The sequence below is a fragment of the Ixodes scapularis genome, unplaced genomic scaffold (assembly GCF_016920785.2).
Source record: "Ixodes scapularis isolate PalLabHiFi unplaced genomic scaffold, ASM1692078v2 PGA_scaffold0__279_contigs__length_252992795, whole genome shotgun sequence".
In the NCBI taxonomy this organism is placed as follows: domain Eukaryota; kingdom Metazoa; phylum Arthropoda; class Arachnida; order Ixodida; family Ixodidae; genus Ixodes; species Ixodes scapularis.
In genome coordinates this window covers 39155091-39443448 of record NW_024609835.1, presented here as the reverse complement: position 1 = coordinate 39443448, position 288358 = coordinate 39155091, and the positions used below count along the sequence as shown (strand labels likewise).

The 288358-nt window shown below is 46.0% G+C and overlaps 1 protein-coding gene and 1 non-coding gene across 4 annotated transcripts; both read right to left on the bottom strand.

The window, feature by feature from the left end:
* Nucleotides 1-141040: 141040 nt before the first annotated feature.
* LOC8042160 (protein Aster-B) lies at nt 141041-262826 on the bottom strand. Of its 3 annotated transcripts, XM_040502836.2 has the most exons (19): nt 262557-262826; nt 231900-232037; nt 201605-201685; nt 195750-196008; nt 186555-186734; nt 183360-183444; nt 182007-182110; nt 178698-178874; nt 176692-176898; nt 171860-172010; nt 167819-167965; nt 166914-167032; nt 158606-158798; nt 157760-157813; nt 157522-157668; nt 156863-156941; nt 151707-151805; nt 150185-150305; nt 141041-143304 (listed from the first exon to the last, which is right to left on the bottom strand). In XM_040502836.2, the coding sequence occupies exons 1-19, from the start codon at nt 262601-262603 to the stop codon at nt 143179-143181; spliced, it is 2514 nt and encodes an 837-aa protein (XP_040358770.1). In that variant the 5' UTR covers nt 262604-262826; the 3' UTR covers nt 141041-143178. The 3 variants fall into 3 exon arrangements, with proteins under 3 accessions (XP_040358770.1, XP_040358771.1, XP_040358772.1); XM_040502837.1 differs by lacking the exon at nt 231900-232037 and having other exon boundaries at nt 178692-178874; XM_040502838.2 differs by lacking the exon at nt 231900-232037.
* Nucleotides 262827-286038: 23212 nt separating this feature from the next.
* Trnae-cuc lies at nt 286039-286110 on the bottom strand. The gene has a single exon. It is a non-coding gene; the product is annotated as a tRNA-Glu (tRNA).
* Nucleotides 286111-288358: the final 2248 nt, after the last annotated feature.

The window sequence follows — 288358 nt, the reverse complement described above, 5'->3', positions numbered from 1 at the left end:
CACTAAATGAGGCGTCATGTTTCATGATTGGACACGTATATGTAGGATAACCGATACACAAAGTGGAAAAAGTATACTTTTTGTTTGCCGAGATGAGAAAATGATATGTATTTTTTAAAAGTACTCGCTGGAAGGAACAACGTAAGAAAACGTTTTGGCTGGTGCTGTGGAGATACCTAAAGTCCCAATACATAAAACCTGACAGTGTGTAGCAAATGTTCAACTGTTATACTAAATATAAGTTAAAGTAAGTCGGAAGTTTACTAGGTTACCGTGGTACTAGGGCTTGCTCATTGCCGGCTGAAAACGTTTTACAATAGGATCATTGTCTAGTCACTTATATTTATGTTTCAAATATGTGTAAGTTCGGCCTGTGTTTGTGTATTTTTCGCATTTTGCGTCGTTTTTTCAGTTCAGCAAAAAAAATCCTCTATCTTAAAAAAAAAATATATTTTACGACGCACAATTTAGATATTCATCTAAAAAACTGCAAGCAAAAAGCGAACTGCCTATTTCTGAAAAGAAATAAATACTGATCCCGGAGCCATACTGCAAATCGGGGTTCGGCTCCAGTGATGTGTTCCATTTGACCGTAATTTAAGGGAATGTAAAAAGGTATGAAACATAACTTTTACCTTTCGAGTTCAGGGCAGGGCAGTCAATCAAACATCGTTAACCTACATTCATACTTTTTTAATACCCCTTGCCTCCTAGAAATAACTAAAATATTATATTGTAGTTTGATTATTTATCATCTTTTAATAGTTCTAAACTAAGCGGTTTTCACGAAATAAGGTAAAAACTGCGAACTAACTTTTCGTAACTGAGCAACGCTTCTTTGTTCTATAATCGTTGTTTTTCAAGATTTTCTAGGGATGTACTGTGTTTTGCATATGCGTACGCAGCTGCAAGAAACATCCTGCAGCTGGAAATAATGAAACACAGTAAACAATATTGCCTCCGTTTTTGTCTTTATTCTTTCCACATGCAGTGCGAGGCCACGTGGTGTTTCCAGAAAAACACCACATGATCGCATAGCGCTTTTGATCAGAAAAATATTCACCCGTTGTGCACCAAAGTGGATCGTATGAAGTTTTATTTTTTACTTTGTGTCTCTTCTTTGATAGTGCGCACTCTTAACGTGTGTGCCTTGGAGCCCGGAAGCTGATTGCAGGTTCAGTTCAGAAAGAAAGGTAAATACATGAATTGCACTCTATTCACGCAGAAGACAAAAGGAAAATGTCTGGGAACGTTAAACGCTTTTACAGTTTGCAGTCATCTCAAACACCTTAAGAATTATTCAACAAGAGTTTACTATGTATATTAGATACTTATCGATAGTTTTACATTAGAAGCATATGCCATTCTCTTTTAAGTTTTATAACTTTCCCACGTCTTGCGTTGTTAAATACGCCCCAGAGTGATCAGACACGCCATTTTTTGTTTTAAGTTCTTTTGGAAAGCGACGGTCATTATTGCCTTTCCATCCAGCTCCATGGGTCAAGTGGACGTCTTTCTAAATTAAGAAGGGCATCAAAGTAAATTATCTATTCGAAAATTACATATCATGAAGCTGGATCGCTTCGTTCGATGCTTGCCAACCCGAAGTTTCTGTATTTAACATTTCTATATAAACAACCAAAGCATATATCCACATTACGCAGAATTAAGTTTTTTGCAATCCAAAATATTAATGCAGGAACTTATATAAATTTCAAGCAATTCAACTTTTTTCTTGCTCTCACTGGAATAAAGTTCTCCGAAAAGATAAAACAGATTGGTAGAATATATTTTATGTTCTTATCTGATATTTAATTGTTTGGGTGATGCCTTTGTTGTTCAGAGCAAGAATGCCGATTCCCAAAATCTCTGCAACAGGAAAACAAAATTATCTCTACCGTTTATAGTGTGTAGGGTCGGCCGCCCATGATATATGCGACAGTACTTCATACTGTTTGAGCGATACAACCAGCTTAGCTGGAGTGTTAACCTAAGTCAGTTAACGTGCATTGCACATTTGTGGTTATGTCACGGGATACCGGTTACGAATTCGTTCATAGTTTAACAGCAAGAACATGTTAAACACAGGAATGGTCCCTTAGTTCCGCAGTGCGAGTCCGTATTTCAAGCTCCCCGAGCTGTACTGCGCTAACAAACTTGGTCCCCATTCTACTTGCTTTATCGCCAGAGGAGGAGATCAGCACAAATCGGTGGCATAACGGCCAAGAAACCTTCAGCCGATTAACGCCTAACTCAGTTCACCGGTTACTACCAGGATAAACTCAAGAAGTGTTTACATCCCATGAATTGGATTCAGTGACAAATACATTCTATTCAGAAATTTTGCTTGAACTGTATAGTCAGAAAAGTGGAATCGGTCATAGGTATTAAATATATTTTCAAGTCTCCCAGCCAAAACGCCAGAGAAACACCTAACCTGGCACTAGTGCAGAAATTTCAGTGGCACAACCAGCACTGGAGCCACGTTCTGGCACCTGGTTGGATATTTAGGACCCAACGTTTCCAAGCGAAAGTTAAACAACCAGAAATGAAACCTAATTCTTGCGTTTGAACGGGAACAGAGGTCAAAAGTTGCCCGGTGATAACTTAACAACATGGCAGTGAGACGCCTAACTCCGGCACTTGTTTGTCAATTTAGAGTAAGAATGTCCAGCCATTGGACGGAGAACATTAAGTTTGGTTGTACCTTGGCATTTTTAGGCTTTTAGGCTCCTAAATTCCAGACAAAACCAAATGTGGAGTCCATGAACTATGCCACCTGGTCTTTTATAGCAATCAACATCACAGATGGTCAGTAACTCAAATCAAAGTATTTTACCTACATATTTTAAATACTTTGAGTATTTTGTATTCCGTATATAACAGGGTGAGTAATTGTCAATTATTTTACTAAAAGTTAAAACTGGGTATTCCAAATACAATTGTAATCAAATACAATTTTCTGCCTCCTTCGCGATATTGTGGTCATGACAACATCCTGTCACGGTTTAAATACACTAATTATCAAGAAAAAAAAAGATGAAAGGGAAATAAAAGTTAAACGACAAATTTAGGTTCGGAGGAGAAATATTGGCTTTTTTGTTAACACAATTCTATCTTTTTTAAACATCGCGTTAATTAAATTGTGGAAAAAGGCTTCTTTGTATAAGTTCAACCTTTAAAATTAAGTTAGCATCGAATAAAAAATATTTCTGATGTTGTACAGCTGCAACGGAAAAATATCAGCACAAGCGACCGATGACCACAGAAGCAGAATCGTAACACGCGGCGCTATCGTTCCCCAACACACCGACAGTGAGACTGCGTCTCGCTCTATGTTGCAAAGCGGGGGCGGCCGGCGTAAAGCAGCCCGTATAGCCCGCATTTCGAAAGCAATCTTATCCCTCACTTTCGGCCGAGCCATATGCCAACGTGTTTACGCACGTAGCCCGTTTATTTATTTTTTTATTTTTTTTTTTTTTTTGCGCGTGCGTTGTGAGCGGGGTTACTTCCTGTACCGTTGCTTTCCCATAAGCTGACAATAAACCCCTTTCGAAAGACTAAATTCTGTTGGCCGGTGTGGAATCCCTGCACAATGGCGAACTAAAACAGCAACGTCACGGCACACTTTAGGCGTTCGGTTGGATTAGAAGGCAAAAACACATCCACATAGAAAGGTGGCGAGCGCAGCCACGTTGCACTTTCGTCGCCATTTGATTGGCTGGTCGGCTCCTAACCGCTCACAACACCCGCGTAAAAACATATACCAAAATAATAAACGGGCTCATGTAACCACGTAGGCGCATCGCTCGGCTGAAAAATTAAGGATAATATAGTTTTCGAAATGCAGGCTTTAGGATAGGCTTCTTTCGGCCGACCACCCCCGCTTTGATACATGGAACGTGCGTGGCACTCTCGGTATCTGAGCGCTCGGGTGCAATAGCGCCGCGTGTCCCGATTTCGCCGCTCCGATCCTCCGTCACTTGTGCTCATCTTTTTTCGTTGAAGCTGCACCTGCCTATTCTATGCCAAACAATAATTGATATTGAACTGATATTTTTTTTTTCTAAGCGCCTCATTTTCACTAGACAGGATTAGATTCCAGTCAATGATGTTAAATTATGGAAGGCAAATGCATTTGTGATAGTATTTGAAGATGATCATATTTACTCCTCGTTTTATCTGCATCTTGTATATAAAGAAAAACTGATAATTGCAATTCAATGAATGATTCAATATATTTCGTCAAAATATATTAGATTTGTATGTGAGGCATTTCGTGAAATTTTTTTCAGTCCTGATTGTCGTTATATTTCGTCAAATGTCTCATGATACATATTGAAATTTTTTTTGTGTATTCTTATTAACACATCTAATGCCACATCTCTAAATATGTACTGAAAATGCATACACAGCTAAACTTTACCTAAATTTCATCACACTAAAAAGCATCGCATATTCAAGGCAGCATAATAAATTGTTTGTTTTAATTTCTGTATCGCTATATTGATCATCAATATTTGAAGATTTCCCGTACGATATCTTCGAGACCTTTCTAACAATTTTCTTTGTATCTTTCAGACCTGGTTCACGATAACAACAATCATGCTGATGATGTTACTTTTTTCTTCTCTTCTCGCCACTTGCTACTCCAGTAACCCGACAGAACAATTCTTTAAAGTATGTTGCAGTTGTCTTATACCAGATATTCTCCGGGCTTGCACAGACAGACGTGCTAGATTAAGGGGTTATGAAAGTAAATGTAACAGAAAGAGAATTGCTTTTGGCAGCACCCAAGCGCGGTAGGTGGGAGGTAGGTTGTATTATTACTTCTCACCAGATATTCTCGCAGACACGTTCAAGGGCTGCATCAGCACAATTATGAACTGTATACAGCTGAATCATCACCTTTCGCTGGATAGTAATGGCGGAATCAAAAGCAAGATGCGAAATTTTCCATCCAAAAAATTGCCTGAATCTAGAGTTGGCACTGAACTCAAAGATAGTGCTAGCTGTTGTTTCAAGGCGACCTGCAGGAGAGGCGGCGTCTACGCCTAAATGTCACACACACAAAAACAAGCTGGAATTATCTTTGAGACGCTCCATGGATAAAACAGTTTCCCAAAGATCTTTAAATTTTATAATGATGCAAGAAAGGTTCATCCCTGTGCATAGTCCGTCGCCATTAGATCTACGCTTTCGCGAACTATCAGCAATCTTGAAGTGTGGCTGGTTAATGTGCTACGACAGACCCCTTGAGGATTTCCTTAGTCAGACTTGGTAGAAACAACTACAAATATTACAGATATTAAACAGAAAGTGACCTTTAAAGGAGCTGTGCAACGATTTTAACGTTGGAAGAATTTGAATCTTCTACTTTCGACATGGTTTATCTTGCCATAAAGGACAGAAACACACCCCCTTCCTTCAAAGTGTTGCAATTCCGCCGCGCAATCGCGAGGGAAAATTTTGAATATTTCCCGACCTGCAGCCGCGAGCGGTGGCCATGGGAACCACGCGAAATGGCGTCAAAGGAGACTTGTAAAAATAGGAAGTTGTGCAAATACCAGCTCAATCAAAGGTAATTTTTCTCGAAATCTTGTCGGTCCAACATAAATATAAATGCGTCAAAGACCTGGTATCGTCAACAAAACTTTTATTATACTGAGTTTTAATGGCGCCATCTATCCGAGGTCTTATCCTTATCCGAGGTCTATCCGAGGGCTCTTATCTTGTCTTCTGGGATCCGGCACGACTTGTCATGCATTATAGAAGCTTGACGTAAACCCACAGCAAAATACAATATGCAGAGTCACCGTTTTCGCGGCTCTTAATATTTTTAATATAACGCAGTAATTTTAGTAAAAATGATTAATCGCCTGGATTTGTAAGGATATGTATAAATGATTTTTCAGTTACTTTGGAGATTTATTTAATGTAGGGTTGTAAATTGGGCCAGTTGTTAACAGTTAAAGGGAAGCTACGGAGTTTTTTGGAAAAAATGAGTTAGAAGTGAATTCTAGTGTATTTTTACCCCGTGAACCCGAATACCCAAACCGTTTGCTGCGTAAGTATTGTTAAACGCGAGAAAAACGTGAAAGACAGTCGCTGTACGTGACGTCATCGACAGATCTTTTGGCTGCCCAAGGCTAGGGAGGCGGGGCTTCAGTCATATTTTGAAATTGCTGGTATGGCTCTCCGGCGCGTCGCATTGAAATATAATTTTGATAGCTGTTATTCTAAAGGTCAAATGAACGCAATTCAAGCGTTTTTTCTCAAATGTAAAAGTGCCCCATCTTCCCTTTAATCTTGATGGAATAGAACCTCAGTAAACACGGACGACGAAAAAGAAACGAACACTCTCCTTTCGTGCTCGTTTCATTTTCGTCGTCCGTGTTTACTGGGGCTTCATTTTATCCGATTTACTTCAAATTTAAACTTTTTGAATATTATAAATAAAGTCAGGAGACAACTGGGGAAGTTAAATCTTCAAATTTTATAGCGAGAAAAGCACCTGTATTTAGGGTGTTTCCTACGAGGAATTAAGAAGTTCCCACACTAGCAGCACTGAACAGAACCAAAGAATTGTACCGCAGCGCAACGCCAGGAGATATTTCCAGCAGACTTGCAAGCCAGTCAGCTAAAATTAATTTGGCGAAGTCAAAGTGATTCCAAGTTTTGCCGCTACCAAGCTTAGAATTTATTTTACAGTGTTCACACTGCTGGACATAAATGAAACGCTTGAACGAAATGCGTGCATTAAATTTTTGCGTAAACATTTAACATGAACACGTCAGAAACCCAGAGATTGCTACGAAAAGCATTTGTTGGCCATGTTCCAGGAAAAACACAAATCTGTAAGTGATATGGTTGTTTTCAGCCAGGTCAAGAATTGCTTGAAGACAATCAACATGCAGTACGTCATTCAAGAACCGTTACTCCTAAAAGGTTAAAAAAATGAGCGTGTTACTTTATAGAGGCCGTCAGAGAAACATTTCGAACATCTGATCAAGTTGGCGTAGTCTGTTTCGAATGAATATTTATCATGGGACGAATTTGCGCCAGTTGTGTGAGACACATTCTGTCGATCGCGTGAAAAAAAATATCTTCCAAGATTTTAAGGACAGTTTTTGGTTCGGCACAACATAGATGCACTCCTTCCATATACTCCTTATTTGGTCATCCATGACCCTTGAATGTTTCTTAAGATGAAGCCTGAAAAGACGGCTCACTCGAGCAGATTCGGAAAGAAAACTAAGGTTCTCCTGAAAAAAAACGGAATTACAAGAGGCTTTTCGACCATGGCAGACCCGCTGGGACCGTTGTAATGCTGTCATTACTCAATAAACTGGACTTTTTCGTTCCTCTAAAGCATCGTCTATAATGTGAGTCATCCATAATAACGAAACAAACCTGCATGTTTTTACCCGATTCGTTCCCAATTTTTTTGTTTATTTAACGTGGATTTAATAGTAACGCGATTCGTATTAACGAGACTCGTCTGTACCTCTAAAAACGAATTTATTGAGGGACAAAATAGTAAAGAAAACTTGGTAACCTCGTATGTCGCTCTAAAACGAGTTCGAAAACATTTTGGTGCGACCTCGTCTTTCCCAGCGCGGCAAACGTATAATAGAGATAATCATTTAGAAGAAGTTAGGAAATTGAAAAAAAGTAATATAATTTGGTTTTTTGTATTCAGAATTATCCTACGCGACTTTTTTTGTTAATTTACGAAATTTTCTCAATGTTGTTAATTTAAAAGAGGCACACACAAACACGCACACACGCACACACACACACACACACACACACACACACCACAGGACTGGGAGAAATTCCCGCACTTTGGAAGATCATACTATGCCAAGTGCGGGAGTTACTCCCAATCCTCGTGTGTGTGTGTGTGTGTGTGTGTGTGTGTGTGTGTGTGTGTGTGTGTGTGTGTGTGTGTGTGTGTGTGTGTGTGTGTGTTTGTGTGTGCGTACATGTGCTTGTGCGTACGCTTGCGTGCGTGTGCGTGTACATGTGTGTTTGCGTGTGTGTGTTTGTGTGTGTGTGTGCGTGTGCGTGCGTGTGTGTGTGGGTGTCCTTTATGATTCGAGGTTGTGTGCGGTTCTCGGTATAGGTAGAAAGTTAGGGTACACTGTATAGTGGGCGAGGAGGCACTTTGAATTGTGAAAGAGGTCTGAGATATGCATATTAGGCGATGGTTGTTCTATTCAATAAACTTCAAGCTGTGTTAGAGATCTATCGTAACCCTGAGACGTAGAAAAAATTTAAAAAAAAAACGGAGAGAACAACCAAGTCTCTACTTCGTTGCCATGCCGTTTTTTATATTTCCTTCGTCTCAGGGTTACTATGGATGTCACTCACAAGCTCGCCTTGAGTTTTTACCTTACTTCACCGTAATAGAGTCTTCGTTGTTCTGTCCGTTTTCTTTCCTACGTCTCCGGGTTACTATGGGTGTCATTCACCAGCTCGCCTGCGGTTTTTACCTTCTTTCCTGTGGCATTACTTTTTTTTTGTGCAACCCGAATATTCCATAATCTCAGTACAAATCTATATGATGATAGCATCACCAAACTGAATAAAGAAGAATTTCTAATAGTTCTTGGAATCTCATTTTGAATTTACACATTAAACGTGGACAATAATCATAGTTGATGTATTTTTTTTATTATTATACCAAAATCTGTTCAAGAGAGTGCTACGTAGCTCTGTGAAACAGCTCAAGGATTGCGCTCAACCCCTAACCTGTTGGTTTGGTCCGACCTTTTTTTTAAGGACACGGAAACAAGACCAATCCTTCTCTACGAGTGCTACCAGAGCGGAAACAGTATTGATGCACCAGGAACCAGTAACTTTACTGTTCTCTATGACGGTACGAGCAAAATAACAAAAATACGTGAAGGTGCCACGTGGTCAGCAACAAAGGGAACTACTGAATCTTACGTTGTGCATGTTTGACCGAATTTTTAATTAAAAATGGTGCGACCACTGGAAGCATGCCTAGTAAACGTGATAAATTTAATATTATTGCCAAGTATTCTGTGGTGGATAATTCGTTTCTGAAAATCCTTAAGCGTTTATTAAACAAGCTTCAAAATAATTTCAGAGACATTGACTATGCCTTTTTTTATGCCGTCCGGACTGTATATAATGTTTCGTGAAACTTAAGCAGGATGGCACATCATTTGAAAATAGCCGTCATCATTGCCTATTTGTAAATGTCAATACGTGAACGAGTAATAACAATTGTTCATATCGCTGTACACACGATAGTTCACAAATCCTGGTGTTTTTCTAACAATATTTTTTTCGGAGATAAATGTTCAAAAGTGTGCCAGCAAGAGTGAAATATATTATATATCTTAGTTTTAATGTAAGGGAAGCAGCCAAAATTGTAGTTCTGCATGATTCTATAGATATTGCCGCGCGCGCAGCTGGCCAAGTAGGCAGCGTGCGCGTGGCCTGAACATTCTGTTCCTGCGCTCGCACGAGGCGGTCGCAGAATGAGTAGCTCCGATGGAGTGGCGATAGCGGCCCTTGCAGGCCGTGGTTCTTTTGTTGATAGCACGGCTGCTGCCGATGACTACAAAGTGGTGTTACCCCCGATCCCAACCGGGATGGCGGTCATAAACTCTGTTCTGCTGCACGGCGATTTGAAGGGGCGTGCCTACCGCATCGAGGACTTCAAGACCGAGCTGAAAAGGTGTGGCGTTTTAAACGAGATTCTGTCATTTGGAGCATTCCAAATGAACCATGTGTGGATGGCAACGCTGAAAACACCGGAGGCGAAGCAACGCCTCGTCGAGGCCAAACAACTCGATGTCAAGAACTTACGCTGCATCGTCATCGACCCGAGCTGCTCCGAGGTACGCCTTCGTGTCCATTGGGTGCCCTTCCAAGTACCAGACGACACGGTGCGAAAAATGTTGGAACCCTTCGGCAAGGTCGTCAAGGTGAGCCGAGAGAAGTGGCGAGTCGAAGGATTCGAAGGAATCGAGTCGACCACACGCATCGTCCGCATGACGCTTAGGAGCGGTGTCACACCAGACGGGATGCCCCACCAGCTTCGCTTCCAGGGCTTCAATGCACTTATTGTAATCCCAGGACGCGCGCCGGTCTGCTTGCGCTGTAAAATGATCGGGCACATCAGGCGCGACTGCCGCACCCCGAAGTGCTCAAAGTGTTTCCGTTTCGGGCATGACAAAGACGAATGCGTGAAGACCTACGCAGGCGCGACGGCGGCACCGGCAGCACGAGAGGTCTCACCACACATCATGGATGCGGATGAGGCGGAGACTGCAGTACGTGGATTGGAGCTCAAGGCAACCGCCGGGCCCGATGGCAGGACAACGGTCCTCGGCGCCAAGTGTGTGAACGAGTCGGCGCCCGTGATCACAGTTCCGGACGGCGCGCAACCTTCTCGAGCGGTGGTGACTCCCGAGAGCTTCAAAGCCCCAACCGTCGTCCACTCCCCGTCAAGCGAGGAGGTGTCGTCCAAGGATCCCATCGACATGGATGAAACTGGCGAGTCCATCAAGCGCGGCCTCGACGACCCCGAACCCTCCCTGTTGGGCACGGTTCCTAAGCCTACCCAGGGCAAGGAAAGGAACAAAAAGGGGCGGTTCCTGCCCCTGCACCCCACCCCTTCCGACGTTCGGACCCGGCACGACTCCAAGTAAGGCGGTTATCGCCTGGTCTCGAGAACTTATGCGCAATCGCTAAGGCAAGTGCCCCATTTTAACACAGCATGATTTGTACGTTCCCACCAGCATTGAAGGTAGCACCGCTAAATGTTTGATGTTTCGGAGCACGGAAAAAACAATACCAAGTACAGCGTTTGCTGAGTAACGAGAAACCCGATTTCTTAGCGGTGCAAGAAACTAAGATGTCTGAAGAGGAACAGGTAGCTAGCGCACTAAGACCTTTTCTTCTAACGTACGAAGTTTGTGTTACCCACGCTGTCGGGGTTTCGGCAGGCTGTTTTTTGTTCATTAGAAAGTCATTGCCTTTGTCGGAATTAGCCGTGACCACCGATATGGAAGGACGTTTTATTTTGTGTGATTTCTTATTTTCAGCAGTTCACTGGCGGCTTATTTGCATATATGCCCCCAGTACGGTGAAAGACCGGGTTTCCTTTTTTTATGGCTTACGCCGTTTTCTGGATTGTGATAGGACAATCGTACTGCTTGACGATTTCAACTGTGTTGTTAGAGCAATAGATAGGACGCCATGCAGACCATGCAGCGATAGGAGTGAGACAGAGCTAGGCGAATTGATTGATGATTTCGATCTGATAGACGCCGGAACCGTGAAGAATGATACGAGCGAGATTCGGTTTACGCATTTTCAGGCGTCATCGCACGCGCGCCTAGATAGGATTTCCGTTTCAGCCTCTGTGGCAACTACACTAAAGAGCTATCGTGTCGCTCCAATTTTCTTTTCTGACCATTGTTTCATTTCGACGTCGATTGGCGAAAAAGCGCCAATGAAAGCGAACTTTGACTGGAGGCTGTGCAAGCTGAACTTGAAGGTCCTCGCTGACGGAATATTTGTGAGCGCGGTGGAGGAAGGTTTTAGATCGCATTTTGAAAGCACGAGTGGGGATATTTTTGACGAGTGGGTAGACTTTCAAGCAGAAGGTTAAGATGCTGGCGATAGAAAGGTCGTCTGTTTTAGCATACCAGGCACGCCGTGCCGAAAGAAACTTAAATGCTGACTTACAAGCGCTGACAAGAACAGAGTGTCAGTCGCCCGGGGCGGCTACTAAAGATTTAGAAAGTGTTAAGGAGAGGCTGGAAGAGCTAAATGAGGAGCGCTATCGCGGAGCCGTTGTACGCGCTCGATCCGAGAAGTATCTGATGGGTGAGCAGCCGACGAAACGGGCGTTAGCAGACGAGAAGAGATACGCTCTCCGGAACGAAATAGGTGAGATCGAGTATCAGGGTGTGACCAGCACAAACCCAAAATTTATCCACAGAGCATTTGTGGCGCATTACAGGCGGATCTTCGAAAGCCAAGATCTCGGAAGGAGGGATCCCGTGTGTGGGGAACTGTTAGAATCCTTACCGCAACTAACGGAAGAAGAGCAGGAAAGTATTGCTCAGCCAATCACCATTCAGGAGATTGAGAAGGCCATAGATGAGATGCCAAACTCAAAGGCTCCCGGACCTGATGGGTTATGTGCTGAATTTTACAAGAAGTTTAAGAGCGTAGTCTCTAGCGTCTTGTTCCGAGTTGTTTCAGCAGCGTACGAACGGAACGAACTGCCTCCGTCATTTGGGCGTATTTTCACTGTTTTACTTCCTAAAAGCGATGACGTCGGAAAATTATGTCAAGTCACTGGGTACCGCCCAATAACACTGTGCAACGCAGATTACAAAGTTTTCGCGAAAATCCTAGCTCGCCGACTCCAGAGTGTTGCTTGTCAGCTTATCGGAGATCACCAAACCTGCGGCATACAGGGTAGATCGATTTTGACAAACGTTCATGTTGCTCGTAGCGTTCTGGAGGCTTGTGACAATGGCACGCGACAAGTTGCTATGCTCCAGATCGACCTAGACAAGGCCTTTGATCGTGTAAAGCACGATGTTCTTTTTGATGTTTTACACCGCATAAATGCGGGCGAAGTTATTTTGGAAGGGGCAAAAATGGCATATAGAGGCTGCACCACGAGGCTTATTGTCAATAAGGAACTGACAGAGCCGATCCACGTGAGAACGTCCGTGCGACAGGGATGTCCTATGTCACCTTTACTGTTTAATGTGTGCTTAGAGTTGTTTTGTTTAAGTGTTATTAATAGTAAGCAATGTCAGGGATTCCAGCTGGAAAATGCTGAGATCAAAGTCATGAGCTATGCGGACGACATTGCAGTATTTTGCTGCGACAAGCGAAGTGTTAGCGCCGCTGTTTTATTGGCAAAATCTTACTGCGAGGCGACGGGTGCAGCAATAAACTAGAGTAAATGCCGCGGGTTTTGGCACGGTGCGTGGGCCACACCGCCTTCAGTTTTTGAGGGGGTGTGTTGGGATTGCGTGCCCTGCACATACCTCGGAGTGCCCCTACAATGTTAGAGTGAACAAAAACTATTGGTCGGAAGTCGCCACCGACTTGGGCAGGCGCGCCTCCCCCTGGAGGCAGCGTGATCTGTCCATCTTTGCCAAAGCGACTGTTTGTAATGTATTTCTAATCTCAAAGCTTTGGTATGTTTTGCAAATCATACATTGTGCGCGCATCAATATGCAGAAATTTCACCGCATTTTTGCCGTATTCATTTGGGGAACGAGCTGGCAGCGTATGAGACGGGACAACCTCTTCCATAGGGTACGTAACGGGGGTCTCGGAATATCTCACTTGTTCGTTAAGCAACTCGTTTCTCGGTTTATTTTCCTACGAGATCAAGGGCACCCATTCATACGCACGCTCATCCAGACCAATTTGTCCCCTCGCCTGCCGTCATTCATTGTCTCGTCGCATGTTGGGGAGCCAAATAGGCTTGTTGGATACCAGAAAGAGGTTGTTGACACAGTTTATTTTTTATCTGCCCGTTTTTCTTTAGACTACCTGTCTGTTGTGAGCAAGAAAACGCTAGCACGCGACTTGGTGATGAGCCTGTTCCCGACACCACTTTATAGAGCTGTCATTTGTCCCGGTGGCCACGATGTGTTAAAGCGGGTCAAGGGAATGTGTGTCCCTCCTTCCGTTAAATCTTTCTTTTTTAAACTGCACACCAACACTCTACCCGTTAAGGCATGGCTCAGGGAAAAAGGAATCTATGTGCCATGGTCGGTTGACTGTCTTGTATGGAAACAACCAGAAACCATTGAACACGTTTTTATTTTTTGCTGGGATGCAGTTTTTTTTGGGACGTCCTCCAACACACTCTGAAGAAGCAGTTGTGCATTAGCCCATCCGGCATTCGCTTCTGGAACGTAACTAATGACTATGGTGTTCCTTTTGATTTGATTATGTTGCTTGGGTTATGTAGCATATGGAGGTCGCGCATGGCGGTCCGCCACGCCGACCCCAATGCTAAAGAAGTAAGATATTACTTTTTCAGCCTCATTAGGCGAGTAGAAAGTGTTTTTTCAAACCGTGAGCCGAAATCCGACTGGCTAGGCATTTGTGAGCCTCTTCTTAAGATGAGAGGTTTTTAATGTGCTCTACAAAAAGTGTTGTAGACCATTTTTAACGTTTTGACTGTTTATGTTTTGCCACTGCAATAAAGAAAAAAAAAGCGTGCGCGTGGCCTAACGGTTATCGCACTTGCTTTCCACGCTGAAAGCCAGGGTTCGATTCCTGGCCGCGGAGGCACTTTTTTTTCTTTTTTTTTTTTGACTCTGTAAAGTAATGTTCTGGTAAATTTGAGAACCATGTTGATTGTTCGAGGTCGGAATGCTCTACGCGCCGAACCTTCCACGCCGATTATTCCAGAAGCCCACACGTGTACATAAGGGGCTCAGCGTGGCGATCTACATTCAGTCTCGCCCCAGCGCTCGATCCTGCGGTTTCGCCGACTTCGACGCCCGCGACGCTCTGTTATTATTCTTTGTACCCTTTTATTTTTTTGGCACAAGTTCGAAACATTAAACGTTTATTTCTTTCTGTTTATTTATTATTTTTTGGTCACCGCCCGGGACATTTTGGTGGAGGTGCGGGGTAACGCATGCCCGTGCAGCGTTCCCCTCCGAGGGCCCCCAGTGCAAGTCCGACGCCAAGCCCACGAAGAACCAACGAAGGCACTACCGAGATCCGGTTCAGTCGTCGCACCCAAGGCCTACACCCGGGATTCGGACTTCTGGCGCCCAGGACCAAGCAGCCAACGAAGCCGACGATGGCCAACCAATCGCCGACCCCCGCCGCTCCTGCCGTCGTCTACCTGCCCGCCGCTCCCCGCACGCCGACTCCCTTCCACGGCGAGATCCATGAGAATGTCGAAGAGTGGATCAAGCACTACGAGCGTGTGGCGCGGCACAACGGATGGACTGCGGAGCAGTGCCTCCAGAACCTCTACTTTTCGCTGGAGGGTACTGCGAGGCATTGGTTCGAGAATCACGAGGCTTCGCTTACGTCGTGGGACACCTGTGTGGCCGAGTTGCAGCGGACGTTCGCCACCCTACACCGACGGGAGAAGGCAGAAGATCTCCTCCGAATTCGAACGCAGGGCCCCGACGAAAGCGTCACAAGCTTCGTAGAAGATGTCCTCCGCCTGGGCACCCGTGCCGACCCACGAGCCACAGATGACAAGAAGCTGCGGGTCCTCATGCGCGGGGTGAGAGACGACATCTTTGGAGGCCTCATGCGCAACCCGCCGGGCACCGTCGAAGCCTTCGTCACCGAGGCGACAAACATCGAGCGCGCCCTCCAAGCGCGCGCTTCCCACTACCAGCGACATCCAAGTGTCGCTGCAACCGCGCTGCTTAGCGGCGAGAACGCTCCTGGTACGGACATCCGCGAAATTATCCGGGAGGTCGTCCGGGAGGAACTCCGCCAGTTGCTGCCAGCCGCAAGTCGTCCAGCGACACTCTCTATTGCCGAGGCTGTGCGCGAGGAAGTACAACGGGCGCTCCAACCAGAGGTTCCTGTCACCACGGTGGCACCGGAGGAACCGACGTTGAGCTACGCTGCCATAGCCCGACGACCGCCGCAAGCTCCCCGCCAAGCCGCGGCGCCACCCCGAAGAGACGCCCCAACGCCGCAGTATCCCCGACGGCAGGAAGATCAGGCGCACGTTCACCCAGACCGACCTGCGCCGAGGAAGACAGACGTCTGGAGGACGACCGACCGACGCCCGCTGTGTTACCACTGCGGGGAAGCTGACCATGTGTACCACCGATGCCCATGTCGACGACTCGGGCTGCGTGGATTCCACCCAAACGACCCACGCCCCCGGTATGGTGAACGCCCTCGGGAGATCGACGAGTATCTGCAACGACCTCAGTCCCCCGAGCCTGCGTCCCGCCGAGAGTTCCGATCGCCTTCACCACGACGTCCAGCTTCGCCGATGCACCGACCCCGACGTGAAAGCCTGTTGCCACTCGCTCTACGCCGGGGAAACTAAGCGCGGCAACCCCTGGAGGTGGAGTTGCCGAAGACGACCGACGCCAAGATCCTCCACGAACGTCGGAGGGCCCCCACTCGAACGCTACCGGAGACCGAAACGACGCTACTGAAACGGTGTCCAACAACCTAAACGTCATCATCGACGGCCACGACACATCGGCACTCGTGGACCCCGGAGCAGACTACTCAGTCTTGAGTGGGAGGCTCTCCCGCCGCCTTCGAAAAGTCACGACGCCATGGGATGGACCTCAAATACGAACCGCCGGAGGGCACCTCATCACACCATTCGGGAGGTGCACTGCTCGCGTTGAGATCCACGGTGAGACGTGCCCTGTGAAGTTCATCGTTCTGCAAGACTGTTCGAGGGACGTTATCCTCGGAATGGACTTTCTCTGCGAGTATGGCGCCGTCATCGACCTCGCTGCAAACCAGTTGACGCTTCGAAAGCCCGTCGTGCCGCCGGTGGAGATCAACACGACGTCAACCCCGATAAGAGTTATCGCCGACCATGTGAATCTACCGCCGCGGTCGAGTGTTTTCGTCACCGTTATAACCGACGCAGCCATGCACGGTGAAGCTCTTCTGGAAGGCAGCGTCCAACTGGTCCTCGAAAAAGGAATTGGTGTCGCAAGAGGCGTGACGGATCTCCAAGAAAGACGTACAACTGTTCTTGTGACGAACTTTCGAGAGGAGCCGCAGCACCTAACGAAAGGTACCACCGTGGGCCACATCGAGGAGCTTCAGGCGCCAGCCGTAGTCACCGCAATCTCCGAGGAAACCTCGTCGCCACAGCAGAAGAACACGACGCCGCCGCCGCTCGACATCGACCCCGAGCTCCCAGCTCCGAAGCGCCGGCAACTGGTTGACCTCCTCGCCGAATACAGTGACTGTTTTGCCACGACATCGAAAGTTCGCCAAACACCAATGACGAAACATTGCATTATTACTGACGACGACGCACTCCCTGTCCACCAGTCGCCGTATCGAGTCTCCTTAAAGGAAAGGAAAGTGATTCAAGATCAAGTCCAGGAGATGCTCGACGACGACATCATTCAACCCTCAAGAAGTCCATGGGCGTCCCCAGTCGTCCTTGTAAAGAAGAAGGATGGGACCCTGCAGTTCTGCGTGGACTATCGTCGACTGAACGCTGTGACGAAGAAGGACGTCTATCCGCTCCTCCGCATGGACGATACGTTAGACAGACTGCGCCACTCTCGATATTTTTCGTCCATGGACCTGAAGAGTGGTTACTGGCACATTGAAGTTGACGAACGTGACCGGGAGAAAACTGCCTTCGTCACTCCCGACGGACTGTACGAATTCAAAGTGATGCCGTTCGGACTTTGTACAGCACCAGCCACCTTCAAGCGCGTCATGGACACCGTGCTGGCAGGTCTGAAATGGCACAGCTGCCTCGTCTACCTGGACGATGTCGTGGTATTCTAACGAGATTTCGACGAACACCTCAGACGACTTCGAGCCGTGCTTCAAGCCATCAAGACCGCCGGCCTGTCACTCAAGCCAACAAAGTGTCGATTCGCCTATGGGGAACTAAAGTTCCTCGGCCACGTCGTGAACAACAAAGGTGTTCTACCTGACCCCGAGAAGACCCGCGCCGTAGCTGCATTTGCTTCGCCGTCTGACAAAAAGGCAGTAAGAAAATTTCTCGGACTCTGTGCCTATTACAGGCGCTTTGTTCGAGACTTCGCCAAACTATCCGCACCGCTGACACACCTCACAAAGGACGCCGTAAAGTTCGAGTGGACAGAAGAGCACCAAAGGTCATTCGACAAGCTCAAACGAAGACTCCAGACGCCCCCGATTCTTGGCCATTTCGACCAGTTTGCTGAACCCGAGATCCATACCGACGCCAGTAACACCGGACTGGGTGCGGTACTAGTCCAAGTGCAGGACGGTGCAGAGCGAGTTATCGCATACGCAAGTCGGACGCCGTCTAACGCGGAGACGAACTATTCAACAACTGAAAAGGAGTGCCTTTCTGTCGTCTGGGCAATAACAAAGTTTCGTCCATATTTGTATGGAAGTCCTTTTCGCGTGGTCACAGATCACCACTCGCTCTGCTGGCTAGCGAATCTGAAGGACCCCTCGGGACGCCTCGCTCGGTGGAGCCTACGACTGCAGGAGTTCGACATGACCGTGGTGTACAAGTCCGGCCGGAAGCACAATGATGCCGACTGCCTGTCCAGGGCCCCAGCCGAGGCCGGTCCTTCCTGCACCAAAGAGGACGACGATGAGTGTTTCCTTGGCGCTCTGGATGTCAGCGACATGGCAGCACTCCAGCGAGACGACCCTGAGCTGCCAGCACTCATCGAGCACCTAGAGGGACAAGGAAGCGCCGTTCCGCGCGGTTTTGTACGAACATTGCCAACCTTCTCCATCCGACAAGCTGTGCTCTACAAGGAGAACTTCAGCGACAACAGCACGGCGTGGCTGTTGGTGGTCCCTTCCAGTCTTCAAGAAGACATTTTTCATGCCTGCCACAATGACCCGACGGCGGGACACCTTGGTTACAGCAGAACTCTTGCCAGGATACGCGAAAAGTACTACTGGCCCAAGCTTGCGAAGACAGTGCACCACTACACCCGATCTTGCCACGAGTGTCAACGACGGAAGAAGCCACCGACGAGACCGGCAGGGCCTCTTCAGCCTATTACGCCGCCATATGCCCCATCCCAACAAATCGGTATGAATTTACTCGGACCTTTCCCACCGTCGACGCAAGGAAACCGATGGATCATCGTCGCAACCGATTATCTCACGCGGTACACCGAGACAAAAGCCCTTCCATCAGGAACGGCTGTTTAAGTCGCGAAGTTTTTCATCGAGTCCATCGTCCTCCGGCACGGCGCTCCCGAAGTACTGGTCTCAGACCGTGTATCATCATTCATGGCCCAGCTGACGCAGGAAGTCCTTCGTCTCAGCCACACCAGCCATCGTCGCACCACGGCGTACCACCCGCAGACCAACGGGCTAACGGAGAGACTCAACAAGACCATCGCCGACATGATCTCCATGTACGTCGACGTGGAGCACAAGACATGGGACGAGGTGTTGCCGCGCGTCACATTTTCCTATAACACGGCCGTACAAGAGACCACCGGAGTGACACCCTTTCAACTGGCGCATGGGCGCAAGGTAACGACAATGGTGGACGCTATGTTACCCCACGAACCGGCAGTCGACGCAAGCGACGACGCCCAGGTGGTTGCCCAAAGGGCAGAAGAAGTCCGTCAGCTCGCCACACTCCGGATTAAGGCTCAACAACGTGTCGACACTGGCCGCTACAACCTTCGTCATCGGGACGTCCACTTCCAGCCCGGAGAGAGGGTGTGGGTGTGGACACCGATCCGCCGCCGTGGTCTCGGCGAGAAACTCCTGAAGCGCTACTTTGGGCCCTACAAAGTGCTTCGTCGACTCGGGGATCTGAACTACGAGGTGATGCCCGACGGAACACGGACTTCCTCACGCCGCCCTCCACGACCGGAAGTCGCCCACGTCGTGCGACTGAAGCCGTACTACGCTCGATACGACTGTGGACCTTATGTGTTTTAAATGACTCTTTAGTTTACCGTCCTTTTTATTTTCTTTGTTTTGTTTTTGGGTTGCATCGGGACGATGCACTTTTTTGTAGCGGGGGTAATGCCGCGCGCGCAGCTGGTCAAGTAGACAGCGTGCGCGTGGCCTAACGGTTATCGCGCTTGCTTTCCACGCTGAAAGCCAGGGTTCGATTCCTGGCCGCGGAGGCACATTTTTTTTTCTGACTCTGTAAAGTAATGTTCTGGTAAATTTGAGAACCATGTTGCTTGTTCGAGGTCAGAATGTTCTACGCGCCGAACCTTCCACGCCGATTATTCCAGAAGCCCACACGTGTACATAAGGGGCTCCGCGTGGCGATCTGCATTCAGACTCGCCCCAGCGCTCGATCCTGCGGTTTCGCCGACTTGGACGCCCGCGACGCTCTGTTATTATTCTTTGTACCCCTTTTATTGTTGGCACAAGTTCGCCACATTAAACGTTTATTTCTTTCTGTTTATTTATTGTTTTTTGGTCACCACCCGTGACAATATAATACTCAATAGTATGCTGATGGAAAATTAATTTAGTGAACAAGATTATTTGTCCGTAGTTGCTTAACTGTCTTTGTTTTTATATATTTCCAGTGGTTCTTTTTTTGTTCTCTACAATGAGGAGAGAAGTTTCGGAGCGATGTTTTCCTTCGGTAAGTAAATTGAACATAAACAATTGCTAACAGTCACAACGTACTTGGAAGGGCGAGGCCAGGAATCATCAGTTGCGGTATTCGATGAGGTATATGTGTTTTAGCTGACAGGGATGTAATCTGTAAAGGCAATGAAACGCCAAGGACAGCTGTAACGTTATATTTTTTGTACTAAATTTTGAACGCAATGCTTTTGTTGGAGCCTTACTTTATCCCAAAACTCAAAGTAGAGGCATGCTTTGTTTACAGAAGTCTGACAAACACCAAGTGGTAATTTTTCGCCTATGGGGAACGCTTCTTCTGCTTCAATTGGACTTGTCCAAGTGATAATTCAGATATGAGAGAAAAAACTGAACCTAGGTTTATCCAGTTTAGGTGCAAAAGTGCAGGATGCATCAGAGATAAAATTATATCAAGTGTTTCTGCATAGAATTTTTTAAAAATTCCTGAAACTAGGGTGTTAAGTTTTTCGGAACAAACTGTCAGCCACGGCGTACGCAAGGGATCGAAGAAACATACTAATTAAAAACATTATTACGAACAGTTTACTAATTACTTTTAATTTGTGAAAATAAATATATAGGTTCAATTGGAAACTTGCTGCTCGTCATTCAAAAATCACTAAACCAGTCAATCTTAGGATGACGTGTAGCACGAGGGAAGAGCGGGGGTGCGCTAAATTTACCACTCGTTTAGCAGACGGAAGGCCGCCGATTCAAAAGTGCGGATGATATTCTGATCATTCGCGTTATCGCGTCTCCGGCGGACTTTTTTTTTTTTTTTTTGTGAAATCACAAATATAATTGTGGACCAATGCTGCGTTATTGTAATTAGAATGCGGCGGAAGGGCAAAGATATAAAATTGGCTTCAACTTCAACTTGGTTATTTGGCCACAATAAAGGCCACATGACCCGCTTTGCTGTTTAGTGGTTTTGCGTTGGTACGGCTTAATTTATATAGGAGCAACTTGCTTTTTGCTTAGTCCATATTTCTTCAGTTAAACTCAGCCTTTCAAATGTCTACAAAACAAATGTAGCACCTATTAACCTCTATGTTCATATACACCGCGATACGTTGGAGAACATGTTGATGTGCATTGATGACGAGGAAACAGCTTGAAAACTAAATGATTGCACAGAAACAGGACTAGACACACGCAAATTCTACTAACTACAAGTTTTTAGTATTTGATCTATCTCGCTTTTCGGTCTAGTCTTCTTCCTCACCAACTTTCAAGACAAACACGTACAAACACACACGCATACAAACGCGCGCGCGCGCGCACACACACTTTGTTGTGAAGCGTGGACTGTCACTACGAGTTACTTGTTCGAAGCACAACGTAGATGTTGCTTTTCTTTGTTATGAAGCGTGATCGAAGGACTGCTGACACATCCTTTTGAATTTATAATTTGTTCAGCGATGATAGAACGCGTAGGGAAACATGACGAACACCATTACGGTACGCTTTTGACCCTGTCTTATGGGCCTCATTAGCCCATAGCGTCGGCTGCGCCTGCAATTAAGCTGAAAAGAAGTATAGTGCCTCTAGTGTATCTAGTGCATAAAATTGAAAGAATAAAACACAGAGGACAAGCACAGGACAACCACTTTCTTTCATTTAGCAACGGCGTTTAGTTTGGGCAAAGACATTGCACCCTGAGCGAGACCCCGACAAGATAGGTTGATGAGGAGGAAGGCTAATAGGGAGATGGAGAGGGTGCTATGGGGGACGGAAAGGAAACCCCGGAGGCTGGAAAGGTGTTAAAGAAGAAGAAGTACTGGGAGATTTCATTTCATTTCATTTATTGTCCTCAAAGGCATCCGGCGATGCATTACATGAGGGGGGATAGCGAAAAATGGGGAAAATTTACATGAATAAAGAATGATCTTGGACTAGTTTTCACATAGAAAACACAGCAAACGCTATACACACAGAATGTAAACCAACAGCTGAACATAAGCGAATTCCGTACTCTAAAGTAAAACAAAAATAACAATAGGATAGAAGTTGATTATTATGAATACAAAAGGACATCAGGGAGCAACAAATAAACAAAACAGTTCTTCACACCTCTGCTTAAATCGATTCGGGTCAGATAAAATTACAACGTCGTTAGGAAGACTATTCCAGTCTTTTTTAGATAATGCGAGTAGAGAAAACATGAACAAGTTGGTGCGTGACTTAATGTTTTCCACTTTGCACGAGTCATCAAACCCAGCAGACGTGAACTGTGCAGGTGAACATAAGAATTTGCTAAATAGTGTTTCGTCGTAATATATTTGATGAAAAAAACATAAACGAGCGATTTTTCGCCGCGTTTCTAACGGGTATAAACCCAAATTTCTTTTTAGACCAGTGGCACTTGTTAGGGGCGAATACTCATGACTGATAAAGCGCGCAGCTTTATTCTGTAGACCTTCTAATTGTAGCGTTAAGTAGTTTTTGTGAGGATTCCATATTACACTAGCATATTCTAGCTTCGGAAGGATAATAGTTTTGTAAGGAAGACGTTTTGTCGATTGTGGGGCGGAATGAATGTGGCGTTTCAAGAAACCCAGTTTCCTTGATGCATTGGCGACTGTGCTCTCTATATGTGTTTTCCAAGACAAATTGTTAGTGAAATGGACACCTAAGTACTTATATAGTGGTACATTTTCAATATCCTGGTTCAAAATTGCATATTGGAAATGCGATATGTTTTTCTTATTTGTGACTGTTAATACGTGACATTTACTGGAGTTTATTTTCATTTGCCAGGTAGTACACCACTCGCTAATTTTGTTTAGGTCGTTTTGAAGAATTACATGATCAACTGGGGCGGCAATTTTTCGATAGACAGCACAATCGTCAGCAAAAAGTCTGATCGTCGACTCGATATTCGCAGGGAGATCATTGATATAAACTAAGAAAAGCAAAGGTCCTAGAACACTTCCTTGAGGTACTCTAGAAACCACAGGCACCTGTGGAGAGACACTATTGTTTACCATTACTGACTGAGTTATGTCAATGAGAAAAGCCGATATCCAGTCAAGAATGTGGGGGTCGATTTGGAGATGACAAAGTTTGGAAATTAAACGATTGTGAAGTACTGTGTCAAACGCTTTCGCAAAGTCAATGAATGTAATATCGGTTTGTGTTCCAGCGTGAGTATTTAAATACTAGTCATGTACGAATTCAATGAGCTGAGTGTTACATGAGTAGTTTTTCCTGAAACCGTGCTGATTAGGAAAGAAAAAGTCGATTTGATCCAAGTGTGTCATGACGTGCGTATAAATAACATGTTCCATTAGTTTGCACGGGACACTTGTGAGGGAAATAGGACGATAATTCGAGGGGTTTGATGAGTCACCTGATTTGAAAATGGGTTAAACGATTGCAGAACGCCAATCGGGGGGAACATGTCCCGAAACTAGGCTCTGTTGAAATAATTGTGAAAAAATTGGAGATGCGAGACATTTTATCAACTTCAGAAACTTTCCTGATATGGAACCTTCATCCGGAGCACTGTTAGTGGGTAGTTTATCTATTATCTTTATAATGCCTTCACTACAAAATTTAAGGGGGGGGGGGGGGGGGGGGGCATAGCAATAACATTGCGCTCGGAGATGGGGGCAAGAGGGAAGTTCTCTTGTGTAAATACGCTAGAGAAAAATAAGTTAAGTAGGTATGCTGCTTCATCATCGTTCATGTGGCAATTGTCATCTGTTAAAAACACGGGGTCAGTACGGCCATGACTCGGATTAATTGCCTTCCAGAACTTGCGAGGGTCGGTTTGAAGTAAGTGCGATAACTTGGGGCCGAAGAAGTCTCTTTTTGCTTTTTTTTACTTCGCCTTTGGTATGGGTTGGAAACGACCGATAAGAAGACCAGTCAGAATCATTACCAATCTTTCTAACTTTTGCAAACAATCGTTTCTTTTTGTTTAGTAAACGTTTTAGGGTGGTCGTTAACCAGGGTGAGAGGGTATTTGATCAGATTTCGATTTTAGGAACGTAGGTTGAAAGCAGACGTTGCAGAGTGGTCTGATTCTGTGTCCAGTTCTCTTGTGCCGAACGATGCATGCAGGTCATTATGTATTGCTCAAAAAACAATGCTAGTTCAGCGTTTAAAGCGTCCACATTAGCGCGAGCGTAATTGTGAATATGCTTCCGGCAGCTAACAGAGCGTTCTAAGGTGAAAGATGTCTCAACATGTACAATGGCATGGTTACTAATAAGGTCGATAACGTTAGTGGAATTCACATATTCAGCACTGGACACCAAAAATAAATCTAGTATTGCGAGGTCCCGTGTTGGAACTCGAACCATCTGTGAAAGTTGAAACGTTTGTAACAGACAAAGAAACTCGTTTGAGTGACAAGAACCCACAGAATTCGGAAGTGGCTGGAGCGTTTCCCAATTTATTTCTGGGTAGTTAAAGTCTCCAGCAAGAATGAGAATGTCATTGGAGTAAGCACTTCGTATTCTACTGAGGCAGGAGTACAAGTTATCGTTGAAATCACAAGGCTTAGTGTTTGGTGGACGGTAACAGGAACCAATGAAGGCGTGGCGAAAGTCTAGCTTTACCCGAATCCAAATTATTTCCAGGGGGGAATCGCATTTAACATAGGAACAATGTATACTATTTTTAATGGCAATGAGCACGCATCCGCCTCTCGTGGAAACACGATCTTTCCGGAAGATTTTGTAGCTATTATGCAAGTTTAATTCGGAATTTTCAACATTGGATGTCAACCAAGTTTTGGTACCGAGAATAACGTCAGGCTCGCACGACGAAGTGAGGCACTCGAGTTTGTCTTGCTTGGAAATTAAGCTGCGGAAGTTTGCTAAAAAAAAAGATAACGTTGGTACATTTCTAACGTAAAGGGCCGCTCGAAATTGTTCGTTTTGAGCAAGTCACTCTGGGGGGCGCGCACTCTCGCGCTCCGGTGATAGGGATGATAGGAGAAGGAAGGGGGGAACCACGAGGCACAGGCAGAACTACCGTGATGTTGTGTATTTACGGGGAGTTGCGATATTTTGCAAGTTCAGGCTTGAGGAATTCTCATTCCCGTCTTGATAAGGTTACTGGGGCCGATGAAAGGTTGTTGTCTGCGTTCTGGATGAGAAAAGATCCGATAATTTCACGTCCATGGCAATTGCGGTGTCCCCCTCTTGTCTTGGTTCCTGCGAAGTCAGGCGCGCATCCAATGCATTCGTCCGCGTGAACCGCGATCGGTCTTCTGATCGCGGTTCACGCGGACGAATGCCTTGGTCGCGCCTGACCCCATAGCACCCTCTCCATCTCCCTGTTAGCCTTCCCCCTTATCAACCTATCTTGTCGGGGTCTCGCTCAGAGTGCAATGTCTTTGCCTCAAATAAATGTCGTTGCTAAATGAAAGAAAGCGGTTGTCCTGTGCTCGTCCTCTGTGTTTTATTCTTTCAATTTTAGGTATTCATGTTCAACCCGCTCGCCTTCATTAGTCCAATGTATCTAGTATTTGCAGAATTTTTTATCGCAAGAATGCTGACGCTGTTACTGGACTACTCTAACACGTCTTCTTTTTTTGCTGACAAGTGTCCTGATGATGTACGCTACACCGCCCCTCTGGTATCCATTGTTCTATCAAGATTATATCGACCCGTTTGACCGATGTAACACGTGCCGCACCATAGGTGAATGCGGTACACTACTCCTGTTTTCCACTGGGGCAAATTTTGCTATATGAGCAACGTTGCATGCCTTCCTTTGCTTGGTTCTCTTATTTACTCAGCGGCACATGAAGTGGGTTTTCTTTAGGGCAGAACATGCCATCTGCACGTTCTGTCGTCCGCGATCTGTTTTATTAAATATGAGTGATCTCGTCTTTGTATGGAATCACGGCGATTTTCTTTCGAGTCTTTTCCGTCTCTGTTTTTGCTACTTTCTGACGTGCGTTTGAGTCTCTTACAAATATTTTCGTACATCCCTACTAGGAGATTATCAGGGTTTTCGTAGTCGAGATATTTGCCTCGTAAAACATAGCTCAGTCTAATTTTCTGTTTTTTTTTTTTTTGTTGTTGTTGAAAGCTGTTCCCCCACCATCAATGACCCATGTACGAAGTACTTCAGCTGAAACAGGTCACCAGCTTACGGGGTTAATTAAAAGGGCTATCACGCCATAAGAATTCCAAGGTTCAAAGAAACTAGAAATCAGTTATTATTTCCGCTAATTCGTGTATCCACCATTCACGTGTGAACCTTCTTAGCGTAACGAGGTTCCGGCAGTGTAATCTGTTCATGTCCTAATTGTAAACACAAAGTTCAAAGTTCATGAAGTTCAAAATACTCCATTATAAGACATCAAAACTGAAAAAAAATTTATAACTGCGAAATTATCTTTTTTTTTTTGGGGGGGGGGGGGGGAGGGGGGGGGGACACCGGACTTTTAGAATGTAAACTTCTCAGTATAAATAAAATTTAGAAATTAACAGAGTACAGATAATGATTAATGATTCATATTAACTCAGGTAAGACATGTTTCAAATAACGCGCAGTGATTTTTGCTTTGTTTTGAATATAATAAATTGATGACTTACAGATGGTGATATGTACTTCACTGTTCTTGAACCGTTCGAAGGCGAGACACTCTACCTTAAAATCGGTAAGTAGAGGCCGTACTTTATTGCTCTTTATAAAATGAAACATCATATGCAATAAGCGTCAGAGTTGAAATGGTAATATTTCCAATCTTCTGTACTGCTCGGACATCTAAAGATTTTTTTTATAAAAAAACGAACATAACTACTATTTTCCTTTACTCAATATTAACCTAGCGAAATTCGTAATTAAGAAGTATAAATAATTATAAAGTTGTACTTCTTCTTGTCCTGTAGGACGTTTTTTGAACTAATCAGTTATGGGACATGTAACCCTGACCGAACAGATGAATTTAAACTTGTGGTTCCTTATTTTCCGCGGACGTAGAGCGAGTACCTAAATGCCATAGCTTACTGATGTACTGAAAATAATTAAACAATGTAGTATATTATAACACACCTTTACGTCATGCAACTTAATCTGAAGTCGGCGCGTAGACAAATTATGAGATATTTATAATTTCAAGCGAAAAAAATTTTCGCGATTCTCTTTGTTCGAGGAACTTTACAAGAATATTAGTAAAGCCTTTGTGATTTATCCGCCTTTAACACGTTCTCACATCGTTCCTAACAACTTACAATGTGCAGCTTTTTATTGTTATGTACCTCTATATCTTCCCGTAAAGGTACACTGATACCCCAAAACGTTTTTCTTAAACTTTCTGCCGGGCGATTTATTATGGTGTCAGAAGACGACGCAATCAAAATTTTGCAACAAAGTCAAGTATATTTTTAATAAAGTAAAAAAAAAAAAAGCGCAGCTCCTCAAAACCTAAATTGAACCTGGACTGGGGTGGAACAAGAAATATAAAGGAGGCGACAGTTAGCGAAAGTTGCGTAGCTGTGCAACTTTGTTTCTTTTGTTTCTTTTGTTTCTTTTTCTTTTTTTCTTCAATCAACGTATTTCCAGTTTCTTAGAAGGCACAGAAAAAATTAGTATCGTATTTTCGTCTATTTTTGTTATTGAGTGTGTGCCTTCAATGACCCACAACTTTTATTATCTTTGGTTGGTTCTGTCTAGATCATAGAAAATTCAAGTAACCACGGAGAAGAGAGTAAGCGCGACCCAACCGTCCAGTTCTCGATCGGCGGTTTTTGGGTGGTTAGAAAACGAATTTCGAACCGCGAATTGTGTTCTGTGTAGTTGGGTTCTCATATGTCATGAACAAAAAAAAAAAAAACCGTGGCGAGCGTAAATACCCTGCCAGTGTCCCTTTAAGAAGTACTGATCTAAAGATAATAAGCCGAAAGCTTCCTTTATAGAGTCACTCACTTGATGTTCCTTTATTTTTTTTTCTAATTCATACAAGCTTGACGATATGTTATGTGCTTTTCTTTGTATTTAGACAAAACGCTTGACAGTGCTCGACTGTTTCATTTTAGATATCATGAGCCCGTACCATATTATCCAGTACAAGATATTCGATGAAGATTTTGAGTGTGAGAATGCCAAGGAACTTTTAAAAAAGGTGTGTCCGGACCCGTGCGACATGACGCTGAGTCGAGAACTCTCCAATGATTGAAACACAAATGAGTTCAAAGGCTCTGTGTTACTTCTAGCCCTTGTTGGTTATTTTGAATTGTCATGTTATGAAAGCTGAAATACTACTCGTAATCGAGGAAAACAATAAATATACATAGAATATAAAAAAATGAAAAATACTTCTTTGCGTGTTTTAATATTGTACGCTTTTTGAATCATACAACTACGTTATTTTATTTGCCTTCTTCCTTATGTAATCCTCCGACTCCCCATGTCAAGTAACATGCTTCTACAATACCACCTGTTGTGTTTTCGCATTTTAGAAAACCAGCCAGTGAGAGCCACTTACGCACTAACGTTACAGTTACAGTTACCTAGGGGGGGAAAAGTAGCACTGTTACAGTGACAGAATTACCGGCTTCAAAAAGTAAAATGTTACAGTTACTGCAAAAAGAGTATAATGCCGTTACTTTCTCGTTACAGTACAAAAATTGGACTTAAGAAATCACAAACGAAAACAATATTATTTTATTTGTTACACTACAGTAAGAAGAAAGGTAAACTGAGAAATTAGAAAAATTTAAACCCGAAGGATGTCTCTTTTTTTTTGCGTGATTTGCCATCTCAGCATTTGATGTGCATAATATTGCAATAATTGATAAGCCAATGTTTTTGATGAGCGACATCGAAGATCACGCTTCAAAGGCCGCTTTTTATACGACCAAAGTGCTGGTAAGAGCGAAGCACTCGTATCCAGACCGTGCATGACAAGCAGTCTTGGGCAGTAACTATAGTTACTAGCGTTACTGGTAACTAGAATTACTTTTTGGTAACGAGTTACTCTTTACTGCTGGTAACTTGTAACTGTAAGACTGTTTCTTTTGTATTGGGTAACTGTAACTGTAACTCCACGCATTAAACAAACAAAAAATTGTCTGGTTTAGCACACGACTGAGAATCGAGTCAGCACGAAACCGGGAGATTAAGGAAGCAGCACCCGTGGTGGTAGGGGCGGCGAACAATGTCCGTTTTACTGACTTTGTCTCACTCTTCTCATGTGGGGACCACCTGCGGGTGTCGGTGCTCGTGCAATATGTCTCTGAGTGTCCCGTCTGGGCTGTGTCTGCACCCCCTCTCCCTTCGCCTTTGTAGGATATATCCGTGCTGTCATTTTTACACCCAGCGGGTCACCGTCTCCTCTATTAGTTTTCAAGGAAGCCGTCCCCACATTGTGCAGAAAGCCGGCACTTGTTTCACTTATTTGTTCTCTTCAGAGCCGCTCGAGTAAACACGAAGGCAGGTTCAAATGAAATTGCCTTTTTCGTTGATAGCCTCAAGAAACACCCCAATGGTTGGACACTTTGTTGTGGAACCACAGATGGTTTTTTGGACACAGACGCCGCAGTGGTCGTCGTACATTCTCGTTGAGCACCAGAAGGCCTCACTTTGTCTCCTTTCCTGTATATTCTTTCGAAACTGTTTGACCCGCTACGTTCAGGCCTGCTTCCGAGTATATCCCGCGAGGTAATTATGCGATCATCCGTGTCCTCAGTCATTTCGGAGTCAAAAATAAACAAAAACATTAACTGATGTGGGTCGATGACAATTTTGAAAAACAGTTGATTCTAAGTTATAGTCATATGCAAATAGTGGATTTTGAGTTTGAAGCCAATAGTTTTGGCCAAATATTTTCAATTGGAATAATTAAAAGTTTTCCCATGCCTTTCACTGCATTATATGCTTAGACGAAAACCCCGCTAAAATCGTGAAGTTTGTTCTACTTGTTCATTTATAAGGTAAGTTTAACTATCAAATATTTATGAACTGTGACCTCAGAAGGTCTGATGTCATGGGATGGCAAGTAAACGACGGATCTGATATAAAATGAATCCTATACCCTATTGGAAAAACGTACAAGAAACAAACCTGCTGCTTGTACAGTCCTGGTATGACACCATCCTAATTTATTGTTATTATACATGCAGCTAGTTTGGTTTTGCGTTCTCCATAACTGGAGATACCGGCACCGCTATGGCTCCGGGTCTGTCTATACTGGCAGCCGGTTTGCTCGCCGATATGACTCGGTATGGCTGGTATGATTTTGCGTCCGATGACGTAGGCGACCGCCATCTTTCCAACGAAACGCCTATACCACAAGACCACCGGTATAACTAAACCATACATGCAGAAAGACGACCGCCATCTTCCAACAAAAACGTCCATTGTTTACCACCGGTATCGTTACATACATCATACATGTCGAAAAATAACATAAGCCGCGTTTACATGAATGCGACTTAGGGCCGGTTGCACCAACGTCGCTTATCTTAACCCAAAGCGGCGCTTTCCTAAGCCGGCTTAGCGCCCTAAACCGAGCTTAGGTAAGCACGGGTTTAAATTCCGGTTGCACCAAGGTTAAGCCGGCTTTACAGACGCGCCCCTAGCTAAACGCTGGATTTGCGTAGGGAATTTAGGGACAAACAGAGCAAACTAGGGAACGCTCAGAGCGACGAATACGATTGGCGGAGAGGAATCACGTGATGTAAACAAAAAGAAAAACTGCCGTAGTAGTCGTCGGCGGCGTCTGCTTTTGGCTGTATTTCTTCGGTGAGTAACAAATTAAAGGTCTCCAAATTCAATCATTTTTTCGTTTAACTTGCAATAACAGAAGTCAAAGCTTCAAATAACCCTGTTGGAAAATCTCGATGATGGAAAGATGACGGAAAAGGCTCATACAAGCGTAACCGTAATATGGGACATCCTATACAAGCGAAAAAGGCGGCTCCAGTATAGTGGAATAAGGCGGAACGATACAGGAGGGCGGAACCATACAAGCGTGTCGTATTATGGGACATCCTATACCAGCGTAGTGGATATAGGCGGAACCATGTAGGCGGACGGAACCATACATGCATAACGTAATATGGGACATCCTATACCAGCAAAAAGGCGATACCAGCATGGTGGAGCCATATGGCTCCAGCGTGTTGGTTTCGCCTTTTCACTGTTGTACAGGGCGATTTAGTTTCAAGCTTTACATATATGTTTAGAAAGGTCGTGAAAGCTATATTAATGCGGTCTGTGCAGGCGAGTTATACGGCCAGGCGTACGTAGTATAGGGACCTAGTCGTAACGATCAGTCAGATAATTAAATAAAATTTGTTAATCAACTTTTTAATTAGTGAAAATGAAAATATGGTTTCAATTAGAAACTTGCTGAGTCATTGAAAACCACAAAATCAAGTTTTTTTTAGAAGGATATAATTCAGGGGTAGCGTTTTATGCATTCTGTAAAAAGCTTTATTTGGACGAGTTTCTAGGTTTCAGTTTCTTATCAGAGCTCATCTCTGCGCCCACGGTCCTGTTCCCCAGGGGCATAGACACGCAACACACATGCGCCTTGCTTCCCTTCATCCTACGAGGGAGGCGAGGGGGCGGCTTCGCACTGCGGTCACCGGGCAGCTGGACCGCAGGTGCAAAGATGCGCTCTGGTAAGAAACCGAAGTCTGGAAATGCGTCCAAATTGACCATTTTTTTATAACGCCATATAATGCTACTCGTCTATCTTTACAAAGAAAATTGATTTAGTGTGTTTTGATGATGCTTAGCAGGTTTCTAATTGGAACCATGAGTCTATTTTCACTGATTAAAAATTTCACGAACTTACTATACTTAGAGAGAGGCTGAAGCAGTTTTGTATTTGAGAAAACACTTTTAAATCTTCTTCATTCGACCTCGAGAATCTCAAATATCAAAATTATTTGCTAATTTAATTAATCAAGGCTGCATAGTCATTTTTAAAGCGCTGTGAAAGCACCTCCCTAGAGAGCGACGTCACAACAGCAGCTTTCAAAATCTTTGTTCACGCATCTTCAGCGCCTATCAAAGCTATGCACGCACGTGCTATTTTTTAAAAGGGCAGAAAAATGTGTCACGACTGGTGCCAGTGCCGGAGAATATACCTAGAAAACTTGCGATTGGACGCGCGGCCCTTAAGCGACACACGCTTGGCGGCCGAAAGGTCTTACGATGTCACTGTTGGTGGGATGTTTTTTGTGTTTTCTCACGTTTAGTTATATCTTTGAGGAAAACGAACGGGATATTCAGATTCGCGGGATAAAACTACGCTAGAATGAACCTCCATCTAGTTTTCTGAAAGAAGTCTGGCATATCTCTGTAATAAGCCGACGGATCATTACAAATTAGCTTTTTATACTATGCCACCCTGGCCATATAACTCACGTGCACAGACCGCGTAAATGTAGCTTTTACGGCTTTTTTTTTTTAAAATTTGTAGAACATAGAAAAAAAACTCTGTAGAATGTCCCCCAATACGATACGATTGTATGGTTCCTTCCCCGCTTGCATTGTTCAAGAAAGACTTGTGGACATCCAGCGTTTCATTGGAATGCTGGATGTCAGCGAGTCTCTACATCAGTGAGTGGTTTCAAACAAGCATGGTGTTTGCACACCAGTAAGCTCTTATCCGAGGCTCACCAGGACCACTAAGAGCAGAGGCGAAATGTCGTGACCTGGTAAATTTGGTTGCAGGTATTTATTTTTACAAGAACTGCATGCAGCAAAGCTTAACTTTGCTTAAAAGAAGATTATTAAAAATTCAATACTGAACAATGGTGTCCCTTGAGCTGTCAGACCAAACTCCCACTCTTGCCACTCAGGAGTTCCAACTTGTGCGTAGAGGATCAGCACAACCCAGATTTGTGCTGTGAGCGCACCTGCAATATAAAAGTTGAATAAACATGAGATGAAATATGAGACGTTTACAATTCTCTGTAACGTGAAATTAGAGCACAGATCTTGAAGAGGAGGATGGGAAGGTATGCCCTCCTCCCCCTCCCCTCCTCTGCTCCCTCCCATTTAGCAGGAAACTTCCCTGAATTTAGCGGGAAAATTTCCCCACTAAATTTAGCTGGTTAAGTTTCCCACTAAATTTAGCGCAGAAATTGATGTCACATGACCTCAACACAAATGCAATTTTTCCGCTAAAAGTAGCGGGGAAAATGACGTCGCATGACCGTGTCACGTCATCCATAAAAAAATTCAGTTTCTCAGCTAGACTTAGCGGAAATATTAACGTCACATGACCACAACGTTAATTCAATTTCCTGCCAAGTTTAGTTGGGTGGTTACGCCGACAGCGACGCCGCGAAACGCGGAAACGGGTGCTAAGAGCTGCGCTAAAAACTAAATGCATCAGGTGAAATAAAGTGAACATTAGAGATACTGTAAGAAAAAGAAGAGAATCTAAGATACCGTTCTCAGATCCTTCCTTTTGTCCGTTCTCAAATGTTTTGATTTCAAGAAATGTTTATCTCTTTATTCATACCCAGGGAACCCCTCCCAGTTTCAGCATGAATGCAATAAATCAATGCAGACTAGACCTTGTAAACTATAATCCACATGAAAATTAATGTTTGCCACATAGTCATGTATGAGTCAGTGGCTCAGATCTCTAAATACATTTGTATTGAGGAACATTCTTGAATAAAACTTCTGGGCTTCGAATTCAACAGTTTGTACTTCCATAAGGAACACTGTATGGCACTGATTTTTTTTTTTTTTTGTGACACATCAGAAACAGCACAGCACTGTCATCCTCGCATACCTAACAAGAATTTGTATTTTTTTTTTTAGCATGGCATGTGCTATTCTAATGCCCATACAGCATCCTTTAACAAAATTTCCTTTGTAGAGCTTTTTATTGGTTCTTATTTAGCTCGCACAACAGATTCGGTACCTTGAATTCTCACTCGGCATCAACAGTTTTATATATTAATGTAATAGCGAAAGACAAGATGTATGGACTTGAGTACGGCTCAGCAAGCACAGATGTTGAGAAAAGTACTGAAGAAAACTCAAATGTGAAAATAAAAATAAGCTGGAATGTGGAATTATGGACATGGACATGAATACAGTTAGCAGATTCAATATGAAGAATATGTGTTAGATGCACGCTCAAAGAAACCTGTTGCATCTATATTCATTCAAATTACTTTGCAGAACCCAGCGCTGCAGTCTCAGGTGGGAGTTCGCTGAATGAGTCTACTGAAAATGAGTGTAGACGGAAAAAGCAGTTTGATCTGCGATAATGAACATTACATAAGTGACATGTCATTATTACTGTTACAGTGCCGAATGTTCCAAACTGTCAGTCGCATCATTCTGTGAGTTCCCTCCGTACATTACAGGGTTTGGCTCTCTCGAATGCTTTGCGAGAAAAATGATGAACTGGAAATATCTAGAGTAGTTCTAGAAAAACTATTTCCAGAATCTTATCTTAGCATCGCAAAGAATATAAAAAGTTTCTAAAGACAAGGTTAGTGCAGGAGTTGAATAAACTAAATACTTTGTTTTTCGAAACCATCTTGCCGTAGTAAACGTATGAAGTTCCCCTAGGTAGAGCTAGTCATTACGGATGATTGTGCCCATTGCGTACCATAAAAATTTAATTTGCGACCTACAATATTTACAAACTCAATTAACTCTGAATAAGTGGACCACTTGGCATTAAAGATTGGCCTCACCATGACTGTCTGCCAACATCTACATAATAATTTCCATGAACCTATGTATTTCAAGAAAATATTTGGTGCGAGCTGCTTAAAACACAATAGCACTTTTTAGCAAGTGCTGATTGTTGGGCAAGTTGGTACGGTACGTTAGAAAACATGATTGTGCTTTGAAGACGGGGACATAGGAAGGACAGACACCACAGAGTGCTAACTTTCAACTGATTTAATTCAAGAACCTCGGCGTAGAAACACACTGCGTCACCGCACCACATCTCAACCAATCCATGGCCCTGCCACGGACCGCAAGTACGCCAACTCCTTATCCGCCAAGTCAATTGACGCCACACTGACACAACACGTGCCGGAACTATTTATAGCATCAGCCTCCATAATCTCTCTAACAGTCATATCTTTGTGCCTAGCAAGAACAGTAGACTGAGCAAATAATGGTTTGCACTCGCAGTCATGATCTGTCGTGTCACTGTCATGACTGCGGGTGCAAACCATTATTTGCTTCGTCTATTGTTCTTGAGAGGCACAAAGATAGGACTGTTAGCGAGATTATGGAGGCTGACACTATAAATAGTTCCGGCACAAGTTGTGTCAGTGTGGCGTCAATTGACTTGGCGGATAAGGAGTTGGTGTACTTGCGGTCCGTGGCAGGGCCACGGATTGGTTGAGATGTGGTGCGGTGACACAGTCCGTTTCTACGCTGAGGTTCTTGAATTAAATCACTTGAAAGTTAGCGCTCTGTTGTGTCTGTCCTTCCTATGTCCCCGTCTTCCAAGCGCAATCATATTTTCTACCGCACTTTTTAACACTTATAGAAAGCCTGTAGTGGGCCACAACTTAAGCAGTTTTCACTTCATTATAAAGAGCAATTACACATATGTGAACCATGAATATAGGCCTGCACTGAATTTTTTTCTTAAGCTGAACGTGCTATGCTCTGTTTACTATATAAATCTTTGCAGAGCTGACAATGTGCAAGTTCCTGTTTTTTTATACTTCACATGTCCCGACTGGTGAGTGTGGTAGGGACATAAGATTGATGACACCAACGAAACACAATGATTATTTTAAGAATTTGTTTGGGTATAGCACGAGCAAGGCGATCTGCGGGAAGTTATTTCTGTGACACCGTCGAACCTACATCCGCGGGCTTTAAGTTCACATGTTAATCATGTCTGCAGACCCCTTTTTGTAATTGGAATTTCATCCAACCCAAGATTTGAATATGTTTTTTTGCATTTTAGGCTTAGTAGTGCTTTTGCTGTTCTATTAATAGGTAAGAAAAATGCTTATTTCAAGTGGCATACCTAACACCTGGTGGCACGAGGACTCCCGTGTCGTGACGCAGACCGAAAGTCACAGCCAGGGAGATACTGCGATGCTCTTGTTGCTGGGATTACCTCCCCCATGGTCCTGCCCAGACCACAGAAAAAGATTGAGTCCAAGCTTGTGGCCACTAGGATCTCCAGATCTTGAGGCACCCAAGTAGCTGAAAATAAAAACAAATCACAATCAAGTACTTGGCAGAGCTACATTAGAATGGCTAGCATATTCTTTCGTGATCAGCACATAGATCCTCTTATTTTAGTCATAGTCACCCCCCAGGACAAAGCTACGTAGGCGTTAAAATGATGGGTACCGAATTTAGGTGAATGATCAAATGCATTCATTTAACCCCCTTTCGCCCCAACCTGAGACTTCTGTCAAATATTCACATTCAACTGTAAAGACTACAAATAAAACTACTACTGCAATGCAAAGCCGTATAGCGGGAGAGTTTAGCCAGCGGGTGTGGCAACGAAGGCGCCGGAGAGGAGGAAAGGGAGGAGAACGCCGAAGGAGGGAGAGAGAAGGCAGCAGAGAAAGAAAGAGGAGACGACCACCATTTTGACGCAAAGCTGTCTGCACGAAGCACTGTTGAGGCTACGTGTCGTCTGCTACGGGCTTATTTTTTTTTTTTTGCCTAAATAAAAGTGCGTTCAAACATGGAGGAACTTCTTTCTTTAGGTTTTTAAGCCACCGAGGAATAACACTATCATTTTATTGCCAGAGCCTGCCAAATAAAAGGAAAGAACCGAAATTTGAATATCGATCCCATGCCGGGCGAATGAATGAAAATGGCGGCCCTCCCCGTTCAGCTGGGAGCAGCCTAGAGTTCACGCGCATGCGCTCACGTCTCTTGCTCTGTGCCGCGGGCTGATCAGCTCACTCGGAAGGGAGACGTTACGGCAGCGAAATCATAGACTGCCAGACTCTCCCCATATATGGCTCTGCTGCAATGGAAAGATTTTCCTACCCTCGTGCTCAGCGAGTGTCGACTGTGGATACAACTCCGGTTCATACACTCGCTGAACATGAGGGTAGAGTGTACCAGCAGAGGGCAGGTGTCTGTATACAAAGAGTTTAGTTGGCACACCAAGAGGCTAACGAATAAGAATGGGTACCACTCTGAGCAAAATGCCAAAAAAGCGTGGATCTCGGCTTGACACTAAAAGCGGCACACAGTATCTATTTTACTGACAAAGGGGTACTAAATCATTATTTTCAGCTTCCTAACGAAACTAAATATTCTTCCCGGCTTGCTTTTTAGGAAAATCTCCAAATTTACAAGAACTACTAAGACAAGACAACGTCTAAAAAAAAAAAAAGCAATGGCAAAACCAGCAATCGAATTCGCCTGCTCTCCAGTAGCACGACATCTATGGCAGGCAGACCTGCAGAATGAGGAAGCAGTTTAAGAAACAGAGTATGTCCTATGTATAATTTTTTTTTATGCTGCAAAGCAAGCGCTGGAAGGAGGTTTCACGACATTAACGAAATTTCTTGCAATCAGTTGAGAACAAATTAGAGCAGTGAACTTGTCCTTGCTTCTGGCATAACGTTTTAGTGTTGCCCATGGAAACTCACATAAATTTGAAAATAAAAACAAAAAAGACTAACCTTCATAAAAAAATCTGTAACTTTGGCAAAGAAAAGTTACCTTGGAAAAAATATGTACAATACAGTTGTACAGCGTGCATTTGTGTGCTTAACCAATTTTGAGGCAAATCGGCGACAATGAAAAGAAGACGTTTGAGTACAATTAAGGGAAAGACAGAAAGGATGCATACCTACAACAAAAACATTTAGAACGACCACGGGCAGGAAACTCTGGTGAGGCTCTCGGAGTGACTCCCTCATATGGGCCTGCGCAGACCACAGAACAAGATCGGTCAGAGCTTGCAGCCATAAGGTGCTTCATACCATGAAGTTACAGAAGCGGGTGCAATTGGAAGCAAAGTGCATTTCATTTCTCTGAAAAACGAAGAGTTTAATAGGTAGCTTGCATTCATAAGGTGATACAGTCATGAATGCACAGACTTTTCAATGCAGCGCTATATCACCAACTTGTTAACCATGCCGGGCAACACTAAAAACTGAGAGCATTATTTTAAACTATCTCAGCTTAAAGTTAACCACGACAGAAGCTTCAAGCCATCCTTGCAAATTCAGTGCACAAAGCAAGCCATGTGACCTTCTAGTTGGACGCCATGGTACGTCGAGCTTATAATCATGCGTCATGCTGTTTTTGCTGCAAAGGCTTGTAGTTTTAAAAGTGGTCCAGCTTAAAGAGACTAAAAGTATAGACGTTTATGAGTGGGGCCCTCACCTAGTCTGCAGCTACATTGCGAAATAGGACGTTCCAACCGGGATGTTTGCTGCCTGTAACCACACGACCAGCTTGTGCCCAGCGATTGTTCGAGCTGAATACATGTCCTCGACAGTGCCATTATTTGACAAGCATTTCTATGACTGTTAAACATGACTGACTTACAGAGAGACTCCACCTCAACGACTAATGACTTGGGATACCTAACTGAATACTGATATATCAACTAAATGCAAAACAATTACCTGGCAAGCATTAAATTTTTCAAGAGGCTGGGTCGACTCCGCATTAAGTTGAAGGAGTCGATGCGTAATAGGACAATACAAACAAAAATATGCCTTAGAATTCCTTTTGCACCCCCAAAATGATGTGTTTTTGAAGGTAAGGTACACAATGTTCTTGATTTAGAAAGTGCCTCAGCTGTACAAATGCATATGCAATAAGGGCACTTGCCAAGCCTATTCTACTCAGCTCTGTGCAGGTTAAGCTAAGTTAGAGTATAGAAGTACATGCTCACTGACACCATCAGAAAGGCAGGGAGAAGTCTCCGTTGTCCGACCTCCAGCCCGTCTGCTACCTTCGATGACGTTTCAGCGCCTGATGAGCCTGGAGCGAGCACATCTGTCTAAAGCGGGGTGAAAAGCACAAGCATGTGCTGGAGGACGCCCAGCCATTCTCTTTTTGTCATCGGCTATACTACATATTTTTAGTAAGACATATTTTTAAGTGAGGAAAAGTACTGCAAATATGCAGTCCACCTTAAAGATAACAACAGTTGCCATTCACCATTTTCCAAATAAGTGCTCCCACGTACCGGAACATCTACACATGTGGTGCGTGAGTAGGTTCAGGACTGAGAGGCTAGAAAACGAAGCGCTCGCAAGGCTTGTCTGGCCCTTCCAACCATGCGGGTACATTCGTTGCAAGTTCCCGATTTGTAGACAAAATGATTTAGAATGAGCAAATCTTGTCTACGCCCGAGGTAGAACATTGAATTGCGATTCCCCCATATTGTGCGAACCATCCTTCAAACTGCAGTACCACCTGCAAATAAACTATGTTGTGCTGCGGCACGCGTCCATGCTGCCTGCTTCAGAGGAAAACCACTGCTCGTGTTGAAGACGACATCCCACAGTGGACAGGCAACAACTTTTAACGAACAAAAACAAAATTGATATCATTCAATAGACACAGATAGGCTCACAAAGTGTCGGCACCATGATTGTTGTTGTTGGTTTTACTCTTGCATACAAACAAAGGTGACTTCCTCTCTCCTCCGATGGACAGTAAAACCCCCTCATCTTGGTAGCCCCTATTTCTTCTCGAATCGGTCACAGAGGACATAATCGCAGCCACTGAATTCCGCAAAATTAAAGGCCGCGAAAATTAAAGGTTCGCCAACATTAAGGGGTTTACTGTTCTTCTGAGTGTCACATGATGTCAACATTTCAAGGAGGCTGAAGGTATTGGTTTAAGAAAAAATTTACCTATGAAAAAAATGCCCTTCTCCAGGTTAGGCACGCGAGGTTCTTTTGCACTACGTATAGGGTGGCAAGTTTATTTCGGCAGAGCTTTTGGTAAAACGGAGTCACAAAAGTAGCTATACTTGGCGTCAACTATTTTGTGCTGCATTATAAAGCCAGAGTAGATTCCACAGTGCGTGCTTCAGCAGAGCACTGTTTGTTGCGAGAGCATATGTGGTTTAGTGTTGCATCCCATTTGCATAATCTAGAGAAACTAGCGCTGACAGAGTTGGAGCACTCCAAATATTAACAGCTGACTGTAGAAGCATTGAGAGATGCACACATGCGAACTGTGCATTTCTTAAAGGTGGGTTCGAGCAAAGGTAAAAACAATATCTATACTTACGGCGGCCATACTTGCCTTTCCCAAGCACGACCACTTTTCCCTCGGTAGCACCATCCAGTAAGAAGCACCAGCAACACGCCCATGAGACGCCGCCGCCTCCTCCTGGATTGAATGACGACCCGCCTGAGGTCTTGGAAGGAGATCCGGAACACTGCTTTAGGCCAGATGTTGTATCTGGTGGGGCAGAGACTAAAAGCAAAAATTAACAAATTTATCTGAAGCGCTACATTCCTATAGGACATCAGTATTTTTTTAGGCCGTGATTCGCTTTAATTAAACACAAATGGTTGGTTTATATGATGAACCATCAGCCCCTATTTTTCTTAAGTGTAACGCAGTGTCTAACGTTACGTCCGACGGAACCCGCAATAAAAATTAAAGTTACGCCCAACGTAACTGTCAAGCATTCGAGTTACGTCCGACGTAACCCAAAATAAAAATTAAAGTTACCGTATTTACTCGAAAATAGGTCGAACTCTATTTGTTGGACCCACCGAGAATAAAAAAAACAATTCAAATATAGGTCGACTTTTTTTTATTTTTAAGAACGGGAAATTTTGGGTAAAAGAAAGAAACCTTTATTTACATCACTTCACAGCTTGGTAGACATCCTCGCAAATCCGCCACAATACTTCACTGACACCGTTGTAAAATGACGACAAGGAACGAAAGAAGGTGCGAAGCAACGAAAGACAAACTACAAAGACGCAAACAAAGCCGCCGTGTCGCCATGAGCAACACGCGAGCCGAGCCGCCTCAAGCAACTAACAAAAGTAACATCTTTTTTTTTTTTCTTTTTTTGTGTGCGTTTGCGAGGATGGAGGACAAAGTGCATGGCGCATCGCGTTCCTCTCCTTCCCCATTGCCCAGCAAGGGGAACGCTAGAGGTGCGATGGCGAAATCCAATGCCCCAAGAGGTGCGCGCGATAGCGGCACCAGCCACCGCTGTTGTTTTCGGTTGTTTAACAAAAGCTTTTGGAAACAAGAAGCGGCGCGGCTCTACGGCAACGCCGGCTCGGTGACTCGATAGCTTCATGCCTCCGGTACGGTCGCAAAATTTGATCGCGAATGTAGGTCGAAATTCTTTAGTCACGATTTCCGAAAAAAAAAAAAAAAAAGAAGGTCGACATATATTTGAATAAACACGGTAGTCAGCTGCGCGACGAGACACACATTATGAAAGCGATTGGTGCGAGCGATCAAGGCGATGAGCGACGTTTTCTAGAAGCCCAGGAACCGAGCGCCGCAAGCAGCGAGAGTGAGAAATCTTCGTCGCTCGGCGCCGGCACTCGTAGCTTCTCGCCGTCGCTCGTCTCGTTGATCGCTATATTGCTTACATGCTGTTCAGAAAGGTGCTCTAAGTGGTTACCATTGCATTGGGACCAGCCTCGCATCCAACCGTAACCAGTCTTGACTTTTTTTAAGCCGCCCAGGTAGAAGTTAACATCGTACATACATCGTTTTCAAGCATGGCTCCTCGTTCATTGCTCGATTTACTTTTTCGTAAATGACAAACCGCAATGAAGCACAATTATTCTAGTTCAAAATTGTCACGAACACTTGGCACGCATGCTTACACTGTAGCCCACCTAACGTAATTTAAAAGTAGAACGAAAACGGGGCGAGATTCGCTTACCGCTTCACGGAAACAGAGTCCTTCGGATCCTAGGCCTAACGGCCGAAATCGGAAGTCGCCTGCGGTCCGGCGATCGGACGAGTTGAGCCGGCCGCGCTGTGCTGACCCCGGCTGACCACGCCTGGTTGAACCATGAGAGGCGTCGTCGAGTTGAGAGCCAGAGACGCAGTAGAAACGGACCGTAAAACATCTGTCCCGTAAAACGCAGGAGCCAGCGCCAAAACCGCTACGTCTGGCTGCGTCGCCATCTCCGCGACGACCGGAAGCGTGTAAACCGGGACTGGCCGGGAAGTTAGAAAAGGCGCGGCAGCGGAAGCCACTGGGCGGAAGCTTTACGTTTCGGTTTCGCTTTTCTCCGACATCGGCCACGGTCGCGGGCTGGTATGTTTGCGGCTGGTTGCGACGACGCGAGGGGCCACGAAAAGACGCCGAGTTGGCCGAGTACGAGTCACGGCCCACGATACGAGCAACGGGCCATTTGCCCCTGTCGACCGGCGATGCGGTATCCGCGGCTTAAGGCCCATTCACACTGAGCAAAAAACGCGCGTTGCGGTCGACGTCGACGCCGGCGTCGTAAAATACGAAGCAGTCACACAGGGCCACCCGACGGCGGCGTCGTCTCGGGGAATCTCACGTTTGTCGAGAGAACACGGAATTTTTTTATTCGTCTGCTTCGCACGATTGTTGTTGCCTTGCCTTCGCGATTGGATATGCGGTGGGAGACAACCGTCTTCACTGAATGGACAACGGTGATGATTATATATACGTTTACACTCCGGTTGTATGCAGCATTGGCGAAAGGCAAGGACTCGAACGGGCAGCTTCAGGTGCTCTTTTGCCGCGTTTTTGTGCAAACAAAGCACGGTGCTACGCCGGCGCGTCCCAGAGCCTTCGCGTCCGTACATTTAACACTGCACGCAGCCTGTGCGAGAGTGTTTTCGATGGAGGACTGTTGTATTCCGTAGTGATGGGTGTACACAAAACTACACAACACATTGGGAGTGATCGCTCCCGCACAGTCGGAGGTCGGAACACACCGCGAACTTCGATGGCAGCTTTCGCGGCAGCTTCGCGCAAACGATGAAGAGTAGCTTCACGGCGTCGTACACGCACATAAAACACTGCTCACAGTCAGATGTTCCAATAGGCTTGCCTCTTTCCACGCTGAAATGCTTCCAGCCACGTTTGGCGAGTGCACGAATCCCCCGAGCTCTGTGCCTTTTCGCCTTCATTGTGAGTCGAAAATAAAAAAAAAACAGCGAAAACATGTCCTAACCGGAAAAGGGCGTACGTCACGTCCGGACGCTCGCTCATTGGCTCAAGCGCGCGCGTCGAGGGAGGGTTCCGAGGCGTCGTCTCCCTGCGTCGTCCTCCTCGGCGCGCGACTTTTTTCAATACAAAAATAAGCAAAAAATTTCCCCCACGACGCGCGTCTTTCCGCTGTGTGAATGCGCCTTTAGTGTCACGATCGGTTTGTTGCCGTGCACGTTGACTCAAAGCTCGAAGTTATGCAGTTCCGTCAGTTCCGTTCCGGCACCAGCCGCACCACGTTTTCCGGTGCATCGCACGTGGAGGCCTTTCGACGCATTCAGTGAACGTAAAGATCGCGCCCGCTGTCTTCGGTGCTGTTTAAGAAGTTGGGAGACGGAAGAAGCATCAAAACCAAGGCGTTTAGGACTCCCGTCCGGGCCGCCGGTCCACTCTGAACGAGAGGCGACGTGTGTGTGCACGCTTTGAGGAAGCCTCCACGTTTCGCCGCGCCAGACCTCGCCGATCGCGACCAGACCCCGAGTCCGAGAGGCTCTTGCGCAGCCAGGAACGGCAGCGAGGTAGGAGCTGCTCGTTCTGCGCAACCATGCAGTGCTCTACAGTGCTCGGAGCCCTCGTTGTCATGCGTGCTTGCTCCGAAGCCTTTGTGACCCCTTCGGACGCGCAAGTCGTACTTCGCAAAGGTTTGGACGGGGCCGCCCTCACCGAGCAGCTCCGCTAAATTCCGCTTACTTATGATCGCAATAAAAGCTTGCGTTTGTTCTCGGGAAAAAAATTGCGGGACCGCTCTCCGCGCCGCCGACGAGGTTGGCCGCCACCATGTTCTCAGCTGTTCACTCGCTCCCGCAGCGAGCGCCTTCCGATAATCCTCCCCGTTCCAAAATGCGATGCGATCTTCGTTTACATGGGCTGAATGAATGCGCACTCGCCATCTCGATCCACCCCTGTCTAGCGACTTTAATGCGATGCGCTTTGCGCATTATGCCGTTTACATGACCGCATATTGAATGCGGCAACTGGATTCAATGCGACTAAGTCGCATTCATGTAAACGCGGCTTATGGTATTTTTCGACATGTATGATGTATGTAACGATACCGGTGGTAAACGATGGACGTTTTTGTTGGAAGATGGCGGTCGTCTTTCTGCATGTATGGTTTAGTTATACCGGTGGTCTTGTGGTATAGGCGTTTCGTTGGAAAGATGGTGGTCGCCTACGTCATCGGACGCAAAATCATACCAGCCATACCGAGTCATATCGGCGAGCAAACCGGCTGCCAGTATAGACAGACCCGGAGCCAAAGCGGTGCCGGTATCTCCAGTTATGGAGAACGCAAAACCAAACTAGCTGCATGTATAAGATCAATAAATTATGGTGGTGTCATACCAGGACTGTACAAGCAGCAGGTTTGTTTCTTGTACGTTTTTCCAATAGGGACACGAATGCTCTTTACATCTGTGATTGTGCGTTTAATATCGGTTGATAACAGGATATTTTGACAGTGGTAGTAGTTTTCGTGCTCACATTTTGAGGCGAAGGAGCCATCGGGGGCCCCAAAACTCACCGAACGCGAGAAGGACACTCTACTCACTACATCGCTGAAGACAAAACATCATGGATATAAGTAGGCAGGTAAGATGACTACTAAAACCAAGTCAAGCCTGAGACCGATGAAGTTCAAAACAGTGACGAACTCGCCACGGCAGCTGCGAAAATTCCCGGAAATCGTCGAATAGAAGTCGTCGAGAGGTCAGGTCACGAGACCTTGCATCGACGGTACTCGTTGCTATCAGCAAGGTGACAGAACTGCACTGTACCGTCGTTGAACATCCGCTGCAGCCTCAAACGGACTTCAGTTTTACACTGTCGAGTTCAGAAAAAAAACAAAAAAAACTCCCACTAGTACATCACATCGCGCCGATAAGAACGGTCGTCTCTTCGCATCGCCTGCCCCAGCCTGCCCCGATACAGCAATGACCGAATCTAACATAGTAGTCGTTACGATTTGTCGTCGCCACGAATGAAAGATATAAAGCAAAATATTCCTAAAAAATTGCGATCACCAAAAAAGTTACGGAGGACACAACAAGGCGCAACTTTCAACTGAATTTTATTGAAAACGTGTTCCGGTATATAGTCTCAACCATCGTCACAATAACAACAAACGACAAAAGTAAACGGGAAACACCATCACAGAGCACAACTCGGAAACAACAGTATCTCGTTCTCGGGAAACGAATGAAAGATATAAAGCAAAGTATATAAAAAAAATGCGATCACCAAAAAAGTTACAGTTGTGGACCGATACAGTTTTCTGAAGCCAAGATTCTACTCGCGAGATAAGGAAAATTCACTGAAGATTGTCTCAAAACTCAGAAAACGAAAGAAATTGAATTTTCGCTGTTTTATTACTTAAAAGCGCCGCAATCTAATGCAAACGGCAGAGGTGTCGACAATCAGCTGATCGCCGAGATCATGTACTGCCACTATTCAACGCGCTGATCAGATTGAAGGATACGCGCTGCAAGTGTAAATAAACAAGGTGGTAAATAACAATACGTTACAGCTATGCGAAAATTAGAAGGGTACATACGAATAAGCTCGTTGACAGAAGAACCAACGGGAATACAGACGTGAGCCCCACAGCTCCGTACGTTTCTCGGTTAGGGCTAACACGCCCTGAAAGTGGGGAGCCAACTTGAAAACAGGGGTCGATAAACACTTCACGCGACAATATTTTGCATCCTTGTCACAATCGAAAGTCATTTTGTCGAGACTTTCACGCTGATGTAGCCTAAAACACTTTGCACAACCAATTTCGTCCACCGCGTCGACCGTGACAAACAAGCCGCCATGTTTTTAATCCAGGATTAAGAAACAACCAGAAGCAAAGCGCCCAATGTTGAGCCAGTTGAGCGCTTAAGTTAAGCGTAGTTTAGTGCTAGGTTTAGCGATAAGCGAGTTTGGTGCAACCGAACGAAACCGAAACTAAGCTTAAGTTCCCGGCTAAGCTCCGCTTTGCGCTAAGCGACGTTGGTGCAACCGGCCCTTAGTCGCATTGAATCCAGTTGCCGCATTCAATATGCGGTCATGTAAACGGCATAATGCGCAAAGCGCATCGCATTAAAGTCGCTAGACAGAGGTGGATCGAGATGGCGAGTGCGCATTCATTCAGCCCAGGTAAACGAAGATCGCATCGCATTTTGGAACGGGGAGGATTATCGGAAGGCGCTCGCTGCGGGAGCGAGTGAACAGCTGAGAACATGGTGGCGGCCAACCTCGTCGGCGGCGCGGAGAGCGGTCCCGCAATTTTTTTCCCGAGAACAAACGCAAGCTTTTATTGCGATCATAAGTAAGCGGAATTTAGCGGAGCTGCTCGGTGAGGGCGGCCCCGTCCAAACCTTTGCGAAGTACGACTTGCGCGTCCGAAGGGGTCACAAAGGCTTCGGTGCAAGCACGCATGACACCGAGAGCTCCGATCACTGTAGAGCACTGCATGGTTGCGCAGAACGAGCAGCTCCTACCTCGCTGCCGTTCCTGGCTGCGCAAGAGCCTCTCGGACTCGGGGTCTGGTCGCGATCGGCGTGGTCTGGCGCGGCGAAACGTGGAGGCTTCCTCAAAGCGTGCACACACACGTCGCCTCTCGTTCAGAGTGGACCGGCGGCCCGGACTGGAGTCCTAAACGCCTTGGTTTTGATGCTTCTTCCGTCTCCCAACTTCTTCCACAGCACCGAAGACAGCGGGCGCGATCTTTACGTTCACTGAATGCGTCGAAAGGCCTCCACGTGCGATGCACCGGAAAACGTGGTGCGGCTGGTGCCGGAACGGAACTGACGGAACTGCATAACTTCGAGCTTTGAGTCAACGTGCACGGCAACAAACCGATCGTGACACTAAGCCGCGGATACCGCATCGCCGGTCGACAGGGGCAAACGGCCCGTTGCTCGTATCGTGGGCCGTGACTCGTACTCGGCCAACTCGGCGTCTTTTCGTGGCCCCTCGCGTCGTCGCAACCAGCCGCAAACATACCAGCCCGCGACCGTGGCCGATGTCGGAGAAAAGCGAAACCGAAACGTAAAGCTTCCGCCCAGTGGCTTCCGCTGCCGCGCCTTTTCTAACTTCCCGGCCAGTCCCGGTTTACACACTTCCGGTCGTCGCGGAGATGGCGACGCAGCCAGACGTAGCGGTTTTGGCGCTGGCTCCTTCTGCGTTTTACGGGACATGTTTTACGGTCCGTTTCTACTGCGTCTCTGGCTCTCAACTCGACGACGCCTCTCATGGTTCAACCAGGCGTGGTCAGCCGGGGTCAGCACAGCGCGGCCGGCTCAACTCGTCCGATCGCCGGACCGCAGGCGACTTCCGATTTCGGCCGTTAGGCCTAGGATCCGAAGGACTCTGTTTCCGTGAAGCGGTAAGCGAATCTCGTCCCGTTTTCGTTCTACTTTTAAATTAAGTTAGGTGCGCTACAGTGTAAGCATGCGTGCCAAGTGTTCGTGACAATTTTGAACTAGAATAATTGTGCTTCATTGCGGTTTGTCATTTACGAAAAAGTAAATCGAGCAATGAACGAGGAGCCATGCTTGAAAACGATGTACAGGGTGTCACAAATGAAAATTTACACGGTCTTTTTTTACCGCAAAAATAAACTAGGCATCGCCGAACGCTCATTCTCCGCCCAAAGGTAGAGCTAGAGGTCACAACCAGATGCCAAAGTTTCAGCCCGATCCGATAACTTAATCAAAAGTTATGAGTGATTTTCTAAAAATTTCAATGGGAAAATGGCGCCCATTTTTGCCCGTTTTCGGTTTCTGGTGCCATAGAGCCCCATGTGTTTGAAAACTCCGTCGGCCGCCATTTTCCCATTGAAATTTTCAGAAAATAACTTATAACTTTTGATTAAGTTAGCGGATCGGGCTGAAACTTTGGCATCTGATTGTGACCTCTAGCTCTACCTTTGGGCGGAGAATGAGCGTTCGGCGATGCCTAGTTTATTTTTGCGGTAAAAAAGACCGTGTAAATTTTCTTTTGTGACACCCTGTATGTACGATGTTAACTTCTACCTGGGCGGCTTAAAAAAAAGTCAAGACTGGTTACGGTTGAATGCGAGGCTGGTCCCAATGCAATGGTAACCACTTAAAGCACCTTTCTGAACAGCATGTAAGCAATATAGCGATCAACGAGACGAGCGACGACGAGAAGCTACGACTGCCGGCGCCGAGCGACGAAGATTTCTCACTCTCGCTGCTTGCGCCGCTCGGTTCCTGGGCTTCTAGAAAACGTCGCTCATCACCTTGATCGCTCGCACCAATCGCTTTCATAATGTGTGTCTCGTCGCGCAGCTGACTACCGTGTTTATTCAAATATATGTCGACCTTTTTTTTTTCTTTTCTTTTTTTTTTTTTTTTTTTTTTCGGAAATCGTGACTAAAGAATTTCGACCTACATTCGCGACCAAATTTTGCGACCGTACCGGAGGCATGAAGCTATCGAGTCACCGAGCCGGCGTTGCCGTAGAGCTGCGCCGCTTCTTGTTTCCAAAAGCTTTTGTTAAACAACCGAAAACAACAGCGGTGGCCGATGCCGCAATCGCGCGCACCTCTTGGGGCATTGGATTTCGCCATCGCACCTCTAGCGTTCCCCTTGCTGGGCAATGGGGAAGGAGAGGAACGCGATGCGCCATGCACTTTGTCCTCCATCCTCGCAAACGCGCACAAAAAAAGAAAAAAAAAAAAAAAGATGTTACTTTTGTTAGTTGCTTGAGGCGGCTCGGCTCGCGTGTTGCTCATGGCGACACGGCGGCTTTGTTTGCGTCTTTGTAGTTAGTCTTTCGTCGTTTCGCACCTTCTTTCGTTTCTTGTCGTCATTTTACAGCGGTGTCAGTGAAGTATTGTGGCGGATTAGCGAGGATGTCTACCAAGCTGTGAAGTGATGTAAATAAAGGTTTCTTTCTTTTGCCCAAAATTTCCCCTGTTCTTAAAAATAAAAAAAAAAGTCGACCTATATTTGAATTTTTTTTTTTTATTATTCTCGGTGGGTCCAACAAATAGAGTTCGACCTATTTTCGAGTAAATACGGTAACTTTAATTTTTATTTTGGGTTACGTCGGACGTAACTCGAATGCTTGACAGTTACGTTGGGCGTAACTTTAATTTTTATTTCGGGTTCCGTCGGACGTAACGTTAGACACTGCGTTACACTTAAGAAAAATAGGGGCTGATGGTTCATCATATAAACCAACCATTTGTGTTTAATTAAAGTGAATCACTGGCCTAAAAAAAATACTGCTGTCCTATAGGAATGTAGCGCTTCAGATAAATTTGTTAATTTTTGCTTTTAGTCTCTGCCCCACCAGATACAACATCTGGCCTAAAGCAGTGTTCCGGATCTCCTTCCAAGACCTCAGGCGGGTCGTCATTCAATCCAGGAGGCGGCGGCGTCTCATGGGCGTGTTGCTGGTGCTTCTTACTGGATGGTGCTACCGAGGGAAAAGTGGTCGTGCTTGGGAAAGGCAAGTATGGCCGCCGTAAGTATAGATATTGTTTTTACCTTTGCTCGAACCCACCTTTAAGAAATGCACAGTTTGCATGTGTGCATCTCTCAATGCTTCTACAGTTGGCTGTTAATATTTGGAGTGTTCCAACTCTGTCAGCGCTAGTTTCTCTAGATTATGCAAATGGGATGCAACACTAAACCACATATGCTCTCGCAACAAACAGTGCTCTGCTGAAGCACGCACTGTGGAATCTACTCTGGCTTTATAATGCAGCACAAAATAGTTGACGCCAAGTATAGCTACTTTTGTGACTCCGTTTTACCAAAAGCTCTGCCGAAATAAACTTGCCACCTTATATATATAGGTGCAAAAGAACCTCGCGTGCCTAACCTGGAGAAGGGCATTTTTTTCATAGGTCAATTTTTTCTTAAACCAATACCTTCAGCCTCCTTGAAATGTTAACATCATGTGACACTGAAAAGAACAGTAAACCCCTTAATGTTGGCGAACCTTTAATTTTCGCGGCCTTTAATTTTGCGGAATTCAGTGACTGCGATTATGTCCTCTGTGACCGATTCGAGAAGAAATAGGGGCCACCAAGATAAGGGGGTTTTACTGTCCATCGGAGGAGAGAGGAAGTCACCTTTGTTTGTATGCAAGAGTAAAACCAACAACAACAATCATGGTGCCGACACTTTGTGAGCCTATCTGTGTCTATTGAATGATATCAATTTTGTTTTTGTTCGTTAAAAATTGTTGCCTGTCCACTGTGGGATGTCGTCTTCAACACGAGCAGTGGTTTTCCTCTGAAGCAGGCAGCATGGACGCGTGCCGCAGCACAACATAGTTTATTTGCAGGTGGTACCGCAGTTTGAAGGATGGTTCGCACAATATGGGGGAATCGCAATTCAATGTTCTACCTCGGGCGTAGACAAGATTTGCTTATTCTAAATCATTTTGTCTACAAATCGGGAACTTGCAACGAATGTACCCGCATGGTTGGAAGGGCCAGACAAGCCTTGCGAGCGCTTCGTTTTCTAGCCTCTCAGTCCTGAACCTACTCACGCACCACATGTGTAGATGTTCCGGTACGTGGGAGCACTTATTTGGAAAATGGTGAATGGCAACTGTTGTTATCTTTAAGGTGGACTGCATATTTGCAGTACTTTTCCTCACTTAAAAATATGTCTTACTAAAAATATGTAGTATAGCCGATGACAAAAAGAGAATGGCTGGGCGTCCTCCAGCACATGCTTGTGCTTTTCACCCCGCTTTAGACAGATGTGCTCGCTCCAGGCTCATCAGGCGCTGAAACGTCATCGAAGGTAGCAGACGGGCTGGAGGTCGAACAACGGAGACTTCTCCCTGCCTTTCTGATGGTGTCAGTGAGCATGTACTTCTATACTCTAACTTAGCTTAACCTGCACAGAGCTGAGTAGAATAGGCTTGGCAAATGCCCTTATTGCATATGCATTTGTACAGCTGAGGCACTTTCTAAATCAAGAACATTGTGTACCTTACCTTCAAAAACACATCATTTTGAGGGTGCAAAAGGAATTCTAAGGCATATTTTTGTTTGTATTGTCCTATTACGCATCGACTCCTTCAACTTAATGCGGAGTCGACCCAGCCTCTTGAAAAATTTAATGCTTGCCAGGTAATTGTTTTGCATTTAGTTGATATATCAGTATTCAGTTAGGTATCCCAAGTCATTAGTCGTTGAGGTGGAGTCTCTCTGTAAGTCAGTCATGTTTAACAGTCATAGAAATGCTTGTCAAATAATGGCACTGTCGAGGACATGTATTCAGCTCGAACAATCGCTGGGCACAAGCTGGTCGTGTGGTTACAGGCAGCAAACATCCCGGTTGGAACGTCCTATTTCGCAATGTAGCTGCAGACTAAATGAGGGCCCCACTCATAAACGTCTATACTTTTAGTCTCTTTAAGCTGGACCACTTTTGAAACTACAAGCCTTTGCAGCAAAAACAGCATGACGCATGATTATAAGCTCGACGTACCATGGCGTCCAACTAGAAGGTCACATGGCTTGCTTTGTGCACTGAATTTGCAAGGATGGCTTGAGGCTTCTGTCGTGGTTAACTTTAAGCTGAGATAGTTTAAAATAATGCTCTCAGTTTTTAGTGTTGCCCGGCATGGTTAACAAGTTGGTGATATAGCGCTGCATTGAAAAGTCTGTGCACTCATGACTGTATCACGTTATGAATGCAAGCTACCTATTAAACTCTTCGTTTTTCAGAGAAATGAAATGCACTTTGCTTCCAATTGCACCCGCTTCTGTAACTTCATGGTATGAAGCACCTTATGGCTGCAAGCTCTGACCGATCTTGTTCTGTGGTCTGCGCAGGCCCATATGAGGGAGTCACTCCGAGAGCCTCACCAGAATTTCCTGCCCGTGGTCGTTCTAAATGTTTTTGTTGTAGGTATGCATCCTTTCTGTCTTTCCCTTAATTGTACTCAAACGTCTTCTTTTCATTGTCGCCGATTTGCCTCAAAATTGGTTAAGCACACAAATGCACGCTGTACAACTATATTGTACATATTTTTTCCAAGGTAACTTTTCTTTGCCAAAGTTAGATTTTTTTATGAAGGTTAGTCTTTTTTTTTTTATTTTCAAATTTATGTGAGTTTCCATGGGCAACACTAAAACGTTATGCCAGAAGCAAAGACAAGTTCACTGCTCTAATTTGTTCTCAACTGATTGCAAGAAATTTCGTTAATGTCGTGAAACCTCCTTCCAGCGCTTGCTTTGCAGCATAAAAAAAAATTATACATAGGACATACTCTTAAATGAATGAGCAAGCAGTTTCTTAAACTGCTTGCTCATTCTGCAGGTCTGCCTGCCATAGATGTCGTGCTACTGGAGAGCAGGCGAATTCGAATGCTGGTTTTGCCATAGCTTTTTTTTTTTTTAGACGTTGTCTTAGTAGTTCTTGTAAATTTGGAGATTTTCCTAAAAAGCAAGCCGGGAAGAATATTTAGTTTAGTTAGGAAGCTGAAAATAATGATTTAGTACCCCTTTGTCACTAAAATAGATACTGTGTGCCGCTGTTAGTGTCAAGCCGAGATCCACGCTTTTTTGGCATTTTGCTCAGAGTGGTACCCATTCTTATTCGTTAGCCTCTTGGTGTGCCAACTAAACTCTTTGTATACAGACACCTGCCCTCTGCTGGTACACTCTACCCTCATGTTCAGCGAGTGTATGAACCGGAGTTGTATCCACAGTCGACACTCGCTGAGCACGAGGGTAGGAAAATCTTTCCATTGCAGCAGAGCCATATATGGGGAGAGTCTGGCAGTCTATGATTTCGCTGCCGTAACGTCTCCCTTCTGAGTGAGCTGATCAGCCCGCGGCACAGAGCAAGAGGCGTGAGCGCATGCGCGTGAACTCTAGGCTGCTCCCAGCTGAGCGGGGAGGGCCGCCATTTTCATTCATTCGCCCGGCATGGGATCGATATTCAAATTTCGGTTCTTTCCTTTTATTTGGCAGGCTCTGGCAATAAAATGATATAGTGTTATTCCTCGGTGGCTTAAAAACCTAAAGAAAGAAGTTCCTCCATGTTTGAACGCACTTTTATTTAGGCAAAAAAAAAAAATAAGCCCGTAGCAGACGACACGTAGCCTCAACAGTGCTCCGTGCAGACAGCTTTGCGTCAAAATGGTGGTCGTCTCCTCTTTGTTTCTCTGCTGCCTTCTCTCTCCCTCCTTCGGCGTTCTCCTCCCTTTCCTCCTCTCCGGCGCCTTCGTTGCCACACCCGCTGGCTAAACTCTCCCACTATACGGCTTTGCATTGCAGTAGTAGTTTTACTTGTAGTCTTTACAGTTGAATGTGAATATTTGACAGAAGTCTCAGGTTGGGGCGAAAGGGGGTTAAATGAATGCATTTGATCATTCACCTAAATTCGGTACCCATCATTTTAACGCCTACGTAGCTTTGTCCTGGGGGGTGACTATGACTAAAATAAGAGGATCTATGTGCTGATCACGAAAGAATATGCTAGCCATTCTAATGTAGCTCTGCCAAGTACTTGATTGTGATTTGTTTTTATTTTCAGCTACTTGGGTGCCTCAAGATCTGGAGATCCTAGTGGCCACAAGCTTGGACTCAATCTTTTTCTGTGGTCTGGGCAGGACCATGGGGGAGGTAATCCCAGCAACAAGAGCATCGCAGTATCTCCCTGGCTGTGACTTTCGGTCTGCGTCACGACAGGGGAGTCCTCGTGCCACCAGGTGTTAGGTATGCCACTTGAAATAAGCATTTTTCTTACCTATTAATAGAACAGCAAAAGCACTACTAAGCCTAAAATGAAAAAAAAACATATTCAAATCTTGGGTTGGATGAAATTCCAATTACAAAAAGGAGTCTGCAGACATGATTAACACGTGAACTTAAAGCCCGCGGATGTAGGTTCGACGGTGTCACAGAAATAACTTCCCGCAGATCGCCTTGCTCGTGCTATACCCAAACAAATTCTTAAAATAATCATTGTGTTTCGTTGGTGTCATCAATCTTATGTCCCTACCACACTCACCAGTCGGGACATGTGAAATATAAAAAAAACAGGAACTTGCACATTGTCAGCTCTGCAAAGATTTATATAGTAAACAGAGCATAGCACGTTCAGCTTAAGAAAAAAATTCAGTGCAGGCCTATATTCATGGTTCACATATGTGTAATTGCTCTTTATAATGAAGTGAAAACTGCTTAAGTTGTGGCCCACTACAGGCTTTCTATTAGTGTTAAAAAGTGCGGTAGAAAATATGATTGCGCTTGGAAGACGGGGACATAGGAAGGACAGACACAACAGAGCGCTAACTTTCAACTGATTTAATTCAAGAACCTCAGCGTAGAAACGGACTGTGTCACCGCACCACATCTCAACCAATCCGTGGCCCTGCCATGGACCGCAAGTACGCCAAATCCTTATCCGCCAAGTCAATTGACGCCACACTGACACAACTTGTGCCGGAACTATTTATAGTGTCAGCCTCCATAATCTCGCTAACAGTCCTATCTTTGTGCCTCTCAAGAACAATAGACGAAACAAATAATGGTTTGCACCCGCAGTCAGACAGTGACACGACAGATCATGACTGCGAGTGCAAACCATTATTTGCTCAGTCTACTGTTCTTGCTAGGCACAAAGATATGACTCTTAGAGAGATTATGGAGGCTGATGCTATAAATAGTTCCGGCACGTGTTGTGTCAGTGTGGCGTCAATTGACTTGGCGGATAAGGACTTGGCGTACTTGCGGTCCGTGGCAGGGCCACGGATTGGTTGAGATGTGGTGCGGTGACGCAGTGTGTTTCTACGCCGAGGTTCTTGAATTAAATCAGTTGAAAGTTAGCACTCTGTGGTGTCTGTCCTTCCTATGTCCCCGTCTTCAAAGCACAATCATGTTTTCTAACGTACCGTACCAACTTGCCCAACAATCAGCACTTGCTAAAAAGTGCTATTGTGTTTTAAGCAGCTCGCACCAAATATTTTCTTGAAATACATAGGTTCATGGAAATTATTATGTAGATGTTGGCAGACAGTCATGGTGAGGCCAATCTTTAATGCCAAGTGGTCCACTTATTCAGAGTTAATTGAGTTTGTAAATATTGTAGGTCGCAAAATAAATTTTTATGGTACGCAATGGGCACAATCATCCGTAATGACTAGCTCTACCTAGGGGAACTTCATATGTTTACTACGGCAAGATGGTTTCGAAAAACAAAGTATTTAGTTTATTCAACTCCTGCACTAACCTTGTCTTTAGAAACTTTTTATATTCTTTGCGATGCTGAGATAAGATTCTGGAAATAGTTTTTCTAGAACTACTCTAGATATTTCCAGTTCATCGTTTTTCTCGCAAAGCATTCGAGAGAGCCAAACCCTGTAATGTACGGAGGGAACTCACAGAATGATGCGACTGACAGTTTGGAACATTCGGCACTGTAACAGTAATAATGACATGTCACTTATGTAATGTTCATTATCGCAGATCAAACTGCTTTTTCCGTCTACACTCATTTTCAGTAGACTCATTCAGCGAACTCCCACCTGAGACTGCAGCGCTGGGTTCTGCAAAGTAATTTGAATGAATATAGATGCAACAGGTTTCTTTGAGCGTGCGTCTAACACATATTCTTCATATTGAATCTGCTAACTGTATTCATGTCCATGTCCATAATTCCACATTCCAGCTTATTTTTATTTCGACATTTGAGTTTTCTTCAGTACTTTTCTCAACATCTGTGCTTGCTGAGCCGTACTCAAGTCCATACATCTTGTCTTTCGCTATTACATTAATATATAAAACTGTTGATGCCGAGTGAGAATTCAAGGTACCGAATCTGTCGTGCGAGCTAAATAAGAACCAATAAAAAGCTCTACAAAGGAAATTTTGTTAAAGGATGCTGTATGGGCATTAGAATAGCACATGCCATGCTAAAAAAAAATACAAATTCTTGTTAGGTATGCGAGGATGACAGTGCTGTGCTGTTTCTGATGTGTCACAAAAAAAAAATAGTGCCATACAGTGTTCCTTATGGAAGTACAAACTGTTGAATTCGAAGCCCAGAAGTTTTATTCAAGAATGTTCCTCAATACAAATGTATTTAGAGATCTGAGCCACTCACTCATACATGACTATGTGGCAAACATTAATTTTCATGTGGATTATAGTTTACAAGGTCTAGTCTGCATTGATTTATTGCATTCATGCTGAAACTGGGAGGGTTTCTCTGGGTATGAATAAAGAGATAAACATTTCTTGAAATCAAAACATTTGAGAACGGACAAAAGGAAGGATCTGAGAACGGTATCTTAGATTCTCTTCTTTTTCTTACAGTATCTCTAATGTTCACTTTATTTCACCTGATGCATTTAGTTTTTAGCGCAGCTCTTAGCACCCGTTTCCGCGTTTCGCGGCGTCGCTGTCGGCGTAACCACCCAACTAAACTTGGCAGGAAATTGAATTAATGTTGTGGTCATGTGACGTTAATATTTCCGCTAAGTCTAGCTGAGAAACTGAATTTTTTTATGGCTGACGTGACACGGTCATGCGACGTCATTTTCCCTGCTACTTTTAGCGGAAAAACTGCATTTATGTTGAGGTCATGTGACATCAATTTCTGCGCTAAATTTAGTGGGAAACTTAACCAGCTAAATTTAGTGGGGAAATTTTCCCGCTAAATTCAGGGAAGTTTCCTGCTAAATGGGAGGGAGCAGAAGAGGAGGAGGGGAGGGGGAGGAGGGGCACACCTTCCCATCCTCCTCTTCAAGATCTGTGCTCTAATTTCACGTTACATAGAATTGTAAACGTCTCATTTTTCATCTCATGTTTATTCAACTTTTATATTGCAGGTGCGCTCGCAGCACAAATCTGGGTTGTGCTGATCCTCTACGCACAAGTTAGGAACTCCTGAGTGGCAAGAGTGGGAGTTTGGTCTGACAGCTCAAGGGACACCATTGTTCAGTATTGAATTTTTAATAATCTTCTTTTAAGCAAAGTTAAGCTTTGCTGCATGCAGTTCTTGTAAAAATAAATACCTGCAACCAAATTTACCAGGTCACGACATTTCGCCTCTGCTCTTAGTGGTCCTGGTGAGCCTCGGATAAGAGCTTACTGGTGTGCAAACATCATGCTTGTTTGAAACCACTCACTGATGTAGAGACTCGCTGACATCCAGCATTCCAATGAGAAAGACTTGTGGACATCCAGCGTTAACGCTGGATGTCCACAAGTCTTTCTTGAACAATGCAAGCGGGGAAGGAACCATACAATCGTATCGTATTGGGGGACATTCTACAGAGTTTTTTTTCTATGTTTTACAGATTTTTTTTAAAAAAGCCGTAAAAGCTACATTTACGCGGTCTGTGCACGTGAGTTATATGGCCAGGGCGGCATAGTATAAAAGGCTAATTTTTAATGATCCGTCGGCTTATTACAGAGATGTGCCAGACTTCTTTCAGAAAACTAGATGGAGGTTCATTCTAGCGTAGTTTTATCCCGCGAATCTGAATATCCCGTTCGTTTTCCTCAAAGATATAACTAAACGTGAGAAAACACAAAAAACATCCCACCAACAGTGACATCGTAAGAAGACCTTTCGGCCGCCAAGCGTGTGTCGCTTAAGGGCCGCGCGTCCAATCGCAAGTTTTCTAGGTATATTCTTCGGCACTGGCACCAGTCGTGACACATTTTTCTGCCCTTTTAAAAAATAGCATGTGCGTGCATAGCTTTGATAGGCGGTGAAGATGCGTGAACAAAGATTTTGAAAGCTGCTGTTGTGACGTCGCTCTCTAGGGAGGTGCTTTCACAGCGCTTTAAAAATGACTATGCAGCCTTGATTAATTAAGGCAAGACACTGGTTCTAAAATCGACTTTTTTGTTTATTAATGGATTATAATGAAAATCAGTGTGTATATGTGTTTTGGCTTCCTCTTTTCAAATATTCAATTAGTTCTGCAATATCTCAGTTACTTTTAGAGTTACGAAGAAAATAATGAAACCTAATTAGGTCATTTCTTACGACTCATTAAGGAACTTTCTAATACAAATTTTTTTGCATAAGTGATATGGATTTGTAGCTAAAGACCTGTCATGCAAGATGATGCTATTTATATTTTTGTAAAAATAGATCATTGTATAAAACTAGTCTAATTAGGTCAAGTACACTATTTACAAAGCCTAACGAGGTCACATTATCACTAATAATAAAATTTCGGGCCCATACTGTCATACAAAAATAGCATCACCCTGCAGTTCACTTCTTTCTGAATTCAACGGTATAAAGTTTATAGAAATCCTTGAAGAATAATCTCATGAAAACAACCGTAAGGCTAGGCATGTAGACGAAAAATGCGAAGCTGAGAAAATTGCAGTTGAAGTTTTGACACTCATTGCATAAAATGAGTAAGGGATCCCATGCAATAATGTTCAGCAATATGAAGCATAGTTCTATCTGAACAAATTGAGATGAAAAATTCTGCAATCCGTTCACAAGAACCTTTAAAAAATAATATAAAACTGAGAAATAATGTCTGCAATGTAAAATAAAGTTATAAAAGTATGAGTAGACTCTATAAGGGACAACGGGAGGAGGCACCAAGGGTTGCACGCTCCGAAAGCAGATTTTGTTTGGCCCTGAAAAGGGCCTTTGTTCGTGTAGCACTTGAAAGGGGAGCCCCTCACAGCTGTCCAGGACTGTAGTCCCCAGCTGTTCCAGTTTGGTGTTGCCTGGAGAACCTCTGCTTTGCATTGCTGCTGCTCTGGTGGGCAGCGTTGGCCTTACGCAAACGCAGATTGTCCTTCTCCATGCTTGGAGAGCTTTCATGTCCACTACAATGAACTGTGTCCCAGCGTCGCGCGTCTGGCCTCCTGTGGTGACACCGAGAAGGTCGAATTTGCGCTGGGTCGCCGACTTTTCCGATAGCGCACGCTTGCATTCGTCCGATCGTGCGACTCGTTGCGCCTGCTCGGCCGTGGAGTAGTATGCGGTGTCGGCACGAACCGCGCTCGCAAAGCTCGACAAACTGCCGCTACTGCATGGAGTCGCGATGTCTCCGGCTGATGTTTCCGGAAGATCCAAGGCATCCGGCGGTGCCGATCGCGGTGGCGCACTTGCAGCAGACAGCTTCGGCTTTTTGTTTCACGGTCGCTTCCTCTTCCTTCCGAACGCTTGCCGCGTGCTCGATTTCAACCGAGCGTCGTCCGGCATCTCGAGAACTCGAAGCGAAACAAAACAAAACACGCGCGACTTCGTAGGAAAACAAACCAACAATGTTCAACGCAAGCGCGCAAACGGGAACTAAAACGTGCGCTCGACCACGGAGGAAACAAAGCAGACAGGCCTAAGGAGACGGGCGGAGACGGGCCCAGGAGCAGACGACGCACCTCTCGCCAGCGCGGGAACGGAAAGGAGGAAAGGAGAAAAAGAGCGGAGGGGCACGTTTAGGCCAATAGCAGGGGCGCTAGGCGCCGCGCGTGCTCTGACGTACGGGCACCTTGCTAGCCGGCCAATGAGCGATCGCAATTGGGGCCTTCGAAACCCGCGGAATGCGGACGTTCCCCGATGTTGTCGCGATAACGAATGGCATGGGGACGTGGGGAAAATAAGCGGCTTTCCAACAAGACCAAGATGGCCGCGATCCGACGAGCGATCGCGAAACGCGCGGGGCGCGAAGTTCCTCTTGTTTTCATTGAACTCGCTGTGCCAGGGCTCTGCGGGGACATCGTAAATATAATTTTTTTCATGCTTAGACATTGAATTCGACATTGAAACTTTGCAGGCAGGTACCCTAGACTACAATTAATCCAAATAGGTGAATTTTGAAAAACGCGAAATTTCGCGTTTTTTGAACATTTTAAGACCCGCGTCTCCCCTTAAATTAGCAAATAATTTTGATATTTGAGATTCTGGAGGTCGAATGAAGAAGATTTAAAAGTGTTTTCTCAAATACAAAACTGCTTCAGCCTCTCTCTAAGTATAGTATGTTCGTGAAATTTTAATCAGTGAAAATAGACCCATGGTTCCAATTAGAAACCTGCTAAGCATCATCAAAACACACTAAATCAATTTTCTTTGTAAAGATATAAGACGAGTAGCATTTTATGGCGTTATAAAAAAATGGTCAATTTGGACGCATTTCCAGACTTCGGTTTCTTACCAGAGCGCATCTTTGCACCTGCGGTCCAGCTGCCCGGTGACCGCAGTGCGAAGCCGCCCCCTCGCCTCCCTTGTAGGATGAAGGGAAGCAAGGTGCATGTGTGTTGCGTGTCTATGCCCCTGGGGAACAGGACCGTGGGCCAGTGTTGCCAGATGGAGAAAAAAAAATGTCAGCAGATTGATCCCCAAAAAATCGGTAGATTTGCACAAAAATCAGTAGATTCCACAAAATATGTGTTTTTCCATGTTTTGCTATTTCCATTAATACACACTCCGAAGAAATTGTATAGAGTAACAAATAACATGGTAATAAAGGCAAATAAAACTGGAAAAAAAAACAACCAGTTCTCGAGTAATTTTATATAAAGGACAAATTAAAATGGTACCATAAATGATTTTTTTTTTTTAGTCGTTATTGACTATTTCGAAGGATGATTCGAAACGAAACCAAAACAAGACGCTCCGGCAAGTGCGCGCGTACAAGTCCAATGGAAGTCCTCTGCAAGCTGCTATCTTTCCTTACTGGGCTGTGGAAGGTTTTTGAAGCAACGCTGTTGGCACGGAGCACTGTTGAGGCTACGCGTCGTCTGCTACGGGCTTATTTCTTTTTCGCCTGACCCAAAGTTTGCGTTCAAACGTGGAGAAACTTCATTCGTTAGCTTTTCAAGCCACCTAGGAATAATAATATATCATTTTCTTGCCACAGCCTGCCAAATAAAAGTAAATAACTGAAATTTGGATGTCGATCCCATGCATTTTGCAGGGCGAATGAATAAAAATGGCGGCTCTCTCCGTTCAACTCGGAGCTAGTACACTGTATCGGAGCAGCCGAGAGTTCAGGCGTGTGTGTGTAAGCTTTGTAAATAAGATACGGGGGGGGGGAAGAGGGCCAATAGTGGATGCGGAGTTCATGCGCATGCGCTCACGCCTCGCTTTGCGCCGCGGGCTGATTGGCTCACTCGGGAGAGGGACATTTCGGCGAGATCATAGACTGGCCAAACTCTCTCCATATATGGCTGTGGCCCGTATGTCACCGTCGAACATGCTCTGGGTGAATAGATAGATGAATCTTCTGGGCCATGTAGCCAGTGCTTCGTTTTTAATTCTGGGGCAATATGAGTTTCCTTTGATGGGCGACACTGAGAACTGAAGGGGCCAAATAATAAACTTTTAACATGTTAACTAAAAAAAGTCAGTAGATTTTCATGTTTTTCAGTGAATCAGAAGACCCGGAACGAAATCAGTAGATCTACTGATAAATCAGTAGACCTGGCAACACTGCCGTGGGCGCAGAGAAGGCTCTGATAAGAAACTGAAACCTAGAAACTCGTCCAAATAAAGCTTTTTACAGAATGCATAAAACGCTACCCCTGAATTATATCCTTCTAAAAAAAACTTGGTTTTGTGGTTTTCAATGACTCAGCAAGTTTCTAATTGAAACCATATTTTCATTTTCACTAATTAAAAAGTTGATTAACAAATTGTATTTAATTATCTGACTGATCATTACGACTAGGTCCCTATACTACGTACGCCTGGCCGTATAACTCGCCTGCACAAACCGCATTAATATAGCTTTCACGACCTTTCTAAACATATATGTAAAGCTTAAAACTAAATCGCCCTGTACAACAGTGAAAAGGCGAAACCAACACGCTGGAGCCATATGGCTCCACCATGCTGGTATCGCCTTTTCGCTGGTATAGGATGTCCCATATTACGTTATGCATGTATGGTTCCGTCCGCCTACATGGTTCCGCCTATATCCACTACGCTGGTATAGGATGTCCCATAATACGACACGCTTGTATGGTTCCGCCCACCTGTATCATTCCGCCTTATTCCACTATACTGGAGCCGCCTTTTTCGCTTGTATAGGATGTCCCATATTACGGTTACGCTTGTATGAGCCTTTTCCGTCGTCTTTCCATCATCGAGATTTTCCAACAGGGATAGAGACAGCCAATCATACCCAATTGAGTGAATTTACTAATCTTGCCGTATAAAATATTCTTTCTTTAATCTCGAGTTAAAAAAGTGAAAGCCGTTTACAAATCCCTGTAACGCCGAATTGGAGCGCAGCTCTTGAGGAGGAGGAGTGAAGGGTACTGAGGGGAGGGTAGACCCCTCCCCCTTCTCCTCCTCCTCCCCTCATTCTTTAATATGCTCCGGGGGGGGGTGTCACGTGACTTCGGGGAGGGGGTCACGTGACCTCGGGGAGGCGTGACCTGGGGGTGACCTCAAGGCCACGTGACCCCAAAGTTGACCCCCACGTGACCTTGGGGGTCACGTGACCTGGAGGGGTCACGTGACCTCGGGGGGTCACGTGACCTCAGAGGGGTCACGTGACCTGGGGGTCACGTGGGGTCACGTGACCTTGAGATGACCTTGGAAGGGGTCACGTGACCTTGGTGGTCACGTGACCTCGGGGGTCACGTGACCTTGGGGAGGCGACCACGTGACCTCGGGGGTCACGTGACCTCAGAGGGGTCACGTGACTTGGGGGTCACGTGACCTTCAGTGGGGTCATCTTGGGGTCACGTGACCTTGAGATGACCTTGGGAGGGGTCACGTGACCTCGAGGGGTCACGTGACCTTGAGATGACCTTGGGAGGGGTCACGTGACCTTGGGATGACCTTGGTTACGCCGACGCCGCTCAAGTCGGGAACGGGCCCCTAAGAGCTGCGCTCTAAAAATTAAAGCCGTTTACAACTCCCTGGAATGCCGAATTAGAGCGCAGCTATTGAGGAGGAGGAGGGAAGTAGTGAGGGGAAGGTATACCCCTCCTTCCTCCTCACCCCCTTATCCTCCTCCTCCCCTCATTTTTAAATCTCCTCCGGGGGGGGGGGGGGTTACGTGACCTTGGGGGGGGGGGAGGGGTCGTGTGACCTCAGGGGGGGGGGTCACGGGACCTCGGGGGGGGGGGGGGGTCAAGTGACCTCGGAGGAGGGGGGTCACATGCAACCCTTGTGGTTAGTCTGTGCTAAGGTGTGAGGAAATCTAACATGTTGGAGCTTGTATCCATTTAGCCGAAAAACCAATTACTTTTATATAATTGGAGCCGTTTGGCTAACAGCTAGGAGGGAGAGAGAGACAAATTTTATTTACAATGGTGCTTCGTCCGCATTATCCGCATCTCATCAGCGGTCAAAAAGATGCTGGTAGTGAGGGCGGCAGCATGGTCCGTGCGACGTTGAGAATGTGTGACACTAATTGGGGCCATAGTGTCAGTTGTGCTTCTTGGGGTGGGGCGGTCCAGCTCTTCCAACTGACAGATATGGAAGGCATAAGGAGGAAGGGGGTGAGGTAGTATGGAAATGATTGTGCACGGGTACAGATCGGTTAGGGTAGGCATGCACTAGTTATTAGGCACATATTCCAAAGTGCCGCAAAGCAATATTTAGCCGACATTTAAGCCATTGCACGGTGCAGGCACATAGCCAGGATTTTGTTTCGGGGGGCGCCCGCCCATGACAAAATGCTGTATGAGGGAGAGCGGGAGAGAGGAGGTCCCAGCAAAATGGAAGATTTCGGGGGGAGCCCGGGCGCCATGGGTCTCTCTCCTGGCTACGTGCCATGGTGTATACATGAGTAAATTGTAGTGTTGCAGGGGGGAGGGGGAATTATTGTGTTGCGAGACTTGAAAAAATCACTCCTTTCTATTATTCCGTATACACCGTGAAAACATTTCCTTGCCATTTGCATACTGTTTGGTATAACATCTAATACATTTGGTTAGAATATTTCTTAGTATAGTAGATCCCCAGCTAAAATCCCCATTAGATCCAATTGGAATTTTAACTGGTTTTAACCGGAATCGATTGGTTTAGTGGGTTCCAATCAGCACATTGGCCGATGGGTCTCACCAATTGGAATTTAATAATTCGGAGGCTCGTTTTAGAGAAGCTCGTTTTAGCGAACGCCGTTTTACTTACCCCGGTTTATCGAATCCCTTGAGAACCCAGTTTAGAGAAAATGGCGATGAGCTTCCCTTTAGCGAATTCGGCTGCCATTTGGCAGGGATAAATTGGTTGTCTGAAAACCATTGGAATCTAATGGGAATTCTCAAATGGGATGTCATATGCAAATTAACCTTCAGCACCAGCATCTTCTTTGCCAAGCATATTTCGTCCCTTCATCAGGGAAAGCAACCTCTTACTGGTGCGATAGTTTCGTTTAACTGTGTCTTTCATCTATCCTGGGTTCGGGGCAGCCGAAGCGAAAACAACCGCATCTCCACGTGGTGAATGATGTTGATTGGGGCGAAGCTCCGGTGGTGCTTGTCTGCGTAGACGCTGAGCCGCAGCATGCCGAGCCTTTCGTTCGTTTTCATCCATGTCACGCTGCGGTCAAATGCTCAAATGCTTATATAACCACCACACATTCTCTTTCTGACATGGATGAAAACGAACGAAAGGCTCCGCATGCTGCGGCTCACCGTCTACACAGACAAGCACCACCAGAGCTTCGCCCCATCAACATCATTTACCATGTGGAGATGCGGTTGTTTTTTTCCCTACACGAGCCTCCGACGCCGGACATCGGAGGGACATACGGACATGGCTGGCCCCTAAGGAGCTTCACCCCTAAAAAAAAAGCGCTGTCCCACAAGCCCACTGGCGGGACAGGGACCTTGGCCAGAAAAGCGTTATCTGGCCCCGCCTAAATTAATGGAGACATCTGGTCACTTTATTGAAGGCTAAACATAAAACAGCGCAAAACAACGAGGACTAGCTAGCTCCACAGGACTAGTGCAGCGCTCGTCCTGTGGTGTTTGTTCCTTTCCTTGGTCCTCTTTGTTTTGCGCTGTTGTACCTACATGACGTTTAACCAATCATAAACCTGAAATTTTTTGATCTACTGTAGTTGCCCGCTCCTGTACCATCTGCTCAGCCTGTGAGTTGCCGGTGATGAGGTGCGCTGGTGACTCAGATGATATATTCATGCAATAAATCATGGTAATTCTTAAAGCAGCTCCGTTGCCCAAACAAACCTTCATTAACACTTCAATTGTGTCTAACAAAGACCATAAATCCTTGATTACTACGCTCGACGACATGCTGCGATCCACTCACACCTCCAGCCATTTGGTGTATAACAACCTGAAATGCTTTTCCTCACTGAACCAGCAAAGCCTGTGAATTTCACTCCAGGATGTTGGCCATTCTCACTGTGTCAGTGCTTTTAGCTTGGATTTCTGGTTGTTTGGCATTGAGTATGGGATCCAGACATAATGGTCCCGGACATTATGATCCCAAACAATATGGTCCCAGACAATATGGTTCCGGACAAAATGGTCCCGAGTGCCAGGCCGGACAAAATGGTCCCATGTCGTTTTCGCTGCATTTTTCTTTTTTTTTTTTTGCTTTTCACAGGTTTGTAGATTGCATGTATTTATTTTTGGTGAACATTTGTGACATGAGCCATTGGTTATTCTAGAGTTACTTTTTAATTGCTTGGTCTTCACAGGTTTGTGTTATTAAATGTGATTCGCAAAATACTTATATTGCGAGCCGTTCGTCAATCGAGAGTTTATATTTTTCACGGATAATTTTCGCCATTTGTTCTACTTTTCGTGTGTTCAACTTGAGTTTCAACCAGTCTACCGAGAAATGCAACAGCAACTTCAAACAATCTGCACACAGTACGTACAATTGAGCCGTATCATGAATGACCCTCTGAAAGGCGTGGGCCAAGTGCCGTTTCAGGATCGTAGACCTTTTGGACTGCTTGGGAGAAGAGCGTGTTGGTTTAAGTCATGGATGAAGAAAGAATAAAACAATTAAAACAGGGACAACACAACCACATATTTCAACTAGCAACAGACGAGATTGGGCTTTTATGGCACAAGGGCTGCTGAGGTCAAACGGCATCAAAGAAGGGTAGACCTTTTGTGGGAACGTAATAAAACATGTCATGTGTTCAAAAGCATGTTTATTATTTTCCATTCTTATTTTCTAACATTGCATCAAAACATGCGGTATCTGCACGGTAGATTGCCTTTATTCCCCCTATGGCGAATCGACATGTGACGAATGAACCGTTAAAAGTAATCGCTGCAGATATCAGTGACATTTTAGACAGTGCGTCAAATGTGTCGGAAATTTTACTTGGGACCATTTTGTCCAGGTTTGCGCTTGGGACCATATTGTTCGGGATCATATTGTCCGGGATGATATTGTCCAGGACCATTTTGTCTGGGACCATATTGTCCGGGACCATATTGTCCTACACCCCAGGTAACACGAAAACATTAGAATAATGTTATTTTTATGTTCGTCCCAAACATTCGAGGAATGTTCTTAATGTCCGCCTGTATAAAGCTATTTGAACGTTTGGCAGAACATTCTTATAACGTTTTGATAAACGTTATTTGAACACTTGGAAAACAATTTTGCGACGTAAATACAATGTCCAGAAAATATTAGCATAACATTACTGTAAACATTGTAATAACATTTGTACAACATAAATAAATCCTTTAAGCAGCGTTATTACAACAGAAACATAATGTTTACAAAACATTAAAATAATGTTCTGGTAAACGTTATAGTAGCATTCGTAAAACATGTTATTACCACACTATAGTCGGTGACAGGTCAAGAACCAAGTAGAAGCTCGTCCCACCTCTTTCCACTTGGGCAGAGCAAACGCTGGAGAGGAGGTCGCCTCCTCTCCAGCGTTTGCTCTACTAAAGAGGAAAGAGGTGGGAGGAGCCTCCACTTGGTTCTTGACCTGTCACCGACTACAGCAAAATGTATGCAAAATGTTCGGAGGAGTGTTCTGAAACATGAAGACAAATATATACTGTAAGTCTGGTTCAGACAGTTGTGTTTGACTGCATTGCCAGGGCTGTTGCCGAGAGACGGTGAATTGCCATGGCAACACCTGTCACGTATGGTAACTCAGTCATCTTACCAAGGTGCAAGCCCTGCAACACAGTCAAATTAGTGTTTGAAGTAGCCTTAGTTCAGATGTGCCCTACACACAGTATATATATGCCTTTATGGTTCAGAAGTGTTCCTCCAAACTTTGCAGACATTTCACCTGTGCAGTAACATTCTCTTCGGTTTCACAAGCATTAACACTCCTTGAAACAATATATGGTGGGCCAAAACAATTCTACACAGCAATGACACCCTAGCTATTATTGAGTATTGTTTACTCAGAAGATGGGGACTTTGCAATGAGCTTAAAAATGTGAGGCACAATCATTATTAAACCTTTTTAAAACAGCAGATTAACACATTTCAATATTTCACACCAGTGAAGACTAAATAAAACAGACATGTATTGTTTGTCTTCGTGACTCTTAACAGTCCCTCCAAACATTTTTTTATAAATGCAATTGCATTTTTTTTTCGTGAACACTAACCAAGCTAGGTGCGCTTTTTGCTAACACAATCGTAAAAAAAAAAAAAAAAAAAGTTACAGCAGCGTGCAACCTCGAACTATGTGTGCGCGTCCTGCCGGTGGCGTGGGGAACTATCCCCTCTAAGTACTGGCAGATTGCGAGATTAGCGACTATCAACACCCAGTTATATGACTTGCACTGCTGCCGTACTGAGTCATTTGCCTAAAGTGGCACACTGTACACTGACATTGAAATGTTTTGTCAGCTGAACAGACAATGCGCTTTTCAAGAACTTTATTTGCAACGATGCATACTTTTGGTTCAATATGGTTGTCGTGATGTGAATCAAAGCTTATTGTGCTTCACTGGAACTGTAGCGAAAACAAAAAGGAAAGACATTCTATTGCGTTCCGCAATTCCAAGTACACACGATCAGCTTATTCGATACAGATAACCAGCCTTATCGAGATGCAGTGTAGAGAGTGCCACTCTAGGCATATGGTCGTTAGTATGGTAGCAGGGCGGCAGAGCAGGTCATCTAAACGGATGCTGACAGCAGCTAATTTCACAGCTAGCTGCAGCAGCCATCGATACTAGTTCTTTTCGCTGCCGTCATGAAGTGCGCGAGTATCTCGAGGCCGCACGCTCCTGTGGCTTCGTTGAATCTTTCCACGTCTGTACATATATGTCAGAAAAGGATTCTACCCCAAGTGGCCTTTTAATTTATGATTATTGTAATATCTTTGCACTCTTCACCCAAAGTTTCAGGTGAGATCTAAGCAGAGAATGATAAACAAGCAAACAAAAGTTGATCTATGTTTATCATTCTCCCAAACTTGTCAAATCTGTTTGGCCATATACTGGTTGTCCCAGTAACTGAACAGAGTGTGTTTATGAGAGGCATAATAATTTAAAATATTGAACACTAAACCATCACAAAGCTTCTTTGTGACAACAGATGTAAGCATAAATATAGAAAGACACTTGTTCGGAACATAAACAGCTGTGTGTGCCTCACACTTTCCCGGGGAGGAATAATCAGAAATTCATTAGCCATAATGCCACTCTTAGCCATAATGCCACTCGACACACCACTAATTGAAGAAAAAAGTGTTCCCTTGGTAGAAAGTGTGGGATACAACCATCACCAGATTTAGCACAGCATAAACAAGCATCCATACAGGTGATTGATTGTAGAAGAACTTGTAGTTGGGCTAGTTGGTGAACGCTGGAAATCATAGTGTAAGGTGGAAAAAAGCAATGGACACAAGAGAGAAGACAGACATACAGGTGCCACTCACAACTGTATTTGAAAAGTGCAGAAAGAAAGGAATACATACATTGTCATCTTCATCACGTCCACGCAAGCGCTTAGCCATGTGTTAGATGAGGCGTATATCACATGGCTAAGCGCATGCGTGGACGTGATGAAGATGACGATAGATGTATTCCTGTCTTTCTGAACTTTTCAAATATATATATAGTTGTGAGTGGCACCTGTATGTCTGTTTTCTCTCTTATGTCCGTTGTTTTTTTGCGCCGAACACCATGATTCCCAGGAGATTAATTGCAGTCTACCCCTGCTGTGAAAAGAAAACAGTTTGGTACATGTTTATGAGTACATTTATTGACTCTCCAAATTTGGAACATGGAAGTGTACATGAGCAGCGACAATATTGCTAGACTATGCGTTAAAATTATTTTCCCTCTAAAAAAAATTAAAGTGGACAATTATGAAAAAAATTTACACTTTTGAAGAAGCTTGAAGGCCTGTAAATTGGGTTCATGAAGCTCACATAATTAAAGAAAGGAGAGAGAAAACTCCAACAGTGTTTCTCTACCGCAAAAATAAACTAGACATCACAACGACCTCAAACTCTGGTAGAATGTAGCCCTGGCGATTGGAGTAGGGTGCAAAAGTTTGAAAACACGACATTACATAGATCAAAAGATAATACTTTCTACTCAGATCGGAGAGCAACGGCGCCTGCAGATGACTCTAGGAACACGTGTAGTCCTCCTCTTGTGTTTTTTTCTTGGCTTTTGGGCCGGGCAAATTGTGTATTTATACAGGTTGTCAGTGCCAATAAAGCTCAGTTGTAAGTCAGCGCTGTGTGTGTCTACCGCCTTCTACTCTGTCCTTGTCCTTGCGCTGTTTGTTTTCCGCTGATAATAAAAAAAAAATTTCTTTATGAGCTGACGTTCATCTTAAGCCTAATTTGCGGTACATAAAAAGTAGCACCGAGAATGCTAGCACTAATTTTGGTGGAAAAATCTTGCCATCATGAAAGAAAGCATGATTATCTTTCCTGCTCACAAACTTTCTCATTAAAATGAATGCCACAAGAACTAAAATGTCATCTTACGGTTTTACAGTGGACTCGCTTCATACCAAAATTGTTTCTTTTTATTATAATTTTATTAAATGATCTCAAACGTTCACATCCTACTCCAACCGCAAGGGCGTTTCAGAGGAGTTTGAGCTCTCCGCATTCTCATACCGAGCAGCTATAAATGTTCAAGTTGCAAAAGTAAAAATAGAGCTATAAAAAGCTTAAAAACCCGTCGGGAACACATTATTAGGAAAAGGCTTTAAAAGAAATGTCCACAACCGATGACTAAATGAAAGCAAGGCAAAAAAAAACATTATTGCCATACTGAGCAGGTGGCAAATACTCATGAATAAATTGTTTTTAAAGGATAAAATAAAAGTAAACACAGAATGTCGTCTTTCTAGAGCCGAGATTCGCACCAGCACTTCCTGCTTTGGACACGATGCTCAGGACTTCTTTGCCTGCAAACAAAACAACACAATACTAAATGCAAAACACCTAAGCTTGTTAACAAGGTGCTATAAAGGAAGCATAGCATGCTTTCCTGAACTTAATTCGCTTAGTTCAATATTCAGCCCTTTGTCAAAGATTTGCAGGGATGACTGAGAGATAATGTGGGCAGTTGTCGACTAATAGCAAACATTTTTGTTGAAAAAGTAGTGTGAGTTGCACCTGTTTTCAAACAAGGTTTTCTAAAAGTTCTCCTGCCCTCCTTGCCATTGTGCATACCTGTTGGGACTGACATTTTCAGCTTTTGCAACAGGCAAAACAAACAGTCGTGTCTCCATGTGGAATCAGACCTCTCACTAGCATTTGCCCAAATTTCACGAAGAATTTCCAAAATCGCAAAGAAACTGCTAGGCACACCGTCGCACTGATGACCTAGCCAGTGTTGCCAGGTCTACTGATTTATCAGTAGATCTACTGATTTCGTTCCGGGTCTCCTGATTCACTGAAAAAAAAAGAAAATCTACTGACTTTTTTTTTGTAAACATATTAAAATTTATTATGGCCCCATCAGTTCCTAGGGTCGCCCGGCGATCAAAGGAAACTCATATCCTCCCAGAATTAAAAACGATGCACTGGCTAGGTGGCTCAGAAGCCCGTCCTATATTCGAGTGACTTAGCCGTATATTCATCTATTTATTCACCCGAAGCAGGTACGACGATTCAACGTTGCGTTGGACTGTTCGACGGTGACATCCGGGCCAGAGCCATATATGGTGAGAGTTAGGCCAGTCTATGATCTCGCCGCTGTAATGCTCCCCTCACAAGTGAGCCAATCAGCCTGCGGCGCAGAGCGAGAGGCGTGAGCGCATGCACGTGAACTCTTGGCTGTTCCCAGCCATATGCTCCCAGCTGAGCGGAGAGGGCCGCCATTTTCATTCGCTCGGCGGAATGCATTTGACTGACATCCAAGTCTTGGTTCTTTACTTTTATTTGGCAGGCTCTGGCAAGAAAATGATATAAATAATGTTAATCCTCGGTGGCTTAAGAAGTTAACGAACTAAGTTCCTCCACATTTGAACCCAAACTTTCAGTCAGGAGAAAAAGAAATAAGCCCGTAGCAGACGACGCGTAGCCTCAACAGTGCTCCGCGGCGACAGAGTTGCGTCAGAAACCTTCCACAGCCCAGTAAGGAAAGATGGCAGCTTGCAGAGGACTTCCATTGGACATGTACGCCCGCACTTGCCGGAACGTCTTGTTTTGTTTTCGTTTCGAAAATAGCGACAGGTGGTAGTCGCACTGTCGCCCTCATCTGTTGATCCCAAAAGTAGCTCAGTCTCGATTTCGAAGAATAATCCTTGAAATCGCCACACAAATCAATTACTCTATACTATTTCTTCTAAGTGTGGTTTAATGGAAATAGGAAAACATGGCAAAACACAGATTTCGTAGACTCTACTGATTTTTGAGCAAATCTACTGACTTTTTGGGGATGAATCTGCTGACTTTTTTTTTCTCCATCCGGCAACACTGGACCCTTGGCGGTTCAAACGAGTGTCGCTAGAGGCCGACAGCGTCTAATTTCTCCCCTGGTGGCGGTTCCGCCCTCGATCTTTACATGAAGGGTTCACGCATCCGCCGCAACGCACCGAAAGGCTGCGAAGGCGCTGAGGTCGCGCCGACATCTGCCGCCGTTTCCGGTTTCCGGCGAGAGCGCGCGGCGCGTCTGGCGTCTGCTGGTCTGCTCGTCTGCTCCTCGTCCCTACCAACGGCCCAACGGTTTTCGTGTGGCGCGCGCACTGTTTTGGTTGCCTGTTAAAACTAGGGTCGAACAATGCTTCGAAAAATGGAATTGAGCTTTCAAAAGGTTTGTGTAGATACTGTTTAGATACTGTGTAGATACCGGTTTAGCTTCTTAAGTTTTGTTCTTTCGTTTCCCAGCGGTAAGTTCCGATCGGTAAGTTTCGTCTCTCCGCCAGCGCTTATTAATGAAGGATGACTCCTCGTATGGATATGCGTGGTTAAGTTTCTGGGCATGACCAGTGGATCTCGAAGCACATCAGGATTCATTCAAGACTCGGATGAAACAATTTGCAGAAAGGGATTTGCGTGGTTCATTTTGGGGCCGGTCATCTTCACGAGCTAAAAGGAAGCCGTCTCAGGACGACTACCCGTGTCACGATTCTTTTTGATGTCATGTTAGCCGCTGAAGTTCAATTATCGTATTTGTTAAGATGCATAATCTTTTCTTTTTTCATCTCCGACTGAAATTGATTTTCGGACCGTGCGTTCAGTTTGACGGTTGTTTGTTTTTCACCTATTTTCGTTTGAAACTTGTTCGTTAAAGGGGCGGTGCAACGATTTTATGATTAAAAGAATTTGCATCTGGTCATTTTTACGTTGTTTATCGTGTCCCGGAGGATAAAGAAAACACCTCCTTCATTAAAAATGTCGCGATTTCGCTGCATAATCGCAAAGCAAAAGTCGAGCTCTTTCCCCGACCTGCAGCCCCAAGCGGCAGCCGAAGGAACTACGGCGGAAAGATAACGTGACCTCGCTCGGCTCTAAGTCGCAGCATAGCGCCCGCTAATGTACGCAGAGAGAGGGAGGGGAGGCGTCCTCCGAGATAGCACACGGGAAGCTACACGGCACTCCGAATGACGTCACTGGGAGTGCGACCAGGTGTGACCCTGAAGACTGGGAGTGAGTTGAGGGGTGCCCGGAATGCCAATCTTTATCTTTTTTTTACGCAACAACTAGGAGACGCAGGCGAAATCGGTTTTCTGTTCTTTACTTCAGAAGTGTCAGGGGGCAGCTTCCAGATATCTTAGACCGAAGTCTGAAAATCGTTGCACCGCCCCTTTAATTCATACTCGTGTAATTCACCTTTTTGTGTGTGTGTGTGTGGGGGGGGGGGGGGGGGGGCGCGTAAGAAAGGTTTTCAGAACGCACTCTTTTGAAGAATTGTCGAAAAAGCAAGCGATCTCTGTTCTCGTTCGCCGAATCTTTAGAGCCAGAGTTCGTTCTGAAGGACTTTAGCATGCCCTAAAACAGTGTACATATTTTTTGTTGGCAATAAAGACAACAATATGGTTTTTGCAACATGTTTGATGTGCTTACTTTGATACTCACAACTCGCCAAACGGCGCCGAATGAAACGAGAAAAAAAAAAAAAAAAAAAGTCGAACATCACCCGTATGGGCGAGCGCGCGTCCGGGGACAGCTAGCGCCATCCATCGAGCGTTTTAGGCGGAAAATAATCTTTACGTGAGATATTGGGGCTACGTCACAAGTCACGTGTCTGGTACGCTTCGCTTGGGAAGGCTACTCCTGCGCACTCCTGCTATAGCTCGCTTGACGACCGGATTTCAGTACCACCCGACTCTGACTGTGTCCACGCAAAGATCACTGAAACCGTTCGGTAGCACTGCTTAAAACCTCTTTCGCTTCGTTGTCGCTGTCCTCTGCTCCGTCGACCATCAAGTCCCTATCCGCCGCCACAAAAACTGAGTTCGGAAAAATGTCTGCAAGATGGTTGCGGACGCTCTCGGCAATAATTCTTTTTTGCCGGTTGCACAGACGATGTAACGGTTTTCTATGTCATTTCATTTTGTCCCCTCTTGTTACTTTTGAAACAAAGAGAAAGACAGGATACCTGTTTACGTCAGATTGTTCTCAAGAAAATAAGCATGTGCACAGTGGTTATCAAAAAGGTGGTTATACTTACGGTTCTCGAGTCACGCCGTCCAGAAGCTGTTCGATTGTCCGCTTTATCAGTCAGCAGTCACTGTTGAAGACGCGGCTGGACGTAGCTTAATTGGAAATCAAAGTAACTCAAAGTTCACCTAGTTCAAGCTATTCAAACTGTCCCGGAAGTTCGCTCGAAGAAATCGAACCGGCGAAACCATCGGTGGCAGGGGCCACAGTTGCAGCATAGAGATCATACATACTAGTTGCAGTGGCGGGAACGCGGATGGATGAATTTTGACTGTTCCGGCTGTTTCCTTTATAATGGGCGGTAGCTTGCGCCACCTAGCCTCGAATTAATTAATTTAAAAAAATTTTCTTTTTTCTTCTTTCCGTTTTCTCCCGTACTTAATCCTCTTCTCCCTTCACCTCCTTGCAACTATCTCAGGGCAGGTAAAGTACTTTTCAGAAAGACCTTTAAAAAATCGGGCGAAAAAAAAGGAACCGGCGAACATATATTTTTTACATTATTTTATTGTTTTACAAATAAAGCTATTCGAATGTTTTATTTTCAACAATACTTTATTGTTCTACAAATAAAGTTACATTAGCGTTTTATTATTAACACTGAAATAATGTTAGTAATAAATGTTCCAAAATCGTTATTTTAAAGTTTTATTTTTAACATTATTTGACAATTACATATGTGATGTTACATTAACGTTTCAATATTAACACAGAAATAACATTAGTAATAAATGTTCCAAAATCATTATTTGAACGTTCTATTTTTAGCGTTATTTCACAGTTACATGTGTGATGTTACATTAACGTTTCAATATTAACAAAGAAATAACGTCAGTAATAAATGTTCCAAAATCATTATTTGAACGTTCTATTTTTAACGTTATTTCACAGTTACATATGTGATGTTACATTAATGTTTCAATATTAACACAGAAATAACGTTAGTAATAAATGTTCCGAAATCATTATTTGAACGTTCTATTTTTAACATTATTTCACAGTTACATATGTGATGTTCCATTAACGTTTCAATATTAACACAGAAATAACGTTAGTAATAAATGTTCCAAAACCATTATTTGAACGTTCTATTTTTAACGTTATTTCTCAGTTACATATGTGATGTTATATTAACGTTAATAACACAACATATAACATTATATGTTTTACTGGAACGTTATATTAATGTTTCAAATACAACTAAAACATAATATGTTTAACTTGAACGTTACATTAATGTTTAGGTATACCACATAACGTTATTTAAACATACGCAACAATAAAATAACGTTACTACAATGTTTGGTGCTACCTGGGACCCATATATGCTATTTTCACCAATTCCTGGCCATCAGATATATAGCTTCTGGCACAGGCTTTCATGCACTGATTCTGCGGCCGGTATACGGAGTGCACCAGAGTCAGCGACCCAGACCGTGGATCCGTTGGTATCACAACACATGATCCCTGCATTAAACAACATCATGTCACCAACACCCTGATTTCACGAGCTATTGTGCACATGCTTGGTGACGCAGTAACTGCTCACAGGGGACAGACGGCTGTGCACAAGACAGGTGGTGTCGTTTCGTGTACTGCACGCACAGGCCCACAGCGGGGTTATCGCGCGTGCAGGGGACTGCAGTTCTCAGAATGAATAGCGGCAGCAGCATGCAGCGTAACAAAACTCTTGAATAGGTCAAAAATATCCTCTCTGGGGCCTCCGACATTTCTACCCTGAACTGCTTTGGACACGTGCGAAAGGGTGAAATTCTATGTGGTCTTTTCTGCCAGCTTCTGGAACATAATAAGAGTCTCCTGCAGGTCAAGAATAGCAGGAGAAGTCTCTGTCCCTCTCTCTCGACATTGGCGGAGCGAACACTGGAGGGCAGCAAACCACCTATCATGACAAGTAGAGGTGGTTTCCTCTTCTCCACTCTCATGCTGTTCTTGACCTGCAACAGACTATAGCGCCCTTGTCAACGCTTGCAACATGAGCAAAACTGTGGGAGGGTTGGGCTCATCCTTGCCCGCAGGAAAGGCAGTCTGCTGAAAATGTCTGCGTTCAGATTCTTCAACGCACAGCTACAGGCAACACTGAATTTGATCAGTAACTTGCTGGCACCTGTCAGCACCATGGATCGTCTTGATCAACTCGAGGCAAGGATGTCGAAAACCTCGTCCTCGGAGTTTTCGTGCAGCGTGGACTCTGACGTACACTGCTAAGAGTCCGCAAAGAAACAAAGGTCCAAGGCACCTAGGAAGAGGGTTCCTGCTCAAGCTGAGTCAGCCGCAGACACTGCAGTCGCTGACCAACGTGACTGTCAGCTCGGTTTCTCGGCTGTGCACGGACATCATCGCCCGGTTTCACCAGATAGATTTCAGGTTCCAGACGTAAAGTTGCACCAGGTGAGGCCATCCCATTGATTGTATCCAAGCTACCATTTAAGCTAGGACTCCATGTGGATTAGGTACCACCTCAAGACGGCCAAGCTAACAATGTAGGAGCAAATGAAGAAAAGTTTCCGTCGTCGTTACAACCTGGACAACGAAGCTGAAACGAAACAAAAGATGTTCAGCACAAGTCAGCACTCGGGAGAGTCCTGCACCGACTCCACCTTCCGTTTACTGGAGCTCATCCACGAGTGCAGCTACCCAGAGACGAAGGCGGAGAAATGCAAGGTTATCCTGGCCACTCTTCCACAAAGCACGAAAGCATGCTTCGACAGGCGCTTCGCTTCGTTGAATGAGTTGCTGGACTCTTTCCTTTGCTTTGACCAGGTTGTCTTCAGCCAACCAAAGACACCGGTTTCGGCTCTCGCTGCAGAGCGAGTGCAAGCTGTGCAAGGACAAAGAAAGTGCGCTCCCTCCTGCTATCGAAGCTGGGCCGGCCACCGCCTCATCGGAACACTGACGACAGCAATCATCACCAGCACCCTTCTGCAACAGAGAAGCAAAAGAAGCAGCATGCGTCGCTTCAGCATGTGTCAAAAACTTCGCGGGACTTTCAATGTTCTTCGTCGCAATACCCTGAAGTTCGTCCGCTCCGTCTCATTTGTAAGAGAAGCGGCCACTTTGGTCACGTGATGCCGGCAAGAGCTGACCCAAAAATTTCTGGAATGGCAACGGCACTTTGAGTTTGTTGCATTGGTGACGGAGAAAAGTGAAAACTTGATGCCCCTACCGCCTGGAAGGTGTCATCAGTAGTTTGTCACATCACCTCTGGTGCTGCAGTGGGCATCAAGACAATTAGGCTTAGCAATGCGGAATCTGAGCCCATTTTCCGTTGATCAAGCCTATTTTTGCCAGGGGACTTCTGTCTCAGAACCTTGGAAAGTTGTCAACCCTCAGCACCAACGTTGGTGTTACATTCGACAGCGGTATGCAGCTCGGAAGTTGACCTGCAGACAAATCAAGCTTGCTCAAGAAAAGCAAGAAAGCGACTTTGACAGTGGCACATGTATGTTCTTTTTGAGAAGGACTAGCTCGTGTTGTAGGAGAGCCCACTCATCAGAGTCAAGGCAACACTACGATTTACTGTCCCTCGCCGAATTGTGAGCCGGCTCTCTCCCGTGAACTACTAGCTTGAACTCGTGGACAGTACTGGCCGCGATGTAGTGCATGTGGAGAAACTAAAGCCGGTCATCAAATTTGTGCAGCCTCTACCTGGGGACTGAACTTTGTAAACTTTATATGTCTTTTCTCATTTATGACGTCGTATGTATATCATTATTTCATGTTCATATTGCTCAACGCAGTATTTGTTTAATGTTTGTTTAGTGTTTGTTGCATGGCAGCGTGATATCAAATCGACACTTAAAAACCTTGGCACGTGACGAGCTGCAGAAGAGACATCGCTCTGAAGCGGCTCATGCGAGCGCTCATGATCGAAATAAAAGAAGTAGTTTTGGCATGGTAGCTGATGACGATGTCTTTCCTGAGCACGGTGCCCATTTATCTTGATGACCGATCCAGATCATCACAACAACATTACCCAGGAAAATTTCCATGATAGGTTTTCCTGCTAGGACTGTCTCCTTGCAGAGCTGGAAAATTGCCGCGGCAGCCGAAATTTTCGAGAGCATCCTTTTCACTCTGTGTCGTCCTTTGATGATGTTTATGGGGAGCATATCTGCTGTCTCCATTGTCACACACAGCTAGTGGAATGCCTTGTGGCTGGGGCCTCTGCCATGGTCTGCGTGGAGGTGGGTTGGGGCACAGCAAGTTTTTTTATCTTCCCCTCTGGGTTATGATTATTCAGGGATGGGCAGTATTTCAAATAGAAGTATTTGAAATACGCATTTCAAATACTTTGTGTATTTTTCATTTGTATTTAATTACAAATTGGGTAATGTATTTGACGTGTGTATTTAAATACTAAAACATGGGTATTTCAAATACAATTGTAATTAAATACAATTTTTTGTGGGCGAAAATACATCCCTCGAATTTATTGTCACTGTCTAGAGCAGGAAGAAAACTACGTTCTGCACCGAATACACTGTCACTCAATCAAGCACAAGCGTTTAGTGACTTTGCGATTACGGTGCTGGTCCAGGGCAAGAATAGTGACGAAATCGGCGTTCACAGGCAGACTGGCTAAATAAGTGCCTGTGACAACTTGTGATGCTTTCCAGCCTGATTTCCATCCATATTTTTGCCTGGAACTATCTAAATGCGCGGGTCGTCCAGATTTTCGTAACTAGTATGAGTTGCAACAATAAAAAATTCTCTAGCTAGTGCTGCACGTCTTGGTCGTCTCGGTTCTTTGTTGGTCTATACCAAAATGTAATAGACAAAAAAAAAGCTGCTTGAAGCTCTGTACTTTTTTCACCTATTACGTCCAAGCTGATTACATTTTTTTTGTGATTATATTTCTATTACGTTACTAGAGCCTCGCACACTAGCTCTCGAGTGTGCGATGCAAAAGTAAAATGAGATACCCAGAAACCCGTTGCAGGTGCCCTGAAGTCGCTGACGCAAATTTTGAGGAATGTATTTGGAAAAGTATTTGGAGGAGACTAAATACATTTGGTTGTATTTGTATCTTGTACTTATATGCTTTTTTCGGAAATGTAATTAGATTTGTAATTAAATACATTTTTGACGAAGTATTTTGTATTTGTATTTCGATACATATTTGCATGTATTTTGCCCATCCCTGTGATTATTCATTGTTTCCATACGTGTATATGCGTTATCTTGTACTTACGACTACAGTTTGTTTATGTTTACACCTACTCAGCGGCGGGCTAGCAGGCGCACATGCATAAGGGTACTAACCTTACCGTCTAGCCTCGCACGCCGCTGAGTGGGCAAACTTTCTTGTGCAAGTAAAAATTATTATTATTATTATTATTATTATTATTAGTGAGGTCCAGTGATGAAAAAATAGTGCCTCCAAGCACGCTCGCCACAAAATCTGCTACAGCCCGCATCAGATTTATCGCCAGTTTTTCAACTGCGTTGTGTTGGCTCGATTATGCCTTAGCTTTGGAGCATCCGGAGTTCTGCCTCCACTGCGGTACACATTGCAAACGGAACAGGGCTAGCCTTCAAAAAGCGCAGTGCTGCACCTTTTTTCAGATCCAGGTTCACCAAGGGTTCTTTGTGCCTGCTCATCCCTGGGTCAAGAGCTTCCTCATGTGTCAGCAACGCGTCATCTAAGGTCTTGCCCTGGTCAAGGTGGTAAGCTACTGTGTCTACCTCAAACTCTATTGGTCTCCCTTCGACTTTGGGTAAGACCAGATAATTCTTGACCAGTACATTATTCAGTGAAGAAAGGGAGAAAACACAGGCGAGCTGGTGAATGACAAACATAGTAAACCCGAGACTTAGGAAAATAAAAAAAAACTGAAATGAACATTGAAGTCTCGGACACAGGTTGAAGTTTATTCAACAAACACCGCCTTATATACACGTCCATACCTCCTTCACAATCCACCCTTTGGCGAATACGAATACACGCGACTGGGATCGAGAATAAATGGCTAAAAAACAATGCGCGCACCAGGCCTCTCTAACCTGTTCAACACGCAAAACGTGTGCCACATCCTGTTTGCCCATTGAGCCGCTGTGACCTAGATACGGTTTCCCCAGACTTGCCTTTGTTTTGATCGTGGGTTATCTTCTGTCCCGAAGTCGACATGAAGAAACCATTTTCCCTCTCTGCTCGGCCAGAAAGAAAAGAAAGAAGGTACTAGAACCATTTACCCTCAAACCGATGTTTCTACAAAAGATCCTACTACTAGGCGTAACATAACTTCCAACCATATCCAGCACACGTAACAAGAAGCAAAAAGAACATGAAACCCAGACACAAAAGAACAGGCCAAAACAAAGGACCTCAAACCGCAAAGGCTGCGCAAGCAGAAGATGGTATTGCCTCGACTGCCTTCACAGCGCTTGCAGTGAATGAGCACTCGTGCAACCGCCATGGTGTGATCCAAAGCAATTAGCTCACACTTGTAGAATCTGGCTAATTGTCCATGCTACGGGGAGATGAAGTATAGAAAACTGCAGCTCTAGGCACACAAAAAAGAAAGAACCTGCTACATTGGAAGAATATAGGAACAGGGATGGGGCAACGAGTTTGAATTATGTGGGGGATGGAGAATATAGCACCCCTACCCACCTGTTCCGACGCAACTTCACACATAACTTGAGCACATTATATCACATTCCCACCCGATCTGATCGGCATTCCTAATCAGCTTTATTTTCATATGTTCAGTGACCATGCAAGCCAGTTTTAAATACTCTACTGTTATAATATTACTTTTACGTACTTCTCACTGCAACATTTTCATGGCTGTTCCCCAGATGACGAGAGCCGCACACAAGTAACGAGCCTCATTTTGGGCATCTAGGACGTAGTACGTAGTTGTTGTGCGTCTCGTACGCACTGCAAAATCTGCGTAAAACGATCCAAACTTCTTTCAGCAAGCGCTGTGACCCAAGGGGTATCGGAGGTCGAGCGCACCGCGGTTCGTACGGCGAAAGGTCCCGCTGCCAGGGATCCCCACCCCCACCCATTTCGATCTGTTGTGAGGCACATACCCCAGGCTAGCAGTCGTACTGTAGTGGCTAAATTTTCTCATATACAGCCTGAAACGGTGTCGCCAGAACCTAGACAGGCCAATCGCACGCTATTTAAAATAGTGAGCGTCTTATTTTCTTCCGCTGTGCCCAAAATGACGACAGTGAATGCGATTGAAAGACCAGCGGACAGGCGGGCTACCACTCTTGCCTTCGAATCGTTCGGGAGTCGGGCACCTGCATTTGCATTATGATCGAAGAAACAGAAAGAAGCGATGTCAAATCACATTCACACAGAATCACTCCAAGCTTCCTTGCTTGTGCCCTTCAGCTCTGTGCGCCGTCAGCCATATCAACGCTAATCAAAATTTACAACGCCTGCCGCGCGCGTTCCGCTGCTCGTACAAACAACAACAAACAATCAGGGTATTTTGCTGCAGAAAGTTGCTTCCGCCAGTTTTAGCGAAATGCGGAGCTCAATCCCCGCTCAACCGACGTTATTCAAGGTATTGAATTTGGCGTAAGGATAGTGTGTTTGGGGTATGCGAAAAAGACTACGGTATTGATTTTGGCGTACGCCATAACCACTACCGTAGTCGAAGCGGAGGGGTAGTGAGATCGGCGTCCTACACCGGCGTGTAACTCGTGCGGGTGAAAACTTCGCGGCAATCTTTCAGCTCCTCCCGGACTATTGGCGACGTGCGCGATCGAAAGCGTCGCTGTGGACGACCTTCCACGATTGGCCGAATTCTGACTATGCCGTCAGCAAGGGATTTCTCATCGACGGAAATAAGAGGAATGTAAAGACTTCAATTTTGACGGTGTTGGCAAAGTTGGTTTCAGAGCGCTATCATTTCAAGCTTCCACCATGCTAACTACAAACACCATCAAACTTGTTGTTCGCAAGGTCATGACATCACGAGAGGGAACCGTAGAAGGGTGCCACCGTAACATCCCGCCGCTAATATCATGATACTAATACCCTTGTTACACGGGCACACTTAACTGCAGTTACACGCTAAGCCACAGTTAGCGCACAATATTTGCGGACAACATTCTGAGGCTATGCAGTCAAAGCTATGGGAGAACGTGCGCTCGAGCATCTTGAGCACCCATCAAAGCAGTGCACTCGCGCCCTTCACATCTTCTGAAATAGTTGTCCGAGAGTATAGTGTGGTATCTGTGGTGCCGCGCAACAGCAGTTAAGCTGAGTTAACCGCGGTTAAGTGTGCCCGTGTAACAGGGGTATAAGAATACTTGTGTCTGACGAGTTTAGCGACCCTGACTCCCCGCTACCATATATATAGCTTTTTTGAATGGCCTAAAGATTCCGAATGAGATTCTGCTCGCTATTTTCAGTTGCGAGGTCCCTCGTGCTGCAAAATAATTGTAGACGGAAACTTCGGTGCTCGATGTCGAAACTGATCATCTCGAGCAGAGTCGGACTATGTAAATCAGACATAACCAATCGGCGTTTTTTGCCAGTTACAATGTTCAGCACCATTAGTTACTGTTTACACTGATAACGAATTCAACTGGTCGTTTTGGAGCGCGCCGGGATCGACGTTTCTGGAGCGAGCCTATTCCACTGGGGCGATCGGGATCGAGACGGACGTGTTCCACAGGTCGTTTCGGATTAGCTCCCGCTCCAATCTCGATCTGGATCCGAGAAAGGTCGCTCCGACGATTTCGGTGGATTCGACCGGAAGCCAGCCGGGCCATCCTCGGCGCACACACGTGACTTCCTTTCTCGCGGGGCATCTCGCCTGATCTCGCCTCAGAATTCGTAATGGCCGCAATGGCCGCTTGCTTACCCCTTGGCTCTTTGGCTCGACAGCCGGTTCGTTTTCCAGGAAGGAGAAGAGAAGTTTTTTCCGCGCTACGGGCGTTCCGGCAACCTTTGCTAGAAGCTGCTGAGCCATTCCTGCCGTTCGTGCGTCGAACACGTGTTAGCGCCGCGATTGCGACAACGTCTTCTAAACGACCGCGGCGGCCGTGGAAAGGGGATTCCCGGGCAGTTGAATGACGGGAAGGCATCCGCCGATCCCGGATCCGTAGGAGGCGCGACCCCGTTCGGATCGTGTGCTCCATTCCGGATCTGGTCAACTGATCCCGGCGCGCTCCAAAACGCCCAGTGGAATTCGCCATGAGTTAATTCAACCTGAACATCCTTTGAGTTTATAAGTCTTTAGAGGCTCCTGACTATTTTGTTTCGAAATTATCGTGAAGACAGCGTGCATATGCCTTCATGTGGTCTACGGTTCGTTGTCATTTCAAAAGAGAATACGGTCTACGGTGTTTTGCCGTTTGAACGTGAACGTGTAAACGGCCACAGGAACGTGAAGAAACACTAAACTTTGGGTGATCCGGACGGCTTGGCGGTACTCCCGTGTACATGTTGTTAAAAATAAAAATAAATATTATGACGGCAAGCTTGCGTAAGCTAATAATAATAATAATAATAATAATCCTTATTTCCAGGCATGCATGTGTCTGAGGGGCTGTGGCAAAAGAATACAAAAGTAACTTTGGCACATACACTTAAAATTGCTTAGGTGTGAAAATGCGAAAGCATTGTAGTCCCTTTAGTGAAAAGATTTCGATTTATTTTTTCGGCATGCGTTATTTCTGCTGATTCGACGTGTGACTCCCGGGAGACAGCGCGCTCATTGTATACACTCATGACGTGGCGCCACCTTCTCCCCATCGGCTGCGCCGTCACGTGCCCAATGACGCATGCGCTTGGCCACACCTTTAGTCAGCCAGATGGTTGCGTGACGTTCCCGTCTAATGAACAATGCGTATTCTCTTTGAAACTGTGAGGTGCGCCTCACAGTCAGTCTTCAATGTGCGCGTGGGCGTGTGTGCGTGTCTGAGAGGGAAGAAGAGCGAAGCAAGGAGGGGCTCTTCGGGAGCGGTGAGGACTGCGGGTGCACGCCACTGAAACTGCTGGGCATCTACTCTCCGATGGGGGAAGTGGGCAAAACTGCTAGGCGTCTACCCTCCGATGGGGAAAATGGACAACCCTGAAGAAGGGAACAAAAAGGGAAGAAAGCCCAGCGACCATCTATAGGAGAGGAAGGGGCCGAGTGGGCTAACGCGTCTCAGCTTGGAGCGTGGAGCGAAAGCTTGCGCTGGGAACCTTCTGGGTTCGATCCCCATCGCCCCCGCCCGTTTCGATCTGGATGAGTTTCGTACCGGCACGCGTTCGTGTAATCACTACCGCGTGATGCACGTTAAAAACCCCAGGTTGGCGGTTGTACTGCACTGGCTAAATTTCTCATATACAGCTAAGAGACCGATTACCCGTTGTGGCGTATCTCCACCAAGGCTGTATAAACATAAAAAGCAAACCAATTTTTTTTTTTTTTTGCCCTGGTCGTTTTTGGGGAAGGCTCTAGGCCACGGAGCCTCGTTCTTTTTGGAGCTTTCCCCTTTCCACGAATCTGCCTAATACGGCAGCGTGGGCCCCCTCCAGGTGAATCTGTCTAATGCGACAGCGCCGACCTTTTTCCGTTGTTTTTTTTTTTATTAGTTTGGCCGACGGGCACAACGTGGTGGCACAACGTGGTGGAACAACGTGGTGGAACAACGTGGTGGAACAACGTGGTGGAACAACGTGGTGGAACAACGTGGTGGAACAACGTGGTGGAACGACGTGGTGGCACAACAGCCAAATAAACCCGCTTCTTCAGTATCTTTGTGTTGTGGAGTGAATCCTCTCCTCGGAGTCCACGGCAGCCTCCGGATGGACCCGGCCGTAGCAGTCCTCAACATCGAGCTAAGGAGTGGGATCGACCTCGTGGCGCAGTAAGGCAAGTCGAATCCCACATTTGGCGCCCCAACGGGCGGCCTGTCCGGCGACTGAAAATAAAGCAGCACTTTCGCAATGACAGCGAACCACGCCGATTTCCGGCCAAGGATCAAACAGGTGCACAAAGGGAGAGGCGACGTCAACGTCACTGCGCACGTGACCCGGAAGACGACGTACGAGTTGAGAGGCGGCCAAAACCTGGATCTTTTTAATTTTTTTTAAATAAAAACTATCCAGGCAAAATCTGTTCTCTCTAGTTCACTATGGAAGTGTCCAGGTATCAACTTCCGCTAAATACTACTTAGAAACACTCTTTAACGTTAATAACTGTATAAACTTGCCTTGTTATTTTAAATTTCTGATGAATGGCAGTCACAAAAAAAAAAAAGTCGATAAATATGAACATTGCTCATCCCCTCAACTCGGAGCCAGAACAAGCGACCACGTTGCCTGGTGCCTATCCTATGCCGCCCACTTTAATCATACTATCATAGCCACGCGCTGGGATTGGCTAAGTAGAAAACGCATGCTGAGCTTTAGGCATAATGAGAGTTCGGCTATTCTCATGACCGCAGTGGCTGGACTCGAGCAATGCCCGAGTGTCCGCCAAAGCGTTGATTTTTACGAGCCAATTATTCGAGTAATCACGGAGTTTTCGTGTCCAAGCCATGAGCCGCGCTTGTTTGTCGTCAGGCCGGTAGTTTCGATCCAACACTATTAAGATTAGCTCAGTTGGAAAACTGCAAGCATTACGACCCCCCTCACTCGCCTCGGTTCACCTCCCGCACGGCTCTGACCTCCCGTCGTTTGAAGCGCCACTGTTAGAAGGCGGCTATTGCAGGGACTACAGTTGGATAGGGCGTGCGTAATGCCGTGTGGTCAGGAGGACCTATGAAGCAATGCGGAGAACAAGTCGTCTGCTTCTTGCACAGGAGTTGCGGGGACGTCAGAACGACGTCACCTTTTGCTCTTCGCGTTTTTCGAGAGCGCGGATCGTGGAAGACGAGGCAACCAGCCTTTCGTTTCGTTCTTCCTTGGCGGCAACTTCCACAGCCTCCTCAAAGGTAGCCGGGTCACTTGACAAGACGAACCGTCGGACCGGGTCCCGTGACCCATTTACAAATCGAAACAGAAGCTGTCTGAGCAGCATGGACTGCGCAGCGGCATCTACCTGCTCCGCGTCAGCGCCCTCGTGCCTGCACAGTGTCTTGACTCCTAAACCCCGAATTTGCCCAACTTCTCGCTGCCCGGCTCATTGTAGTACCTTATGAGTACAAGCTCTTTAAAAGCAGCATACGTTTTTACAGCCTTCATCTGCTTATCATGCCACGCAAACGAGTATGCCTTCCCGACCATCTTGCATTTCGCCATTCCAATCCTCTGCTCATCGTTCCAACCCCCCATCTGGGACACCTGGCCCAGCACCTCTAGAAACTAGCTCGGAGTGGGTCCCGCTTCATCTCCGGTGAATGACGGAACCATGGCGCCTAGCGCGAGAACCCCTGCTCCCACCGAATTCGCCATTATCTGAGAAAGGGTATTCACGGCCGGGACACTCGCGTCATCCTCCGCCATGGGTACACTCACGTATGCGGGGACACCCATACAAATCCCAGCGACAGGTCCCACCGGTGCCGCCAATTGTGACGACCCTAAAATCTTTGTCTCGGTCACTAAATCGTAACGGGCTCTGTCGCTGGAGCGAGGCACCCAAAACGGTCGATAACAAAAATTGCAACTTTATACAGGTAGGGAAATAATTACGGCACACAGTGGCTCACACTCTCGCAAAAAAAAAAAAAAAGAAAAAAAAAAGAAAAAAAGAAAAATTAGGAATGTTCCGGCAGAGTTCTACGCCACTACGCGATAAGGAGATCCAAGGGCGAACACTCACGACTTGGATGACTGCCTGGGTGGAGTCTCGGAGGGAACTTGGACGTCTCGAAGGGAACTCGGACGTCTCGAAGGTTGTGCCGAAGTTGCGCCGAATCCAGGAACGTCGAAACTCTCGTTGGTGTCGCCCCGCAACCTCACCGATTCCCTAGTTCCGCTTCCCTCCGTCCTGGCCTCGCCTCCCACCTTTCGTGTCCGCCGCCCAAGAGAGATGGTCGCTAAAAAAAAAAAAAAAAAAATTGGTTTGCTTTGTATGTTTATAGAGCCTTGGTGGAGATACGCCACAACGTGTAATCGGTCTCTTAGCTGTAGATGAGAAATTTAGCCAGTGCAGTACAACCGCCAACCTGGGGTTTTTAACGTGCATCACACCGTAGTGATTACACGAACGCGTGCCGGTACGAAACTCATCCAGATCGAAACGGGCGGGGGCGGTGGGGATCGAACCCAGAAGGTTCCCAGCGCAAGCTTTCGCACCACGCTCTGAGCGGTTCCCAGACATTTCATCGAACGCCGTTTCGGCGAACGCCGTTTCATCGAAAAAATGGACGTTTCATCGAACGCCGTTTCATCGAACGCCATTTTATCGAATCGCTGACGGCCGTTTCATCGAATGTCTTTTATATAAAAAGTCTGAAAGATGCTCTTTTATGCACGGATCGAGTGCATTTTAGTGTCATTCACCCATTTCATCGTCAGGTTTTTTTAATGTACAAACTTGTAGCTGTTACAATTTATTTTGATGCAAGTAACCCATGAGGATATTTGTACCGATTTTTACGTTTGTTTCGCATATTGTGCTTATCTATTCACCCTTTCTGTATTACCCGATGGGCCTTGAGGGTATTGTAACAATTAAATAAAAAGTCGCACTGCCGCTAAGAGCGCACTCCAACTCGCGGAGGCCAGAAGGCGACTTAGGTTTTGCGCAGGCGCAACAACTTTAGCCCTGTGAGCTAAGGCCCTTACTGTGAGCCTCCTAGCCTGTCATGTCTTTCTATTGATACTTTTTTACTGCCCGAAGCTTGCATTAGCTAAAGCTGAAGTGCTATTTATGAAACTACAACGAAACATTGTTTTTTTTTTTTTTTTTTACTTCTAAGACTCAATGAAGTCAAAAGTAAGTACGTCACTTCAAATTTTATTTGAAAACTTTCGGGGGTTTATGTGTTCGTACGACAGCCATTCACCGTTTAAGATGATGAGCAAATGCTCTCAAAAAGTCCCCCCCAGCCATGCTCCGTCGGTTCTCATAAAAAAGGCGGACCTTCTCATGCTATGGCCTTCTTCTGGCGAGGAGGCTCTTGGGAACTCAACATCGCCTCCAGCTTGCCTTCTGTCAGTTGATGTTCTGCGGCGATGCAAGTCAAACACTCCCAAAACCCGGGATGGGCACCTCCGACCAGCTTCAGGAAGCGGGAATGCCACCCTGGCGTTCGATAAGACGGCGTTCGATAAAACGGCGTTCGATGAAACGGCTTCGATGAAACGGTGTTCGATGAAACGGCGTTCGATGAAACGGCGTTCGATGAAACGGCTTCGATGAAACGGCGTTCGGTGAAACGGCGTTCGACGGAATGTCCGGTCCCAGCTCTGAGCTGAGACGGGTTAGCCCACTCGGCCACTTCCTCCCCTAGAGATGGTCGCTGGGCTTTCTTTCCTTTTTGTTCTCTTCTTCAGGGTTGTCCATTTTCCCCATCGGAGGGTAGACGCCTAGCAGTTTTGCCCACTTCCCCCATCAGAGAGTAGATGCCCAGCAGTTTCAGTGGTGTGCATCCGCATTCCTCACTGCTCCCGAAGAGTCCCTCCTTGCTTCGCTGTTCTTCCCTCTCAGACACGCACACACGCCCACGCGCACATTGAAGACTGACTGTGAGGCGCACCTCACAGTTTCAAAGAGAATACGCATTTTTCATTAGACGGGAACGTCACGCAACCATCTGGCTGACTAAAGATGTGGCCAAGTGCATGTGTCATTGGGCTCGTGACGGCGCAGCCGATGGGGAAAAGGTGGCGCCACGTCATAAGTGTATACAATGAGCGCGCTGTCTCCCGCGCGTCACACTTCGAATCAGCAGAAATAACGCATGTCGAAAAAATAAATCAAAAGCTTTTCACTAAAGGGACTACAATGCTTTCGCATTTTCACACCTAAGCAATTTTAAGTGTATGTGCCAAAGTTACTTTTGTATTCTTTTGCCACAGCCCCTCAGACACATGCATGTCTGGAAATAATGATTATTATTATTACTATTATTAACTTACGCACACTTGCCGTCATAGCCGACTTTGAATCCATAAACCGCGAGCTATGTACATTCATGGGCTCTTATATGCAGAATTTTTCAGAACGATCGGTTGAAGGCAATTGGTGTCTGTTCAAAGATAAAATTACTTCATTGATCACCAACTACATTCCCTGTCGTGTTGTCAAATCAAACTCGAAATCACCTTGGTATAATACGACTTTAAAAAGGCTGTCTAATAAGAAAAAGCGCTTGTTTCGAGCAGCTAAATCATCAATGTCTCCCGATCGCTGGGCCGCGTACCATTCGGCAGCTGAAGTATACAAATTGGCCGTCGATGAAACTAAATATAACTTCTTCAGCATAAAATTACCCTCAATGCTCACTAACAATCCAAAACAGTTTTGGAACTTAGTCAACCCTGCCGACAAACATTTAATACAACTTAAAAATTCAGGCGGAGAGGTGATTTCTGGTGAAGATTGCGCTATGACTTTCAACGAAAGTTTCATCAGTGTCTTTAGTGATTTCTTAGGTGCCAACCATTCCGTACTACCATCTTCTGATTTTTTGCCCATGTTACCAATTGTGTTTGATCCACCCGGTATTGTTAAACTTATTGAAAACCTCAAGCTGTCGTCGGCATCAGGTGTCGACGAGATAAACGCGAAATTTCTAAAAAATACCAAAATGTACTCCTCAATCATCTTGTCATCTTTGTTTCAACAATCACTTGATCATGGCGTCTTACCCGAGGACTGGAAGGTAGGGAAGGTTGTTCCAATTCACAAAGCTGGTGACCGTTTCTCCCCTTTCAATTACAGGCCAATATCTCTTACTAGCGTACCCTGCAAAATCATGGAGCACATAATTTCTTCACAGCTCTCGCGTTTCCTGGAGTGCAACTCCTTCTTTAGCCCTTTTCAACATGGATTCCGCAAATCTTTCTCGTGCGATACTCAGCTTTTAGTTTTCACCCACAACCTCCACTCGGCTCTGGACCGTGGATCTCAGACTGACTGCATCTTTCTGGACTTTGCAAAGGCTTTCGATAAGGTAACACATAAACTACTACTATACAAGCTTAGCCTACTCAGTATTGATCCATATATCTTATCTTGGTTAGAGTGTTTCCTCACTAACAGATCGCAATTTGTAACTGTCAATAACAAAAACTCGTCATCGTCCCTCGTTAAGTCCGGTGTACCACAGGGTTCTGTCCTAAGCCCCCTCTTATTCTTAGTATATATAAATGACCTACCTACTAGCATTTCCTCCTCCATAAGCGTATTTGCGGATGATTGCGTTGTTTACCGTGAAATTACTAATGACTCTGACGTACACATAATTCAATCTGATTTAATGCAATTTCTTCCTGGTGTGATGCTTGGCACATGAAACTAAACACTATGAAGTGTAAGACAATGAGGATTTCTCGCAAAGCAGCACTCTGTCCTAACTACTTCCTATCAAATAACATCCTTGAAAACGCATCAACTTACAAATATCTAGGTGTTCATATCTCTCCTGACCTATTATGGAAAACTCACACCGAATATATCGTTAATAACAGTAACCGCATGCTTGGATATTTAAGACGTAACTTTTCTCTAGCTCCATCATCATTAAAATTACTACTTTATAAAACACTGGTGCGACCAAAACTTGAATATGCATGCTTGGTCTGGGATCCCGGTACAGAAAGCCTCATATCAGCGCTTGAAGCCATCCAAAATCGGTCAGCACGTTTTATATTATCAAACTACCATCGTACATCAAGCGTCACATCCATGAAAGCTAGTCTCTCACTGCCCCCTCTTTCCACTCGTCGCACTATCTCCCGTCTCTGTTTATTCCATAAAATTTACTATGCCAATTCACTCTTGAAAGAACAACTAATCAGTGCTCCCATCTACGTATCCTCTCGCCTCGATCACTGCTGCAAAGTTGGTATACCCACTTCCATTTCAAATTCTTTTTTCAAATCTTTCATCCCAAAAACATCTCGTGATTGGAACGGCCTTCCCTCACCCATTGCGTCCATTGGCGATTTTGTCCTCTTTAAAGAAGCTTTAACAAGTTACTATTCATGATCTGTGCCGGACTAACCATTTTCAGCGTTTTTTGTACTTTCGTTGCCCACCCCCTCTGTAATGCTTCGGCCCTGAGGGTATAATAAATAAATAAATAAATAAATAATATTTATTTTTCTTTTTAACAACATGTACACGGGAGTACCGCCCAGCCGTCCGGATCATCCAAAGTTTAGTGTTTCTTCACGTTCCTGTGGCCGTTTACACGTTCACGTTCAAACGGCAAAACACCGTAGACCGTATTCTCTTTTGAAATGACAACGAACCGTAGACCACATGAAGGTATATGCACGCCGTCTTCACGATAATTTCGAAACAAAATAGTCGGAAGCCTCTAAAGACTTATAAACTCAAAGGATGTTCAGGTTGAATTAACTCATGGCGAATTCCACTGGGCGTTTTGGAGCGCGCCGGGATCAGTTGACCAGATCCGGAATGGAGCACACGATCCGAACGGGGTCGCGCCACCAACGGATCCGGGATCGGCGGATGCCTTCCCGTCATTCAACTGCCCGGGAATCCCCTTTCCACGGCCGCCGCGGTCGTTTAGAAGACGTTGTCGCAATCGCGGCGCTAACACGTGTTCGACGCACGAACGGCAGGAATGGCTCAGCAGCTTCTAGCAAAGATTGCCGGAACGCCCGTAGCGCGGAAAAACCTTCTCTTCTCCCTCCTGGAAACGAACCAGCTGTCGAGCCAAGGAGCCAAGGGGTAAGCAAGCGGCCATTACGAATTCTGAGGCGAGATCAGGCGAGATGCCCCGCGAGAAAGGAAGTCACGTGTGTGCGCCGAGGGTGGACTGGCTGGCTTCCGGTCGAATCCACCGAAATCGTCGGAGCGACCTTTCTCGGATCCAGATCGAGATTGGAGCGGGAGCTAATCCGAAACGACCAGTGGAACACGTCCGTCTCGATCCCGATCGCCCCAGTGAAATAGGCTCGCTCCAGAAACGTCGATCCTGGCGCGCTCCAAAACGACCAGTGGAATTCGCCATCAGTGTAAACAGTAAATAATGGTGCTGAACATTGTAACTGGCAAAAAAGTCGACGTGTTATGTCTGATTTACATAATCCGACTCTGCTTGAAATGATCAGTTTCGACATCGAGCACCGAAGTTTCCGTCTACAATTATTTTGCAGCACGAGGGACCTCGCAACTGAAAATAGCGAGCAGAATCTCATTCGGAATATTTAGGCCATTCAAAAAAGCTATGCAATGGTAGCGGGGACTCGCAGACATGTACAAATTACTCAAAAAAGGTAGTTAAGTTAAGTTACTGAGTATCGACGCCAAAAGTAATTGGAGTAGAGTAGGAATTACGCATTTGTAATAGTAATTCAGTAAACTACTAACTACTGAAAAAAGTAGCGAGTTACTTTGCAGTTACTTTCGAAGTTACTTCTTGTGTTTTTGTGGTAGCAAAATGAACAGTCGTTTTGATCAATGAAAAACCCTGCGAGCTTAACATAAATGCAGTCTATTTATGGCTTGCGTTTTCGCCAAAATAGTTTATTCACTCACAGAAACTATTGACTTTCAAAGTTCTTGATAGGAGAGTTTTCCCCTTTTCCTTCTAAGGACGTCCCCAGCCAAGCTAAATAGACGTTCCACCGACGGGGTAGATGGAACGGCAGCGTTGAATTTGAGAAACAGGCTGTACAGTGTCGGGTAAGCGAGTGTCGGCATCTTAGGTGTCCATGACTAAACACGTGAGGTTTGCCTCGGGTAGAGGGTCTTTTATAACAAACTTTCCTCTTTTTTTTTTTTTTTCTTCTTTCTTCGTCAAGTTGAGATTGTTATGACTGGCCCCTCTTTACTCCGACGTCGTTCTGAGAGTACGCTGAGCAAGTGCACCAGACCGTCAAGGGTTCAAGTCTCGCGCCACGACGATGATATCATTCGGACGACTGCGCGTCCCGTTGTAGTGCTAGTGCTACGCTACTGAAAAAAAAAAAAAAAAAGAAGAATTGTTTTGGTTTAACAGAAGATGAAAAGTAGTATACTTCGCCGCCGACGCCGGGTCTAACAAAATGATCTCCCAAGGGTAACTCGCAATCCTTGCCGGCGACTACAATATTCTGATGCGCCTGACACGCCTGACAAGTAAATCGTTTTTAACAAAGAGGAGGTCTTCCAGGCATAGATGGTCGGAAGGACGCGAAGGATTACCTGAACAAGCATCGAAGCGGGAACGTGCTCTCATGAACGGATTATCCGTGCCAGGGTTTGTGCGCGGGGGAGTCCGGCTTTGCAAAGGCGTATGGGCCGACGACAAGGCGACCGTAGGAACACGCGCCCAGCTGCGAGGTCATTCCAGTGGCGCCTCCCGCGGAACCTACCTCAGAACTTACTAAAGACAGACAACACGAAAACAACAACTCTCGGAGTGTCCCCGTTTTTCAGGGTTGCAGCTGGAAACGCGGCGCCTGCGTGAATTACCGGATTAAGTCAATACCCAACCAAGGCTTGTTAAGCATCTCTTCCTGCGTTCGTGCGTGCCGGTGTTATATTTTGGCTGCTCGTCGCCACCTTGGCCCGAGGACGCCTTCTCGAACAAGGGGGCCCCTTGTTCGGGAATGCCACTTTATCTGCCGGCGTCTTATTCATTTCTGCGCTCAAACTTTCGTGATGGACACAATTAGCACTATATAATATCGAAAGTAGTTAGTAATTTGAGTAGAAGTTACCTGAAAAAAGTAGTTAAATTAAACTACTAATTACCCAAATCAAGTTGTAATTGAAAGTTACCAAGTTACTCGAAAAAGTAGTTAAACTACAGTAGTTTGAGTAGAGTAGTTGAACTACGTCCAAGTATGGCGGGGAGTCAGGGTCGCTAAACTCGTCAGACACAAATATTCTTTGTATCATGATATTAGCGGCGGGATGTTACGGTGGCACCCTCCTACGGTTCCCTCTCGTGACGTCATGACCTTGCGAACAACAAGTTTGATGGTGTTTGTAGTTAGCATGGTGGAAGCTTGAAATGATAGCGCCCTGAAACCAACTTTGCCAACACCGTCAAAATTGAAGTCTTTACATTCCTCTTATTTCCGTCGATGAGAAATCCCTTGCGGACGGCATAGTCAGAATTCGGCCAATTGTGGAAGGCCGACCACAGCGACGCTTTCGATCGCGCACGTCGCCAATATTCCGGGAGGAGCTGAAAGATTGCCGCGAAGTTTTCTTTTCTCCCAAACCCGCATATCCGTTTATCGTCGTGACGTTTCTCTTTCAAGGGGCGAAAAATCCCTACCACTTTCTAGGCGCCGAACTGGAGCAGCACGAGACAGCGCGCGGAGACAAACGTGGTTCATAAATGTGACGTCACGAGAAAGATTACCACTCTCGACCAAAATGGTTCATAGTCTCTCAAAAGCATGGCAGAGGCTCGGGATCAGCTGCGCAGATTTTCCATTTTCCCGGGGGTGGGGGAGAGGCTGAGAAGTTCCCCGGGGGGGGGGGGGGGGGGGGGGGGGGTTGTGCGTTACTTTTTCGCCAGAACTGGAGATTAAAGCTAACGAAAGCACGCTGGGATTCCATTTCTCATGTATTTTGTCAATAAAGACAACGTGGACGTTATTTTGTTTACATGCCACTACTGGAAGCTCGTTACATGGCACGTAAATACCGTCTCTGTAAGGATCATGGCCCGGGTCTGGGAAGGGGGGGGGGGGCTCTGCCCCCTCCCCCCCCCCCCCGTATTTTATTAGGGGGGGGGCACGAGCCCCGATGCCCCCCCCCCCCCCCCCCCCCCCGAAGTCTACGCCGCTCGGGATAATTGCAATCTAAAATCAACACCACCGAAGTTCAAAGCCTGATATTGTTCTTTTCTCTGCCGATAAAGCAGAATTTCCTGAAAAACTCTCGGCCGTTCCTTTAATTTCTCTTGAAAATTATCAAAATGTAGACCGATAGGTCAGAAGCACGGTGTAAGATAATACTCTTCACGTGAGAATAGAGTGCCTTCATGTGCGCTTCGCACATGAAGGCTCTCGAAGGTGAGGACAGCGCGCTCCTCGCGCAGTGCAGATGGAGTTCGCTTTTCACTCTCTCTCTTTCTCTCTCTCACTATGGTTTCAAGCGGCGCCGGCAGATGACTTGTCGGCCCGTGGGCACGGCAATGACGGCTCGTGTCGCCTCGTACCCTACACGCGCAGAGCTCCAGCGAGGTTGTCGCTCGTGCAGAAAGACCACGGTGTACCGGGGTGTCAAGGCGACAAGATAATGTGTTTCACTCTCGCACAGTTTCGCCGTTTGGCCGTCGTCGACAGTGTCAGCCGCGGGTACGGTGGCCGCGGAATAATGCACTTTTCGGATGCCCGTCGAACGAACGCTATCTGATTCCTCGCGCCGCGCGTTCTGCCCCGCCGTGTCCTCACCTCAGAGTGTATCTTAACACCGTGGTCAGAACTCGCCGAGCTACGTTGTCCGATTTCGGGTGGATCTCACCTCCGGGCAGTTCCATCCATCAGCGGGATAAAATCATTTTATTATTTTGTTTTTTCTAATTAAATACTATTGACCGCGTAGGCTAGCAAAAGCGTCGGTGTGGTCGGCTTTCCAAAATTAGCCAGACTGGAATTAATTCTGCTTTCATAAACAGAGATAATAGTAATTTCAGGTTGTCACTATTGACGGTGATGTTTTAAGAACACGATGACTCCAAGCTTCCATCATATACAATCAAACTTGTCACCGTCGTTTCGAACACGCACCATGGAATGTGTCGTTCACAACTGATAATCCTGACCCTGACGTCAAGGGTGTAAAAACTCTCAAAGGACGCCACCGAACACGCCTGCACACTACGCTTCGTCTCACGTTATCATGGACTATTGTTAGCCGCGCATGCTAAAAGCGCGAGCGAGTTGCTTTGGATAAAGCCTCGGCGGCTGCACGAGCGCTCATGCAGCAAGTGCTCTAGTCAAGGCAGTCAGGGTTAGCCGCTCGCGCTTGCTCAGCCTTCGCAATTAATCCATGCTAAGGTTAATTTTTTTTATTTTTTTTTACGAGTTTTAGCACGAGTCTCTTTCTTGAAAGTCTGTCATGGCCGCTCGTGAATTCATGGAACGCGAACCATTTTAATTCCAGAACCTCTAGAACTAAATGTTTAAAAAAATTGAACGTTGTGCTGTTCGTCGTTGGCGCAGTTGGAACTCACACGAGGGAGAAATCCCGGAGATTTCTCCACGGCACGTGCATCCCGCGACGAAAACGTCACGCTTTGCGATGTGCAAAAGCCTCGCGTTTTCGTCTCGTGATGCGCGCGCGCCGGGGAGCAATCCCCGGGATTTCTCCTTCACACGAAGGAGAAATCCGCCCCTTTCCTCCGCGGAGCGCGCATCACGTGAGACACACGTCGTCCCTTTTTGATGCCTCGCGGCGCCGTTCTCCTCCGTGGCGGAGGCGGGGAGGCTTCGTATACACTCCGTGCGACGCGACTGGCGCGCCGCCGCGCGGCCGGTACCGAAGGTAGGCAGTGAGAACCCCGGAGAAAACGAAACCGAAACCACGCCGCGTACGTTGGTACGCATTGAAGTCGGAGTGGTGCGGTTGTGCTGGGTTCACAGCATGAAGTGCTGCCTGTGCTGCGTCATTAAGTGCTTCAATAGCTATGACAAAGTTATGACAAAGACAAAGTTTCACAATTTTTCACTTCGTTGATGTTTTGTGGGACAGCGACAACGATGGAGCCGTGCCGTACGGTGCGAGAAATTTGGTCTCCCGATCATGCCTGCCACTGTGTCGGCACGGCTGACATATTCTACACTGCCGCTTTGCGCTCTGCGTTTGTTTTCGTACCAATAACGCCTACATGTATCAGCGCCGATGGGACGAACTGAAACGCCATCCCACACTCGCGGGTATGCAGTGCCAATTTCGTTGGAGGAATGCCCTCCAAAGAAGTTTCGTCCCCATAGTACCTGTTGATGATATTTCCAGACGAGTATCGCACGCAATCCGTACTTCACGAAGAAAGATTCGAACGGTAAAAAAGTGACAAATGTAAATCTAAAGAAAACGAACAATGAAACTCGGAATCACTGGAGAATCGACGTTTGAGTATGGAAGTTTATGTGGTGTGCTTTCTTTCTTGATCAGGCTCCTTTTGGATGTGGAAACGCTGACACCCCGAGTTCTGCAACAACATTTGTTTTTTTCTCGGCTTTAGAGCCACCTATCGCAAAGTGGTTCGAACTGTAAGTACCGTCCCACTTGTCCCTTCCTACCTGTAAAGTGTGCACCTCCCACGATGAGTGGTATTATCTGGCAGCCTTTGACGGTCAAAGCCAGTTCCCATTTAGTTACGCCGCCCAAACTAAATTTCCACCTGGTTTCGCTATGCCAACTCTTTTTGTTATAATAGGTGTTGTGCTAAGTGACGGTCACGTCAAAGTACCTGTGCGCGGAAAATCAGCACCTCGCACAACAGGTTATTACACAACAGCTGACCGCAAAAGCCCTTGGCGGTCAAACCGTGCGTTGGCCGACAACTTTGTTTTCTCGGCTTTGGAACCACCTTTCGTAAAGTTGTTTCAATTGGAAGTACAGTCCACTAGTCCCTTCGTACCTCTAAAGTCTCCAACTCCCCCGACCAGTGGTACTCTTTGACAGCCTTTTCATGGTAAAAACCGGTTCTTATTGAGTTGCGCCGCCCAAACCAAATTTTCACTTGGTTTCCCTATGCCACTTTTTTTTTTTTTTGTATAATAAGTGCTGTGTCATGTTGCTGTCAAGTCCAAGCACCTGTGTGCCCAAATCTGCACTTTGCACAGCCCGTCATAACACAACATTTTGGGTCCAATATTGAATATCCCGTACAGCTTTATTTCTTTATTTGTTAGAAGCATAACTTTCACATCTGCTGTCTTAAAGAAACTTGGCACTCTCCGTGCACAAACTTAGTGAACATCTCACTCGCCTCCAAATATCATCGTTCCAGCAGTTCCAGCAGCAGCGAAATGAATTTCCCACTCAGAGCAATTATGGTGGCGGCCATCTTGTTTTTCGGAAAATTGCTCCAACTCCTTTTTCGGCCGCAACTAGAGAAATTACCCCTAATAACGACTCAAACTCAATATATAAGAAGTGGAGAACAGCTAAATGCCCTTCTGCCCCAGCACTCATGCAACGTCACCCTCAACTTATCGGCTCAAAAAGCAAAAGTTTCGTCCGTGCGCGCTTCTGCCGCCACAGCTTGGCATGCGAAAAGGCGCCGCAGGCTGCTGAACGCGCCTCACAGTCGAACGCCAGCTCCTCCGCTATTGGCCCTGCGCGCGTTTTTCAAAGCGCCCCCTATCCGCGACTCCAGCAAAACGGACGCCGCCTAGAGAGAAAACCGGGAACCAGTCGGTCCAGGTCGCTCCGCGCCCCGCCGCGTCTCTGATGGCTTTCGCGGACACGTGCTGTCGGCGCGGGGGCGAGCAATGTAATTTGACAAAGGTCCAAAAATTTCTTAAGTTTGCCTGAGTATTCATTAGTGTGGTGAAGCCTCAGTAGATTGTTTCTTTGCATCACGTGTTTGAAAGCCCGTTTACTCCACAACACACGGTCGCGTGCTTTCAATTTTTTGTATGGGGAGGAATCACGGAAAAACGTTTTGATTACTCGTCTGTATCAAATCACATTCAAAGTGACGACTACTTGGTAACTGATAAGTGGTTTCTTTATAAGGATGTAGAACAGTGGACTGAGATCGACAGACGAGCTGTTTCACTGGAGGGAACACCAATGTTGCAGTCAAGAGAATGGGAAGGTACGATAGCTGCTTTTCTTGAGTTTGGTTGTGCCCAGTGGCGTACCAACTTGTTTTTGAGTGGGGGGGCAAACCAGACCCTCTCCCCCCTCCCCCCCCCCCCCCCCCAAATCGAAAATTCGGCGCAACTTTTGTCCAACTTTTCTAAAGATTTGGCAATGATTCGGCAAAATTACAACGTTACCAGACTTAACATTGATATTTTGTTTTTTCTCACGAAAAAAATTTTGCTTCTTCTTCTTAAAATAAATACAACTTGTAGTGCCTATTGAAAGAGTTACGACTAAATAAGGTGATATTCTAGAAGATAATTGTATCGATGTCGCTTTTGTGTGTTTACTTGTAATTTTGGTGTATGCTTCCAGAAAGTGGCGTGACAACGAGGTTGGGTAGTAGCCGGCACAGTCACGAATCACACTACGAGAGCTTTGATTTTGAGGCTTCATCAGCGCACGCCTGCAAGTGTGTTTACATTGTTAAAATAAAGGCAATCACTGCGTTCTTACTTTCTCTGGTATAGTCGCCGTTTCGTGCGCGAAAACGGATGCAACGGTTGCTGAGCCTTCACCAGAAGAGATAACAATATTGTAAATATGCATGTTTTTCGATTTGAGTCACTTGATGTCAGCTTTGCATGAAAGTGCGCGTTCCATATTCGCAACGTGCCGTTTTTAACCTTTAAAATTCCGGTTTCTGGTGTTCGGACACACACGGACGTTTAGGAAGATGGGGAGAGTTAGGAATGGTCGGATGTGCAACGTCGACCATGATTGTTCTGTGTTTAACGAATATTTTTCATCAGTGTTTACTAACCAGTGCTTGGACTCCGTCCCCACTCTCCCTGAAGAGCTTTACGAGCGCATGCATCCTATTAACGTTAACTCCGCCGGTATTATAACATTGATTGATAAACTAAAACTTGCTTCGTCCGCTGGAACCGATAACATCAACTCTAAAATTTAAAAGAAACACCAGTGTTATTTTGAGTGAGTATTTAAATCTTATCTTTATTCAGTCCTTATCTCAAAGGTGCCTTCCATCTGACCAAAATGTGGGTAGGGTAATTCCCAGTCTTTAAACAGGGCAGCCGCTCTTCCGCATCTAATTATCGCCCTAATTCATTGATTTCAATTTCTTGCAAACTACTTGAGCATATCCTCTACTCCAATATCATGAGGCACCTATCATCCCATTTCTTTTCTTTAAACAGCAGCACGGTTTTCAAAAAGGTACACTCTCCGGCAATATGAAAGACCCACTGGGAGCGCGTGGCCGAGGCGGTGGCTGGCGGGGGCGCTGCGAGCCCTCCGGGCAATTCCATTCTGCTTCGAGGGGAGGACGCTCACTCGGGCTCAGATAAAGCGAAACGCGCTTATCAGTTTGTGCCGAGTGCCGAATGAGCGTCCTCCCCTCGAAGCAGAATGGAACTGCCCGGAGCGCTCGCAGCGCCCCTACCAGCCACCGCCTCGGCCACGCGCTCCCAGTGGGTCTTTCATATCGCCGGAGACTGTACTTTCCTGCGAAACACAACTCTGCGACTTCATCCATGACTTGCACACTAACCTTGAACCTTGAACCTTGAAATGAAAAAACTGACGCTGTTTTTTTGTTTTTTTTTTCCAAAGCGTTCGGCCGTGTTTTTTATCAACGCCTTCTTTCTAAGCTATCATCTTTTTGCCTCGACCAAATAACCGTTTGCATAGATTCGTGACTTTCTTTTTTCCCGTGTACAGGTCACGTCCATGATGATCATGAATCTTCCTTAATAAATGTATCTCCTGGTGTTCCCCTGGGGTTCGTACTTGGGCCCTTACTCTTTTTAATATTTATTAATGACATCCCCATTGGGATTTCTTCAAAAAACCGCTTTTTCGCCGACGACTGCGTCATCCATAACAAAGTAACTTGTGTGCAAAATAATAACCAGCTTCAGGAAGATCTAGAGAAAATTAACAATTGGTGCAAAGAGTGGATTATGTCACTAAACAAGTATAAACGCAAACTAATCCACTTCACTAAGAAAAAAAAAACACTCATTTAATTACTTCTTGTACTCCGATCTGATTGAGACCGCTACTGTGTATAAATACCTTGGTGTAAGACTAACATCTGACCTTCCCTAAAATAACCACATTGAAGTCATTACTGCTGATTCATCTGGAACTCTTGGACTAAGCAGACGTAACTTAAAAAGGGCTCCACCCTTTGTTCGTAAGCTAACCTTGGACACGTACGTCAGACCAAAAATAGAATATGCTTCAACCATCTGGAATACCCATCGACTGTACCTCATCAATACCCTGTAGAGGCAGTTCAGAACAGAGCTGCTCGCTTCATTTCATCCACTTATGACTTTTTTTTTCAGTGTCTCAGCGCTAAAAACTGAACTAACCATGTCCTCTTCGCAGCTTCGCAGAAAAGTCTCTCAGCTGTGCTTTATTCACAAAATCTACTACCACATTCCCGACCTCAAAACCACTTTGTTATTACCCCCCGACCGAACATCTTCTCGCCTCAACAACGTCTGCACCATCAAGCACATTTCTGACTCTACTAACGCTTTCAATTGATCATTCCTTTCTCAAGCCATCAGCCACTGGAACAGTCCCCCATCCTCCATTGTCACCATCTTGGACCCTGCTGATTTCACCTCTGCAGTAAAACTACACCTTTCTTGGCCCATGTGATGGTGTGCGGGGCTAGGCAGATAGGTGAAAACCCTTACGCAGAGCGCCTGCCGGGCCAGACTTGTACGTAGTTAAACTACTTTACTCAAGTTACTGTAGTTTAACTACTTTTCTGGGTAGTTTAGTAACTTTTAATTACATTTATATTCTAGTAATTCGTAGTTTACTTTAACTACTTTTCCGAGTGACTTCCACTCAAATTACAAATTACTTTCTAATTTTTGTGGTTGTTTTGCCTATCAACACAGAAAAGATGTCGGAAGGTCAGCTGATATTTTCAGAGGGGGAAGCATGCGGAGTAGAAAAGGGGGGGATAGGAAGGAAGAAAGTGATTTAGATAGTCCAAAAAAAACCCAAATTTTCACGAGCCCCCCACTGCAACAACACTGCTACGAGGCGCGGGGAGCGAACAGACACGACGCAAGAGAGGTCGAGTAACTGTGGGATTAGCTCCGAATAGTGGCGTTTCTTTGTATTCCGAAGCTCAAGGAGACTTGACGCATTTGAAGAAAGGGCTTGTCCCCGCTTCTCTCCAATGTAGGAATTCTTGCCCACTACAGGAGGTGCACACACTGCTCCTTTTACGGTGCAGGCGATAGAACCCCTAACAACGACGCTCACGCCGGATGGGCTGCTCGTGTATCACTCGAAGCGCGTTAACCCATCCCCGCGCCTGCGTTCACGCCGCTTCGCGGTGACGGTGTGCGGCTGCTAATTACAAATCTATTAACCCACCTAGCCCCCCCAGCCCCCGTACACGCCGCTTTGCGGCGTCCGGTCGGCAACCCAAGCCCCGCTGCCCCCCATGCACTTCCGTAAATAGAGTCGATACGATTTAGTTTAGCGATGTTTCGTCAACAACATTCGTTTTTTTAGTGTTAATGGTAAAAAAGAAATGTAAATATCGCCAAATGCCTCGACAAAACAAAATGTTCGAGAAAAAAAAATAAAAAGAAGTAAGCCGGCCCACACCATAAATAGAACCCGGGTCTAACACGTATGAGGCAGACATCTCACCACTAAGTTACGCTACCTCTTCGGAAACTCGCATTGCATCCGCTGCCTATGTTGACGGCGGCAGCGCCTATCTCCAAGCAAGCAAGCAAAACTTTATTTTGTGTAAGGGCCTACGTCCTGGTCTGGACGGCCCGTCCGGCCCATGTCTCGCGGATGGATTCCGTTAGGTTACCGTGTAGCCTTGTTCGTGGGGCAAGGCTCCACAAACCAGCCAATCCGGCGTGCGTGAGCACCGTTGCTAGGGTTTGTATCGCCTGCGCGTTAAAAATATGCCCGCGCGGGTCGGGGGGCAGTGCCCTTGGTATTCCTTGGGCGCCGCCGGCCTGTGTCTGCTCTGCCCAGTGGCGGCCGTTTCAGGGGGGGCAAAACGCATGCCTTGCCCCCCCACTCTGAGAACTGGGGGGGCAAGTGCCCACCTTGCCCCCCCGGTTGGTACGCCCATGGTTGTGCCCGATTAGCTTCAAGTTTGAGCCACTAACGCCGGCCGGCGCGTTGGCTATTCATCTTGGCTGCTTTTCGCCAACAAGACCACGCTGAAGGAGTTGGGGTGATTTCGCAATTACTTGATTCAGAAAACCTGCTCGCTGCATATGATTAATGAGGGAAATTATCTGCTTTCAAAAGGTGGGGGACGCGTCTCGCAAAGATAGAACCTGTCACGGCATTAAGATCTATCGCGCTTCCAATATTTATATTATAAACCCCTGCCGAAGCCAGCAGCAAAATGCGTCTACATTGCTCAGGTTGAGCGGCCACAAAAAAATAGTAATTTTCTCCGTTCAGGATTCGAAGTCAAGTTCATTGCAGAGAGGTCTGAGTGAATCTCCGATGAAGACTCTCCTCAGTTTGTCCGCATTCGTCTCCGTTCTACCGGCTAGAACCATTTGGCTAAGTTTAAGTAGTATCTCTCTGTCTGTCAAATATACTTTTATTCAGCAGCTCACCTAATAGTTAGTTAACTAAGTTCATATTTCAACCCGAAGAATATACTAATATCGTTTTAATGGGACCCCCCCCCCCCCCCCCTCCCATAGTACGTAATATGATACATAATCCGCATATTCGTCAAATTGACTTCTCGATTGCTACTAAAACCTGAATTTAAATACGAGTATCAGCTGCTTAGTAAAGCGCCAGCGGATTGACATGCTCCTTGGCTCAAGAAGCGCTTGCTTAATCTTCGTAATTTTCCTGCAGTGTGTGTTCTTACCGAGCACGCCACTGGAGCTGTTTCTTGAAACGCGGACACGCACAAAAGCTCAATTTCGCCAACATATAAATCGCATGTTCGAGGCGTGCGAGTTAGCTGAAAATTACTTTCGGTGGAACAATTTTGTAGCCATCGCCGCTTTTCTTAGATGATCAAAACTAATTAGAGTCTATTATCGTTTCTCCGGAGCCGATGGTTTCCGTTTTGAACGAAGTCTCCGAAACGAAAGTTTGACACGAAAATAACAAAAAACACCGGCAAAACAAAACTATGCTCGGCAAATTTATGTGCACCGGCTACACTTAACCGTCTCAGTTCAAATACCCATAAAATCGGGCATTAAACGAAAGAAAATCTGTTAAATTGAATGCGCCACCCATTCAGGCGGCCCGGCCGAGTCGACGCGACCTGGACCCAGCCGCCATGTTTGTTTGGTGGTGGCGCCCCTTATAGGTCGCTGGAGTCGCGAATAGTTCCCGCACGGAGTGTATACTGTTAGCACGAAAGCTCCGCAGGTAGGCTGCGGAGCCGAGGACGGAGTTTCCCGGGTTGTTGACGTCATGACATCCGTCCGCGGAGTTCTCCTTCGTGTGGATACCGTGTGGATAAACACACAAAGGAGAACTCCGCGGACGGAGCTCGTGACGTCAACAAGCCGGGAAACTCCGTCCTCGGCTCCGCCGCCCACCTGCAGAGCTTTGGTGCAAACAGTACGAAGCCTCCGCGCCTCCGCCACGGAGTAGAACGGCACCGCGAGGCGTCAGAAAGGGATGACGTACGTCTCACGCGATGCGCGCTCCGCGGAGGAAAGGGGCGGATTTCTCCTTCGCGCGGATACCCCATTAGGGGTATCCACACGAAGGAGAAATCCGCCCCTTTCCTCCGCGGATCGCGCATTACGTGAGACATACGTCATCCCTTTTTGACGCCTCGCGGCGCGTTCTCCTCCGTGGCGGAGGCGCGGAGGCTTTGTGCTGACAGCACGTAGCCTCCGCGCCTCCGCCACGGAGGAGAACGGCGGCGCGAGGCCAGTGAGGCGTCAAAAAGGGATGACGCATGTCTCACGTGATGCGCGCTCCGCGGAAGAAAGAAGCGGATTTCTCCTTCGTGTGGATCCCCCTTAAGGGGTATCCACACGAAGGAGAAATCCGCCACTTTCCTCCGCGGATCGCGCATCACGTGAGATATACGTCATCCCTTTTTGACGCCTCGCGGCGCGTTCTCCTCCGTGGCGGAGGTGCGGAGGCTTTGTTGGCGACAGCACGAAAGCTCGGCAAGTGCACGCGGCGGAGCCGGGGACGGAGTTTCCCGTGTCGTTGACGTCACGACATCCGTCCGCGGAGTTCTCCTTCGTGTGGATACCCCTTTAATGGGGTATCCACACGAAGAAGAAATCCGCCCCTTTTCTCCGCGGAGCGCGCATCACGTGAGACACACGTCATCCCTTTTTGACGCCTCGCGGCGCGTTCTCCTCCGTGGCGGAGGCGCGGAGGCTTTGTGCTGACAGCACGTAGCCTCCGCGCCTCCGCCACGGAGGAGAACGGCGGCGCGAGGCCAGTGAGGCGTCAAAAAGGGATGACGTATGTCTCACGTGATGCGCGCTCCGCGGAGGAAAGGGGCGGATTTCTCCTTCGTGTGGATACCCCATTAGCAGGGGCGTTAAAACGGGGGGATGGGGGCCGTGATGAATCATTACCAGGCTGTTTTGAGTTGACATTTGAGGTCGGAAACCAGTCTGCATGGGATGGAGGGCGCCCGTAGTCTCGAAGATCCATTGCAGGCGGCCGGTGACCGTGCGCTCCAATGCCTTGCTTAAATTGGAAGTGAGGGATATCGGTCGGAGGTTTGCTATTGCGTGTGGAGTCTTGCCGGGCTTCGGAAAGGGAATCAGTGTAGACCGTTTCCACTCCGCCGGCATTGCGCCTTCCATCCAGACCGCATTGAATGTGTCGAGGAGTTCGTTCATCGCTTCCATCGGAAGGTTCCGGAGCGCCGTTATGGTGACTTGGTCTGGACCAGGTGCAGAGTTCGCCTTCGCCAAGCTAAGGGCGTCAATGAGCTCCGCCATAGTGAATGGTGCGGCCCCCTGTTGTTCGTTTATGATGGGCAGTAGTGTGTAGACCTCGGCCGATGGTGGAGTTGGTTGTTGAGGAAAGAACCGTGTTCCCCGGCTAATTCCGTAAGTTGTTCCTGGGTTATGTTAAGACGCAGAGCTAGGTTGCTCCCGGTGTTGCGGTTTTTAGTCTTGCCGGCGAGCCCCTTGTACGCATGCCATACCTTCATGTAGCCCGTCCTGTCGTTGAAAGAGTCGCACAACCCTCTCCAGGTGGTGCGGCAGAGCTCGATCGTGTATCTTTTGGCCTCGGCTGTGGCCTGATTCAGGCAGATCTTGTTCGTGAGGGATTTCCTGGCCCTGTACCGAACGAGCGCCTTGAGGCGTTTTTCCCCCAGTTTGACCAGGCGGAGGTCAAGGGGTGGCGTGTCCTCTTTCACATGGTACTCGGTGCGGGGCTCTTTGAGCGTGAGCTGAATGTGCTCCGCAAGGGGGACGCCGTTGTGACGACCTATTGCGGTACCATAGTTGTCCCACTTGGTGAAGGTTGCTCGCCTTCTTGGGGAAGAGCGAATGGAGAGCTGGATAAAAATGGGAAGGTGATCGCTGCCCGTGGGGTCCGACTGTACTTGCCATTGGATTTTCAATTTCGGTGATGTCCAGGCTAGGTCGGGTGACGTGTCGTTGCGTCCGGGTATCTGGGCCAACCGGGTGGGTACTTCAGGGCTGTTGCAAAGCTTGAGCTTGGCTGAAACGCAGGCTTTTTTTTTATGTTCTTCGGGCGTTCTCGTCGGGATATCCCCACGCGGTGTGACGAGCGTTGAAGTCGCCAGCCAGGGTGGTGTGCCGGCCCATTGCTACGAGTCCCTTGATCCAAGCAGCCTCGTTGGAGTTCACGGACGGCCTTATGTATGTGTTGTGTATGTCGATCACAGTATCTCCGAGTTTGACTCGCGTAGAGACGGTCTCACGGTCGTCTGAACACGCTGTTTCGGAATTTAATTGTGTTTGTGTATGTTTTTTCTTGACTAATGTGGCTACGACACCGTATATATACGGTGTTGACAAAATCAAAATTCGAGGATATAACCCATATATACAACCGAGCATTAAAAGACAAACAAATAACTATAGTTATTTGTTTGTCTTTTAATGCTCGGTTGTATATATGGGTTATATCCTCGAATTTTGATTTTGTCAACATTAGCTTCCTGAAGAAGGATAACGTCTGGTGCGCGGTCTTTTAGTGCTTGCAGACGAATTTTAAGTTCCGCATAGCTTTGGCTGCAACCCTCCGCAGTTCCACTAAAGTATCCTCGGGGATGGGTTAGAACGCCGTGCGGTGTGTTTACGTGTGGGGGGTAATTTCTGTTGGTTTTCGTTTGTGGTGAGTTGATTAGTGCTTGGGCATTATGCGTGTTAATGAGCATATGTATGGCCGCCGTGAGCGTGGTCATCTGTTTTTTCAGTCGCGCGAACCCTGCCTGCTGGGCGTGCAGAGTTTAACATCATGCCGGCCTGTTGTGATTGATGCGCTGGGGGCGTCTTAGGTTGAATCGATCCCGTGGTCTTAACTGCATATGAGGTCCCGCCGCCTAAATGTGCCGGTGGCGCAGGAGCTGTTGGCAGTCGTAGAGGCTGTTCCTGTCGTTGATCATTTCCTGCTGTTGGTTTTTGGTTGTTGCGCCGCGGTGGGATCGCTCGCTGCGGGCAGTCTTTGCTGGTGGCTACGTGGGTACCGCCGCAGTTCCTGCACTTTGGGGTTTGCGCACATCCTTCCATGCCGTCGTCCTCGGAGCCGCACGTTCCGCATCGAGCAGCGTCCCTAGGGCACACATCCATCTTGTGTCCGATCGCGTGGCAGCGAAAACACACCAGTGGACGTGGGCGGCACTCGCGTACGTTAAGGACCTTGCTCAAGTAGCTGACTTTCTTGGGGAGAACTCTGCGTTCAAATGTCACGAGGATGGTGTTCCCCTTGGGTCCCATCGGTCTTGCTGCAACAACTTTGGGACTCTTGCACACAATGTCTGCCTGTAGAGACTCGGCGGTCACCTCGTTTCCCTCGCCCGGGTGGAGTACTCCCCGGCATTCGTTCCCTGCCATAGCTTTATAGGGCAGCAGTTGGTGTACTTCTGTGCCCTTTCGTATTTCCTTCACCTTGGAAGTTTCTCCAATGTTAGGGGGTCTAGGGCACACATCCATCTTGTGTCCGATCGCGTGGCAGCGAAAACACACCAGTGGACGTGGGCGGTACTCGCGTACATTAAGGACCTTGCTCAAGTAGCTGACTTTCTTGGGGAGAACTCTGCGTTCAAATGTCACGAGGATGGTGTTCCCCTTGGGTCCCATCGATCTTGCTGCAACAACTTTGGGACTCTTGCACACAATGTCTGCCTGTAGAGACTCGGCGGTCACCTCGTTTCCCTCGCCCGGGTGGAGTACTCCCCGGCATTCGTTCCCTGCCATAGCTTTATAGGGCAGCAGTTGGTGTACTTCTGTGCCCTTTCGTATTTCCTTCACCTTGGAAGTTTCTCCAATGTTAGGGGGTCTAGGGCACACATCCATCTTGTGTCCGATCGCGTGGCAGCGAAAACACACCAGTGGACGTGGGTGGTACTCGCGTACATTAAGGACCTTGCTCAAGTAGCTGACTTTCTTGGGGAGAACTCTGCGTTCAAATGTCACGAGGATGGTGTTCCCCTTGGGTCCCATCGGTCTTGCTGCAACAACTTTGGGACTCTTGCACACAATGTCTGCCTGTAGAGACTCGGCGGTCACCTCGTTTCCCTCGCCCGGGTGGAGTACTCCCCGGCATTCGTTCCCTGCCATAGCTTTATAGGGCAGCAGTTGGTGTACTTCTGTGCCCTTTCGTATTTCCTTCACCTTGGAAGTTTCTCCAATGTTAGGGGGTCTAGGGCACACATCCATCTTGTGTCCGATCGCGTGGCAGCGAAAACACACCAGTGGACGTGGGCGGTACTCGCGTACATTAAGGACCTTGCTCAAGTAGCTGACTTTCTTGGGGAGAACTCTGCGTTCAAATGTCACGAGGATGGTGTTCCCCTTGGGTCCCATCGGTCTTGCTGCAACAACTTTGGGACTCTTGCACACAATGTCTGCCTGTAGAGACCCGGCGGTCACCTCGTTTCCCTCGCCCGGGTGGAGTACTCCCCGGCATTCGTTCCCTGCCATAGCTTTATAGGGCAGCAGTTGGTGTACTTCTGTGCCCTTTCGTATTTCCTTCACCTTGAGAAGTTTCTCCAATGTTAGGGGGTCGCGTGTTGTTATGGCTATTGCATTTGCCTTTTCTTTACGATAAACGGTGTACTGCTCATTGCTCTGAATGCCGGTTTGCTTGACAGCGTCAAAGATTTAGTGCCCTGTGAAGGCATTCACTGCCTTTCTTCCAATGGATCGCAGTACCACCGTCTGTGTTGGTTGTGGAATTGGTTTTGACGCTTCCGCATCTTCCGGAGTCAGTAGGTTTCTTTTCCTCTTTCGTGGTGCTGCGCCCCGGAGCGACCACTCGGTCGTCATCTCCCTCCATATTGTGCGACGCAACTTGCGGTGACGTTCCATGTTGCAAGGGCACTTCGGTGTTGTGTTCTTGGTTAAGGCCGCCATGGCACTGCGATACGGTGACTGTTGTAAACTGGTTGCCATCTGGTGTCAGCGAACGTCGCTATGGAATGGTCGCTATCCGGAATATGCCGGTGCTCTTCTGACAAGGTCGTGTCACCTTGCGTATTTTCGCTTCTAGGCGAGCGAGATCTTGCACTACTGCGTGTTGATGGACGCCGGTGCCGTGGATCTTTTTGCCACACTTGTTGAGGTGGGCAGTGCTCAGCTTGCGAAGGCGGTGTGAACTGCGCCATAAAATGATTCAGTGCCTCGAGGAATGAGGGGTTCTGCTGAATCAGTGTCGCTAATACATTAAATGTATGTTCGAGACTTGGTGGCGGTGGTCTCTGTGGTTGTTCTTGAGATGGTGGAAGGCTTGCTTGCAGTGGGTGAAAGGTTCCGTATAGAGGTCTGTCATCAGGGAAATGGTCGGCTCCGGGTGGTGGCTGTTGCTGGGTGAGGCTGGACATTTCTGTGCCGGAAGCCTCCGGCGGCGATGGTAATAGGTCACCACCCGAGCTGGTCTGGCCCAAAGGCAAGGGCCAAGGTCGTAGGAAACCCGGGCCGCAGGTTAATGAAATGCATGCGCTATGCTAATCTCGCAGGAGCCGTAAAAAATGTGTCCTATCAGTTCCGAACTCTTCTTTTTTCCCCCAAAAGGTTCGTCTTTTTGTGTCCACTTCTCTTTTTTTTTTTTATACCTGTTATCTCCTTGACACTGAAGTCTGCATTGCTGTCGTGGGTCGTTTCCCGTTCTGCGTTGCGCCTCAGTGTGGCAAGAGGACAGTCGTGGTTGGTGTAAAGCGCAAAGTGGAAGCTTGGAGTCGTTGCATCATTAAACCAACACCATGAAAGTTGATCGCCTGACATTGTTCTAATTTGAATAAATGAAATGAAAATTAATTCAAAGAAAGATGACCTAGCGCACATGTGCAACGCTTTTGATAGAGCACTTCATGGAAAGGGAGTTTATTAGACCCTTTTCCTGAGCCTCAGATTTAAACCACGATGACTGGCTGTTTGTTGCCTTACCATGAGGACCAGTAACTGCAGTTTGCACATAACACTCTCCATAAGTTGGCTACAAGTAGAGTAACGTAAAACTGAAAATCTCAAATCCCTGCACTATGGCGAACAAAACAGAACCAGCGCGGTTGGAAAGCTGGAACCTTAAAAAGATGTCTGTTAAAAATCTTGGATTGAAGAAAAAGAAATTCCCCTTCGTCGTCACCATCGTATGGAGTTCAATATTTGGGGATACGGTCCATTCGTCACATGCGCACTCGCCACAGGACGATTGGTCACAGGACGATTCGTCGCACAGGAACATTCGTCACAGGATGACTCGTCACGCGGGCAACCGGTCTCAAGAGTTTTTTCGTCCACAAGCAATGTAATGTTCTATTTGGTTTCGGCGGATAAAGTGGGTCACCTTTTACCTTAGCATGTCTTTCGATTCTCAAGGGTGAAGAATTTGCAACAAACGTTTTAGCTTCTGGTTACGTCTCGAACGTACAATGTATTGTTCTATTTGGTTTGGGCAAATAAAGTGGGTCACCTCTTATCTTAGCATGTCTTTCGCTTCTCAAGGGGGAAGAATTTGCAACAAACGTTTTAGATTCTGGTTCGGTCCCGAACGGTGAATGCGGAGGCTATATAAGAGCGACTATTTTTCAGCTCATACTTCATTCGAAAAGATGGAGGTGATCGCCACAAAGAGAGGTAGAGCTCTGCTGCTTCACGAGGGGTTCTCGTACACATGCAGCAGAAAGAATGATGAGACTTCTTATTGGATTTGTCGCAAAAGAGGAGAATGCAAGGCAAAATTAACAACTCATTTGGCTGGCAGTCGAATTATTGCCCGTTCAAGCGAGCATACGCACGCGGGGCTCCCAACGGAGATTATCCTGCTGAATACTCGTGATATGATGAAAGGAAAAGCGGGTGAGTGCCTGAAACTTTTCTGCGTCGAATAACGTAAGGTTTGTTTTTCTAACCATTGGTTTATTTCACAGTGGGAAGTCGTAAAACTCCTCGTCAGATTCTTTAGCACGCTGCGTCCACCGTGAGCGAGGACACCGCGTCTCAAATTCACCCCCCCCCCCCCCCCCCATCATCCCTTCGGCGAACCATCAGGAAGCAGAGACAGCACATGACGTTCACTTACAGCATCCCGTCTGCAAGAAAAAACATCCGCATCCCCGAGGAGTTTAAGGTACTGTCCAAGACTAAATGATAGTGGTATTTTTCTTAATTCTCATATCTGATTGTAGGTCACGAGCAAAGGCGAGTCCTTTCTTCTGCACGACAGCGGGGACGGCGACCAGGCGAGGCTCCTCATCTTCGCAGCAGGGAGGAACATGGGCTATTTGGCTCCGTCAAACGTCTGGTTGGTGGATGGTACGTTTAAAGTGACACCCCAGCTGTTCTATCAATTAATTGTACACGGTGCACGCAATAGTTCATGGAGTGGTGGTGCCAATAACCTACGGGTTGCTGTCAAGCAAGAGTGAAGACACCCTACACAAGGTACCGTATTTACTCGCAGAATGAACGCACTTTTTTTTCCGAAAAATCGATGCAAAGTTAGGGGGGGCGTTCATTACGCGAAGTAAAATTTTTGTGTCCATATTTACTCGCATAATGAACGGACCTTTTATCTTGAAAAATCGAAGCAACTTCTTATCTCTTTGCGCACGGCGCCCGACCCCGTAACCAAACTAAGCTGTGCAAAAAAAGAAAAAAAACTCCTCTTTGTTTTCTTTCTTCTAGTCCCTCCGTTTTTTTTTTGTTGTTGTTGCCGCCTTTCCCAAGCTCATTTGTTTGCTTAGGCGAGGGCTCTCCGCTAATCTTTCTTATCTCCTTGCGAGCGGCGCACGACCCCCCGTAACCAAACTGCGCTGTGCAAAAAAATAAAAAAAAAGCTCGTCGTTTTTTTTTTTCATTTCCTTGGGTTTTTTTTTTTTTTTTCCGCCTTTCGCAAGCTGCTTCGTTTGCTTAGAGGGCTTCTCCGCTCCTCTTTCTTACCTCCTTGCGCGCGGCGCGCGACCCCCTTAACCAAACTGCGCTGTGCAAAAAAAAAAAAGCTTTTTTTTGTTTTTTCTTAGTTCCGCGGGTTTTTTTTTTTTTTTTTTTTTCTTTTTGCCACCTTTTGCTAGCTGTTTTGTTCGCTTAGAGCGCTTCTCCGAACTGCGCTGTGCAAAAAAAAAATAGCTTTTTTTTTTGTTTTTCTTAGTTCCGCGGGTTTTTTTTTTTTTTTCTTTTTGCCGCCTTTTGCAAGCTGTTTTGTTCGCTTAGAGCGCTTCTCCGTTTCTCTTTCCTACCTCCTTGCGCGCGGCGGCGCGCGAACCCAAAGTCCAGACTGCGCTGTGCAAAAAAAAAAAAAGCTTTTCCATGGTTGTTTTCGTTTTTTTTTGCTTCGGTTGGATCTTTGCCAATTCTTTTTAACACGTTTTGCAAGGCGCTTTGTTCGCTCACGCTGCCCATGCATTCGCGACCTCGCTGCACCAGGACAGAGAAGTGCGTTCATTTCGCGCGCGTGGGGGAGGGGGTCAAAATTTTGACGTCCGAGTTGGGGGTGCGTTTATTACGCGAGTGAAAGAAAAAGTCGAAATTTTGAGAGCCGACTTGGGGGGTGCGTTCATTACGCGAGTGCGTTCATTGTGCGAGTAAATACGGTAATCCCTCTTATGTTGAATCGATAGTTTTAATGCTTGTAGTTAGAAACGTTACCTGACATAATTTTTTAAACTAATCCCTTTTTATTCCCTACTTTTGCTAGGTTTTTTGCAGCTCTACTCAATATCTTGGGTCCCCTGAGCGTTCAGGTCATCTACTCGGACTTCGAGATCGCGGCTATAACCGTCATCAAACACCTTTTACCTAACGCGAGGATCCAAGGATATTTTTTTCATCTAAGTCAGTCCGTTTACAGGAAGGTCTGTGCATCCGGTCTCCAAAGTAGATACAACACGGACGAGGACTTCGCGGTGCAGGTTAGTATTCTATAAATTTATGGAGGAATAATCAATCATTCACTGTTGTCTAATCTATACCGCATTGCACTTCCACCACTTCAATGTTTTACAGATAAGAATGTTCCGAGCACTTGCCTTTCTTCCCGGTGGCGAGATACCTGAAGCCTTCCAGGATCTGCTGGAGGTCATCCCCGCGGAGGCTATCCGTGTGGCTAACTATTGCGAGGACACGTATGTACAGGCCCCGTCGAAATGGCCTGTGTTCCTCGCTCTTTTCACCTGAAGTGTGGTCTGTGAGGGAGTCAACAATAGCCGACATGCTTCGAACCAACAACAGCCTCGAGGCGTGGCACGGGGGACTGCTGGTAAGCTTTTCTTTTTAAATCTCGAGCGAGGCTGTGTTTAGAAGGATATTGAGTAATAACGCACGTTCGACTGGGCTTTCTTTTTTCAGAGGAACGTGGGGTGCACAACACCAAACTTGTGTTTTTTTCTGGACTGCATCAAGAAGGAGCAGTCTTTCAGTGAGATGAAGATCGCACACTCTGAAGGCGGCACGACGCTAAGAAGGACGTCCAAGAGGCACGCCGATTGCAACAGGCGGATCCAGTTCATCGTTGGGCAATACGACAGCACCTGACGCCTCAACACACTCAGGGCATTGGCCAAGAGCATTACTTTCTAAAATCGTGCAATGATCAGAGCAATAAAGTTGCAATTCCAAGTTTAACTTTTTTTTTCTTCAAGTTTTATATTTAGCAAAGTGGTGCGAATATTTCATGGTATTTATGCATATACCGTATTATGATTGAGCTATGCAAATCGGCCCAACCTTATGCATAACGTACATGTGCACACAAATTCATTTTCATAAAGGACCAGGCTTATTGTTTTAGCTGCACGGTCAACAGGGAATCTGGGCAGTTCCTGAAATTTATATTTTACTATTGTCCAATGCCCGCTCGATGTGACCAGTGGCCCGCGTGACAAGTCATCCTGTGACGAATGTTCCTATGTGACGAATCGTCCTGTGACCAATCTTCCTGTGACGAGTGCGCATGTGACGAATCGTCCTCATCCCCAATATTTGTACCTTTCGTGGTGTCGGAACATGGCGGGCAGCATTGAATAGCTTATTTATAGGCACTAGATGTTTTCGAGAACTTCCTCGTGACCCTGGGGGTTGCAGCAAGTACCTGCAACCCCCAGCAAGTACACGGACCCGTCCTACCTCACGCATGAGCGTTCCTTACATAAAAGGTACAAGCGAGGCGTTGACACGTGTACTGGCCAAAGAAAGGATCCAGGTGGCCCACAAGCCGATGTCTACGCTTGGAAGACTCATGCCCCGTTCAAAGAATCGCCCGCCTAAGGAAAAAGCACAAGGCGTTATTCATAAAATTCCTTGTGCGGACTGCCCGGTCGCATACATTGGGGAAACAAAGAATTTTCAGGAGAGAATCCGCCAGCATAAGAACGACGTTCGAAAGTTCGACCATGAACGAAGCGCCGTAGCTGAGCAGTATGACGTCATTGACCACAGGATTGACTTTGCCAGCACCAGCATCCTGGCCGTTGAAAGCAATCCCAGAACATAGACTTTTTATTGAATCCTGGCACATACAAACGACGCCAGAAAGCATAAAAAGATCCCTCGGCACTCTGCCGACCGTCTACGTGAACGGACTTCGCCACCTCACCGATGTAAAACAATATACACTGCCATAGAAGAAGAAGAAAAACAGAATACTGCTCCTGAACGGCCATAGCCGCAGTCAACCCCTGAGGAAGAGACCAAGCTAGTCTCGAAACGTAGGGTTCTGCCTTTAAACGAGGATTTGGTTGGTGTATATTTTATTTATTATTATTACTGAAGGAGTCCAATTTGTTAATTAATTCGCCTTTTTTTTTTAGTTTGCGCAGCTGACATTAGATGGTATTGGCTGCAACTGCGCGCTGCCAATACCATAGAGTCCAAAACAACCTGGTGCAGTGCGGAAAAGACGAACAAATATACAGAGTTCCAGGTCCCGCCACGAGGCGCCGCTGAAACTCGGCCCTCCGGGAGGTGCGTGCTGGAGTGTTTCCAGATGGAATGGCCGTAAGTATGCGGAGGGCAAGTTCGTCTGCTTCTTGCGCAGGGGGTAGCGGTGACGTCAGAACACCGAGCCCTGATTGGCTGATGCGACCCCTTATCTGAGAGTCGTCTGCTCCTTTGCAACGTCGTCTGCTCGCAACGTCGTCTGCGTCTGTCTTACCTTTCCTAGGGTGACCACCCGTCCCGCGACTCGCGGGACTGTCCCGCATTGAGGGCTCGTGTCCCACGTCCTGCCCGAGAAAGTCCCAAATCTACAAAATATCGCGCCATTTCACATTGTCGTAAAATTCACCCCGCAACTCACGGTGCTGCCGAAAAATGGGGCACGGGGAAGTGTGGAGGTCGCTAGTAATTGTGTGAATCAAAATGGTACGCCATGTTCTATGATCTATATCCAAGCATTGCGGGAAGCGACCGTCGTTCTTGGAAAGAGGACCGACGCGCATGCGCCGTTAAAGTGTGCTGTGGATTTCTTTTTTTTGGTGAAGGCAGTCACACATGCAACGGTCGAAAAAGATCATAATGTTAAAAATTTGTGTAGGACTATGTTGATAGAAGTAAGCGTGGACAGGAAACAATAACCAGAAAAATATTTACTGTTTCTTGTTTCCATTTGATGCATTGAGTTCTGGTACAGTCGATTCTTATGTTTTCAACTTCGGCACATGTAATACCATCTTTGGCATTCAAAATAATCTATCGCTGGTAGTGAAAGGTATTTCAGCTTAATTGCTGCAATACAATTAGCAAGTGTATAAACAGCACGGGATAATAAATGTGTTAACAGAGCCTTGGTTCGTTCTGTGCGTCTTTATACGCGGGTCAGAGGGAGGAGGGGGGGGGGGGGGGGGGGCCTAGCTCTGACTCGCGTGTCCCGCATTTCACTAGCAGGAAGGTGGTCACCCAAACCTTTCCTGCGACTTTCGAAAGTGCACAGGCCAGAGGCCAGGTTCACAAAACTATCTTACGCCAAAAATATGCGTAAGACAAAACTTGAGAACAAATTCGTATTCACGAAACGAAATTATCGTAAGTTTTGCGCATGTTACGACGAAATGTTTCTACGTGCGCTTCTCACGCGTCCCGACTTCAAGCAGCAAGAAAAAAGCAAAAGTACTTGAAAGAGACCACGACGAACAAGAACGCTGGATCCACAAACACCCGGGAAAAGCTCCAACGGCCACGATTCCACCGACAACGACCAAGCGAGCACGGCAGATAGGCCTAGCAGGCACTCCGACTCGGCGACCGTCTGCCCACGACCGGCTGGCGTGCTGACTGGATCCGTATGCCCGCGCGACCTCAATTTTAGATTAAGAGGTCAATCTCTTCCTCTTGTCATCTCCTTGTTTTCCGAGGCAACGGTGACTCTCGCCGGTCAAAAAGCGGTGAATCTCCGACAGCCATCGCTTTGACTAGAAGACGTAAAGCAGACGACGTTAACTGCGCCAACCCGCCGACGCCGTTAAAGAGTGAGGGGTCTCGCCGCACACGAAAGGAGGGGAAAAGTATTTGGGAGGGAACTTGCGGACACTAACACGCTCACTCTCGGTTCTTAGCAAACAAACCTCGGCGCCTCGGGACAGCTCGCCAGTGAGTCCTTTGACTTCCCTCCTTGATGCGCGTATGCTAGTTGTTAGACAAAAACAACGTACCGCTCGGGTTATTTCGTCTGCCCTCTCTGAAAGGCGAAGTCGAGCTCGCTCACAAAGACCTGCAATACCGAAAGTCGCAGGAAAGGTAAGACAGACGCAGTCGACGTTGCGAGCAGACGACGTTGCAAAGGAGCAGACGACGCTCAGATAGGGGGTCGCGATCAGCGAATCAGGGCTCGGCGTTCTGACTTCACCGCTACTTCCTTTCTCATGCGCAGAAGACGAAAATGAGTGACCCAAACAGCGCCTGAAGCGAGTCGACGAGCCGAGGGGTCGAAGATCTGCGACACTGTGATCTGCGCGGTCTGTTTTAGTGTGTCCCATAGAGTTATTACAATAAACGCTAGAGGCTCAGCTGGCGCTAGTGTCTATGGGACTTCCGGTTGCAAATTGAAGCAGACAGTATGCAGTCTACTTTTCCAGTCTTCCTGTGTATTCCTATGGGAAAACGCGCGTGAATTTTGTCTCGTCGCCGGAATATAACATGAATAACTTTTGTTATTTCGGTTGTACCAGGTAGTATGTGCCTTTATTAATATTGTGAAAGTGTAATTGCTTTAGTTACAGCATTTTTCTTTTACCACTGAACGATGCTAAACTTCGCTATATTTCAGGCCCAAACCTCTGTTCCATGGCAGGTATGCAGAAACGAGCGACGATTCTAAGCAAAATAACGATCGAAAGTAATGTAGAGTGTGTTCAAAGTTTGCCAGCATTCCGTTGGTGCTTATATATTGCTAATATATCTGTCCTCTCACTATATGAAAATGACCCCGTTGTGCATCTTCACGAGTGGTTAAAAAAACGTTTGAAACGTAAAGAATAAAGGACGTGGGCTACGAAAGGTGTGTTTTCTTATTATCTCCTATGTTGGGCAGTTTTTATCGCGCACCTGTCCTCTGGCTTCCCCCTATTTGCAAAGATTTGGAGCGTGCGGGTGATGATTTGAACACAGAACAAGAACCTTCGCACATATTCATGAGCAGAAAGAATAAAGCCGTACTTATTTATTGGAAATCGGACTATATTACGTGACTTTCAATTTCTTTTGATCGTCTGCAAGCACAAGGAGTTACTTACCCAGTGTTACTGCATAGTTCTTGCTGTCTCTCTTGGTTTTCCACATGTCCTTCGTTCGTTTGGCACGTATATCCCCCATGCTAGAAAGCGTCGACGCCGTGTTCGCGCTAACAGTGTCCGACAGTGCACATAAATACATGTACGAAGCGGTTTTAACACCGTTTTTAATGCCGCGCATTTCAAATAAAAATGCTGTAACTGACCAATTATTTCATCTGCGTAACTGAGAAATGTTTCAATGTGCCCAGCACGTACAAATTATTCGTGATATTTGCTCTTGTAATCGAGCGCAGAGAGAAAGTGCACTCGCTTTTTCCCATAGAAATGCATTACCGGAAGTCAATTTCTGACTGCATGCTGTCTGCTTCAAAATGCAACAGCACACTAGCGCCAGCTGAGCCTCTAGCGCTTATTGTAATAACTCTATGGTGTGTCCTACCCGTGACGTCACAAACGCTGATGATAATAACTAGAGAAGCACCCCCTGGAGTTCGTGCACGCCGCCATAAACGCCATTTTGATTTCTGGGAATTTCGGGGGTTAGGCTTCACCAGCATTTCTGATGTTGCTGCAGACATGGCATTAAATTGTCACGCCTCACGCGAATAGGGCTTTTCTGCCTACGCGGAGTGCGAGCAAACGTGGGCTTGCCTGTAAACTTTGTTAATTGGTAGAACGAATGAAGGAGCAAGCGAAATAAGCCTTTTATTGATAAACCACAAGGGTGCTGTATATTTTGTGCACGCATATTCTTGAATCTTTTAGCATAAAACAATCTTATGTGCCATAAAGACAGGATTTTGTAGATCTTTTTCAGGAGGACAGTTGCAGGAATGCACCGCATTTTATTCATATGGCGTCCTGACAGACAGCCCAATGTCTCGAGGCTACTTGAGAAAACATTTAAATTTATGCGCTGTAATATAGGGTGTCGATATGCAGCCTATAACTATGGTTCGGAGTTTTCAGTTTAAACCGATAAAAACCGATAAAAGAACGCCGAATCAATTGTCGGAAATTCGGTTTTAACCGAAAAAGGTCAGTTTTAGTTTCGGCATTTTCGGTTCAAACCGATAAAAGCATGACGAGTCCATTTTCTAAAAGGGCCGCGTCGAGTTGGGCGGGGGGGAGGGTGGGAGGAAGAGAGAGAGCGTTGGGCAACGCTTATGGCCTGAATGTCCAACGAGACTGAATGTCCAACGAGCCTGAATGTCCAATCGGTCGCGTGACAGGCGAGACGGAATGTACAACGAAAGATCCAATCGAGACGGAATGTCCATCGAGTCTGAATGTCCAACGAGACGAAAGGTCCAATCGAGACGGAATGTCCAACGTGCCTGAATGTCCAACGAGACGAAAGATCCAACCGAGACGGAATGTCCAACGAGCCTGAATGTCCAACGAGTCTGAATATCCAACGGATATAGAATGAACCTTGCAAAGAATTTAGAAGATATTTCTTTGTTTAATTGTAGGATTACTGATAGTTACGGCGGTGGAAAATGCGTTTGATGAAATGGGGAACCGGACATTTCGGTGTGGAGATATCGGTACGCGATCATTTCGGTATGTGGTCGCTTCGGCACCGGGCTTTTCAGTACCGGGATTTTTGATGCACGGCTATTTTGGTATGCCGCTGAGCTTGTCCCACTGACGTTGCCTCTGTGAAGTCCCCAATATGAAATTAAAATTATGCTCGTATATTTTGTAGACTTCATAAAATCCCCAAAACAATTCATTTATTGTTCGTTTTATATATCTAATATAAAGATGATATCTATAATTTAAAAAAAAAGACGTTTAAAAGGTCACACATGCTACAAGATCAAAGACCGAACTCGTTGACCATTGACAACCTGTCACGCGTTTGATTTTAGAAGGTCGTACCTCTGGAGCGGAAACAAATGTGGGACCCACGAGCGTCCTCAGCCACCGTTTTTCCGTATTGTACGAGTCGCTGTATTTTTCTTATTCGTGTTCCTAGTCCCGCAAAGATGATGCCCCTCGCATGGGAGAAAAGCGCCTGATTGAATTTTTAGTATTATAATTATTATTAGGTGAAGTCGGTGTAGTATGTGTAATTACTCTAAATTGTAGTTTTTGTTTTCTTCTTTTTTACAGAACGAACGTGAAAGTTTTGGACATTTCTGATTGGACTTCTCGATCCCCAGAAACAAAAATTCGATCCTCATATCAGAATCAGTGATAGAATACAACGTTCCTTCTATTAAGCCTTTGTGCAGCTAATCTCCTCAATTGGTGAGCTTTTGTCCGGTGATTGTGCATTGACGCTTATCGCGACGATTAGTTTCGCATGCTTCGGCAATCAAAGCGATTGCTGTCGCAGTGAACCATGTATTAAGCAACAAGTAGGTAATACTCATAGTTATTACAATACTTTTTTATGGCTGGCTTCCGTCGTTTCCGCCTTTCCTGGTCACGTGGCATGCAGCAATCGCACCGATACGCGCCCAGGTAGCATACCAAGGCTGCGATCGGATTTCAACTGGTTCTAACTCTGTCACAGAGCCGCTGTGACAGTGCGACCGTTATTTTTTTTCATATGCGTACATTACAAGTGCACATATGACCACGGCATCAGGAGGTCAGCCCCTCGCTCGGTCTTCCCAAGTTCCATAATGCTATAGTTGCGAGTGAACACACTCGCGAAGAACCCGACTTTTATCATTTTGAGTAACCCGGGTACGATTCACTATCGGGCCCTTGCCAATTCTGAGGCTGCATTTGTCATCCTCTCTTTTTTGAAAGGAAGGTCTCACTGTTGACCCCCACTGTCACCGACAATCTACACACCCAACCCTAGTCAACTCTTTTCGACAGTTCGACAAACGGGGACTTTCGCCCCATTCTTCATTCTGTGAATTGGGACCAATCGTCGTTCTTTCAGTTGTCCGGAGACCAATGGAATTTCGACGAAGTGACCGCGGATTCGTGGTGCAATACGCTTACCCTACAAGAATAGAAAGCCACTTGGAACGATCTATTGTTATATTCACACATGATGCAGGCTATTAGTACATCCGGGTGTGAACATTCTGCTGCACGCCGAGATGGATGCGTTCGCCTCCTTTATCAGCAGTCAAGCTCCCACCCACCAAGACGTCATGAACTACCTCGACAGAATGGCGAGCTTTGGAGTGCTTCCAGAAGCCAGTTAAATTACATGGGCTTCTGAAAACCACTATGCATTTCACATGAAAAAAAAAAAATGAAAAAAGTTGCGTACTGTGTGATACTAGTATTATCGCTCTACTCACTGACATATTCCCTTGACGTCACTCGCTGGGTGCGCTGGCATCGGCCACCATGGTCGCCATCTTCGAGGTCTCCTTTTATCCCACGTGATAGGTGCCGTCTGGCCGGACCTTTCAGCGCGGGTTAGCAGCATTTTACAACTTTAAAGGGTCTTTTTGGCCGAAACTAGGGGTTATTTTTAGACTTTGGTGCTTTTGAAGCGCCGTAGGAATATTTTTTGTGTGTTTTAGTTCGTTTTTGTCACTATCGGACTTTTCCACCGCGGCCGCGTTGCTCCATCGGCTCCATGCAGCGCTCCGTGTCGCGCGCCGTGCCCACGGCGGTAGCTTTTTTGCAAGAACTCTGATTTTCTAGGTTTTTGTTGCACGGTGTGATTACTCTTCGTTTTGTTTTGGTAGTTTCCTTATTGTTTTCTTCTCTAGCGGATTTTCTGGACTACGGCCGTGCCGTGTTGCTCTATCGCCTCCGCGTCGTGCGCCGTGCCTTCTAGTTCGTTCTGTGCAGAAACGTACCGCTCGGCTCGCCGAGTGCGCTGCTAATGAAAAGTGCCTCGCATTTTTCATTAGCCCGAACGATTTAATACCGCGTGCAAGCGATTTGGCGAGCGACGATACAAGCGACGACGACCCGCTTCGCTGTCGCTCGGTCAATCGCGGAACGAGGCAAACCGCATGAAAGCGACGGAAGCAAACGACCAAAGTTTTAACGCTAAGTTTTCTAAACATCCAAAAACTGAGCTACGCGACGAGCGACAGTGGAGGGTGAACCACATGTAAGCGATTTAGCGAGCGACGGCGACAGCGACGGGAGTCGGCGACGAGCGACGGAGATTTCTCACGGTTGCTCGTCGCGTCGTTCGGTTTTTAGATTTCTGGAAATCGACGCTCATAGCCTTGGTAGCTTGCTGCCGTCGCTTTCATGCGGTTTGCCTCGTCGCGCGAGTGACCGAGCGACAGCGAAGCGGGTCGTCGTCGCTTGTCTCATCGCCGTCGCTCGTCTCGTCTCGTAGCTCGCTCAATTGCTTACATGCGGTTCAGCCTTTACACGCGGTACTCGGCGGCAACAAAGGAATTAAAACGGCCCGCCCCCGAGATAGACTGTTTTCTCTATTCTGTTAAACGAAGCTGCTTCAACGATATGAAATTAGCACACACTACCAAGTGACGACCGCATAGACAAGCCAATCAAACGTCAAATCGCGACCTCGAAGATGGCGGATCGACGGTGGCGCTCCCTGGCAAGATCCAACCTGCAGGCTCAGTGAATACCACCTATTGGTAGGGAGTGGATGCGTATGTAAACTACTGACGACTGAAGAGTACAGTGAGTAGTTGTCTGTTCCATAGATAAACGAACAAAAATTTAAAAAATCTAAAATTCACACAATTGTTCCGCATTTACTCAGGAATTGTCGGGTCACACCAGCCGCCACCCCCATGCATTTACAGGCGCGTTAGATGTAGATTTTATTTAAAAAAAGATATCTATATTTTTTTTATTAGTGGCAAATTACGCTTGTGAAAACTCTTGATGCCTCGCACCCACAGCTCCCAAAGCTCCTTTAAAAAAATAAAAAAAAATATTGACTCTGCGCATAGTCAGTGGCGCTGGCGGGCGGTCACGTGTTTGCAATGCGGATCTCCGTATGTAGCTCATCTATAGATCGAAACGGGTAGGGATGAGGACTGAACTAGAAATTCCTGGGTTCTGAAGCGCGGCTTTTATAGATGTCCCCCAATTGCGATCCACTAGAACACCCGTACATTGCATCCCTCTTATATATTTCAAATTGCCTGACCTATGTCATCGGAATATTCCAAACATTTGAACTGTTAATATCAAAGGAGCGTTTGGCGTCGTACAATCGACACCCTTAACCGATAGGTACATAGCTGCGCATCGGCACTCAGCTGACTAACCATGCATCAAGCCTTCCTATCGATGAAATTATAATATTTGTGTCTGCTCTGTTTCTTTGTCCGTCCGTCGACGTCGGCTTTTGTGGCACGACATTTTAGTAGGATGGAACTACAGCAATGCCTGCAGGAACGCGGACTAAATATACACACAAGTCTGTACATTTAAGAGGGCAAATTATTCTAGCACGTGACAGGCGAGACGGAATGTCCAACGAGACGAAAGATCCAACCGAGACGGAATGTCCAACGTGCCTGAATGTCCAACGAGACGAAAGATCCAACCGAGACGGAATGTCCAACGAGCCTGAACGTCCAACGAGACGGAAGATCCAACCGAGACGGAAGATCAACCGAGACGGAATGTCCAACGTGCCTGAATATCCATTATTGGATCATACGTCTCGTTGGACATTCAGGCTCGTTGGACATTCCGTCTCGTAATCGTTGGGCAAGGTTCAACATTGTGTGACCTATTCGTGATTGCCCTCTTCCAAGATTCAACATGCAACAAAAGAGGTCTTGGGTTGGCCTTCGCGGGACATCTGCAACCGAGTAAGACCGAGAGAGACAGAACCGGTTTTTAAGGACCGGGTGCGCTGCTGCGGAGCTGGTCCTAAGACGTCGTAAGAAGCTTAAAAACCGGCCTTGTCTCTCTAGGTTGAAAGAGTCTGAACGGGACTTTAGAGTGTCAAATTCCTGGTCCTAAAAAGAAAAAAAAAAAAAAAGAAGAAAGTTTGGGTGTGTGCTAGTATCAGTCATGGGTAAGTTACGTTTAAAAAGTAATTCGTTACAGCTAGTTACTTTCAAAAAAGAGTAGCGAAGTTACCGTTACAGTTACCGCAAAAAAGAGTATAACTCGTTACAGTTACAGTTACTTTTAAAGATGTAACGACGTTACTTTTCAGGTTACTTTTTTACAACACAAAACAATTAGGAAAAACTAGAAAACGCTCCTCACCAAGTTTTATTTCAAAAAAATTAATAACAAGTACGCTTTTTACGCCTTTGTTAGCAACCACCTTCATTCACCACAGCAAAATACTCTCTGTACGCCGGCCGTGATAGTTCTCCTTTGTTCTCATCAACATCCCTCTCCTTGGTGGCACTCGCACATCGCTGGCTCGTTGTCGGTTGCGCTAATTAAGTTCATAGAGTCCCTGGACATTTTTCAGTTCGCATCCGGCAAGCCAGATACAAACCCCGCGCAAACAGCAGTAAATTTTGCTTCGACTGTTGACACCACGCAGGAGTAGTGACGCAAATCAAAACACAAAACATGGGCAGTACCCTCTGCGTGTATTGTTATTTCACGGTTGATTAACCCGATAAAAGCGTTTGCACAGATACTAAGATATAAGTGTTGAATCACAAAGCACAAGCCCGTTTTAAAGTTAATTAGATTTTTTTTTTTTTTTTATCAAATCTATACGTGGTTATATTCGGGTCGTGGCTCGCGAGAAAGAACGTATTCGCAAATTTGTGCAAGTTCAAATTGACACTCGAAATGTCGGAAAACACAATTTGGAAACTGCAAGGAATAGCTAGGTTGTACTCGTTCAATGATATATTATTCATAAAAAACTGGAAAGTAACGGCAAAAGTAACGTCGTTACTTTCACCGTTATTTCAGAAAAAGCAATAGAATTACAGTTATAAGTTACATTTTTAAAAAAGTAACTTGTTACAGCAGCAAGTTACCAAGAAGTAACAAAGTTACAGTAACGCGTTACTAGTAACGCGTTATATTCAAGACGAAGGTTTTTCACTCGATGCACCTTCACAGGACATTCGTCATAACATACACGACATAACACCCTCTCTCAAACATCCCGCTGGTTGAGAACATAAATACAATGGATTTTTTTGCCATTCCGCTGGTTCCTGTACAGTCATCACCTCAGACGGTCCCGTCGTCCGAGTGGGAGGGAAAATGAAGCGCGCTGAAGATTATGCCCGCGAATTCCGGGATTTTGAGGTGTGTCCTGACGGAAGTTGTAGCGAAGACCAGGTTTCTCTAGTGTGCAAATACTGCCTCACTACGCTGAAGTTAAATCACGGAAGAGCCGCAGGGCGCTTTGGAGAGCACATAAAGTCCGCAGGCCACATGATAAGCTGAAAGCCGCACACTCTGAATGCGGTAAGTGCAACTATTACATCTTTTTGTGTACTTGTTATTTTATTGAAGCTGAAAAAGACGACAATACGTAAAGTTCCGAGAGAACGCCCGCCCCCGAGAGATCGCCCATCCCATTTTTCTGGCTAAATATCTGTAACATAAAAAATTCCGAAATATTGCCCAATCCCCGCTTTCCGGCAGACGTCACGTGATGTTCGATGGGAATCGTATCAACAGCGCAATTCGCTGCACCGGCACGCCTGACAAGCAAGTTCATAGTGGGTTCTGGCGTTTTTGTCCACGATCTGCGCGCGCGATTTCGGCTCCCGTAACACGCGAGTTGTTCCCGCGTGCATGTTGCACCGTGAAATGCGCATCTGCTGCGTGTGCAATTTGCAGAATCTGTTCCCGTGACATAAAGCTTGTAACGAATTCCCGCGTTTTTGTTGGCGATTTGCGCGCGCGATTTTGGCTCCCGTAACACACGATCGAGTTGTTCTCGCGTGTAGGTTGCATCGTGAAATGCGCATCTGCTGCGTCCGCAATATCCGTTCCCGTGACTTGGAACTTTTTAGCAAATTCCCGCGTTTTTGTCCGCGATTTGCGCGCGCGATCTCGATTCCACGCGAGTTGGTCCCGCGTGTATATTGCATCGTAAAACACAATTCTGCTGCTTTCGCGATAAGAGATAATTGTTCCTGTTTGATACGAGTTTGTAGCGGATTCCTGCGTTTCTCTTCGCGTTCTGCGTGCGCGATATCGGTTTCCGTACCAGGCAAGTTTAATGCGGGTTCCCGCTTGTTTATTACACCATAAAACTTGACTCTGCTTGGTCTGCGATTTTCAGTATTCGTTCCCGTGAGATGCGAATTCTCGGCGGATTTCCGCGGGACCTTCGCACGGAGAAACGCTAATCTGCTGCGTCCGCAGCGTGCGGTGTGCTTTCCCGTGACGCAGGAGTTCGCAGCGAATTCCCGCGTGCTTATCGCATCGTGAAACGCAAATTTGCGGTGTCCGCGATCTGCGGTATCAGTTCCCGCGTCACGTGGTTTGTAGCCGGTGCCGGGGTGTTTATCATTCATTTTTGATAAAGTTCGTTGTGGCATCCCCAAAGATAGCCCATCCCAGTGGCGGATCCAAGGGGGGGGGGGGGGGCGGTGGGGGCGATCGCCCCCCCCCAAACGCCTCGCCAGGCAACCCCCCCCCCCCCCCCCCGGGGTCCTTCGTCAGCTCGAAGAAAAAACATAAGCAATCGACGCGAAGGACAAAAGATTAAAACAGCGGTGGGTGGACGCGCCTGCTGGGCGCTTCCTAGGTGGGGTTTATCTCCGTCAAGGTCACGGTACGTCTTTCCGACAGGGACGGCGCCAGGAGTTTCGAAGTGGAGAGACAGTGGGGAGGCGCACCAAATATCAGGGTCCTCGACTGCAGGCACTCTTCCAAACAAGGCCAGCACGTCGAGCACGCGTGGGGAAAATACCTTCAACATATCTAGTCTTCTTTCTCTCTCTCTGTCTGTCTCCCTCTCTCTCTTTGGGGGTTGTCTGCGAAAAATTTGTGCCCTGAAAGCTCCCAAACGCAGACGCCAAGCAGCCTTCATCAAGGGTACGATCCTATACACAGCGGATTATCCTTCCTCTCTAGCGGCCGCATTTTCATCACTTTTTGTTTGGTGGTTTCTTCGTGGTTCTGGGCTTGTCTTTTAGCATGTCTTTTGGCATGTGCGGAGGGGACGTAACAGGAGGAGACGTTCCAGGGGGGAAGGGAGGGGGGATGCAGCTTGTACAACCAGGTGACCAATTGCTTTTCTTCTCAACTAAGAGAGGAAGCAAATGCTTTGGGTACAGTGTAGTCTGTGTCTGAGCTTCTCCGCTTTCGTCCTCGCCTCCATCCCTCACTGAGGATCAGCGCCGCAGCGCGGAATACAGAAAGAAGCCGACGAGCGCCAGAAGGGGGAGATGTTTCCTCTAATGGGCTTCATACTGCCTGCGGTACGACTTCTCGTGGCGGGAAGCTAATAAAAGAAACATAAACGGTACGAGCACTCTAAAGGCTGGAGGCTGCTTACATGGGGTCCTCAAGCCGACGCCGTAGGCATTTATTCGTATACAATGCCGTTTCAACTTAGGGTGGCGGGACATATTTTAGGAAAGACGCTACTCCTTGTCTCTCCTTGGAGTCGTCTTTACTTTTCGAGTTAAACGCGGTTTCTGTGGATTGACGGCAGAGCTTTCGCGCGGCTTTGCAGGAGCGAATATCTGTGTGTCGAACGGAACAGAGGCGGGGCTTGCTGGTTTGCAACTGCGGCTTCGAATTCCCTACCTAGGGACTTGAGAAAAACGAGCCCTTTCAAAAATGCGACTATACATAAATTAAATAGACAGTGCCTGTGCCCGTTCGAGTGAACACCGACTCCCAAACATCCATGCTGCAGTCGTGATTGGCCTTTAGCCCAGTTGAGATTCGCCGACGGGACAAACGCTCTACCCCATCATATCTCTGCACCTGTCTTCTCGACCCTGACGAATGAGCTAACTACCCAGAAACAAGTAAGTGTTCCTTTCATACAGAAAATATCCAGACGAAGTGCAATTGAATATAATTTGGAAGGATCCATTGCTGGTTTAAGGTCTTGTCTAAGTTTAAAAGTTATAGTTGCCGAACTGCAACATCCTTTCAAAAATATTCAACAATCATTCGCTTTCGTTCTCTCGAGTTGCATCCAGAACACGTGAAAACAGGAGTTTGGGATGGCCATTCCGCATGTGCTGCACTCTGGACATTCCAAATATACGGCGAACAACCGACGAACTTGCCTGGCAGCGTTCGTTTCGCTCGCTGCGTCAGCAGTGTTTTGACGCCGCGAGCAGCGTCGAAGCCGCCGGGCCATTTTTGTCGCTTGTTTGCAACGTACTCGCTCCATTGAAGCAACCGGCGACAATGAAAAGTATGTTTTAAAATCACGTTCTGCATTTTGGCACTGAATATAAAGTTCTAACTACTATGCCAAGCTTATAATCTCAAAGAACAGCCGAGTTTTAGATTAAAACGTTTTTCGCATTGTCATTAGCTGCATGAGCTTCCTCCGTATAGTTGGCAAAGGTTGGCTCTCCGTACATGCTCTGCGGGTGTAACGAGAATATATAAAAGTATTCAAGCAAAAGGAACCCAAAAGTTGTAGCCCCGCCGGGGATATCTGAGCCATCAAGTTACACTGTCTGAAATTGTCACAGCCGCTATAGCACCAAACATTCATCCCCAGTAGTTAAACTTCTTTTTCTGTTTCTAACGCGAATGGAGTAATCCCGTCTCCTATAAACTACAAAATTCCTTGCGTTATGGTGTTCAGAAAGGATAGTGCCACCACAATTTTCTAGATACTTACCTCTAGCGTCGTCACCCGAAAGGTTTTAATTCAAAGAGTTCATCCCCGACAGGTAAACCGATACAAAAGCTTTCAAGATCTATATTATGTTATCAGAGTTCAGTAAAAACGATAACTCCACAAAAAATATAAACACTCCCCCCCCCCCCCCCCGCCGTTTTACACCGTGAAACCGCCCCCCCCCCCCCCCCCCCCCCTAAAATGGAGGGCTGGATCCGCCCCCGGGCCATCCCATGTTTTTCAGCATTTCCCTCTTCGTTTTGGGTGAGCGTTCTTGCGAAACTTTATGTATATATAAGAAAATGTGAGCCTAGTGTGCAAATTATAAATTTTGGTCAAGCGGACTTGCAAGGAATTGCTTTGTGTGGAACGCACCTTGGTGGTTGGAAGGCAATTGATTTTGATAGGTATGAAGATTCCCGCGTGTTCATCGGTTCAGCTTCCACTTCATTCGTCAATGACACGCGCTGCCGAGTAGTGAAGCGGTACGGAAGACATCGCCCACGAGTTCTGCAGAGCCCTGTGCCAAGCAGCGATACCACTGCATCAAACAGACGGTCCTCTTCTTAATGACCTCTTTCGGCGGCAGCACCGACGAAAGAGCGTGTTTTCAAACTCGTAAGAGAGACTGACTTGATGCAAGCTCTGCAGCCAGAGTTTAGTGAGTACACAAAATATGTATCGCTTCAAAACGTCGCGCCGTGTCTCTTTTGGGGCTCACATTTGGTTGATTGGCCGATTTTGGCTTAGGCAGCGCTTCGTCTCAGCCTGCCAGCCCGTACGAAAATGTCAGATCGGAGCGGTTCCAGTTTGAATCCGCGGGGTTCTAAACTTGTGGACAGTTCCGATCCGCGCGATTCTGGGTGTAACCAACAGGATCCAGTGAGACGCAACGCACCGGAATCGCACGGTGATCGGTGAATCCGATCCGCTCCTCTTGTTCCAGGAGGGTCTGCTCCCAGTCAACGGGTGCGCGCATGCGTGACTGGAGGAGGGGAGGGAGGGGTGGGTGGGCGGGGGGGGGGGGGGGGGGGGGGGGGGGGTCGGGTCGGGGTCGGCGGAGAACTTTTGCGGTCTCTCGCAGGTCACGTGTTAGGGACAGGCGCATCCGCTACGCGTGCGCTGCGAGCGGGCGTTCTCGGCGCGCGCGCCTGGCCAGCCTGGCTTTGTCTCCGAGTCAATTTAGTTTGTTCTCCGCTCTCGTAGGACGTTCGTCGGCGCTCGACCGGCTGCGACGTTCGCGTTGTGGGCGCACGGATACTGACGCGCCTATCGTTGCCCATGGATGGATACCCACTGACCTCGGCTTTGAATATTTAATTAGTGTGAAGCTGCCGACCCATTGCACTTTGGCTCGGCATCTGGATCCGCTTGGCGCTGGTGTGCTTGGTGACAATACTTGGACAACTCGGGTACTGCTTGCCCGCCGGAACTTCCCGATGCACTCCAACGCTGGATGCTGTGCTCGTGCGTGCTGTTAGGGTGCCTCAATCAGTGGCGGATCCAAGGGGGGGGGGGGCGGTGGGGGCGGTCGCCCCCCCCCCAAACGCCTCGTCAGGCAACCCCCCCCCCCCCCCCCCGCCGGGGTCGGGGGAGGGGGGGGGTTGCCTAAGGGCCGAAGCCTAGAGGCCGGGGCTGGGGAGGGGGGGATGAAACAGAAAAAATGTAGAGTTAGGAAACTGAAGGAATATAGAGCTAGAAGCACAGAGCATCCTTGGCTAAATGGCAACATAGCGGGAGAAGATGGACCGGTACCAGAGTCGGAAGAAGTTACTGGGTGTGAGTACCGCAGGAGCAGCAGGGAGAGCAGGAGGAAGCCCCGAAAAAATAAGAGAAAGAATCGGCTCAATATAGGGTTCATAAACATGCAGGGGGGTAGAAACAGAATAAAGTGGGAGGAGATTGGTGAGCAATTAGAGGCTGAAAATTTCACAGTATATGGGGTAGCAGAAACGCACCTCAGAGATGAGGAGGAGCCACCATACATATCAGGCTACTCCTGGATGGGATGCAACCGGAGGGAAGGTGAACGCAAAGGCGGGGGTCTGGGCATGTTAGTTAAAGGACAGGACTGGAAAAGAGAGAGTGAAGGCTGCAGAGAACACTTATGGTTGAATGGTAGAGTAACAGGCCTCAACACTCTTCTGGGATTTGCCTACCTGAAAACAGGAAAAGACTCGAGGGAGGAAAATTCAAAACACTTTACATGTATTTCAAGGGACATCAGAGAAATTGACCTTAATCAGGAAATAATTATCATAGGAGACATGAATGCCCATTTAGAAGAGTTTGATGGATTCACAGATACAACCGGAAAGTTGCAAGAAGATTTCTGTGATGCCCTTGACCTAGTGTTAGTGAATGCTCAAGTAAAATGCGACGGCAAAATAACGTGGGAACGAAACAACTCGCACTCAACTATAGACTACTGCCTCATGTCCCACAAACTGTATGACAGGTTAGGAAGTATGGAAATAGATGAGGAAGGAACAAAAAGCTTAGGGAGTGACCACAAACGAATTAAGATTAAATTTGGTGCATCCAAACCAGAACAGCAAGCCCAGGAACGAGCGGGTAAACCTAAACTGAGTGAAGCTCAAATACAAAAAGTATCGAAAAGCATTGAGAACATAGTATCGAAACAACCAGAAAGGGAATGGGCATATGAGGATCTAATAGGAATCTTTAAAAGAGAATTAGAGAAGCATCGAATTAAACAAAGAGGACAGCAAAAACGAAGACACAAACCAAAAAGCTGGTGGGATAAGGAGGTCAAAGCAGCCATATTGCAGCGCCAAGAGGCATCTAGGGAGCATAGGTGGGCAAAGAAAAGGGGAGCCTTGCCAACTGAGGTAGAATCAAAATGGGAAAATTTCCAAGAGCGAAAAAGGGAGGCATCAGCTTTAATACAGACCAAAATTGGGAGTGCAGGAGTACAGTGGATGATGGAAACAAATAAAAAAGATAGGAATGCAGCGAAAAGGTTTTGGGAACATATTAAAGCGCAAGGGAGAAAGACAGATAGTTTCCAACACGTGCTAACCACACAGGAAGGGAGAAGAGTGGAGGGGGAAGAGGCACGGGAATATATTAGACAGACAATCGAAGGGGCTTTCTCCCAGCTTGAGCAGAGGGGGACGGTGGATAGCACTGACAGCAGCAGCATAGAGGAGGAGCAGAATTGTGTAACAATGGAGACGACCGCAAGGGAATGGGATAAGGCAGAAAGTAAGGTTCCAGCAGGTACAGCGACAGGCCCAGACGACATACCCATGGAACTCATTAGGGCACTAGGAAAAACAAGCAAATTGAAGTTACGACATACAATAAATCAAATAATTATGGGAGGAGAGGTGCCTAGGGATTGGAAACTGAGTAAAATGAGACTAATATATAAAGGCCGAGGAAACAAAGACAACATTAAGTCGTATCGCCCAATAACGGTAACTTCAGTTCTATACAGATTAGTTATGCAGATAGTAAAGCGGAGAATGGAGGAATGGGTAGAAGAAAATCAAATATTGGGTGAGCTCCAAAATGGATTTCGAAGAGATAGAAGACTGGAAGATAACTTATTCGTCACCACACAATGTGTAGAAATAGCAATGAAGAACCAGACTCTTTTGTGGCTGGCTTATTTGGACATCAAGGGAGCGTACGATAATGTGAGCCAGGAAAAACTCTGGAGCCAGCTGAGGGAATATAACTTAGATGCATATTTGGTTGGGTTTCTTCAGCAGGTGTATACAGACAATAAGGTAATTATAGCATGGGAGGCAGAAACTACGCAACCTGCAGCGATAAAAAGAGGGCTCAGGCAGGGCTGTCCGCTGTCACCTCTGCTTTTCATGATATATCTCAGGGAAATGGAAAAGAAATTAGAGCAGAGCAACTTAGGTTTTGATGGGAGTTATATGGAAGGAGGGAGAAACGTAGTACAGGCAATACCAGGACTGATCTATGCCGATGGCATAGTACTTATGGCAGATAACCAGGATACGTTACAGGAACTAGCTGGAATATGTGGAGAGGAAGGGGACACATTGGGCATGAGTTTTAGTAGAGAAAAGTCTGGAGTAATGGTGTTTAATGACAAAAAGAGGGAACCCCTGAGGATACAGGACATCGAAATAGACCAAGTAGGAAAATAAAAATATCTGGGAGTCTGGCTCAATGAGGGAACAAAATATTTAGAGGAACACGAGGAGAATATAATTAGAAAAGGGAAAAGAAATGCATCAATTATGAAGCTCAAGGCGCTATGGAACTATAATAGATATGAAGTGGTCAGAGGTATATGGAAAGGAGTGATGGTGCCAGGGCTGTCTTTTGGCAATGCAGTGCTGTGCATGAAATCAGAGGTTCAATCAGGATTAGAAATTCGACAAAGAAGCGTAGGCAGGCTGGCACTGGGAGCGCATGGAAAAACGCCAAATGAGGGAGTACAGGGGGACATGGGATGGTCGTCTTTTGAGAGCAGGGAGGCAGTTAACAAGTTGAAATTTGAACAAAGGTTGACTGAAATGGATGATACGCGGTGGGCACGGAAGGTATTCAAATATTTGTACATGAAAAGTTTAAACACAAAATGGACAAACCGAATTCGAAAGCTTACATTTAAATACCTACACACTGGTGATGGGGCTGAACAGACTACTTCAGTGAAAAAAGGGGTGAAAGAGGCAGAGAGGAAAATGTGGAAAGAAAGAATGCAGGATAAATCAGCTCTAACAGTGTACAGGTCACGAAAGCAGGACATAAGAAAGGAAAATGTTTTTGACAATTCAATAGGAAGTTCTTTGCTGTTCGAGGCGAGAACGGGGGCTTTGAGGACGAGGACGTATAGGGCTAAATTTCAGGAGATAGACACTTTATGTGCTGCTTGCCATAATGAGAGTGAGACAATTGAGCACTTGGTATTAAAGTGCACGGGGCTTCGTCCTGCACTCCCTGAGGGGGTAACAGATCTGGCCGGGGCCTTGGGGTTTGCTGGAGACGATGGAGGGACGGAGGAGAAGAGGATTGCAGTCACAAAGAGGCGATTAGAAGATTGGTGGAAATTATCTAGGGAAAATTGAATGATGCAGAACTAACTAGCACAGCTGGGGACAGGCGGGACAGAGGAAAATTGGGACTCCCTCCCGCGTGGCTCCGGCCCAAAGTCTCAACCCTGTCTCCCAGTGGGTCCGGTGCGGGGGTAACGCCGACAAGGTCTGACCAGAGGAAAATTGGCGACTCCCTCGCCGGGGGGAAGAGGCGGGGGGTGATGTTTTTAGTTTTTTTGCCCGATCCCCCGAAGGTCATCCTGGTGATATCCCACACTACCTGGTGATAGTTAAGGGGTAGAAAATTGGCTTAGAAGGGTGCGAGAAATCAAATCAAATGTTTGTCTTTCTTAGACTTAGGCTAGGTGGCGCAAGCTACCACCCGATACAAAGGGTATAGCCAGTAACATCCATCCATCCATCCATCCATCGGGGTTCTTCGTCAGCTCGAAGAAAAAACGTAAGCATTCGACGCGAGGGACAAAAGATTAAAACAGCGGTGGGTGGACGCGCCTGCTGGGCGCTTCCAAAGAGGGGTTTATCTCCGTCAAGGTCACGGTACGTCTTCCCGACAGGGACGGCGCCAGGAGTTTCGAAATGGAGAGACAGTGGGAAGGCGCACCAAATATCAGGGTCCTCGACTGCAGGCACACTTCCAAACAAGGCCAGCACGTCTAGGGTGCCTCCATGTGCGCAACATGAAGGCTCCCTAAGCACGTCGAGCACGGGGGGAAAATACCTTCAACATATCTAGTCTCTTTTCTCTCTCTCTCTCTCCCTGTCTCCCTCTCTCTCTTTGGAGGTTGTCTGCGAAAAATTTGTGCCCTGAAAGCTCCCAAACGCAGACGCCAAGCAGCCTTCATCAAGGGTACGATCCTATACACAGCGGATTATCCTTCCTCTCTAGCGGCCGCATTTTCATCACTTTTCGTTTGATGGTGTCTTCGTGGTTCTGGGCTTGTCTTTTGCCATTACTTTTTTGGCTTGCTTTGAGATGCTGTCGCCCACGGGCTCACTAAAGGTATCTTATTGGCACGGTGCGCTCATTGCCAAGGGAAGTGTGGAGGGGACGTAACAGGAGGAGACGTTCCAGGGGGGGGGGGGGGGGGGGGGGGATGCAGCTTGTACAACCAGGTGACCGATTGCTTTTCTTCTCAACTGAGAGAGGAAGCAAATGCTCTGGGTACAGTGCAGTCTCGGTCTGAGCTTCTCCTGAAGACGCTCCGGACTTCCCCACGACCTTGGCCCGCTTTCGTCCTCGCCTCCATCCCTCACTGAGGATCAGCGCCGCAGCGCGGAATACAGAAAGAAGCCGACGAGCGCCAGAAGGGGGAGATGTTTCCTCTAACGGGCTTCATACTGCCTGCGGTACGACTTCTCGTGGCGGGAAGCTAAAAGAAAGATAAACGGTACGAGCACTATAAAGGCTGGATGGAGGCTGCTCGCACGCGGTCCTCAAGCCGACGCCGTATGCATTTATTTGCATACAATTCCGTTTCAACTTAGGGTGGCGGGACATATTTTAGGAAAGGCGACCGCTACCCCTTGTCTCCTCTTGGCGCCGTTTTTACTTCTCGAGTTAAACGCGGCTTCTGTGGATTGACGGCAGGGCTTTCGCGCGGCTTTGCAGGAGCGAATATGTGTGTGTCGAACGGAACAGAGGCGGGGCTTGCTGGTTTGCAACTGCGACTTCGAATTCCCTAACAAGGGACTTGGGGAAAACAAGCCCTTTCAAAGATGAGACTATACATTAAAAAAAAAATAGACAGTGCCTATGCCCGTTCGAGTGAACACCGACTCCCAAACATCCATGCTGCAGTCGTGATGGGCCTTTAGCCCAGTTGAGATTCGCCGACGGGACAACCGCTCTGCCCCATTATATCTCTGCACCTGTCCTCTCGACCGCGACGACTGAGCTAACTACCCAGAAACAAGTAAGTGTTCCTTTCGTACAGAAAATATCCAGACGAAGTGCAATTGAATATAATCTGGAAGGATCCATCTAAGTTTAAAAGTTATAGTTGCCGAACTGCAACATGCTTTCAAAAATATTCAACAATTATTTGCTTTCGTTCTCTTGAGTTGCATCCAAAACACGTGAAAACACGAGTTTGGATTGGCAATGCCGCATGTGCTGCGCTCTGGACATTCCAAATATACGGCGAACAACCGACGAACTTGCCTGGCAGCGTTCGTTTCGCTCGTTGCATCAACAGTGTTTTGACGCCGCGAGCAGCGTCGAAGCCGCCGGGCCATTTTTGTCGCTTGTTTGCAACGTACTCGCTCCATTGAAGCAACCGGCGACAATGAAAAGTATGTTTTAAAATCACGTTCTGCATTTTGGCACTGAATATAAAGTTCTAACTATTGTGCCAAGCTTAATCTAAAAAAACAGCCGAGTTTTAGATTAAAACGTTTTTCGCATTGTCATTAGCTGCATGAGCTTCCTCCATATAGTTGGCAAAGGTTGGCTCTCCATACATGCTCTGCGGGTGTAACGAGAATATATAAATATTCAAGCAAAAGGAGCCCAAAAGTTGTAGCCCCACCGGGGATATCTGAGCCATCAAGTTACACTGTCTGCAATTGTCACAGCCGCTATAGCACCATACATTCACCCCCAGTAGTTAAACTTCTTCTATTTCTAGCGCGATGCCACGCGGATGGAGTAATCCCGTTTCCTATGAACTACAAAATTCCTTGCGTTATGGTGTTCAGAAAGGATAGTGCCACCACAATTTTCGAGATACTTACCTCTAGCGTGGTCACCCGAAAGGTTTTAATTCAAAGAGTTCATCCCCGACAGGTAAACCAGTACAAAAGCTCTCAAGATCTATATTATGTTATCAGAGTTTAGTAAAAACGATAACTCCACAAAAAATATAAAGACCCCCCCCCCCCGTTTTACACCGAGGAACCGCCCCTCCTAAAATGGAGGTCTGGATCCGCCCCTGGCCTCAATGACCTTTTGTTTAGAGTGATGCCACCCTTTGTAGTACCCGATGCCGACAGCACGCGCTCACGTTAAAATACAAAAAAATCGACGAAAACAATGTCGCCATAGCACAGTCAGCGCCACAGACACGTGCAGGGACACGCTCTTTCACGCGCTTCTGAACAAAAAATAAAGGTAAAAGTGGGAACAAAATGGCCAGATGTCTCCACCCTAACAAAGCGCACATGAAGGCACCCTACGTGTTGTGTGTGTGTTTTCCATGCGTCCATAGCTTCCTTACAAAAATGGCAGATCTGGACTTATATAAAAAAAAAACAAATATGGAAATATAAAAAAATTGAGCAGATCTGGCCATATCAAGTACATCAGTTTATATAGCCAGATCTGCCCAATTTTTTATATACTCATATATGGGTCTGCCAAATAGGGGTATATCTGCCTCCCATATCAGGGTGTGTTTCTTTCTTTACTCTTGCAGATTTGTTCCTCAAAAAAGTCACAAAAGCTACACTTATGCGGTTTCTGCGAGTGAGTTGTAACCCAGGGGGACATTACGTGGGCGCTAAGCTTTGCGATCACTCGGCTAATTAATTAAAATTTACTAATGAACTTTTCAATTAGTGAAAATAGACATACGGTTCCAATAAGCAGCTAGCGGGGCGTCGTCCAAAATCCCTAAATCAGTCATTTTTAGAAAGACTTTCAGCGCGTGAGAAGCGTAGTAGTGCACTAAAGTTACCACTCGTGGAGCAGGTACAAGGCTAGCGGTTTCGGTAAGGCGCCCGTGCAATTTTTCTGTCTCTTATCTAGCCCCAGCCTTGTACCTGGTCCACGAGTGGTAACTTCAGCGCACAACTGCGCATCCCACGCGCTCAGTCTTTCTAAAAATTACTGGTTTAGGGGTTTTGGACGACGCTCAGCAAGTTTCTAATTGAAGCCATATGTCTATTTTCACTAATTAAAAGTTAATTATTGAATTTTAATTAATTAGCCGACTTATCGCAAAGATTAGCAAACTACATAACGTCCCCCTGGGCGTATCACTCTCGCACAAACCGTACAACCACAAACCACAAAAGAGCAATTACCCAATATCCCGACGATCGTTTCGTCGGCATGAACCGCGAGACAGAGTGTCCGTCAAGTTAGAGAAAGTACGAGCGGGAGGAGAGGGATACACCCCCGGATGACCGAGTTTGCGGCACGCATCTCATAATGGCGAGCAGCGGCACTTTTCTACCGTTGTTTACGTTCGCGCACGCATTTGCATCCGTTTGCCCATTTGTGGAGTAGATGTCCGGTGCCTATCCTTACATAACGCCGTCCTTCAGCTGGCAACGTTGCTTTCTTTCTCTCGTGTTCTGTCCCTCTCTTTCGCGATCTTTCACTCGGGACCCCGGTCACTGTACCCGGGTGTCGGCGCACGGGATTTGCCACTCCTCCTCACCCACCTTTACCCCCCTGGATGCGCAAAGTGGGCCATGGTATGCCGGATTTAGGCCGGCTCCAATGTTTTTTTTTTTTTTTTTTTTTCTGTTTCACTGATCACAGATGTTCAAAAAACGATAAGCATACATCTTACTGGGAATGTTTTGTAACCTCTATTAGTATGAAAAGGTTCAAAAATATTATTTATTTATTACTGGGCCCACGTGTTTGTTTCAAGCAAAACAAGTTGCTGACAAGACACCAGCTTTTTGTTTACAAATTCCTAGTCTCAGGGCCGTACCCAGAAAAAAATTTTTGGGGGGGGGGGGGGGGGGGGGGTTTCGGGGACAACGGCGGCCATTTTGAAAGTGTCTATTGTCTTATTTTCGCCTATGAATCATGTGCATCGGTGGCATATAATGGAGAGTTACAGCAAACCGGAGACCCGGTCCCGGTTTGGTACCCGGTAGCTAGCCGACCGGCGCAACTGCGCGTGCGCAGAGGTGGAGATTAAAATCGGCTGGCTGCCAGTGCACCGACCAGGGCCGTACCCAGAAAAAAAATTCGGGGGGGGGGGGGGGTCAGAGCCCCCTAACCCCCCCCCCCCCCCCCCCCCCCCTGGTTACGGCCCTGCCTAGTCTTAATAAGGTGGGACAAACAGTCATATATTTGTCAAGAGAAGGAGATTGAAACTTAATCGAAGGAATATTGCAGAGGACATTGTCAGACACAAAAGATTAATTGTCGGCGTGGAAGTTCAACTTCAATATACAAGAAGATCGGGATGGAGGCACCCCTCAAAAGTATGCGTGGTTAACGGCGTCAAACAGTGTGTCGCAACCGTAACATCAAGCTTTGTTCCAATCGGCAAAAGTCCAGTTCAGGGGGCCCTGAGGCGCAGTAAAACTTGCAAAATAATTTAATACCGCGTCATTCTCCCCTGACCCGGGACCATGGCTCTCATCCTGTCTGGTAAGAAATCATAGAGCGCGGCCATGAAGTCTGGCTCAGCCTCGAAGCCACTCCCATTCACCTCCCATTGCCCTCCACAATTTGTAGGCAGTGGCGCGGTGGAGGAGGCGCCGTGACATCGCTACATTGATGCGCCTCCAAATGTTTTCGATGATATTCAGATCGGCTCCTTTTAGGGGCCAAGGCAGCTTCGTCAGGCAGCGCTCCTCGAGGAGATACGAGCGTGACAGCGCATTTTCCACTTCGGCGCTTTCTTGAAATGCACTGAATTGCATGTCAGCTGTTAGTGTTTAAGGAGCGATGCAACAGGCGGCGCAGATAGTACCGTGCACATGCCGGAGCGCTGTTTCAGCTCATATTGTCCGCGATAGTACATGTGTGTTTACTATAATAAGATCATGTAATATTGATGCATGGAAGCCGAAGTTTCATGTTTTTTCGGCATAGGCTTCATATCCAACTTGTTTTTACTTGTTTATTTATTTTCTTTGCTTTTTTTTACAGTTGCACAGATTTCCCAAATAAAGTGTTGACTTTTTTTTTTTTTTTTTCAATGTATCCGTGCCGTTATTTTTCGTGTGATCACAAATATCAGAGCTACAAGGATCATCTGATCCGGTGTCCGATGGTGTTTCTTGCATATTCACCGAAAATAACCGAAAAAAGTATGCCGAATTTTGAAAAAATAAAAACTGAAAACGCGGAACCCAACCTATAACTAATCTTGTCTCTTCAAACTAGTTCAAAATCCATTTTTAAGCACAAGTTCTACATGAAGTGCTTTTTGGCATGGCCCAATGAAGAACTAAGAATTCATTTCCATCTTGGCAACCAGACAAGGCACAAAGGAGCAAAGTTCTAGTATATAGATCACCCGGGTGACAGGTTTAAGTTCTGGCCAAGGTGCCCACAATTTGATAAATATGTGTTGCGGTGCGGGCAAGGTGTGACAGACCATGGTTGTAAGTGCAATTATTGAGGTCTGATGCAGTGACCGCGCAGCAACAAATTTTCGCCAGATTGTGGACGCCTTAACATAAATCTGTCTCCCTGGTACAGTGGCGTCACTATAATAGAATCAACGGCACCTGGGGCGGTTCTCCCGCTGTGGCTAAGTAACACCATTTCTGCTGAGGTCACCATTGGCCAAGGTTCTGCAATTACTATAGGTGGGCTATCTTTCGGGATTTTACGGTAGCCTTGATTTTCATTATCATAGACAACCTCCTTGCTGTCGTCCGAAATTTTCTTGTGGACTTGCCGTCGCGGCCCACAAGTGAGTAAACCACACTTCAGTGTCACTTTCATGTCTTGCCAAAAATAGTTTATTGCCCATGAAGGTTTTGTCCCAGAGAACGAGCAACCCAACTGGCTTCACAGCTGCACTAATCAATTACTTTGAAGGTTTTTTTCCCCTCCCCCTCTCATTCAACCTTAGCCAATACAGGAATGACATGCAGAATAATCTATATATTCTCGTGTTGGTGGATAGCACACAATAAGATTCCACAAGGGGTGCACGCTCTAAGTGGATGGATGCAGGCTAGACATTGTCTAACTCTACAAGCCGTGCTTGACAAGAGCCAAACTTGCGACATACAACTGGCGCCACACAGTGTTGCGACACACAACTGGCGTCATACAGTGTCACGTCGCTGACTTTACAAGCAAAAAAAAAATCACCTGTCAGACCAGCTGACAGGGGGCACAAGTTCATGGTCACCAAGACCTAGCTTGAAACCGACACTGAAATGAAACACTGAGAATTTTCGGCACATGTCTGGAAGACAGCAGCTCAAATGGCCACATGTTCTGAGCACAGTGAACTGGCTGCTACCACAGGTGCCAGTGGCATTCATTCTGGAGAGAGTGCACACATCCATCGATAAGATACTAGTTGGCAGTGGCGTAGCCAGGGGGGAGGCTTATGGGGCTTCAGTCCCAGAAATCCAGCCGACCCTATAATATACACATGCATTTTGACCCCTTACATGAACGCCCCTCCCCTTTTCCACACCCCAAGTCATGGACATCCCAGCCACCTCAGCACCCCCACCCCCCTCTTTCCCCTTCCGAAAAAAATTCCTGGCTATGCCACTGCTAGTTGATGCCGCAAACTGGCACTAAAATCTGGGTGCAGCGCTGGAACAAAAACTGACTATCTCAAGCTGCCTGTGAAGACAAAGAAATAAAGCTTTTGCCCACACAACCAGACACACACACCTAGATGCAAGGTCATAAATATTACTATTATAGTATATCTGACATTCAATCTTTCAAAAATTAGGGCCTGCTTTTATCGACCACCACTATAACAATTCAAGACTAGATTGAACCAGATGTCACAGTACTTGAAAGCTCTGTTTCCTATCACCCCTATGATAAAAGAGGCTTTGCTAAAGAGTTTGTGTTGTCCCAGCAGGAGGTACCTTTAGAATAATGACCCACACGTTGCGTGACGCATATAGTGCAAATATACAACTGCGCCTGCACCAGCAAGTGGTAAATGAGTCCTGCGGTAACACACTCCTGTACATGGTGGAGGGAAATCAAAATACTCCATCCTCATAAATATATATATTAGAGAGCTCTAGTAGATCCTGAAATAGCTCAGATATATTTCCTACTATTTGAATGACAGACGTGCAAAGATATCAAGACAGTAGATATCATTGATCTCAATGGCCAAGTGTACAAGAATAAATGGCTTAGCTCTGCAAATCACTGGGCAACAACACACCTCACACAGCACCAAGACACCATTTAAACGAGAAATGTAACACATGGGTTTTGGCTTCAGCAGATAACTAAATTCAACAACAACAAAAAAATAGCATCAAAAATCAACACCAAAACACCAGTAAACAAAGCATGAGTGGTTGATGTATATGTGGATGATCGGAAAAAAATATGGAGAGATATTCAGACCGAAAATACCCAGTAAAGTCCTCTATGCTCTAGCGTGAGAAAATCAGAACTTTGTGATTAAAGTAAACGCCAGCCATTTTTTTAATAAAAAAAAAAAAAATTTATGAGTTTGGAGAATATGAGGGCTAGTAAAACGACCGTGGACACCTTCGAAAAGCCGACAAAAAAGGCGACGGCTGGATAAGCCCTCCGGTGAACCACAGCGGAACGCTGGGACTGCTTCTTCTATGCTGCAACAACGGCACAGAACACCGCGGCAACACGGAAGGTGGAGGGACATCGGCAGGGTGCTTCACCGATGCGGGAATGCAAGGTGCCTCACAACTGGCAGCCACGCTAATCCGCTGAATTGACGTACAAAAGAAATACTTAATCCAGACTTCTCTAGAGAGAATAGAGTGATGCACCGGGATCAGGAGGCGCACACTGATAACAATTCGGTGGGGACGATCTTCTTTTGGCCCTGCAAGGGCAGTGATTGGGGTGACTAGATGGTTTTGGAATGTTGTGGTCATAACTCCCCGGTGGCGGCCACCTGTGACTTGGGTGCGGTGTCCGCTGGCGGCGGCTGACCCGGGAACTCCGACAAGCTGCGTGCCTGTAGGCTCTTCTTCAGTTCCAGCAGCGAGCGTTCCGCCTGCAGTACACGGGCAACATTGGCCTCAAACCAAAAGCAAGCACTTGCGAGGTGTGCAGATGCTGGGGCCTCCAAAAGCACCCACAGAAGGCTCTAGTTTGTTACATTATTTAGGACACAAAGAAACAAAACAAATGGGAGCTAAATATATCTATTTTTCTAGTGTTTTAACCTCAAAAAGCACACATACCTACTTCTCGCAAAGTAGGGCAACTAATGAACTATACTCTGTTGCTACTGAAGAAGGTAGGGCGAGGGTAAGACTGGCCGGGGAGGAGGAAGCAGACGGAGCACTGGAGAAGAGACGGGGAAACCTCTTTCTCTCTTAAGCGTTCCGTCTGCTTCCTCCTCCCCGGCCATCCTTACCTTTACCCTACCTTCTTGAATTGCAACGCACTATAGTGTACTTTCCAACACAAGACGTCTCGGTAAATTAGCCGAGACTCTGCTAGTGGTCTTCAGATTTTCTTCCCAAGTGCACTGATAGGCAATTAACTGCTATTCAGTTCAATTTGCATCAAAGAAAAAATCACAATTAAAGTGTGTCTATCATCTTTGACTCCTTATTGAGGACTTAACTTTATGACAGTTATTTTTCCATAACAACCTCACATTGCAGATATATTCCCCTTGGGGCATAATATATTACCTAATCAGAACCGGCGATGTGATAGTTAATTCGGACAAGCTGACTGTAATAATCCATTACACCGCATGTTGGTCAGAAATTTTACCAGGAGAAGGTGACCACTACACCCATCGTCAAAGGAAAATTACGGCTCAGAAGACAGAGACACCAATTCATCCAAATGATTTCAGAGCTTTAGTGCAAAAGAACCATATGTGTTACACACCATGGTTTAGAAATGCTCATCCTGGATTCTTCCGACAATCAAAAGTATATAAAAATATTGTACAGTAGCGTAAGCAAGTGTGTAGGCAAGCTGGTTTTGAAATGACACCAGTTAAACTTTGAGATGGGAACAGAAAAGAATGACCAATGAAACATAAAGTCTCAAATACAGCCAGGTTTATTCAACAGAGAACTGCCACAAATGCCTATTCACTAAGAAAAAAAAGAAGAGAAAGACATGCACCAACAAAGGTCTTGTACTGCACTAGAATGCTAACTGAGCAAGTCTTTGGTATACAGAAACTCAACTCTGTTACGTCACGACACAATGGTGGCATGTCGAGCGCACGTCCGGTCTGGGGCTGTGGGTGGAAGTCCCCATGCGAGACGTGCATTCCTGTGTTGTTTTGAAAGAAACCAGACAAAAACCTGCCTTCTCGTCAAAATGCCACGACTGGGGCTCTACCAAAAGAATCGAGAAAGGTTTTAAGGTCAGTTTTCATGTGCTTGGTTCCTCCGAGAACGTGGATATGTGCCATGAAAAGGAAAAACCAGATGCCGTCGGACAACGATTGCTTGGGCGGAAAGCACTTTGGGTTGAATTCACGGATACTTGTGGTCATCAGATTTATTTATTTTGTTCCAACATGAAAGCGGGAAAACCGTCAAGTTGTGTGGACCACCTGTGGATTACGCTCAGTGCGTCTTCAAGTTCAAACGGATACCTGATCGTTTGAACTGTCATCTGCTCTTTCAAACGTTTCTGCTTGTCGTCTGCTCTTTCAGATGACACTGGCCTGTAGACCAAACGTCAACCAGGTGATTGCGATAAGAAGTGCAGGTCTCAAAAGACTTAAGTTTGAAGGTTGGTAGGGGTAAACAGTAGGTACAAGGAGATGTTGATCATTGTTACCAGTGGCCATCACCAACTTTTTATGCCATTACCGACTTGTTATGCCTGATTCACTTGGTCTGATTCTGCAAGCGATTTTCAGTATAGACACCGACCATCTCAGCTACGGTTCGTGCTTTTGCAGCCTGAGCGACATTGAAACTGAAAATTGCGGGTGGAATCTCATCATGCGAATCAGGCTTTAGCATTTTGCGGCGTCCACACAGAATGAATTGCCCCATGTCACATTACAGTCAAACCCGGCTATATCGAACCCATTTACATCGAATTGTCCCTTATATCGAAGAATTTTTGTGCACAGTTATGTTACAGTGATAATATATACCAAAAACTACAGTTACATCGAAGAAAAATAGCAGCCGCTACCGATATATCGAACTGCCAAGACCGCCGTTTTGCTCTGCAAGCTGGCTTTCCCCTAACGCACGCGTTCGCATTAGGGGAAAGCCAGCTTGCAGAGCACGTTGGCTTTTTTCCGGGCGGCTGTGTCGACCGCTCCGAAGAAGAAAAAAAAAGTCAGCTTGCTCTGCTAGCTGGCTTTCCCCCAACGCAGCCGCTGCCTGTCTTAGGGGGTTTTGCAGAGCAAAACGGCGCTCTGCAGGAGAAGGTGCTCCAGCTCGGACGTACTCGGTGCTCTCGGCATAGTTCGGCGCTAATGCGCGGATATAGAAGGCAGCGGCCTCAGCATTTTACGAGTCCGTCGATAGCGTAGAAAAATATAGTTATCGCAAATGCAATGATAATATAAAAAAAAAAAAGCTGCGCCGACTTTGCATAACAGGATAAACAATTTAATCAAACGTTTCGTTTCCCATGCGGGAAACATCATCAGTGAAACCTTCAAGCATTAATGAGCGAAAAAACTTCAACAGTCCTATTTAAGCAAGTCCGCATACACATCGGGGAGGGGGCCGCGGTTGGAGTTGCAAGTCGATGAGTCACTTCGGATGAACGATGATTCCACGAACCTGCGTGGACCGCACCTTTGCTCACGTGCCGGAGTGGACGCATTCTCCAAGTCGAAACTGTGACCCGTATTCCAACAGTTGTCTACGAGTTCCGTCTTCACCCTTGCAGCATGCATGGTTTTCGCCACGTCCCTTTCATGTTCGTTTAGGCGGGTGCAGCGCCTCCGGCCTGGGGTCCATATCACATGAGCGAATGATATTTTAGCGAACAGCGACGTTTGAGCGAATTAACGTTTTAGCGAATAACGGGGGCGCGCGTTAACCCACCCGCCGCGCTGCGCTTTACGCCGCTTCGCGGCGACAGTCTGCGGCAACTCGTTACAAAAATGTGAACCGATTTGGCCCACCCGAAAACGCCGCCTCGCGGCGTCCGACTATTCGCTAAAGTGTCATTCGGTAAAACGTGGGCGTTCGCTAAAATGTCATTCGATCAAGTGAGTGCCTCCCCCCGTCTTGGGTCTTCCATTATCCTGACTTCTTCTTTGTCCCATCTGCTTGCACATGTTATTAATAAAACGTTTCGGATAATTCCGCTTCATCAACAGGTCAACAATAACAGCATCCTCTGATGCGCGCAATTGAGGATTAGAAGAAATGCGTTGGACCGATGTAGGAGGGTTTTTACAAGAGCCTTTTTATGTTCGACCGAACGATGTGAGTTGAAGTTTAAGAGGTTGCCTGTATCACAAGCTTTTCAGTACACTGTTGTATCTAAGCGACCGGTACTATTTTAAAACACATTAACATCCAGAAAAGGCAGCGCACAGTTCTGTTAAACTTCATGTGTGAATCGGATTGATGGTTCAACGCTGTTTAAAGCTAAATGAAAGTCAGCAACATGGTCCTTGTTTAAAATTCCAAAGGCGTCGTCCACATGACGTTTGTAAAACCCTATTGGGTGCCCATTATGTTCAAGGACAGTTTCCTCCATATACTCCATAACAAGGTTTGCCATTGTAACAGAAATTGGGCGCTACCGATTGGACATCCTTCAATCTGGTGATAAATTTGTCCACGAAACATAAACTGCGACTGTTTAAGACAAAAACAGCAGGAAATGCAAGACTATATCATTGTGTAATATGTCACCAGAAAGTGGGTTTTTGAGAGTCAAATTCATTAAAACTGTTATATCGAATTACACAATATATCGAACAAATTCCCATTTTTTGGCGAGTTTGATATATCCGAGTTTGACTGTATTCACGCAACGTTTTGCGGTGTAACAAGCCCTGACAATTTCGCTGAGGCCGCTCAAGTAGTCAGACATTGCCAGGAAGACGTTGAATCTACAATTCCAACATGAAAAAGAGCACAGAGACTTGCACTGATGCCGACAGCATCGCATTTCAGTGGTTTGTTTATGGGCGACGACGAGCTTCTTGCCCACACTCCCTCACGCATGCGCGACGCCGGTGGCATCCACTTTGGCCGCTGTCATTTGAACGAGCAGACAACAAGCAGACAAGTTTGAAAGGGCAGATGACAGTTCGAAAGATCAGGCGGCCGTTTCAACTTGAAAACGCACCGAATGTAGTCCGTGAGTGGTCCGGATAACTTGGCGGTTTTCCCGCTTTCATGTTGGAACAAAACAAATAGATTTGACGACCCCAAGAATCCAGGAATCCAACCCAAAGTGCTTCCCGCACAAGCAATCATGGTTCGACGGCCATTGGTTTTCCCTTTTCACAGCAACTATCCACGTTTTCAGACGAACCGAGCAGGCAGAAAACACACGAAAATTGATCTTCAAACCTTTCCCAACTCTTCTGGTACAGCCTCAGTTGTGGCGTTTTAACGAGAAGACAAGTATTTGTCTCGTTTTTTCCAAACAACACAGGAATGCATGTCCCGCATGGTGACTTCTGCCCACAGCCCCAGACCAGAAGTGTGCCCGAAGCGCGACCACCGCGGCGTGACGTAACAGAGCTGAGTTTGTGTCTAGAGGGTGTTTCTCTTTAACTAAACAGATTTGCTTAAAAAAAGATATGAAAGCTACACCAATGCAGTTTGTGCAGGTGAGTTATATGGCTAGGGGGACATAGTATAGGGGGTTAATTGCAACAATCAGTAGGCTAGTTAACTAAAATATGTTAGATAACATTTTAATTATTGAAAATAAACGTATGCTTCGGATTAGAAACTTGCCGTGCGTCATCGAAAACCACTAAAGCAGTCTATTAGAAAGGCTTGGAGCACGTGGGAAGCACAATGGAGCGCTAAAGTTACCACTCGTGCAGCAGTAGAAAGGCTACCAATGCGGAAACGCATCTGGGCAGTTTCCTCATCTCTTATTACAGCCCCCGCCTTGTGCCTGTTGCACGGGTGGTATAGTGCACTACCGCACCTCCCTCACGCTCAAAGTCTTTCTAAAAATTACTGATTAAGTGGTTTTCGATGATGCTCATCAAGTTTCTAATTGGAACCATTTGTATCGAAGATCAAGAAATTCTGAGGACACCTAAGCAGTTCTTGCGAGTTGTGGATGCGAAAGCATGAATGTCGTTCTTCCGCTCCCTTAGTTTGTCTGCAGCGTAGTGGTATAAACGGCCATGTTTCGCTACTGCCGAGGTAGCAGCCGACGACCGAGCGTGCGCTCTCGTGTAGTGGCCGTGCCGCGCTGAGCTCAGCTGTGCAGCCTCTCAGGAGTCTGACCGTGCAAGCTCTGCATGGTCAGACTGACTGAGAGCCAATGGGAGCCTATCCATCAGATTTCTGCTACAGACAACAGGCTTTGCTTTATTGGGACAGAGAAAGGTGCCATTTGGCACGTCTTCAAAAGCTGATGATGTCGGTTCGGTCCATGGGACCAGTTAATTCTTTCGCATTAAGAACAGCGCGAACAAGACAAAGGACAATAGGAGACATAGACAGACAGAGCCCTGACTCTCAACTGAACTTTATTGGAAAGCAACAGACTTTTTTCACTTTTTAGAAAGGTAATTAAGAAACTTTAGTTAATTATTCTACTTACTGTGATGATTAGCCTCTTACATTATGTCCCCCTTGCCGTATAACTCACCTGCACAAACCGCATTAGAGTAGCTTTCACGGCTTTTTTTAAACAAATCTGTTAAGCTTAAGAAACAACCTGCTGCTTCCCAGACAATGTGATGTCTTGTCTGTTCTTTTCTTTCCCACATTGCAGGGTGTCAACGATATTGGGGAAGAGATTCAACAGTTGCGTTGATGTCGAGCCAGTCGAGCACGCCATTGACGCTATTTTGACCATATTTTGGCGGGGTCGCTGAAGTCCACAGAAGTGATGTCGCTGGTGATGAGTTGGCAAATGTGTACCAAGTGTGGAAGCATGAATTCAGTGTACTAGACGGAGTGGTCGGGACCTTGTGCCACCCGCACAGAAATTCAAGGAGTATTTGGGAAGGCAGAATAAGTCGATATCGCCGAATACCTAAATTCGAATCGAAGCGAATGCCGAACAGAACAGAATTCAATGGCCTATTTGCAACAACTGAATCCTCACCCATCTTTACTTTGTGGAGAAAATTTAGCATTCCTTTGTTCACAACGAACTCATTCGGCATCGCCGTCGTAGTCATGCATTGTGGGGTGTGCAAACGAAAGCGTTTGGAACAAAATAGAGGTCCCTCTTATCCCGACTGCTTTTGTCTTGTTTCGTTTTGTTCCGAATGCGGTTGTTTCCTTTTTGGCTCTGGAGCACAAAAGCCCGTCTCCCGGCACAAGCTCTTGCCACTGATGGTGCTACAACGGCAATTTGTTATCGGCTATTTTTTTTCGTTCCCAAGAGTGCGTGCTGTGGGCATTGAGTGCCACAAAAACCCTCAATATAGAATGGCTCGTTAGCGCCGTGATGTAGCTCGGTTGGCAATGCCTCTGCTTTGCAGGTGGCAGAGCCAGGTTCGATTTTCGCGGGCGGCGGGTGATCTTTTTTGGGGATTCGGCAGCATCGGCGACGGACGCCCTACAATGCCAACTACAACATCAACAACAACACTGGTGGGAAGAGCCCATAACGGCTATGGCCGTAAAACAAGCCACACAAAGCGCCCGCAACAATTCATTCTCTTCGCCAACGGTGCGAGTGGCCCTGTTGAGACCATGCCCAAAAAAGCCTCTCCCAAAGCAATTCTTCGTGCGCAAATGGGTTTGGGTTGCCGGACTCACCGAGCGCACCGTCTGCAACAGGTCCTCGACAGTACGTCCCCAGGTGTCCGCTTCGAGGCGCCGCAGGGACTCCCGCTTGGAAAGCAGTCTCACCCACTCCTCCTGGTTGGTGGGCACGGGCCTGCACCCCACACGCACGCCTCAGCCCCCTGGCCATACGCTGGGAGGTGTCTTTTGCTCATCTCTTTGGGTTAGGCAACTTGGTCGGTACTGCTATGCATATATTACGGTCATGTCCCTCCTTTACGCAAATAAAAAAAAACATAAAATGCTTCAAACGTTGAGGAAATGACGCTTCGAACGAGGGTTTACCAACCACCCGAGTCTCAGTAGCTGCGGAGCTGGCGGGTTCTGAAACGGAAGCCTATGGCAATTTTTCTCGTGCTCAGTCAAGCGTGCGTCAACGTGTCAGTAATAATTATTTCTGTTTTTGGTGGTCAATGCGCAAAACTTGGTGTGTGATGATTTCTATATTACAGATATGCTGAAGCTATCCAGTTCTGAAAATCCCTCCAATAAAGGCAGGCTGAGGGGCCCTGAGAAGAAATTAGTTTAAAAGAAACTCAGAGATGTGCTCTTCTGTTGTATCTGAATATGACTACAGACTTTGCTAAACCACTGCTGGAAAATGAAAAAAAAAGGGCCAAAATTTGTGAAATAAACAATTCAGATGCGAGTCAGCAGGGGAAACAAGCAGTACAGCAACAACGACAAAAATATTGTCAACAGCCAGTAGAAGATAGAGGCACTGGGGACGTGAGTAGTGCTGGTGAAGATGACACAAGCACGCACAAGTTTTGAATAAAGAGACGTTTAGATAAAACCTACTACAACAACAAAAGTTCCAAATAGATTTTGCCTGGAACTTCATATTGCATAACTGTTTCTGGCAAGTTCTTATTTTATTTATTTAATTTACTTATTGACGATATACTGCAGACCAAAAGAGCCCAAGCAGGAGCGAATACACCGAGACAAATCACATTCATCACAGGTGTTACTAACATACAAAATGGAACTTCAAACCAGAAATGTGAGACAGCACGACACCACTAAGGGTGCAGATCAACAGCCACTCTCAGCAGAGGATAAAGTGCTACTAAAGACCCAGTGTGAAAATAACTCGGCAGGGAGGGTAATTGTCCTGGGCGAAGAATGAATTTAGCAAGGTCTATACTCTGGTCACCCACAAGCTAACAGTCCGGTGGGAGCTAGGAGCTCGCTGGACCGATCGGCCACCTCTCCTTCATTGCTTGGCCCTGCTCTCTGCACAGTGGTATGGGAATAACGTCATGCACGTGGCGGAAGACAGACACACGACTAGTTCAACGAGCGCATAGCATTCACAGCACAGTCAGCTTAGGGGTGAATAAAGTACAGTGAAACCTGGGCCAATCGATATCACTCTGAAGTGAATTCCTTCCCTCTTAGTGACAACAATTATATCTCAATCTTTTGAATGGTAGCATGGGTTGTCATCGACAGATAGCGTTGATGTCAAAGAGGTTTCAAGGTGGCTCACTCGAGCACAAGGATGTCCACGCCCCTGAAGAATGGCCGATCCCCAGGGACCCAGAGCTTGTAGAGCAGCGTCATGTTGATCAGGAGAACAAGCACCACCCTGAAACACAGGCACAAAGCTTAAAACTCCGGCCTGGAACAGCCTGCACTAGAGCTCTTGCCAGGGTTTCTTCGTGAACTGCCAACCCCTACGCCACTTCACGCCAACCAAGGGGGGCTCCATGTGTTAGGGGTAAAACTCTGTTTCCCGAAATGACCGCACGTTAACCGCTCTCTAAAAAGACACTGAACTCCCAAACAGTTTTATTGTAGAATGTGTTTTATGAGGCATTTTAAATGAGAAAATTGTTACAAATGAGCAACAAGCTGGCAGCATTACAGACGTTAAGATTATAAATGAAGTTTATAAAGTTCGAGCGCTCGAACTTTATACCATGAACAACCATAAACCAAGCAAGCGGCGGGGCCGCTTGGTTCATAGTTGCCTCGCGGTCAGGTCGAACCCACTGTGTTGCACATTCATGCCCTTTTGCGGGTTTAGGCGGGGTTCGGGATCTGTGCGGCCCTCTCTCTCTGTCATTCTTTCCCGGGTCGTTCTTTTGGCGAGGCCCAGTTTTATTTTTTCAATAGCTTAGTTCCCAATTGGCTTTTTATATGTAATTCACTTTTAATCTAAGGATCCAATTAATTTATACCGAATTGGCTTTAAATCGGGTGTACCTATACAGGCGGTACCGATTGAGGATGATATATTTTTTCATTCTTTTAATTTCCTCACCTTACCAAATGTCCCATTACGCAAAAAAACGGAGGCGTTGTGCCCGAAAGATGGTCACACCAATACATCATCAAGCACGTGCCTCAGAAATAAAACACAAAGAAAAGCACAGCAACACAGATGCTTCGTCACGAAAGCTGGCAGGGGCACTCAAGGTCAAAGCGGACGTGCCTCAGAAATAAAACCCACAAAAAAAGCACAGCAACGCAGATGCTTCGTCACAGAAGCAGTCGTGAAGCCGGCGGGGTTTGCCGCGTCCGCGCAGTGGGGGAGGGCGTAATGTCACCGCCGGAGTGTCGTGTGAAAAGGAAGACGTGGCGCGCTGTTTGTAGGAATGCACTGCATGTAGGAGTGCTTTTGCATTCCTACAGTCTGGTTGGGACACTTGAATCAAAAAATAAATTTTACACACAAAAAAAAAAAATTTTAGAGCAATATTGACGGTGATAGATTTATTTGAAATTCTGTGCGCAAAGTCCATGACGTCACAGAATGGTCATTTGCTCTTTCGACCACAACGAGATGGTCATTCATTCTATTCACCTCAACGTGAACGCGAAGCCAATCCACCTCTCCTCCACGCACCAGAAATGCAGAGAGAAAACAAGTGGAAAGAAGGTGATTACCGACTAAATCGCGTCTCGCGCCACCAATATTGCTCTAAAATTTTTTTTTTTTTTGCCTAAAATTAATTTTTTACGTGCATGTCCCAACTAGATTGTCTAAAAAAAACATTTTTCCTTTTCAGTAACTTTTTCTTATAAAGTAAAATCATTTGAGACATGCAACAACCTCCAATTCGCTTTACATGTCATGTTTCAATCACTTTCATTCCACACGTGATGTCACGTTTCATGTCAGCGTTGTGGGTTGTATGAAATTCCCGTGAGAGGTCATGTGAATATGACGTCATGACCCTAACTACCAATCAGAATTTTCCCGTCTTGCCGGCTTTCTGCGACACAAGCTCCTTAACACTCTCGCATTAGAATAAATAATAATAATAAAAAAAAATTAATAGTAAATTGTCGGACAATTGTGTTGCACGTGAAACATGTTGCGTCTACGCTCTTAACGTCCTTCATTGGTTAGTTTAGCGACTGGCTTAATGCGTGGCATGCACACTCTATTCGCGACTCCAACAAACTATAGGGGGTGCACTAGTCAGGCAAAATGGCAGACGAAAGGAGGTCGTTTTCGTCGTTCAGCAAGCGGACCACCATAAATCTTTTGCACTGCAGCGTAAAATCGGTGTTGCATATGAAAGCAAAGAGATTTTTTGACGACAGAAACCTTCTTCTACCCAGTGCGTAGGAACGACACAGCGGAAGCATAAAAATAATTACTGGAAACAATGTTTGTTTCTATGCTGCCTACAAGAACCAAGCAGTGATAGCAGACGACAGAGTCGAAACAACCTTCTCTCCTGAGCTTCTCAGCGTTGCTGCTAAGCGGCGTCGATTTCACTGGAGTCGCGAACAGAAATTCCTGGAATGGAGATACCGGCGCTAACCCAAGTTTTAAAAAATGTGTCGCACGGTGTCAAGTTGCTTTCTGCCGGACGCAGAGCGGATGCCCCATGGGGCTTTCCCGCCAAATAGCACCTCAACTCACAGCGGTGTGTAGTGACATGCTGGAAAGGAACTCGCTTTATAATCTAAGTGGTCTGGGCTTGATTCCCAACTGGCACAAACACTTTTTTACTGCGAGGGTCTCTTCCCTCCTTCCACTCAAAACCAATCAGTGTCGAGCCTAGCAGCCACGCTTTTATCCTGGCTTCATTTTTGGGCTTCACGAAATGTTGAACACCTAGCCAAACAACGTTCCACATTAGAATTGACAATAAGATTGAAAAATCTTGCACCAACGACACACCGAGTGTGGTTTGTGCGGGACACGTTCCGTGCTCCCTAGCACAATCAACCCTGTATAATTTTTTTTGAAGTGCTGTCACAAAATTAATTTCCCCTCAAAAAGAAAACTTTTCAGTGCAATATTCCCGTCACAAAACTTACGGTGCTCCGAGTTAGGAGCGATTCCAAAAGCTATTTCGAAATGCCGACGCCGAAATAAAAGTATACAGTGTAGACCGCATATAATGTATGTCGCGGGAGTCGCGAAAATCCGCACTATAAGCGGTACCGCGCTATAACCAAAACATCAATTTTTCAGGCCAAAATACATGCCATGAGACAACTTACCTTTGTAAAAGAATTTATTTTATGTTAGATGAAAAATAAAGCTTAGTCTTTATTTCACCAGACTAGTACAGTTCTGTCTCAAGTGTGTCACACATTTTGAAAGAAATGAAGAGGCTTTTGCCTGGCGCAGGTTGCGGACAGACGTTGCGAGCGTTCAGGATTGCTAACCCTAATCACTTTTCTCCGGAGACGAAAACACGTGAAAATTCGCATCCTTCATATGGTACGCGCCAGTAATACCTTGAACTTGAGCACAACTTGAACAACGAAAATTCACAGTCAAGGATAGCGTTTTTACGCGGAACGATGAGATGAATGCCGTCTACGACGACAATCACAACAGACGCCATGTTTGCGACCTGCGATTGGTCTGTCCTCGACCTGCGATTGGTCTGTCGTTGCGGTTGTTTGTTTTTAACGCAGCGGAGGGACGCACGCATGTGAACGACACGTGCGTGCGTCCCTCCGTCGCTATGGCAACTGAAGCCTCTCTCTTCGCTTCTCCCCCCCCTCCCCCGCTTCTTCGAGCAACCTCCTTGCCCCGCGAGTGTCGCACAGGGAAGCGTGCTCACTGCTCCGGTCGTCGGCGCGGTCAGCGGGCTGTGCCAGAAACCGCACTATAACCGGTATTTCCCTTCGCGCGCCTGCATTTTAAGCGGTATGTAATTACATGGAGTTCTATGGGAGGCGAACCTGTGGTTTAAAAAAACCGCGTTATACCCGGTCCTGCACTATAAGCGGTTACGTTGTAAGTGGTCTATACTGTATTTCGGAATCGCTGCTAAGGGCACTGAACTTTTCCCAAAACTTTTTGTAGGTACCTGCGCAGGACATGAGCGTCACAGAACACAAACTCCGCCCTCCCCCCCCCTCCCTCCCCTCCCTCCCTCCCTCCTCCCCCCCCCACCCCAACCCCCTCCCCCCCCACCAAAAAAAAATGTTTAGCGTTCTATTTTTGTTGTGCATTTATTTTCAGGTTGGAAGGATTCCGACACATGCTTCTATATTGAGACATTGACTTCAAAACAGAAGCAACTTTTCAGAATTGCTCAAATGTGCCTCGCAGCGTAAGTATTGTTCTTAAAATTTTGTTTTTTTTTGGGGAAAGTTTATTTTTGTGGTGCATATGTTTTATCCAAGCAATCATCAACAACTGTTTTTTAAGAGTTCAGTGTTCCTTCGATTAATTATACAAAATTTGGTTTCATAAAGGCTTGTTCCTTTTTAGAAGCTTCAATATTGGCCTTCTATACACGTTTGCAAGAGAGGCTCCTGTGCACTGTTATTTTGAGCGATGCTGGCACTGTGTAACGTTTCTGCCATGTATGGGTGTGCTAGGGGCCCGTCATTGGGGTGCGCGAGGACAAGGTGACGGCCAGCGTTTGCCACGCACTTGCTGTTTCGGTTTGCAGGAGGAGGTATATCCACTCAGAATCGTAGCATCAAATATTGTAGGAGGGAGCATGTTCAAGGGTTGAAGCTGACTTCATAATGACTGCAGCCTCTGTTCCAGCACGTCATGGAAGCCAGAGCTGCCGCGAGCGCAGCCATCATTGATGCAATGGCCATGCGGCTTCTGGCACATTCTGATAAGCGCTCTGAGACTTGAGATATTTTTCGAATTTTTCAGTTTGTTACTGATTTAGGAATCTTATTTAAATGTTTGTGCTCTTTCACTGCCAGAAACAACACCTGTATCTTTCAGAAATCTCTTTCTGCATTCAGTGGCATATGCTTCAGCAAGAGACGCTTGGCAACATTGTACGACAAAGAGCGAATGTCCTGGCTGGAGAATAGGTCACCTCGGCGTGCAGTTCGAGGTTAAGTTGGAATCCCACTTGCAAAGGTGTATAGACGAGGCACTATCAACACGTCGTAAACACTCCACCATCACATCCTGCATATGTGACATATGACAGGGTGGTGAGTGTCGCACTGAACAATCCATGAACTGTTTGGGCAGAAAATTAATGCACTTGGAAATCGTTTCTTTGAATTAAAATAAAGACAATAACTTGGTCTATCCATTAACAGTTACAATAAGCTAATTAATTTGTATATTCATCAGAGTATGAATCTACCGGCATGACAATTTACCAACCGCTAGACTTTATGATGAACTAAGAGCAAGGTGGGTATCGCTGGTAAAAAAGAGATGACGGCCACCCAACCACTCACAGGAACAGCAGAGCTTTGAGGGTGGCACTGGTAGGCAAGCAACTTCGTCTAGACTCGCCAAGGTGGATCCTGGCAGAGCCTGCAAGCAGACATTAGGGATCACCACAAGTTCAACACTTATTTACTAAAATGCCTCTTCACTCAAAAATTAAATAAAGGTTGCATTTTTTTCCCACAAAGCTAAAAAACGAAGCAAATGTCCGGTTGAGGAAGCAGCAGTCTGAAGTATTCTTATTAGGTTTCCCAGGCTTCTCATGTTACTTCCAAAATATCTCATATTTCCACACATAAAAGTGATAAAGCTGATAGTTGTGAGGCTTTCACAAAATGAATGTTGGCCAACATAAAAGGGCTTCAACTAAAGATTACAACTGTCTTAAACTTGTTCATTAAGAATTGACAAATGCAGCTTTAACTTGTAAACATAAACTGAATTAATTTTTTACCCGTACAGCAAGCTTATCCAACAAAAACAGTTGGTCAGAGGATTCACATTGCCAAAGCATTGAAACATATTAACAAAAGGCAAAGCAAACTTTCACATTCATTGTCCAGACTCGTGCCTAAAAAATCAATGTCCCCGCTAGATTAGTGGGAGCTTGACAAAAGCAGTGCACCAGCAGAAGAATCAAGGGTGTGTGCACATAATGAAGTCCTACCGAATCTGGGGAAGCAGGCTTGTGAGCTGCTGGAGCGGTCCCTCTGTCCCTGGTCATGCTGGGAGTCCCTCAGCCGTCTGCGTCGCTGCTTGTGGCCTTGCGCAGAAGCCGGCTGCAGACGCTCAGCCTCCGTGAGCAGCGCCCCCTCTGCACACACAAGCACAACATTGGGGTGTGATCTCCATCTTCTCCCGTCTACGGTTTCTTATCCATCGAGCATCCAAACATGGACACTTACCCAGGTCATTGCAGAAGCCAGCCACTCCTTGCAGGGAGTTCTTCTCTATCACAGCTGCAAGGAGGCACACACTTGAGATTGGCTGTTGAACCCTTTGCTTCGAATCGTGCTAATCACATGCGTTGGTGCCTTGCCAATACAGGCTCAAAGATGGCACATTTTCGCTAGTATACCACAGTTTTGGGTGATGGTCCTGTTTAAGTTGCCAAAGTAGTAAGGCATCAACTTCCTTTCTGGTGTGCCTCAAAATACTACTGTCTCTTCGATCATTAAATTGCAATAAGTGAGCCTCAATAAAAAATATGACACTTTGATTGTTACAAAGCCGTCCCCAAATCATCAAACAGGCAATAAGGATTGCAGCAATTGTTATTGCTCGTAAAAAACAAATAATAACATATGAATTAAATCAAGGTACTGTGATGTGGCTGGTAGTTAGAGTCACCAGAAAGCTAAGCTCAGAGTGTCGACCCCCTTTGCCCCGATTGCCCATTGACCGACACTGCGACGATGGCCATCAATTCATTCACGTCACGTGACACTTGCTTAGGCAACAGCGGCTTGTGGGCATCATTACTTCGGTGCCTAGTGATGGACGAGCGCCATTTACAACTGTTCTGAACCGCGACTTCTCAGCTGTAGGTACGGTGTCAGTGCAGTAGCGTTTTGCTCTGTTGCGAACTGTTCTAGCAAGCAGCACAATGAAGAGCACTTGTTGCATTTTCCATCGGGCACATTGAGAGAAGCTGGTGACAGCTGGCACAAGTGATTCTACGTAACAATATGGCCAAGGCGTCGTTACTCTGCCGAATAGCTCATTTGGTGACTTTTCTGGCAGAGACTCACACTTCACGAGGCCCCAGACAGACTTCTTGTAGCGTATGCAGGCAAAGATGCGTAGGCGGCAGCGGCTGTCTGAGATGCGAGACAGGCAGTAGTGTGACTTGACGCAGAAGGCGTCGCTGTACGGGATCCCCGTGCTCTGCACGTCGCAGTCGATGGCGTACACCTGGCCAGGACGGCTCTGCTTCAGCAGGATCTGCACCAGGGCGGAGGGCCAGGCAAGAAACAATCTTGAAGGCCATATCCCCCAAAACTAAAAGGGGGGTTTTGTGAGTCTCGCTGCACAACCTCGGAAGATTGAAAACGTCGCTCAAGTTAGATCCTTGCCCATTCACACACACACACACTGGATGTCCTAGACAGCATCACAAACGTTGTGTCAGGCGAGACACGGAAAGAACTTCGCATCTTCATTCCTATTCTTTGCTGTCGAAGGCACAGTCGCTTTCGCTGACAAAACTAATACAGTCCAAGCTCGTTATAACAGACCTGGATTTTGACCAAGATTTCGGTCTGTTGTAAAAGGAGTAGTTGTATGCAGATAGGAAGTTGAGTCAATGGTATGTACAGTGCAGTCCACTTAAAACGATACCACATATAATGATGTACTGCTTATAACAATCAGTTTGTTTGAAACTATCAATTTTTGCACTTTGTCCATGTAAAAAAAAAGTGAAAGCCGTTTACAAATCCCTGTAACGCCGAATGGGAGCGCAGCTCTTGAGGAGGAGTAGGGAAGGGTACTGAGGGGAGGGTAGACCCCTCCTCCTTCTCCTTTCCTCCCCTCATTCTTTAATATGCTCCGGGGGGGTCACGTGACCTCGGGGGGGGGGGGGGGGTGTCACGTGACTTCGGGGAGGGGGTCACGTGACCTCGGGGAGGCGTGACCTGGGGGTCACGTGACCTTGGGTGTCACATGGGGGTCACCTCAAGGTCACGTGACCCCCAAGGTGACCCCCACGTGACCTCAGGGGGTCACGTGACCTCGGGGGTCACGTGACCTGGAGGGGTCACGTGACCTGGGGGGTCACATGGGGTCACCTTGGGGTCACGTGACCTTGAGATGACCTTGGGAGGGGTCACGTGACCTCAGAGGGGTCACGTGACCTTGAAATGACCTTGGGAGGGGTCACGTGATCCCAAGATGACCCCACGTGACCTTCAGGGGTCACGTGACCTTGAGATGACCTTGGGAGGGGTCACGTGACCTGGAGGGGTCACGTGACCTTGGGATGACCTTGGTTACGCCGACGCCGACGGCGACGGCGACGCCGCTCAAGCCGGGAACGGGCCCCTAAGAGCTGCGCTCTAAAAACCAGATACCGTATTTACTCGCACAATGAACGCACTCGCGTAATGAACGCACCCCCCAAGTCGGCTCTCAAAATTTCGACTTTTTTAGAGCGCAGCTCTTAGGGGCCCGTTCCCGGCTTGAGGCGTCGGCGTTGCCGTCGGCGTAACCAAGGTCATCCCAAGGTCACTTGACCCCCAAGGTCATCCCAAGGTCACATGACCCCTCACCAAGGGTCACGTGACATTAAGGTCACGTGACACCCAAGGTCACGTGCCTCCCCAAGGTCATGTGACCCCTCCCCCAGGGTCACGTGACACCCAAAGTCACGTGGCTCCCCAAGTCACGTGACCCCCCGATGACGTCATCAGTGACGTCACTGATGACGTCACCGGCATCCGCATCGTCAGCGTCAATGATGACGTCATCAGTGACGTCACTGATGACGTCACCGGCATCCGCATCGTCATCATCACTGATGACGTCATCACCATCCGCATCGTCATCGTCGCTGATGACGTCATCAGTGACGTCACTGATGACGTCACCGGCATCCGCATCGTCATCGTCGCTGATGACGTCATCAGTGACGTCACTGATGACGTCACCGGCATCCGCATCGTCATCATCACTGATGACGTCACCGGCATCCGCATCGTCAGCGTCATCATCACTGATGACGTCATCAGTGACGTCACCGGCATCGTCATCATCAATGATGACGTCACCGGCATCCGCATCGTCATCATCACCATCCGCATCGTCAACATCGCTGATGACGTCATCAGTGACGTCACTGATGACGTCACCGGCATCCGCATCGTCACTGATGACGTCACCGGTATCGTCATCATCACTGATGACGTCATCAGTGACGTCACTGATGACGTCATTGGTATCCGCATCGTCATCGTTAATGATGACGTCATCGGCATCGTCACGTGACCCCCCTAGGTCACGTGACCCCCCCCCCAGTACCCTTCCCTCCTCCTCCTCAAGAGCTGCGCTCTAATTCGGCGTTACAGGGAGTTGTAAATGGCTTTCACTTTTTTTTCACTCGCGTAATAAACGCATTCTCAACTCGGACGTCCAAATTTTGACCCCCTCCCCCCACGCGCGCGAAATGAACGCACTTTTCTATCCTGGTGCAGCGAGGTCGCGAATGCATGGGCAGCGTGGGCGAACAAAACGCCTTGCAAAAGGCGTTAAAAAATTCGCAAAGATCCAACGGAAGCAAGAAAAAAAAACACAGAAAGGAGCTTTTTCTTTTTTTTTTTTTTTTTTTGCACAGCGCAGTTTGAATTTTGGGTTCGCGCGACGCCGCGCGCAAGGAGGTAAGAAAGAGAAGCGGAGAAGCGCTTTAAGCGAACGAAACAGCTCGCGAAAGGCGGCAAAAAAAAAAAAAAAAAAAAAAAAAAAAACCGGCGGAAGTAAGAGAAACAAAAACAAAGTGGAGCGTTTTTTCCTTACCTCCTTGCCGCGCGAAAGGAGGTAAGGAAGAGGAGCGGAGAAGCCCTCTAAGCAAACAAAGCAGCTTGCGAAAGGCGGCAAAAAAAAAAAAAACACTCACAAAATAAAAAAAAAAACTTTTTTTTTTTGCACAGCGCAGTTTGGTTACGGGGGGTCGCGCGCCGCGCGCAAGGAGATAAGAAAGATAAGCGGAGAGCCCTCGCCTAAGCAAACAAAACAACTTGCAAAAGGCGGCAAAAAAAAAAAAACAACCCAAGGAATTAAGAGAAAAAGAAAACAAAGAGTTTTTCTTTTTTTGCACAGCTTAGTTTGGTTACGGGGTCGGGATAAAAGGTCGGTTCATTATGCAAGTAAATACGAACGCAAAAATTTTACTTCGCGTAATGAACGCCCCCCCCCCCCCCCAACTTTGCATCGATTTTTCGGAAAAAAAAGCGCGTTCATTTTGCGAGTAAATACGATTTATAGCGATAAAATTAGTCCGCCTAGAACGTATTTATTACAAAAATTTACTGAAAACGAGAAGAAAAAAAAAGCAAAGAAATGCACCGCGCAAACGGTGGCGAAATCGGCATCGGTCGCCGAAATCGGACGGTATCATTGGTATCATCGCGAACGGGCGCATCGAATACTCCGCGAGAAGGCGCTGCGTGCGGTCTCAAGAGGAGCATTGTCATCATTATCGTAAGGGTCCCTATCATTTCGTCGAAACTCGTTTCGTGGAATTACGTTTCGTGGACAACTTTTCGTGGACACACGTTTCATGGACACACGTTTCGTTGACACTGTGACGTTTCGTCGACAATCGTTTCGTCGACAGCACCACCGTAAAACGTTTCGTCGACAAACTTTTTTTTTTTTTGCTGTTCCGACAGGATTGCCGGCAACTTAAGGTACAAACGGTACTAACAGATAACAAGGACGATGCCTAGCGCAGTTGCTCTCCAAGGTGAGCAACTGTGCTATCTCCTCGCTCTCCTCCGTGTCACATGGAATAAGCAAGAGCGCGCAGGACTTCGCGCGCGGCCTATTCGGATATTTGCAAGTTCCGATGCCCGTTTATGGAACCGAAAGTTACTGGAAGAAGAAAAGTGATGGAGAAAATTATGCGTAGGCGCAAAACGAAACTTCGATCCAATGGTGGGTTGCGGAAAAAGGCGTAAACACTGATTTTTTTCTTCATATTGGTTATTTTGAAACAAAAATACAGCTTGCAGCCTTTTATTGAAACATTACAACCCTAATATTTTACTTGAAATTAAGCATGTTCATTACCCTCAATTATTCAAAAGGAAAAATGATGCAGTGTTTTACTGGCTACTGCGACTTATACGCGAAAAAACTGTTTAGTCGCACTCGTTTCATCGTCATTTATCCTTAAGGGCCGTTTAAAGAGGACATTACATAAGGGGGCTGTAAACATTGTCAGATAAAAATGAATAACAACAGCACGAAAACCAATAACACTCGCACTACCTTGAGCACGCTGCCCGCGAGTAAACCTAAAAAGGCTACATTGCAATGCAAAAACAGAAAAACACGAGAATCGGTAACACATAAATAAAACATTACATCAAGTTTAGTCTTATTACACGAAATAAACCATAGTTGATATCAAATGTGCAACTTAATGTATTATATAGCTTCTCTCGAGCGGCCGCCACATCCAAGGCCTCGGAGGCGGTAGATACCACTAGACGAGATCTGTCGGCAGCAGCCGACTGGTCCTCACATGCAACATTCAATTGTTCTTTTATCGATGCCAGCAGACAGATGCCTGGGGCAAGTTCGTGGCCCAGCTCTTTGCATAAAGGAGCGGCTTCCAAATCTCATGTTCTTTGGTCACATATTGGTTTATGTGCATGCAAAATTTTAGTACAGATATAACACATGCAGAACTATAGTGTTATTTAATATCCAGAAGCAAAATATGCTAAAGTCTAAAAATCGTATCCGGTCTGGTAAGTACAGTACGTTAAATACCCGGTGTTTCGAGGAAAAAACAACCGTGTTTTATCACCGTAAAGTGAACTACGCGTAGCCGAATGCTCAGTTTCTTTCAAAGTTTATTGCTTGCGGTTAAGATCAGATGCCAATTCGATTAAAAACCGATTTTATGCCATTTTCAACGGTAGAAAGGCTGTGTGCACCGCAAACAGGCCTAGTTTTTTCATTAAATTCTTTTAAGAGCTTCAGTGTTTTGACGTGTGGGCTATCTATGCTATGTTCAGGTGGCTCTTGAGGATTTTACCAAAATACGCGACGCGCGGAAAGATACACTTGCTCTGGGAACGATCCTGCCACTTTTTTCAAAACAGTCGGAGTGCCGGCGGCCAGCCCGCAAAGGGTTGCATTCGATGACATGCAGACACCTCGATCACGTGTGCTGCCAAAAGCGTAGCCCTCAAGAGCAGCGCATCATGTTGAATGTTTTCAGAATCTAATTTGAGAAAGGAGAGTGGTCGAGAACAAAATTACCCGGCTTTGACAACGCTTCCCCAAAGGTTCGGGCAAAGACACGAGCGAAACCATACAAATCGTAAGTTCCGAAATCAATGCGATCGGTGCCCCCTCCCCCTCTCCCCTCTTCCCCCCCCCCCCCCCCCCCCCCAAAAAAAAAAAAATGCCGAAAAAGTTAATTGTCGGTGAGGCAAGATGGCTGCGCACTGGTTCGCCATACTTGGCCCGGTCGGCCATCTTTAATCCATCCATCCATCCAACACAAGGCCGCACGCCGCGCAGGCGTAGAGGTCGCGAGGAGGTGCAGGTTGAGCTGGTTGAGCTGGCTGCAGCCAGCAGCTCGGAGAGCGAGCTGTCGACGAAACGTCGCAACATCTGTCGATGAAACGAGCGGGTGCTTGTTTCCACGAAACGATCTGTCGATGAAACATCGCAGTGTCGACGAAATGATTTGTCCATGAAACGTCGTTCGACGAACTGATTGCCACCGGCGCAGGGTGGCTTCAACAAAACGTAAAGCGATCTCTGTCGACGTCAAACAACAAATTCTGCAAGATTAGCGTCAGGGTTTCAAGGTGGGGAGTCTTGTCAAAAAGTATGAGCTGTCGCAGTCGACCATATCGACCATACTCAAAGCAGGTGACGCCGTCAAGAACGCTGGGACTGGCGGCCATGCCGACCATCGGAAGCGAGTGCGGGACCCTTTGTACAGCGACATTGAAGAAGCCCTCTACAAGGTGCCCTGCTCGCGATTCATTGGCTGATCGGTTTTGTTCAGTCGAAAGGACTGTCGCCAGCGTACGCACAACAACTCGATGTGATGCAAACCGCGATCGTCAAGCTGCGGCTTCCGTGCAAGCAAACGGAAATCTCTGACTTTTTAAAGCATGCGTAGCATATTTCATTCTGTACTTATTGAAGTCTCCGAGAAGCAGAAAATATAATGTTTCATGGCTCATCTTTCACAACCTAATCGACTCGATGCTGGTGAGTACCCTTTGGCATCGGGGAGCAAGGAGGGTAATATTTCGGACCTTTAGAGGCGCAGTTCAGATACAACGATAATCGGTTATAACGATAAGATTTTCGGACATCATTAATATTGTTATAAGTGGATTGCACTGTAGAGGAAAACCAACTGAACTTAATAAAATGATATGTTCTATCCGAATGTCTGTTGTAACCAGGTCTGTTGTATTGAGCTTAGACTGTATTGAATCTCGTTATAACGAACTAGCATTGCAAGCAAAAATTTGTTCGCTATATGCGATATTCATTATATAAAAGTACACACAAAAATTGACACAAACGCTCCCGCAATCGGGCCCGCACTAAGCAGCATTAAAAAAATAGATAGGAATAGACAATATTAATTTACAACACGAGAAACAATGGTATAGGCAAGGTCTAAGATACTTTCTGTCAATCTTGACGGTGTTATTTGCATAGCAGTCTTCAATATTTTTCCTTGCACTCAGGGTGGCAGATATCATGGTTGGTGCAAGCTTGAAGTCCACAGTGAAGTCTTTTTTCTTTTGACCGCTGTCTGTCGCCCTCAAAACCTTCACTTTTGTCTTCAGAGAGACTGTGTTCTGCTTCGTCGTCATTTGCAGCTGCTACGAGTAGCGGATCGGTGGTTAGCTTCAGTCTGCACTGGTTCTTGATGCCGCGCATAGAGGCCAGCAGCGGCACCCCCGCTGTTATCCACTTGGTTCAAAGGTGGCGCTACCTCCCGAAACGCGCATTTTTGCACATCATGCAATCTTAACTTTCGAAATTTTTCGACTTTAAATTACTTTTTGTATTTTTTCTACTTTTTGGTAACTCATAGTATTTCGTGATGTAACAAAAACAGGAATTACTTTGCTATAACCGGTAGCGTGTCAGATCTCACAGTTTCGGTTTTGTTACATAACTAGAACTTCTATCCAAAAAAAGCATGATCAACCAAACTTCGTGATTAGCTTGCTATATCCGATAATTCACCATATCAGCTAGTGTTTGTTATAAAGAGGTTCAACTCTATTGCTTAGTCTGACACAAAAATGGTCAGAGCCCAAGTAATGCAATTCTAAAGATAGTCGCCCTTCTGAAGTTCCTTGAGGATGAAGAACTGGACATAGGGTAGGGGCGGGCTATCTTTCAGGAGCGGGTCACCTTCGAAAATATTATAGCAGCAGTTTTTCCCAGAAGATTCATACTACAGTCGCCGACCAATTTTTTGGATGCTGATAGTTCAGATTTGTTCAATATTTGGGGCCTAAAGGAGACATCGTGACCTGCCCGATAGAAATAGTGCATGTTCACGACCAATGTTTCTGGCAGCTTGAAGTCTGAAAGCTAAATTTTTCAGACAAATCGTCACAAGCAATCAGCGGGAAACACCACAGACAAGCCACCATTTTAGATTTTATGTTGGCTGCTCATAAATTGGCTTGGTTTGGCAGCGCTAATTGAGTACTACTAAATCCTACCGCTAAGTCACGCTACGCTGCGGCTTTTTTTTCTCTTTGAGCGTCATTATCATTATTGTTACAATTTTGCTTTGTTCATTTGCCATTCTGCACTCATGGACTTGCGCCACTCATCTAGTCTCGGTGAATCATGTTTTCGGACTATGCTGGTTTAGACATCATGGCCTCACCTGCTCTTCCACCGCTGCGAAGTGTCGCTATGAAGCGCGGAAAATACTCGACCGTAACGCTAGAAAAGAAGGCAAAGATTCTCAAGCTAATAGAAAGTGGCCGAACGCAAGTGGAGGCATAACCTATTGGCGGCTTTTTAAGCCCACTTAGACGTAATAAAGAAAAGTTTTTTAATCTGCCAATTTTTCGGGCTGCTCTATTATTCGGACATTTCTACAGCCACTGTGAAGTCCAAAAAATTGGTCGGCGACTTTACAAGAAAGTTTCGTTACTTGTAGAGCATTACCAACTTTTCTCACAACATCTGTAAAAGTACTTGCTACTAACGTGTTAGCAATGCTAACACGTTAGTATAAATTATATATATATAATGGATAAATTTCTCTAAGGCCATTCAGTTCTCTTGAAGCATTCACAGTCATCGTGAAATCGGCAGGACACTCACCTGGGTCTCGGTTGAGTGTGCAGCCTTTGCCATGGCATGATTCAGTGTCACAGTGTATGTCAGCTGCCGTAGCTTGTGGCCCGTCTCGGGACAGGGTTGCCAGTTACTCTCTGTCACATCTAGCGAAGATGAAAACAATGTTTCCAGTCAGTCACATGAATCAGTAGATTCACAGGACCGAGGTTTCAGTTTTCCGCCTGGAATAGCTTTCCAAACAACACTCCTAGTCCACCAAGCACAGAATTCTGGTTACATTATTTACTGAAGCAGCCTTACGTTATAACTGAACATTCTCTGTTTCTTTGGCAAGGACTGGCAGTTAAACTTCTCTTCCTCAGCACCCTTCAGTAAGTTACTGCTCGTCTCGTCTCTATTTTACTTGTCCCAAGTTTTTTTGCGCCATTCTTTGCTGAATATCTTGAAAATGGCTTCTCAGCTCGGACTACCGGGAACCCTGGAATTCCCCGTATTACCTCTGATAGTTGCTTGAGCCTCTGACTTCTCTCAAATGGCTCTACTTTTAGTAAGGTGTTTCTTCACTTTGAGCCAAATTTAAGTGTAGCTAAATCATGCATTGAAGCATCACCACTCTTCAGAAAGAATGGGAGATTCTTAACTTCTTCATAAAAAAAAACCCTTTGAGAAAAGGGAAAGCGGTGTTTCTAGGCTCTCACTCAAAGTGGCCGAGAGTTTTGCAAGCTTAGTCGACTATACCCACCTTAGCCAACTATAATTCAGCTAACCAATCAGCATCAACATGCAACCATAAATAATTAATTTCAGCACTTTAAACAGTAACACTACTGTTTAAAGTTCTAAAATGATATGGGCATGGTCGCATGTTGATGCTGATGGGCCTGAATGAATTGGCCTCTGAACAAGCCGAGGCATTACACTGTGCTCACCGTAGGTCTTTCTGGAGGTGAGGAGGTCATGGAAGAAACGTGACCCTGTGAACAAGAGGCTGAATAGTTGGTCCACCGACATGGACAGCACCAGGTTCAGCATCTCCTTGCCCTCGTGCGAGGGAGCCGGACATGGGCACTCCGATGCTGTAACATGGACTTTGATTAGACCCATCCTACTCAATAATGAATAAAAATAAAATACTGGCACGGCACATGTTCACAGTGAGTGCATCAGTAACATCACAGTTTCAATTTTTTTTTTTTTAGGTTGTGTTTGAACCTCATAACTCTGGGTGAAGTGCCGACAAAGCAATGAAAAAGGCTGACTGCTTGATCATGTTGTGTGCGCTTAAAGGAACATAATTATGCATGCACAGCGAGCGCCTCCCGGAATACTGACATCAGTGGCAGTAGTTTAGGCTATGAAGGCTTTCACTATAAAGTACAAGCAAAACAATGACATATAATGAACACTAAAATGTTATTGAATGAAGGGACTGTTTGTTGAAATGATTAGTATTTGCTAAAACATTTAATGAAATGGCATTCACCAAAAACAATATGTCAGAGCTCTCTTCAAAATTATTCTAGTGCCATGAATAGCAAATAAGCAGCACATGTAAATTTAAGCCATGCCTAGTGCTCCAATTTAAGCCATGCCTAGAGCTCCACATCATGCATCATATGACTCCGATTAAAATACTGTACAGCCCTCTTATAGCGAACCCTGAAATAGCAAAATAACAGGTATAACAATCCAATTTCAATTCCCCGTCACCGTTTGCATACCCGCAATGCAATACGAGTCCGCTTTTAACGAAAACTTTCAGCCTTTCCACTTTGGTGAAGAAGGAAGACCAGCAAAGCTGTACTATGGTGGGACGACCTCAAGGACGACTTCTTGGACAACCTCAAAAATGACGCCTAGAGGACGATGTCTAGGACGACCTCAAGGATGACTTCTAGAATGACCTCAAGGATGACTTCTAGGACGACCTACAGGACGATGTCTAGGACGACCTCAAGGACAACCTCTAGGACGACGCCTAAAGAATAACATTTAGGACGACCTCAAGGGCGACTTCTAGACGACCTCACGAATGATCTCAAGGACCACTTCGGGACGACCTCGAGGACGACATCTAGGACAACCTCAAGGACGACTTCTAGGACGACGTTGAGGACGATGCCTAGAGGACGATGTCTAGGACGACCTCTCGGACTACCCCTAGGACGACCTCGAGGAGGATGCCTAGAGATGATAACAAGGGATCAGGACCTCACTATTTAATAATGCCAAGGAAGGCTGACTCACGCTGGTTGCCCAGGGCACTGTGGGCCCCGTGCCGATAAAAGGAACACAGTGGTGCGTGCTCGGACGCTTCGGCTCCTCTCAACGCCGACAAACATAGCAGCATCTCCTAGCATCTACATCGCTTTATTATTTACTTATTCATACTTGCCACGACCAATGAAGAGTTTTCTGTCAACATCCACGGACGCATTTTTCCCAGATCTTAATGCATAACAGCTTCGCTGTAAAAAGTAATTTAAAGACACCTAGACACTTATAAGTTGTGAATGCGAAAGCAAGTCGCCTGCGACGTATTGCTTCCGCCTTGCATTGTCGAAGGGCCTCGTCCTCTTGCCGTCTGGGACGCTTCGAATCGCAATCTACTTGTGCCTCACGCTTTTGAAAGGCTTTGTTCTGTCACCTAGCGCATTGTGCCAGTGCTCATTCTGCCCGCCGAGCATTCGGAGACAACAATGATGGATTTCGCTGCTTGCCTCCTTGCTCATTGCGCTGCATTATTCCGCTGCCTTAGTCTGTCTGCCGTGTACTTGTGCGGACAAGCAGGTTTCGCTATTGCCGAGGTTGCGGCTGCCGAAAATGTAGATGCTGGAGGCGCCGCCATGTTCGTCGGCGTTGAGAGGAGCACAAGTGGCGGAGTGCGCACCACTGTGTTCCTTTTACCGGCACGGGGCCCGCAGTGCTTTGGGGTGGCATTCCTTGAAACTATGACGCGCACCAGCCAATGGGAGCCTCGTTCCTTGAAACTATGACATGTGCCAGCCAATGGGAGCCTATTCATCAAATTGCTGCCATAGACTACAGTCTTTATTCTATTGGGACAGAAAAATTTAGGTGTTGTTTGGCACGTGGCTTCAAAAGTTGATAATGCCGGTTCGATCCATGAGACAGTTAATGCCTTCCCATTAAAAAAACGCCGGAAATGTTGTTTTTTAGTGGAAGGAGAGGAAACTATAGTCAGTTACGGGTTAAGAAGGTAGCGGCAAATGCCCCTCAAAGGGAATCGGATATCCCTCCGCCACCTTTGCATCCAATAGCGTCCCACCGTTTCCGTGACGTCACGGACAACGCGCGAGGAGGGTCTTGCCTTTCTGTACATATTTGCTTTATCTTTCGACTTTGACTTAGCATTGTGGAAGGCACGAGAGGGAGATTAGAGTTCTCCCCCACCGACGGAAACAAATACGACTTTCGAGGATTAGCTTCCCCCCCGATGGATACAAAGGCTGCTTTCAGGGGCTCGGTTCCCTCTCCGATGAATACAAAGGTCGCTTTCTTAAAAAGTGGGATCGGAGACAAGTGGGGATCCATTGAAGCGGAACTAGGAGCATTTCCAGTGAACTCTTCTTTCGACTGCGGAGAGATTTGAAACGGGCGCATCACACTTGTGGGAGGAGCTTCTCCTACCTTCTTGACTTGTAACCGACTATAGGCACGCAAGCACTTGGAACGACGACAAAGAGAGGGCGGTGCAAGCGCAGACATGCCAGACGCGGGTCGCACAGCGGCGAATCTTTGAGAAACCTTTATAATCTACTTGAGAGTCTACTGATCTGGAAAATAGTCTCTATTGATAACTAATCTACTGAATAGACCTACGGTCACCAACCGACTTTTCAGACTCTGAGGGGACCCCGGAATTGTCCAAATAATCATGCGGTTCGAAAACTCAATTTCAGCCCCCCAAAAATATTAAATTTCCGCGCATATTAGCCACTTTTCACTTGCTTGATATCAATTTTAAGCTCTTGTGCAACTTCCACTTTATATTGTTCACTTTTCACTTGTTTGTTGATCTGTTTGATGATTGACCACAGCGCTGCACTTTGTTGGCGCCTTCGTTGGCACAAACAGCAAAGTTGAAGCTGGCGCCGTTTGGCACTATTTGGAGACAATGTTTAGTCCACCAAGCTCGCTTCACTACTAAGCCTATAGGTAAAAAAACCTTTGTGCTGAAAAACCGCAAGAACGACAGACTTCTCGCGGCCACACTTGAAAAACACGGACCATAAGAAGAACTAGAAGAACCATAAGAATGGGCAGATAGTGGCCAAGTTGGCTATAGTGGAACCAGAAAACCCGACTATAGCATAGCCTCAACCCAGCTTGTTTATTGCGTATGACGTGGTATCGAGGCTACAGGGCAAAATCAAAAAAACCAAAATGGTGACGACTAACCTCGTGGCGCTATTGCAGCGGCTGTTTTGTGGCTGTAAACTGAGGAAATCACGCAAATTGTGATCGAAATATCGAGCAATCAGATTTACAACGTCCGAAATTTCAGTCAATGTTATTCATTAACTCTATGGGGTAAGTGACGGTTCGGCGAAAACGTCTGAATAATCAAACTTGTCAAAGAAATCGGCGTCCAAAAAATCGGTCAGCGACCGTATTGCTAAATTACCCAGGTATCGAGGAGAATGCAGGGAATGGTGTTCCACGTGCCGTACGTGCCGGCGTCCGCAGCAGTAACTGTTCTAAAGCAAAAGCTTAAAACAAACGGCATCTTGCACGTGCGTTCATCGACACTTTATTTAATTTATTTACTTTATATCTTTTACCAAGAAAGGGCGAGTTTGCGGCGGTGCGAGCGTAGAGTTTTAGTCACTGCACACAAAAAACCTACGGAACCCTAGCCAGAAACAGCTTCACTGTAAAATGAAATTTCAAAACAAACGTCGGAGTAAATTCCCTTCCCAGTTGTACAGAGGTGGCCTCGGACTTACAGTCTCCCTCAAACTCCGTGGTATCACTCAGGTCCGTGGGCAGGTCTGAGTGGTGCAGTTTGGGTTCTCGAGGAGTGACAAAGATGGGGGGCTCCCCGTCTCCCGACTGGTCATTCTCCTCCAGACAGTCAACTTCCCTCTGAAGGGCCTCCTGTCAACCACACAAAAGGCGGGAACATTCGTGCTAGGCCCAGAAACCTTTTCTTGAGAACAGGCCCAAGGAAGACATGCCAACGAAAGTTGATCAACAAAAGCGATTACTTCTGAGCGTCCTGAATGGAAACTTGATGCTGGTCTAAAACAATGCTTGTTTCTTACTAAAACATTGAATATTTACAAATCATTATTGCAATCTAGATTTGCCACTTTTATGTGCACCATCAACAATATTTTTTCTACACAATGTTTAAGCATGCCACATTGAGATACAAGTTCCCCTCTCGACCAGTGATGCTGACCCAGATGCACGTTCCTAAGCGGAAAAGTTACACCAGGTGAGGCTGGTGAACACAGGATAATGTGAAAATGGCACAAGGTCTGGAACAAGCGAGAATATACACCCAAATTGGAAAAAAATCTGTCCAGGTTAGGAGTTGAAAACAGTCCAGAAAAAGGAGATTCGAACCCTGCATAAGAACATGAATACAACAAACTCTATTCACAATAACCCCTTTTAGAACTAGGCCATAAACTTCCCAGTTTTCACTAAAACCACCAATAAACACTTGTCTATGTCAGAAATGCAAAATCGGATAAAACCAAAAAACATTGGTAAACATCCTTGGTGTCAAAAATACAAAAAATCTATTCGAACCGAAAGAGGCTGATTTCTTGAAATTGTAGTGCCAGCTAGGACTGTTTTTGTCAAAACCCTCCCCTCTTACATTAGCATCACAGTTTTTAATTCGTTTTTTTACCAATAACAACACTTGTTAATGTCTCTACGAAGTAGATTACTGAACTACATCAATATATTAAAAATAAATAAACACTGAAAAACATCAGCCGATCGATTACCCTATAAACAAACACAGGAAAATCTGCGGCCTATTTTTAAACTATTGTTAGAACCCCGCGCGGATACAGTCAAATCTCGTTACAACGAACATCAGATTAACAATTTTTTCAGAATTACGAATATTTCGAAAATCCCCTTCCAAAGGCCTATAGTTTCAATGCAAAAATGTTTCATTACTACGAATTTCAAAATACCGAATAATTCAGAATAACGAATGCAATTTTATCGCTGTCGCATAAGATAAACACCTCATTACTGCGAATTTGCATCCACCGCAAAAAGGGAAGCGAAAAGTTTAGCGGGATGCGGGCGATACTCAGTACGGGTTTCGCCGCTAGGCGGCTTTTATAGTTGACGAGTATCATCATCATCAAACATCGGGGCGCGGGTGGAATGCGCACTTGGCCTAGCCCGAGGAGGCCAAGGAGAGTACCGCTTCTTTGTGTTCTCGGGGAACCGAAGCCTTGGTCGTTGTCGGCCGCCGCAGGTCAGTTTGGCCATTGAACGATTGAACGGACGATGAATTCAGCTGTCGCCCCCAAAAGGAAGCGGAAGCAGTTTTCGTTACAAGAGAAAGTCAGCATTCTTCGGGACATTGATGCAGGAAAAAAGCAGGTCGACATCAGCAAGGATCTTGGAGTGGCGCCGTCGACCATCGCGACCATCTTGAAAGATTGTGCGAAGATTACCAAGCTTCACCGGGGCAGAGCCGTATATGGGGAGAGTTTGGTCAGTCTATGATCTCGCCGCCGTAACGCTGTCCTCCCGAGTGAGCCAATCAGCACGCGGCGCAGCGCGAGAGGCATGAGCGCATGCGCGTGAACTCCCGGCTGCTTCCAGCTGAGCGGGGAGAGCCGCCATTTTCGTTCATGCTCCCGGCAGAATTAATGGGATCGGCATCTAAATCTCGATTATTTCCTTTTATATCGCTGGCTCTGGCAAGAAAATGATATACTGTTATTCCTCGGTGGGTTAAAAAGCTAATAAATGAAGTTTTTCGGCGTATGCCCACAAACTTTTATTCAGGCGAAAAAGAAGCGTAGCAGACGACGCATAGCCTCAGCAGTGCTCTTCTCCGACCAGTCTCCGACAGCGTTGCGAAAAAATGGCGGTCTTCTCCTCTCTGCTCCCTTCTTTCTCTCTCGCTCCTTCGGCACTCTCGTCCCTTTCATTTACTTTTCTCCTCTCCGGCGCCTTCGTCGCCACACCCACTGGCCAAACTCTCCCAATATACGGCTCTGCACCGGGGGTCTCAGCTTGCTCCGAGCAGGAAACGGCTGCGACTTGGTAATTTTCAAGTCGTGGATCAAGCAGTCTTGACGTGGTTCAAGGATGCCCGATTGCAAGATGTGCCAGTGTCGGGCCCACTGCTTCAAGAAAAAGCCCGGGAATTCGCCGTAGTGCTTGAAGTCACCGGTTTTGAAGCAAGTGCTGGATGGCTCTACCGTTTCCGTCAGAGAAACGGAATTACGTGGCAGACGGCCTCTGGAGAAGGAAAGGCGGCGGACGCGGAGGGCGTAGCTGCATGGACGAACGGCCACTTTCAAGAAATCGTCGAGTCGTACTCGGAGGAGGATATTTTCAACGCCGACGAGACCGCGTGCTTTTATCAGCTCCTTCCGGAGAAAACGGTGCATTTTAAGGGCAACAAGTGCAAAGGTGGGAAGAAGTCGAAAGTTCGCATATCCGTGCTGTTTGCCTGTAATGCAACTGGAACGAAGAAATTCAAGCCTCTGGTCATCGGAAAGTATTTAAAGCCTCGCTGCATGAAAAATGTAGTGTCGCTGCCCTGTGACTACCGAGCGAATAGCCGTGCTTGGATGACGCGCTATCTCTTTTCCGAGTGGCTTTTCAACGTTGACAGCCAAATGAGGAAGGAGGACAGGAAAATCCTCATGATCGTAGATAACTGCTCGGCGCATCTTGTGAACGTTCGCTTCACGAATGTGTGTCTGGAGTTCTTGCCCCCGAATTGCACTTCATTGCTGCAGCCTCTGGACCAAGGAATTATCAAGAGCGTCCAAACGGAATTTCGAAGGCGCCTTGTTCAGCGGCTGCTGATTAACCTTCGAATGAACCAGCCAACATCAATAAACGTCAAGCAGGCGGCGGAAATGCTTACCGGATCGTGGTGGAACGTCAAGCCGACCACCATTCAAAACTGCTGGAGGAAGGCAGGTCTACTGAAGACGCCAGCCCATCCGCAAGCTCTCGAGTGCCAGGAAGACGACGACGACGCAAGCGAGTTGTGGGAAGAGGCACAAGGAAAGCTCGCCGTAGCACCTTCGGTGACGTTCGATGATTACGTCCAGTGCGACACGGCAGCGTGGACGGCGGCGGAGCTGACAACCGAGGACATTGTGGGCAGCGTTCGCGAGCCAGAGGATGCCAGCGATGAAGACGCGGAGGTGGAAATCGCTGATCGCCCTGACGACTCTGTCTCAAACTCCGATGTCCTGAGCGCTATCGGGAAGCTGCGCGCCTACCTTGAGGCTTCTACCAGTGTGCCCGAGGCGCTATACAAGAATGTGGACGATGTAGAGTCGTTTGTCTTGCGCCGTTTGTGCTCCACACAGCAAAAAAAGATCACCGATTTCTTCAAATAAATGCTGCGTCTTCAACCGTGTGTATTTATTGGTTGGAGATTACTATCTCCGAGTGTACCGTTGCTATAGAGCTGAGGTAGGCCGTCCCTTCTCTCCAATATAATTATTGGCGCTAATCTACAAGATTTTCACTTTAACGATATTTCAGAATAACGAATGATTTCGGGTGGTCCCTTCAAATTCGTTATATTGAGATTTGACTGTACCAATTTTATTATTTGCATCAGACTAGCATTTACAGACTTTAATCAAAACCCGACCCAGATTTGCAATTTTTACTTTTTATGTCTTAGGTTTGAACAGCGCTTTTGGTGCACATGCACTAATGCAAATTCCACACATCTCATGCCTTCTGCAGTTTTACTGTGGATTCCCATGGACACTAGCAGGTAGGCTGCAAGCCGACACGATAACATTAAAAAAAATTGGCTGCATGTTTGGTCATTCTGTTAAATAGGTATAAATGCGGTAGCTTTAAAGGTGGGTGGTGATCTCAGTTCGGGTGGTGCCTAGGGCAGGAAGACCCTTAGTCTTTCAGTGCTTGGGGTGGGTGGCACTCTTAGTTCAGGTGGTGCCTAGGGCAGGGTTTTGTATGGAAACAAATTATGTCACACCATTGTCTCTTCATGATACTGCACGTGCTTCCTTCAGCACAACACAGACACAAAGCCTTTGTGCTGAATTTTCTGGGTCACCAAGAGAAGGGAAGCCTGCTTTTCTTCCCTTTCCACTCCTCCTCGTTCTGTGCGCTCTTTCTACACCACCTGTTTCTGCTCCTCTCTTTCTTGCCCCTTTTTACCCCTCTTCGCTCAACACACTTTCGCACACCACCTGCTTCTGCTCCTTCCGTTCCTGTGTGCTGGGTCCGTAGCTCAGTCAGCAGCGCACTCAATCTTCCACGCTGGTGACAAGAGCTTAATTCATGGTACCGGTTACCATTTTTTTCCCAAGATTGTTTAGCAGTTACAAACTAACCGACCTACATATTTCGTGCTTGTGCAGCTCCTGAGGTTGGTTGGCCCTATAAGCTACCACTTTAAAATACCCTGGAGAAAACCAATGAAGAGATGAAAAACCAAAATTTATAGGGACAGGTAGACATAAACCTATTTCACACAAACCTGCAGCCAGCTGAATTTCAATATGGCAGCAAATAACGTAAAGGCCACTGAACAGATGAGCGACAGAAGTTATTCCTGGGCACTCACAAAGGGGTTGCAGCCGGGCCCCAATGGCTCCTCGACCCCCACCTTGTCGATGCCGGGCAGGCAGACCAGGCGGGCAGTGCCCCTGGTGCCACGGGGCTCGTCCTCCAAGTAAGGGGGTGCCACATAATCGTCGTCGTCGCTTGTCAGCCCCAGCTCGTCGCCGTAGCTGTAGTGGACCCACTGCCAGAGCTCCTGCGTCGACATGGGCTGGCACAGCCAAGAGAAAGGCCCTCAGGCACGCTATTGCCCTCGATTAACCGTCCTCGAGGACGATATACGACAAGACAGATTAACCGTCCTTGAGGACGATAGACAAGAAGGTCCGAAGCACTCTAAATGGGGCCCTTTAGGAAAGTGCCATACCAGTTTTGACACACTTGCTAGATATTTTTTTTTCTCTTCTGCTAATCTTTTTCAAGATTGTTACAAGATCAGAAACAATATCACACAGGCTGCACTTTCTGCGACAACATAAAACAAAGGTCTAGAAAATTAGCAGTATTGACAACATCAGGTTGGAAAAAGTTCAAATCAATAAAAGACCTTTCCAAAATTCAGTCTGGCTACTTTGATCACTATCATATTTGAGGAATGGCATCTGTGCCATACTAACGGCGGCCTTATAGGGACTGATGAAGAAGGACCTCGAAGATGCTTCTAAGCACATAATGCAAGGCCTATACATTCGAGGGGATAATATGATGCGACACAGAAATCGAACACAAGAGCTTCATAAGTGTTCTTTTCCAACTCAGATTCAGTCAATCTGTGGGCGGCTCACAATTGGCTCTCAAGCTCTTTGGTGTATACAATTTTATCGAGGCATCTATGTGCTTGGAGCTTCGTTCTGACAATGGCTGTATCTTTGTCACCGTTGAAAATGAAAGTGATCAAGAACAGCACAGCTAGTGAACACTTCCTTGCCTGCCGTTGACTTGCAAAAGTGACAGTGCCCGATAAAATACAAGTTCATAAATTCCATTGGTATGGCAAAAATTAAACTGCTGTTATGAGCCACCAGACGGCATTGAATTTCAAAAAGGGTCTATAGTTTGAGGAAATATGTTGTCCTCTGAGGGCTCAATTATCTTGCCCTTACTTTATCGAAGCAAGAAACCATTTTCTACAGTGGATCATACTGCTAAAGAGGCGCAATGCTTCAGAAATTGGACATCAAGGGCTCTAAGCTGGACGGCGGGACCGAGGGACCGGGACGTTGCCACTTGCCATGATTGATCAGCGCTGCATGTGGCACATTCGTCGGCGTTCCCTAGATAGGCGAGCGGCAATGTCCCGGTCCTTTAGTCCCGCCATCCAGCTTAGGAACCCAGGTTCCAAAAAACCAAAGACAAAAAAAGCTAGCGAGCCATTCCAACGAGCACTTAAAATAACAAAGCTCTGCACTCCGCATTGCAGACAGTGACAATCAAGCTGCTTTTTAAGTAGATTCAGTCAGTGTTTGCACTATGGTGGTTTCCTTGGGACACCACTTCCTGTCAAGATAGCATCGTTTAGAGCAGGGGTTCTCAAACTTTTTGGTCTCACGGAACCCCAGGAAGCCTCAAAAACTATCGCAGAACCCCTGCCCCCCCCCCCCCCCCCCCCCTCCCCCCCATATTTGCCGACCGAGAAGCAACAGATGCACAATTGTAGGCAAATTTGCTTGTGTTGCTTCCCATATATCCCCACCATATCAATCGCGATGTCAGTACAAAGTGAGATGTAGGCGCTTTGCATGGTCCTGCCGTGCAGCCTGCGGCGTAGGGGGTTTGAGGGGAGGGGGTTGCAATTTGGGTGTTCACGGAACCAATGAGACCAGCTCGTGGAACCCCTGTGTTCCCCGGAACCCAGTTTGAAAACCCCTGGTTTAGAGCACTGGGGCCGGGAGGGCTCGACCGTTAGGCCAGCTCGAATCAAGCGGGAGGCTTTTTAATGGAAGCTTCAACGGTCTCTGCACCTACGGAAGGGTGTGTGCATGCGGTATTATGGCTTTTCCATACCCTCACCTGCTCCATGAGTGCATTCTGCCAGATGCGGAAGAGCATCAGGTAGGTCTTGTCCCTGGCCCCAAAGGACGTGAAGAAGTGCTTCTCGTGGTCTGTGCACACTTGCACTGCATTCGGGATCACTCGGGCAGTCTTCTCCTTGGTCATGCTCGTCACGTCCCGGCAGCGGATCACCACCTGCAGTCACCGGCTCTCATTGCACGTCCCTCAGTCCTGAAGCGTGCACCCACTGCCCAGAGTTTTCAATTATGACAAACTTATGGTGTTTGGCTCAAGTACATGTGTGTCAACTTTGGGGGTTTCAGTTCTGGAAAGTTTGCCGAAGCTGCTATATAGGTTGTCTCGAGCAAGTCGCTCACATGTTGGTACTGCTATAAAGTAATAGCTCAGCCTTTACAGTCTTCATGACTCATTAATCCAGGACCACAACGCAAACATTATCCGAGAAATGCCGAGCTTTCTAGATGTAATCCTGTTTCATGCAGCATAATATACTTGCCACAATTTCACCATTGATCTGAATTAAGGGGTGTCCAAACGGGATACTTCAGAATGCGTAAAGGGACACATCTGCGCCAAATGAGGTTGAAGTTGAAGTCTGGTCGCCCGTCTTCTACTTGGAGGTCACCCTGGCAACCACCACAGCTTTCTTCCTGGCCTCCTCCGCTTTTTTGTGACGACGGTGCCTGTCTATCTGTTCTGCCGCGCCCTTGCATTGTTCCCTTTCCAGTTTTTGGGGTTACACTTGAAAAGCAGCAGAGGCCTTGAGCGATTGACTGACAGCCAACAGAGCGTGCATGTGTGGTTATCCGGACCCACGTGATGAGCATACTCTAGGCCTCCGTGAAGGTCACAAGCGTATTTTGGCGGAAGGAAGCTTTCCCCCCGGCAAAAAAAAAAAACGGACAGAAGCGGAACGCAGTACTTTATATGGTGGAGAAGTGTCGCTTCACGCGTTCTTTAAGTGTCCTGTTTGAACAGCCATTTACTTGATTTCTTTTGCCAACATACCCTCAAAGTATGTAAACTATGTAAGTACTGATTAACAAAACATTAAAAAAATATTACTATTGGAAAGGCTAAATGAAACTAGATCCACACAAGTCTCTGTGAAAAACTACTTTTGCTGCGATATTGGTTTCAGATTTGTTGTCTTTTGTTAGCATATTTACTGAAGAACTGCAGATAATTACTGTCTAGATCGGTTATAACGAAGTCAACTGAAATTTGAAATCACTTCTCTGTATCTGCTTCTTCGTCATATCTGGACTCCGAAAGAGTAACACACACAAAAAAAAGGATAATGCGGGCCGTTATGGGCACATGTCTATCGTGCCTGCAGAAAACAGTCAAGGCTTCCCTGCAAGCCCTTTGCAAGATCGGAGCCACTTCTTGTTAACTGCGAAAAGCTCCGATCAGAAGATGATGCTGCGAGCTACATATGGACCGTGTCGAGTCGACAGCTGCAACGGCCACCGCGGAGGACACCGACGGCGGATAGCGTCCTTTACATTTACTATGCGCACTTCGTCGAGGATGGCGGAACGCTTTTGTTTCAAGGAGATTGCCCTCATCTTCCCCGTCGAGGTGCTGGGACTCGCCATCATTGAGTGGCGATGAGTAGCCGAATCGGTGCTTGAGGGAAGCTAGACCGCTAGACTTTCACGCAGAAAGCGACCAAAGCGACTAGTGACGCCGGCGCGGAACACGAAGTAAACAAAGAAGCAGGCATGGCACCGAGTTCGCGCTCAAGTTCGTGTTTCGCCCTTATAGACCACACCAACTAGCGATGCCGGCACAGAACATGGTGCAAACAGAAGCGCGCACGGCACCGGGTTTGCACTCAAGCTTAAGTTCATATTTCGTCAGTATAGAGAGCCCAGATTTGAAAGAGGGGGCAACTGCGCCATTAGGGTCACATAGTTTATGGACCATGTTTGCACAAGCTGCATACTGCAAGGAGTCGAAAGCATTCACCGCCTGCAAATGTGTTCGCCTTTCCGCCCGATTTCCTTGCCACGCTGGCCACGAGAAAACCAAATGTTGTGGCAATCTGCAAAGGATACATCCGCCATTATATTGCAAATGCTCTCCATGGTTGGAGTTGCTCCCTCGCTTATATCCGAGCTCTCTTCGTCGTCTCCGTCGTTGGTAGATTGTCACTAGCGCTCCGAACATCGGCGCGCCACGACGGCTTCTCCACGTGCAATGCAGAGAAGCCGCTTCCCAGATAAGGGGAGGGGAACAGACAACGACGCAGCACGTCTGCGGTCCGTTCTGGGTGGCTGCTCGGCTGCGGCAGCAAAGCACGGCAGTCTGCCACTTGGTAAACTTAACGAATTTTAGTATCTTTTAAATTATCCCAAAATTTCTCTTTGCGTTATCCGCGGGAGCTGCTCAAATTCCTTCGATTAAAACAGACACAAATACATTGATAGTATGCAAATGGCAATGGGAAATCCTGATTGCTTCGCTATAGCCACTATTTCGTTATAACTGACTTCGTTATAAACGGTCATGACAGTATATCTCAATCTACATTTATTTAGATAGAGCAAATGAGCCTTAAAACTTTATGCAAGGTCATCTGCCAATGCTTTCTACTCTGAAGCATGTGAGCTGAACTAAAGATCTGTTCACACAATGCATTTTTTAGGCGCGCAACAGTTTCGCGAAACTCAAGTTTCGCGAAATGTGTTTGTTTACACGTAGCGCTCTACGTGCAACAACAATGACGTTTAGACTCGCGAAAATAGTTTGGGTGTTGACCATAAAGTGGCGCTTCAGTTGAAAGCCAACATCATCATCATCACCATTAGCCATTCAGCGTCGTGTTCTCCATCTCCCGCCACATTCTAAGAGTCAAAACGCAGGCAAGCTCTTAGAATGTGGCGGCATTGGCGGCCACATTCTAAGAGCTCGCCTGCAGAGGCATTGGCGGCGCCCTCAGAGTGATTGACAAAACTCAGTAAAGTTTCAGCAAAAGCTCGCTCCAGAAGCGAGGTGTGCGCGCAACTTTTTTTAGATGCACGCGTCCTTTTCAGACTTGTTCAGACGGCGCAACCATTCGCGCCGTAAGATGCGCGAGAAAAATGCATCGTGTGAACGGGCCTTAACATTTTACTACACAGAGAGAGTGTGTTTATTTATTTTATTGTCGTAGTTATGTTCCTCTTCTTTCTCCTGCCCAATAAGATTCAATATTGTGTCTCAGAGTACAACACAACGGCACTTTCCATACTGAACTAAAAAATCCACGGCAACAGAATGCAAGGTGGAACCAAAAAGAAAAATATAAAAAGGACTTACATTGGTTTCCCACCTGAAGATATTGGCATAAAAGCAAATAAAGTTTTGAGTGACGTACAGGCGCCCATGGACCAGAATGTCCCTCTGAAGAGCACATGAGTAATCTGTAACGAAAGAAAGGCATAACAACAATTTAGGATGATTCAATCAACACTATAGTGCTAAACAATTGAACTCTTCTGCTAATGTGCACACTCAAGAGTATGCACACTAGCAGATATTTTGTTCTTCAACAACTGCTTTCCAATCGTCTCCTATCTCAAGCCTAAAGAGCATTTTTTCAAAACCCCTCTCATCAACAAGCAGGTGGGCATCTGTACCTAACATAGATACACATATAATTTCATTGCAGTAAAGAGGAGAAAGTCCCCATGAAGTGCACTGCAAAAGACTGAGAAGGGCCCTCACACTGCTAGTAAACATACAAATACTGCTGGTACCATCAACTGAAAATCTTACATACAGCACAGCTCCTACCTTAAGTTGCAACAAAATCCAATCGGAACAAACTTTGCCACAATAAAAATTACATTTCTTAAACAAAGAGATTCTCACAAGCTGTCCCTTGCAAACAATAGGAAACAATTAGATGGTTTTTGATAACACCTCGTAATCAATGATGTTGTTTTAAAGGGGCTGTAAAATGGTCAGTGGTTGGCAAAACAGGATGAACCTTCTCTCCCTCATGAATTACATCATCATCATAACCTTCTCATAATGCTCTATATGCCTCAAGTGGCGCCATGGCTACAAGAATTCTTCCTTTTGTTCTCTCGCTATCCCAACTGAATGGATAATCCACCATGAAGATATTGAACTAATCACACTTTTTTTGGAAGGCTTTCCAAGCTATACACTTTGATGTCACCTTTCCTTCATTTGGTTTAATTTTGGTGCATCTACCTCCGCAACATTCCAAATCAGACTCTGAACAAAGGCACTTCACAGAGCTTCTTTACTGGAGGATGAGCTCTCATCCTCCGAATTAAATTCTGAGCTGAATTCGACAGCCACCACCGCCAGAACACCTGACACACAAAGCAACCATTTCACCATATCATGTGTATCACGTACACTGGGGCCATCTCGTGAATATCCCGCGCACAAAGTATGTAATTTAGAAAACTATATATACTACTAGCCCGAGCAAGGTGAAATTGCGTGTGAACACAATAACTTAGTTCCCCAAAAACATTACAAACCAGCACCTCTCAGGGAGCACGCAATTTCACATTTAGGTGGAAACTTTCAAATGTGCAAACACTGCCATTCATGTATGGCAACGACCGTCAAAGGGTTAAATGGTGTCAGCCCTATCAGCTATAGAGCCTGGAAGTCTGGGGCTGCACCTACCTACGATGAGCCTCTCTGTTTCAGGCAGGTCCCTGAAGAGCTTCTTGAAGTCTTCACTCCTCGACTTGTATGTGGGGTTCAGCATCTGCGCCAGGGGACCAGAGGACTGTTAGAGCAAAGAAAAAAGGTGCTCAATCTTTAGAGAGGCTACTTGATTTGGACAGCAGCCCGATCCCACCTTCCCCAGTACCAGGTTAGTTGCCGGCTTGAGATGACAGGGAGAAGTATAAGTTGTGTGAGTGATTATTGGGTCCTGGGACTCGGATGCACAGCCCTGTAGGCCTCTGTAGTACAAGCTTGCCGTTGCCTTTATATAACTCGCCTGAGCCAATACAGATCACTAGCACTCCCTCGCTTCATTTAACAAGGATGGGATATTAGAAAGCTGGGTGAGAAGAAGCCATGTTAGTACTCTTTGCACGTGTATGTGTCAGGCCACCGCTCGGTATTTATTTCTAAGGATGGAGACCTGACAGACAAAACAAAGAATTCAAATTATTTTTGTTACAAACGTGCTAACCTCTTTGTCCAAAAATATTTTTCTAATTTGCACCTCCACATGTTGAGTACCCATCCCAAGTTTCCACGGTCTGTGCAACCTGTGTGCATTGTAGATATCTTAGTATGCCAGCTACGCTTTATGATTAAACCTATTAATAGGATAATGTAGTGGTTTTGTTTACAAGACGAGGTCACAAATATTGGCCCAATAGCAGCTAGCATCAGAAGTGAAATATAGAATAACCCTGTGTTGTTTCTTCAGTCTCGTAGCATCAAAACTGTTCCTATCACTAATCCCCTTCCTTATTCACAATTCCTGCAACTTAAAGCAAGTGCACTGTTAAGGTAAAATGGAGGAAGAAAGCATTTGACTTAATCATTCTGCATGTAAAACATCTTAAATTTCTTACGTAGCAACGTCGAATTAACAATCAATATAAAAGAAAAATTCTTTTTCGATGACAAGAACCTTGAACTAGTCAGTGCCTAAGAGTGATGTGGTGGCACCCTAAAAAATAATTACTGCAATCAAAATTGTTTTCTTTCATCAGATCGATTCACTGATTTGGTAAAAGTTTGATTTTTGGTTTACATATTTTGAGGGCACAAAATTTCACAAGGTGGAAGGCGCTTCAAGAACACGCAAGCCTTTTCGTAGAGTGGCAAGCTATTGTAAAAGAACCAAGTATTGTCTTCTGGAAGGACGTCAAAGTGCGGATAAGGGTATACGTTGGCTCTGTCTAATGAACTTTGAACGTCATTCTTGAGTTCAAGTTTCAAAGAAGCAATTTTACAAACCTAATGCCTGCTGCATCAGGTTTGTAAAATTTCGTAGCACAAGTAATTTTAGGATACAAACGACTTGTGACCACCACCACTTTGGCCGTGATGACCGCCACCAGCCCAAGGAAAAGTGAAGAAGCTATATCTTATCACCTGAGATAGAGGAAACGTTGGGGCTGCCCACAATCAGGTTGCCATGCCCCAGTTCTACAGGATCAGCAGGATCATATGTCTACAGCAAACATTCTCTAGTGTTAGCAAATGAAAGCGTGATTTTGGCAGTTATGTCGAGGACTCTCTGGATTGTGAAGGTGAAATGTGTCCCCACTACAATCTGGCAAGAAATGTCGGAGAAAGCGTGGAATAAAGTTGTTGACATAGGCCTGCGTTACAACTTATGACTTGGGTATAATACTTCAGATATTATTAAAAAGGAACCTACACAGAGTTACACACAATCATATGAATGTGTGTGTGCGATGTGCGCTTATGCTGAACGAAACAGAAAGTCTTGATACTGTTTTTGCAATGGGGAAATTTAGCATGACCAATATTTTGAGAGTAGTAGGTAACGTGAGAAAATGAGGACTTCGCATAATTTACCGCAATGTCCCGAAAGGTAACCCACCCCTATTTTTGGCACGATTTGCTATTTTTTTTTCAAAAAACACCGAAAGCTCACTTCTAGTAATTGCAGGGCCCTGGCCAATGGTGAACTCGGCAGAAATAATGTTACTTAGCCATGGCAGGAGATAAGCGAACGTAGCTGATTGGGAAGGACAGTCATCTTTGGTTCATAGCCCCTCCCTGCAACTACAAGTTTCGCAGGTCACAAAATCTAAAACTGGCATTCTTTCAACCTTTTTTCCTTGCACACCGAAAGCCGGCCCGCTCCTTATTTTCGCCTGATCTGCTTTCAATTTTAGGTGGGCTATCTGTCGGGTTATTGCAGTAGTCTATGGCGGTGCAACCATGGACTTGAATGACTCTCATTGTGCCATCATGACAACATTTGGAAGTATGAGTAATAACATCCTAATTGGCTGATGTTCTAAATGCCTAGGGTTCTGATATTATTTCTGATACACAAATTAAAAATGCATGGTTTCAAAGCACTCCTTTACTTTACTCTTTTGGTGAAGCAATGTTTGTGGTAATCTTTACTTTACAAATCTACTCCTGTCAATGGGTTTCCAAACAGGTTTCGGACAAGAACATTTTCATCTCGCAGACAAAGAAAATTGCAAACCATTAAGCAGCTTTCACGTCCTTGCTCATCCGTTATCTTACTGTGGCTCTGCTGAACTGTGATTATTTAGTTGATCTTAATAAAGAAGCACGTGAAACTATGTTGCCTACAAAAACCAGGCAGCGAAAGCAGACAGCCGTGGGGAAAAGATTCTCTTTCTGTGTTGCTGCTACACGGCATTGCTTTCACAAAAGCTGCGAATAGATAAAAAAAAAAAAAAAGAAACACGCCGAATGCAATTAAGGTTGCTTATGTGTAAGAATGCAAAAGCGTTATAGTCCAAAGGTGACATCCCACTCCCTCACTGCGCAGGCGCGGCGGCCCCGCCGGCTTCTCGGCTTCCTTGACAAAACATCTATGTTGCTGTGCTTTTCTTTGTGTTTTATTTCTGACGCATGTCTGCTTTGACCTTGAGTGGTGCGTAGGTGCGGCATCCCAGCTGGCTTCACAGCTTCCGTGACAAAGCATCTGCGTTGTTGTGCTTTTCTTTATGTTTTATTGCTGAGGCGTGTCTGCTTTGACCTTGATGAAATATTTTTATGGCTATCTTTCGGGAACAACGCCGACGCCTTTTCCCATACTGGGGCATATAAAGGTTTCACCTTAAAACCCAACCAAACAATCTCCCTCTACTGGGAGGCCGATGCATTTTTAGCACTCACATTGTACCAGGATGAAGTTTTCTTCTTCTTCTCCAGGAGCTTGGAGGACTTGTCACTCTTGTTCAGGGGATCCGAGCGGTCGAAACTGCGGCACATGGGGTCCAACCGCTCCTTGGGTCCCCCCATGGGGTCCGGGCTCGGCCTCAGGACCACCACTGCGCCGTCTGTGCTGGCCGGGGCCTGTACAAGTTCCCTTTGAGCTCAGTCGCTCGTCGAACACCGAGAAACACTGAGCCACAGGTGGCACAAGTAACTATCATGCTGTAGAGCCGTAAAGCGCAGCACTGTAGACTGCACAGCAATTATTCTCCAACCATATCCATGTGCCAGAAAGAACTCCGAGTCACCCCAGTTATGATCACTTTCTATGTCAGCACACATTACTTTACTGTTTGAAAAAGGCTCCAGACCATAGTCACAATACAAGGTGATTCTAAGTTATCGTTGTGGTTTCCATGGCCTATAACTAGGGTTCCGTGTTTTCGTACACATCCGAAAAAATTTTAAGAACACTCGCCGGTAAAATGTTTCTCAGTTCAAATTTATCAGAAAAACTCAAAATTTCGAGTTCACAGTGGCAAAATAAATTACAAACAAAATTTAGAAACGCACAGGGTCAGTGGTTTTAAGGAAGGGGCACTTTAGTTTCCTTTGAAATCTTGGACTACTGACAATTTGTGTGCTTTTCAGAGGAAGAAGGGGTAGTATTTTTGGAACAGTGATAGCTATAAAACCATATATTTCAATGGAGTGGGAGGTCAGCTGGGCTTCCATGCTTCCCAGGGACTACATCCAAGAGTTTCATTATTTCAAAGTAGCGACTGGTATTGAGGCAACACTTCTTTGCAATATTCATTGTGGGATAGTTAGTATTGAAAATGGCAAAGCACCAAAGCCAAATGCAGATGCAGATATATCATACTATACAGGTGAGTTCTAATTAATTTAGAGTATCTTTAAGTCTGTCTTTTCTTTTTTACTTTGAATTTTGAAAAACTGAAAAAAGAGTAAAATTAAACCTTGAATTTCAGAGAATTGGAAATCTAACAAAAATAAACTCCAATAAACCCTGATTTTTCAGCGGAAAATAAACTCAGAAAAAACACCCTCCAAATTTCACAAGAAATAAACTCAGAAAACACAGAATCCTGCCTATAACTAGAGTTCTGTGTTCTCGTTCGGTGAGTACCAATTAAACCCGAACTGGCTTTATAAAAAAAATCAGGTAACCCCCCCCCCCCCCCCCCCCCATAAAAAAAAAAAAAAAAATTGGGGCTGTTTTTGACAAAGAAATACTTGAGCTTCATGAAAGGGATCTTTATCTACAACTTTATTTTGCGCTGAATAAGAACGCTGCCCACACTGAACTGTCCAGGAGGCTGCCTCTTTGTTTAGGGAACCACATTGCTTATCACGTTCCCTTGTCTTATCAGTACCCTGGCATTTTTCAAGTACTTGGGTCCCTGGTCACGGTCACGTGCATGTTCTCAAGAGCTTGGGCACGACCATATCCCGTTTTCTTCCACATTGTTACCCGATAAATGGCAATTGTTTGTTCTTTTTCTGCCACTGCATTTACACTAAAAATACCACATCAGTGAGAAAAGGTAAAACCAGAAGAAACATTCACAATTAAAAAAAACAAAGCAAAACAAAAAAACGGAATCCTATTTATAATTTTTAAACCGGAAGCAACAAAATATGAAAGAATACAAAAGAAACTCAACAAGCTTTACTTAGCAATACTGCATTTGCCTCATTATTGCATGTATGAAAATATGATGTCGTATTCTAAAGGGCCGACTGCTCGAGAGAAAGCAATTGGTGCACCTTGGTCTCTCGGAGCAAAGTTTGTTATCAAATGCAGTGTCCTTATGAAACTCTTTAGTGAAAAGATCCACCCTTAGATAATGCTATCTGACACTGAATAAAAAGCAATTTCAAGAAACTGGTAGTGTTGAGCAGTAACAGGAAGACAGAGCACTTTGCAGAAAAGAGTTGATTGAATTAAAAAGAAATTTCAAAAAGCCCCAAAAAATTAACTAGACAGGCTTCTTTGCAATTAGGAGGTGATAAAGCTCTTTCAGTTACACTTGTGGATTCCATAAGCATTTTATCTTGTTGTTTCCAGTTTGAAAATTATAGCTCACAGAAATCCCAACAATCATTCCAATTCACCTTATATGCCTAGACATGCATATAACAAAAATAAAATTAAAAAAGATAAAGCAAAAAGAAGCTTTATTTTCAGTAACATTGGAGGGTAAGAATTAGCAATAAAAAAAGTCAGCAATGGCAATGAAAAGAGTTTATTGCCCAAGCAAAATGGGATGGATGAACAGTGCAAGTTTGCCTAAGCTCAGAGATGGCAGTGCCATTACTTTCTCTTAACCCCAACATAAAACATGTCTTGCCATGCATCTGTTTTTGAATAGAAAAAGGTAAGGCAAAATACTTCACTAAAAGCAAAGATTCTCATTAGAACAATGGCTGATATTCTGACATCCATTACAAGACCCCCTTTTCAAGTTTTTCAAACCAGCCTTTGCTACTTTTGTGTTCCGTTTCTTTTCTAGATAAGCATTTTCAGCCACATCACAAATAAACTCAAAAAAGTTCAAAATACCCCACCTACAGCAAAGCCTTTTTATGCAGGACAGATAAACTGCAGGTGGGACCGGACATTTTATTGAATGCTCACTGAATGCCATTTCATCGAAGCCGTTTAAAACCATTTCATTGAATGCTGTTTCATTGAATGGTTTATTCAAAGTAAAATAGCTTTCAGAAATTCAAGTATGCAACAATGAACTCACGTGACATTTTTCATACCCTCATTGTTGCGAAGTGTAATGTTTTTATAATTTCTGATTTATCACTTCTATCCTTTTAATTTTTTTTTTTTTTTCTTGCGTTTGCAAAGATGATTATATTTTGTCGGGTTTTTGGGCTGATGAATGTTTCAATGAAGATTCCAAAGATTACAGAGTCCGCGTGCATATTTTGCGCTTGGTTGGTTTGATCGAAGATAGTACATGCACAGAAGGATGACAAATGTCGTGACATTGCATTTATTGCGCTCCTCGTTTGGGCTCCATTGGTCATAGCCTCGGCTGCACTTTGGATTGTGGCGAAACGAAATATAGGTGGCCTTTCTTTGCTATACTATAAAAGCGATAGAAAAAAAAACAACTAATGGAATGACTTGACAAACTGATTGCCCTCTTTCTAGCTCACCTCGAAAGTCATACTTGACCTTGAAGACCGAAACTATGTTTAGAACCTCTTTGAATCGGTAGTTATGCGCAGTAGTTTCCCAGTCAGAGGCTTTTGTTTAACAGTTCGTCTTTACAAGATGGCATAGAATTCAAGGTAAAACAGACGCGGGTCCGTGGGTGTGCGTAGCTATCGTCATTGCCTATACACGAAGCCAGCAACCAACACGTATCCTAGGGCGATTTTGAAGCAGTGGTCCCTATGCTGTCTCTAGATTATCGACGTGCCTGCCCTCTCTTTAGGTGCATGCGGGGTGTGATGGGTCCTGCTGCTCTCTCGACTGGTCCCTCTTGCCACTCAAACACAGACAGTTTGGATGGTGCAATGTACTTCTAGGCAAGTGTGACTCCAGATCCACAGTCACTGAACTGTTGATAACAGCACTATGCATGTGAATCTTCGGTTCACACTGAAGGTTGGCACAGTGCACTGTTGTTTGGTGTACAAACAGTTCACTGCGTAGCGGGCATTCAATTTCTTGGCATCATCCTTGGCATCCTGAGTTAAACCACTGGCGGTGTCTTCACTGATCGAACGTCCTCAAGTTCAGCGATAAGCATGGCTACACTTAGTTTTTTTTTCCTTTGAGCAAATTAAAGATAATCAAAACAAAATATGGGCTACAAGGAAAGTGTCACCCTTTAATTAAACAAACGCCACGAGAGTTCAAAAGCACAGAAAAGGAATGGGCGATAAAACATAAGGGTTGTCATCAACCGACAAAAGACCCCTGTAGGAATTGTACCAAAATGAGTTGCTGGGCGAGTTGGTTAGACATATTGACTTAAACAGCGCAAATAAGATAAGGAAGGAAGAGACACCAGGAAGGAAAGAGCGCTGACTTACAACTGAGGTTTTAATGAAGAGGTAGTAAAAGGGAAGAAAGATGTAAACGGGGTCCAGAGGAGAGAAACACTGTACAAAGCCCATTGTAGAAGAAAGGAATTGAACCAAAATGAGTTGCTGGGCAAGTTGATTAACTTGTAGGAAGGCGCCCTATACATTTTCATAACATACCACACTTAAAAAACTAGCGATAAAAATATTAAATGAAACGGCCGTCAGCAGCTCAATGAAACGGCGTTCAATGAAACAGCGTTCAATGAAACGGCGTTCAATAAAACGGCGTTCAATGAAACGGCGTTCAATGAAACGGCGTTAGATGAAATGGCATTAAATGAAACGGCGTTCAATGAAATGGCATTCAATGAAACGGTGTTCAATGAAACGGTGTTGAATGAAACGGTGTTCAATGAAACGGCGTTCTATGAAACGGCACTCAGTGAAACGGCATTTGATGAAATATCCTTTTTTTTTCTATGAAACGGCGTTCAATAAAACAGCTTTTGATGAAACGGCGTTCAATGAAATGTCCTGGAACCAACTGCAGGGTCATCGTCTCAACTTTGCGCAAGACTATTGCGACAGGTATCAAACCTCAATCTTATTATATATTCAAATGTCACAAAATAGTCTGCTTGGTTCTTCACAAAAGCTATAGAAGTTACTAACCTTACTTGCATTCTTTTGGGAACCTACAATCTACAATTTCTTTTCTCTTTAACAAGTGCCAGTGCTCCTCTTCCAAAGCAATCCCAATCACATGGCTGGGTCAAGGAACTGGCAGATAACTATGAGTGGATGATAATCTTCTCCGCTCTACTGCAATCACCAGCGAACAGATAGGCAGCCTCATACACTAGCAGAGCTGTTCCAACTGCAGAATGATAAGAAGAAAAACGTCCTTGAAAGACAGCACTTAACTAAGATATTGATGACAAAAAAGCATGGCTAAAACTGGAAGGACCCAGACGTTTGTTTGAACAATCGCTACCTTACACGAAGTAGCTGTACCGGTCTGCATAAACGAAGTGTAATCATAGGGCACTTTGATCAGATTTGATATAAATAAGATATGAGCAATGGCCACCCTATAGAAACTGCATGCTTGAGACAAAAGTTTAGGGCGCAAACAAGCTGTTGGTGGTTAAACATCTGACTACTCTGAGACTTGGACGAGAAAGGACCAACCAACACAAAGTCTCAATCTTAAGACTTTGTTTGTCCCTTCTCGTTCTAGTCTCTGGGTTTTTAGTCAAATGCTCAAGACACTTCTTTTTGTAAGAGCAGATCTCAAAGATACTGAGTCTCAAATAAATAAAGGAAAATCATGTTTTCTATTTAATGTTGAAGATGACCTTTCTGATTTTTTTTTTCTTTTTCTTTCTGAACTAGTAGAAAGAAAGCAGTTTCATTGCAAAGACAGTGTGCTTCATTTTCTTTTTTTTTTTCTATCTTGATAGACATTTTTAATTTTGACAACCTTGTGATTGCCACCATGCTTAGTACTTTGCCATAAATTGTAATAGAATTTGAAAAGGTCCTATTAAACTGTAATCACATTGTTGATGCCTATAATTTTGCATTTATTTAGTAAAGAATGAGGTGATCAACATAAATATCTAGTTAAAAATTCAACTGCAGTATGCTAATTAAGAAACAGCTCATACATTTAAAATGATGATTATTCAGAACAAACCTCAGAAATCAAAAAGGACGACACAATCACAACTCCTACTTACTTAATGTGAGAAAAATCAATCATCTCAAGTGCTTCAGGTCAAGATTTTGGCACGAGTGTTCAAAATATTATAAATGAATTTCCAAGTGCTCTATGTAAATTTGGTCAGAACTATAAACTTCTAATCTGCATTACAATAATGCAAATCCGAATTAAAAAAAAAAAAAAAAAAGCTTCAGTGGAAGACAAAGAAAAAAAGAAGAAAAGAGTTTAAGGTTGTCCTTCTTCAAAAACATTATAGAGGAAATGCTTAAAAAAAAAATTTCAAATTGAAGAAAGGTGTCCAATAAGTCAAACTGGTGTTGCCATTCTTGTGGGGGATATTTGAAAAGGGTGTTTCATGGTGAGGAGTCCATCCCTCTGGGTTGGAGGAAGGACAAATTTGTTGTGGTGATGATTACAAAGAAGGAAGTTGGAGGGAGTTTAAGTTGACAGGAAGGGCGAGAGGGGGGAGGGGGGGGGGGCTGTTGACCCTGAATCCCAAAGGAAATGGCTGGGACTGGAAACAAACAGTGGAGCTTAATGATGGTTTGAAGGGATTGAAAAAAAAATGAAAAACAAACGATCCTTAGCAGTGGTTGCGTTGATGTGGTGCTAAGCTATTGTGTACATTTGATGCAATCTCAAAGTCTGCTTTCTCGGGAATAAAGGAAAAAAAAAAGATGGAAGAAAGGAGTAAAGAAAAAGAAGCAAGATATACGACACTTGGAAGTCTTTGCATTATCTCGTATCTGGAAAACTGCTTTGTGCCTAAACAAGAAATTATCAACACTCTTACAAGCTTCTGTAGACACTCTTTGAAAACACAGAAAATTAAGTTATCGTGTAAACAGCTTCAAACGACAAACCCCACAATCATTTACTGGCTCAAATGCAAATGCCACCCCTTTTCCCCATTTTTTTTTCTCCAAATTGTGCAGATTGACAATAACCTGACAAGACAGGAAAAAAAAAATAAACACTAATTTTTATGCAGGAAGTACTTTCCTGCACAGTAGTTATTTCCCTGCTGTTTCTTACCCAAAAACCAAATACAATTAAAGCTTTTGTGATCACGTTACATAAGCTTTTGTGATCACAAAGTTTTCAGAGTTGAGGTCGGGCGAGGACTGTAACCAACACAGAAGATGTGGAAAGGTGTACTCCAAGTCGGCTCTTTTGTGCAATGCGAGTAAAGCTAGCACGACTTAAATGGGGCTGAGGCTCCACACTACTGAGTAAAAAGGAGAAGGTGGTTGAGGGGGGCCTCAGCTCTCTCGCTCTTTCCCCGTCAAGAAAAAGTATGTAGAAAGAAGCTTTGCACACTCTTTTTCTTTTATTCTGCTGCTTAGATCTATCTACATTCATTCAGTGAAAGGTTAAGAATGCAGTAGAAGCTCTGCCTGCAGCACTTGCTCGCTGTCTTCTGCCAGGCTGAACATGCGCCAAAGAGTCATCGAAGGCAAGAAGCTTGTGCAGAGAATTTACTGAGCCTTTGATATGTCACTGACTACAGAGTACTGGGAGAGTTGCAACTGCTTCATGGTATGTTATAATTAGGGTTCCGCGTTTTCAGAGTTACTTTTTTTTTTCAACATAGTTTTTTTTTTTTTTTTTTTTTTGAATTTAGTGTTTTTTGTGTAAATTGCTTATAACTTAAAGGGAAACTTTGCTTCATTCTTTTTTTTTAAACAATGCAGTTGTTTTCAGTATCACCTAGGAAGACCACACGTCAAATATTATGACGTAGTTCTGTCTAAAACCTTAAATGGTCTGGCAAGCTTTGCAACTTGCCAAGTTGCCGAAATTGGCTGACTATAGAGCAAACAAATTGAGGCGCAACCAACAGCGCAGTCAAGGCTACGGCATAGCCATAGCTAACATTGAGCTAAACATCATCACCATTGCCTGCCCTTTTGCTTGTTTTTACTTCTCCGGGCAAGCATAACGGGTGACGTCAGCAATGTTTCTTCTCTGCGCTTAGCAATGTCCCCATGATTGGCATTACGCCAATCACGTGGACACCGCTGAGCGCACTGTGCGTCTACACAGTGCGCTTCTTGGGAGCCACCGCGCCGCATTCCCGCCGCCTCCCACATCACAACCACCATTGTCGTCTCAACCTTTGTGATTAGTCTCTCGGAGTTTCGTCCACACTATGAATACCACGTGTGCAGACTGATGCTGCAGTTGTGCAGACATCGTCGAATGTCGTAGACACCAAAACGTGGTGAAGAGCATGGTGCAGATGCACCGTGCTCTTCACCAATCCCGTCCATCATTGTGTAGAAAATCACGTGAAATTTCAAGCCACGTGATCGAAACTGAATCTTCGGACGGAGCCGAAGTTTCAGTTTGGCTCCGTCTGTTTCTGCTTGTGTTTAAAATTAGATTGAAAAATACATATCCCATTTTTCGCGAAGCAAATGACGTAGTGTCTTGTACTAGGGCTTTTTAATGCAAAATCACTAATTATTCCGAAATTTTCGGAATTGAGCGGAGTTGCCTTTTAACCAACTTACACACAAAAAAAAAAACATTGAATCTGCAAGAAAAAATTAACCCTGAAAAAAAAAAAAAATTCTCAAATTTGAAAAAGAAATAAACTCCTAGTTACAATGATTGCTGATGCTGACTCACTATTATAGCATATGACAAAACCCCTTAAGTAAAGGGAACTTTAATTTACTCTGCCACAGCACAAGGCACAATCTCCTTACTTAAAAGACAGCCTTTCAGTAAAGCGTTTTTCACTGAAAGTCAGCACTGGTGACTTGCATAAATGTAGAATGGGTGAAAGCAAACATGCTTGCAGGCTAAATTAACAACTTTGTGCAAACTCTCGCACAAAAAAATTAACGGCTTAAACAGCTTGACAAAGACAGAACTTGACAAGGAGGAAGGCGTAACTATTTCTAGGCTTAGTGGGGCAAGGTGTTGCCCAACACAAAGCGTTGGTCACTGACGTCTATCCATCCATCCACACAGTGGGTTCCTTTTAACACTAGTGCAATGCTTCCAGCAACATAAGAGTTGATCAGTGGCCAAATCGTGTTTGCAGTTAACCAGGTTTATGGGAAAGAAAGAAAATCATCTGGTTGAAACCAGCACAAAGCATCTTCTCTTTGTCCCAGGGGGCAGGGGGTTTGGGGGTCTATGGTTGTTTATGCTACCAAAGGGAAGAAGAAAACGTTTTGCGAAGAACCGTCCGGAAAATTGGAAGTGTCGGGTGGCACTTCGTCGGCCTTCTTCCGGGACCCGGTGCACCGCCGTCTCATCTGGCATGAACGCTGTACTAGTAAGCTCGGAGGAACATTTCGGTGCACCAACAGGCATCCAGCCACCGCAAAGGGACAGACCTGAGAGCGACCTCCGGAAGAGTCAGAGGCCCGGTCCAGCGAGCCCTGGCTCTCCGCAAGCCCAAGCAGGAACTGGGGTGGCTGGACCCCGTCCTGGACCTCGGACGAGCTGCTCCGCCATGATGAGCCCAGGGACGGCTCGGAGCCTGAGCACAGGCCCAGGACCGGGGGTCCGCCCCCGACGGGTGCAGAGCTCGCCTCGCTGGGCACACCCAGCTGGGGACTCTGGCTGGGGCTGGAAGGCGTGGGGCTCGGGCACCTGCACACGGGGGCCGGGGCTCAGCATGGCCCAATGGGGGGGGAGGGGGGAGCTGGGCTTGACGGTAGAGAGTGAGAGGGACCGTAGGCCCAGGTGAAACAGGTCTACTGCCCTCTTCACTCCATTCCACTCCCACGCAAAATGAAGCTGAGGCAAAAAGGAGTTGAGTAAAAATTAAGCTACAACAAGAATGGGGGAGTGATAAAAAAAATGGGGCTGTAACAAAAAATAATGGGGCTGTAACAAAAAAAAAATGGGGCCATAACAAAAAAATGGGGTGGTGACAAGAAAGTTATACAAGGTTGATCATGCTGACAAAGAAGGGTAACACGAAATGTATGACAGGCCTCCCAAGAAAATATGCATGGCATGCAAGTGTAAGGCACTTGGCTCACAATCAAGGTGTCAAGTTCAAATACTGCTGCAGAACCAAAATATTTTTATATGGTTCCCTATGGGTGTTAACGCTTTTCGGTGTCGTCACAGCCGAAAGTTTTAACCGAACGTTACAGAATGCCCTGGAAATCAGCTCATAAAACATATTCTGTGTTAAAAATGGGACTATGACAAAGATGGGGCAAAAAGTAGCTGGGGAAGTGTGGGGCAGAGTAAAATGGGCCTAGAGAACAATACGCTTGAGGGGCACAGGTTCACGGTACTGTTTTATCGAAACTTGCTTATATGTTTTGCAGGCAAATAGAATTGCTTCTTTCTCCGGCAACCAAACCTTCGTAATAACTACATCGTGCAGCGTATGAGCTATTCACCAAGCCTGCTTTTTCTTGAGATGACAGAGTATAAATGCTACTTGCGTTTTCATGATACCAATACGCTGCTATCGGGGGAAAGAAGCTTCTCAATGCTTAAAAAACTTCATAGCTATATCCCAGGATGAATTCATATTTGAATCATCACAAACAACACCTTAACACCTGCATTCTGCTTCACGAGTCATGTGTAGCAAGAAGAAAATGTGCAATAACAATGTAGATAATTTAGTAGTTGTCCACCCGCTCACTAGCCGCAGCTCTGGGTTCAATACCCTCCCTTCCTGTCGGCAAGCAAATTTTTCATTCTCTTCTCTTTATGCACTGAGCACATGCTAACACAGGGGTGGCCAAGCTGCGGCTCGCGAGCCACATGCGACTCTTCACGTGTTAAAGTGCGGCTCGCAACTCCCTCCCCTACCCCCCCCCCCTTTCCCCGCCTCCCTCTCGGCCACATGAGCACTTTCCCGAAAAGAGAAATGGAATGCGTTTTAAATCGAAAGACGGGTTGCGATTTGGTAGTCGTGTGTTATTGTTACCTTACGTACAGTTGGACTGCTTTTGACTCGGATAGATTGAAAATAGTTTGAGTTTCGTTCAGCAGCGTAGACTTTCCATTTCCCTGGGGGGGGGAGTGCTTTTCTGCGCAATTTTTTTTCCACCAGCAATTATCAGCGGTTTATTTTAGGGGGTACATTTTACAGCTTATGTATATCGCCATGTGTCCGTCGCTGTGTGTCAATGTCAATCACCGTGCAAGCGTAGCCGTGTGTTCCTCGCCGGTACCACGGCGCATGCGCCGGCGAGCACGAATCTGAAAAACAAAATGCTTGTGCCAGCTGCAAAGTTGTGGGGGTAGAACCCAGGCCCCTGTGCTTCTGAAGCAGCAATCCACTCGGCTACGAGTCTTTTCTCTTTAATACATGGAAATAAAGCCTGCGGCTACAGAATATCAGGTCAAACGCTCATTAACAAGACAAGTAAGGATCATGGCCTGGAGGGGGGGGGGGGCTCTGCCCCCCCAGATCTCGCCAGGGGGGGGTACAAGCCCCGATGCCCCCCCCCCCCCCCTCGTAGCCAACACCTATGGTTTCGTTTATTGCTCCGAACAAAAGTCTCCCCACCCCCCCTTTGGCTCTTGGAAGCTTCGTGGTTTCGTTTGCGGCTCTTAGGCTGGGTCAGCTTGGCCACCCCTGCGCTAACACCTCTACTTATTCTGGACAATGCCTGCAGCATCGTCCATCTGTTTTTTGGTAACAGTGCTTCTCCTTTGAGCAGTCTGACTATATTTGTTTCTTCATGCTCTTTTACTTTTAATAGCATAATACAAAGTCTGCTTCACCTTTTCATTTTTGCTTCCCTTACCACCAGCTCTCCAGTCAGTCAGCTGACTTAGCAGTGCCAAGGTTACTTCCCTCTTCTTTTTTGGTCAGTGCTGCAACACTTGTGCTGTCAGCATTCCCGTTTCATCTTTTTATTTGGTTTTGCTCTTCACCTATTTTCATTTTTTTCCAGTTGTGTGCCAACATCAAGGTGATATTGCTGCGATATTTATAAAACCTTTACAGGTAAGCTTTAATTTTTATAAACAATTTTTACTAACTTTGATTGTGTGGAACCCAACAGTCACCAACAGGCTGTTATGATATGAAAACTGCATGCTTTTCATTGCTCAAAAGTAGATTTGACAAAATGCATTACGGCTAAGTAGCATTCTAAACCGAATGTACATATTTTATATTTGCGTCTCCAGCTCCACGCTCGCCCTTCCGCGGCGGAAACGGGAAGTGCTCTAGTGAGGGTCCACCGATTCTCCTGCTCAGCGGGCACGGCGGAACTGCTCACGATCAAGGCTCGCGAAATGTCATTTCCGAATGCAAACAACGCTCTTCACTGTCCCAATGTAGTGCTGTAGTCAGTGTGGGATTGTACCTTACTGGAGAGTTTTAGTATTGCGCATAGAAGCAAACGCAAGCGGTGTGTGTTTGCATTAGAGTTGCATGCCCCACGTTGTGCGTGCGCCTCATCGCCATGCACCATCCAAGACAGCAATTTCGGGCTCCGTGCACGCGCTGGTGGAATACGCAAGGCTAACACAAACACACAGCGCTTGCGTTCGCTCGTATACGCAATACTAAAACTCACTACTGTTTCACCGGCTTCCAACGTCAACGAAACGTGCTGCAGTGAGCAGACGTGCAAGCTGGTAGGCGTTCCTTCTAACTGGAAAGGCTGAGATTGGCAAATCGACGGAGCGTAAAAATGGAAGTAACTAAATGTTATAAAAAAAAAAAAAAAAAATTTTTTTAATTTTTTTTTTAATTTTTGGGCATTTGGTTTGGAGGGATATTGGCGGCGCTTTTGGACGTTTTGCTGATTGTCAAAAGTCTTAATGTATTTTTACATGGATTTCTCACATTAGCTAGAATGTTTTAATTGATTTTACACCATTTTTATTTTATTACTTGGTAATTAAAAATGCTGCAATTAGCACCAGTGATGATAATGACCACACTTTTGATTGCCATATTTGTTCGCACGTTTGAAATTAGATCATAAGCAACAAATTATATTAGAGCTTGAAAAATTACGCATTAAAAAATCTGAGTTTTAATATTATTATTATCGATACAAATCGCGGCAATGCATGCCCCCAATTAATGCCAAGATCACGAAATGATGTTATTTAACCATAATACTCTTTCCAGAAAGGTATAATTTTGTTTTCTTTTTAGCATATGAAAAACTCGGGCATCGTTCTTAAGACAGACAAACAGTCAAACACTGAATGCAATATAAAGTGTCACGCGTTGCTATAAAACACACACACACACACACTTCAGCTGTCTGACTCGGATTCCGTCTTTGGGTTGTTGCAGTGAGAACAGCGTTTGTTACTTTATACGTTTTGTGGACCTATTGTAAAAATTGGAATTATTCTCTTATTCTTGTGCTGGGAATAATGTTAAAAAAATTAATCATCTAAACACCCCAAAACCCCTTAAAAGGCCCGCAGTTCATTATTTTCCATGGAAATTATCTGAGCGAGAAAAGGCAGCGAGAACGCACAAATATCAGCACTGATTTTTTCAACAACTACAACAACTAAAAATATCAGCCTGGATCGAACATGTATGTCACAAAATAAAGTTTCTGCGAACAACTTGTCTAACTAAATAATTACCATGTGGCAAACATCTTGAGTTAAGAAAGAATCCAAATTTAAGACCTATATTAAGAAATTAAATCCAAAATAGTGGTTAGTTTCGGTTTCGCTCCAGAATTAAAACGTGTCTCCTGGAATAAGTATTACGGTAAACACCCTTTTTGTTTTCAGAATAAGGAGGTGACCAGCGCTCATAACACCCTAGCTTCTTCATATTGCCAGAAATAATTTGTGTCGCTCAGTGAAGCCCGCACACTAGACAGGCTCAGCAGCGGCACGCATCTCCGACCCTCACTATAACCGCCATTTTGGAAAATGAGTGGCGCCACCTATAGTTAGTTGGAGTCGCGAATAGGGTGACTGAAACAACCAGGCACAACCTAAAATGGGCCGTAAAAATCAGTGCTTCCACGTACAAATCTAAATATTTAGCCAAAGGTATTTTTCACAGGTCGGTTATTTCTTGTAAAATTACAAAACATAGCTCCCTTTTTGTAAGAAATAGGGCCAAAAATCTTGCCAGGGTCAACAGCAGACGGCGACACAGACGACTGAGTCGAGCAGCGGCATGTATCAATATGTGCGTTTGGCGCACATATTGATACATGGCGCTACCTCCTTATCAAAACTGCTTGCGACGACCGTAATCTACTAAAATGAACATAACCTTTTTGTAGTGCACATTTGGTTTAAAAATTAATGCAGACAATAAAAGTAAAACTTGAAGTAAAAAAGAAAAAGCCGGTTGAATAACGAAAGCGTGCTTGCTACCGACGGATTTTGTCTGCGTGTCGTTTGCTTTCTTCCCCTGGTCGGCTACACCTTCCAAAGCTACTCCCGACGTCATTTATCAATATGTGCTTCAAACATGCCCCGCCACTCGACTCGATCGTCTGCCTAGCTGTCTGCCGTTGATCCTGTCAAGTTTTTTGGCCCTATTTCTTACAGGAGAGGAGCTACGCTTTGTAACTCTACAAGAAAAAACCGACCCGTGAAATACACCTTTGACGAAAAGTTTGAATTGCTATGTGCAGGTGCCGATTTTTATGGACCATTTTAAATAAGCCTGGTTATTTCAGTCACCCTATAGTCTGCTACCCCTCATGAGACTCCCTATTCAGCGTCGCTAAGGCTAACTAACAAGTCAGAAGTGGTTTTTCCAGTCTTTTGTTCTAGCTATTGTGCTCTAAAGTGTGCTAACACATGTTTAATCAAAAGTATGGGGTGCGGCAATATGAGCTGGACCAGCGGTGTTCAGGACGGGGAGGCACAAAAGCCATGCTGGGAGCCCCAGGTATGTTAAGCTGTTGGAAAAGAAGTTAGAATGAACTATCACATTTAAAATTGCCAGAATGTGGAAGTCGGTTTCATATACGTCTCTAACCAAATGTACTTTCTACCTTGGTACCTACATTCAAAGATTGTTTTGTAACCCACTATGTGTCTTTTACACATCAGCTGAACGCTCATTAAAAAAGAGAAAAGGTGAGCTTCCCCTCCCGGTGCGTGCACTAAAAATGGCAGCCATGATGACACCTGAGTGATGGTTGCCCCTTTCAGCCCTCCATGCTGAGCTATCCCTGAAGGCAATCCACCCGACTCGAGGTCATCCACCAACAATGCACTTGTGGCAATGCTGCAAGCAAAGTTGAGGGGCACTCACTTAATGTTCTCCCTGCTCACATGAGTGATCTGCAAAGTTGGGGAGCCCTGGGTGGACCCTGGCACAGGCTCCAGCTTTTTCCTGCAGAAATAGAAACAACAATTGTAGCACAGGCGTCCCGGGCTCGGGTCCCAGAGCTTACAGACGTCATAAATGAAAGGCAGTCATAGAGGACGAGGCAATCGCGCTTCTCCCCCCTTTCTACAAAGTCATGGGTCATAAAAATGGAACGGTTACAAGACTGCGAACTGCAAAGTACCATATCACCGCTTTCTTTAGATTTACTTACAAACCTGGAGGCTACCACCAAAGCTATTTTCATGTAAACCAGGGTGTCAAACGACCAAACCCGAACCAAAAGCTGGAACAAAACCGTTATATTCGACCGAACCGGAACAAAATCGTCACCGAAATCAGGTATTTGATATTGAACCCAAACCGGAATGGAGCCGTAATCTCATGTAGCAGTTTTCGGTCCACTGGAAAACGATTTGACGTAATAAAATGTGCGCTGCGCCTTCTCACGGTTGGCAGCAAAAAGTCCATTTAATATTCTCGACGGTGGTGTCAAACAAACGGAAGTGACCTGGAGACAGTTCAATAATATTGAAACAAACAAAAATACTTCACATCAATGTGCAGCACGACTTGGGGTCGGCAAGTCGGCGTGGTGGCGTACGTTTCTATATTTTGATTCACTTTACAATGAACCGCAAAGGACACTGTGAGCCACTGGAGCCAATTTATAGCTTGGAGGGTGTCATGTGCCCTTCCGTCTGGGTGGTGCAACGTGGAAAGTGTGAAGTCATGCGACACGCTATGAGCTATGAATTGTCTTGGGTAACTCATAGCATCCATCGTGGGACATCATAAGGTAAAAAACGAAGGAAATCTAAATATTCTAAGGGGCTAAAAATTCTTTGTGTGGGTGTTCTTTTCTTGCTGCTAGTACCCCATTCACTCTTATGCTGAGACTGCAGCTAATACCACAACCATGCGAGCTCAAGGTCGCTTCTTTGAAGCGTTCTTCCGCAGAACGAGCACTCGCTCTAGGAATGCGCGTCTCAAAGCCAGGAGTGCGGGCTAGCTCATGCTTGTAGCTTTGGCTGCAGCCTCAGCTTAAGGGTGAGCAGAGTATAAGCATTATTCTTTTTTTATTTTTTTTTATTTAGAGGATACTACAGGCCATTGAAGGCCCAAGTCGGAGTGGGGTACAACATATGCATTTACACATACAACAACAAACAAATAACACAACATTAAAAGGTTTACAACAACTAACTAGCAAATATACAGGATATATATATTTAAAAAAAGGGGGGGGGGGGGGGGAACAGCAAGCATCAAGCAGCATGTAATTCAATCATGCACTAATACAAAATGACTTATCCAGATGTAACATGAAGGTTTATACAATCTTAATGCCCATATGCGAAAAGGATGAAGGTGGAGCAATGTACGAAGCAAACATGCTAATTATCAAGACGTTCAAAACCTTGTACAAAGTTGGTGTCGGTAAAAAGTTCCAGAGGTAAATTGTTCCAGTCGCTAATAGTGTGGGGGAAAAAGCTAAACTTAAATATGTTAGTACGTGCAAAAATGGGTGTTAGTGTAAACTGATGTCTGTGTTGCGTAATCCTTGACGCTAAAGGGGAGATATATTGCAATGGGTCTATGTGAGTCTGTCCTTGTTGAAGATGAAACAAGAATTTCAACCAAGCAAGTTTCCTTCTGACCTGAAGGGTGTGTATTCCGTTAGCCTGTATAAGTTGAGACGGTGAATTAAGCCTTTTATACTTTCCGTAAATAAATCGAACCGCTCGACGTTGCACCATCTCCAACTTCCGGATATCTTCCTCCGTGAATGGATCCCAAACGACATTTGCATACTCCAACTTGGATCTGAGTAATGAATAAGAAGCATGTAGCTTAACCTGAATCGGAGCGTCTTTCAACTTTCTTCTAATGAAACCCAACTTCTTGGAGGCCGAGGTACAGATATGTTTTATATGAGGAGACCATAAAAGTGTGTCCAGTATAACTAAACCAAGATATTTACATTCCTGCTCGAGATTAACCGGGGTGTCCGTGATATTATAAATGTATTCAAAGGGTTGCTTTTTTTGTAATACATAAAAGTGTTGATTTAGCAGAGTTAAGCTTCATTTCCAGGTATCGCACCATGATACAATGGAATGCAAACTATGGTCTAACAATAGCTGATCCAAGCTCGAATTAATTTTTTTTAAATAATGCAATCGTCTGCAAAAAAACATTTATGGACACCTGCGTCAATGACTGATATAATATTGTTTATGTACACCAAGAACAAAAGAGGACCTAAAACGCTCCCTTCGGGGACCCTGACGTTACAAGCAGAACTGGAGAGATGCAACCTCTGACGGAAACAGACTGTGTGCAATGTGATAAGTATGCAGCAATCCAATTAACAAAACCATGTGGAAGACCAAGCTGTTCAAGTTTAAAACGCAGTTGTTCATGAGGCACCTTATCGAAAGCTTTGCTGAAGTCCAAGAAAAGAACATCAATTTGACTTCTCCTATCAAGGATTTGACTTCCCCTATCGAGGATTTTCTTCAAAGAAATAAAGAGCGAACATAAAAAAAGAAATAAAAACACGAATTTGACGGCTATCGGAATGTTTGTTCTGCGGTGGCAAAATCTGGAGGCACCAAAAGGAAAAGCTGAAAGGGGCGTGACACTTCAGCGTCCGGCACAGGAACACCAATCGCCCAGAGCAGCGCAAAGCCGTGAATGCTGCTTGAAGAAACTTTCTCGTGTGAAACATTCTTTGCTCGTCAGGGGGGTGTCACCAGATTTAGTAAATCCCAAAAATTTGACCGCGAAGCTTGACGTTTTCTGGCAGGTGGAAAGGTCACATGATCAATGGTGATTGGCCGATTCCGGCAAGGTGAGTACGAGAGGTTCTAGAAAACTGCCAGGCTTTAAAACCTGACTAGTGCATATGCGCCGGGCTCGGTAACATTCTGGAGCGATACCGGAAAGCTTCACGTGTGACACAATTGCCGAGCAGTTTGCTACACAATTTTTTTTTAGTATGCATTTCAAAAGCAGCATCTTTTTTTTTTTTTTCTTTATATTTCCTTTGCTTTTTGCTGTAGTCATTCGAGCAAGGCGTTTGGGCGTGCAGGGTAGGTAGTTTGCGAGTATGGTGTGGGTTACCGTTACAGCGTCACTATGCGTGCTGGCTGTGTGAGTACTGTACTATCGGGGAAAAATGAAATGCAAACAGAGGAGCGCGTGGCTCGTGGTACAGACTGCGCCGCCTGGAAGTGAGCCTAGGGGTGAGGGTGTGTGACCTACTCCCATGTGTATACGCCCCTCGCTCGATGCTTCCCAAACTTCGGCACTGCGCCGAAGCTTGGGAAGCACGAGGAAGCTTCCCACTAGTAGCAGCTGGAGCACGCGCTCTAGCTGCTACTAGCGGCGACCTTTCTCGCGCCGTACGCGGCGAGCAAGCAACGATAGCGGTGATAGCTTTCAGCGCACCGAGAGGCGCAATGCTGAAGCTTGGGAAGCGCCGAGAGAGGGGCATATACACAAGGGAGTAGGTCACACAGCCTCACCCTTAGGCTCACTTCCAGGTGGCGCAGCCTGTACCGCGAGCCACGCGCTCCTCTGTTCGTATTTCATTTTTCCTTGATAGTACATGTGAGTACTGTACTTTGGTATAACCTCGTAATTTGCATAAAATGATGTTTGCAACAAAAAGGTAAGATCACAAAACAAGCGTATATTTATTTTTCTGTTCTCGTTTCTGCAGTATGGCTTCAGATGACTAGCTTTTTTTTTAATGCAGATGACGCTGTGTTGAACACAGCATCATCTGCGCTAAAAGTCCACTATGCCAATGACGTTGTGTTAAACACGTCATCTGCATAGTAGATTTCTTTTTTTTTGGAGAACTGGTTTGAATTGATCTACGCTTGGTGAAACTGGTAACTGAACCGTTATTTCGAATGCATGACAGAATTGGAATTGAACCGGTACAAAATGCAAAGCTACTGAACCCGAACCGAACCGGAATAATGACTGGTTCGACTGCCCAATGTTAACAGAGATCTTTGCGAGTGATATTGTTAGGTGTGGAGCAGGCTGCAGCACATGCTTAAGCTTCCATATTAAACACAAAAAAGTATGCGCTGAAAGCAAATATTTTCAGTGTCATGCACTACTATTGAAACGAGATGGCACAGGCCAATCCTGCATTTCGGCACCAAACCTGCTCTGCAATAGAAGGAGTGTACTCACAAAAACCGCCCATATCGTCTTGTGGCCATTTATTCTGCAAACATTGTGTAGTGAACACTGTTGTGCACTTCTATTTATCTCAAAGACAGAAAAAAGAAAGTTTCATGCAGGCTTGCAACAAGGCCACTTTGACAGCATGTCAACGAAAAGTAAGAAAACTATGCGGGCCAGCTGGTTCAGTAACAATTCATAGTCCCAATATTGGGGTAGACAGCATAACACAGCTGCAACTTCTTCTTGTGCTAGCTGTTGTCTTTCTTTTCTCCAGTTTCAGCATTTCTAACACCAATGGCTGCAACAAGCCTATAGTATATAATATAGGAATGGAGACCAACTCTCTCCTATTCTTTGGCAACATGTGAGCACACAATATGTTTGTTAAAAAAGAAAAAGTTATACATTTCACTTTTTATTTTTTTATAGTAAAAATCTTGAGTTTAGCTTCACCTAACATCGAGAGCAAATCGGGTGAAAATATGGGGTGAGCTAACTTTTGGTGTTCAATCAAGAAAAGTTAAAAAATTGCTATCTTTAGGTCATGTCTCTTCCAAGCCTGTTATGGTGGCGAGGGGCAACGAGGCAAAGATGACTGCACTTCCCAGTCAGCAACGTTCACTCATATCCTGCCAAAGCTAACTAGACGCATTTACACTGAGGCCATCATTGATTACAACACTATTATTACAAAAAGTGGGCTATCTTTCGGAATTAAAAAAAAAATATATATATATAGCAAATCAAGCCATAAATAGGGGTAGGCTATCTTTCGAGGCTAGGGCATCTCTGGGGATTTTACGGTAGTATAGAAAACTAGTCAGGCTCTTCACAAAGACTAAACTGACTTTTCAGTGTAAAAGATTGAGCACTGGAAAATGTGTGATGATTATGGCACCTGGAACGCGTCTCCGACTGATGTGTTTACCGCCTCCTAAAAAGTGGTCCCTCGATTTCCGCCTGGCGGCATCCTAACAGCTGTGGTGTATGTGGCAGATGCCTGTTGCGCTGCAGGTCGCCCTCTAGTGTGGCAGTCCACGAAAGCTTTGGCAGGCAAAATTTGTGGGTTGCCGTGACGACAATGACACTCGTGTTCACTTGTGCTTCTCGCAGTTTCTCCTTAACATTACTACGACAACCGCCAGGATCGCGACATGCAATAGCATGGCACTTCACCTTCTGTGACGTCATTTTTTGCCACTTTGGGACCACCTTTAATGTATGGGCAGCATAGGACGCTAAACACACCAGTCGAAGACGCGCTCCAGGCACTATAGTAATGATGCACAATGGACTACCTTGTTAGTTAGTAGACCTGTGACACCCCAACGAATAACAGTCATGGCAATAACAGTGATGGAAGCAGCATATGACCTTTTGTAGCAAGTCCTGTAGAGGGTAAAATATTGGTTTGAAGCAGCCACTGATGCTTTTATTACTTATTTCTTGTTTTAAGAATAGTAGGGTGCCAAAGGAAACAGAGCCTTAGTTTTAGAAATAATACTCTAGTCAGAGTAAGCTCCATTTAAAATGGGTACTAAAAAATGGATGAGAAATGAATCGTAGAACAACACTTCAGTTGAGATAAAGCTTCTCTGCCTTCGCACTTTTACAGCCGGTAGTTTATTTAGCCTATAAATATGTCTGTAAAATGCCTGCATAATCAGCATACCAGCCGACATGTCTATCAACAAAAATGTGTCACTCAAGTTTTAGATCAAAGGGGCAATGCAGGCGAGTTGGCTCATGATACAACTGGAAACAGCGCAGAAATAACAAAAACGAGGAAGGTGTTAACAGGACAAGCGGTGGTGATGAGCTTTATGAGCATATTAAACTCGGGACTTTAATAATATCAACGGCCAATTATGAACTGCCAATAGTATTATGAGAACGTACACTTGTGCGGGTGACCTCCATAGTGGAGTTGGAACCAGAGTGAAGTCAGAGTTCGCTGATCCACAGCTGCACGGGAACAACCACAACTACCATTTTCAAATATAGTCCTGAATTTTCTTTCTCTTTCTCGGCACAGATTTTTAAAATTGGAAATCAACCTACCATCAAGACCAAAGAAGGTAGACCTGAAATAGTAGTGAGCAACCTATCGCGCTAACCAAGGTGCTCACCCACGTCAGCCGCAGCTCCCAGCACCATGTTGCAAAGCGGTGAAGCTCAACGTGCATGCGCCGGTAAGGGGCAACACAAAGGCATGTGGTAGACATGATAATCACGTCTCATCACGAGTACAAAACCCTAGTTCTGTCTTATCAAATAAGCCGCCATCATAGAATTTGGTCATGTTTTCTCGCGACTTTAAGCTTCTGACATTGACGACATTGCCTGGAAATTCAGACGACGTCGGCGATCAATCCGCCAGCGCATCAACTAACCAGCGCAGTTGACGAGCAATCTAAATACCTCGTTTCACCTCATTTTAAAGTACAGCCGCCGCCACGAGCCAATGGGACCAACCAGCGTCAAAGCGCAACATCATGGCATTCATCCATCTTCCTGTATGTGTTCTTTCATTAACTAAACCAGACATCTCCAAACCCTGGACCGCAGGTCAAATCCAATCCGCGGAGGTCTTTTGACCGGCCTTTGGCTGGCCGCCGTCCTTCCAATAAAGCTTAGCCCACGGCCCGCTTCCAGCCACCCGCTTCTACCGGCGCAAAATAGGCGCGCGTAAGCTAAGATACGCAGTAATAACGACAGAAAACTTTCTATTGCAAAGCGTGTCCTATCGCCATATTATTCATTAAACATGTCATCACCAGCATTATCATTCTTAGCCCCCTGTTTTATATCTACGTAACTATGTATGTTAAACTTCCTTTGCATTCCCATATATTGTGCTTGGTGTCCTGTGTCATATTAATTGCATATTGTCAGCATCAGTTCTATTGTTCTCATTAGCCTTCTGCCCGGTGTGAATATGGCAATGTTCCTATGTGCTTTGATTTTGGCCTGGTGAGTTTTCTGGGTCCCAATTATTGTGTATAATGTCATAATTAGCTAAATATTGAATTTAAAAATAGAGTATCTGTATTCATTTCCCTTAGATTATTTTACTTTTTAATTTCTATGCTATGTTTCACTTTTTATTTAAATGCTTATCTAGCAATATTTTTTTACTTATTTATTTACTTATTTTCTGGCCCCCAAGACAGCGACAGATTCTCGACCTGGGAATGTCCCTTGACTTGCACTTTTAGTATGTGTTTGTGGTTGTATGTGTTTCAACCTTCGATCAAGCTCTGACCTAAGATAAGACAAACTATACGGTGAGTGGAGACACTATGAAATACATATTTTTTAGATCCGTGCATGGATAACAGTTTGATCATCCGCATCTGACACGCATCTGCAGACAATGTATCCCCATCCAAACCACATCCGCAAAATTCGGAACCGCATCCCACCTTCAATCCGTGCATTCATTTTACGTCATGAAATCGAGAATTACTAAAAATTAAGAAAGCATCTGGGTGGTATCTTATAAGCCGTCTGCTCACCTTTCGACAACAAGATCTTCGTGTCAGAATATGGTGAAAGTCATTTTATCATATTCTGTTTTATTGTATTTATAAAATAAGTGATCATCCTGCCAGAGCCACTTCGCATCGCTGAAAAGATGATTGCAGTCTTGAGAGTCCGTGACACTGACACTCTGTTCAGAAGATATGCTTAAAAGGAAGGAAATTTTAATATTTATTTTCCTTTTTGCTTTGTAAAACCCCCCTCAAGCATACACCTATTTTATAAACATGAAAATTAAAAAATGGCAGAATAATAACATTATGTCATTTTATTTAGGTCAAACAATAAAAAAGTGGGAGAGTAAAAGTGCTCAAGCCCCGCAGCACAGTAAGGCGCCAGTATACCACTGGGAAAATATCACAATATTCAAGAATGGCAACGCCTCCCATCGGTTTCAGTTTTAAACATGATCCCTCAACTGCATGCTGGGAACCATATACTTAAGAACAACTCAGTGCCTGTTGTCGAGAAAAAGGAAAGACACACACATGTGCACGCAACGTTTCACTTGTCGAGATTGCTGTTACAAGAAACAAAATATTGACAACATGGACAGATTCAGACTGGTTCACCCCTTTTAAATTAAAAACCGCTTATGAGAAGTCCTTCTCCATTGATGCACTTGATACTGAGATGGCATGCACGAACTGCGCTACAAAAATGAGGCACGGAAACTCGTGCTGGCGCAAGTTTTACCATTCCAGACGATCAAATTCAGTCTCCTCGATCTACAGGGTGTCACAAAAGAAAATTTACACTGTCTTTTTTTCCGCAAAAATAAACTAGGCATCGCCGAACGCTCATTCTCCGCCCAAAGGTAGAGCTAGAGGTCACAACCAGACGCCAAAGTTTCAGCCCGATCCGATAACTTAATCAAAAGTTATAAGTGATTTTCTGAAAATTTCAATGGGAAAATGGAGCCCATTTTTGCCCGTTTTCGGTTCCTACTGCCATAGAGCCCCATGTGTTTGAAAAGTCCGTCGGCCGCCATTTTCCCATTGAAATTTTCAGAAAATCACTTATAACTTTTGATTAAGTTATCGGATCGGGCTGAAACTTTGGCATCTGGTTGTGACCTCTAGCTCTACCTTTGGGCGGAGAATGAGCGTTCGGCGATGCCTAGTTTATTTTTGTGCTTAAGAAGACCGTGTAAATTTTCTTTTGTGACACCCTGTACTTGTAGCCGAAGAAGCCACTTGCAGGCCTCTACATTCTTGTGGCTTGTACACTTTAGGTTTTCTTTGCTCAAAAACTGTTTTCTGCTCTTTCCCTGTCAAATAAGAACATGCTTTCCTGGGATGACTGATACTCCTGCATTCTTTACTTTTTCTGAGGACAGCATTTTTGGTGAGACAGAACGTTCTAAAGCGATCTTGGGCTAGAATCAAATCTTTCTTGACGTAAAGAACAATCTTCTTCTTGATTTGCCCCTTTTTACCTAAGCGAGTGGTTTTCTCCCGCAATATACTCAATGATGCACCTCATAGTGTCGCGGTGTCACTCACTTAGTCACTCTACACTGTGCAGTCGCATACGTTTATGGGCCGCCTCGGCAAAAATGTAGATCCCTACTCGCGGATATCCACACCCGATCCGCATCCGCAGCCCCTGGCGTCTATACTCAATCCGCAATCCACCAAATCTGATTAATTTTTAATTGCATCCGTCAGTTTACTGCGGATATCTGCTGATATGCAGGGCTCTACATATCGTTCCTCCTACTTCTCTAAATATTAGAATCAATCAAAAATAAATTCTTTTTATTTCTTGCTTTTGAGGTTTTTTTTAGAAAATTCCTTTATTCATTTATTAATTTTTTGCTTTGTTTAAGCTCATCTCGGCGCAGGTGTGGAGCAATTCTTAGCAGAAATGGTACTTCAGTGCAAGATGTATCAGACTTTCGTCCATGGCACAATTGGGTGCAAAGGGCACAGCACCTCCATCATTGCAATAATTATTATCAAAATAAGACAAGAAAAAAAATTTGTAATTTGTGCTTGCCAAAATTCTCAGGACCCTCAGGGCACTGAGGAGAAGCATTTTAAATCCTAGTTTTGACAAACAAAGCGATCCAGATAGCATTCAAACAGGCAACAATAGTATAAAACCACAAACATTATGATTGCAGGAGGAGAAAGATCTCAAGTGGCTCTACTCTTAGTTTGAACCAAAATAAAAGTGTGAGCAAAGCCCAAGGCTGCACACTCGAGCACCATACTTTAACCCTACCTATCGTACATATGCGTTCGTACAGTGCAAGCACTGTTCAAAACAACATCCTCGAGCTTGCGTGCAATTTCTGCTTTGCTCACACTTAATTCTTTTTTTTATTTATTTAACATATATGAAGTTGTTTGGTAAGGGCATTATATGAGGGGGATACAAAACTTATTGACACAACATACATACAACATGCAATAATGCACTTATTACACACAAAAAAAAACATATCAATGTAGAAAAACAAAACAATAGCAATGTTGATAAATATAATGCAAAGAAAAGAAAAGTATAGAGCGGCATAAAATGAGTGCCATAAAATACCGGGTGAACACCCACGCCAGTTTCACCGAAAACTGGGTTAATCTAGGCATGGGCGCTTGTCTGCTCAACATATATTTTGAGAATTCCCAAATTTTAAAAATGTTAATAGTGGACACATGAATGAAGCGGGCGCTTCCATGGTATTTTACAGTAGTTTATTAAAAAATATTATGTCAAACTTAAATATCAGGATTCCCCCTAAAGTCAGTATTAAAACTGCTATCACCTGCTCCTTAGCAAGTGGATGAGCTGCTGCTGAGGCAGCACTGAACAAAATTTCATTGTTTTCCTCCCAATTGTGCATTGTCGGCACTAATTAAGCTGATATTGGCTGCTTCTTCTATATGCTCGTGCATGGCTGTGCAATTTCGTGCACAGAGGATTAAATCAGACGGCTGTGGCTTGTGCGGCCCAACCCATCACGCATGCTTACTGAGGCACAAAAGTGATATTGTCACCTTCACTAATGCCGATTAAGAGTGCTACCGCCACGTTGGAGCCTTTGTGTAGTTTTGATTTCGCCGTAAATTTCCAGAAACCAACATTTGAAACCGCACAATGCTGGAAATAAAAATTATACTTTATTGCAAAAGTGCGGCGGACATGGCCTAGTGAGCGGCGTGTCTGGCTCGCAATCGAAGGGTCGTGGGTTTGAATCCTGCCTAAAATTATTCAAATTTTTAATCACTTTAATAATTACTTTATAAAGTGAAATAATTTGAAACATGCGGCGACCTTTAATTTGCACTACATGTCATGTTTTTTTAACACTTTCATTCCATGCGTAACATCACGTTTCACGCGAGCGTTCTGGGTTGTTTGAAATTCCTACGCGAGGTCATGTGGCTGTGACGTCATGGCCCTATCAACCATTAAGTATTTTCATGTCACGCCACCAACATTGGTTTCTCTGCGACACAAGCTCCATAACGCTATAGTGTTAAAACCAATTTATAACACCCAAATATAGAAAACTGAGTGGGGTTGCCTTTAAAGACAGTTTGCCATTTCGTTTGCCTCTTTAAATATATCTTGAAAAATGTTATAAGCATTTCAAGGTTTCTGTTGGCGAACAAGAATTATGCGACGACCAATAAGTGTAAGCAAAGAAACGTGGTGACCACACACATTGCTAAAGCAAAAGTGTGGCTAATGCTCATGTGCCTCAGAACTTGAACTTGACATTGGATGACATCTTGACAAGCATTCGTCACATGCCTGCCTTTTAAAGGGTTATTGAAACGAAATTCTTGCACCAATTTAATTGTCTAAATGTCAGCTATGTTCTGACAACATCACGGAGACACCAATTTTTTGCTCAGAAATACACCAAAACTACCCTTCTCTCCTGCACCTACTTAACTCCTGTGAGGAGAGGGTACGAGATTGAGAAGAGAAGGTGGTCAGTGAAGTTTGAAGCGCCAGTGAGTCACTTTTTCGCCTCTGCTGGCATTGCCCAACCAGTCTTGGGCATCTCGAACAGCTAGGTTGTAACGCATTGACGCCGCCAAGTGGCAAAGCTCATAACTATGCCAGCCTCCCTGTAGTCCTGTCCGTGCTGGGAAAAGTGATGTCACGAATGCGCAGAGTCTCCTGTGACGCGCCGAGTCTCTTGTGATGCAAAGTGCTCTCTGATGGTGGCTCTTTGAGCGCTTGCTAGAATCAATCAATTGGAACGAAAAATACAGCAGTCTGTTTTAAATATGAACGTGCAGATAATGGATGATTATGTTTAACTTTTTCCTGAATGTGAAAGGTATATTTAAATTTTCATTTCAGTATCCTTTTAAAAAACCAATGGAATAAATTTTTTTTTAAAGAGCAAAGGTGTATTTTTTAAGTTTACGAAACTCTGCAACCTTTATTGCATTCTTTTTCTCTCTCTCTCCCTATCTCTAAAATATTATTCTCGCCAGTGCCACGCTTAGTAACATTGCTTTCACCCTGAAAACATTTTGTAATATTTTGTCTGCTGATCTTTACATCTCGTTAGACCATCAAATATTCAAGACATGTTTCCTCCACGCATCAGGTTGTTACAGGTAATATGCAAGAAATTGCTTTCCTACGATGTAAGGCACAGGAAATTGCTGATGTTTCCTTGACTTAGGTCATAATTACTAAGCTGTGCAGCTTGAAGAAGAAAAAAGGCTTAAAATAATAACTTTCAGGTACGTTGTAAGTTTAACTGTGGTCATTCTTTTTAACTAAACCATTTTATGAACATTGAGTTGCACAAGCTATTTACTTGTAAAGCACATTTAAAACACTTGAAAACTGCACTTGTTCTACTGCCAACATGCAAGCACATGTTTCAATGTGCAAAAAAAAAACTATTTTTATTTATTTTCTAGTTTTGCATCTTTTCCTTTTGATAAGGCATGCAACCAGTAGTGTAGCCAAAAGAGGAAGGGAGGGGGAGGGAGGGGGGTATGTTGGTTTGTTTGTTTTATTTCGGACACAGGATCACAAGGAAAAAGGACAAAAAACAGATAAGCTCTGCCTAACGAGGCCCAGTCCCCCCAGTACACTGCATCAGCAGTCAATGAAAAAAAAAAGAAATACAAGTACAAAACATCGGCAAGAAACAGCAGTGCAATATCATTGGTACAATTACTTCCACAAGGATGAAAATTGCACGTCATATTTTATACAGTAGCTTAAATAGACCTGTTCATAATACTATACAGTGTATGTAAAAACAAATTGACGTTCAAATTTATTCCGAACAACATGACAGAAGATACCTTTTTAAATCATATTTGAAGCTGCAACGTGAAGCACTATTTAGTATTATTCCCATAACATCTCGATGTTTGTTTAGGAATTGAGGCATCGTGTATTCTAGTTTCTGGTTTCCATAGGTTGTTCTTAACCGAGGTATCCTAAAGGATTCATGCATTAAAACATATTGAATATTATTCCAAAGGAATCTCTCAAAAAAAGTTGTTTGGTCATCAATTATGTCGTTCCGTATGTAAATTAAAAGTTTTAGATGAAACATTTGGTTAACGTTAAGCAAATCGTGCTTTATAAAGTATGGGGCAGTATGGTCCATGCAATTTAGTGGCTGCGACTTCCCCATAAGCACCCTTCCCGAAAATAATTCCTGTCCAAGAAAAAAGCTTTTTCTCTTATTTACCAAAAAAAAAATGCCTTGTAGGGTGAGTACTAAAAACAAAAGATAGACGTTTTCGTCTTGATTACTTATGTAGACATAGGCACATAGCAATTCCCCATATAGATAGATATATATGCACTATTACAGTTTTTCTTTTTTAAGCTTTACAAATTTGTTTAAAAAAAGCCGTGAAAGTTACACTTATGTGGTTTGTGCAGGTGAGTTATACAGCCAGGGGGACATTATTTGGGTGGCTAATCTTTGCGATAAGTCGGCTAATTGACAAGATTATCATCGCAGTCCGCTATCGCTAGCTTTGTGCCTGCTTCGCAAGTGGTAACTTTGGCGCCTCAAATCGTTCTAAAAAGGCTTGATTTAGTTGTTTTCGATGATGCTCAGTAAGTTTCTAATTGGAATCATGTGTATTTTCCTTAATTAGAAAGTTAATTAACAATTTTTAATTAATTAGTCGTGCAGAAATAGTGCAAACAACCAGAGGTGTCACGAACAGGTTAAGGTTCAAGTTCGACCAGGTTCGAATTTTTCAAACTTTTGTGAAAAGTTTCTTTTAACTGCAACTGTTCGCAAAAAACTAAATAACCTTTTGCACAAAAAAAAAAAAAAAATTCTCCAAACCTTGACATGCTTGTATCAAGGTCGGGCCACACTGTCCATAAAGTCGAACGGGGCAAATCTGGTTAAAAGTTTGAAGGTTCGTCAAACCCCGAAAGTTTGACCTAAAATTCCGGTTCGACAAAAGTTTGCGACATCCATACAAACAACCTCTGCCGCGCTGTTCTCGCACAATGGAGCAGAGGCTGGTTGCACTATCTCTCCACATAATGCGGTGTTGTCGGTGCCGAGAAGCACTTCGATTGCAAACCGAAACTTAAAAACCCGTCAAAGTAGCGCGGTTTTTCAGAAAGCTGTAAAATATCGTGCATGCCTTCTATTGTTCTGCAATTTATTGATTTAGTGTTTTTCGATGATGCCCAGCAAGATTATAATTAAAACCATGCCCTTAAATTCAATATTTAAGAAATTGATTACGTCAAAATAATGAACTTAATTATCCCGAACTTCATTAATTTTCTTAAATAGGCCCCTGCCCTAGGACCAAAATGACACAAACCTTTGTTTGGTGCGATACACAGTTTTCGAAATATCAAACTTGTCCACCTTTCGTGAAGCAGCATGTATATTCGCAACTTTCACAACCTATAGGGGGCACACTGGCGCTCATCAAAGTGGCTGTCATCTAGATAATCGTCATAGAAGAGCAGTACCAGTGAGCAGTACAATGCCGGGTGTGCAACCCATAATTATAATTTTGCTATATAAGAGCAGTCTTAGAGCCTTACTTTATTTTTTCACGCCGGGAAGGTGTAGGCAAGCACATTTATTGTGAAGCCAATCATCCAGGAGCTAGGGAGCACGATTCTCACACCGCGGTACCACCATTGCAGGTGGTAACGCGGTGTGAGAAAACGCAGGCCAAATCGCTCCTAAGAAAACTAAGCATCGCACAAAAAAAAAAAAAAGGTTGGTGCCGTGTTGGTGTCTGCCCAAGTACCCATTTAGAAAATATAATGTTAAAAAAAAATTGTTTTTTTTTAAGTTTTTCTTAAAAAGCAACTTTTTACTTGTTCATTTGAAGGTCATAATTTCAATTAGAAACTTACTGAGCATAATCAATAACCCCTATATCAACCCTGTTTAGACAAGTATAAAGCATGCTGAGCATTTTACCAAGTTTTAAAAAACCTTTCAATTCTGAAGCATACTCTGGTTTCGGATTCTTATCCAAGCGCATTTTAAAGGGACACTAACACCCCTCAATTTTTTTTTTTTTTTTTTTTTTTTTTTCCCAGGCGCTTTATTGTGGTGTCGGAGGACTACCCAATTAATATTTTGCAACAGAGTAGCGCATATCTTTAATAAAGCCAAAAGACGCAACTGCTCGAAACCGAAACCCGCGCACGGAGGTCGGAGAACTGAAGAGGAGAGAGTGAGTGGCGAAAGACACGTGGCTACACCCGTGCGCTTTTTTTTTTTTCTCTCTCTCTCTTTCTCTTTGCGTAGCAGACGACATGCGTAGCAGCCTCTGCTGCGCTGTCATCGCGCAACGCAGCAGAGGCTGGTTGCACTATCTCTCCACGGGGCGCGGTGCCGCTAGAGCACTACGGAGCAGAGTAGCGCAATCTAGAACGCCGCCTCTCGGCGACTAGCGGCGAACGCCCGGAGGTTCCAACTGCGATCAGAAATGCATGGAGAACGTGAGAAAATCGTTGTTTCTTCAGTGTTGTGGGAATATACGGAATCGCAATCATTTTTGACATAATAATGGAGCACTTTAGAATAATTTGCGCTAAGTTTTGTGCCCCGCAAGGGGCACAAAACATTGCCTGAGCGGCATCATGCAGCAGACGACACGGCGAAGTCACACCATTCACGTGACCTGCTCCGGCCAACCCGAAAAGCCCATCTCCGTTGCGAGCAAAAATCGTCTGCTTCAAACGCCATTGCCTTGGAAATTGCCTTCTCAAAATTTGCACACGCATCCGATATTGTTAAAACTTTGATAAAGTGTTTATTGCTTTACTAACTTCACGACAGACTAGTTTTGAAAAGTGTGAACTCGCCGTTCATTTTTAATCAGCCGTGTTGTGTTGATCTCCATGTATTCTCCCGTAGAGCGGGCCGCCTCCTGGAACCCTGAGTACCACGTGACTCGCGCCGAGCCGCTCTGTCGGCCATGTTGTCGGCAAAACACGGGGTTCAAAGGATTGCGTTACTCTGCTCCGTAAAAGCTATATAGTGCTCTAAGTGCCGCCGGGGCCGAGATGCGCTCCGATAGCAAACCGAAACTTAAAAACCCGGCGAATTTGTGCTGTTTTTCAGAAACCCGTAAAATGCTTCGCGTGCCTTCTATCGTTCTGCAATTTGTGGATTTAGTGTTTTTTTTTTTTTTTTTTATGATTCTGAGCAATTTTTGAATTAAAACCATGCCCTGAAACACAATATTAATTACTCGAATTAATTAGCATGTTAATTATCTCGGACTTTAATAATTTTCCTAAATGGGCCCCTGGCTCAGGACTAAAACGACACAAGCCTTTTTTCGTCGGGATAAGTAGTTTCCGCAGGAGCGATTATTAGGCCCGAGTTCTCTGAAACACCATATATATACATATATATATATAACTGAGAAGAAACTTCCTGACGAAGGCCGGACTCCGGCCGAAACGTCGAAGATTAAATCGTCCGTTGTTGCTGTTTTTCACTAAGGGTTTTTTTCTTCTCAGTTTTATACCCACGCCTTCGGCCTTCCGCCACCATGCCCATATATATATATATATATATATATATATATATATATATATATATATATATATATATATATATATATATATATATATATATATATATATATATATACACTCCGTGCGGGAACTGTAGGGGGCGCTTTGAAAAACGCGCGCAGCGCCGCTAGCGGAGGAGCTGGCGTTCGACAGTGAGGCGCGTTCAGCAGCCTGTGGCGCCTTTTCGCATGCCAAGCTGTGGCGGCGGAAGCGCGCACGGTCCGAACTTCTGCTTTTTGAGCCGATATGTTGAGGGTGACGTTGCATGAGTGCTGGAGCAGACCTAAGAAGGGCATTTAGCTGTTCTCCACTTCTTATATATTGAGTTTTAGTCGTTATTAGGGGTAATTTCTCTAGTTGCGGCCAAAAAAGGAGTTGGAGCAATTTTCTGAAAAGCAAGACGGCCGCCACCATAATTGCTCTAAGGGGGAAATTTGTTTCGCTCGTCGCTGTAAACGTAGGACTGCTGGAACGATGATATTGGAGGCGAGTGAGATGTACACTAAGTTTCTGCACCTAGTGTGCCAAGTTTCATTCAGACGGTACGTGTGAAAGTTGTTTCTAACGAATAAAGAAATAAAGCTGTACGGGATATCCAATATTGGACCCAAAATGTTGTGTTATAGCGGGCTGTGCAAAGTGCAGATTTGGGCACACAGGTACTTGGACTTGACAGTAACATAACACAGCACTTAATATACAAAAAAAAAAAAAAGGTGGCATAGGGAAATCAGGTGAAAATTTGGTTTGGGCGGCGTAACTCAATGGGAACCGGTTTTGACCATGAAAAGGCTGTCAAGAGAATACCACTGGTCGGGGGAGGTGGAGACTTTAGAGGAAGGAAGGGACTAGTGGACTGTACTTCCAGTTTAAACAACTTTACGAAAGGTGGTTCCAAAGCCGAGAAAACAAAGTTGTCGGCCAACACACGGTTTGGCCGCCAAGGACTTTTGCGGTCAGCTGTTGTGTAATAACCTGTTGCGCGAGGTGCTGATTTTCGGCCCACAGGTACTTTGACATGACCGTCACTTGGCACAACACTTATTAAAACAAAAATAGTTGGAATAGCGAAACCAGGTGGAAATTTAGCTTGGGCGGCGTAACTAAATGGGAACTGGCTTTGACCGTCAAAGGCTGTCAGAAAATACCACTCATCGTGGGAGGTGCACACTTTACAGGTAGGAAGGGACCAGTGGACGGTACGTCCAGTTCGGACCACTTTGCGATAGGTGGCTCTAAAGCCGAGAAAAAAAAAATTGTTGTCTACAGAACTCGGGGTGTCAATGTTTCCACAGCCAAAAGGAGGCTGATCAAGAAAGAAAGCACACCACATAAACTTCCATACTCAAACGCCGATTCTCCAGTGATTCCGAGTTTCATTGTTGTTTTCTTTAGATTTATATTTGTCACTTTTTTTACCGTTCGAATCTTTCTTCATGAAGTACAGATTGCGTGCCATATTTGTCCGGAATTATCATCAACTCGTACGATGGGGACGAAACTTCTTTGGAGGGCATTCCTCCAACGAAATTGGCACTGCATACCCGCGAGTGTGGGATGGCATTTCAGTTCGTCCCATCGGCGCTGACACATGTAGGCGTTACTGGTACGAAAACAAACGCAGAGCGAAAAGCGGCAGTGTAGAATATGTTAGCCGTGTCAACACAGTGGCAGACATGATCGGGACACCAAATTTCTCGCGTCGTATGGCACGGCTCCATCGTTGTCGCTGTCCCACAAAACATCGGCGAGGTGAAAAACTGTGAAACTTTGTCCCCGCGAGATACGACGCATCACTATTGAAGCACTTATGACGCAGCACAGGCTGCGTTATTAAGCTGTGAACCCAGCGCTGTGAACCCAGCGCAACAGCACCACTCCGACTTCAACGTGTACCAACGTACGCGGCGTGGTTTCGGTTTCGTTTGCTCTGGGGTGCTCACTGCCTACCTTCGGTACCGGCCGCGCGGCGGCGCGCCAGTCGCGTCGCACGGAGTGTATTATATATATATATATATATATATATATATATATATATATATATATATATATTATTTCACGTGATTCGACTTTTTTGAAGATATACAGTGCCGCGGAAATAAAAAGAAAACGCGACAATACGTAGATATTTATGAACTTGACTTTGAAAATTTAAGCAACTTTCAGAGAAGAAAAAGAAGAAGAAAAAAAAAAGAAGGCAAGGGGGTTATAACAGCGCAAACATATCCAACAGCACAGCGCGTGACCGCGGTGCTTCACGAAGCGCCGCAGAAGCGAAGACGACGGAGCAGACGACAGCGCGCCTATGTCGGAAGCAGACGAAATGAGAACGTAGCCTTCCTTGCACAACGCCGGACGCGGTTTCGTCTTGTGAAGTTCTCGGTAACGACATTCAACTGTGCTCTCGCCATCCCCCGCGCTTCGAATACTAAGTAATCCTCCCGGGACCAAGAATAGCACGGCACCGGGTCGACTTTACTATGGCGCGCGACGAGGTACATCGCAAGCGCCTGCTCGTTTTGGCGCTGCGAGAGCACAGGTACCGTATTCGCCACTTTGATGGTGCGCACTTAATCCCCGTGCCACTGTTTCAGATTTTCGCCGTCGGAGCTTTTCGACGCAAATCTCGACAGGAGCGAGCTCCCCGTTTCTAAAAGTCACGTCTTTACCGCTGGGTGACGTTCGTTGCCTGCCGGGGTGGAGCGCCGTCAGCGGCGCATATTCCCTTCGTGATTACGTTGAGAAGTAAGAATGTGATGTGATGTGATGACCGTGAAGGATTCGCGTAGAGCAGTGCTGCGTGCGTTTACTGAGCTAGGAAAGGTGACATCGACGAGAAAAAATCTCCTGAAACATGAGACACTGCGAATGTGGGGAGCGCCTTCGGGGTTCGGGTCAAAACTTCCACGGAGCCGAATCCGCAGTTTTTACTGCTCACTCCGTCGTGGCCGCGGTCGCGACGGGTGCGTTCTGCATGTCGCCGTGACGACCACGTCACGTGCGTTGCCATTTCAGTTACGAAGAATCGCAAATTTAAACTCCTGCATGCTGAAATGAAATACGTGAATACATCCTATCTAGAATTTGTGACTGGAGGGTACTTGTTAAACACATGGCCTCCACTAGGGGAATATTTGTGGCTAGTGGTTGGTCAGAAGAGCTGTCAATCATCGCGTCCAAGGTCATTGAGCGCGATGAATGTCTCTGAAGCGTGCTTTGATGTCAATGTCCACTTTCGGATGAGGAGAATGATAAATGAATGCTCCATGCTTAGCCCCGATATAGGATTATTTACAATACTCCATTAATACCGAATTTAAAGATATAGCGTTAAAAACTTAACCTTAGTGTTACACACACACACACACACACACACACACACACACACACACACACACACACACACACACACACACACACACACACACACACACACACACACACACACACACACACACACACACACACACACACACACACACACACACACACACACACACACACACACACACACACACACACACACACACACACACACACACACACACACACACACACACACACACACACACACACACACACACACACACACACACACACACACACACACACACACACACACACACACACACACACACACACACACACACACACACACACACACACACACACACACACACACACACACACACACACACACACACACACACACACACACACACACACACACACACACACACACACACACACACACACACACACACACACACACACACACACACACACACACACACACACACACACACACACACACACACACACACACACACACACATACATACATACATACATACATACATACATACATATATATATATATAATCTGAGATTAGTTGTAATAAAAACTTTGGCTAGGTGGCGCAAGACGCCTCCCAATGCAGCGCGGAGCGCACGGTAGCGACCGTGCGCCCCACACTGCATCGTAACCCCCCCAAGGCAAGAAATACTTCACTTACGATCGACGAATCCCGAGACGGGAGGGGCACGGGGGCTCGACCTCCCTCACTCATCATTGGTCCACTCATCAAAGCACATCATCGATGAAAACATTTCAAGTAGAAAAAAAAAAAGTTTGAACGTAGTTTGCCGTGTCACCACTTTCTGATGTAAAACGCTCAACGCTGTGGTCCTCTGCATCACCTTTTGCGCCTGACGGATACAATACAACAGTTCACACTGGTCAAACGCTATTAATAATAAGAATGATACGGCGGAGAATACACAAAACAAAATACGGTAACTACTGTGAAAACAAACTTGTCACCTGCAGCGCAGAAACAAAACTAACAAGATAGGAGCACATTCAGCGGTGCAGACAGTTTGTAGCTTACCTTACCGTATCTAGGAATCAAAATGGCGGGAAAGTATAACCGGAATACGGATTGGATTTTTCGTGAGCGAATGATCCAACTGTATCAGCCAACGATGCATACATGTCATAGCCCCAACTGTCTCTCTCTCTCTCTCTCTCCTTTTTTTTTTTTTATGGTAAAAAGGCGCTAGCAAAAATAACGCGCAATTAACTCACGAAACAGCAAGCGGGATGTTTATACAGCTGCGCGTACAGCTGCGCTCTGATGCCACCAGAAACTCTCCCATGCATGGGCATATTTCCGTGCTCGCCGACTACATATTTTGGTCGTTTCACCGCCATTTCGAAGCGAACCGCGTTATGACCTATTGTTTCAGAAGACAGAAGCATACGATTCAGATGATGCGTCCCAACATATCAGGGGCGGATTCGGGGGGGGGGGGGGGGGGGGGGGGGGGGGGGGGGGCGACGGGGGCAGCCCCTCTCCCCCCCCCAAACAAGGTCGACATCCCCCCTCCCCCCTTCTCGGAGTGCAATTTGACATGGGTGGACGCCCCGGTCCACACGAAAGAATGGGAGAATAGTATACTTACCAATTTTCCGCCCCCCCCCTCCCCCCCAAAACGGAGTTCTAGATCCGCCCCTGCAACATATGCAGCGATTATGAAAGCGACTGACAGCATTAGAACGGAAGGGAGGTCATTCGGTTGTCCCGCCTCGAGCGCGAGCTTCCTCCCTTCGACAACGTTTCAGCGTCTGCCTTTCTCATTCTGTCAGCAGACCGTATTGGCAACGGTAAACCACGAAAGATCCAAAAACGCGCACTAATAAAAAAAAAATCCTTTCATTTTTTTTTGTTGTTGTTAGCTGTCCATGTCTTCGCAGCCAAATTACAAAACCCAATGTCTTTTTTTTTCTTTTTTTTTTTTGTGGTGGCGGGTAGAGAGACAATATTTATTGTTTATTTATTTTAGCTCTCAGAACATGAAAATGTCCCCGGGGGAAGACGATCCGATGCGAAACGCATTGTTCGCAAATAAGCTTGTTACTACGACGCCGCAAATATTCCAGGTACCGGATATCTGTTCCGCGGACGGCGATGGTCCCCGCGTGCCATTGTGTTTCATTCTTTGCCCCGTAACGAACGCGAGCTCCGAGGGAACCTTGGAACTGCGTTGGACGTTGAGCGACGAGGCAAGTCTCTTCGAACCAGCCGTCACATGCAATGGAGATCATTCGTCTTCCGGAACGCCAGACGTACGTTCCGTTACAGACTCGGAAAATAAATAAAAAAAAACCTGTCAATATTCTCGAGACAAACGATTTGGTAACACGTGTTTAAGAGCGCAGAAAGTAGACATTTCGATATTTTACCGCAAAAGACCGACAGACGCAATAACGCCGGAGGGAAGGCCACGCCGTCTGTGTCTAGAGCTGCAGGAGTATGCAGTGTGGCAGAGCATAAAGGCAACGATATGATTTCAACAGCTTCCCGGAAATGCTCAAGTCTGGCAGCTCGAACAAATACATTCTGAAAATTGTCTTCGATGGCACTTTCAGGTTGTCCGTAAATACTATGCATATTTCAGCTCATATATAAGCATGCTCTACTTTAAACTGTATGTCCATCTGTATACGCGGTTCTACGACTCTTCGTTTTTTTTTCCCGCGTCAGTTTTCAGACTGGCTAGATTTCGGTTTAATCCGCGAGATTGCAATATGAACAAAAGAGATTCGAAGTTTTCGGCGTAACCTCTAAATTCCTAAGGTGTCCCGGCGTTGCGCTTGCATACTCAATGAACCAACTGTACAAAACGGTTCCCTCGGGCGAGTGCCTGTGCAAAGTTCAAGTAAACCACTAATAGAGTGTGTCCCGAATTCATGTAAGAAAATTGTTTCAGCAGTCTCAATCCAATGATGCACTGAGCGGCATCACGCGCAGTCAGAGCACGAACAAGACGACGGCGGTTCGTTTCCCTCGCAGAAAGGTGTCTTCAAAAGAGTCAGTATGCACGATGTTCGTCCGGGACACCGAGCTATTCATTAATATAGTTGGTGAACGGCACTACCATACGTCTAAACTGAAAGAGAGAGGGCGCCAGGGACGTGTTTACGCAAGCAGTCGCGTGGTATATACAGTCCCCCAAATTATCCGCGTGCTTTCTTGCACAGTTACAATCGATCGCGCCTTTTTCTCCATGCGGCTCTAACTAATCTTTATTATCGACTGATGCTCATTCATAAATGGGCTTCCGTGTTTTCGGGGTTCATTTTCCTGGGAATTCGGGGGTGTACTTTCGGGGTTTATTTTTTCCCTGGGTTCAATGTTTTCCGGTGCCAAATTTACTGTATTTTTAAAAAAAAACAAAAAAAAACACAATTAGGGTTTATCGGTGTTTTTGTGCAAGAAAGTAGAACGTGGAGAAGGATTTGTTCGACATCCAGGGCATACGCGCAACCCAAGTACTTGATAATCAGTGTTGAGTAGTAACGCGTTACTGTAACTTCGTTACTTTTTCGGTAACTTGTAACTGTTACGAGTTACTTTTTAAGAATGTAACTTGTAACTATAGTTCTATTACTTTTTCTGAGGTAACGATAAAAGTAACGACGTTACTTTTGTCGTTACTTTTCAGTTCTTTGTGATTAATATATCATTGAACGAGTATAATCTAACTATTCCTTGCACTTTCCAAATTGTCTGTTCCGACATTTCGAGTGTCAGTTGGCCTTGCACAAACTTGAGAATACGTTCTTTCTCGCGAGTCACTATCCGAATATAGCCACGTGTAGATTTGATGAAAAAAAGAAGAATGTAGTTATCTTAATGCACTTGCTTGTACTTTGTGACTGAACACTTACATCTTAGTATATTAGAGCACTATCTCTGTTGCGTTTTTTTTTTTTTTTTTTTTTTTTCTGCGCACGCTTTTTAATTGGGTGAATCAACCGTGAAACAACAATACACGCGGAGGGAACTTCGTATGTTTCGTATTTTAATTAGCGCTACTGCTCCGCACTGTGCATGTCTCGTATATTGATTTGCGCCACTACTCCGGCGTGGTTTCAACGGTGGAGGCAAAATTTACTGCTGTTTGCGCAGGGTTTGTTTCTGGTTTGCCGGGTACAAACTGAAATATATCAAAGAAGTCTATGAATCCAGCGCAACCGTCAACGAGCCAGCGATGTGCTAGTGCTATCAAGGATAGGGATGTTGAGGAGAACAAAGAACTAGCATGGCCGGCGTACAGAGAGTATTCTTTTGTGGTGAAGGTGGTTGCTAACTATTTGACCGCAGTATGCAAACTTTGCAACAAGGAGTACTCCGACAAGTCTTCGTGTTCAAATCATGAGAAAACACATCCAGTTGAATTTTGGTCTTTATTCTTTTCATACTATTGACTAATTTTCTAGCTAAATTATTAAGTTTGAATTAACCGCTATGGTGGAAGCCCGACTGATTCGTGTCTATATTTTTTCTTTCAAACACTAGTTTTTCCTTACTTTTTGTGTTATAGAAAAGTAACTGAAAAGTAACGTCGTTACTTTTTGAAAGTAACTGTAATTGTAACGAGTCACTCTTTCGTTGCGGTAACTGTAACGGTAACTTCGCTACTTTTTTCTGAAAGTAACTAACGGTAACGAATTACTTTTTAAAAGTAACTTACCCATGAGTGTTGATAATGCAATTCATGCAAAGGTGCAAGTGAGATGGACAAGAATGACGATAATATTCCCAAGAGAAGGGGAACAAGGGGGACAAAGGACAAACACATATATCAAAACACAGCTAGGTGACTGGTGCACGACCGAAAAAAATTCGCCTGGTCCTGGTATCAAACCAGGGACCTCTCCATTTCTAGGGAAGCGCTCTACCAACGGTGCTGACCAGGAGTTAGACGTCAGAAGAGCAAACGGGTTTTATCAGCTGCCACCAGTCTAACACCAACAAGGGTGAACGGCCTACATTTTAAGATTATAATGATGTAGGCAATGAATGCAAAGGTGCCAGCAAGCTGGACAAGAATGACGATAATAATCCCTGGAGAAGGGGAACAAGAGGGACAAAGGACAAATACGAGGCAGGGTAAAAAAAAGATAACCGCAATTCAGCCGTGAGAATATCAAATCAAGTGATAGACTGCTGCGCTGCAAATATGTTTTGACCTCTACTACAAGAAGCAGCTGTGCACGCCGGCCTGGCGACTTGATGGTAAATGTCACGTGACCACAGCATTTTCAAAATGGCCGCCTCCTTGTTACCATGCACCAGGGAGGAGCAGCGTTTGGTTATCCGATTTTTGGCAGCAGAGGGCGAAAAGCTTGCGGATATTCATAGCTGGATGCTGAAGCAGTACGGAGACGCATTTGTGTCGCTTGGGCAAGTTTACGAGTTTGACAGACGCACCTCGCTCCTGCCGGGCTCACACTTCAACGACGCCGGACGCAATCTCTGCTGCGGAACGGCTCATACACGGGAACCGGCGTGTCACCATCGATGATGTGGCTGAAGAAGTGAATATTAGTCACGGCTCGACGCAGCATATATCAGGATATGGGAACAAAATCTTAATTTTATCGAATAATCATTGATTGAAAAATTCAGTTTACGCAAACTATGGTTAATGGGCTAAGCGCAGTCTGGTCAGCCGTGTAACTCCGACTAACTGCAGTGTCTGCGGCGTCTAAGAGCGTCCGTGTGCTCAGGAGGAAGCTTCCCCAGAGAGCGCCTACAAAATGGTCCCATACAATCACGCATGGTTCATTTTATAGTTTTAATTTAGTGTGAGGTAAACTCAGCTCGGAGAGTCTACAATGCACATACGAATGTGCCCGATTCAGCGCGATGGACAAGCTACCGTCAGCCTTCGCGGGGCGCATGTCTGACGCGCCGTAGTCCCTGACGTTGCAGGATAGTGACAACTTTCTTTTTTTTAATCTCTTGTTTATTTTTTTTTTAATGTTTTTGAAAGCACATGCGCACTGACGCTTCCCGGTGCGAGCACGTACAGTGCTGACTTGTTTATGCGGCAAGAAACTGAGGGCGAGGAGGAGACGGGAGCGCATGGGGACGTCTGAACGCCGACCGGAATGATTAATGGGCAGACGTAATGCCATGGCTGCTTTTGTCTCTGCTCACTCTTCAAACGCGCTCGGATGTCAAACGCCGGCGTCCATGCGTGGAGATGTCCGAGTCTATTATGTTCAATACGCTCAGGGGAACAAAGTATACCCACGTGTATCGCTTAAATTGTCGACCATTGCATCCCCATTACAGATGGATGGCCGCTACAAGCCCTCGGCAGAAAACAACAACAACAACGGCATTCGGGGTTAGGTTTGCTGACCTTTCGTCATAAATTTCGACTTTTGAAGACCTATCTTTTTACCCACTTGAGTGTGAGGATTGCTGCCATCTGAACGAGGTAATTTCAAATTCAGCTACGATTTCACATAGCCATATAAGCTGCGGCATGTCCTCCACCGTGACTGCCAAGCGTCTGTCGTTCTCAATTATAGCAGAATTAAACGCGTACTTCCATTAATTAGGAATTCGATTATTAAGAATGAAAATAGGCAATTGCGGTTGGGGCAGCTGTTTTATTTCCTCTAATCCACTTACGGTCTCTCAGGCAACTAAAACGTAAATTATACGTTAATTTGTTTTTAAAGTCCGACATATACAGAATCGTCTTCTACCGGGGAAAAAACCGGTTCCCAGTTTCATTCTCTCCATTCCCCACTCGCCCACTTTTCCCCGCCTCTCCACACAAGAGCGTATCTCTGAACTACTCCCGGTAGAGAGGAGGAGGGTCTCCCCTTTTCTCAAATGGAACGAAGGAATTGAGGGAGAGCTTCTTTCTTTCTGCTTGTTGGTCGGCCTTCAAGTGCCAGAAAACTCTCTACCGCTATTTCAAATGGCTTTCCGATAAAACGGTACTCGATTATACGGTTTCGATGAAAAGGCGTTCGATAAAACACGTTCGATGGAACATCCAGTCCCACTGAAATATCAGTCTACCTTTCGTCACGGCATTGCGGGTAAACATATATTTCCCCCGGCCGCATCACTTACATACGTCAAGGGCAGAGGGGAATATGTTCTTCGTCGTACAGTTCTTTCTTAACTCGTTCCAGTTTCAATATTGAAAAAAAAAATAATAATAATAAAGGACCCTACCGGTCTACACTAAGCGCTGACCTGAATAAATTCCTGAAGACCCCATCAAGGTACCCTGTGGGCCGAGCGTGTGCCAACTGAATAGGGTGTTTTCATACATCGTTTCTTACGTCCCGCAACGCTCTCCGCACCCCGCTACGAGATCCGGAACTCTGCAGTCAAGGCCAGCAGCGCGCATGCGCACTAGCGGCGTCTTAGTTGCGGAGAGCGTAGCGGAGTGGGGAAAACAGTCTACGAAAACTCTTCATTGGCTGGACACGAGTCCGCAATGAACGCTGACGCAGTACTTTTATTCGATTCATGCGTTGCATCGGAATGCAAAGACTTCCTGTTATAAATACATCCTTCATTAACCACCAGAAGGCCACCGTCAGCACGTCACAGATACAGACACTCGGATGATGGTAGTAATCGGAGTGGCGAGGTCGAATTTCGGAAACGCTCTCATTGAAGGCCAGACACACTATGCCACATACGGCGCGCAACACCATCGAAGGCACAGCCATACGCAAAATGCTTCGTTTGCCACAAGAGAAACGGTTTCCGCATCCACGCGGGCGTCTTCGATAACGCTGCACCGAACCCCTTTGTCAGCGGAACCCGTTGTGAGTCCGCAGTCGCCTTTATCAGCCATTCGAAATCAAGCAACATGCGTTCGCATCGAACCACAGATAAATAAAGCTTGGTACGGCAAAGCAACCGTCTCCAGCCCCCTTGCCACCTGGCCGACGGCATGGGAAATTGAAGACAAAACTGATCAACTTGCCGGACGGGATGACGAGCAGCTATCCGCCAGGCCATGAGTAGAAACTGGGTAGAGGGGCACGGGACATCGAACACACTGTCTTGGAACATTCCCTCTTCGATATTCCTGAGGGTGCCTAAGGCCTCCTCGCTCACCGCGCGCGATGCCCACGAGAAACGCTGAAGGAAGCGCGCAGCACACCTATAGGTTCGTCTGCGAGCCCAAACGGGCGACTACACTATTAAATTTATGAGACCATATACTAATAGAAGCGGCTGCAGGCAGGGCAATATCAGAGACCATAGACAAGGTCTTTGCACTCAGAGTCCAACGCCGTCACACTATGGCCCAGACTGAAAGCAGCGCTGGATCAGCTAGGACTAGAATCCAGTTGCACCGTCTGCGTCGGCGCTGTTGTAGCGAGTACTGACGTTATGGTGTTGTCCAGGGACGTGCAGCGTCGGTAAAGGGGAGGCGGTACGAAGAATGAGGGTTGGAGGGGAGCTCCATGAGATTATTCAAGCCGCAATCTAGTCGATGCACGAGAAAGCAACACAAGGGTTGCTCCAGCGCACAGCGCGGTCTGCATATCTTAGCGGAAGCACGTCCACATCGCCAACCATCGGATCAGCCGCGTGCCGAAGACTGCACGTGAGGCTTGGAGAGAGGAGTGCTCTTTCTACAGACCCTCGATACATACGCACTTTGCATTTCGCGCACGTACATGCGGCCAGTCCGTCAATCACTATCCGCGAGCAAGTGCTGGAAGAATAAGATGTAGCCTTGACAGCTCATTTCTTGCTTTAGCGCACTTAACGCTACTTGCAAAAAAGAACAAGAAATAAAAAAATAAAAGGGGGAGTTTTAGTTATTTTTTAACGCGAGTGCCAAATACTGTTCTCCAATCGGCTTTCTGGGAAGTGACCCGCTTGTGGAAACGTGGACTGAGCAATTTACGGTCGCTCAGGGTAGGCGTGCTGCTTTAGCTGCGGTGCAATACAGATACTGGCTGGCGGCGCAATACAGATTTATTTATGTATACAATTTGGAAGCATAATACTTTATTTAAATAATATCTGAGGAGCTGAATGCCTCAGCTAATAACGTCCCGGATATATGCTACCTTATCGTCGATCGTCTCTTTTTTTTTTTTTAGCATTTTGGAAGACGGCGAGAAACTTAGCATAAGCTGCACCCGGAGAAAAGGAGATTAGCAACCTCTCTGCAAACATAAGCTCGCAGATTGCCGAAAAATGTATTTTAAGGCAATGACACGCGAATATTTTTTTCAAGATCGCGAACCCCGAAATTTTTAAAGCGACCGTTCCCGAAGGGAAAAAAAAAAAAAAAAAATGCCACTGCACGACAAATGTCAAGAAGGGCCGCCGCTCGTTCGAAATATGCATGTGCCTCACTCAAATATTGAGGCGAATTCTATAGTTACCATATTCATTTAATATTATTTTTTAAAGCGCAGCTCTTAGGCGCCCGTTTCCGGCTTGAGCGGCGTCGGCGTAACCGTGAGGTCACGTGACCCCACCCCCAAGGCCCCCCCAAGGTCACGCCTCCCCAGGCCACGTGACCCCCCCCCCCCCCCCCCCGAGAACACGTGACCCTCAGTACCCTTCCCCCTCCTCCTCCTCCTCAAGAGCTGCGCTCTAATTCGGCGTTACAGGGAGTCATAAACGGCTTTCATTTCTTTAGTGATATTTTAAATGTCCTGCATTCTGCCATTTGCACTCCTTTTTCAGAAAGAGAGCCGGGCTTCACGACGTAAATGATTGTCACTCGTTGCTTCGGCCAGAATCCATTTTTAGAAGAGCGAAACATCGTTCGACAGCCATGCGCATTCGAAACCGCCAACAGGGGTCCACAAATTGGTAATATAGCTATAGGTGGCGCGAGCCGCCGTCCGATTTGAAGGGTTCAGTCGTACGCATTCAGCCATCCATCCATTCATCGAGCTTTCCCAAACGGAACGATTTCCAGGCTCTGAGAACGGCAATAAAATGTTCAAATGTTCCGGGGCTTTCCAGGGATGGATGGTTATAAAAGGAGGGAGGAGGAGGGTGTCACATCCGAGTGGGTGGGTGATGCAGGGGTGCCAGCGAGCTCAGCAGTGCGTGCGGGCGGCACTCACTTCTTGCGGCGACGGGACCTGAGCCCGGGCTGCTTGGCGCCGGGGGGGCTTCGACCGCCGCCGGGAGGACCGGGGCCAGGCTCGGTGGCCGGGGACCGCGCTGCAGCCCGGAACGCCGACCCAGGGTCCTCGGACACACTGGGCAAGGCAGGCCACAGTGTCAGCCCCCCGAAACCGCGCTCCGCCCGGGACCCTACGATTCCGTGCTCCCATCCCCTCCAGCGATCATCCATCCTCCACAGAAAAACGCAAAAGAAAAAAAAAATAAATAAAAACGGTCGAGAAATAGACTCCAATGCGGCCCCCTTCCATCCAATGCCGAGTAGAGAGATCTAAATGTTGTGTTGGGCGTTTTCCCCTCTCACCACAGTAAAACCCGAATGAGCGCCCTTCCCCGGTGTTGGGATAAAAGAAAAAAACATACGAGGTGGGCGATCATTGGGGGTAAGCGTTTGTTAGGGGTTCTACGGTATGCATTTTTACTGGAGAAACTATCTTCGTTATCACATTGCGCATTACTCATGCGCTGCACGAAGTAGTTCTCACAAGGTTTTGTTGCGAAGGAAGAAGCGATGGTTTTGGCTAGAATTTTGGCTTTTGAAACACGTACGTCTTGATAACATAAAGCTAATCTAAGATGCACCTTCATGACAAGACAAGGCAAGAAAAGAAGGGGGGAATTAGCAACGTTCCAGGAGGAACCTAACTTTTTTTTTTTCCCGACATTGCAATCAGTCAGGAACGACAGCGATACTATGATAGCGGAAAACTGATTGAAGGAATTTCTTGTTGTTTTTTTTTCTTTTATTAAAAAAAAAAGCTAGACAGTCATTTTTCCGATTTCTATGGTAGTGACTATCATTTTGCCATCTAAAGATAGTCAGGCGGACAAGGCAAGAAGAAAAATGTCTGAAAAGCGCTAGGGCAATAGGTGTCAAGTGTTAGAGACAACTGCGAGAAGACATCCGAGGCAAATAGGTGTGCGGCGACTACAAGGAATCCCAGACAATACGGATGCTTGCAGCAACCAAAGTTGCAAGCAATGTGCGAGTGTTGAACGTTGCACGCGTTGCAAGGTGCCGTCCACGACGCTTCCGGGGATACGAAGGGAAACAGATCCAAACGAATTCAGGGAAAGCCTATAATTTTATTTTAACTAAAACTAAACTGATTACAAGAAAATTGTGTTTTGCGCGTAAAACCAACGAAAGGCATCTGGCACGCCCTCTTGCAGGACTGTGGGCTCATTTCGATCACCTGGGGTTCTTATCACGTGCAACCGAAATCTCGGTCACACGGCGCCTTCTCCGCGATAAGCCTCCGTCAGATGGCGAGTACCTTGGAAAACTAAAGCGAAGTCTCCCGAGCTACGCGCTGTTCAAGCCTGACTTGGTTAAAATGAAGCAGGGACTGAATCCTCTAAAACATTTAGCTGCTTCAGAAGGCCCGATTGTCCAATACATTCCCCATCGTAACTTTCTAAACCCTTACCTACACCAACTGATGTTTCTGGTAGCGCCGCGCCGTGGTCGTTACGGAGAATGCGCAGATCCCGCAGTCCCCGTGGGCAAACGTGCTTGCTTATCAACGGTCAGTAGAAGTAGAAAAAAGTAGAAAAAAAAAAAAAAGCAACAACAACGCAAGGTTTCGTTTTCAGTAATTGGAAAGTTTCGTGCTGGGAACTCTCAAGAATGTATTTTTCTTCGAAGAGAACGCGACTGTTACACACATTCTCGCAAACAAAAGTTGTGAAAACAGACTGACCACTCGACGAGTCGTGACTTTCGCAATTTCCAGGAGAAAACGCCACCGAACATGCTTGACAGAGGAAACAAGTTGCAACGGCGCATCTGCGGCCACGCGCGAACTTTGCCTATCGATGCCGCAATGCTCTTCCACAAAACCTTGATAAAATGAAAATAATATCCTCGTTTACTCTCTCCGTGTTCTTTGGACGTCCAAAGGAACGGGTCCAGCACACAATCCAGCTCATATCAGCCTCGCGTAGTCAGATATCTCCTATTTATTTTTAAACAAAGCTCGACAAACAGCGTATACGCTCTACGACGTTGGTCCGAGGAGTAACGAGACAGACTGCAAAAATAAGCTGTAGTATAGTTTCACGATACAACGCGATTCCAAGCAAAGAAGCCCCGCTGGGAAGAAGCCTTTCGTTGGGGACATTTCTTTCACTCTTGGAAACTGAAAGTATAGTTGTAGAAGTCGTCTGAGCTCTTGTTGGTCGTCTCGACATGATAAACTCGTATACGCGGTTCCCTATTTTAAGGGAAACAAAGGGGCCACGAGGGCCGCGCCTTTTAAGGAGCATCGCAGACACTGCCTGCAATTTGTTCTTCAAGGTCAAACACTCGCGTAAAGACAGCGAAGTGTGCACAGGGAGTCGTGAAGCAACCGCCAACTTCCGCCGATGGACAGAGAGCACTCTTTGAGGCAATGAAATCTCCTAAAGTTCTTACGAGTGTCCCGTCCTATACAAAACCATTACGAAGGAGGGAATATTTATTTGTCAACAAACACGCTCCATTAGGACATCGTCTGCCGAATGCGCAGTTGAGAAATTGGACAGACCGTAAAATCGTAAAAATTTAAAATAAGTTGCAGAAAAGAAAAGAAGAAAAAAAAAAGAAGAGAGGGGGGGGGGGGGGGGGGGGGTGTTTGGTTCCCTGATTGATGTTTGCACGCCGGAGCCATTTTCAACCTTCGGCGCATGACGGCGACGAAAACGGAAAGCGGAGATTGCGCTCTGGGCTGTCCATTTGTAAACATTGGAGTCGCATACAAAAGAGCGTCTTGTTTATAAACAAGAAGCACGACTGGAAGGTAGCAGTGAGCTATATTTTAACGACAAAACTACTGAGTCTGCTCAGCGTCCACGGGTGCCGTTTGCTAGTAAACAGTGTGAGCGGGTACCATATATGCTGATGTTTTGTTTTTGTTCTATTATTTAAAAAGTGAGGGAGAAGAGGAGATGAGAGGGACGTCAGAACGCCGATTTCTGATTCGGTTGATTAGTGGGTAGACCTAAAGCTGGCTGCCCTTTGTCTCCACTGCACTCGTCGAACGCGTTCGAATGCGAGAGCCGCATACCGGACGCCGGTTTCTCGGCGCATTGTATGTTGCTTCGCGACGATGTTGCACGGATGGACTGGGTAGCCATTTAGTGCCTCGACGGCGCGAACATCGCCCTGTGTAGAGTCCCTGAAAGAAAGCCCCAGCGAGGCTGAGCTCTAGCGGCAGTTCGGGTCTCATGCCATCGCACACCCCAGCAATTGTTTCCGCCTTTTTTGCGTCTCCCCGCTTCCTCGGAAGCCTGCGCTTATTTCCTACGCCCTCGCCTCTTGCGACGTCATTTCCAACTAGCTTGTACCTCGAGTGCTGCCGGCGCAGTTCAAACTCCATGCGGGAAAAGCTAGCTTAAAACGTCGTCACGCACTGCTGGCAGTTCCGTGCTTGAGTGGATTTCACGTATCGAACCGCTTCTGACAATGGGAATCTTTTAAGTCCACAATACAAGCTTGGCTGACATTTTTATCACCTTATGTCATTTTGTATCTCTGGCATTGTTCTTGTATGTCAAGAGCGAAAAAGAAAAGAGAAGAAAAGAAGCACTGTTGGCGCAAGTTGGTTGGTTCAGCATCTAATTATGTCACAACCGGAGACTCCCCCAAACCGAGAGCTGCCGCGCTTTCTGCGGTGTTTTTTAGACTGGTAAATTTTGGTATAACGCTCTTGCGTTACCTAAAGTGCGGTACAGGAAACTGATAGGAGACAGCCATTAGCGTATAAAGTGTTAAAAAAATGAACAGGTTATAAACTGATTTCAAGAAAATTCACGGAGGTTATTTGTTCTTGCTTTCGCACGGAGGTTATTTGTTCTTGCCTTCGCACAAAGGTTATTTGTTCTTGCCTAAGTGGAAACGGATTTCTGGGTACCTTAGCTTAAAGTATATTTGTTTAGGACTAGTGGCAAGGGCACCGACGCACGAGGCGCGTGTCTTCCAAAGCGAAGTATTTAAAGGAATTTGGCAAACCACGCAACACTGACGTCCGGTTTTTTTTTTTCGTTTTTTTTTTTTTTGTGAGTGTGTGTTTAGTTTGTGGCACGATGTTTGATGCGTTCGCACATAACTGTAAGATGCAAGAACGTGTGCTTCAATTTTTTTAAACATTTATTCGCGCACAGAAGTATAATATGAACGTGAGTCCCCTGTTTCGCTATACCTCCCCGTAACCACACCACAAAGCAACCTGCTTTTCTTTTTCTTTTTTTTTTTTTTTTTACGTAATTTGGGCATGTTAAGAAACTTGGTGAATCTCCCAATTTTCCACGCCCTTCACAACGACCAATCGAATTTTCTTCCACTAGAAAATTTATGTTTTGCTTCGAGTTTCGAGGGGCCCCAGATAAAACGAAAGTGCAGCACTTCATTCACGGGCAAGCGCGGGGATCGAGTAAAACCTAAACGCACTTTCTTGAAAATATCAACGCTGTGGCTAGCGTTACGTCCGGAAGGAGCACTGAAACGCGTATACCTAACCCTCCTCCCTCTCCCCCGTGAACCTAGGGAATACACTCTAAAAAAAGTCTGTGCGTCTACTTCCACGCACAACACTCGGAGAGCCAATCAGCGCAACGTACGGAGGCAGTTCAGCGAATGACAATGCCGAAACACACGTTTAGACCAAAAAAACGCAGTCTGAGTTGTGACATTATGCAATGCAAGCGTGACGTTTTGCATTGCTTTATGTCACAACTCAGACTGCGTTTTTTGGTCTAAACATATGTTTCGGCATTGTCATTCGCTGAGCTGCCTCCGTACGTTGCGCTGATTGGCTCTCCGAGTGTTGTGCGTGAAAGTAGACGCACACAGACAAAGGGCTGAAACCCATTCTTCCATAATAAACACTTATTTCACTACGCCACTCCACCTTGGCCAAGGTGGAGACAAGGTGAGAAGGGCAGGGAGGAGGTCGTCCCGCCTAGCCTTCCTAGCTTCGACAATGCTTCGGCGTCTCGTGCACCTCGAGCGTGCGCGCGCAGCCAAAGCACGGCCGAAGGCACGGAGCGCGCGCTGGAAGCCGGCCGCTCGAAAGACACGCACCGCCGTTCTCCCCCTGTCAGTAACTCCCGACTCTCTATAAAATACGAGCAGATTCCAACTCACTTCTTTAGACCACCGGACGCCGGATAGAGCAGTTCCGTCATGTACTGGAGATTGCTAAGGCTGCAATGGCGGAGCATACTGTTTCTGTATAAGGACGAGCCACGTGCGTGTTCGTTTACAAGCGGCCAGCGCGCGCGAGACGGTGCCGAAAATCTCCTTCCTCCGCGCGGGGACGGATGAGCGACGGGGCCACGCACGGTCGGGCACCGGAGGCGATAAAACCACGCGACCCTTTGCTGATCGCAGATACCGAGCGAAACAAGCCCGGGATCTCACCGGTCGCGGGTCACGTGCGATAGCGGACGAACAGGTAAGCACACTGGGATACAAAGAAGGAAAAAAAAAAGACTAGCAGGGCAAGATGCGTTTGGTTGCGATAGAGCGCGTTGTGCAGCTTTGAGCTCCTATAGTTTTCGCCTACTACGAGAGAACGAACTCAGTCATAACAAACTGAAGGGCTGGCGCTGTCTATGAGGTAGCCTCGGAACTGCATTTAACTGGAGTCCTGGCTCCCCCCCTTTTTTCTTCGCCTCCTAAATAAACTACAAAACAACAAACAGTATTTGGAAGATCAAATGTACGTTGATCTTTGATCAACAATCGTTTATAACGTAGACAAACGCTTTATCAGCCCTCCATAAAAAAATAATGCGCAACAAAAATAAAAGTGGAATATAGGCAAATCGCGAGTGTGCAGGGCTATTCGATAGACGGCGCGAGTGCGTAGCTGCACAACGCACTCGGCCGCAACCAAACGCAAGTGGGTGCGAACCAGCTCTGTGTGAACCTTTGTACCTTTGATTTACGGACTACAGATCCGCGTACCGGTGCTGCGCATGCGCACAACCCCGTTTTCCGAAGACCGATGCCTTTGCGCATACGCCGTTCGACAGCAAACGGGTGAAGGAAACTACAAGTCGTGAATATGCACTATACACCGCGCGACAGTGTTGCCACAAAAACGCGATCATCAGAGCTTTTCTCGAAATTTCAGCACCAAAGTTTACTTCCCGGTATTATTATTACTATTATTATTATTGTTGTTGTTATTACTGTTATTAGTATTAGTAGTAGTATGGAAGCTTATTGATGTTAAGAACGGGAAAAAATCGACGATCGCTGTTCGTGATAACGGTGTCGAACTTTGTATCTATGTTATTCGAATCGCGGTTTCGGTCAGCCCTGCCTCGGAACACGCGGGGTCAGGCGCGTATGTTTTGAATTGTAGTTCCTTCAACTCGAACTAGCGAAAGGCGCCATTACGCAACGGCGAGGAACATTAATCTCGAATATCGCCTCGCGAATACTTAACGCCCCGCCGCTTTCTCGGCAGTAAGACCGACTACATACGCAATAAACCTTCGTTCGATCGGATGCATCGTGCGTTGCATTTATATTTTCTCACCACGTTTAGTTTTTCTACAGCTCCCTCCTCCAGATCGCATACGAAATTAGACAAATCACGAAAGTTTAAATGTATACCAAGTGATTTTCCTCGTGTTTCTCGTTCGGCTGGATCTCACTTTCCAGCCGCTCCCCCAACCATGCAAAAAAGAAAAACGTTAAAACAAATTTACTTTTTAAAACAGGTCACAGTTGCACAGCAAGTGGTACTGAAAGCGGCTTGGTCCCTGGACAGCGTCCCCCCCCCCCCCCCCCCCCCCCCCCGTCCCGTCCCGTCCCCCCCCCCCCCCCTCCAAGATATATACGCTCAGAACGGGCAATAACTAACCAATTTTAGCAGGAGTTTCTCAAGATTTACTGGAACATATAAGGCGGCAACATCGGTCCGGACCACGCCATGTTGCTGCAACTCAACGTAGACGCTCGCGCGAGGCCATGCCAAGCCACACGATTTGAGCGCACGAACATCCCAAACATTTCACTAGTTGCTGTGTCAATTACATAATCGCCAATCGCTCATAAACTGGAAATAGAACGAAAATATCACGTTCAATCTTCTCCCAAACCCTATAAAATGCAAAACTCGTTCCTGAAAAAGCAAAAAATAAAATACACCACGTTACGATAAAGTAACACTTTACGTATCATCTGACCTAACGCGTTACGCAGCTAAAAGTTAAAGGGACACTAACACCCCCCCACCGCCCCTCCCCCCGATTTTTGTTTTTTTTTTGTTTTTGTTACGAGATTTGAAATGGTTGTTGGAAGACTACCCAATTAATATTTTGCTACAGAGCCACGCATATTTTTAATAAAGCAAAAAAAACGCAACTGCTCGAAACCGAAACCTGCGCACGAAGGTCGGGGAAGTATAGAGGAAAGAGTGTGCGGGAAGTCACGTAACTACACCCAACTGCGCTTTTTTTTTTTTTTCTCTCTTTTTTTTTTTTTTGCGTGCAGCAGACGGTTGTGTTGCGGGAACGGTTTGCCGTGCGATTCCTTAGCAGTTATGTTTGTTCCACTCGTTGTTCTTAATTTCAAGATGAGTTGTTTTGTGCATTGAAGAGTTGGCAATAGGTAGTGAGTGCCAGTGGTGAATTCCCGTGATCGGATCCGAAAAGAATAACCCCAAGATGTTGCGTGAAGAGCTGCCTCACATCTCAGTCTCACATGTCATGCATCCAAAGGTGGCATTGTGCGGAAGAGTCTGCACAAGTTTCCGAAAGATCGACGGGATCGAGACCAATGACTGGCTGCGACTCCGGCAGAACATTTACGAGCACCTCGGAAAGCGGACGCTACCCGATTTATGCTCCTTGTATTTTGCGGAAACAGTCTACTACAACTCCCTCGAATAGAAGGGGCTCAGTTGACGCGTGGGTAAAACGGTACCCCGCACCCCTAAAGGCCTGTTCACACATGTAGCGGAGCGCTACAAGCGTAGCGCTGACCTCGCGCTAAGCGCGTGCTGACGGGAGCGTTCACCAGCTTTGTGTCGCACCGTCAATACTGTTGTTCATGACAGACAATAAGTAGCAGACGACACGTGAGAAGCGCTACATTAGCGCTTCGCTGCATGTGTGAACCGGCCTTAAAGCGCCCGGCACAAACAGGGATCAGTGCAGAAAACGGAGGCAACGCGACGCCCCGCATCCGGTCCGGCGAGCCCGACTAGCCGCTCCTGTCCGATTATCATGCAGGCCCATGAGCGCAGAACGCGAGACATCCGTATACATATAGCGCGTGTCTGGGCCGCATGGGAAACTTATCGAGCAAAGGCCGCTGGAACAGACGGCACCGCCTATCTTCTGGCTACTGGGTTGTCTCCCGGAGTCCGGCACTGCACAGCACGGCATCATGCGGCCGAACAATGTTTGCCGAGTTCTCGGGCGGCCTGCAGCACTCGAATATAGAGTCTGCGCACTCGAGGAGGGACCCAAATATTTGCCCCTCGACGACCACTCAAAACGAGCGCGCATACTTCAACCTCGATTACAGTGGCTGCTTGCGAAAGGACTTATACAGACGACACGGTTCCACTTGCCCCCAAGCACAGAAGGCTGCCGAACGCAAGTCCGTGAACGCTTGCTCGATGAGATGAGGAAACGACGCGGAGAGATCTACGTGAATTCATAAACCCATCGTTCCATCGTTTTCGACAGCATCTAGTTACCGACAAATTATGTTCGTTGTGCGATTCCACAGAGAGACAAAGCCGACTAAGGAATGGCTCGTTCGAGAAGGATTACAAACAAGAGAGAAACCAGACCCCAAAGTGCAGCAAGGAAGAGGAACGGGAACAACGCTCAAAGCAGTATTTTCACTTTTTTTTTTTTTTTTTTTATCGAAGATTGACTTATTTTGGTAAGGCACTGCAAACAATCAATTAAAAAAAAAAAAAAAAAAAAAAACGGAAAAATATACGACAAGAGAATAACCGTCGAGTTTCCGGTCAGTCTTTAAGAGAAAGCTATTCTGGTCTCCCGCGGCTTCGAACATGTTAAAAGGGGAGCGAAGCTACGCTGACCACACGCACGGCAAATAACGGCCAAAGCACTTAGCGAGAAGAACCGTACACCCCTTTCTTGGTCCGTTTTCGTGCCACCATCGGCAAGCGCGAACGCGCATCGGCGCGCAGGAGATCCCCTAGTCACGCCATCGCCAGTGCACGGAAGTCCCATAGAGCGTTCGGCTCTACCGCCGAGCAGGAGGCCGTGAAGGCCGCGCAGCACACCCACACACCAATGGGCAGCCATGTACACGCTAAAGCAACTGAATACGTTACTCCATACTGAGATTCAAAAGTAACGAACTACTTTGTCGTTACTTCAAATGTGTCGTTTTTTGTTTGTTTTTTGCAGGAATATTTTGTGTCGGTAATAATGCCTATCCTTCTAACGCATTCCTGGACCTCTTTATCTTCTCGTTGGCGTGTTTTTGCCGCCGCGAAAGTCACAGGCGGGAGCTGGGGTGAAAACCAAATAGGGTAGCTTGAGTTGAGGACGTTTCTCTCCGGAAGTTACTAAATACAGTTACTCGCTAGTCCATCGCAAAAGTATCGAAAATACGTTACTCGTTCCTTTCCTCCAAAAGTAACCAAGTCGTTACTTTGTCACCGAAAATTCACCAGACAGAGGCAACACGTTCCCTGTAACGTGCTATGTGCAAGTCTGCCAATGGGGCCCGCAGAGTTGGGCTTCGCCGCAGTGTGCCAAATGAACGTCAGCCGTACCTAGAGCGGTCGGCTTCACCGCGGCGCTGCAGGACAGCACGGCTTGTAACCGTTTGGTTGAGCGACACGTGACGCGGTCCCCGGGACGGCTTTGTTCCTCGTACAACCGGCCGTTCGATGCTCTTCGTCGTTCACTCTTCCAGTCATGAGACGGGGATAACTCGTCCCTAATTCCTTCGCAACGTAAAGGCTGGTTTCACACATTTGCGTCTGAGTATGACCGCGTGCGTCGCAACGGCTTGCGACCCTTTACGATGAGACACTGGCGCCATCTATCCAGTAGCCCTGGAAAGTTTCCGATCGGTGAATTTTTCCTCATTTCTCACGCATCGTTCTTTGCCTGGGGGCTTGAAATCATAATGTGAACGTCATAAGCGACTCTTATCATTGCTGGTTCGTAGATGTGATCTCGCAAACACTGCAAAACCGTTTGTCTCGATTGACTTAAAACGAAAGAAACACACAAGAGGACGAAACAGGGTGTACCTTTTTCCACACGCCCCAAACCTTTTTGCACACGGCCCCGAACCCTTTTGCGCACGCTCCCGACGCAGAACGAAGCGTTCTAGGGATACCTAATAGGTGGAGCCGTGTGCCAGTGTGAGGCTTCTGTAGTTTCTATGTCCCGTGAATTCGATTGTCGCGTTTGAATTGGGCTAAAGAAAACGTAAGCTCCATTTAATAATGAAAAAAAGAAAAAGAAAAATAAAAGAAAGAAACGGGCTTGGATTGCTGCAGGACATGCGTCGAGCCTCTCTGTCGCCTGTTATTTGTTCAAGGCGTCGCGACGTCACCACGGGCACCTCCGAGCCAGCTTTTATTGGCGAGCGAGAGATCATATCTGACCTCCCCGATGACGTAACTTTATCTGATTTTACCCGCTTCTCCCTTGCACTCCTGCGCCCGGCGAGCAGTAGCAGGCGGGGCTGCGGTCAAAGTGTAATTGGCGATCACGTTACTCCTACAAATAAAATTGAAATTTTAGACGCATCATTTTTAAGGCGTTCACTTATACGGGGATATACGTTCAAACTTTCGCAGTTTGTCCCGAATTTATAAACCTCTCCGGTTTCCCTTTAACAACTACAAAAAATCCAACCCGGATCCCTAGAAAAAAAGAAAAAAACGCCATTATACTGTTTTGTATTTTACTGACGTTGGGGAAAGAAAAAAGCATTGGAGCCCATAAGAGTAAAGTTGCGCCTAATGTCTGAGGCCCAATGCGATTCAGTGCATCATAGAAAGTGTCTTTTTAAACGTGTTTTTTTTTTCTTTTTTCTTTTTGTCTTGCGAGGGCGAAGCTTTTTCTAGAGTCCTTTTGTCCGCACTGGGAAACGCCGAGGTACAGACGAACATATCGAAGCGGAACAAATTCGATTCCAATTAACTTCCTCTCCGCTAACAGGTATTAGTAGTAATAACGTTATGCCGTTTTTTTTTTTTTGTTTTTTGTTTTTTTTTAACGTGAAACGTTTTTTGTTTGTATTAGGGGGGAAGGGGGTCGTCAGAAGCCCAAAAAGTTGATCGCAAAGCTCGACGCTGATTGGCTGTTGGAAAGGTCACGTGATCAACGCTGACTGGCCGATTCCGGTGAGTATTGGATGTTTTGGAAACCCGCAAGGGCTTTAAAAACCCGGCTGGCGCCAATATCTTCGTTCTAGGAAATGCTATCAAGTTTATAGGCCACTGACGAAGAGCGCCGTGAGCATAGGCGCCGGGCTCGGTAACGTTCCGGAGGGATATGGGTTATGTTTCTCCTGTAACAATCGCCCAGCAATTCGCTACACGGTTTTATCGCTCGGGCAAGCCATACAGTCGCGTATATGATGGAGTATAAATCACGACGTTGACGAACTTTTAATATACAAGTCCATGGCGCCACAAAAAGCAGGGCTTAGGCTAGTGCTTCCCAAAGTCTGCCACCCCGCGACCCACCAAAAACAAGTCTCGTAAAAAAATTGATTTTTTTTTTTTTTTTTGAGAATAATGTCAGCCTTATTTTGAGGGACATCTCAAGGAGCTCGGTACAGGTACGCAACAAAATGCCGGGAACAGTAAACAAGGAGCATACATTAACGAGTATCACAAGTTTGTGAACCCATTAGGTTAACAGCTGGGTGACGGAATGTTCAAAGGATGATACAGCCTCTACGTTCACAATTTCGTTTGGTAGCAGGTTCCAAGCATCAATCGTTCTTACAAAATAAGATTGCTCGAAGGTGTCTATTCGGCTAGCGAATGTTTGGACTGTTTTGGAATGGTTTAGTCCGCCTGGCATTTATGTACCTGCTGATCGAATGTATGTATTTGTGTTCAAGTTAAGGTTGCCGTTAATAATTGGAAGAAAACAAATTAATTGCGCAATTATTTGCCTTTTCTGCGATAGTTGTACGGAGCATTTCTGTTTGAGATGTTATCCACCTGTAGCTGGAGTGAATAAAGCGAGCAGCTTGTCTTTGCACTTATTATTAATTTATCAATGTCCACTTTTTTTTTTCTTTAGTATAAGTGTTTTACATAACACTACTATATTCTAAAGGCTGAACTCCATGGAGCGACTTATGCAACCAATAACTGACAACTACGCCCGACAGCGCGCTCGCTTTGCGCGCGACGTAGCAGCCGCTGTGCTGATGCCACGCGCATAGCAAAAGCCGCCGGGGAAAATCTGTCGATTTTTCGCAGCATATTCGCTTCATGGAATCCAGCCTTAAAAAAAGAAACTGATGCGGGTCTGTATTTTAGGAAAAACGCATAGACTTCATTTGATCTCCAGGATCACGAATGTCGAGATAATTTTTCAATTTGGTGCACGGAGGCCGTAGAAATAACTTTCAAAAGTATCGCTGAAGCCCCTCCTTCCCGGGGCGTGACGTCACGGTCATATTAGGAATTTTCGGAATTTCCACTCTCGCGAATCTTCAACACGTATCAAAGCTATGCACGCGAAAAAGATCTTAATAAGACGTCACGACTGGTAGAAGGGTTTTCGTGTTTTCTCGCGTTACATCTTCGGGGAAAGTGAACGTGATTTCATTTCATTTATTTTCACGTTAAAGGCCCGGTTAGGGCATTACATAAAAGAGGGAGGGGGGGGGGGGCAGTATAATGACGAATACAATAGCAGACGCAATAGTAGAACAATAATAGAACACAAAAAATAAGAACAGGAGAAATTATACATAATGGGCTAGTAAGAGATCGTAAAACACTGTTGCATCAGTGGTGCTATCGATGGAACATGGCAACTGTTTCCATTCTGTGATGGCATATGCGAAGAGTTATTCGTGGAACGCGTTAGTTTTGCCTGAAATTCGTTTAATTGCGCAAGAGTTATTCAGGCGGGATGATATTCTATAGGGGGATGAGAGCAAAGCGTCAGGACTGATATTCAGATTCACGGGATAAAAATGCGTCCAAATTCACCTCTGTCTCGGATCTTTTTTTTATGAAGTGTTTTTTTTTTTTTTTTTTTAATATGAGTTTTATGTATGTTTTATATGGGAAAGATTTAACTTCTTTGGTTGCGTGCTTTAATTTGTGTCTTAAGAAGCAGATAATGTGGATGCTTGGGCTAGTTGGTACTTCATGCTTGGATGAAACATCGCGGATATAGTCCCATTCACAGGCACACAAGCGCTGCGAGTCTGTTTCCTTCTTGTGTGCCTGTGAGTGTGACTGTATATCCGCGCTGTTTCATCCAAGTAGGAAGCAGACAGAGCTTCATATATACCATTGAGCAGACGCTGTCAATGTCTATAAATTGTCTATAAACAAATGCAACACAATCCGTGCATCTCAACGTACAGCGACACTTCAACCTGGTATCTGCTAGGTCCGTTGTGCTGACGTTTGCGTGCGGCGTGAGACGGTGACACACGCACAAGAGGCCAGGAAGCCTAATGCAGTCAATCCGTCGCCCAGATAACTTTCTTTTCGTTTATATTCTTAACGCCGCTTACTAGTGCTGTTCCGGTGAAACACTTTCAAACCATTCGCCGTCACGGACGTGCGGCAGCTCGTAATTTACGATAGGGCGGAAACAAAAAAAAAAAAGCAAATCAAGAAAGGAAACAATCTCGAGGGGCTTTGGTATAAATTGTTACACATCCGACCGCGCAGATCTCCGAGATGTGAACAGCGCTGGCACTCCGCACAACAACGGTCAGACGACGCTAGCTCCTTTTCGATTCGAAGGACAATGCGGTTCATTCGCATCGACTGAGATAGCGCCATTCGGAAGCCCTCCGACAACAATAGAGCCACATCAGTCTCCCCCGCATTCCGACTTGTTGTTCGTGCACGCACACACCGACGGCGGGAACGGCGTCGCCCACGTGCGCGGACGCTCGTACGTCGGACGTCGCGCGCGAATGCATAATAAATTCGCATCAGCGCGTTCACCTAATGTTCTATTGATTGCAGCGCGGCTCTCTCGCTTCGATTTGTATAATCGCGGCCGTCGATAGAGCGGCCTTCGGCATGCCCCTGCTGTATTCGTGACGGCCACCGCTTCCGAGTCGGCGGGGAAGAAAACAACCAAAGATGCGGTCGCAACAAGTCAGCTGCTAGAGATATGGTAGGCCATACTTAAAGGGGCCCTGCAATGACTTTTTGACTGGTCTTTAATTTGCACTGAACCTGAGCGCACTGAACGAAGTAACTTAAAGAAACTTTTTCTCAAATTTCGCTTTATTTTAAAAGTTATAGGCAAATTAGAATTACAAAAACAAGCAAAAAATAACCTCCTTCATGACGTCGTAGGTCCTGGCTTGAGTGGCCTTGAACTAGAGGAGGAGTAGTGCTCATCGAGCGCACACGGCTGCCGCACTCCGTGTCGACGGCTCGAGAGGGCGCCACTAAAGCACGTGTTGGATAGGCTGTATGAAGCGGGCTGCCAGGGCAGCTCGCATTGCATTTGCAGCGCGACTAAACACTAATTCGGCATAACATTTCATTGGCCACAAACGACAGCAAACACAGGGTAAAGATCAGTTCAGAACGGGAGCCACTTCGCGCTGACGCACCGCCAAATGGCCAAATCGCCAGCAGGGCCCGCGCCGAAGGCTTTCGGAACGGTCGGAACCGGTCGGATTCTTGAGCCGGTATACGACCACAGCGCCGCCACGTACATCCGGGACCTTCTACGCTCCTCGTTTGTCGTAGCCTCATCCCACTAGCCTTTTCTAGTATGCGCCGTTTTTTTCCGCTGCTTGGTGGCGGGTATGTCGACGGGTCATTTCTCGTTTCCGTACTTTCTAAACTGCATTTGTTTCTTTTCTGATCTAAAATAGTGAACAAAAACTACTTTCATACATAATTGAAACGTTTCGCGACACTTATATTTTGTATCTCGACTAAAAAAAAAGCTCTTAGCGGCTTTGACCAGTGGCAAGCCCAGGACCAAAGACGTCACATTTTGCGCGCTTTCGGTACCGCGGGTCGCCCTCGTCGGTGGAGGAGGTTTCCGCGTCATCCGGTTAAAATATGACGCACTGATATTTAGTTACTCTCTCCGTGCCCGCTGGCTTGCCCCAACCCCAAGAGACGTGGAAACCGCAAAAAAGGTAGACGCTTAAATATGATTGCAGGGCCCCTTTAAGGGGGCGCTCTCGAATGAAGTGGGCCATGTTACACGGTCGCAGACCACCGCGCTATCGTCGGTCTAAAACAACTCACTTAGCAAAAAAAGCAAAACTGCAATTAAAGAAGCGCTCGACAGAGCGCGTTTTTTACTGCTGATAATGATACCGATTCTGTCTGTGGAGTACACATGTCAGTTTGTAGCGCCAAGCTAAAGAAATAAATACCGACAACTGCCGTGCACCATAAAAACCCAGCAAATCTCACCCGGCCAAAAAAAAAAACAACAACAACAAGAAAAGCAGGTTTCCGATTGAACGACATGAAAGTGAAAACTTTATTCGGGTTCAAGCCACGCCGTATGCGATGCCCAGAAGCTCTCTCGATTGGCGACAGCAATCAAAGTTCGATGTAGGGCGCTTGCGGCGCAAACCCGAGCTTCTTTGTACACGTGACAAAGCGCCTAAAAGAATACGTGGACACGAGAAAGAAGGAACAGGATCAAGCGCTGTCCTGTTCCTCCTGCCCTGTTTTTGAGGCGCTTTTTCACGTAAAGATGTACTAACTAGCCCACTTATACTCCGTCTCATCCTACGATGAACTACGGCCAAATGCTACAAGCCGCCGGCTCCAATCACGAGCCTGTTAGAAGCCACGTGGTATATTTGCTCCGTCGTACGTATCAGTGCGCCAAGACGCGTCATGCGGAGGCGAGTTTTTCGTTTGCTTATCGAGAACTCGCGGCGGCTCCGTTAGTTTGCTACTACTGAAGACTACTAAGTGGATTATATACCGTCTGGGAGCGATGGGGCGAAGAAAACCCGGGATCAGAAGCAGTTGCCATTAAGAAATGAAGACGAGTCGGATAGAGTGTTCGACACAGCCTCCTTTTGGATGTGGAAACGCTGATACCCCGAGTTCTGTAGACAACATTTTTTTTCTCAGCTTTAGAGCCACCTACCGCAAAGTGGTTCGAACTGGAAGTACCGTCCACTGGTCCCTTCCCTGTAAAGTGTGCACCTCCCACGATGAGTGGTATTATCTGACAGCCTTTGACGGTCAAAGCCAGTTCCCATTTAGTTACGCCGCCGAAATTAAATTTCCACCTGGTTTCGCTATGAAAACTCTTTTTGTTATAATAAGTGTTGTGCCAAGTGACGGTCATGTCAAAGTACCTGTGCGCCGAAAATCAGCACCTCGCACAAGAGGTTATTACACAACATCTGACCGCAAAAGCCCTTGGCGGCCAAACCGTGTGTTGGCCGACAACTTTGTTTTCTCGGCTTTGGAATCACCTTTCGTAAAGTTGTTTCAATTGGAAGTACAGCCCACTAGTCCCTTCCTACCTCTAACGTCTCCACCTCCCCCGACCAGTGGTATTCTCTTGACAGCCTTTTCATGATCAAAACCGGTTCCCTTTGAGCTACGCCGCTCAAACCAAATTTTCACCTGGTTTCCCTATGCCACCTTTTTTTTTTTTTGTATAATAAGTGCTGTGTCATGTTACTGTCAAGTCCCAGCACCTGTGTGCCCAAATCTGCACTTTGCACAGCCCGCTATAACACAACATTTTGGGTCCAATATTGGATATCCCGTACAGCTTTATTTCTTTATTCGTTAGAAACATAACTTTCACAACTGCTGTCTTAAAGAAACTTGGCACTCTTCGTGCACAAACTTAGTGAACATCTCACTCGCCTCCAAATATCATCTTTGCAGCAGTCCTAGGTTTACAGCGACGAGCGAAATAAATTTCCCACTCAGAGCAATTAAGGTGGCGGCCGTCTTTGTTTTTCGGAAAATTACTCCAACTCCTTTTTCGGCCGCAACTAGAGAAATTGCCCCTAATTACGACTCGAACTCAATATATAAGAAGTGGAGAACAGCTAAATGCCCTTCTGCCCCAGCACTCATGCAACCGTCACCCTCAACTTATCGGCTCACAAAGCAAAAGTTTCGTCCGTGCGCGCTTTCGCCGCCACAGCTTGGCACGCGAAAAGGCGCCGCAGGCTGCTGAACGCGCCTCACAGTCGAACGCCAGCTCCTCCGCTAGCGGCGCTGCGCGCGTTTTTCAAAGCGCCCCCTATAGTTCCCGCACGGAGTGTATATACGGACCGGGTGCGGAAGGGAGACGCGGGTCCGGGTACGTTTTACGTACACAAAAGTTGGATGACATTGTTACGGCTAAAGCGAAACGACTTTATGCTAGTGTTGCCTGCGCGCAGTGCGACTTCTCCGAACAGTTTACATGATGACATGTTTACGAAATATGGCGAGAATGTTTATGAAGCTAAATATCATGTACTTTACTTCACCAATATAAAATAGCGCATAACAAAGAACCATATGTGTTAGATTAGTGCTCTTCGTATACTCTGCATATCCAAATTTCTCTGGAGGCAAGTTTTTCTGAGGCAGTGCTCCCCCGCCCGCCAGTCTTCGGGCCGTAGTCCATCGTAGGGACATCCGTGTACGTTTACGATCGCGTTGTTTGCACCAGGGTTGGGCAGTATCGCGATATAAATGTATCGCGATAGTATTTCAGAAATACATTTGGTATCTGTATTCCTGTATCGCGATACATTTTTTTCACCAGTATCTGTATTCCTGTATCGAAATACATTTTGGACGGTTCTTTGTATCGCGATACAATCAGGTTGAAATGTATTTCGTTACATTACTCGAGAAATACTTGCCCCCCCCCCCCTCCCCCCCCCCCCCCAAAAAAAAAAAAAAACACAATCCAAGCGCAATTTTTTTTTTTTTTTTTTACTTCTGAGGGCATTATAATCAAGGAGATGGTGGGGCGTTGTTACCATGCTGACCAGGGTTTCTTCCGATTCTCCAAACTATTTTTCTATGCGTCCTCTTCTCTCTTCTGAGAAGTGTTGCGTAGTTGGGGACTCGAACCAGGTGGCGTGCCAGGAGTGGAGTCAGAGCATCTTCTGCCGCAGGTCCTTAGATAGGGATTTTTTTAAATCATTGCTTGCTGACATCCAATGCCCGCAGCTAACCATCTCTCTTGCCTTAGCGTACACAGTACTCGCAGTCGACAGAGCTGAGTCAAAGTCCGTTGCAGCACGAGCTTGGCAGTGGTTGACTAGAAATAGCAGGATGACTCACGCAGTGAAGTTCAACACATAATCAAACGCGTCTGCGGCTGCGCCCGTAATATTGCACGGCTCGAGGATATGTCATCAGCCGACGTGAACGTGACCCGCTGCTCTAGTGATCCGAAACCCAGGAAGGAGACCAGATGTGGCCTCGCTGCGCCGACCCAGACTTCGTACACCTGCGACTCGTCTCGAGCATGCTGTTCCTCGGAGAGCTCGCACCTGTACCGGCAATATCAAGTCGCAATCCCCGAAGTCTCTGTTTAGATGATGCTAGGCGAAACTTAAGGACTGCAATTTACACGCCGGTGGCAAAGGGTCGGCAGGAAGGACCTTCACAACGAGGATGCCACCGTATCGTTTTTTCAACCGTAACAGAAGATAAGACATTTTTTTCCAGGATGCTCCAGGTGGTTTACTATTCTCGAAAATTCGAATAGACACTGCTAGCACTATCTTCAACGAGGTAAGCTACAACGAAAGTACGTATTGTCCTTTCATACAGCAGCGTGGTAAAGTTTCATGTTCAAGGCCACAGCCACAGACCAAAAATACCGAATCCCGGAGAAAAGCTCACCGGACTAATGCTCACCGGACAGAAGCTCACCGGACAAAAGCTCACTGGACGAAAGCTCATCCATTTTTTAACAGACCCGGACAAAAGCTCACCAGGAGAAAATTTCATGTTGGTCTTATAGAGAAACCAAGTTTAGAGAAAAAGGCGATAAGCCTCCGTTTAGCGCATTCGGCCACCGCGAAGCGGCGTGTACGGATAAGTCAGGTGAGTTAATATTTTTGTAATGAGCCGCCGCAGACTGCCTCCGCGAAGCGGCGGGAGCGCAGCAGGGGGCTTGGGTTAACACCCGCACCAGTGATACACGGGCGAAGTAGAAAGGCCTTTTTTAAATAGCGTCCCCTTTTCGATAAACGGCATATCTCTAAACTGAGGCTCTGCCTTCTCTAAACCGTGCTGCAATAAAATGTGTCCGTTCTCTAAAACATGTTTCGACGGAATGGCATTCGATCTACCATAGCAGATCCTTGCGTGGGTTGGGTTCAAGTGGTGCAATGTCCATCGCGTCCGCATTTTATTTCAGCCCCTGTTTCGCCCGGGTGGCGAAAAAAAAAAATGATGTGAGCTTTTGTCCGGGTCTGTGAAAAAACGGGTGAGCTTGTGTCCGGTGAACCTTTGTCCGGTGAGCTTTTGTCCGGTTACCAAAAATACCAGTTCATTCCACCGTTACTTCATGTGATTAATGTTGACAGGGGCGTCCTTGTTGGACAGGGGCGTGGTGATGTTTTGATTGGATTTAGGATGACATAGAATTTATTTAGAGGTCGAAGTCTTTTCGCATCCCTCGTCAGACAGACAGGATGTCAGGGAAGGGACCGCGTTCAGTCCTGATGGAATTTTTTTTGTTTTTTTTTAGCCCATTGAAGACTTCTCGTCGTCCGAAACCACTACCTTCAAGGCAAAGTTCCAAACCTACGGGAAAGTAATTTCGAGATCCAAAACTTCCACTTCCACTTCCAACTTCGAGCTTCATCTCATTTGGCGTCGCAAACAAATTTGAAAAATGTATTTCAGTATCAGTATTTCTATATTTGTATTTCTGCCCTCCCTAAAATGTATTTCTGTATTTGTATTCCCAAATACTTTTTGCCTCTATTTAAAATGTATTTCCGATACGTATCGCGATACACTTTTACAGATATATTTCAGTATCAGTATTTTAGCTACTATTTTAACGTATCCCAGTATTTGTATTTCCAAATACATTTCTGAGTATTTCTGCCCAACCCTGGTTTGCACCAACTCTACTCCCTGACGTCACACCACTATGGTGGCGCTGCTGTCGGCCCAGCGCAGACGTCTGAACGTGCGCTTGTTTGTAAGTGTGTTGGTGCATAAAGCAACTCGTTGAAATAAAAGCGCGTTTTCCTGCGGAAAGTCTTCGCAATGCGCATGCGCGGAAACCCGTTTATTTTTGAAAGAGGGAAGCATCTGCGCATGCTCGCTGTCTGCGCGCCTAGACGTGATGTCAGACACATCAGTTGGTGCATACAACAGGGCCACAAAACACCACCTGAAGGTTCTCAATATTCCGTCGCTTTCTCCTTTTTTTTTTTTTTTTTTTTACTTGAATGCGGAATCGGCACGACGACACGGCGAATTCACTGGCGTGGAACCCAAAAATCCTGGGCTCTATCCCAACCCTTGCCCATTTAGATGTGGATGAGGGTCATACCGGCGTGCGGTCGTGTAAAGAACCCAGGCTAGCAGTCGTACTGCACCGGCTAAATTGTTAATCTGCAGTGGGTAACAATGTCGCCAGGTTCTGGCAGATGATAGTTAGGGGAGAAAATATGCTTAGGAGGGCGGGAGGAATCATGCTTGTCTTTTTAGACTTAGGTTAGGTGGCGCAAGCTGCCGCCCGTTCCGAATGGTATAGCCATTAACATCCATCCAGACTAAAACTCCCGATGTATAAACAATGAACTTTTTTTTTTTTTTTTTCGTTGGCGTGTGAAGCTTGCTACACTTATATCAGCGGACCCCTGCGCATTTCCGTTTTTGTTTTCCTACCTTTCTTTTTATTTTGAGTCAACTTTGATAGGTTTTGCCCGAAACGCGTGCAGGATCTCCCAAATGTATTATAATAATTAGTTCCTGGAAGAAACGTCCAGAGCGAGCTTCCACAGCTTCGTGAGAGCGTGCACGCGCAGTGAAAGTGCAACGGAAGGCAACCAATGCGTGATGGAGGCATCTGAAGGAGACGTCCTGCGCTACGTGTCCGGTCAGTCGGAAGTTTGAGGAGATCGTTCTGATAACACCGACAACAAAGAGTTTTAGTAGATCGTTTTGATGATACCGGATATCCGATACCCCGCCGCCGCCTTAGTGCATGCATCGTATCGTTATCGGGACGATCTACTAAAATCCCCTGGTCCGAAACAACTTAAGTGTTAAAAGTATGTGCTCGACAATAATCCGTCTCAGTGAGACTAAAAAGTGCCAAATCGTGCTCGCAAAGTTCGAATGACCTACTGAATGATCTCCGCAGCCGGCATGATCGAGCGCAGAGAGCACACTGCGGCAGAAAGCGCCGTTACTTCGAAGCCGCGGGGGTCACGCCATCTTCGCCGCTTGGTGCGCAGGGCGTCACGCGACATTTCCCACCTCCATGTCCGACTCGCAAGCAAGTCAAAACGGGATCTGGGGTTTGAGCCCCGCCCAACGTACTCACGCCACTCCCGAGCTTTTAAAGGGGTAGTGAAACGAAATTTTAGCGCCGATCTTGTTGCATAAATATGGGCTAGGGACAGGCACCACCTCGGAAATATAAATATTGCGCTGTAAAACACAGGAGAACTAATTTTAAACATAATTAAACGATTTCAAATTTTCATCTGGTGGATGGGGGGAAGTTCTCGTGACATCACTTGTGCCAAAATAGCAGCGCCGTTCTGTGGCAATACGGCGTGCCGGCAGAATTCGCCTAGGCCTGAACGCGTTTGCAAAGCCTTGGCGGAGAAAGCCAAAGCGTAGTTGGCCACAGTGAGCTCGTTCTCGTTGCGGCTCTTTGCACGACACGGCCCGAGCATGCTTCTGGCACGGCCGGTATTAGTTGCTGCGAGTCGCGAGCTGCAAGTCGACGTTAAAAAGGATATGTTTGAACTACGAGGGTGTCAGCAAGAGCCACGCAAATGCCAAATACCTGTCCACACTCGGAGCGGACACGCGCGTTTGATCGAAGTGCTGGATTCGCTCTGTTAGACCGCGTTCGGTAAGCGCTTCTGGACCGATCTTTTAAGATTGCAACTCGATACTGACATGACACTCGGCAAAGAAAGGTTAGACCGACATCGCGTAGCTCCCACGAACTGCTATAGCTCGACACTGACGTAGCGTCGAGTCAGAATAAAAATGGCATACTAATAACAGAGTGTACATACCGAGTTGCCAAGGTAATCCGTATGGCGTTTATTTAAACTCTATATCACACAAAACAAGGAGATAGAATCAATGAGAGTCCCTTTTCGACGACAGCGTTCGTCACCGCTGTCTCGGAAAGCAAGGAGATCGAGATGACAAGGGGAAAATATTGACCTCTGAAATTTAGTTCAGGGATCAAACTACTCATCCGGTAAGGGTCCACAAGGGTCGCGCGGGCATATTCCATTCAGCAGGCCAGCCGGTCATGGACAGACGGTCTTGGCCAAGGACCGCCGGAGCAACGGTGCGCCGAGTCGATGTTGCTCCTAGGCCTACTATATTCTGCCGAGCTCGCTCGGTCGGCAGAATCGTGGCTGTTGTAGCTCTTCTCGTGTGTTTGTGGATCCTGCGTTCTTGATCGTCGTGGTCTGTTTTAAGTACTCCTTCCTTTTTTCTTGCTGGTTGAAGTCGGGACGCACGAGAAGAGCACGAAGAAAAATAAATGTCCGTTGGTGGCCGATACCAAGTAACTGAGCGACGCTGTCGGCCTTGTTGATTTGATCGTAAAAAGTGCGTAAGACAGCTTCGGAGCTGTCGTAGGATTCTGTCGTAACCTGCGCAACGGTTACGACAATTTCGTTTCGAGAGCACGGGTTTTCTCTCAAATTTGTCGTACGCAACGCACTTTTTTCGTCGTGAATTCGCTTTGAGAATCCGGCCTCAGAGCTGGTTTTGTCAGTGCTGCCGTGGTTGCCGACTTGCCGTGGTCCCGTGGTGCAGCGTGCGTGCAGCCCTTGCACATCTCAAACGGCCACGTTGTCACAGGTCGTAAATCGTCGACGCGCCACCAAGTGGCAACGCTCGTAACCACAACATTCACGCCGTAGCCTTTCCCGACCGGCACAAGTGACGTCACGAATGCGCCCAATATCCCAAGACGCATCGCGCTCTCCGATGGCCGATTTTTGAGCGCGCGCCCAATCGGGCCCATCAGGGTGAAAAATATAGACATCCGTTCAAAATACAAACGCGCGATTATGATTTATGAATATCATTGATCATAGTGAACCTATTTCTGACCATAATAGGTGTATTTCAAGTTTCGCTTCAGTATCCCTTTAAGGTGACTTATCGGACGGGACACCGTCTACACAGTTTGTTGGTCATATGCAAGTAGCTTACAGCGCCATTTTTCGATCTTTTCGGGGGCCCACGGACGATACAGGAAATTGCGCGTGACAAGCGACCGCTCGATTCAGTCGGGCCGCGCAGACGACCAGTATTGTCCCCAATGACAAGTGATGAGGCGGCGAATAACTGAATAAACTGGACGTTTAATGGGGCCCTGCAATCATATTTAAGCGTCTACCTTTTTTGCGGTTTCCACCCCTCTTGGGGTTCGGGCAAGCCAGCCGGCACGGAGAGAGTAACTAAATATCAGTGCATCATATTTTAACCGGACGACGCGGAAACCTCCTCCACCGACAAGGGCGACCCGCGGTACCGAAAGCGCGCAAAATGTGACGTCTTTGGTCCTGGGCTTACTACTGGTCAGAGCCCCTAAAAGCTTCTTTTTAGTTGAAATACAAAATATAAGTGGCGCGAGCCTTTTAATTTCTTTATAAAAGTAGTTTTTGTTCAGTACTTTAAACCAGAAAAGAAATAAATGCAGTTTATAAAGTACGAAAACAAGAAATGACTCGTCGACATACCCGACACCAAGCGGTGGAAGAGGCGGTGGATACTAAAAAGGAGTAGTGGGATCAGGCGCCGACACGGAAAGGTCCCGGATGTACGCGGCGGCGCTGCGGTCGTGTGGACAGGAGGATCCGACCGGCTCCAAGCGTTCCGAAGGCCTTCGGCGAGAAGCTTTGTCTTGCGGTTTGGCCGTTTCGCGGTATGGCAGCGCGAAGAGCTCCGTTCTGAACTGATATTTACCCCGTGTTTGCTGTCGTTTGTGGCCAACGAAGTGTCATGCCGAGTTAATGTTTAATCGCGCAGCAAATGCAATGAGAGCCGCTCTGGCTGCCCGCTGCGTACAGCCTAGCCAGAGCATGCTTTAGTGGCGCCCTCTCGCGCCGTCGACACGGAGTGCGGCAGCCGTGACCGCTCGATGAGGTCACCAACCCTCCTTTAGTTCACGGCCATTCAAGCAACCAAGGACGACAAGAGGGAGATTTTTTTTTTCGCTTGTTTTTGTAATTTTAATTTGCCTATAACTTTTAAAATAAAGCGAATTTCGAGAAATGAAGTTTCACTAACTGTTCAGTGCGCTCAGGATCGGTGCAAATTAAAAACCAGTAAAAAAGTCCTTGCAGGGCCCCTTTAATGGGGCGAACTTGTGCCCAAAACAAAAGAGAAGTGGGTTAGCGTCGCAAGCGTCGATGTCGGCGAAACAGCAGGATCGAGCGCTGGGGCGAAAACTGACCCCGGCCCGCCTCCCGGAGCACCTTTTGTAGCCGCGTGGGTTTCTGGAACATTTCGGCCTAGAACGTTCGACGAGCAGAACATTCGGAACTCGATCAGACGAGAATGTTCTCGAACTCACGAGAACATCAAGTTGAAAGAATAAATAAAAGAGCATTCCGCTCGCTGGAATCGAACCCAAACCTTCCGCGCGACAGTCAAGCGCGGTAACCATTCAGCCACGCACGCGATCGCTCGGCGACGCGCGTGGCAATATATAGTCAGCGCCCAACGGCTGTCAACACCGCCACGACAATACGTGCCCTTATTTTTAACATCGCGAAGCTGAGAACGTGAAATTTTTCTTACGCAGAGATCTTTTAGTCGCGATGACGCGTGGGGTATACGACCTGTTCCAGCATTTCCTACGGTTTCGTCGTGGGCATCGCGCCAACCCCCCGACAAAAAACGCGTTTTTTTTTTTTTTTTTTTTTTTTTTTACATTTAATAGCTACGTGCCAGCTGCAGACCAATCAGCAACTTGTCACGCGTCGTATCACGGCACTTGCTGTTTGTGAGCAAGCACGCGCCGGGGATGGTCCCGTGATTCAAACAGGCACTCATAATGATAGGTTGCATTGACGTAATTTCGTCTGCCACGTCATGTATACCTGCCACACGGAAGTAGGCTACCGACATGGCAATTGCTTTGTGTTTCTCTCTCTCAGCAATCGAGTTTTTATTTGAATCAGTGATTTGTAGGGTAGTAATGATCACCAGCAGCACGGAATGGCGTCATATCCGAGTCTATAAAATATAGTTTTCCCTTTGTTATGAGCTTCGGGGTGAGCGTAAAAAATTTGCAAAAACCTTTTTTGCTTGTTTTTTTGTTTTTTTTTCCGCCAGCTTTTGATGATTTGTAAGAGGGAGGAGAGCCGTAAACGGAGAACCGCAAGAGCCCATCCAGCATAGTTCAGTAGTGTCTCCACACGTAAACCCCAGAGTTGGCCGTTTCATCCATCGATCCCTGTCTAACGTGTGAGCAAACATGGCGCATACGATCGACGTTACAGTCAAGTGCGAGGTTCGCGCAGTTTCTTCAGGCGGAAGGGAGCAAACTGCACGACGAGTCCCAGTTCCATGTGGCGAAGGTGTCTGAAGTTTCGAGCAGGACGAACAGAGGTCCGTGATGAATTGAGTCAGGAAAGGGTCGAAGTCGAATGACTGTCTCGTTGAATACGCGATAACGAGGTTGAGAATCCATGCAGTAACCTTTATTTTTTTAGGAAAGCATCCACAAGTTCGAGCCACGTAATGATAAGCGTCTAAATCTGCGCGTGAATAGGCCGATCTCATCATGGCCCCGAGATTTTCGGCGCGCAGGGATTCGGGAAGTTTCCTTAGGGAGTTCTCAAAGATCGTTTCCGGCGTCCCGCAACGCTCTCCGAAACCCGCTACGATACCCGGAACTCTACGGTCAACGCTATCGGCGCGCATGCGCAGTAGTGGCTTCTTCGTTGCGGAGGGCGTTGCGGAGGGCTTAGCGGAGGGGGAAATGCGGTCTACGAAAACTCCCTATTCTTCGGGAAAGACTGGAAAAAAAAATAATAATAAATAAAAGGTAGCACACGGTGGCTTAAACGGCGGCCCTGAGCGTTGCGCCGTCGTGCGGCGGAAACAGCCGCTTTTTTGTTTTCTTCGTCGTGTCTGCTCACTTGTTTGGGCCTGCTGGCACGCAGGGAGTAGTATGTTTGCTGGGTGGACAGTGAAAATGCGATCATTTGCGGAAATTGTACTCGTCGCTTCTCATCACAACACATTGCTTTTCCGAGAAAGCGGTAATTTGAAATCCTCGGGTTCTTTCTTAAAACCGGGAAAGACGTAGAAAAGAATACTCCGGTTCATACCAGCGCTTTAGACTCAAGTTCAGACGAAACACCGCTCGTGTCCTAAATTTAAGATTTTTTTTTATCATTATTATTATTTTTATTTCGCTTTTTGCAGCGTGCACAAATTTTACCTTTGTGATGATGGCGTGGCCGCGAACTCGCCCCCGCCTTGCGGAGCTCTGGGGAAGCAGTGCCATACGCTGCTTTTGCTGGGCGGCCGAGCGTTCGGAAGGGCCCGAGACGACTTTTACGCGACGAAAATCTCAGGTCATGATCTCACCCGTAGAGTTGTTATAATGTACGCTAGAGGTTCAAATAGCGCTAGTGTGCTGTGGCAAACTGAAGCAGACAGCAACCAGTCGAAAATTTACTTCCGGTAATGCATTTCCATAAGAAAAAGGCGGTGCATTCTCTCCCTGCGCTCGATTATAAGAGCATTTACCCCGATTAATTGTACGTACTAGGTAGGTGGGAACATTTTTCAGTCAGGCGGACGAAATAATCGGAGAGTTACGGCGTTTTTCTTTCAAACTCATCGCATTAAAAACTGTACTAAAACGGCTTCGTACGTGTATTTATGTGCACCGTCGGACACTGTTAGCGCGAACGCGACGTCGGCGCTTTTCAGCATGGGGGATACACGCGCCAAACGAACAAAGGACGTCTGGAAAACTAAGAGAGACGGCAATAACTACGCAGTGACACTGGATCAGTAACTGCCCGTGCATGTAAGATCAGCATAAATTGAAGGCCAAGTAATATAGTCCGATTTTCAATAAGAGATGCTTTATTCTTTCTGCTCTGTGCGAAAACCTTTGTTCTACGTTCAAAACATCGCCCGCACGCTCGAAATCTTTAAAAACAAGTGCCTGATAAAAGCTGCCCGGCACAGAAAATACTTAAAAGAGACACCTTTCATAGTCCACATACTTTATTCTTTACGTTTTGAATGTTTTTAACCGCTCGTAAAGATGCAAAAGGGGTCATTTTTCTATAGTGACAAGACTGGCACATTAGCAATATATAAGCACCACCGGAATGCTGGCGACCCTTGAAAACACTCTACATTCCTTTCAATTATTATTTTGCTCAGAATCGTCACTCGTCTTTACATACCTGCTATGGAACAGAGGTTTGGGCCTGAAATATTGCGAAGTTAAATATCGTTCACTGACGAATAAAAAGGCGCAAACCAAAGCAATTACACCTTTACAATTGTTATAAAGGTACATACTCTTCAGTACAATCCAAAGAACAAAAACGTTCCTTTTTTTTTCGGCGAAGAGAAAAAATGCATACTCGTTTTCTCATAGAAATGCAGAGCGGAGCACTGCAAAAGTAGACTGGTTGCTGTTTGCCTCAATCTGCCTCCAGGAAGTCGCATAGACAGTAACGACAGTTGAACCTCTAGCGTACATTATAATAACTCTTTGATCTCACCAGCCAGTTTGGCCTCCGCTGCCGCAATGCACCGAGGGTATTTGAGTCTTTCTGCACGTGCGACAACCTCGCTGGAGCCCTGCTCGTGCAGAACACGAGACGGCACGAGCCGTCTGGGACACTGCGGCCTGCATCCTGTGAACTAAAGTTATGGCGGCTTCACGCATGCGCCAAAGGCTTGGCGAGATCGGTCTATTACGTGGAGATGAAGCTAGTGCGTACATGAATTTTGTGTACATTAACTGATTTTTCGTCGTCCTTTTTTTCTTTCTTGACTCAACTCATCAAAGAGTATATATATATATATATATATATATATATATATATATATAAAACGAAACCTAAGTTAGAATTGAGTGCATCTGTATGTTTTTGATCGACAGACAATATACGGCTCACACCGGTAACAAGCAATCGTCAAGACTAGCTTGGCCAATGCGAAATTAAGTATTTTGAAATAACTAAACTTAAAACCAGTGTCGTGTACATGCACATTAATTCTCTTATTCTGTCCATCGAAAAATAATAATAAAAAAATAATGTGTTAAACGTTGAAACAATTCTAGCCCCGTCGATTGAATTTTGACAGGACATTAACAATTCTGAGAAACAAATTGCACCCGACAACTGTAAAGCAGTCGGGTCGACGCTAACCTCTGCCAAGGGAAGTTTGGAAGCGGATGCGAACACGGGGGTGTCAAATTAATCGCAACGTGCATAAAAAGGAATGCAAACAAAGCAAATAGGATAGTGCACAGTTATTAGAATTTGGACACGCACGACGCCGATAAACCTACGCTGGAGATTAAACACTGTAAAAGCTGGGTACTGAAAATAACTGGAACGATTTGCACGACACCATATAATATAGATATATTTTAAGAACTATACTAAACGAATATTCGGAACCTGCGCACTAGTATAGGGAGTATTCACTGGCGGCCATAGCTGTGTGCGCGAATGCTGAGCGCGTGCTCATGACGAGCTTCCACAGTTCTTTTAAAACGTGTATTCCGCTCCACCAAGGGTGCCGGTCTTAGCAGCCTATTGATGTGAGTTCGTTCTGAGCATGCGCTCTAAACAGCACCCACAAATATGGCGTCCAGTGAATACTCCCTATTACCCAGTTAATACTGTGTCTCTTTTTTTTTTTCGTTTTTTATATAGTGCGTGTGTTTCGTTGTTTTGGGGTATGTTTTATTCTGTTTACCTATTATAATTTGCACCAACAAATGTTTCCTTCTAATGCCTTGTTCTAGTGCCTTTCGGTATTAATAAATAAATAAATAAATACTGTATTGCGAAACAAAACAAAAAGAAAAAAAAACATGACCGGATAGTTGCAAAACACAGGTTTTTTTTGTTGGTATTTTTTTCCTTTTGCGTATTAAACGTGCAGTTTCCTCTTGGATGTCTCGCTGCCTCGTTCATTCCACATCAAACTCGATACCTTTAGATGTAAAGCTAGATCAGCTAATTCCTGATTAAAAGTACAATTCTCCATTAAGATAGACAACCAACGCACTTGCGTCAAAGAAAAAGATAAAGCATCAAGAGAAGAAAAAAAAATGCCGCATCTTTTTCGCAAAGGCACATGCCTCGAAAACGCAACAAACAAAGCAACAAAAAAAAAAGAAAAGCGAGGTAACCTTGAGAACAGGGTATAGGAAGCAGATCCCGCGCTGCCTCCGAAAAAGTCAAAGGTCCCCCTCATCGAAACGCTTGGCAGATCTGGGTCAGCGGCAAGCAGCACCAGTCAACCGAAAGGCTCTCCTCCGAAAGAAAGAAATAAAAAAAAAAAAAAAAGCATAAAGGCACAATAGCCTCGAACCAACTTAAACCAACCGAGTCGCAATAGCCTCGCGCACAATGGTCCAATTAAGATGCAGAAATTTCTAGCGAGCGGCGATAAACAGGCGAGACCCCGTATAGGCGCCAAGAGCACCACGTTGTTCGACTCGGACCAGACACACACATATATCTCGACGGCCGTGCTAGTCGATGCTGCAAGCACAAACGTTTTCCGGTCATCGTAATGCGCACCAAATAACGCTTTTCGATCGGGCTCCCATTAATAAATAAATAAACAAATAAATAAATAAATAAAAGTCCCCAAGGGGGAAAGGGGGACGGGAGGAGAGAATCCGTCACGCGGAGGGGGACGCTCATTACGCATCCCTTCTCAAAACGCTCATTTCGAGCCGAATTACTAGGTCGCCGCAGCCGTAACGTCCCCAATTAAAAAAAGGAAAAAAAAAAAAAAAAAGTCGTTGCAGCGCGAAACTGTTCCGCGCGAACGCCGGGGTCGATCGCGGTGGCAGCGCGCCGCCGCCGCCGACGACGACGACGACGAAGATGCACCGCGCGACGCCATGCCATGCGGGCCGCATCCTGCGCGGACCTCGTCGCCGAACGCCATGTCTGCCGCGGGGGTGCCGAGGACGCGGAAAGCCGACTGGTGGCTCACCTGGCAGTGTCGGGCCCGAGCTCGGGCGTCCTGCGGGCCGCCGTCATGGGCTCCGGGCTCGAGCGGCTCGGGGCGCAGCCGGGCGCAGGGGCGGCCGCCGAGCCTGGGGCCTGGGCGCCGTTGGCGCAGTCAGCCGCCGCCGCTGCCGCCGCCGAGCCGGCATCCGAGCTGTGGCGCTGCGCTCGGGGCTCGCGCCCGGGGTCCTCGGCCGCGCAGGACGGGGGCGACGGCCGCCGGGAGGACGACGCCGGGGCCTGGGGGACGCTGCCGCAGCTACTGCGAGGGGAAGAGACGGGGGGACGTCAGGCACGGCGGAGGTCCGCGAAAAACAACCAGCGCTCGGGAGATGTGGCTGTGCATGCGCAGAAAGCTGTTCTTCGAAAAGCGGGCCAACGGCGCATGCTTACGGTGCGTTATGTTTACTGGAACTGCGGGTCACCATGATATTCCACGGTCGAATCGTGATTTAACGCTAAAGAAATCTAAGCAAAAGCTGCTGCTTGAATGGGGCTGCAGTGCGAGGCCAGGAATGATTGCTGCATACTAGAGCAAATTTCGTCGGATATTTCGCTTAGTTACGGTTACAACTACCTTGCTCCAAAAGCAGTTGGTAACAATTCGTAGTATACTAGTGGACGAAGAGCAACAATCGAGCGTTACTTTAGAAGATAATGCAAGCAAATACTTTCCGCTGAGAGCCACCAGACTTCAATGATGTTGTCTGATAGCGGTTTTTTTTTTTTTTTTTTTTTTTTTGAACTTTGCTTATTTTTTGTCGCGTCGTTGCGAACTCCGTAAACGGTGCACTAATGACATTTTCAGTGGTGTGAGTTCTTATTTTAGAGCACCTCTTACAGCAGCCAAAATTTCAATTGGAGCAGCAAAAACGCATTTTGGAAGCAGAAGTGTTCACTTCATTCTAATTGATTACACACTTCGAATAATATGTTAACATACGTGTGCTGGCCTGTCCAACTAAATTGCAATACCTTCTTTGCCTTGCCCCATCGATGCTAGTACTAACTTGCTCCACTGCACAGCAAGTTCCATACCTTCAAACACTGGACTAGCCGTTTAGATGTGCTTAAAAGCACAACTAAAGAGCATGCAGCGAGACAAGTGACCAATTAAGTCTATTACTTTCGTGTAAAAAAGATCACTGTAACAGCCGCTTTTCAAGCACATGATTAAGGAACAACGTAGGATGAACATCTGTCAATAGCTATTTTAGGTATGTAATCACAGCCAAACCGATCCACGGAAATAATGTTGAGAATAAGATTGAGTAGCAAATTTAATGTCCTGTTCAGGTTCTTAAAGTTGCAATAAAATTGAAATTCTTGATTCAGATAAAAAAAGGCAATATTTTTTATTCAAATATGCAAACCAATGACATCTTAAATCTACCGTTTTGCGATTATGAAAAAGAAAGTTCAGCTCAACGCGCGTTAACGCCAAAGATTCTGTTTTACTAAAGTTAATTTAGTTATCGTCTGTGCCCTCGAACAGACAGAGGTTTGTACAGCGGCCGGCGATAACTGAACGACCAATTTCGGATAGATATAAAAGCCGATACTACAGTGCAGCCCTGCCACACCTAATGGAGGTTATGCATGAATATGCTTGCTATACCCAATTTACTTCCTTAGATCTCAGATTTGAAAAGAGATAACAAAACATTATGCACGCAACTCATTCGAATATCGCGGCTGAAAAATTTGCATCAACAAACACTAATTTGTTTGTTTGTTTTAGTACTTAACGCGTGCGCGTGCACCATCCCGGTCATGAGACTCGCTTCCCCTCTTAGCACGACGCTGCGCTGCAGGGACGTAAGGCACACAAAATCGTGATGTCAACGCCGCGGTTATCGCTTCTCCGCACTGTGCCAATGAACAGTGAGAAGCGCACTCAACGGAGCTAACTATCCCGTGCGAGCAGATCACAAACAACGAGGGATATTGCAAAAGCTCGAGTATACCGCCGGTTGCGGATAAGAATATCAAATCGAATACCACGCTATTCGAGCCAATATTAAAAAAGTTTCGAAAAATTTAGCATGTTTAGCGTAACGAAAATGTTAGTTTGGAATGCATTTTAGCGCTCAAAAAACAGGGACAAAGAGGCGAGAAACAGACAGCACAGTGCGCTGTGCTGTCTGTTTCTCGCCTCTTTGTCCCTGTTTTTTGAGCGCTAAAATGTATTCCAAATTCCAAAACCAACTAGCCCAACAATCTACTCTACTGAAAATGTTAGGTAGCGACGCCTGAGCTGCTAGTGTCCCTACTACGTTGGCGCAAATTCCTCACAATTCGGTGCCAGTGATGGAAGTGGCATTTAACCTTTTGTAGCAGGTTTTGTAGCAGGCAAAGTTGTGATGTGGAGCTTTTACGGTCGATAGTTTATTTAGCATGTAAATATGATTTCAGTAAATGCCGGCAAAAGTCAACATATCTGCTAAAACGTCTATCAATAAAAAATATGTTCACACAACTTTTATGAACCTACCAAACTCAAGGTTGTAATACCATACACTGCAAAAACCGTCGCCCACAAATATTGTGAAAACCTACACTTAAACGTTTTATAAGTGACACTGTGCTATAGCGGCGTCTGAACCAGACTTGACTCAAAGTTCGCTTTCGCTCGAAAGCTGCGCGGCAACTGCCTAGACCACCGTATTTGTTCAAATAAAGACTCGCGTTTTTTCTTCTTGCTTTTTCTCCTTCCCCCCCCCCCCTCCCCCCGCCCCTTCTTTGGAACAGTTTAGAGGTTAACTTACAATCAAGACCAAAAAAGGTAGACCTGTTACGGTACTAAGCATAATTTCCGAGCCAATCGCACCAACCCAGGCGCTCCCTCTCCTATGGCAGCCGCTGCTCCTAGCACTCCGGTGTAGAGCGGTGAAGCTCCACGCGCGCGTGATGATGCGATGCGGTGAAGGTTGATGTAAACGGCGCAAGTACCACAGTATACACTGTAGCCACGGCATGAAGGCATGTGGCAGACATGATAATCAAGCGACCACGCCAGGAGTAAAATACCCTGGTTCTGTCTTATCAGATTAGCCGCGACCTCGCAATGTTGCAAAATTTTATCACTTGAAGCGCAGCAAGCAGTCCCACCGAGGAACATCTCTCGGAGACAAACTTAAGGCTCGTTCACACTTTTGCAACCGAGTACAACTGAGAGTGACAAGGCCAGTTTTTAGTCCTCTTACGACGTCTTAGGAACAGCTCAGCAGCAGCGCACCCGGTCTTAAGACATCGCAAGAGGCTTAAAAATCGGTTCTTTCTCTCTCGGTCTTACTCGGTCGCAAGCAGGGGGGTAAAGGTGGGTGAGGAGGAGTGGCAAATCCCGAGCGCCGACACCCTGGGTCCCGAGTGAAAGATCGCGAAAGAGAGCGACAGAACACGAGAGAAAGAAACCAATGTTGCCAGCTGAAGGACGACAGTCGCAATGGTAATCGCGAAGACTGAAAACTCTCAGCAATATAAACAGTGATAATTTAACGTTGCAAACTAAATTCTGAGCTATTCTATGGTTTATAAAAAGCAGCATACTCATTATGCTGCATTAAAGGGGCGGTGCAATGATTTTAACACTGAAGGAATGTGCAGCTTGTATTTTTTATATTGTTTACTTCGGCATAAGTAAGAGAAAAAGTGCCACCATACCCCAAAATACTTTTATCTAGCTTGCTTAATCGTAAAATAAAAAGCGCTTTTTTTCCCAACCTGCGGCCACATGGTGGCCGCAAATGGAACCTGTGGTGTGACGTCATTCGGAGTGGTTTTTGTAAGTGATAGTGTTAGGCAGTTGTAAGCTTGATTTAAGATTAAGTTTAAAAAATCTTGTTGTTTAGGCATGCAGAAACGCTTCAAAAGCATAATATTGCCGCTAAAAGGGTATAATTTGTGGCGCCATCTACCGCAAGTCAACAAAACCTACCGTCGCCGTCATCCGTCGACGCCCGAGGCGCCTACGGCGGCTACACGAGCAACCCGGACGTTTCGTCTTTCCCTCGCTCGATGGAGTGCGTTGGTCGTGGTCCCTAGTATCGTGGTATCGTTATTGTTCCTGGTGTCTCGACCTCGACTTCGACTTCGACTTCGACTGCCCGCCGCGTCGCAAGCATCTTGCGCTCGACATCGCTCAGGCCGTCCGCCCATGCCGCCATGTTGGTCGGGAATCGGCGGGAGAGTGGGAGTAGCGGGAGCGGCGAGCGTGGCGAGCCGGCGATCGCTGGGGAAACGGAAGCCAGAAGCACCCAACCGGAAACCAACGCCACTCCGAATGACGTCACAGGCGAAGCTGGTGCCGCTTCAATGTTGAGTTGAGGGGTGCCAGAGATACCAATTTCTTTTATTTTTTTAATGAAAACTAGGGCAAGCAGGAAAGAATAGTTTTCGGTCCTTCGTTTTATATCTGGCCGGGATCAATTGCCGCAATTAATTAGTCAAAGTCCGCAAATTGTTGCACCGCCCCTTTAACTTCCCTTCTGACGAAATCTAGAAAATCTGGTAGTTGCACGGTTTCGTATTCCCGGGCGCGGCCACCTGCGCCCGGAAATACGAAACTAAACCTGATAACCGAAGCCGGTTATCTGGTTTAGTTTAGTGTTGACGGGAGGCCGTACATCTGCGTGATATGCAAAAAGAAAGCTTCGAAAGGAACGCAAACATCTTTCCACCGGTAAGTTCGTGGATTGTTGAAGTTCATGGCACTGCTCTGATGATATATTTGTGAAATCGAAGGCAGTTGGTAACCATGTGGGACCCCAAGGGTCTGCCTGCATGCTCCGCCGCTTGCGGCAGCCAGAATGCATGGGAAAATGGCGGACCTTTTCCTCTAGAGTTAGTATGTATGATCTATATGGTCGCAAGAGTGTGAACGAGCCTTTATCCTCCTCACCCGCTTGTTCCTTCTGTTGCCTTTCTTCCCACTCTTCTGCCCTTCCTCCCGCTATTCCCATGGCTCGCTCCGCCGCTTGACCTTCATTGAAGTCCTCGGCGGCCACTGATCGTTCCCGCTACGGTGCCTACATGTTTCCATGTAGGCACACTAGTTCTCACAGTTCCGGTCCCTCGATTGCTCGTAGTGGTCGCGGGCGCGGCTTGCTTGCTGGCGGTCGTGTTGCGAAAGGGAATTTGCTGTGGCTGGTTTTGCTCGCGAAAACTTGGTGCGCGAGGTGGTGCTTCAAGACGCCAAAGTCTACTGCCCTGCATCAGGATGGATACAGCCATGTTCGAGGACTGACCAATGTAAGACCGCTCACCACGAAGTAGAACACGACGTTCCGCGGCAAGCCAATGCGGCGGACGAGAGACTTGTCATCACGTTCTGTGATAATCGGGATGCCGTACGGTCCCTCAGAAAAACACCTGCCCTCAATCATTCGGATATAAAATTATAAAAATCCTCAAAATCGGCGTAAAATTCCGTGGCGCTCACCTAGAATACCTCGAACGACACAAAAAAGGGACGATTCGGAAATTCTAGTTCGGAAAACGGTTGGTGTCGATTGTCACGACTGTTTGCAGAAAGTCGCCAACGGCAAATAAATACAAGCGGAAGCTTTAATCATGAAATAAAGTAATCGTCTCCACTATCACCGTGTTTGTCTGCGCGTGTTACGCCCAAAGAGCAAAACACGAAAACCGCGTCGTCCTGCAGATTTTGTCTGTGTATTTTGAAGTGTTTTGTTGACAACTCCAGTCCCACTAGGAAATAAGTTTCATTGTCCCCGTGCTCTGCGTCGCGGCCGCCAGGTGGGACGGCGGACTCCGACAGACAGGCTGTCTGTCGGTGTCGTCTGTCGCTCGTTGTCGTGTGTCGCTGTCGTTTGTTGCTGTTCGTCGCTCTAGTGCAGGGGTCTCAAACACGCGGCCTGCTGGCCTATTAACTAAAATTAATAGCGTTCTGTATAATAAGGTTTTTAATGTGCTTTGGAGTGACTAACTTTTTAATTTGTAATTTTAAAGATATTGATTTCAATAATAAACTTCCTGACCATCACCATCATCGAAAATCACTAAACCAGCGCGCATTACAAAAATATGGCTCGCAAAACACTACACTCGTTCAAAAAAAAAAAATAATAATAATTTTGAGAAGTTTTGAAGTTTCGGTTTTCCATCAAAAAGCATCTCCGCGCCAGCGATACTGGTCCCCCGTGGACAAAACGCGCAACCAACTAACGTGCGCCTCCACGCATTGGTCGCACAACGAAACCCCAGAACAAAAGCTTATCCCTGTACTGTCATTCGAACAGCACAGCGTCTCATCTCGCCGGCTCGCGCAACACTTCATTCTCTCCTACGAGAGATTGAGAGGAGATAGTTTAGCGCTTTGGCCACGGGTGGCAGGAGCGCTGGCACGAAGATGCGTTCCGATAGGAAACCGAAACCTAGGAAAGCGTCCAAATCTATTTGCTTTTGCGGGAACGCCGCAAAATGGTGGGCATGCCTCATATTTTTGCAAGGTGGTTTTCGGTGATTTCCAGAAAGATTCTCAATAGAAACCAAAGCTTTAAATTAATTACTTAAAAATTTAATTATTTAAAAAAAAGTAACTACGAGCCTAAATAAACCGAAGGTTGGTAATTCTCATGAATAGGCCCTTTGGCAGAAACCAATAGGATATTTTTCTATGCGATGCGTCCTTTTTTTTTAGAAGCGATTTGGTCTGCGTTTCGAGAAATTCACCAAGTTTTCTACTACTATACCAATATCAGCTAAGGCGCTGGTTTAACAAAACAAAGAAGGCGCATCTAACAGAAGACTATGCTCCATCTCATGAGTTGCGTGCAGCAGAGGCAAAAGCGCAGCGGCCAGCGTGTGGCTTTCAGATTAGCCTTCTCTTCATAAGCACTAGCGAAAGGAAAGCAAATCTGAAAGCCATGTGCCTGCGCCTACACCTTCGTTGCACACACCTCCTGAGTATGAGTATAGTGTGCGGTGGTCTCACACCTAGCTGGGTGTAGGCCACTTTAATTTAAAACAATAAACATCTTACACGTATGTTCACCGATTAATTTGCTTGATTGAACAATCTATTTCTTGATTCGACTCCAATGGAACACGACAAAAATAGAAGTGGCAGCGATAGCAGAAATGGCGCTTTGCCACTGTACAGCCGCTCTCCTGAATGGACCAAGATCTGACGTGCGCAACAAATAAAGAAAAAAAAAAAAACAGAGAAAAACATGGCGCAAACAAGTTGGGCAGGTGAGTCCTTTTCAGTCGACAGAACAAGTTCAGCGCTGCTGGAAATTTACGCAACGTCACTGTGACCTCCTGGCACGTGGGCCATCGACGTCACGAGTCTCAAGAGGAACGCAGTCCCCGTCTGGTAACAGAGCGTTGGCACGCGGTGCATCTTTCCGTTACACATCGTCTCGTCCACACGGGCATCTTAATCGTCGCGCCTTATTACGAAACCTGTGTCGGATATACACACACACACGATTTCCTGGCGTCGTTGCAATCTCGAGTGCCAAAATTAATCTGTCCCTGCTTTCCTCTCCTGCCCCCCCCCCCCCCCTTTCACTCTCTCTCTCTATCTCTCTCTCTCTCTCTCTGTCGAGCCCTAGCAAAGGCTTTGGCCCTAGCCAGGCCAGACTAGGTGGCTGCGCTGAGTATTGGATCCGTCGCAAACGACACAGCACGTGGCTAGGACCGCGTTATTTTGTCGATTCACTGTTTCCCAACTTCCAGCACTGATTTTGTCGATTCACCGTTTCCCAACCTCCAGCGCGTTACAGCAATTCAGCAACAGCCCCAAGTCTGCGGACAAACGGCGGTAGATGGCTCTGGCGCGCAACAATTGGCGAGCGTTGGTCAGGTATACCCTGACCAACGCGGCGGAGAAAAGCTCACTGGAGAGATGCCCACCGGAAAAAAAAAAAAGCGTGCAAACAGTCATATCAGAGAAAAGCTCACCTACGAGTCGGTGAGTCGTGCGTTCATTCAACTGAAGTATATTCAGACGATGCACCTTTAAAAACGTGGAGTAATGCAGCGTGCATAATAATAAAAAAAAAAAAAAAAAAAAAAAACTTTTCCGTAAATTTAGAAGATTCGTGTCAATTCTTACCTTGCGCGCCAGAGCAAGGTAAGATGCCTACACCACACAGAAGTATGCATGTCTGGGTGCATCTGCGTACACGTTATAAATCACACGACAAAAATAAAATAAATAATTTTCGCACAACAGCATTTAAAGGAATAGCCGAGGAGAAATATAACCAGTGTAGCCGGTTGCAGCTTCAGAGTAGCTCCTGGATAGTTATAGTATATTAGAGTAACTTTCGCGCAGTAGCCTTTCGATTGGGCAATGAAGAAAGCTGATATTTTTCGCCCATCCCAGTCAGGCGAAAACGATCGTCGATCATGGAAGCGGAACGAGGGCTGCAGCGGAGCGGCACGCGAGGGCGGCGCCTGTAGCCTTGGTTTCGCAATTGCTCTAAAATCATAACGACCGCCTCGCATACAAGTTGAATCCGACCTTTTCTCAAGGTGAAACGACTATACTTCGTTTCACCTTAATTCCGGGCACGGCCGACGGTATACGAGCCAACAGGACCAATCAAACAGCGGCAAAAACGCAACTTAATTCACGGCGTTCGTCGTGTTTCTGAACGTCTTGTCATCGCTAAACAAATCCCGGATTGGTAAGGTTCAGTGACTTGCGCTTTTATTGCGTTCGTGGTTGTATGCATGTTGACGACTGCGCTCGGACATATGATGAAACGAAGTATAGTGAGCTTTCCTTCGAACCCGCAAGAACGTGGGGGAGCTTTTCTCCGGTGAACTTTTGTATATGCTAAGCTTTCCCAAGGTGAGCTTTTCTCCGAGATTCCGCATTGTCGTGCTAGCAAAAGCAATTATGAAGACGACACGCTCGATATATGCTTGGTTTCGACTGCACTAAAAGCGAAACGGAGGTATGCAACTAGGGATACAAGAACGCATTAGCGAGATTACGACCTCCATTGACGATTTTCATCACGCGTTTCCGAACCCATACCTTCACGGCTTCGTCATTAGGCCGCCAGGCTATTATCTGATTCGCTCCAGACGGCTGGAGAGCGAACCTGCCGCAACAGTTTTTTTTGCCGCTAGGTGCCGTCGATTTCACTGGTCAATAGTGACCGTGCTCTGGCTGCGCGGGCACGCTCGGGGCTGACGCCGAATCGTTATCGAAGATTCTCTCGCTGGAGGCGGACCACTGAAACTCCTCTCTGGCGTTCTCACTTTGTCGGTGACTAAAGGTGCAACTTTGGGCGCAAAGAAGCAGATTTTCTTATGAAAAAACAAAAAAAAAGTCTTGTGAACGGGTTCAATTCTTTCCAACGCGCGTAGTGACAGGGTGAAAAGGTGTGGTGCGAAGTCAAACATAAAAATTCGAGAAAAGAGTCAAAGTACAGGCTAGCTGGTGGAAGTCAACCATTTCGTCGTTTACCCTGAGACTGGGGTTTTTTTTTTGAAGAGCAGAAGAAACAGACCTGTCTGTTTTTTCTGTTTCTTCTGCTCTTCAAAAAACCCCCCCAGTCTCAGGGTAAACGACGAAATGATAAAAATTCGTGTCGTGATTCTCGTCCTTTTAACGACATAAGCCACTCAAAAAAGCACCAGGAACGCTTTACTCGATGTTTCGTTGCCCGTTTCTTCTCTAAGAGTTTTCGACCAACGCGGTTCTGCTGCCTGATCGACCTCAAACCATAGAAGCGATTGCTATGACGCACGACTGTGGGGGAATCAATAAATTCCCGGTTTCGCTCGCCAGTGATGCTGCTGAAACTTGAGATTTATAAGCCTCGCGGCTTCCACTGCTAACGCCACTGCGCCAGTAGACTTCGCTGCGCTCCAAGTCAGGGTAAACCGGAGAGAATAGTTCAGCGAGGACCGAATTTCGCACTCAGTAGAACAGGACAATACGGATAGCATACTTATATGCGTATCTGCATTGGCATGTTCTATGCTTTCTATACTATCCCTCGAGCCATGTAAATACCAATTGTGTAATCTTACAAAATACCACCATATTGGTTCAATAGGTAAACAGCCTCAATGAGCCTGCCGCAATGGCGTAGCGAGGAATCTGTGCGTGTGTGTGTGTTTGTGGGGGGGGGGGGGGGGGTATATGAAGCTCCAAAGCTTTTGGGCCGGTGCTTTTTTTAAAGGGGAACGGCGAAATGACGTGCCGCGAGCTCTGCACCTCTTGCTTCGAAGTTGGCTAGAGAGAAGTACAATGCGTACCGCGCTCGTGAAGTCAGGTGCCTCTGCACAGCCAAGGGCGTACTGTTTTTGAGAGCATTGTCGCTCGGTGGCGCTAACGCGTGACAATATCGCCTAGTAGTAATAGCCGAGGACTGTACGCCCTATGGCCTACACATATAGCTTGCCCGTAACGTCATTCGCGACCATGCCAGTATTAAGGCCCACCATCCTCAGATCAAGCTCCTACCTATCGTCTGCTAAGAACGGCGATCTTGATGGTGTGGAATGCACGTTGCGGAAGCACTGTAGATTTCTTCGCCAAGCATCGCGGTTCTGTTGAAGCCCTATGAATACATTTGCGCTGTACTTCAGTGAGTGCCGAGGCACTCAACGTCAAAACCACGTCCGCCTTCCAACTACCAGGTGGTATTAGAAATCGTTTTAAAATTAGTCTTCGTGCGTTTACGAGCGGAATACTGCGGTGTTTCTGAGGTGCTGACGCAGCGTAGTTTCTGGTTAAACAAAGAAATAAGAGCTATATACTATCCTTCGTACCCTTTTAGAACGACTGAAACTAATCTCCCTTTAGTTGAGGCCGACAAAACTACGTAGTGACACTCTTCGACATGCTAGATAGTAAACAAAAAAAAAACAAAAAAAAACACAGACAATGTAGCCGAGTTTTGTCTCTACCCCCGCGTAGTCAAGGTGACGTTATGAGGACATTATATCATAATGCAGATATGCATTATGATATAATGTGCAAGCCGCGAAAGCAATGAGTGCGAGCTTACGTCGGCATTGTCTGCTCAACGCTCCAAGGTCAGCCCGGCCTTATCACGTTACGTCGGGGTATGGCGCGCACAGCCACCCCCGCAACCGCGAGTGGGCCTGCATGAAGCAAAAAGCGCACGCCGAGAGGCATCCGCCGCAGCCTTCCGCCAGGCTCTATCACGCTGTAGTCAGCGGGGGTTCGTATCATCAGCGGCAGCTGCAATCGCGTACCACTCCGGCTTCACGCGTCGCCGGAGCCTCACACACCGAAACCCCGGGTTCGCGAACGAGCAAACACGATTTGTCAGTCCGCCGAGAATAATACACAAAATAACGTACACACGTACGTGTAAAAAAAAAAAAAAAAAGTTATGTTTTGGCAGTAGGGGCACGAGGAAAATATAAACTCACTTGACATCCAACCTAACTGCCTGCGCTGAGGTGGAAGTACCTCGGGCATCCAATAGGTGACATTCACTTGACGTCACTCGCTAGGTGCGCTGGCATCGGCCACCACGGTCGCCATCTTCGAGGTCTCTTTTTATCCCACGTAGGTATGAGGTGCCGTCTGGCCGGACCTTTCAGCGTGGTTTATTTTCAGCGTAGGAATTTTTTTTGTGTGTGTTTTCGTTCGTTTTTGTCGCTATCAGACTTGTCCACCGCGACCGCGTTGGTCCATCGGCTCCATGCATGCAGCGCGCCGTGTCGCGCGCCGTGCCCACGGCGGTAGCTCTTTTGCAAGAACCGTAATTTTTTCTAGTTTAGCATGGTGTGATTACTCTGTGTTTTGTTTTGCTAGTTTCTTTGTTATTGTGTTTTCTCTAGCCGATTTTCTGCGCTACGGCCGTGTGACCGTGTGGCTCCATCGCCTCCCTGTCGTACGTCGTGCCTTCGGTGTTCTTTCCTGTGCAGAAGCATACCGTGCGGCTCACCGAGTGCTCAGCTAATGAAAAATATGGCGCATTTTTTATTAGCCCGAACGATTTAAAAACCGCATGTAAGCGATTTGGCGAGCGACGAGACAGGCGACGGCGACCCGGTTCGCTGTCGCTCGGTCATTCGCGCGACGAGGCAAACCGCATGAAAGGGACGGGAGCAAACGACTAATGCGATGAGCTAGTTTTCTAGAAATCACAAAACCGAGCTACGCGACGAGCGACAGTGAAGCGTGAACCGCATGTAAGCGATTTAGCGAGCGACGAGACGACTGACGGCGACAACGACGTCAGCGACGAGCGACGGAGATTTCTCGCGGCGTCGCTCGGTTTTTGGATTTCTAGAAATCGTCGCTCACCGTCTTGGTCGCATGCTCCCGTCGCTTCCGGTTTGCCTCGTCGCGTGAGTGACCGAGCGACAGCGAAGCGGGTCGTAGTCGCTCGTCTCCTCGCTCGCCAAATTGCTTACATGCGGCTCAGCCTTTACACACGGTACTCGGCGGCAACAAGGAAAAGTAATACGGCCCGCCCCCGAGATAAACGTTTTTCTCTCTTCTGTTCACCGAAGCTTTTTCAACGATATGAAATTAACACAAGCTACCAACGGATGACCGCGTACCCAAGCCAGTCAAACCGCGACCTCGAACATGGCGGATCGGCGGTGGCGCTCCCTGGCAAAATCGAACCTGCAGGCTCAGTGAATACATCCTATACTTAGCGTAGGGATTCAACAACTGATACAAAGACACTGAAAATAAATGTTAACTTAAACACTTAATTGGTTCGTCGTAGAAGTAGTGGTTATGCGAGCTAAATTAAATTGTTTTATTTACGCGTACATTTCGTGAGCATAGGCGAGAGCCTGAGATGCTGCATTCTTTGTCCCTTACATGTATGGCCCAACTAGCGCGGTAGCGCCGACAAAAACAAAACCTAACAATCTAAAAACATTTCTGCATTTCTTTTCCTTTTTTCTTGGGGGCACCGGGGGGGGGGGGGGGGGGGGGGGGTTACAGATATATGTTTGCACAAAACTTTATTTAATTAAAATGAATTTTTTTCCGCATCGGCGCTTTGAGAAAACCGGTCCGGTTGAAAACTTATAATGCCTAAATATGAGTGTAAATGTAAAAAGGGACAGGAAGGGGGGGGGGGGGGGGGTGTAACAACGATTTTATTACCGAAACCAAATACTAAATACGGTTTTAACTGCGAAATAAACAACTGATATATCTAACAACAAGTGGCAGAAAACAATTAAACAATAGCGCGATTACTTCGGAAAAGTAAATGAGCGAATATGACTTGGGAGACAAACATCCTCCAGGTAATTAAGCCCTCCATTCAGGATGTTTTTCTCTCTCTCTCTCTCTCTCTCTCTCTCTCTCTCTCTCTCTCTCTCTCTTTTTTTTTTTTTTTTTTTTTTTTTTTTTTTTTTTTTGCGTTTTAGAAATATATGAGCTGTTATTTATTAATTTCTTTAATCCTAATGCTCCGTTGCACTAGCTCGTGCCGCGCTTAAAGTTCGCTCACATATCAAACCCGTTCCGAATGATTACGGTCAATGGAAAAAAAGGAAGAAAACAGAACATACCGTCGCTCTAAAAAATTTCATTTCATTTATGACTACGGTCAAATTTTGGTGCGCCTGACGCTTTCAGAACTAGTTCATAAACTTCCAGAACAGGTGTGTTCGAAAGACCAAGGGAGCACTATGCGCACACAAGGTAAACAAACAAGTAGGGAGCTTTAGTGGACAGTTTTTGCGCTCCGATAACGATCCCCGATAACGGTACACGACGAGAGCCCAAAGGCTCCGGCGAAGTATCGGGAATCGTTATCGGAGTTACCGGAACGATCTACTAAGCCCCCATATTAGAGAGTCTTAGCAGATCGTTCCGATACCTCCGAAAACGATACCCGATATTCCGCTGACGCCTTTGCGCATGCATTGCATACCGTTATCGGAGGTATATCGGAACGATCTACTAGAGTCCCCTATTGTCAGACCACCCAACGCGACTTGAAAGGCATACCTGAGTCGTCGTACCCTGCCACTACCGAGCAGAGACCGGCAGGTGAAGACGCTTTCGGATATCATATACGACTCGACGCCGCACTGTAGACCACCTCGCGTCGCCGTCGACCGGTCCGTCGACGAGTAGACACGTCTTATCAGGACATCATTCGCGACCGACGGCCCGACCTCGACGGAAACGGCCTTTGCTTTCTCATTCGAGAAAGCAAAGGCCGTCCGTCACCCAAAACGAAGCTTCCTCCACTCGTCAGACAGATGAGGAACACTGCGTCGGGTCTGGGCGGCGTAAACAGACGGGCCCGGGATCGGGACTATAGCGACGTCGCCAACTTTCGATGTCGAACCAGAGGCTCGCCTGGTTCGACGAACCTCCGAACTCTTTGGCAGAATCGACAAAGTTCCGACTCCATATCCGCGCATACTACACAGCTCAGCGTGAACGGGACATCGGCGCTTTCTTTTCTTAATTTCTTTTCTCTAATTGGCATAAAGGATTTTTTTGTGTGTGTGTGAGTTGCGAGAAATCAGAAGAAAAAAAACGGCGATCGCTTGTTCGCGCAAATTGTGATACGCTTAGTACGTCTCCCTTCTCATGACCATACCACTCTATCCTGCAGACGGAGGATGATATTCACAGAGTAGCCGAACAAATTTAATCGAAGTGCAATTCACGGATGTCCGATGGCGTCGCAATGTGTCAGCGAATGACACACGGACATCAGGGTGCATTGGGGTCCTCCTTAAAGTTTGTCCAAATACTTTTTTTTATGTACCCAATTAGGGAATAAAATATCGCTAGCCCGTTGGTCACGCACCCAAGACAGCTGATGCCAGCAAAGCGGGAGCATCTGAAGAGCGGCGAGTCACGAAATTCGTGAATTAAAATAAGGTTCCTAAATAAAAATTGCGCTTCGTTCTTCTTATACCAAGTATCGAAGTTCTTCGCTCGGCCGACACGGTAGATTGTTCCGGTACCTCTGATAACGATACGATATGATGCGCAAAGGAGTCGGCGGAGTATCGGGTATTGTTATCGGAGTTATCCGAAGGAGCTACCCAGAACTCTCCCTTAGTAACGCCGTTCCTTTTACCCGACCATCGCTCACCAAACAGGAAACACACACTGGCAGCTAACGCGAATTCCAGGCGTCGTTTCTGCGGTTCCTCACCCCAGCAACTTTAGTCATTCACCTCCGCAGCCTACTGCTATTTTCCTCGGTTTCACTTTTCACTCTCCCCTCCCCTCCCTCCCATTTTCTCCCTCTATCTTTGTCGCTCTCTCCTTACATCGACCGATCGCTTTCACCTCTTTTTCATCGCTATTGTAATTAGTACTTCGTTTATCCCCATTCGTCTTTCCTTCTGGAGTTTCTGCTACCAATTTTTCCGGGTACGGATTCCAGAAAAGGTGGTATCGCGCTGTACCTTTATCGCTGCTGAATCACCCGTTCGCGGCACGCTGTCGGTCCGTAAAAATCGCACACGAGATTATAGCATGAACAACGTGTCAGAGTTGCAACGCCGCAATTAAAGAAACCTGCACTTGACAAGGACGACACGATCGACACGTACACGACGCGAGTTCAATAAACATGTGACGTCTGAGCTATATGGAGGAAAAATCAACACTGGCGTTAGACGCAGGAGGAAAAAAATAATCGAACGTCGAAACATACGCGAAGGCTTTGTATGTACACATGATCGATAGAATCGCAAAAAGGTGAGGAACCTGTTGTGCCACTGCGGGCAAAGGGTAAGAAATAGCGTGCGAGCAAGCTACCGAGAATTGAGAAAGGGCGTTTCCGGGGAACGGCGAGAATGGCGAGATGAGCAGAAAATGTCCTCGTAGTACGTCGATAATATTCACCTGTCAGCAGAAACGGTCGGCCGCAGTTAGCTGGCTTTCGACTCTCGGCATTCATTTTGTTTCTCTTTCTTTCTTTCTCAACGCGATACATTGGGGTTTACTTCGCACAGTCGAAATTGCCGTTATCGTTTTTATTGTGTCGCAGTCATGCGCTCGAGACCGCCGGCAAAATAAACACACGGATTTGAGGAAATAGACAGCTTTCCTCGCACTCTTTGGCGCCGCCGCCCCAAGATATACGTTGATCTGTCTCGCTACAAAATAAATATGCCGCTCTCTCAAAAGACCATGACTCGCAACGAAACACTACAAAAATAAAAGGACAAAAAAATACATGCGAAGTGTTCTTTTTCAAGCACGGGAACGCACAGCCTTAGATAAAAAAAGAAAGCAGCACAAGCGTAATTTGCGCAGCTAGAAACAAAGACTAGATACGACAAATAAAAAAAATAAAATAAAGAAAGCACGGTGCAACTTAGCGTTTATCTTGAGCGTACCCCTATTCGCTATTGTGTACGCGAGGGACAAGGCGTCACACGTTCCGGTTTACTTTGCCCTCAGAGTCGGGACAATAGGCCTAGTTTGTACAGCGCCTCTTGCGAGCAAAGACAAATATTTCTCGGTCGCGTTTGGGTTGTGCGTCATTGCGCTTTTTCACGTTGCTCGCGGACGCCAAAAGCTGGAAGCATTTTATTGGTGGATATAAAGATGTGGAAGAATATAACGAGAGTTACAGCAAAAGCATATATACTTGTCAATTTGATAGGGCACCGAAAGCGCGAGCTGCATTTTTCTTTCGCTTATTTTAACTTTTTTTTAAAGGTTTTGTTATTTAGCGTAGCCAGATGCTGACACTCGCTCGTAAAGGCGCGTAACTCGAGCATCATCGAACGCCGCAGTGCCGCTTTATGCTCGGGGCGGGCATTACATGGTTGCCTCTTACGCTTCAGTCTTACGAAAGTCTTACGAACGCCCTCGCGCCCCCTGGCTGAGAGCAACAGGACTACAGGCGTTGCAGAGGGGAGGCGGATACATAAACCGCGAAGCAATAAACGCGCAGCGATCGCCACAGGAACGGATAAATTATCGTGGCTATAACGGCATGAGTTATGGAGAGCCGCCCTTCTCAGAATATTCGCGGCAACATCATGAGCGCCATAAAGTCGAAGCTGCCGCCAATTTGAATGCTGACGTACTCATAGATGGGAGAGAAAAAAAAAACTAAATTGCTTTAATTACCGATTGAAAGGCGCTAGGATTCAACGGGTTCCTACAACTATGCGCTGAGAAACCGAGGGAGAGAAGTCAGAACGCCGAGCTCTGGTTGGAAGGATTAGTGGGTAGACCCAAAGCTAGCTTCGTTTGTCTCCACGCTACTCGTCGAACCTCCGGACCCCAATTTCCGGGAACTCGCACTCGATGCCTCCGACATGCGTCATGCCTCGGGGGACCGGCCATGGCCTCGCGCAGCACAAGGTCCGGCTGGACCACTCCCCTAAGCCGTCTGACGTCACGGGACTGGCTTCCCAGAAGAAAGGACCCAAGGCTTGAAAAGGGGAAGCCGGACAAAAGAAGGCCCGCTCTTGGACGGCAGCTCTCTCGAAAGGCGGGACACGAAGGATGGTGCAGCGGTGACAAGGAGACGAAGACGCTGGCGCGGGATTTGGCGGGAGACGGACGGAGGCGCGGGGAAAGTGCGGGCACTACGTCGAGTGGCGGACTCGACAAACGGACCGGACAGCGACCCTGGACGACGACGTCCCCATGACGCGGTGTGGACGACCACCGCTGGGACTTGGAGAAGCTGCTTGGGCAGCCGACTTTTCCCCGGCCTCGCTGTTGACCGTCCCCCGATCCCGAAACCCCCCAAGCAATGAGTGAGTGAATAAACCCTTTTGCCGAGAGCGAAGTATTGAAGTTTCATATTCATCCGGAGACAGGGTCTGAGGGAATCGGAGCTAGAAGATGCCCGCAAGGTCTAAAGTGAAGATGTGTGACGGCGTCGATCCGTACCCACTATGCGTCGGCGCGGACACCACTCCAGATGCGAACGTGCAGCCAGCTAAGACGCACGTGGACACAATTAACTACCTGGCTTTGTCGGCGAACTATACGCACCTTTGTGGTGCGGGAAGATGAGCAATGCTATTTTATTTTTTCTTGGTTTAATTTCTTTTTTTTTTAAGTCTCCTCTATTTATTTTGTCGTTGTCCTATTTCACGTTGAACTATTTCACGAGTGGATGGGTGAAGAGCCCAACAGTGATGTGTCTCCCATCAAAGCGTATCGTCGTGCTGAGCGAGGCGAGTTGGCAGGCAATAAAACAAGCGTCTTTATGAGAGCCAATGGTTGCCTGCAAACGAAGATATGTGCCCGTACTTGCCGCATTAGCCGCCGCCGCCGCAACACCATCGACACAAGTGTTCTACAAACGTTACACAATTACAGAAACGCTGCGAGAAAGGTAAAAGCACATCCCTGCAGCGTGACAGTATATCAGACACCAAATAAACACTGCCTCGGCCGCTATGGCAATGCGCACAGGATGCGCACAGGATGCGACCAGAAGCATCCATGCAATCGACGTACAGTAGAGAGCAACGTATTTCTTACCGGTAATGAAGTGATGACCGCAGACACGGACACTTTTGATGTATCCGAGGAAGCCAGAGGCTTCGGCGTTTCTGGTACAGCAGCTTTGTACACTCACACTGTCGCGTTATCACCTTTGGCAAACGGTGCAGCCCAACATTTGGCTCTGTGTTACTCTGCTGAGCAGAGGACTCGCTTCTGCATCGGCAGCCGAACACCGGCATGACTGCACCACTGCGACCGCACGCCAGAAGAAAGACACGTACAGTGTGCACCGCAAACGCCGCTAACGCAGCAGCGGCCAAAGTTGCCGGCGCCGATCCCGAAACTATGTTAGCACCTGGCAATGGCGCTGACGTATCCCATAAGCCCCTGCTGTGACGTCCGTGAGAACTACGTATACGAGACAGCGATAACGTTATACTATATAGTCTGAGGCAGAAAGTCACGTAGACTGCAAATTCGAACAGATGGAATACGGCATCGACGGGAAGAATGAAAATACAAACGAATGGTTATAATTATTTGCTATTCGACTACAGACCGCGACGATTTCCAGTACGTTCGCAACGCACTGCATGTCAACGCACGTGCAAAGGCAACACGCAACTTTTTTTTTTTTTTTTCAGTATTATGATAAAACACGCATTCCCTATATATTTGCCATGAAGCAAAGTTTAACAACCACAGAAAATGAAAAACCGGATACATTTGGCTTCGGAGTGATACGCACATCCCTTGTTCAAAGTCACAAAAGCCACTGCCACGTGCCTGCCCATCGGAAAACTGGAAAGGTAACAAAATAAGCAGGAAGCTCCAGCGGATAGGTATGATATACGGCGCTCTTCAAAAACGTGGTGAACTGAAATACTTGGTAGTTATAACGTGCATGCTCGATTAGACAACAGTTGTCAAACAAGGTGCGCGAATTCCTCGTGTTCGTCAACTCTCTATTGAGACAACCGGCCAACTGTGGAGGCTACGGCCGCTGCGACCCAATACGAGTGTCGAAGCGAGGCACGTGACACATGGCACGGGAGCGTGTGTGTCACTGCGCCGAATGCGAGGCCCGGAAAAACCGGCTGTTGTCTGTTGGCCAACGGGTCGTCCGCTGCGAAACCAACTTCGGATGAACGTCCACCGCCACAACATTGCTATCCGCTAGAGTAGAGAGCTCTTTGGAAAAATTTCACGAGAGACAATCATAGGCTCAATTTACCCACGAATCTGTGGTGGGTGCTGATGTCAAGGGCCCAGTGCGATTTTTGAGCGGAAGTGTTCGATCGCCAACGGCCATGGCGCTACAAGAAGAAAGAAATCGGCAATTGAACTATAGTTCAATTGCCGTTAAAAGAAAAAAAAAAGAAGCCCAGACTACTTTTTTGTCGCGGGGGGCGCTGTTGCTGGCGGTAATGAGGATTCCGTGGCCTGAACCATGGGGTGTTGTCACGTGCCTTGCTCCAGAGCTCTTATTGGGCCGCAGGGGCTGCAGCCGCCAGAGTTCGTCAAGTTATTGTTAACCGGAGTATATAAAAAACCGAGAGGGAGGTTACGACTGGATGAGATAGCATCCCGAACTGACCATTGAAAAGGTTCCATCGTCTAAATTCCGCACATCTAAATAAAACAAAACAAAAAACGTCACGTGAATCTATTTCGATGTAAGTATCAGGGAAGAAATCACTGCGATATATATATATATATATATAGGGTGGTTTCATCTCAAATCGTGTAGGCAAAAAGGGTCGAATTTTTAATTTCGATGAAAAAAACATATGTTATGGCGCCGTTTCTAAAACCGCAGTCGACACAAACCACAAGTTCGTCGGATTTTTTGTTCTCGACTTATGAATTTTTAAAGAGGCCGCGGCGAAAAGCAGTGTTTTTCACACCCGTCGTGGGTCGGATGTTTCGCTTGATCTCCCGCCATGGATTTTCAGTCCACATTATATTATCTTTTTTGAAGCACTCTGTCGACACATTTAAAAAGCTCCAATTCCATGAAATAATTTTAGCCTTTTGCTTTTTTTCTGTAAAAATGTCAAAAACACCTCCTCGGTCAATTGTTGACGAACTTTGACAATTAATTACTGGCGATCTACTTGGGTTACACCGATATTTTTTATGTCCATGGAGAGCCCAAAACACGCTCTTCATATTTATTATAAAATGCCTTGGCTGTATAAAATATCCTTTGCGGTACGTTTACGTTAATATTATGCAAAAACCAAAATAACACTTTATATCGTTCTTCATTCGATGGTTTCACACGGTAATAATGAAGACGTGACTCCTCATTGTCTAATAGAAAACAAGCCGAAGCTCGAGACATAAATGTCCGGCAATGCTTGTTTGTAGATCGCGAAATTATATATATTCATTACCTCTAGGGCGACAATACTCAGCTTGATTTTCCATAGTATATTTCTATTAAAAAGAAGCTTACTCGCTGTATCCTTGTGAGCACAATAATCTCAAGATTGCGACAAACTAACGAAAAAAAATTATAAAATATATAATTAAGTGAAATCAATCAGCAGCTTCACAGGGTATAATCTGGTCGCCCTTTGAATGCAGAAAAGCCATTAGTACAGTGAAATTCGAAGAAAATTTAACCGAAATGAATGATACCCGGGGGGCACGGAAAGTATTTAAGTATTTCACAGAAAACGTTAAAACACAAAATGGACAAACCGTACCCGAAAGCCGACATTTCGATAGCCTCGCACTAGTGACAAGGCTGAGCAGACTATAGGTCAATCGAAAAGGAGGTGAATGAGGAAAAAAGAAAAAAATGTGGGAGGGAAGAATGCGGGAAGTCAGCTTTAACAAAGCACAGGTCACACAAGCTGTTCGGAAATTCACGGGGAAGTTCATTTACACTTGCAGCGCGTATCCTTCAATTCGATCAGCGCGTTGAATTGTGGCAGTACATGATCTCGGCGATCAGCTGATTGTAGACACCTCTGCCGTTCGCATTAGATTCCGGCGCTTTTAAGTAATAAAACAACGAAAATTCAATTTTATTCGTTTTCTGAGTTTTGAGACAATCTTCAGTGAATTTTCCTAATCTCGAGAGTAGAATCTTGGCTTCAGAAAACTGTATCATTCCATAACCGTAACTTTTTTGGTGATCGCGATTTTTTAGGAATATATTGCTTTATATCTTTCATTCGTGGCGACGACAAATCGTAACGACTACTATGCTAGATTGGCTCATTGCTGCATCGGGACAGGTTGGGGCAGATGATGCGAAGAGACGACCGTTCTTATCGGCACGATGTGATGTACTAGTGGGAGTTTTCTTTTCTGAACTCGACAGCGTGAAACTGAAGTCCGTTTGAGGCTGTAGCGGATGTTCAACGACGGTACAGTGCAGCTCTGTCACCTTGCTGATAGTAACGAGTACCGTCGATGCGAGGTCTTGTGACTTGACCTCTCGACGACTTCTATTCGACGGTTTCCGGGCATTTTCGCAGCTGCCGTGGCGAGTTCGTCACTGTTTTGAACTTCATAGGTCTCAGGCCTGACTTGATTTTAGTAGTCATCTTACCTGCCTAATTATATCGATGATGTTTTGTCTTCAGCGATGTAGCGAGTAGAGTGTCCTCGCGTTCGGTGAGATTTGGGGCCCCCGATGGCTCCTTCATTTCAAAATGTGAGCACGAAAACTACTACCGCTGTCAAAATATTCTGTTATCAACCAATATTAAACCCACAATCACAGATGTAAAGAGCATTCGTGTTTATTTTTTAGCTTTGACTTCTGTTATTGAAAGTTAAACGAAAAAAAAAAATATTGAATTTGGAGACCTTTAATTTGTTCCTCACCGAAGAAATACAGCGAAAAGCAGACGCCGACGACAACTACTACGGCAGTTTTTCTTTTTTTTTCTTTTTTACATCACGTGATTCCTCTCCGCCAATCGTATTCGTCCCTTTGAGCGTTCCCTAGTTCGCTCTGTTTGGCCCTAGATTCCCTACTCAAATCCAGCGTTTAGCTAGGGCGCGTCTGTAAAGCCGGCTTAACGTTGGTGCAATCGGAATTTAAACCCGTGCTTACCTGAGCTCGGTTTAGGGCGCTAAGCCGGCTTAGGAAAGTGCCGCTTTGGGTTAAGGTAAGCGGCGTTGGTGCAACCGGCCCTAAGTTCTAAAAAAGCCCCATTAAAAGCTGACAGTATCAATAAACAAAAAAAAAAAGTATGCTTCGAACCATGTCTGCAGAGATTTTGTACGGTCAATGTGACAAAACCGCCATAAAAAAAATAGAAAAAACACGGTTTGCACACAGTAGGGAGTTTTAGGGAACCTTGTTTGCACAACCGATACGGTATACGATGGGCCCTCAGGCATACGAACTGCGCAGGCGCTATCGCAGAAGACTCGCGCATGCGCAGTGCGTACCGGAGGGCCCATCGTATACCGTATCGGTTGTGCAAACAAGGTTCCCTAAAACTCCCTACTGTGTGCAAACCGTCTTTTGTACGACGTGCGAGCAGGGTAGGCGGCTGTAGGCAAAGTTTGAGGAACGCAACTCTGTTACGTCACGCCAGTAGTGGTCCCAGACATTGGTTTAGGGGGAGGCGAATTTCCGACACTGGCTTCGGAGGGAGGGGGGGAGGGGGGGGGGGGGCAGGCAGCGGGAGAGACCGCGAGAGATAATCGCGGCGGACGGCGCCCAGGAGATTATTCCGGTCATCGCCGCGGTATCACATCGTGCGAGCTAAACCAAAAAAGGAAGACCTCGAGGCGACGGCTAATATCTAAAAAGAGACAACTTTTAGATAATGTGTGAGGTTTGGCTGGTGTACATCGTCGAAGTCCACTTGCCACTTCCAGTGAACAAGAGCGCTCCCGAATTCCTAAAACAAACGTAAAAAAAAAAACAAAAAAAAAACGATCAAAGATGTTTTGAAGGAGGGGTTGTACGCAGGTGTTCGCGACACGCGCCGAAATCACTGCCTGAAGCTCAAACGCACGCATGACACTGTTAAAAAAAAAAAAAAAAGAAAAAAAAAAGATAATAATAATAATAATAATTAAAAAAAAATTGTTCCGACACCGGGAATCGAACCCGGGCCTCCTGGGTGAGAGCCAGGTATCCTAACCACTAGACCATGCCGGAGGACGTTCCTCCGAGCAGCTTCACGTCTTCTCATAGGGGCTTAATAACCCTGGGCGGCCGTCAAAGCCACGCATACGTGCTTTTCGCTTCATAATTTACGCGCACTCCAACCTCATTGTTGACGAGCTTCGACAGTGAGCAGACTGCTCGGGTTTGGTGATGACCTGCGGTCCCGATGGAAAGGGCGAGCGCGCCGTTTTCACCACACCCGCGAGCACAAGTGCTGAGGAAACTGTTTCGAAATGGATGCTCCACTAAGTTACGCCCTTGCATGCTCACACACCGGAAACTCTGTCAAAAATAATAAAAAAGAATCGTCTCACTATTTCTTGCACAGTGCAAAGTCAGGTACATAAGCTAGAGGATCGAATCGCTACGAGAAGATACTGGGGAGTTTTTGTGGATGATTTCCGCTGTCCTGCAACGGTCGCCCGCAACCCGCTACGAAATCCGGGACTCTGCAAGCAAGGCAAGCGCCTCGCATGCGCCAGTAAGGGCGTCTTCGTTCTAAAGAGCCTAGCGGAGGTGGGAAGACGAAACTCCCTGCGTGTGTGTGTGTGTGTGTGTGCGTGGGGGGGACACTGTTTCCGTTTCTTTTCTGTGTAGAAGTGTTCGGATCCAAATGTTTCGGCAATTATTTTCTATTCGTGAAATGTGTCGTCTTTTGCTCACGACCCTCCAGCTCCGTAATGCGGCGAAGCGTTGGTACATTCCGTGTTCTCGGAAAAACACCGACCGTGAATAAGGCGAATGATACGGGGACAAGGTTGGAGCGATCCCGCAGCAAATGCGTGCCCGGCGATGTCGGAGATAGCCGCGCGCAGCCCTGCCCCTACTACACCGCTGCATACCATGCAACCTCTTAGCGTCTTTCCATACTTTTTTTTTTTCCCCTTATGTCCTTCGATTAATGCACGCAGAGTACCCGCAGGACTCGCAACAAGCAAAAATAAATGTACGCAAATACAATTCACAAGGAAAGAGCGCAGGGAAGTAAATAAACGCAGACCAACTAGCCCTCTTAGAAGAGGTCAATAAAAATAACGAATTATAGACCATGCGTTTGCATACAAACAGGCCGGGCACATTTATTCGCGCCCACTGGGAGTGGCCACACCTGACGCGCAATGGTCTATACACCATTCCAGTATTTACAAGCCCTCAGCCCAGCGCGCGATCTCCTCAGCCTAGCACGCGCATGTTCGTCGCTTCGGACAGCGAACAAACCACGCGCCATACGCACGAACACTGAAAATAAAACCGGCCAGGAGCCCCCCTTTAAAAAAAAAAAATAATAATAAAAAAAGTTTTATAGATTGCTCTGGCAGGCGAATCTTTTTTAGAGTTTGTGCGTATGGCGCGTGCTCTAAATGACCGAAATAATGTTTATTGTGAAAGAATCCTATGAGGGTCTCGCTACTTAGTATCAAATCGAGCAATTGTGAAAACCATAGAAAGATATTTAAAAAAAAAAAAGTGCTTTGCTCGTTTTTTGAAGCCCCAAACCAACACTTCCTAGAATAATCAAGACCAGCGAACCATCACGGTCGGATGGCGCCAACTCAGTAACTGGACCCGATGCCGAGCCTCATTCGACGCGTTCATTGGGCACGAGGCCCGGCCGAACGATGACGCGGCGCTCGCATCCAATCCGTGCCTTCGCTCGATCTCGCTGTGATGACGTCAATAATTCTGGTGCACACGCGCTGACTAATCCCGTTTCGTGAAGACGGCACGCTGGAATGTGCGTTAGAACGGCGAACAACAAGTCACCCGGACACACGGCGGGGGGGGGGGGGGGGGGGGGGGGGGGGGGGGGGGGGGGGGGCTTATAATCGCGATGTGCTTGGAATTTTTCTCCAGCCGTATTAAGCTATTCAGCGAAGCATTTCGATATCCAGAGTGTTTCTTTCGGGAGTATTTTGGAGATATCGTTCTTGCCCGAAATAGCTGGGGAAATGCGGCGTATTCATACAGTGTATCTAATTTTGATTAAGAGAAGTTCTGTCTTCATCACCCTGTATTTATCAAGCTCGAAGGGCAGGAGATAAGGGAATAATCATCGCGGTAAGTTGACTAATTAAATACATTAGGTTAATTAACTTTGTAAAGACGGGCTTTAGGGGTCATGTCGGAATGGCAATAACGACGCAGTTAAAAACAGAAAATTGTAAAAAGGTAGTGTTTTTTTTTAGGTGTTTACTTGTCAATTTTTGTGTTTTTCGCCCGACTTAAAAAAAAAAATTGC

What these genes read in the sequence shown, in the direction of transcription:
- LOC8042160 (XM_040502836.2), bottom strand. Translation starts at nt 262,603, where the DNA reads ATGACGGCGGCCCGCAGGACGCCCGAGCTCGGGCCCGACACTGCCAG. An exon ending in TGTCTGGGGCCTCGTGAAGT is followed by an intron (nt 157,814 to 158,605) that starts GTGAGTCTCTGC and finishes GCCTCCTTGCAG; the next exon opens with CTGTGATAGAGAAGAACTCC. An exon ending in TGGCTTCTGCAATGACCTGG is followed by an intron (nt 157,669 to 157,759) that starts GTAAGTGTCCAT and finishes TTGTGTGTGCAG; the next exon opens with AGGGGGCGCTGCTCACGGAG.